Below are 286,764 nucleotides of genomic sequence, written 5' to 3'. Positions count from 1 at the left end.
TAACCAGAGCCTCCTTCAGCGCCCGGAAAGCCTCCTGACACTACTCAGTCCAGATCACCTGGTCTGGCTTCCTCTTTTTGCACAGTTCAGTGATGGGGCCGGCTATAGCACTTAAGTGGGGCACGAACTTTCGCTAGTACCCCACCATCCCAAAAAAGGCCTGGACCTGCTTTTTGATTTGGGGAGCAGGCCAGTCTCTGATCACCTCCACCTTGGCTGGTTCCGGCTTCAGGCAGCCGCTCCCCACCCGATGGCCCAGGTAAGATACTTCAGCCATCCCCACCTTGCACTTCTCAGCCTTTACTGTTAACCCAGCCTTTCGGAGTTGGTCCAGGACTTGTTTAACCTGGGACATGTGGTCCTCCCAGGTCTGGCTGAAGACGCAGATGTCGTCAATATATGCCATGGCAAAACTCTCCATCCCCCTCAGTAGCTGATCCACCAGGCGCTGGAAGGTGGCCAGCGCTCCCTTGAGGCCAAAGGGCAGGGTCAGAAACTCGTAGAGCCCCAGGGGGATGATAAAGGCCGAATTCAGCCTGGTATCTGCGTCTAGCGGCACTCGCCAGTAGCCCTTGGTAAGATCCATAGTGGTGAGGTACCGAGCATCTCCCAGCTTGTCTAGGAGCTCGTCATGCCTGAGTATGGGGTAGGTATCAGATACAGTAATGGCACTGAGCTTTCGATAGTCCACACAGAACCGGATTGACCCATCCTTCTTGGGGACCAGCACCACTGGCGAGGCCCAAGGGCTGGCAGATGGCTGGATCACCCCCAAAGCCAGCATGTCCCTGACCTCTCTTACAAGATCCTGGGCAGTTTTCCGAGTGACCCGAAAAGGGAAGCATCTTATAGGGGGATGTGACCCGGTCTCCACCCTGTGGACAGTCAAATTACTGCATCCAGGCTGAGTGGAAAACAGCTGTCGGTATAGAGGCAGCACCCTTCTGATCTCAGCGTGCTGGGCCAGGGTCAGCTGATCAGAGAGGGGAATCGCCTCCAGGGGGGAACCAGCTTTTGTCCTAGGGAATAGATCCACTAAAGGGTCATCTCCCTGCCCCTCCCAATGTCCACACACTGCCAACACCACATTCCCCCTGTCACAGTATGGTTACATCATGTTCACATGGTACACCCGACGGTGATGTGCCCGGTTTGACAGCTCCACCACATAGTTTAACTCATTCAGTTGCTTGATAACCTTGAAGGGCCCTTCGCAGGCAGCCTGGAGTTTGTTTCTCCTCACGGGGATTAGAACCATCACTTGATCCCCGGTGGCGAAGGCACAGGCCCATGCCGTGTAGTCATACCAGACCTTCTGCTTCCTCTGTGCTTGGGCCAGATTCTCCCTGGCCAGGCCCATGAGCTCGGCCAGTCTTTCCTGGAAGGTCAGTACATACTCCACCACCGACTCTCCCTCGGGAGCGGCCTTCCCCTCCCATTCGTCCCTTATCAGGTATAGGGGCCCCCTTACCCCCCTTCCATACAACAGTTCGAAAGATGAAAACCCAGTAGATTTCTGGAGTACCTCCCTGTATGCGAACAGCAAGTGAGGTAAGTACTTGTCCCAGTCCTGCGGGTGCTGGTTCATAAATGTTTTTAGCATCATCTCCAGCGTCCAGTTGAACCTTTCCACCAGCCCGTTGGACTGGGGGTGATACGCTGAGGCTCAGTTCTGCTGGACCCTACATTTCTGCCATAAGGACCAGAGCAGGGCCGACATGAAGTTGGACCCCTGATCCGTTAAGACCTCCTTGGGGAACCCCATCCGGCTGAAAATTGTCAGTAGCGCATCTGCCACTGTGCCTGCTTCGATAGAGAACAAGGCCACTGCATTGGGGTAGCGAGTGGCAAAATCCACCACCACCAGGATGTATTTCTTCCCTGACCAGATCGTCTTGGTGAGGGGTCCCACTATGTCCATGGCCACCTTCTGAAAAGGTTCTGCTATGATGGGTAAAGGCCTCAAAGCCGCTTTCCCCTTGTCCCGGGCCTTTCCCACCCTCTGGCAGGGGTCACAGGACTGGCAGTACTGTCGGACGTGGGTAAAGACCCCAGGCCAGTAAAAGTTCTGTAGCAGCCTCTGCCTGGTGCGCCAAATTGCTGGTGCCCTGCGAGAGGAATGTCATGGGCCAGGTACAGCAGCTTGTGGCGAAACTTCTGGGGAACCAACAGCTGCCTCCTGATCCCCCATGACTCTACTTCCCCTGGGGGAGCCCATTCTCGGTACAGGAACCCCTTCTCCCACAGGAACCTCTCCTTGCAACCTCTCCTCATGGTCTGTACCGCACTAAGGTCAGCCCTGTCCGTGGGCTTCCGCAAGGAGGGATCTTTCTGCAACTCGGCCTGTAACTCAGCAGCTGGGACAGGGATGGGGACCGGCTCCCTCTTGCTGCCTGGGTCTGAGGCCACAGCCTCTCTGAGCCGTGCCCCTGGGCGTTCCCCGCCCCCTAGGTTAGGGTCCTGCATCTCGGGTCGAGTACCTTCCCCGTTGTCGGGGTGCAGTGCCCTTTGCCGACTCTGACTGCGAGTCACGACCAGGGCACTCTGGGTGTTACTTGGCCAATCCTCGAGGTCCCCTCCCATTAACACGTCCGTGGGCAAATGTGGGTGTACCCCCACGTCCTTGGGGCCCTCCTTGGCCTCCCACTTCAGATGTACCCTCGACATGGGCACCTTGAATGGGGACCCTCCCACTCCCATCAGGGTCAGGTAGGTGTCGGGCACCATCCGATCTGAGGCCACCACCTCGGGCCAGGCCAGCGTCACCTCTGCGCCCGTGTCCCAGAACCCAGTGACCTTCCTCCCATCTACCTCCAGGGAAACAACGCACTCTTTCCGGAGGGGAAGCCCCGCAGCTACCCGGTGAACCAAAAACCCAGAGCCTGGAGCATCCAGCCCCCCAGAGGAGCTGACCTGGGGACCTCCTCCCTCCTTCACAGGTGATATGTTGCAAGCCCCCCTTTCCTGGGAATGTAGCCCCTCCTCCGATTGGGTTTTTACCCAGTCTACCCTCTGCAGGTTGGGTCTGCTTGGTCTGTCCCTGAGCTTGGGGCACTGGGCCCATATGCTGCCTCGTTGGCCACAGCGATAGTAGCCCATGTCTCGTGGGTCCCCTTGAGTGGGTCGGAGGGACCTGACGCTGGATGTTCCCATTTTGGAGGGGTTCACCATAGGCCCCCTTTGGGAGGTCCCATGATGACTCTCTCTCTGCGTTGAGGCAGGCCTGCTCCTTCGAGACTCCTCCCTGTTATCCCCTGCCCGACTATCCACAAATTTTTCGGCCAGCTGGCCTGCATGCTGCAGGTTCTCCGGCTTCTGGTCCATCAATCACAGCCTCAGGTCGGACAGGCACTGCTCGTACAGGTACTCTAGTATGAATAGGTCAAGCAGGTCCTCTTTAGTTGGGCCCCAGCTGTCCACTTGCGGGCATACCCCTGCGCCCGGTTGACCAGTTGTAGGTATGTGACCTCACGGGTTTTACGCTGACTCTGGAACTTTTTCCGATACATCTCAGGAGTCAGTCCAAACTCGCAGCGCAGGGCCTGTTTGAACAACTCGTAGTCCCCTGTCTCCACCCCTTTCATTCGACTGTACACCTCCACTGCTGTGGAGTCCAGTAAGTGGATGAGAAATGAGATCCTGTCTGCAGGGTCAACCCTGTGCAGCTCGCAGGCATTCTCAAAGGCTGTCAGGAAGGTGTCTATGTCCTCTCCCTCCTTACACCGGGCAGGAAGCACTTATCAAAGCTCTTTGTAGGCTTGGGTCCCCCCTCACTCACCGCAGCCGGGGCCCCACTGCTCCTCAGCCAGGACAGCTCCAGCTCATGTTTACGCTGGATCTCCTTCTCCTCCCGCTCATGCTGGCGCTGGTTCTTCTCATTTTTACGCTGGTTCTCCCACTCCTTCAGTTCTTGCCTCCTTAACTCGAGCTCTTCTCATCTCAGCTCCCTGTCATGTTCCATCCACATCCGTTCCAGGGACGGGGAGCTCCGCCGGGACGATCCCCTGCTGGCCGCCGGGGTCAGGCTGCCCTCAGTATTCACTGGGCTTCCCCCAACCTCTTTCCTTGGTATAGGTGGGCAGGGTCTCGGGGTGTCCTCTGCAGCAGTCTGGTCCCTCCCAGCCATGTCAGGCCCCGAGGCCCAAGCTGCGTCCGCTAGGCAGCTTCACTCATGGACCGAGCTCCGTTCACCCAAGCGATCCTTCTTCTCCAGCTGGGCATTTAGCTGTTCTTTGGTGGACCTCCCAATGCACAGCCCCCTCTGCCTGCACAGCTCCACCAGGTCTTTCTTAAGGCGCTTAGCATACGTCTTCCTGCTGGCCACTCGCCGGCCTGTGCTCTCAGCTTCCACCGGTTCCAGGGAGACCCCTCATGCACCAGCCCTTTTTCCGGTCACCCCCTCTCTGCCAGGGTCGAGCTGCAAACTCCTCTGCCCTTGGGACCACTCCTGCAATCCCCCCAGGAGACCCTGTTACTGCAAAGTCCTTCTCTCTGGTCACACACTCCCAGTGGTTAATCATCCCCTGACCCCGTCTCTCTCTGACTCTTCAGCCTACCTGGTCCTTGTCAATCTCCCTTTGTTTTACTGCTCCCCAGTCATTTATTGCAGGAAGCACCGTCCACGGGGTGCAGTAAATGCCGCTTCTGCCACCAGTTGTCACGGAGTGTGGTGGAGTTGGGGCCCTACACCCCTTTTCCTGCGATTCACCAGCCAGCCCAGGATTCACCAGGATTCTCAGTCAGCCAGTAAAGCAGAAGATTTATTTAGACGCCAGGAACACAGTCCAAGACAGGTTTTGCAGGCCCAGATAACAGGATCGCCCGAGTTAGGTCCATCTTGGGGCCCCAGGAGCACCAGAGCCCCATTTGAGGTGGGGAGTCAGAGCCCTTTCTGTCCTTCCCTTCCTCCCGCAGCCAGCTCCAGACTGCCAAATCCCCTCCAGCTCCTCCTCCTCTCTCAGTTGCTTTCCCCGGGCCAGGAGGTCACCTGATCCCTTTGTCTCCAACACCTTCAGCTGGCACCTTTGCAGAGGAGGGGCCCAGGCCATCAGTTGCTAGGAGACAGAGTATCAGGCATTTCGGTGAACTGGCCCTTTGCTTTGCTAGATACTTAAGAACTGCCATGGGGACACTGCGGCACAAACACAGTGTTCACAGATCAGCATAAGAACAGTCCAAGTTTGTCACACCACCTGGCTGCAGGGAGACTGGGATGTGCTGGGCTGAGGGAGGCCAGGCCTGAGTCCCTGAGACTTTCCTATGCTGAGTTCAACTCTCAATAAACCCTCCTGTTTTAAGTTGGCTGAGAGTCACTCCGGGCTAGAGAACAGGAGGCATCAAACCCTTCAGGGGTGAGGAGGCCCAGGGGGGTCCAGAGCGTGTGGACTCCCTGAAGGGGCCCACAGCAGAGACAGACATGCTAAGGCTCAGAGAGGTGCGGCTCCAAAGGTGGAGGGGCCTGACCCAGAGTGAGAGTGGACCCCCGGGAAGGGCTGTCGTACTGAAAGGGGCACCCCCCACGGACCACATGGGGCCACGGGTGGGCATGATCTGTGAGTCCGTGACAGAGGGTACGTGAAGGGAGTGTGGATCAGGATGGAGGGACGGGGGATGATCAGATGTGAAGGGGGGCGGGACACAGGGGCTGGTCAGATCTGGGGTTGTGGCATGCGAGGTGGTTGGACCTGAAGGGGCGGGATGTGGGTCGGGGGCGGTTGGACCCTGGGGTGGGGCAAGTCACGGGGCAAGGGGGCAGGTCGGACCCAGGCAGGGGACAGATCACAGGGCCAGGGGGGGCAGGATGTGTGGTGGGGCGCACTTGGACGCAGACGGGGTGGGGGGCGAAGTGGACCAGGGAGGGGCGGAACACTCGAGGGAGGGTGTGGGACACAAGATTTTGCAGGAAGGTGCCGGGGGGGCGGGGGGTCTGAGAGGCGCTCTCTGTGAGGTCTGTGTGGGGGGAGGGGATGAGCGGGGGGGGTCGGAGAGGCGCTGGCTGGGGGGTCCCTGCAGGGGGTGCTGAGTGTGGGGGTCTGAGAGGGGCTGGCTGGAGGGTCTCTGCAGGGGAAGGAATGAGCGGGGGGATCTGAGAGATGCTGGCTGGGGGGGTCTCTGCAAGGGCGGTGATCAGCAGGGGGGGTCTTAGGTTGGGTGTGCCTTAATGGTACTGACAGGCCGCATGTGGGAAGGATTATGCAGCCCGAACTCTTTTGCCACCCCAAATTACCCCTGGGGTTCAAACTGAGATTGGGCATATTCCCAGCGCTCTGGGCTGCGATTGGGGCTTTCTTGGTTAAGAGTCCCCCATCTTGGCTTTTGGCCAGCTTTGGAATTAGGGCAGCCACTCCCCACCTATTGGCCCAGATTCAACAACCTCTGCCGTCCCCACCTTACATTTTTCAGCTTTTACCATCAGTCCTGCGTCCTTGAGGCAGCCCAGCCCCTCTTCACTTGGGACACCTGTTCCTCCCAGGTCTGGCTAAAGACCACATGTCATTGTATGCCAGGGCCATGTTCTCCATCCCATCAGCTTGTCTAGAATCTCCCCAGGCCTAGCGATGGGGTAGGCATTGGACACTGTGATGGCTTTAAGCTTTTGATAGTCCCCACTAAACCAGATCATCCTGTCTTCCCTGGGGATCAAGCCCCACGGGTGAGGCCAATGGGCTGTTGAATGGTTGGATGCCATATAAAGCCAGCAGGTCCTTGACCTCTCTCTCCAGGTTCTGGGCTGCTTTCCCCAGTGACTCTGAACAGGGAACACCTGAAGGGAGATTGGGTCCCACCTAGGGAAAGATCCAGTAGGGAGTCTTCCGCCTTCTCCTCCCAATCCTCCCCTTCCAGGTTCAGGGTCCCCTCCCTCTCCTCCCGTCCAGCAGCTTGAAAGGGAAGAACCCTGTGGATTCCTGGGGCATCTCCAGCTGCCTCCCGATTCCCCCTAGTACTACTTCCTGTTGGGGAGCCCATTCCCGGTACAGGATCCCTTCTCTCCACAGTACTCTGTCCCTGCAGGCCTTCCCTAAGAGGGTTTGCAGATCTGTGGCCAGCAAGTTCCCTCAGCTTCATCCAAGGAGGGATCCCTCTGCAGATCACCCAAGGTTGAGAGGGGCCTGGGGAGTGGCGGTTCCAGCGGGGGGGAGGGGCGCTGCGTACTTTCTCCAGCTCTGGCCGGGACTGGGGAGTGGCCGCTCCAGCGGGGGCGAGGGGCTGGGTTCCCTCCCCAGCTCTAGTAGGTTCCTGGGGGGTGGTGGTTTGAGCAGGGCAGGGACGTTGGCCTCCCTCCCCAGCTGGGAGGGGAGAGGAGAGTGGCGGTTCCAACGGGGGCGGGGCGCTGGCTTCCCTCTCCAGCTCTGGTAGGGGAGTGGGGAGTGACAGTTCAAGGGGGGGCGGTGTGACGGTGCTGCCTGTGGGAGCCAGCTGAGGTCACTCAATCAGGGTGAACTGCAAACAAAACAGGGAAGACAAATCCCAAACGCTGGTGGTTATTTCAATACTTAGATTTACCAACCAGCACAAAAGAGCTTCTATAGTACCTCACTGGTCACTTAGAAGTCCATACAACGCAGTTCCCTTAACGTGCCCAGCCTCAGGCCTCCGTCCAGACACACCTGTCAAACATATGATGATGATTCCTGAAAATCTTATTTCATCATATAAAAGAAAAGGTTCTTCTGATCCCAAAGGATCAGCCACATACCCAGGTCCACTTACAACTTAGATCTTACCCAAAGTACACGCTTACAGCCAATTCTTATTAACTAAGCTAAAATTTATTAGAAAAGAAAAGAGAGAGTGTGTTGGTTAGAAGATCCATATACATACAGACTTGAATTCAATTCTTGAGATTTAGATACATAGTAAAGGTGAGCTTGTAGTTGCCAAAAGTCCTTTTAGAAATAGTTCCTAGAGGGGAGTGAGGAGTGGTGGTTCAAGTGGCGGCAGGGCTCTTGGTTCCCTCCCCAGAGGGGGCGGGGAACCGGCTTCCCTTTTCAGTTCTGGGAGGGCCTGGGGAGTGACGGTTTGAGCAGGGGAGGGGCGCAGGCTTCACTCCCCACCTCTGGGAGGGCCTGGGGTGTGGTGGCTCGAGCAGGTGTAGGGCGTTGGCTTCCCTCCCCAGCTCTGGGTGGGGAGAGGCGGTTCCAGTGGGGGCGGGGTACCCGGCACCCTCCCGCAGCTCTGGAAGGGGCCTGGGCAGTCGCGGTTCGAGCGGTGGCGGGATGCTGGCTTCTCTCACCAGCTTTTGGAGGGGCCTGTGGATTGGCAGTTCGAGCGGGAAAGGGGCACTGGCTTCTCTCCTGGACTGTGCGAGGGGAATGGGCGGTGGCCACTGAGGCGGGGACGGGCGCTGCCTCCCCTCTCCGGCTCTGGGAGGGAACATGGCGGCAGCCGTTGGGGCGGGGGCGGGGCGCTGCCTCTGATCCACAGCTATGTGAGGGGAGAAGGGGGCAGCCGTTTGAGCAGGGGCGGGGTGCTGCCTTCCATCCTCGGCTCTGTGAGGGGAGTGGGCGGCGGACGTTGGCACGGGGGCGGGGTGCTGCCATCCTTCCCTGGATCTGAGAGGGGAGTAGGTGGTGGCGGCGGGGGTGGGGTGCTGCCTTCCCTCTCCAGCTCTGCGAGGGGACTGAGGAGCGGATGTACCACCGGGGGCGGGGCGCTGGGTGCCCTTCCTAGCTCTACAAAGTCACTGGGGAGCGGCCGTTCCTGCGGGAGGGGGGCTGTCTTCGCTCCTCAGCTCTGCAAGGGGACTGGAAAGCAGGCATCCAGCGGGTGCGGGGTGCTGGGTTCCCTCCCTGGCTCTGCAAGGAGACTGAAGAGTGGCCGTTCCAGCGGGGGCGGGGCTCTGGGTCCCCTCCTCAGCTCTGGTAGGGGACTGGGGAGCTGACGTTCCTGAGGGGATGGGGCGCTGGGATCCCTTCCCTGCTCTGCGAGGGGACTGGGGAGTGGCCATTCCAGCGGGGACGGGCGCTGCCTTAATTCCCCGGCTCTGCTAGGGGAATGGGGAATGACCGCTCCTGCGGGGTGGGCGCTCCCCTCTCCCTGGCTTTGCTAGGGGACTGGGGAGCTGCCGCTCCTGCGGGGGCGGGGAGCTGGTTTCCCTCCCCAGCTCTGTGAGGGGACTGGGGAATGGCCGTTCCTGGGCTGGCGGGGTGCTGGGTTCCCTCTTACCTCTGTGAGGGTGTGGGAGCAGCTGTTCCAGCGGGGGCGGGACACTGGGTTCTCTCCCCTGCTCTGCTAGAGGACTGGGGAATCGGCCGTTTCTGCAGGGGCAGGGCGCTAGCTTCCCTCCTCAGCTCTGCGAGGGAACTGGGAAGCTGCCGTTCCAGTGGGGTCGGGGTGCTGGGTTCCCTTCCCAGCTCTGCCAGGAGACTGGGGAGCGGCCGTTCCTTCGGGGTTAGGAGCTGCCTCCCCTCCCCAGCTCTGTGAGTGGACTAGGGAGCACGCGTTCCTGCGGGGGCGGTGTGCTTGGGTCCCCTCCAAGCTCTGTGAGGCGACTGGGACTCAGTCTTTCCTGCGGGGGTGGGGGCGCTGCCTTCCCTCCCCAGCTCTGCCACAGGTGGGCAGTGGCAGTTCAAGCGGGGGCGGGCACTGAGTTCCCTTCCCAGTTCTGCAGGGGACTGGAGAGCAGCCGTTCAAGCGGGTGCCGGGCACTGCCTTCCTTCCCCAGCTCTGCGATGGGACTTGGGAGCGGCCGTTCCTGCGTGGGCTGGGCACTGCCTTCCTTCCCCAGCTCTGTGAGCGTACTAGGGAGCGGCCGTTCCTGCGAGGAAAGGGCGCTGGGTTCCTTCCCCAGCTCTGCCAGAGGACTGGGGTTAGCCGTTCCTATGGGGGCGGGGCGCTGGGTTCCCTCCCCAGCTCTGCGAGGGGACTGGGGAACGGCCGTTCATGCAGGGGGCGGAGAGGTTCCTTCCTTCCCCAGCTCTGTAAGAGGACTGGGGAGCAGCTGTTCCTGTGGAGGCAGGGCGCTGCCTTCCTTCCCCAGCTCTGCAAGGGGACTGGGGAGCAGCCGTTCCTGCAGGGCCAGGCCCTGGGTTCCCTTCAGTCACAGCGTACTGGGGGGTCCAATCCTGCACCCCTCTTCCTGGGTCCCACAGTGACTCTCAGCCAGCCCGTAAAACAGAAGGCTTATTGGACAACAGGAATGCAGGGTACAGCAGAGCTTGCAGGCACAGTCAGGACACCTCAATCGAGTCCTTCTGGAGTTTCAGGGTGCTTGGGTCCAGCATAGGATCCCCTAAATTCCCCTGATCCAGCCCACAACCAAAAGTGAACTGCCCCTCCTCCAGCTGGCCGATTCCTTTGTCCAGCTTCCCCGGCCAAGGTGCTAACCTCCTTCCCCCTACCTGGCTCAGGTTACAGACTTAAAGATCCTGTCCCTCACCTATAGACATCCCCGGCTCTCCCATCCCCCATGCAAACAGCCCCTACTCCATCACATCTCTCCCCCATTCGAGACTGAACTGAGCGGGGTCACTCTGTCAGGTTGACACTTCCCTTCACATGGACCATGTCCATGTCATAGTCCTGCAGGAGCAGGCTCCACCTCAGGAGCTTGGCGTTGGCTCCTTTCATCTGGTGCAGCCAGGTCAGGGGAGAGTGGTCGGTGTACACGGTGAAGTGTCGCCCAAACAGATATGGCTCCAGTTTCTTAAGGGTCCACACCATGGCCAGGCATTCCTTCTCAATGGCCACGTAGTTCTGCTCCTGGGGTAGCAACTTCTTGCTCAGGTACACGATGGGGTGTCACTCCCCCTTTTCATCCTCCTGCATTAACACTGCCCTCAGTCCTGTGTCTGAGGCGCCAGTGAACACCATAAAGGGCTTGTCAAAATCTGGGTTTGCCAGAACTGGGCCACTAAACAGAGCCTCTTTCAGCGCCTGGAGAGCCTGCTGGCACTGCTCGGTCCAGACCACCTTCTCTGGCTTCCCCTTCTTGCACAGCTCAGTGATGCGGGCGGCTATGGTGCTAAAGTGGGGCATGAACCTTTGATAGTACCCTGCCATCCCAATAAAGGCCTGGACCTGCTTTTTGTTTTGGGGAGTGGGCCAGTCTCTGATCACCTCCACCTTGGCCGGTTCCGGCTTTAGGCAGCCGCTCCCCACCCGATGGCCTAGGTAAGATACTTCAGCCATCCCCACCTTGCACTTCTCAGCCTTTACGGTTAACCCAGCCTCCCGGAGTCGGTTCAGCACTTGTTTAACGTGAGACACGTGGTCCTCCCAGGTCTGGCTGAAAACGCAGATGTCGTCAATATACGCCACTGCAAAACTCTCCATCCCCCTCAGTAGCTGATCCACCATGCGCTGGAAGGTGGCCGGCACTCCCTTGAGGCCAAAGGGCAGGGTCAGAAACTCGTAGAGCCCCAAAGGGGTGATAAAGGCTGATTTCAGCCTGGCATCTACATCCAGCGGCACTTGCCAGTAGCCCTTTGTTAGATCCATGGTGGTGAGGTACCGAGCGCCTCCCAGCTTGTCTAGGAGCTCATCAGGCCTGGGCCTGGGGTAAGCATCAGATATGGTGATGGCATTGAGCTTTCGATAATCCACACAGAACCAGATTGACCTGTCCTTTTTGGGGACTAGCACCACTGGTGAGACCCAAGGGCTGGAAGATGGCTGGATCACCCCCAAAGCCAGCATGTTCCTGACCTCTTTTTCTAGGTCTTGGGCAGTTCTCCCGGTGACTCGAAAAGGGGAGCATCTTATAGGAGGATGTGACCCGGTCTCCACCCGGTGGACAGTCAAATTAGTGCGTCCAGGCTGATTGGAAAACAGCTGTCGGTATAGATGCAGCATCCCTCTGATCTCAGCGTGCTGGGCCAGGGTCAGCTGATCAGAGAGGGGAGTCACCTCCAGGGAGGAACCAGCTTTTGTCCCAGGGAATAGATCCACTAAGGGGTCATCTCCCTGCTCCTCCCAATGTCCACACACGGCCAACACCACATTCCCCCTGTCATAGTATGGCTTCATCATTTTCACATAGTACATCCGACGGTGATGTGCCCGATTCGACAGCTCCACCACATAGATTACCTCATTTAGTTGCTTGATAACCTTGAAGGGCCCTTCCAGGCAGCCTGGAGTTTGTTTTTCCTCACAGGGATGAGAACCATCACTTGGTCCCCAGTGGCGAAGGCGCGGGCCCACAACGTGCGGTCATACCAGACCTTCTGCTTCCTCTGGGCTTGGGCCAGATTCTCCCTGGCCAGGCCCATGAGCTCGGCCAGTCTTTCCCGGAAGGTCAGGACATACTCCACCACCGACTCTCCCTCAGGACTGGCCTTCCCCTCCCATTCGTCTCTCATCAGATCCAGGGGCCCCCTTACCCGCCTTCCATACAACAGTTCGAAAGGCGAAAACCCGGTAGATTCCTGGGGTACCTCCCTGTATGCGAACAGCAGGTGAGGTAAGTATTTGTCCCAGTCCTGCGGGTGGTTGTTCATAAATGCTTTTAGCATCATCTCCAGCTTCCTGTTGAACCTTTCCACCAGCCCGTTGGACTGGGTGTGATACGCTGAAGCCCAGTTATGCCGGACCCCACATTTTTCCCACAAGCGCCGAAGCAGGGCCGACATGAAGTTGGACCCCTGGTCCATTAAGACTCCCTTGGGGAACCCCACCTGGCTGAAAATTTTCAGCAGCGCATCTGCCACGGTGTCTGCTTCAACAGAGGACAAGGCCACCGCCTCAGGGTAGCGAGTGGCGAAATCCACCACCACCAGGATGCATTTCTTCCCCGACTGGGTCATCTTGCTGAGAGGTCCCAATATGTCCATGGCCACATTATGGAAAGGTTCTTCTATGATGGGTAAAGGCCTCAAAGCTGCTTTCCCCTTCTCCCGGGCCTTCCCAACCCTCTGGCAGTGGTCACAGGATTGGTAGTACTGTCGGACATGGGTAATGACCCCAGGCCAGTAAAAGTTCTGTAGCAGCCTCTGCCTGGTGCACCGGATTCCCTGGTGCCCTGCGAGAGGGATGTTATGGGCCAAGTACAGTAGCTTGTGGCAAAACTTCTGGGGAACCACCAGCTGCCTCCTGATTCCCCATGACTCTACTTCCCCTGGGGGAGCCCATTCTCGGTACATGAACCCCTTCTCCCACAGGAACCTCTCCTTGCAACATCTCCTCATGGTCTGTACCGCACTGAGGTTAGCCCTTTCCCTGGGCTTCTGCAAGGAGGGATCTTTCTGCAACTCGGCCTGGAACTCAGCAGCTGGGACAGGGATGGGGACTTGCTCTCTCTCGCTGGCTGGGTCTGAGGTCCCAGCCTCTCTAAGCCGTGCCCCTGGGCGTTCCCCTCCCACCAGGTTAGGGTCCTGCACCTCGGGCAGAGTCCCTTCCCCGTTGTCGGGGCGCAGTGCCCTTCTCTGACTGACTGCGAGTCACAACCAGGGCACACTTGGTGTTACTTGGTCAGTCCTTGAGGTCCCCTCTGATTAACACGTCCCTGGGCAAATGTGGGTGTACCCCCATGTCCTTGGGGCCCCCCTTGGCTCCCCACTTCAGGTGTACCCTCACCACGGGCACCTTGAATGGGATCCTGCCCAGGCCCATCAGGGTCAGGAAGGTGTCAGGCACCATCCGATCTGAGGTCACCATCTCGGGCCGGGCGAGCGTCACCTCTGCGCCTGTCTCCCAGTAACCAGTGACCTTCCTCCCATGTACCTCCAGGGAAACAAGTCACTCTGTCCGGAAGGGCAGCCCTGCGCCCACCCTGTAAACCAAAAACCCAGAGCCTGGAGCATCCAGCCCCCCAAAGGAGCTGACCTGGGGACCTCCTCCCTCCTTCACAGGTTGTACACTGCCAGCCCCCCTTTCCTGGGAACGTTGCCCCTCCTCTGACTGGGTCTTTACCCAGTCAACCCTCTGCGGGTTGGGTCTGCTCAGTCTGTCCCTGAGCTTGGGGCACTGGCCCGTATGTGGCCTCGTTGGCCACAGTGATAGCAGCCCATGTCTCTTGGATCCCCTCCAGTGGGACGGATGGACCTGATGCTGGATGTTCCCCTTTGGTGAACATAAATTGTCCACAAATTGGTTGGCCAGCTGGCCTGCGTGCTGCGGGTTCTCCGGCTTCTGGTCCATCAACCACAGCCTCAGGTCGGACGGGCACTGCTCGTACAGGTGCTCTAGTATGAATAGGTCAAGAAGGTCCTCTTTAGTTTGGGCCCCAGCTGTCCACTTGCGGGCATACCCCTGCACCCAGTTGACCAGTTGTAGGTATGTGACCTCACGGGTTTTACGCTGACTCCGGAACTTTTTCTGGTACATCTCCGGAGTCAGCCCAAACTCATGGAGCAGGGCCTGTTTGAACAGTTCATAGTCCCCTGCCTCCGCCCCTTTCAGTCGGCTGTACATCTCCACAGCTGTGGAGTCCAGTAAGGGGGTGAGAATGAGATCATGTCTGCAGGGTCAACCCTGTGCAGCTCGCGGGCATTCTCAAAGACCGTCAGGAAGGTATCTATGTCCTCCCCCTCCTTATGCCGGGCCATCAAGCCTTTATCAAAGCTCTTTGTAGGCTTGGGTCTCCCCTCACTCACCACAGCCGGGGCCCCACTGCTGGCCAGCCGGGCCATCTCCAGCTCATGTTTACACTGTTTCTCCTTCTCCTCCACCTCACGCTGGCGCTGGTTCACCTCATGTTTACGCTGTATCTCCTGTTCCTTCAGTTCTTGCCTCCATAACTCGAGCTCTTCCCGTCTCAGCTTTCTTTCATATTCCAGCTGCAGCCACTCCAAGGATGCCGAGCGTTGCCGGGACGATCCCCTGCTGGGGGGTGAGCTTCACCGGGAGGATCCCCTGCTGGCCAAGGGGTGTAACGGTGCCCTTGTTATTCGCTGGGCTCCTCCCTGCCCTTCTCCTAGGCCCAGGAAGGGGAGGTCTCGGGAAGCCCTCAGCCGCTGGCTGACCACTCCCAGCTAGGACAGACACTGGTGCCTACGCTGCATCTGCCAGGTTGCTTCCCTCAGATACAGGGCTGTGTTCATTCAAGCTCTCTCCCTCCTCCAGCTGGGCAATCAGCTGGTCTTTCGTGAGTCTTCCACTGCGCAGCCCCCTCTGCTTGCACAGCTCCACCAGGTCGCACTTGCGCCACTTGGCATATCTCTTCCTGCTGGCCACTCACAGAACAGGGTGCTTGCCGCTCCCCACGGTTTCCAGGGAGACCCCCAGTGCACCAGCCCTTCTTGAGGTCACGACCTCTCTGCCAGGGTCGAGCTGCAGACTCCTCCGCCCCTGGGACCGCTCACTGCAATCCCCCGGGGTACCCTGTTACTGCAAAGTCCTTCTCACTGGGCACACACTCTCAGGGGTTAATCACCTCTAAAATCATCCCTTCATTTTACTGCTCCCCAGTCACTTACTGCAGGAAGCATCATCCATGGGGTGCAGTATAGCCCACCATCGCCACCAGTTGCCATGGAGTGTGCGGGGGTCCAGTCCTGCACCCCTCTTCCTGGGACCCACAGTGACTCTCAGCCAGCCAGTAAAACAGAAGGTTTGCTGGACAACAGGAATGCAGGTTACAGCAGAGCTTGCAGGCACAGTCAGGACACCTCAATCGAGTCCTTCTGGAGTTTCAGGGTGCTTAGGTCCAGCATAGGATCCCTTGAATTCCCCTCACCTAGCCCAAAGCTGAAACTGAACTGCCCCTCCTCCAGCCAGCCAATTCCTTTGTCCAGCTTCCCCGGCCAATGTGCTATCCCCTTCCCCCTACCTTGCTCAGGTTACAGGCTTAAAGATCCTGTCCCTCACCTAAAGACATTCCCGTCTTCCCATCCCCCATGCAGACAGCCCCAACTCCATTACACCTTCCCAGCTCTGAGAGGGACTGGGGAATGGTCGTTCCTGCAGGGGCAGGGCGCTGGTTCCCTCTGCGGCTCTGCGAGGGGACTGGGGAGCGGCCGTTCCTGCGGGGGCCAGGGCGCTGACCTTTGCTCCTCAGCTCTGCGAGGGGACCGGGGGAGCAGTCGTTCCTGCAGGGCGGGGCACTGGGTTCCCTTCCAGCTCTGCGAGGGGAGTGTGGAGCAGCCATTCCAGTGGGGGCAGGGTGCTTCTTTCCCGCCCCAGCTCTGCGAGGGGAATGAGGAGTGGCAGTTCCAATGGGGGCAGGCCGCTGCTTTACCTCCCCAGCTCTGTGAGGGGACTGGGGAGCAGCCGTTCCTGTGGGAGGCGAGGGTACTGGGTTCCCTTCCCAGCTCTTCGACTAGGACTGGGGAGCAGCCAGTCCTGCGGGGGCGGGGCGCTGCCTTCCCTCCCCAGCTCTGCGAGGGAACGGGGAGCGGCCGTTCCTGCAGGGGCAGGGTGCTGGGTTCCCTCCCAGGTCCTGCGAGAGGAGTGGGGAGAGGCCGTTGCTGCTGTGGCGGGGCGCTGCCTTCCTTCCTCACCTCTGCGATAGGACTGTGGGGCTGCCATTCCAGTGGGGGCGGGGCTCTGCTTTCCCTCCCCAGCTCTGCGGGGGGGAATGAGGAGCGGCCGTTAATGCAGAGGCAGGGCGCAGTGTTCCCTTCCCAGATCTGAGAGGGGATTGGGAAGCAGCCATTCCTGCGGCGTCGGGGCACTGCCTTCCCTCCCCACCTCTGCAGGGGGACTGTGGGGCCGCCATTCCAGCGGGGGCGGGGTGCTGCTTTCCCTCACCAGGTCTGCGAAGGGAGTAGGGAGCAGCCGTTCCTGCGGGGGTGTGGCATTGTGTTCCCTCCTCAGCTCTGCCAGGAGACTTGGGAGCAGCCGTTCCTGTGGGGGTGGGGTGCTAAGTTCCTTGCCCAGCTCTGAGAGGGGAATGGAGAGCGGACGTTCCCGCGGTGGCTTGGCGCTGCCTTCGCTCCCCACCTCTGCGAGTGGACTGTATGGCCGCCATTCCAGCGGGGTTGGGGCGCTACTTTCCCTCCTCAGCTCTGCCAGGGGATTGGAGAGCGGACATTCTGGCAGGGGTGTGGAGCTGTGTTCCCTCCCCAGCTCTATGAGGGGACTGGGCAGCTGTCGTTCCTGCGGGGGTGGAGTGCTGGGTTCCCCTCCCAGCTCTATGAGGGGACTGGGGAGCAGCCGTTCCTCCGGGGGCGAGGCGCTGCCTTTGCTCTGCAAGGGGAATTGGGAGAGGCCATTCGAGCGAGGTCAGGGTGCTGCCTTCCCTCCCCAGCTCTGGTAGGTGACTGGAGAGTGGCCGTTCGAGTGGGGGCTGGGCGCTGGGTTCAGCACCAGCTCTGGGAGGGGACTGGGAAATGTCCGTTCGAGCGGGAGTGGGGCACTAGGTTCCCTCCCCAGCTCTGGGAGGGGAGAGGGGAGTGGCCATACGAGCAGGGGCGGGGCACTATGTTCCCGATCCAAGTCTGGAAAGGGACAGGAGAGGGGCAGTTCCAGTGGGGGAAGGGCGCTGGCTTCCCTTCCAAGCTCTGGGAGGGGCCTCAAGAGTGGCGGTTCCACCAGGGGTGGGACTCTGACTTCCCTCCCCAGCTCTGGGAGTCACCTGGGGCATGGCAGTTTCAGCGGGGGCTGGGCACTGGGTTCCCTCCTGTCATAAACAGATGGTAAAGGGTTTATGTCTCTTTTACCTGTAAAGGGTTAGGAAGCTCAGTGAAACTGGCTGACACCTGACCAGAGGACCAATGGGAGGACAACATACTTTCAAATCTTGGTGGAGGGAAGTCGTTGTTTTGCTTTTTGTTTTGTTCATTGTTCGCTCTTGGGCCTAAGAGGGACCACACATACACCCGGGTTTTCTCCAATCTTTCTGAATCAGTCTCTCATGTTTCAAAATAGTAAGTCTAGCCAGGAAAGGCAGATTAGTCTTATGTTTGTTTTCTTAACTTGTAAATGTGTCTTTTGCTGGAAGGATTTTTACCTCTGTTTGCTGTAACTTTGAATCTCAGGCTAAGCCGGGGGGAGGTCCCTCTAGGCTACATAAATCTGAATATCCTGTAAACATTTTCCATCCTGATTTTACAGAGATAATTTTTACCTTTTCTTTCTTTAATTAAAAACTTTATTTTTTAAGAACCTGATTGATTTTTTTCCTGTTTTAAGACCCAAGGGGATTGGGTCGGAATGCATCAGAGATTGGTGGGGGGAAAAAGAAGGGGGGAAGGTTAATTCCTCTTTGTTTTAAGATCCAAGGAGTTTGGATCAGTTTAGCCTCTCAGGGTAACCCAGGGAGGGGAAAGTCTGGGGGGAAAAAGAACAGCGGGAAGGCTAATTTCCCCTTGTGTTCAGATCCATGGGGTTTGGGTCTTGGGTTTCCCACGGAAGGCTTTGGGGGAACAGGAAGTGTGCCAAACCCTATATTTTTAGCTGGTGACAGCGTACCAAATTTAAGCTGGTAATTAAGATTAAAAGTGATCATGCAGGTCCCCACTTTTTGGATGCTAAAGTTCAAAGGGGGGAAAAAAACCTTGATACCCCCAGAATGGACCTTGCCTGGGCGGACTCGCTGGGGGAAGAGCACGGAGGGTCAGAGGATGCTGAATGCTCCAAGGAGAGACCCAGGAGGTGAAGACGTGTGAGCTTCTTGCCCTGAACAAGTCTACTCCAAGGGAGAGGAGGCTCCTCAATGTCCTGACTGGCTTTGTGGGGCACAGTTCCAGAGCATCGCCCGGGGACTCCGTGACAACTGGTGGCAGCAGCGGGATGTACTGCACCCCGTGAATGGCGCTGCTTGCAGTAAGTGACTGGGGAGCAGTAAAACAGGGGGGATAATGAGGACCAGGTGTGCTGAAGGCTCAGAGAGGGACGGTTTCAGGGAGCGGTTAACCTCTGGGAGTATGTGACCAGAGAGAAGGACTGTTGGAGTAATAGGGTCCCCCTGAGGACTGCAGTGAGCAGTCTCAGGGGCGGAGGAGCTTGCCGCTCTCTCCTGGGAGAGAGGATTTTAGCAGTAGCAGGGTTCCCCTGGGGATGGCAGGAGCAGTCCCAGGGGCAGAGGAGTCTGCAGCTCGACCCTGGCAAAGAGGTGGAGACCACGAGAAGGGCTGGCACACCAGGGGTTCTTCCTGGAAACCATGGGGGAGCCAAGAGCACACAGACCTGTGAGTCCAGAGCCACTTGGGAACGGTGAAGTGATGGCCTATCACCATCTCCTTGAGAAGGACATTGTGATCCTGTGCACAACGAAAGGGTTGCACATGGGGAAGTTCACCAAGGCACAGTTAATCATGCAGTTGGAGGAGAAGGACCCCTCTGAGGAGCAGATTCCTGACCCAGCTGGGGTTACAAGAGGATCTGGGAGCAGCTGGAGCAGCAACCAGGCATCCCCGAGAGTTTGGTCCCCAACCAGACGAGGGTTTTCACAATCGGGTTTCCCATCAGGGGATCAGAGACAGATGGGATGGGTGCAGAATCAGAGAGAGCGAGAGAACCATGACAGAGAGCAAGATCCTGAGGAAAAGGGGCAGGAAGAAGCAGCAGCAGCAGCATGGACTGGGGATGGTGGAGCTGAGAGAAATAGGGGGCTTCCCAGGGGTCAGTGGGGAAACACGCCTGGGGTGGCGAGAGCCTGGGACAGAGAGAACTGTGGTGGTGCAGCAGCAGATGCTGAGGGGCTGTGGGACCTGGGGTGAAGCCCCTCGCCCTGCTTATGGCCTGGATTCCTGTGCAGACCCAGGACGGGTCGGGCTTGGCTGGTCGTTGGGGTTCTCCAGGATATTGGCTGGGAGGCCCTGTTGGGGGGTGACTGTGTCTCTTTGGGACAGGATCAAGGCCCTGCTCTTGTAACGGCCGAGGGTTTGAATTCAATCCAGGGAACCAATTGGCTAGGATGGAAATGGTCAGTGAAAATGCAAATAACCTTTCTGGCAGGGGCTGCTGGGCTCAGGATACCTGCCTACCTGTAACCAGCCCCCTGGGGCTGAGTGGGAGAGAGAGATGCTCCCTGCCCCCCTGCACACTGGAGAGGGGGCTCATGCTGACTCTGATGCTGTGACCAGAGCAAGGAGCTCGCTGCCTGCCCCCACTGGGCGAGAGATACTGGGGCATCCCTGGGAACGCTGGTGGGTTTGAATTTGTCCAAGTCACTGGCTAAACTGACCTCGCTCAGTTCGGCCCCTCCAGCTTTACCGGTGCCCCTCACTCCTGATCCACAGGCCTCTGGGCTCCCCACTGAGCTCCCCAGTAACTGCGCTGCTAGTGCCCCTCACTCCTGACTCCCAGCCCCTGCTATCCCAGTCCTGACCTCCAGACTCACAGCTCTGCTGGTGCCCCTCATTCCTGACCTGCAGCGCCCTGGGTTCCCCTCAGTTCTAGCAGTTCCCCTCACTCCCAATCTGCAGCCCCCTCAGTCCCCGCTGAGCTCTCCAGTCACTGCGCTGCTGGTGCCCCTCACTCCCGACCCACAGCCCCTGGGCTACCCGCTAATCTCCCCAGTCACTGCGCTGCCAGTACCAGTCACTCCCGACCTACAGCACCTGCTATCCCAGTCCTGACATCCAGAATCACAGCTCTGCTGTTGCCACTCACTCCCAACCCGCAGACCCCTGGGATTCTCCTAGCTCTATTGGTGCCCCTCACTCCTGACAAAGAGACCCCTGGGATCCCCGCTAATCTCCCCAGGTCACTGCTCTGTCAGTGCCCTTCACTCCCGAACTGCATCCCCTGCTATCCAGTACTGATCTCCAGACTCACAGCTCTGCTGGTGCCCCTCGCTACCGACCCGCAGCCCCCTGGGTTCCTTCTAGCTCTACCAGTGACTATCACTTTCAACGCGCAGCCACTTGGGCTCTCCGCTGAGTCCCCAGTCACTGTGCTGCCGGTGCCACTCACTCCCGATGCGCAGACCCGTGGGCTCCCTGCTGAGCTCCCTGGTCACTGCGCTGATGGTGCCCCTCACTCCCAACCCGCAGGCCTCCTAGGTTCCCCCTGCTTTACCGCTGCCCCTCATTCCCGACTAGCAGCCGTTGGGCTTTCCCCAGCTCTACCGGTGCCACTCACTCCCGACCCGCAGCTCACTGGGGTCCCTGCCAGCTCTGACAGTGCCACTCACTCCCTACCCACAGCCCCTGTTATTCCAGGCCTAACTTCTAGCTTCTCTGCTCTGCTGGTGCCCCTGCTCCTGACCCGCAGACCCCTGGGTTCCATGCTGAGCTCTCCAGTCACTGCGCTGCCGGTGCCCCTCACTCCTGACCTGCAGCCCTTGCTATCCCAATCTGAACACCAGACTCACAGCTCTGCTGGTGCCCCTTGCTCCCAAACCACAGTCCCTGGGATTACCCCAGCTCTACCGATGCCCCTCACTCCCGACCCGCAGCTCCCTGGGCTCCATCCAGCTCTCACGGTGCCTCTCACTCCTGACCCGCAGTTCCCTGGGCTCCCCGTTGAGATCCACAGACATTGCGCTCTGGTACCCCTCACTCCCAACCAGCAGCCCCTCCTATCCCAGCCGTCCTTCAGACTCACAGCTCTGCTGGTGCCACTTATTCCTGACCCACAGCCCCCCTGGGATTCCCCCGGCTCTGCCGATGCCTCTCACTCCTGACCCTCAGCCTCCTGAGCACATCCAGCTCTGACAGTGCCCCTCACTTCTGACCCGCAGGTCCCATGGGCTCCCCGCTGAGCTCCCAAGTCACTGAGCTGCCGGTGCCCCTCACTCCCGACCCCAAGCCCCTGCTTTCGCAGTCCTAACCTCCAGACCCACAGATCTGATGGTGCCCTCACTACTGATCCGCAGCCCCCTGGCTTCCTTCCAGCTCTAGCGGTGCCCCCTCACTCTCGACCCGCAGCCCTCTGGGCTATCCACTGAGGTGCTCAGTAACTGTGCTGCCGTTGCCACTCACTCTCGACCCGGAGCTCCCTAGTTTCCCCCTCTGCTCTACCACTGCTCCTCACTCCCAACCCCAGAGCCCCTTGGGCTCCCCGCTAGGCTTTCCAGTCACTGCGCTACTGGTGCCCCTCAGTGAGGAGGGAAATGAGATCCCCTCCCCCGGTTAAAACTGCCACTCCCCAGGCCCCTCCCAGAGCTGGGGAGGGAAGCCAGTGCCCCTCCCACCCTGGAATGGCCAATCTCCGCTCCCCTTCCAGAGTTGGGGAGGGAAACCAGTGCCCCGCGCCGGCTCAAACCGCCACCCCCCAGACCCCTCCCAGAACTGCAGAGAGAAGCCAGTGCCCTGCCCCCGCTGGAGCCGCCACTCTATGCTCCCCTCCAAGAGCTGGGGAGGGAAGCCAGCGACCCCTCCCACACTCAAATTGCTGCTCCTCTCCCAGAACTAGCGAGGGAAGCCAGCCCCCCACCCCAGGTCGAGGCATCACTCCCCAGTCCCCTCCCAGAGCTGGGGAGGGAAATCAGCCCCTGCCCCACTTCAGCTGCCACTCCGCAGAACCCTCCCAGAGCCGGGGAGGGAAGCAGTGCCCCGCCCCTGCTGGAACCACCACTCCCCGCTCACCTCCCAGAGCTGGAGAGGGAAGCTAGGACCCCACCCCCACTGGAACTGTCCACTCCCTAGGCCCCTCCCAGAATTCGGGAAGGAAGCCAGCGCCGCCCCCAATGGAACTGCCACTCCCCAGGCCCCTCCCAGAGCTGGGGAGGGAAGCCAATGCCCCATCCTGCTCTAACCTCCACTCCTCAGCCCCCTGCCACAGCTAGAGAGGGAAGGCAGCGCCCCACCCCCGCTCGAACTGCCACTCCCCAGGCCCCTCCCAGAGCTGGGAACGAAAGCACCTCTCCCACAGGAACCTCTCCTTGCAACCTCTCCTCATGGACGGTACCACACTGAGGTTATCCAGGTCCCTTGACCTCCGCAAGGAGGGATCTTTCTGCAACTCGCCCTGGAACTCAGCCGCTGGAACAGGGATGGAGACCTGCTCTCTCTCGTCGGCTGGGTCTGAGGTCGCAGCCTCTCTGAGCCAGTCCCTGGGCGTTCCCTCCCCACCCAGGATAGGGTCCTGCGCCTCGGGCACAGTACCTTCCGCGTTGCCAGGGCGCAGTGCCCTGCACCGACTCTGACTACGGGTCCACAACCAGGGCACCCTGGGCGTTGCTTGGCCAGACCTCCAGGTCCTCCCCATTAACACCTCCATGGGTGAATGCGAGTGCACCCCCACTTCCTTGGGGCCCTCCTTAGCCCCCACTTCAGGTGTACCCTCGCCATGGGCACCTTGAATGGGGTCCCGCCCACCCTCGGCAGGGTCAGGTAGGTGTTGGGCATCATCTGATCTGAGGCCACCACCTTGGGCCGGGCCAGCATCACCTCTGCGCCCATGTCCCAGTTCCCAGTGACCTTCCTCCCATCTACCTCCAGGGGAACAAGGCACTCTCTCTGGAGGGGCAGACCCATGCCCACCCTGTAAAACCAAAACTCGGAGCCTGGAACATCCAGCCCCCCAAAGGAGCTGACCGGGCACCCTTCTCCCTCCTTTGCAGGCGGTATGCGGCCAGCCCCCTTTCCTGCAAATGCTGCCCCACATGCGGATGGCTAGTTGCAGATATGAGACCTCAGGGGTTTTATACTGACTCCGGAACCCTCACCCGGTACATCTCAGGAGTCAGCCCAAACTCGCGCAGCAGGGGCTGCTTGAATAGTTTGTAGTCACCTCTCTCCGCCCCTTCCAGTTGGCAGTACAATGCCACGGCCTTGGGGTCCAGTAAAGGGAGTGAGAACTCTGAGCCTGTCCACAGGATCTACCAGGTGGAGCTCGCAGTCCATCTAAAAGGCATCCAGGAAGTCATCCATGTCCTCCCACTCCTTACGTTGGGCCAGGATGCACTTATCAAAGCTCCCTGCAGTCCTGGGCCCCGCCTCACTCCTTGCAGCTGGGGGCCCGCTGCCCCTCAGCCTTCGCAGTTCCAGCTCATGATTATGCTGTCTCTCTTTCTCCTCCAGTTCCCGCTGGCCTTGTACTCTCCTCATGTTCTCTCTGTCTCTCAAGATCATCCAGCTCTCTCAGTTTTAGCTCTCTCTCCCCATTCCAGCGCTTCTGCACTGTGGATGCTGAGCGTCGCCGGGACGATCCCCTGCTGGGGGGTGAGCTTCGCCGGGAGGATCCCTTGCTGGCCGGGGGGGTCACAGTGCCCTCGGTATTCGCTGGGCTCCTCCCCGCCCTTCCTCTAGGCATAGGAAGGGGGGTCTCAGGAAAGCCCTCGCCACCGGCTGACCACTACCAGCAGGGACAGACATTGGTGCCTGCACTGCATCTGCCAGGCTGCTTCCCTCAGATACAGGGATCAGTTTCATTTCAAGCCATCTCCCACCTCCAGCTGGGCATCAGTTGGTTTTTGGTGAGGCTCCCACTGTGCAGCCCCCTCTGCTTGCACAGCTCCACCAGGTCGCACTTGCCGCCACTTGGCATACATCTTCCTGCTGGCCACTCACAGGCCAGGGTGCTCGCTGCTCCCCACGGTTTCCCATGGAGACCCCTAGTGTGCCAGTCCTTCTTGAGGTCACCACACTCTCTGCCAGGGTCGAGCTGCAGACTCCTCTGCCCCTGGACCACTCACTGCAATCCCCCAGGGGACCCTGTTACTGCAAAAGTCCTTCTCTCTGGTCACACACTCCTAGGACTTAATCACCCCTAAAACTGTCCCTTCGTTTTACTGCTCCCCAGTCACTTACTGCAGGAAGCGCCATCCACAGAGTGCAGTAGATCCCACCCTCTGCCACCAGTTGTCACGGAGCGTGGGGAGTCCCGTCCTGCACCCCTCTCCTGGGGACTCACAGTGACTCTCAGCCAGCCAGTAACACAGATGGTTTATTGGAACAACAGGAACGAAGGATACAGCAGAGCTTGTAGGCACAACCAGGACCCCTCAATCTGGTCCCCTCTGGGGTTCAGGCAGCTTAGTCCCCAATTTGGGATTCCCTGAATTCCACCACCCAGCCCAAAACCGAAACTGAACTAACCCAACTCCCTCCAGCTGGCCCCTTCCTTCGTCCAGCTTCCCAGGCAAAGGTGCTAACACCCTCGGCCCCCCTGCCTAGCTCAGATTGCAGGCTTAGGTCCTGTTTCTCACCTAAAGTCATCCCTGGCTCTCCCACCCCCCACACAGACAGTCCCTACTGCATCACAATCTGCAGCCCCCTGGGTTCCCTCCAGCTCTAATGGTGCCGCTCATTCTCGATCCGCAGCCCCCTGGTCTTGCCCCAGCTCTAACGGTGCCCTTCACTCTCAAACCGCAGATCCCTGGGCTCCCTCCAGCTCTACCACTGCCCCTCATTCCCAAACCGCAGCTCCCTGGGCTACCTGCTGAACTCCCCAGTCACTGCGCTGCCATTGTTCCTCTCTTGCAACACGCAGACCCTGCTGTCCCAGTCCTTACCTCCAGACTCACCACTCTGCTGGTGCCCTCACTCTTGAATAGCAGCCCCCTGGGTTCCCTCCAGCTCTAGCTGTGCCCCTCACTCCTGACCCGCACCCCCCTGTGCTTTCTCCAGCTCTACCAGTGATCCTCACTCCAGACCCGCAGCACTCTGGGCGCTCTCCAGCTCTGACAGTGCCCCTGCCTCCAAACTCACAGCTGTCCTGGTGCTCCTCACTCCTGACCCAAAGCCCTCTGAGCTCGCCGTTGAGCTCTCCAGTCATCCTCTCTCTCGAACCGCAGCTCCTGCTGTCCCAGTCCTGACCTCCAGACTCACAGCTCTGCCGGTGCCCCTCGCTCCCGACCTGCAGCCCCATGGGCTTCCCACAGCTCTACCGGTGCCACTCACTTCCGACCCGCAGCCCCTAGGGCTCCCTCCAGCTCTACCTGTGCCCCTCACTCCTGACCTGCAGCCCCTGGGCTCCCCAGTCACTGCGCTACCGTTGCCTCTCTCTCCCGACTCACCGCTCCTGCTGTCCCAGTCCTTACCTCCAATCTCACCGATCTGCTGATGCCCCTCACTCCCAAACCTCAGGCCCCCTGGTGCAGCCCCTGTTCTGTCCAGCCACTGCGCTTCTGGTGCCCCTCGCTCCGGACCCACAGCCCCTGCTATCCCAGTCCTGACCTCCAGACTCACAGCTCTGTTGGTGCTCCTCACTCTCGACCTGCTGCCCCTGGGCTTTCCACAGCTCTACTGTGCACCTCACTCCTGACTAACAGCCCCCTAGGCTCCCTCCAGCTCTACCGTGCCCCTCACTCCCGACCAGCAAGCCCACTGAACTCCCCACCTGAGCTCCCCAGTCACTGCGCTGCTGGTGCCCCTCACTCCCAACCTGCAGACCTCTGGGTGACCCAGAAATCTACTGGTCCCTTACTCTCGAACCGCAGCCCCCTGAGCTCACCGCTGAGCTCCTCAGGTCATTGCGCTGCCGGTGCCCCTCACTCCCGACCTGCAGCCCCTGCTGTCCAGTCCTGACCTCCAGACTCAGAGCTCTGCTGGAGCCCGTCACTCCCGATCTGCAGCCCCCTGGGCTTGCCCAGCTCGAGCGGTGCCCCTCACTCCCGACCCGCAGCCACCAGGGCTTTATCCAGCTCTACCGATGCCCCTCACTTCCCACCCACAGCCCCTGCTGTCCCAGTCCTGACCTCCTATCTCACAGCTCTGCTGCTGCCCCTCACTCCTGACCCACAGCCCCCTGGGCTCCCTCCAACTCTGCCAGTGCCTCTCACTCCTGACCCGTAGCCCCCCAGTCTCCCCACTGAGCTGCACAGTCACTGCGCTGCCAGTGCCCCTCACTCCCAACCCACAGCCCCTGCTGTCCCAGTCCTGACCTCCAGACTCACAGCTCTGCTGATGCCCCTCACTCCCAACCCACAGCCCCTGCCTATCCCAGTCCTGATCTCCAGACTCACAGCTCTGCTGCTGCCCCTCACTCCCGATGCATAACCCCCTGGGCTTCCCCCAGCTGTACCTGTGCCCCTCACTCCCGACCTGCAGCCCCCTGGGCTCCCTCCAGCTCTACCGGTGCCTCTCACTCTTGACCCGCAGCCCCTGCTGTCTCAGTCTCGACCTCCAGATTCACAGTTCAGCTGGTGCCCCTCACTCCCAAACTGCAGCCCATGGGCTTACCACAGCTCTACCGTTGCCACTCACTTCTGATGTGCAGCCCCCTGGGCTCCCTCCAGCTCTACCCGTGCCCCCTCACTCCCGACCCGCAGCCCCTGGGCTCCTTGCTGAGCTCCCAGTCATTGCATTACCTTTTCACCCTCTCTCCCGACTCGCTGCCCCTGCTGTCCCAGTCCTTACCTCCAGACTCACAACTCTGCTGGTCCCACTCACTCCTGACCCCGCAGCCCCCTGGTCTCTCCTCTGTTCTCCCCAGTGACTGCACTGCTGGTGCCCCTCACTCCAGACCCACAGACCGTGCTATCCCAGTCCTGACCTCTAGACTCCCAGCTCTGCTGATGTTGCTCACTCCTGACCCGCAGCCCCCTGGGCTTTTCCCCGCTCTAGTGGTGCCCCTCACTCATGACCCGCAGACCCCTGGGCTCCCTCCAGCTTTACTGGTGCCCCTCATTCCCAACTCGCAGACCACTGAGCTCGCTGCTGAGCTCCCCAGTCGCTGTGCTGCTGGTGCCCCTGACTCCCGAACCGCAGCCCCTGCTGTCCCAATCTTCACAGACTCCAGACTCACAGCTCTGTTCGTGCTCCTCAGCCTGACACTGCAGCCCCCTGGGCTCCCTGCAGCTCTACCGGTGTCCCCTCACTCCTGACCAGTAGCGTAGCCAGGTTCTGATACCAGCGGGAGCAGACACATAAAAAAAGGCGCCACCTGCCGCCATATCAAATTACTACTTACATACTTTTAAATTTGTTATACATATTTATTTTGTACTTAAAATAAAAACATAAGAATGATATTGTTTTGTAATATGTGTGTTATTTTTCAATTACTATAAAAGAAGATTTGCAGTTCTTGTATATAAAATCAAAACATAATAAAAACTAATAGCTGCGCTGGCTCTGTGCATCATGAGGCATTCAGGAAAAGGATGGCAGCAAGAGAGCCGCCCGAGGTGGAGGTGCCCTTCCCCTCCCAGCTGGGTCTGTGAGTCCTTGATCTCACCGAGTCTCAAGCACTGCAGGCAACCAGCCCCAGGTACTCGGCTGCAGTGAAAACTAGAGAGGCTGATACAGAGGAATCAGGACCAGCCAGAGCAATTCCCATGTCATCATGAAAACTCACTCCTGGAAAGCTGAGTGAGGTAATGTGGGTGGGGAGGGGTAGGGGGGGTAATATATATCAGGTAGTAAGGTAAAAATATTTTTTATTGAACCAGCTTCTATTGGGGAGAGAGACAAAACCTCTTCTTCAGGAAGAAGAAAGGACTCCATGAAAGCTCCAAAGCTCGTCTGTCTCTCTCTCTCACCAACAAAAGTTGCTCCAATAAAAGCTATTTCCTCACCCACCCCGTGGCTCTAATTTCCTGGAACAACAGGGCTACACCAACTCAGCAGACAAAAAATGCAAGATTCACATGAACAGCACAGAGTGACCATAACACCAGGACATTATTTTCACAATTCATCTTAGCATAACGTCATCATCACACCATGGCAGTAGCACTATCAGCACAATGAGATAAATACAGCCACATCTGCATGCCAAAAATTCACAATACAAGCACACTGGGATCCACACAGCAGGATAGTAGGGTCAGTTTAGCTCTCAGGCTCTGAGTCCATCCCCACTAAACCAAGTCCAAAGTTTCAGCTAAAACACAAGGGCACCGCAAACAGCTGTACTACCAGCAGGATCTACACTGGCACAATACGAGGAGTTGCATGTCAGGGCACTGATTCCCAATCCCAGTGCAAGGCAATATGGGATCCAGGCACCAGGTCCCTTAGAACCAGAATTTGTACTCACAGGAGAGTGGCATGAAATTAGAGAAGTTACAGAAGGCAACTCCCAAGAAACAAGGCATTGACCAAATGGCTGTGGGGATGTTAAACAACCATCTCCAGCCATTGTGTGCAGCAAGTGAATAACAATTAGGAACTTATGACCAGCATCACCAGAGAATTATTCAGCCTTTGGACTCAGCAATGCCTCCCCCTCCTCCCAACCTGATCACAAGCCCTTCCCTTAGAGGAGACAATTCAGGTTTCTTCCCTGCCCCACAACATGGTTGCCTGGATTGTGTTTGCCAGAGCACATGGACTAAACACACACTACAACAGCAGAGAGTTCATTCCAGCTTTCCTTGGGAGACAATTCCATCCACACCCCCAAGGCACAGATTGTGCTGCTATGAAGATTTCCCTGATAGTCTCAGTTTTCCTCCTATCCCTCCACCCCATCCCTTCCCCACTGCCTCTTCCCTTCCACCCCTCACCCCCTAAGAGGCAGTCCACCCAGATTCCAGGGAAGGGGAACCAAGCACACTACATAGCCACTGTCTCTGAGAGACAGTGGGCAGGGAGGGTAAGCTGGGACACCACACCCCACAGGAGACCAGGAGATGCATCTGCCTCCCCACCAATGCCTGTCATGGTCCAGCTGCCCAGGTGCAGGGGATATTTTTGAGATTGCCTCTGGCTGAGCCCCTGGCGCCAACCATGCAGATGGCCATCCCACCAGCAGCCATGTGCTGGCTCTCACAGGGTCACCTGGACAGTTTTCCAGTCCCCGTCCCCAAGCCACTCTCACCACAAGAAAGACCCCAATTGAAATACACTTACCAGCTGCTGCTACTGGCTGCCTTTAGTTGGGTGAAAGGTAGGAGCTGCTCCTGCAGGGCCAGAAAAAGCACCCTGCCACAGTGCCACGAGAAGCAGGTAGGAGAAGAGGGGGGTCTCTCAGCTGCTTGCCTCCAGGAGCAGTTCCCCTCGCTGATCAGCTGGTGGCCAAAAACCAGCTAGAAAACGAGCACTCACACTCCCCTAGCTAGCTACCCCTGCTTCCCCCACCCCTGCTGAACAGCTGATGTCTCATGGGCCCCATAAACAGTTAAATGGTGGGTGGATGCCCCTGCCCTCTATAGGGGCATGTCCCGACTGACCCCCTTCTTCCCCAAGGCCCCAGCCTCTCCTCCTCCCCAGAAGCCCAGCTTGCTGTAGCTCAGTTCTTTCCCCCTCCCCTCCCTGATTAGCTGTCTGTCTCCCTCCTGCTGAGAGACAGCTAAACACCGTGGCAGGGTTTCTGCAGAGCACTAGGGAAGCTGGCAAAGCCTGCCTGCCTGCAAGAGCCCAGCTTGCTGGAGCTCAGTTCTTCCTCTCCCACCCCTGCTGCGGGATCAGCTGCTCCCTCTGCTGGGAGACACAGCTGATTGGCGGGGGCGGGGTATGCAGCACACTGGGGGAAGCCAGGCAGGTCAAGCTTCAGAGTAAAGCTTGGGCCCCGCCCCTGGTGCCATGGTCCCTCCTAAGGGACGGCTTTTTTGAAAATGTGCTGAGGGGAAGCAGCTGCTTCCCCTGCACCCCACTAGCTATGCTACAGGGTGGGGCTTGGGGTGCTGGCTCCAGAAAGGGGCTCAGGCATGGGGTGCAGCCTCCCACCAGGCAGCACTTACTTCCTATGGCTCCTGTCAGCAGTGGGCACAGTGGGACTGCGGCAGGCTCCCTGCCTTCCCCCCCCACACCGCTCCCGAAAGGAGCCAATGGGCCCCTGTGGCGAGGAGGGCAGGGAGCACCTGGCTCCGCACACTGCCATTCTCTGCAAGCACCGTCCCCTTGGCCGGGAGAGCTGCAGAGGTGGTGCTTGCAGGCAGGAGCAGCACACGGAGGGAGACCCCAGCCCCTAGGGCTGCAGTGGCTGCTCCCAGGAGCCGTGTGTAGCCTTAGGCAGCCACAGTGCGCTGCTGTCGGAGATCAGGATAGACCAGGTGGTGACCACTGGCCTACAGTTTTCAGGCGCCTAAGTAGCCCCTGCAATCATGGTTAAAGTTGCCCATCCCAACCCAAATCTGAAATGGTGCCACTGGGGTCTTAACAGGGTCCAACTTCTGGCCTGGCCAAGGGGCAGGGCCATGTGGCAAGGGGTACTTAGCCCCACCCCAGTGCCACACAGGGAAGAGGCAGCCACTGCTCTCCGTGCTTTCCCCAGGCTACTACACCCTTATAAAATGTGGGCAGCCGTGGGCCTCCCCATTCTTCCCAGTCCTGGTGCACCTGGGCCCCCAGAGTGTGGGGGCCCAAAAGTTCTTTTTGCCCAGGGCTCCATTAAATCTTAATGTGCCTCTGAACATACCACCATGTATGCCAAGACTTCCCAGTTCCTCCAGCCCTTAAATGGTTGAGAACCTTTCCGCAGGAGAGTCCATTGCCAAGATGTCTGCTACGGTGGGTAGCACAGTAACCTTCTTCTTTTATACAGAATCATTAGCTTTACTGTACGTCCTCACACTCACCATCAGTCAACTTACTCTTTACCTCATCTTCACATTCTTCTTTCCACTGGTTGGAACCCCACAGGCTCCGATCAAATCAATTACCATTGCGCCAAAGCACCATTTCACCATCCTATTAGACGAACATGCTTTATCCCTGTTATACATTTCCTGAGGACCCAGGGTCTCCCAAATTCAAGGCAAGAAACCCCTCCCATTCCCATCCTGGTGTCTCTATTTGTACTCTTGCCTTCCTCAAACTTTTCTGCCAAGTGTCTGGGTATAAAAGGGAGTGTTTCAGCATAAAATGAATTGTCTTTTCCCCGATGCTGTTCAGATATCAGCTCCTTGCCCTGAGAAAAGCTCCCTCGCTCAGAATGCTCCAATGTATGGACCTTTATATCATCTTTTATAGCGTACGCTAACAAGAACACAACCTATGGCGACTCCGAGTGGGTCAGCATCCATCACCTCTACTAAGATTATTCCTGGTTATGTGATGTTTGGTTTTCAGATGGCAGCAGCTGAACAAACAAAATAGCTGACTACAGTTAGGTAAAGTCCTGGGGTACGTGCAGGAATGTCAAATTCTAGGGCAACAGGAGCTTGGAAAGCCAAGTGGGGAGGGAGAAAGAGAGAGAGAGCACCAACGATAGAGGAGGAGAGAACACGCAAAGAGGGGAAGCAGCTGGAGAGAAGCTATGAGTGCAGAGGGCAGCCTGAGAGCTGAGCATCATAGGTACCCAGGTAGCATAATGACAGGTAGCCATGTTAGTCTGTATCAGCAAAAAGAATGAGTATTTATGGCACCTTAGAGACTAATACATTTATTTGAGCATGAACTTTCATGGGCTGAAACCCACTTCATTGGATGCATGCAGTGGAAAATACAGTAGGAAGATATATATACACAGGGGACATGAAAAATGGATGTTTCCATACTAACTATAACAAGAGTAATCAATTAAGGTGGGCTATTATCAGTAGAGAAAAACACACTTTTGTAGGGATAATCAGTATCAGGTGACATGTTCACATGTCCTGTGAGACTCCAGCCTCCATTCTTCCTGGGCTGGCCCCTATGCACCCAGGAAAGTTTGCAAGTAAACAGAGCCATCTACAACCAATTGTCCTCGTCAATGGGAGCCATCAAGTTTCTAAAGGACCATTAATGGCCCACACTTTGCATCATTACCAATAGGCCTCAGAGTTATACTTCATATTTCTAGCTTCAGATACAAGAATGATACATACATGCAATAAGATGAACACACTCAGGAGATAATAAGCTTTGTAATGATACCTTACAAGAGACCTTTGCATAAAGCATATTCCAGTTATATCATATTCACATTTACAAGCATATTTCAAAAAACACCTGGAGTTTGAGAACCTCTGAGTTAGAGCAATTGGTGGTTCGATAGCAGAAGTCACAGCTACAGCGGGGGAGGTTTATCTTTGGTTCTGGCCAACAGAGGGATGAGGTTTATTGTCTCCAAATTTCAGTAGAAAAATTTAGACCCAAACTGGGTGTGGTGGGGGTTTCTCTGGTTTTCATTTAGTTTTTGTTTTTCTCATTTGAAATGTCCTTGATCATTTGTCTGGGAAAACTGTTTGGACAAGGCCAAGGAAGAGTCAGGACAATTACAAATCTCCATGGGAGTGAGGGGGTCTCTAAGTGCCAGGAGAGGGGTGGAGATTTTCATGGAGGGGAGTTGAGGAGATAAATGAGAGGTGTTTGCTCCACCAGAGTGAGTGGCTTGGCAGTTTCATTTTTAACCAGTGAATCACCCCCACCTCTCACACACACACGCGCGTTGCTCCCCTGCTGCTGCCCCAGCTCAAACCCCATTATCACCCCCATCATGTGACCTACAGTTTCTCACTGGCAAAGCCCTTAAATATCAGAGACAAAATCCCCTAGTCTGCCCCTTCTCCCAGCTGAGCTCTCCCTCCACACAGCCTAGAACAACCCAGACCTAGCTGGATCTCGTGGCACATGACCGAGAATGTACTTTGCCAACAGAAGGAGCCAAGTGTGCAGCCATCCAAGAGATGTAATAACTGTGTAAGTTCGGTTGACAGAATCCTGTAGTACAGACATTGTCTTAGTATTTTACTCCATGCACTGAGATCTGAATGTAAAATATCCACCCACAATGCAGCCATTGAAATCCCCCAAAATTTAATATCTCTGCCTTTCCCAGAAAGTCATAAACTTCAGTTCATTCTGGCTAGCAGAGGGGAAATCAAGTGACACTAATGTTTACAATTGATTGACTAATGTTTACAGTTTAATTAACAGAAAAATAAACAGTTATTCCTTGACACAGCATCACAAGGTGAAATAAGAACAGAGACAAACCTTGACAGTAAAGTCTCTTTTCCCCCAAAGAACCTCAAAATACTCTTAATTACGACCCCTGCATCCATCCTCCCATTAGAATTGCCCTTGTTGGACATTCCCAAACCTGGACGTTGGTGAAATACAGAATTTAAACCCAGCTCCCTGCACCATGAATGATGTGGGGGTTTCTACCTGTCACTTACTCCTTTATAATGCCACAGAGAACTTTTCTGGTATGGAAAACAGAGGAGAACTGCTGCCTAGGATCACCAATTTTAGGGAAGAACCAATTGACTTTGCTTTGGGGAAGTTGCCTGGAATCAGATATAAAATCATTATTCAATCTGAGATACGGTTACAACATCCACAACCCCAGTCTCACAACTATTGAAATCACAAGGTCCTTATATTGTACCAGCCACAGAAATAAAGGGATTTGAAATTTCAGAGTCAATGAGGACTGGGTGCAAGCCATGGCTAGATGAGGCACCGCCCGCTCCTAGGGGGCTGGTGGCAACTCTGGATGTGAGCGGTGCCCTTCCTGTGGATCGCCCCAGCTGAAGAGGGCATCGCTTGGCCTCTTCCCCCTCCTTGGGGAAGAGGGGGCCAGCGTTCCGTCGTCATGCGGTGCCTAGCAGCTGACCTTAGAACTGGTGCAGACCAGGGAATCCGGCTTTTTAATAAAACAAAGCACCGTGAAGGCCACAGTGAGTGTTGACGCGTGTGATTTCTGCCCAGTGCTCTGAATGTCAAAGTGAAGAAATTCAATGGAAGCACGGGTAACGGCAGGAGTAACTATGACTCGCCTCGTGGTGAGAGTCGATAACTGGCTTGGATAGCTGGGCGGATTGCAGAGGACGAGCCCACATCCCTTGGGGTGTGAGATGGTGTTGGACAGCCTCACATAGTTGCTCCTCTGGTAAGGGTAGCCTCCCCCAGATACGGGTTGACTCCCCCTGGTAAGGGTTAGATTCCCCCAGGTACAGGTTAGATTCCCCCTGAGAAGGGTATATATTTTAATCATGGAAAAAGTAATTATATTTTTTATACCAGAGTGTGACGGACTGGGTTAACAACGCCCCCGCTGTCAGCGTTGATGCCCTGACTGACAGTGTCAAATATATTAGGGATGTGACTAGGGTTGCTGGGCCTATGTATAGACTGTGTGGACTGAGATGAAGTCTCAGGAGAATGAGAATCCTCCTAGTGGAAAAGGGAGTGGAGGAAGAGGAGATGATAGGTAAGGATCAAGGTGAGGAGATTTATCTATTTTACCTATGGTTTTTACAAGGAACTTCTATGGACAATTTTAATCTGGATTTTGAGTATTTGAATACATTTGATGATCCGTATTTTAAAGAACCTGGACATTTTAACATTAATTCATCAATGGTCTTAATTCATGAATTTATTTTAGTTTGATTAGGGATTAGAATTGGGATTTTAGAGACAGTGCTGGTAATAATTTAAATACATCAAAAGCAGCTCATGGAAAGATGGGTTTTTTATATAAAATATCGTGTTGATCATTTTAATTGTCCAATTTGCCTGCAGATTTTACCTGCTTGGTAAATGGGCTAAATGTGGTTCATAAAAGTAAGGCCATACGAATATTATGTAAAAAAGTAGAAAATCTCTCAGTATCACAATATAGCTTGCCACTACCCCAAGTGCGCACCCAGGGAGGTGGATACCCCGGTGAAGAGCCAGACCTGTTCTGTCTGTGGGCTTGCATTCCACACTAAATCCGGATTGAGCCAATACTGTAGACATAGACACCCCGCCTTAGGAATGAACAAAGAAAAGATGATATGGCTGCTAAGAGTAAGAGTAGAGAGGGATCGTCTCAATCTCGAATATGGACTGATAATGAGGTTGAGCAGCTCATACAATTAGAGAGACATATATAGGGAAAAGGAATATAAATAAATGCATACAGAGTGAGTTGAGAATTAAAACTAACAAATAGACAAAATACGAGAATTAGAAAAGAAAAAATGGTGATAGTGGAAGATAAGGATGAAGCTATAGAGGTAGAAGAAATTAAAGAAAATATATTAGAAGTCCCTCCCCCGAGAGAAAAGATTTACCTTTAATAGGACATCCAGATGTGGACGAAGTGGTCAAAATTTGTAAGCGGGGGAAAACAAAGTAGGGAAGGAAGGGAAATAGTAAATAGCCTAGGGGAAATTGAAGAGTTATAAAAGGAGAATCTAACTAAAGCTCTAGGACGGGTTATGTTATGTTATTCATTAGTATAGGAAAAGGATATTAGAAATGAGAAGCAAGTAGAGCCGAGGAATAAGGGGAGAGGGAAGATAAGAAAGGTGAGAGAAGGAAACAGTCCATGCAATTAGGAAATATGCTACTAAGAAAGCAAAATATAAGTTTTACCAACCATTTTTTGATAAAGATAGAAGATTAGCTCGTATTATAATGGGAGAGCCAGATAAAGCTAAGTATGATATCCCATGAATGAATTAGAGGAGTATCATGTAGATATATTGGGGAGAACTGGACATGGAAATACAGTAGGGTGGCCTTCATCCACAGAGAATGCGGATAATGATGTATTAATGAGTCCGATCTCTATGGATGAAATTAGGGAAGCGTTAAGGGAAATTCGAAAAGAGAGTGCCCCTGGCCCAGATAGAATAAAAGTGAGCAATCTATGGGATATTTTTAATCTAGACTCCTTAATTCTCACAAACATTTTTAATATATGGTTTTTAAATGGACAGGTCCCTGATGATTTTAAGGAAAACCGAATGATTTTAATTCCAAAGATGCAAGATGAGGAGGAATTGAGGAAGTTAAACTCCTGGAGACCATTAACGATTGTGTCAATATGGATAGGAATCTCTACTAAGATTTTATCAAAAAAATTAATGGCAGCAGTTAAAATATGTAGTAGGCAAAAAGGGTTTATATCTGCCCCAGTTGTGAGAATATTGCCATTTAGATCATTTGATAAAAGGAGCCAAATGTGATGGGGATGAAATAGCAATAGTATTTGTAGATTTGGCTAAGGCATTTGACTCTGTGGGGAATGGACATAGAATAGCTGGCCTTAGAAGATTTGGTATAGATGAACATTTTATTGGAATTATAAGGGACTTATATGACAATTGTACCACAAGGGTGTGGGCAGGTGACAAATATACTAAGTCTATTTTAATTAGGAGTGGGGTCAAACAGGGTGACCCCTTGTCTCCTATTTTATTTCCTATAGCTATAGATCCCCTTTTAACTAGATTAGAACTAGAAGGGAGTGGTTTTTATGTTCAGGGTAATAGTGTCACTGTCACGGAGTGTAGGGGTGGTCAGGCCCTGCACCCCTTTCCTGGGACTCACAGTGATTCTCAGCCAGCCAGTAACACAGAAGGTTTATTGGACAACAGGAACACAGGTGACAGCAGAGCCTGTAGGCACAACCAGGACCCCTCCATCTGGTCTATCTGGGGTTTCAGGAAGCTTAGTCTCCAGCTTGGGATTGCGTGAATTCCACCACCCAGCCCAAAACCGAAACTGAACTAACTCCCCACAGCAGGCCCCTTCCCTTGTCCAGCTTCCTGGGCAAAGGGGCTGACCCCCCCCCACCTGGCTCAGGTTACAGGCTCAGCTCCTGTCCCTCACCTAAAGTCATTCCTTGCTCTTCCATCCCCCACACACAGAGTCCCTACTGCATCACATCTCTCCCTCCTTTGAGACTGAACTGAGCAGGGTCACTCTGCCCAGTGACCTAGGGAAGTTTAGTCCCCCCTCTCTGGGACAACACATCCGCTATCAGGTTGGCACTTCCCTTCACATGTACCATGTCCATGTCATAGCCCTGCAGGAGCAGGCTCCATCTCAGGAGCTTGGCATTGGCTCCTTTCATTTGGTGCAGCCAGGTCAGGGGAGAGTGGTCTGTGTACACGGTGAAGTGTCGCCCAAACAGATATGGCTCCAGTTTCTTAAGGGCCCACACCATGGCCAGACATTCCTCTCAATGGCCGCGTAGTTCTGCTCCTGGGGTAGCAACTTCTTGCTCAGGTACACGATAGGGTGGTCTCTCCCCCTTTTCATCCTCCTGCATTAACACCGCCCCCAGCCTGTGTCTGAGGTGTCAGTGAACACCATAAAGGGCTTGTCAAAGTCTGGGTTTGCCAGAACTGGGCCACTAACCAGAGCCTCCTTCAGCACCCGGTGATCTTGCTGGCATTGCTCGGTCCAAATTACCTTGTCTGGCTTCCCCTTGTTGCACAGCTCAGTGATGGGGGCGGCTATGGAACTAAAGTGGGGCACGAACCTTCAATAGTAACCCGCCATCCCAATAAAGGCCTGGACCTGCTTTTTGTTTTGGGGAGCGGGCCAGTCTCTGATCTCCTCCACCTTGCCTGCTTCCGGCTTTAGGCAGCCACTCCCCACCCGATGGCCCAGGTAAGATACTTCAGCCATCCCCACCTTGCACTTCTCAGCCATTACGGTTAACCCAGCCTCCTGGAGTCGGTGCAGCACTTGTTTAACCTGGGACATGTGGTCCTCCCAGGTCCGGCTAAAGACGCAGATGTCGTCAATATAAGCAACGGCAAAACTCTCCATCCCCCTCAATAGCTGATCCACCAGGCACTGGAAGGTGGCCAGCGCTACCTTGAGGCCGAAGGGCAGTGTCAGAAACTCGTAGAGCCCCAGGGGGGTGATAAAGGCCGATTTCAGCCTGGCATCTGCGTCCAGCGGCACTTGACAGTAGCCCATAGTAAGATCCATGGTGGTGAGGTACCGAGCACCTCCCAGCTTGTCTAGGAGCTCGTCAGGCCTAGGCATGGGGTAGGCATTGGATACGGTGATGACATTGAGCTTTCAATAATCCACACAGAACCGGATTGTGACAAACTGGGAATGTTCTTAATGTTTGCTCTGAATACTGTGTTGGTGTTTCAGTGTCCCCTATGCAGTTCTTAATATCTAGGTGGTGGAATAAGTGTGTTTGATTGCTACAGAGCAAAGGGCCAGTGAACATAAATGCCTGGGACTCTGTCTCCTAGCAACTGATGGCCTGGGCCCCTCCCCTGCAAAGGTGCCAACTAAAGGTGTTGGAGACAGAGAGATTAAGGGACCTCCTGGCCTGGGAAAGGAATTGAGCAAGGAGGAGGGGCTGGAAGGGTTTGTTAGTCTGCAGTGAGCTGAGGATGAGAAGTGAGTGCAGACGTGGGGGTCTGGCTCACTGCCCCCCAGAATGGACCCGGCCGAGGGGTCTGGTTCTCTGTATCTACAAGCTCTGTTTTAGACCCTGCTCCTGTCATTGAATAAACCTCTGTTTTACTGGCTGGCTGAGAGTCACGTTCGACTGAAAATTAGGGGTGCAGGACTCTGTGGCTTTCCCAGGACCCTGCCTGGGCGGACTCGCTGTGGGAAGCGCACGGAGGGGCAGAGGATGCTGAATGCTCCAAGGAGAGACCCAGGAGGTGAAGACATGTGAGCTTCTTGCCCTAAAAACGTCTGCTCCAAGGTAGAGGAGGCTCCCCAAAGTCCTGCCTGGCTTTGTGGGGAGCAGTTCCAGAGCATCGCCCAGGGACTCTGTGACAACTGGTGGCAGAGGTGGGATGTACTGCACCCCGTGAATGGCACTTCTTGCAGAAAGTGACTGGGGTGCAGTAAAACAAAGGAGGGATAATGAGGACCAGGCGTGCTGAAGGCTCAGGGAGGGATGCTTTCAGGGGGTGGTTAACCTCGGGGATTGTGTGACCAGTGAGAAGGACTGTTGGAGTATCGGGGTCCCCCTGGGCATTGCAGGAGTAGTCCCAGGGGCGGAGGAGTCTGCAGCTAGACCCTGGCAAAGAGGTGGTGACCATGAGAAGGGCTGGCACACCGGGGGTTCTTCCTGGAAACCATGGGGGAGCCAAGAGTACACAGGCCTGTGAGTCCAGAGCCACTTGGGAATGCTGAGGTGATGGCCTATCACCATCTCCTTGAGAAGGACATTGTGAGCCTGTGCACAAAGAGAGGGTTACGCATGGGGAAGTTCACCAAGGCACAGTTAATCGTGCAGTTGGAGGAGAAGGACCCCTCTGAGGAGCAGATTCCTGACCCAGATGGGGCTACAAAAGGATCTGGAGCAGCTGGAGCAGCAGTCAGGCATCCCCAAGAGTTTGGTCCCCAACCAGATGATGGTTTTCAAGATCGGGTTCCCCATCAGGGGATCAGAGATGGACGGGATGGGAGCAGAGCCCGAGAGAGCGAAAGGACTGAGGGAGAGAGCAAGCACCCGAGGAAAAGCTGCAGCATGAACTGGCTATGGTGGAGAAGAGAGACATAGGGGGCTGCCCAGTGGTCAGTGGGGAAACACGCCTGAGGTGGCAGAGAGAACTGTGGTGGTGCAGCCGCAGATGCTGAGGGGCTGTGGGACCTGGGTGAAGGTCCCCAGGGTGAAGCCCTGGCCCTGCATATGGCCCGGATCCCTGTGCAGACCCAGGAGGGGTCTGGCTGGCTGGTTGTTGGGGTTCTCCAGGATATCGGCTGGGAGGCCCTGTTGGGAGGTGACTGTGTCTCTTTGGGACAGGATCCAGGCCCTGCTCCTGCAATGGCCGAGGATTTGAATTCAAATCCAGGGAACCAATTGGCTAGGATGGAAATGGTCAGTGAAAATGCAAATAACCTTTCTGGCAGGGGGCAGGGGCTGCTGGGCTCAGGATTCCTGCCTACCTGTAACCAGCCCCCTGGGGCTGAGTGGGAGAGAGAGATGCTCCCTGCCCCCCTGCACACCGGAGAGGGGGCTCATGCTGGCTCTGATGCTGTGACCAGAGCAAGGAGCTCGCTTCCTGCCCCCACTGGGCGAGAGATACTGGGTCATCCCTGGGAACGTTGGTGGGTTCGAACTTCCCCAGGTCACTGGCTAAAGTGACCTCGCTCAGTTAAGTCCTTCCAGCTCTACCGGTGCCCCTCATTCCTGATCCGCAGCCCCCTGGGCTCCATGCAGAGCTCCCCAGTAACTGCGCTGCTGGTGCCCCTCACTCCCAACCTGCAGCCCCTGCTATCCCAGTCCTGACCTCCAGACTCACAGCTCTGCTGGTGCACCTCACTACCAACCCGAAGCCCCCTGAGTTATGCCAGCTATAGCGATGCCCCTTACTCTGAACCCACAGCTCCTGGTATTCCAGCCCAACCCTCCAGCATCTCAGCTCTGCTCGTGTCCCTTGCTCCTTACCCTCAGCATCTTGGACTCCTCACTGAGCTCCCCAGTCACTGCGAGATGCTGCCCTTCACTCCTGACCTGCAGCCCCCTGGTATCCCAGTCCTGACCTCCAGGACTCACAGCTCTATTAGTGCCCCTCACTCCCGACCCGCAGTCCCCTGGGCTTCCTCCAGCTCTACCGGTGCCCTCACTCATGACCCGCAGCCCCCTGACCTCCATCAACTCTGACTGTGCCCCTCACTCCCGACCCACAGCCCCTGGGCTACCCGCTAATCTCCCCAGTCACTGCGCTGCCAGTACCAGTCACTCCCGACCCACAGCACCTGCTATCCCAGTCCTGACATCCAGAATCACAGCTCTGCTGGTGCCCCTCACTCCTGAACCACAGCCCCTTGGATTACCCCAGCTCTACCAGTGCCCCTCACTCCCGACCTGCAGCTCCCTGGGCTCCATCCAGCTCTCACGGTGCCTCTCACTCCTGACCCACAGTCCCCTGGGCTCCCCGTTGAGATCCCCAGACACTGCGCTCCGGTGCCCCTCACTCCCAACTCGCAGCCCCTCCTATCCCAGTCCTGTCCTCCAGACTCACAGCTCTGCTGGTGCGACTTATTCCCGACCCACAGCACCCTGGGCTTCCCCCAGCTCTACCGATGCCCTTCACTCCCGACCCTCAGCCTCCTGGGATTCCTCCAACTCTACCAGTGCCCATCACTCCCAGGCCACTGCACCCTGGGCTCCCGGCTGAGATCCCCAGTCACTGCAATGCCAGTTCCACTCATTCCTGACCCGCAACTCCTCCTATCCCAGTCCTGACCTCCAGAATCACAGCTCTCCTGTTGCCCCTCATTCTCTATCCACAGCCCCCTGGGTTCTCCCCAGCTCTACGGCTGCCCATCACTCTGGGCTCGCAGCCCCCCTAGTCTCCCCGCTAGGCTCCCCAATCACTGCGCTGCCGGTGCCCCTCACTCCCGACCCGCAGCACCTGTTATCCCAATCCTGACCTCCAGATTCACAGTTCGGCTGTTGACCCTCACTCCCAACCCACAGCCCCCTTGGCTCCCTCTAGCTCTGATGGTGCCCATCACTCCCAATCCATAGCCTCTGGTATCCTAGTCCTAACCTCCAGACTCACAGCTCTTCTTGTGCTCTTAACTCCTGACCCACAGTTCCCTGGGTTCCCTCCAGCTCTACCGGTGCCCCTCACTCCCAAGCCGCAGCCCCCTAGGCTTTAAGATGAGCTCCTCAGTCACTGCGCTGCCGATGCCCCTCACTCCTGACTCACAGACCCCTGGGCCTCCCACTCAGCTCACCAGTCACTTTGCTTCCGGTGCCCCTCACTCCTGACCCGCAGCCCCCTGGGTTCCCCGCTAAGCTCCCCAGTCACTGCGCTGCTGTTTTCCGTTACTCCCACCCCACATTCTCTGCTATCCCAGTCCTCAACTCCAGACTAACATCTCTGCTGGTGCCCTTCACTCCTTACCTGCAGCCCCCTAGGTTCCCCCAGCTCTGCCGGTGCCACTCGCTCCCTTGATTTGAAACTGCAGTTTACTCCTTCACTGCTACAAGCCTGAACTAAGAACTTTGCCGTCACTGTATGTAATTGATTCCATTTAACCATTCTAGCTCTCATCTCTACCTTTTCCTTTATGAATAAACCCTTAGATTTTAGATTCTAAAGGATTGGCAACAGCGTGATTTGTGGGTAAGATCTGATGTGTATATTGACCTGGGTCTGGGGCTTGGTCCTTTGGGATCGAGAGAACATTTTTTTTCTTTCATTGGGGTGTTGGTTTTCATAAAACATTCTTCCCCAGGACATGTGGGACTGGTGGTGATACTGGGAGACTGGAGTGTCTAAGGAAATTGCTTGTGTGACTTGCGGTTAGCCAGTGGGGTGAAACTGAAGTCATTTTTGTCTGGCTGGTTTGGTTTGCCTTAGAGGTGGAAAAACCCCAAATTATGGCTGTAACTGCCCTGCTTAAGCAACTGGTCCTGAATTGGCACTCTCAGTTGGGTCCCGCCAGAACCGCATCATCACAGGAGAGGCGGTGCCTTCCGTCCACAGCTCTGCGAGGGGACTCGGGAGCGGCCGTTCCTGCAGGGGCGGGGAGTTGCCTTCTCTACTCAGATCTGCCAGGGAACTGGGGAGCGGCCATTCCAGCGGGGGCGGGGTGCTGCCTTCCCTCCCCGGCACTGCAAGGGGACTGGGGAGCGGCCCTTCCAACTGGGGCAGGGCGCTGCCTTCCCTCCTCGGCTCTGCGAGGGGACTGGGGGGCGGCCGTTCCAGCGGGGGCGGGGTGCTGCCTTCTCTCCCCGGCTCTGCAAGGGGACTGGGGGGAGGCCGTAACAGCAGGGACGGAGCGCAGACTCCCCTCCCCCGCTATGCAAGGGGACTGGGTGTCGGCCGTTGCAGCGGCATGGGGCACTGCCATCCCTCCCCGGCTCTGGGAGGGGACTGAGGAGTGGCCGTTCCTGCGGAAGTGGGACGCTGTGTTCCCTCCCTAGCTCTGCTAATGGACTGGGGAGGGCCCGTTCCAATGGGGGAGGGGCGCTGTGTTCCCCTCCCATCTCTACCAGCGGACTCGGGAGAGGTCCTTTCAGCGGAGGCGAGGCGCAACTTTCCCTCCCCGGCTCTGCGACAGGACTGAGGAGCGGCCGTTGCAGTGGGGTGGGGAGGTGCTGGGTTCCCTCCCCAGCTCTGCAAATGGACTGGGGAGCACCCGTTCCAGTGGGGGAGGGACATTGGGTTCCCCTCCCATCTCTGCCGGCGGACTGGAGAGTGGTGGTTCCAGCAGGGGCGGGGCACTGCCTTCCCTCTCCAGTTCTACGAAGGGACTGGGCAGCGGCTATTCCTGCGGGGGCGGGGAGCTGCCTTTCCTCACCAGGTCTAGGATGGGACTGGGGAGCGGCCTTTCCTGCGGAAGTGGGGCACTGGGTTCCCTTCCAGCTCTACCAGGGGGCTCAGGAGCGGCTGTTCCTGCAGGGGCGGGGCACTGGGTTCCCTCCATGGCTCTGCGAGGGGACTAGGGAGTGGCTTTTCCTGCGGGGGTGGGGCGCTGTCTTTCCTCCCCAGGTCTGCTAGGGAACTGGGGAGCGGCCATTTGCAGCGGGGGCGGGGTGCTACCTTCCATCCCCAGTTCTGCCAGGGGATTGAGGAGCGGCAGTTCCTGTGGGAGCGGGGCGCTGGATTCCCCTCCCAGCTCTGTGAGGGGACTGGGCAGCGGTCATTCCTGCGGGGGCTGGGCACTGGGTTCCTTTCCCAGCTCTGCGAGGGGACTGGAGAGGAGCCGTTCCTGCACAGGCTGGGCTCTGGGTTCCCTCCCCAGCTCTGGGAGGGGTCTAGGGAGTCACGGTTCCAGCAGGGGAGGGGCGCTGGGTTACCTCCCCGTCTCTGGGAGGAGCCTTGGGAGTGGCGGTTCCAGTGGGTTTGAGGCGCTGGCTTCCCCCACAGCCCTGGAAGGGGCCTGGGGAGTGTAGGTTTGAGTGGGGGAGGGGCACTGGTTTCCCGCCCCAGCCCTGGGAGGGGATAGGGGAGTGGCCGTTCGAGCTGGGGTGGGGCGCTGTGTTCCCTACCCAAGTCTGAGAGGGGACAGGGGAGGGGCAATTCTAGAGGGGGTAGGGCACTGGCTTCCCTTTCCAGCTCTCGGAGGGGCCTGGGGAGTGGCGGTTCCAGTGGGGGCGGGGCGCTGGCTTCCCTCCTGTCATAAACAGGTGGTTAAGGGTTAATGTCTCTTTTACCTGTAAAGGGTTAAGAAGCTCAGTGATCCTGGCTGACACCTGACCAGAGGACCAATCGGGGGACAAGATACTTTCAAACCTTGGTGGAGGGAAGTCTTTGTTGTGCTGTTTGTTTTGTTCTTTGTTTGCTCTTGGGGCTAAGAGGGACCAGACATGCAACCAGGTTTTCTCCAATCTTTCTGAATCAGTCTCTCATGTTTCAAATTTTAAGTCTAGCCAGGAAAGGCAGATTAGTTTTATGTTTGTTTTCTTAACTTGCAAATGTGTCTTTTGCTGGAAGAATTTTTACTTCTGTTTGCTGTAACTTTGAATCTCAAGCTAAGGGGAGCGGGAGGTCCCTCTGGGCTTTATAAATCTGAATACCCTGTAAAACATTTTCCATCCTGATTTTACAGAGATAATTTTTACCTTTTCTTTCTTTAAATAAAAGCTTTCTTTTTAAGAACCTGATTGATTTTTTTCCTTAAGACTCAAGGGGATTGGGTCTGAACGCACCAGAGACTGGTGGGGGGAAAAAGGGGGGGGAGTTTAATTCCTCTTTGTTTTAAGATCCAAGGAGTTTGGATCAGTGTAGCCTCTTAGGGTAACCCAGGGAGGGGAAAGTCTGGGGGGAGAAAGACTGGAGGGGCAAAGCTAATTTCTCCGTGTTCAGATTCAAGGGGTTTGGGTCTTGGGTTCCCCAGGGAAGGTTTTGGAGGAACAGGAAGTGTGCCAAACACGATATTTTTGGCTGGTGGCAGCGTACCAAATTTGAGCTGGTAATAAAGATTAAAAGTGATCATGCAGATCCCCACTTTTTGGACGCTTAAGTTCAAAGTGGGGAAAAAACCTTGATACTCCCCCAGAATGGACCTTGCCTGGGCAGACTCACTGGGGGAAGCGCACGGAGGGTCAGAGGATGCTGAATGCTCCAAGAAGAGACCCAGGAGGTGAAGATGCGTGAGCTTCTTCCCCTAAACAAGTCTGCTCCAAGGGAGAGGAGGCTCCTCAAAGTCCTGACTGGCTTTGTGGGGAGCAGTTCCAGAGCATCGCCCGAGGACTCTGTGACAACTGGTGGCAGCGGCGGGATGTACTGCACCCCGTGAATGGCGCTGCTTGCAGTAAGTGACTGGGGAGCAGTAAAACAAAGGGGGGATAATGAGGACCAGGTGTGCTGAAGGCTCAGAGAGGGACGGTTTGAGGAAGCGTTTAACCTTTGGGAGCATGTGACCAGCGAGAAGGACTGTTGGAGTAACAGGGTACCCCTGAAGACTGCAGCGAGCAGTCTCAGGGGCGGAGGAGCTTGCCGCTCTCTCCTGGGAGAGAGGATTTTAGCAGCAGCAGGGTTCCCCTGTGGATGGCAGGAGCAGTCCCGGGCGGAGGAGTCTGCAGTCTACCCTGGCAAAGAGGTGGTGACCACGAGAAGGGCTGGCATACTAGGAGTTCTTCCTGGAAACCATGAGAGAGCCAAGAGCACACAGGCCTGTGAGTCCAGAGCCACTTGGGAACGGTGAAGTGATGGCCTATCATCATTTCCTTGAGAAGGTACATTGTGATCCTGTGCACAATGAGAGGGTTACACACGGGGAAGTTCACCAAGGCACAGTTAATCGTGAGTGGGAGGAGAAGGACACGTCTGAGGAGCAGATTCGTGATCCAGATGGGGCTACAAAAGGATCTGGGAGCAGCTGGAGCAGCAGCCAGGCATCCCCAAGAGTCTGGTCCCTAACCAGATGATGGTTTTCACGATCGGGTTCCCCATCATGGGATCGGAGACATATGGGATGGGAGTTAGAGCCTGAGAGTGCGAAGAATCGTGAGAGAGACCAAGAGCAAGAGGAAAAGCTGCAGGAGAAGCAGCAGCAGCATTAACTGGGGAGTGGTGGAGCAGATAGACATAGGGAGCTGCCCAAGAGTCAGTGGGGAAACAGGCCAGGTTGGAGAGAACCTGGGACAGAGAGAACTGTGGTGGTGCAGCAGCAGATGCTGAGAGGCTGTGGGACCTGGGTGACGGTCCCTGGGGTGAAGCCCCCCCGTCCTGCATATGGCCTGGATCCCTGTGCAGACCCAAGAGTGGTCTGTCTGGCTGGTCATTGGGGTTCTCCAGGATATCGGCTGGGAGGCCCTGTTGTGTGTGTGTGGGGGTGGGCGGGGCGTGTCTCTTTGGGACAGGATCAAGGCCCTGCTCCTGTAACGGCCGAGGGTTTGACTTCAAATCCAGGGAAACCAATTGGGTAAGACAGAATATCAGTGAAATGTAAATGAAGTGGCTGTCAGGGGGAGGGGCTGCTGGGCTCCGGATACCTGCCTACCTGTAACCAGCCCCCTGGGGCTGAGTGGGAGGGAGAGATGCTCCCACCCCCCTGCACACACGAGAGGGGGCTCATGCTGGCATCTGAGGCTGTGACCAAAGCAAGGAGCCGCTGCCTGCCCCCGCTCTGGGCAGCCCACACCCCACGCCCTTCCCAGAGATGGGGAGGGGAAGATAGCCCCCCGCCCCTGCTGGAACTTCCACTCCCCAGGGCCCTTCCAGAGCTGGGGAAGGAAGCCAGCCCCCCGCTCCCGCTCGAACCGCCACTCTCCACGCCCCTCCCAGAGCTGGGGAGGAAAGGCAACTCCCCTCCCCGCTCGAACCACCACTCCCGAGGCCCCTGCCAGCGCTGGGGAGGGAAGGCAACCACCCCTCCCCCTCTCAAATGCCACTCCCCAGGCCCCCTTCCAGAGCTGCGGGGGGAAGCCAGTGCCCCGCCCCTGCTTGAACCGCCACTCCCTAGGCCACCCCCAGAGCTGGACAGGGAAACCAGTGTCCCACCCCGACTCGGAATCACCACTTTCCGCCTACCATTCCCAGAGCTCTGGTGGTAAGCCAGTCCCCACCCCACTCGAGCGGCCACACCCACGCCCCTCCTAAAGCTGGGGAGGGGAAGCCAGCACCCGCCAATGCTCGAAAAGCACTCCCCGCTCCCCCGCCAGAGTTAGGGAGGGACTCCAGCGTCCCTCCACGCTGGAATCGCCACTTTCTGCTCCCGTCCCAGAGCTCGGGAGGGATGCCAGCGCCCCTCCCAGAGCTGGGGACGGAAGCCACCTTTCCCAAAGGAACCTCTCCTTGCAACCTCTCCTCATGGACGGTACCGCACTGAGGTCGGCCAGCTCCCTTGGTTTCCGCAAGGAAGGATCTTTCTGCAACTTGCCCTGGAACTCAGCAGGTGGGACAGGATGGGGACTTGCTCTTTCTCATTGGCTGGGTCTGAGGCCGCAGCCTCTCTGAGCCGTGTCCCTGGAGTGATTCCTCCCCATCAGGTTCGGGTCCTGCACGTCGGGCCAGAGTACCTTCTCATTGTCAGGGCGCTGTGCCTGCGCTGACGTGACTATGGGTCCCGACAGGGCACCCGGGGCGTTGCTTGGCCAGACCTCCAGGGTCCCCCCATTACCACCTCCGTGGGCAAATGTGGTGTACCCCCCAAGTTCTTGGGGCCCTCCTTGGCCCCCCGCTCAGGTGTGTACCCTCGCCACGGGTATCTCGATGGGGTCCCCTACCACACCCATCAGGATCAGGTAGGTGTCGGGCACCATCCGACTCTGAGGCCACCACCCTTGGGCCGGGCCAACGTCACCTCTGCGCCCATGTCCCAGTGACCTTCCTCCATTTACCTCCAGGGAAACAAGGCACTCTCTCCAGAGGGGCAGCCCGCTCCCACCCTGTAAACCAAAAGCTCGGAGCCTGGAGATCCAGCCCCCCAGAGGAACTGATATGGGGACCTCCTCCTCTTTCACCGGTGGTATGCTGCCAGCTCCCTTTCCTGGAATGTTGCCCTTCATCCAACTGGGTCTTTACCCAGTCAACCCTCTGCGAGTTGGGTCTCCTCGGTCTGTCCCTGAGCTTGGGGCACTGGGCCCATATGTGGCCTTGTTGGCCTCAGTGATAGCAGCCCATGTCTCATGGGTCCCCCCCAGGTGGACAGATGGACCTGATGCTGGATGTTCCCTTTGGTGGGGGTTCTCCATAGGCCCCCGCTGGGAGGTCCCCAGGGTGACTCTCCCTCTTCGTTGAGGCAGGCCTGCTCCTTCAAGACTCCTCCTGTTATCCCCTGCCTGACTGTCCACCAATTGGTTGACCCGCTGGCCCTGCGTGCCTGCGGGTTCTCTGGCTTCTGGTCCATCAACCACAGCCTCAGGTCGGACGGGTACTGCTTGTACAGGTGCTTCCAGTATGAATAGGTCAAGCAGGTCCTCTTTAGTTTGGGCCCCAGCTGTCCACTTGCGGGCATACCCCTGTGCCCGTTGACCCAGTTGTAGGTATGTGCCTCACGGGTTTTTATGCTGATTCTGGAACTTTTTCCGGTACCTCTCAGGAGTCAGCCCACAACTCGTGGAGCAGGGCCTGTTTGAACAGTTCGTAGTCCCCTGCCTCCGCCCCTTTCAGTAGGCTGTACACCTCCACGCTGTGGAGTCCAGTAAGGGGGTGAGAAATGAGAATCCTGTCTGCAGGGTCAACCCTGTGCCGCTCGCAGGCATTCTCAAACGCTGTCGGAAAGGTGTCTATGTCCTCCCCCTCCTTACGCCAGACCAGGAAGCACTTATCAAAGCTCTTGTAGGCTTGGGTCCCCCCTCACTCGCCGGAGCCAGGGCCCCACTGCTCTCAGCCAGGCCCGCTCCAGCTCATGCTTCTGCTGGATCTCCTACTACTTCCTGCCTCCTGCTGGCACATGGTTCTCCTCGTGTTTACACTGGTTCTTCCCAATCCTCCCGTTCTTGCCTCCTACTCGAGCTCATCTCGTCTCAGTTCCCTTGTCATGTTCCCTCCACATCCTTTCCAGGGATGGAGTGCTCCGCTGGGATGATCCCCTGCTGGCCGCTGGGATCAGGGTGCCCTCGGTATTCACTAAGCTTCCCCCAACCTTTTTCCTAGGTATAGTGGGCAGGTGTCTCGGGGTGTCCTCGGCAGCAGTCTGGCCCCTCCCAGGCCATGTCAGGCCCGGGGCCCACTCTGCGTCCCTGGGCAGCTTCCCTCATGGACCGAGCTCTGTTCCCCCGAGTGATCCTTCTCAGCTGGGCAATTAGCTGTTCTTTGGTGGAACTCCCAATAAACAGCCGCCTCTGCTTGCACAGCTCCACCAGGTCTTTCTTAAGGCGCTTAGCATACATCTTCATGCTGGCCACTCGCTGGCCTGTGCTCTCAGCTTCCACCGGTTCCAGGGAGACCCCTTGTGCACCAGCCCTTTTTCTGGTCACCCCCTCTCTGACACGGTCGAGCTGCAAACTCCTCTGCCCTTGGGATCTGGCTCCTGCAATCCTCCTGGGGGGCCCTGTTACTGCAAACTCCTTCTCTTGGTCACACACTCTCAGGGTTAATCACCCCCTGACCCCGGTCTCTTCTGACTCTTCAGCCTACCTGGTCCTGTCAGTCCCCCTTTGTTCTACTGCTCCCCAGTCACTTACTGCAAGAAGCACCGGTCCACGGGTGCAGTAAATCCCGCGCGTTGCCCACCAGTTTGTAACAGAATTGGGGCCCTGCACCCCTTCTCCTGCGATTCACCAGGACTCTCAGCCAGCCCAGTAAGCAGAAGGTTTATTTAAACACCAGGAACACAGTCCAAGACAGGTCTTGCAGTCCCAGATAACAGGATCCTTCCAGTTAGGTCCATCTTGGGGCCCCAGCAGAGCCCAGTCGGTCCTTCCCTTCCTCCCCCAGCCATCTCCAGACTGCCAAATCCCCTCCAGCCCCTCCTCCTCTCTCAGTTGCTTTCCCCGGGCAGGAGGTCACCTGATCCCTTGTCTCCAACGCTTTCAGCTGGCACCTTGGCAGAGAGGGGCCCAGGCCATCAGTGGCTAGGAGACAGAGTGCCAGGCTTTTCGGTGAACTGGCCATTGCTTTGCTAGATACTTAAGAACAGCCATGGGGAAACTGAGACACCAACACAGTATTCACAGACCACAGTAAGAATAGTCCCACTTCGTCACATCACCTGGCTGCAGGGAGACTGGGATGTGCTGGGCTAAGGGAAGCCTGGCCTGAGGCCCTGAGAATTTCCTGTGCTGGGTTCAACTCTCAATAAACCCTCCTGTTTTATGCTGGCTGAGAGTCACTCTGGCTAAGAACAGGAGGCATCAGCCCCTTCAGGAGTGAGGAGGCCCGGGGGTGTCCAGAGCGTGTTGACTCCCTGATGGGGCCCACAGCAGAGACAGACGTGCTAAGGCTCAGAGAGGTGCGGCTCTAGGAAGTGGAGGGGCCTGACCCAGAGTGAGAGTGGACCCCCGAGAAGGGCTGTCGCACTGAAATGGGCACCCCCCACGGACCACACGGAGCCACAGGTGGGCACGATCTGTGAGTCCGTGACAGAGGTTACGTGAAAGGAATGTGGAGCAGGACAGGGAGGATGGGGGACGATCAGATGTGAGGGGGGGCAGGACGCAGGGGCCAATCGGATCTGGGGTTGTGGATGCGGGGTGGTTGGACCTGAAGGGGCGGGATGTGGTCGGGGGCAGTTGGACCCTGGGGCGGGACAAGTCACGAGGCAAGGGGGCAGGTCAGACCCGGGCAGGGGGCAGGTCACAGGGCCGGGGGGCGGGAAGTGGAGTGGGGGGCACTTGGACGCAGACAGCATGGGGGGGCGAGGTGGACCAGGGAGGAGTGGGACACGTGGGGGAGTGTGCGGGACACAAGCCTTTGCGGGAAGGTGCCGGGGTCAGGGGTCTGAGAGGCGCTGTCTGTGAGGTCTCTGCGGGGTGAGGGGTTGAGCTGGGGGGTCTGAGAGGTGCTGTCTGGGGGGTCCCTGCAGGGGGGGCTGAGCGGGGGGCTCTGAGAGGGGCTGGCTGGGGGGTCTCTGCAGGGGGAAGGAATGAGCGGGGAGGTCTGAGAGGTGCTGGCTGGGGGGTCTCTGCAAGGGGCAGTGATCAGCAGTGGGGGTCTTAGGTTGGGTGTGCTTGATAGCACTCACAGGCAGCATGTGGGAAGGATTATGCAGCCCGAACCCTTTTGCCACCCCAATACCCCCGGGGGTTCAACTTGGGATTGGGTCTTTTCCCGGCACTCTGGGCTGCGATTGGAGCTTTCTTGGTTAAGAGTCCCCCATCTTGGCTTTTGGCCAGCTTTGGGTTTGGGCAGCCGCTCCCCACCTATTGGCCCAGATTCAACACCTCTGCCGTCCCCACCTTACACTTTTCAGCTTTTACCGTCAGTCCTTCCTCCTTGAGGCAGCCCAGCCCCCTCTTCACCTGTGACACCTGTTCCTCCCAGATCTGGCTAAAGACAAACGTCATCGTATGCCAGGGCCATGTTCTTCATCCCCATCAGCTTGTCTAGAATCTCCCCAAGCTTAGGGATGGGGTAGGCAATGGACATTGTGATGGCTTTAAGCTTTCGATAGTCCCCACTAAACCAGATCATCCTGTCTCCCTTGGGGATCAGCCCCACGGGTGAGGCCAATGGGCTGTTGAATGGCTGGATCACATCTAAAGCCAGCAGGTCCTTGACCTCTCTCTCCAGGTTCTGGGCTGCTTTCCCAGTGACTCTGAACAGGGAACACCTGATGGGGAGATTGGGTCCCACCTCAGGGAAGAGATCCCCGAGGGGGTCTTCCGCTTTCTCCTCCCAATCCTCCCCTTCCAGGTTCAGGGGTCCCCTCACTCTCCTCCAACCAGCAACTCGAAAAGGAAGAATTTTGTGGATTCCTGGGGCATCACCAGCTGCCTCCTAATTCCCCCCAGTTCTACTTCCCGTTGGGGAGCCCATTCCTGGTACAGGAATCCCTTCTCCTGCAGGACTCTGTCCCTGCAGCCTTCCCTAAGAGGGTTTGCAGATCTGTGGCCAGCAAGTTCCCTCAGCTTCTCCAAGGAGGGATCCCTCTGCAGATCACCCCAATGTTTGGGATGGGCCTGGGAAGTTGCGGTAAGAGTGGGGGAGGGGCACTGGCTTACCTCTCCAGGTCTGGGAGGGGCCTGGAGAGTGGCGGTTCTAGTGGGGGTGTGGCGCTGCGTACTCTCTCTAGCTGTGGCAGGGGACTGGGGAGTGGCCGCTCCAGCGGTGGCGGGGGGCTGGGTTCCCACCCCAGCTCTAGTAGGGGCCTGGGGGGTGGCGGTTCGAGCCGGGCAGGGGTGTTGGCTTCCCTCCCCAGCTCTGGTAGGGGAGAGGAGAGTGGAAGTTCAAGGGGGGATGGGGCACTGGCTTCCCTCTCCAGCTCTGATAGGGGAGTGTGGAGTGGCAGTTCGAGCAGGGGCAGTGTGACAGTGCTGCCCGTGGGAGCCTGCTGAGGTCACTCAATCAGGGTGAACTGCAAACAAAACAGGACAGACAAACCCCAAACGCTGGTGGTTAGTTCAATACTTAGATTTACCAACCAGCACAAAAGAGCTTCTATAGTACCTCACTGGTCACTTAGAAGTCCATACAACGCAGTTCCCTTAAAGTGCCCAGCCTCAGGCCTCCGTCCAGACACACCTGTCAAACATATGATGATGATTCCTGCAAATCTTACTTCATCATATAAAAGAAAAGGTTCTTCCAATCCCAAAGGATCAGCCACATACCCAGGTCCAATTACAACTTAGATCTTACCCAAAATACACGCTTACAGACAATTCTTATTAACTAAGCTAAAATTTATTAGAAAAGAAAAGAGAGAGAGTGTTGGTTAAAAGATCCATATACATACAGACTTGAATTCAATTCTTGAGATTTAGATACATAGTAGAGGTGAGCTTGTAGTTGCCAAAAGTCCTTTTAGAAATAGTCCCTATGTTATAGTCCAATATATTTGGACTCCAGTTAATGACTGGGGATCTCAATCCTTGTGGCTTAAAGTTTCCCTCTCTTGAAACCCAAAGCAGATCTGAGATGAAGAAGGATCGTGTCCCAGGCTTCTTATACATTTCCAGCAGCCTTTTGGCCTGAGAAAACAATAGGCTTAACTCCTTCTCCCAAACATCCTGGCTACTAGCACAGAGTAATTTATCCATTAAACAGTTCAGATACAGGTTACCACAACCTTCAAAGAGACATATAGACAATAATACTATTTCACTCAAGTATCATCTCAAATGCTAATATTCCCTTTTTTGATCTTTGAATTAAAACTAGAGCAATAGACAGGACCTGTTTGCTGACATCCCAAGACCTGAGCAAACATCTATCCTTCTACCTCTAACAATGCAGACTTGCATTTCAAAGCTCTATTCATTTACATATCTTGCTAACCAGTTTTTAAGGTTCACCCATGGGTCAGGTCAGTCCGTGAGGTGAGTTAATTAACTCTTTCTCGCCCTGTCACCTCTCAGTGAGATATTATATTATACTCATAACATCACACCCCCAACGCAAAATTGATGCAGGAAGGGATGACACCAACATCACTGACTGCATCCCAAAAGCTCCTCATCCTGAGTTTTGTCTTATTACAGCTTGTACTGGGTTAGAAGCCATATTAGTGTACAACAGAAATGTTTTACCAAACTTATGTTCAATAACATGATTGACTCTCTTTACAAACTTGAGGCCAAACTTCGTTAAAACAATAGTGGATTGGATCTGCTCTCGCAGCAGGATTCCTGTATGTTTCATATGATCTTGCCATGAGCTAAAGAAACTAGCTATCTTATCTATACAAGGTCTAGCAAATGTTTGGAACCCAATTAACATTAAATCAACACAGATATTAATGTTGTTCACAGTGTAGGAATCTTGGCATTTAGCCATGAAAGCAATATGATAGTGTGCCTCAGTTTCCCTTTTCATACAACACATCAGGTCTGGAATGTCTTTTCTTCTGTGAAAAGTTCCAAAACTGTTTACAGGCACTAGCAGTGAAACATCAGTATAACAAGGCCTTTTAACATAAAGTATGTTCTCATATATTTATCTTAACATGTTCAAGGGATTTTCCAAAAGATTAGGCACATTGTACATTTTTACAGTTGTTGGTAATAGCAATACACTAGTTACAAAAATTACCATTAGCAATAACAACAAATTTATTGCAAGTGTCCATCTATAATTATGTTTCTCATGCCACACCTTTGGCTCAATACCATTGGGGTTTTGACATTTTAGGGTTAACCTGCGGCTTCCCTTTGCAAAATTCCGTTTTCTCTTTCCTCCTCCTTCTGTAGGATCACACCCTGATTTCTCTTGCTTAACAGCATTCACTGGCTTATGAGGTGGGCTCTCTGTGCTAACAGCTATTAGCAAGTATTTCTTCTCCCTGCCAGTCATGTAATTTTCGTCAACACAGACACTAGCTTTTAGATTTTCAGCTGCTACCCATTCCAAGGCTGGACTCTGTTTTACAGAGATACCACACAAATTCAGATAGTCGGAGGGTGAGAGTCTGCTTGCTCTCCCCTGCATCCTCAAGCATTTGGCCATAAAATTGTTCTGCTCTGAAACACCAGTAACCAAATCTCTCCTCAGACCCTGAAGCACAGACTGCTCACTTACAAAATTAGCATGGAGAGAGTCCTGTCCCAACACCATTGTCTTCTCAAGAAGCTGGCCAAACCCAGGCACTTGGTCATAGGGCTATTTAAATTCCTTAACAACTTTTACTCCATCTGAAACCATCTCAAAGCTGTTCACACTGGATTTTTCAAAAGGAAAGTCAGTGGATCCATTTACAATAGAAAATTTCTGGCTGTTAGGAACTGAAACTTCCATGATGAAATCACTTTCACACCCTTTAGTTGGTAATCTGTGCAAGCAGTTTGGTACATGAGGATTTCTTTCCTTAGCAGCTTCTCTAAGCAGCAATTCACCTCTCACAGAAACTCTGCCCTTCCCTGCTTCACCTAGGGCTTGCCCTAAAGGAACACTTTCTTGACCCCCCACAGAATCTCACTTACATCCAGAATCACCTCTGGCCCATCAGGCAGATTCCTACACAATTCCTTTTCAGGCAAACCTATAGATTTTCTAGATAACAGGTTAGAAGCATTCTCCTTCCCTTGGCCATGAACAAACTCAGGAATCTTTTCCTTCTTGCTACAAGTTGTCAAACTGTCAGTAGGTAACACAATTAAATCACCTTTTTGCTCTCCTTGTGCCCTGGCTAGGGTATCACCCTGATTAGACAGAGTTGCGACACCATTTTCCAACCACACATTAGCAACTGGCAAACTACAATCACCAGAATTGTCTGATCTCTGGGATTTTGCTAAGACACTAACTGGATGCAACCTAGTTACAGGGCCTTCTCCCCAGCAGACACAAACTTAGGACCATTCCCTTCCTGGCCTTTAGCTGTATTTACAACCAACTCCGAGACAATTGAATTACCCTCAACCATCATAGGCTGAAAGGCACCTTCTGTCTGCTCCACAGGCACAGAAGAGCCAGAGACACATTCTCCTTCACCAGACACACAGCTTGGGATTGCCTTTCCCTTGTCCCAGCACACAAGGCTGTTCACAGACAACTGCTTGGAGACTGAGGTAGCTTCCTCCACAGGCAAGTCAATACCCCTGACAGATACAGGCACGTTTTCTTCACTTTCACATTTTTCCACACAGGAAAAAGGTTAGGGATAGGGACACTCATTTTCTACTATTTCTGCCTTCCCAAACTGCTGACCAGATAAAGCCATCAGCTCACAAGGCTGCCTAGGCTCCTCCAAACCTTCTCTACCAGGCACATTGCCACTTCCAACAGATAAGCTACTGCTTTTTTCACTACACTGAGCTACTTCCAGCAAATCACAGTTACCCATTTCAGGTTCACTTTTACAAGCTGCACTAGCCACCAATCCATTACCCATTACACATCTACCCTTTCCTTCCTCAGTTAGGGCTTTCATCTGACCATTTACTTGAATCTGCTCCTGAGAAATATTTTCCTCCCCAATGAGATCTTTTTGCTCTTGATCTAACTCCAGATTCATTTCTGAGACATTAGACAGACATTCAGAAACTTCATTCCCAGACACACTGCTTTCTTGAACAGACAAACTGCTATTACCCACCAGGTTAGACTCCCCCTCTCCCTGACTATAGCAAAACTGGTGAAACACAGAAAACTGCTCCGAGTAATACCACATATCAACGTAGTTATAAACTGGATTTTCAAGAGGATACAGTTTCTGCTGTTCATTTCTTGCTTCTTTGACTTGGAGCTGAAGTCTGGTAGTTTCTTGTTGCACCTTGTGAGTCTCCTGTTCCAGCTCCTGTTGCCTCTGTCGAGCTTTCTCCTCAGCAGCCAGTAATTCCAGATGCCCCTTACGAGCTTTCTCTTCTCTCTCATCAGCCTCCTCCTTTCTTTCAGAAGCTTCTTCCTCCAGCTGGGCGAAGGCTTGCTTCTCTCTCATTCGAATTTCTGCCAGTTTTTGCTCATGTTCAAACTACAGGCTGTCCATCAGGGCTTACAGTTTCATTGCTTTTGCTGATGCCTTCTGTCTCTTGGTCACTGATCTTTAACCAACCAAATTCTCAATCCCAAATTTCAAATTTGGATAGCGTTGGGTTCTGATCCAAAGCCTAATTGACCTGGTTCTGTGGATCCTTGCACGACTATGCCACTGTGATGGTGCTGCCCGTGGGAGACAGCTGAGGTCACTCAATCAGGGTGAACTGCAAACAAAACAGGACAGACAAACCCCAAACGCTGGTGGTTAGTTCAATACTTAGATTTACCAACCAGCACAAAAGAGCTTCTATAGTACCTCACTGGTCACTTAGAAGTCCAAACCATGCAGTTCCCTTAAAGTGCCAAGCCTCAGGCCTCCGTCCAGACACACCTGTCAAACATATGATGATGATTCCTGCAAATCTTACTTCATCATGTAAAAGAAAAGGTTCTTCCAATCCCAAAGGATCAGCCACATACCCAGGTCCAATTACAACTTAGATCTTACCCAAAATACACGCTTATAGCCAATACTTATTAACTAAGCTAAAATTTATTGGAAAAGAAAAGAGAGAGAGTGTTGGTTAAAAGATCCATATGTTGGGTCTAAACTTTTGGTGAACTTTGGGGAGCCACAACACACCCAGACTGGCTGTCTCTGGATAATCCTTCCTGAACCCTTTTGAACAAAACACTGACCTGCAAACTACTCATGACACCCCCTTTCTCAAGTAGCCATTAGCCTTTATCTCTATGCATTTACTTGTTAACTTGCTTTTCCTGTAAAATCTTGATTGATTATGCATGACCATTATCTTTTGTTAATCACTTTGTTTACTTCTGTGTATAAATACTGATGCTCACCCCTAATAAAGGCGCCACACTTAATCTAAAGCTTTTAGAGCTAAGGATAGTGTGAGCCCGTTAATCAACGCATTGGTGTCTGGTCTCTGACAGAATTGTGTGCCCCATACCAACTCCGCACGAACTCGGGTGCTGGAGAGGTGAGTGAGGACTTGCTTTATTTACCTAACACATATACATACAGACTTGAATTCAATTCTTGAGATTTAGATACATAGTAGAGGTGAGCTTGTAGTTGCCAAAAGTCCTTTTAGAAATAGTCCCTAGGTTATAGTCCAATTTCCAGATTCAGGGTGGTTCCAGTCAATGATTGGGGATCTCAATCCTTGTGGCTTAAAGTTTCCCCCTCTTGAAACCCAAAGCAGATCTGAGATGAAGAAGGATCGTGTCCCAGGCTTCTTATACATTTCCCGCAGCCTTTTGGCCTGAGAAAACAATAGGCTTAACTCCTTCTCCCAAACATCCTGGCCATCAGCACAGAGTAATTTATCCATTAAACAGTTCAGATACAGGTTACCATAACGTTCAAAGAGACATATAGACAATAAAACTATTTCACTCTAGTATGATCTTAAATGCTAATATTCCCTTTTTTGATCTTTGAATTAAAGCTAGAGCAATAGACAAGACCTGTTTGCTGACATCCCAAGACCTGAGCAAACATCTACCCTTCTACCTACAACAATGCAGACTTGCATTTCAAAGCTTTATTCATTTACATATCTTGCTAACCAGTTCTTAAGGTTCACCCATGGGTCAGGTCAGTCGGTGAGGTGAGTTAATTAACTCTTTCTGGCCCTATCTCCTTTCAATGAGATATTATATTATACTCATAACATCACAGGCGGGGCACTGGCTTCTTTCTGCAGCTCTGGGAGGGGGGTGGGGAGTGGCAGTTCAAGCGGGGGCTGGGCTCTAGGTTCCCTTCCTAGCTCCATGAGGAGCCTGGGTAGTGGAGGTACCAGAGGGGGCGGGGCGCCGGCTTCCCTCCCCAGCTCTGGAAGGGGCCTGGGCAGTGGCGGTTCGAGCAGTGGCAGGATACTGGATTCTCTTGCTGCCTCTGGGAGGGGCCTGTGGATTGGCGGTTTGAGTGGGGGAGAGGCGCTGGCTTTTCTCCCCAGCTCTGCAACGGGACAGGGCAGCAGCCGTTCCAGCGGGGGCGGGGCGCTGCCTTCCATCCCCGGCTCTGGGAGGGGACAGGGCGGCGTCCATTCCAGTCGGGGCAGGGCGCTGCATTCCACACCCGGCTCTGCTAGGGGAGTGGGTGGCGGACGTTGGCACGGTGGCGGGGTGCTGCCATCCCTCCCCGGTTCTGCAAGGGGAGTGGACTGCAGCCGATGGGGTGGGGGCGGGGCGCTGCCTCCCTTCCCTAGCTCTGCGAGGGGACTGGGGAGCGGCCATTGCCACGGAGGCGGGTCTCTGGGTTCCCTCGCCGGCTCTGCGAGGGGACTGGGGTGCAGCCGTTCCTGTGGGGGCGGGGTGCTGCCTTCCCTGCGTGGCTATGCGAGGGGACTTTGGAGCAGCCGTTCTAGCGGGGGCGGGGCACTGGGTTCCCTCCCCAGCTCTGCGAGGGAACAGGGGAGCGTCCGCTCCAGGGGGGGCAGGCTGCTGCGTTCCCTCCCAAGGTCTGCGAGGGGACTGGGGAGCGGCCTTTCATTTAGAGGAGGGACACTGCCTTCCCTCCCCGGCTCTGCAAGGGAACTGGGGAGCGCCCGTTCCAGTGGGGATGGGGCGCTGTCTTCCCTCCTGTTGCTGGTACAGACAGTGCCCAAGGCCAAGCAACAGCGGTTCGTGGCCCGGTGTGCTCAGCTTGAATAAAAACACCAGGGTGGAAAAGCAAATCACAAGTTTATTTGAGCTCAAATAAGGTGCAAGGGAGAATACAATCTCAAATCCTGCACACACACACAAGCAGCTTTTCCCTTTTTAAATTCTTTTTCTCCCCCCCCCTTTCCCTGTAGGAATTAGGTAAGCGCAGGTGCATTAAGTAACCTTGGCTGCGACAGCTCGTTAGTAAGTTTTCCTTCTGCCAGTTATCTTGTCCTTCAACATGGAGGCCTTATTACTACTGCTTTAGACCGGTTTGACCTGTGCTGCAAATGACAGCTTTCTAGGTCGAGTAGAGTTCAACATGGAGGGGCTTAGGTTCGCTTTGGCCTAGAACAGGAGGGCTTCATCGACATTCGTGGCCTTCCACCCTCTCGAGTTACCTAGGGTTATGCCTAGTGTTACCAACACTCCCTAGTTCTGAGAGGGAACTGGGGAGCGGAGTTTCCCGCGGGGGCAGGGTGCTGGGTTCCCTCCCCAGCTCTGCAAGGGGACTGGGGAGCAGCCATGCCACTGGGGGCAGGGCGCTTCCTTCCCTTCCCAGCTCTGCCAGGGGACTGGGCAGCCGCCATTCATGCGGGGGCGGGGCACTGGAATCCCTCCCCAGTCCTGCGAGGGGATTTTGGAATGGTTGTTCCTGCGGGGGCGGGGAGCTGCCTTTACTCCTCAGCTCTGCCAGGGGACTAGGGAGCGACTGTTCCAGTGGGGGCGGGGCGCTGGGTTACCTCCCTGCTCTGCGATGGGACTGGACAGCGACCATTCTAGCAGGGGCGGGGCATTGGGTTCCCTCCCCACTTCTGCCAATGGACTGGTGAGCAGCCTTTCCAGCGAGGGAGGGGCGCTGGGTTCGCTCGCCATCCTTGCTAGGGTGCTGGGGAGCGGCTGCTCCAGCGGGGGTGGGGCGCTATCTTCTCTCCCCTGCTCTGCAAGGGGAATGGGGAGAGGCCATTCCAGCGGGGGCGGAGGCTACCTTCCCTCTCAGGCTCTGGGAGGGGACTGGGGAGCCTCCGTTCCAGTGGGGGAGATGTGCTGGGTTCCCCTCCCATCTATTCCAGTGGACTGGGAAGTGGCCGTTCCAGAGGGTGCGGGGCACTGCCTTCCCGCCCCTGCTCTGCCAGGGGACTGGGGAGCTGCTGTTCCTGCTGGGGTAGGGTGCTGAATTTCCTCCCCGCCTCTGCGCAGACTAGGAAGCGGCAGCTCCAGCAGGGGCGAGGCGCTAGATTCCCTCCCCAGCTCTGTGAGGGGAATGGGAAGCGGCCGTTCCAGCAGGAGCAGGGCCTTGGGTTCCCTACCCACCTCTGCCAGGGTGTTGGTGTCACTCTGGCATAACCCTGGGTAACTCGGAAAGGTGATAGACCACAAGTGTCAATGAAGCCCTCCTGTTGTAGGCCTCAATGAACCAGTGTTCCTCCATGTTAAACACTTTGTGTAACCTAATGTACTAACAGCTGCAAAAATGTAGTGTTAGCAGTTAGTTTTGGTTGTAACAGCCAGTTCTCTGCTGTAATACACTGAAGCTCGGCTAAAGCCCGCTCAAGGTTATTTTAAGATACTGTGTACATGTCTCAGCAGCGGAGAGGGGGGAGGAAGGGGGAAGTCAAAAGATTGAATGAGGGAAGATACTGCAGCTGGATGGGAAAGGAGGGGGGAGTAAGAAATCAGCTAGTCAGCAAGAAAGTTTTGTAGTAAACAACTGGGATATAAAAGGTAGAAACTGCTTGTTTTAGGGGTGCAGGATCTGAGGTTGTTATTTCTCCCTGGCACCTTATTTGAGCTCAAATAAATTTGGTTGTTTGCTTCTCCACCCTAGTGTGTTTATTGGCGCTTAAGCACTCTAGGCAACGAACCACTGTTGCTTGCCTCTGGCACTGCTGTGTCTGCAACAAGGGGACTGGTGAGAGGCCATTCGAGGGGGGCGGGGCGCTGGGTTCCCTCCCCGGCTCTGCAAAAAGACAAGAGAGCGGCCGTTCAAGTGGGGGCGGGGTGTTGTGTTCCCTCCCCAGCTCTGGGAGGGGACAGGGGAGCGGCCGTTCCTGCGGGGGCAGGGCGCTGTCTTCTTTCCCCAGCTCTGCGAGGGGACTGGGGAGCGGCCGGTCCTCCGAGGGTGGACACTGGGTTCCCTCCCCAGCTCTGCCAGGAGACTGGGGAGCCGCCATTCCTGGGGGGGGGGCCAGGCGCTGGGTTCCCTATACACTTCTGTGAGGGGACCGGGGAGCGGCTGTTCCTGTGGGGGCGGGGCACTGCCTTCCCTCCCCAGGTCTGTGAGGGGAATGGGAAGCGGCCATTCCTGCGGGGGTGGGGCGCTGCCTTCCCTCCCCAGCTGGGCCAGGGGACTGAGGAGCGGCTGTTCCTGCGGGGGCGGGGCGCTGGGTTCCCTTCCCAGCTCTGCGAGGGTACTGGGGAGTGGCTGTTCTAGTAAGGAGGGGGGGCTCTACCTTCCCTCCCCAGCTCAGCAAGGGCGATGGGATCGTCCATAACTGCGGGGGCGGGGCACTCTGTTCTATCTCCAGCCCTGCCAGGTGACTAGGGAGTGGTCGTTCCTGCCGGGGCGGGGCGCTGGGTTCCCTTCCGAGCTCTGCGAGGGGAGTGGAGAGCGGTCATTCTTGTGGGGGCGAGGCGCTGGGTTCTCTACCCAGATCTGCGAGGGTAATGGGAAGCGGCCGTTCCTGCGGGGGCAGGGCGCTGGGTTGCCTCTCCACCTCTGCGACGGGACTGGGGAGCGGCCATTCCTGCGGGGGTTGGGCACTGCCTCCCTTCCTCAGCTCTGCGAGGGGACTGAGGAGCCGCCTTTCCTGCGGAGGCGGGGCGCTGCCTTCCCTCTCCAGCTCTGCAAGGGGACTGAGGTGCGGTGGATCCAGCGGGGGCAGGGTGCTGGGTTCCTTCCCGAGCTCTGCCAGGGGACTGGGGAGCGACTGTTCCTGCCGGGTCAAGGCGCAAGGTTCCCTCCCCAGTGCTATGAAGGGACGGTGTAGTGGCTGATCCAGCTGGGACGAGGCGCTGCCTTCCCTCCCCAGCTCTGCGAGGGGACTGGAGAGCAGCCATTCCAGTGGGGCAGGGTCGCTGCCTTCCTTCCCCTACTCTGTGAGGGGGATGGGGAGCGGCCGTTCCTGCTGCGGCGGGGCACTGGGTTCCCTCCCAAGCTCTGCGAGGTTTCACGGAGTCACAGGGCGATGCTCTGGAACTGCTCCCCACAAAGCCAGGCAGGACTTTGGGAAGCCTCCTCTCCCTTGGAGCAGACTTGTTCAGGGCAAGAAGCTCACATGTCTTTACCTCCTTTGTCTCTCCTTGGAGCGTTCAGCATCCTCTGCCCCTCCGTGCGCTTCCCACAGCGAGTCTCCTCCAGCAGGGTCCTGAGGAAGCCACAGGGTCCTGCACCCCCACTTTGCAGTCAGACGTGACTCTCAGCCAGCCAGTAAAACAGGGGTTTATTTGATGACGGGAACAGGGTCTAAAATAAAGCTTGTAGGTACAGCGAACCGAACCTCTCGGCCGGGTCCATTCTGGGGGTCAGTGAACCAGACCCCCACGTCCGCCCTCAGCTAGCTCCAGCCTAACAGAAAGAGAAAGAGTGATCCGAGTAACTATAGGCCTGTTAGTTTGACATCTGTAGTATGTAAAGTCTTGGAAAAAATTTTGAAGGAGAAAGTAGTTAAGGACATTGAGGTCAATGGTAATTGGGACAAAGTACAACATGGTTTTACTAAAGGTAGATCGTGCCAAACCAACGTAATCTCCTTCTTTGAGAAGGTGACAGACTATTTAGACAAAGGAAATGCGGTAGACCTAATTTACCTAGCTTTCAGTAAGGCATTTGATATGGTTCCACATGCGGAATTATTAGTCAAATTGGAAAAGATGGGGATCAATATGAGAATTGAAAGGTGGATAAGGAACTGGTTAAAGGGGAGACTACAACAGGTTATACTGAAGGGTGAACTGTCAGGCTGGAAGGAGGTTATTAGTGGAGTTCCTCAAGGATCGGTTCTGGGACCAATCTTATTTAACCTTTTTATTACTGACCTTGGCACAAAAAGCGGGAATGTGCTAATAAAGTTCGCGGATGACACGAAGCTGGGGGGTATTGCTAACACGGAGAAGGACTGGGATATCATACAGGAAGATCTGGATGACCTTGTAAACTGGAGTAATAGTAATAGGATGAAATTTAATAGTGAAAAGTGCAAGGTCATGCACTTAGGGATTAATAATAAGAACTTTAGATATAGATTGGGGACACATCAGCTGGAAGCAACAGAGGAGGAGAAGGACCTTGGGGTATTGGTAGATCGCAAGATGACTATGAGCCGCCAATGTGATATGGCCGTTAAAAAAGCTAATGCGGTTTTAGGATGCATCAGGCGAGGTATTTCCAGCAAAGATAAGGAGGTGTTAGTACCATTATATAAGGTGCTGGTGAGACCCCACCTGGAATACTGTGTGCAGTTCTGGTCTCCCATGTTTAAGAAGGATGAATTCAAACTGGAACAGATTCAGAAATGGGCTACTAGGATGATCCGAGGAATGGAAAACTTGTCATATGAAAGGAGACTCAAAGAGCTTGGCTTGTTTAGTCTAGCCAAAAGAAGGCTGAGGGGGGATATGCTTGCTCTTTATAAATATATCACAGAGATTAATATTAGGGAGGGAGAGGAATTATTTAAGCTTAGTACCAATGTAGACACAAGAACGAATGGGTATAAACTGGACACTAGGAAGTTTAGACTTGAAATTAGATGAAGGTTTCTAACCATTAGAGGAGTGAAGTTCTGGAACAGCCTTCCAAGGGGAGTAGTGGGGGCAAAATACATATCTGGCTTTAAGATTAAGCTTGATAAGTTTATGGAAGGGATGGTATGATGGGAGAGCCTAATTTTGGCAACTGATCTTTGATTATCGCCCGATAAGTATGCCCAGTGGTTGGTGATGGGATGGGATCTGAGTTACTGCAGAGAATTCTTTCCTGAGTGCTGGCTGGTGAGTCTTGCCCACATGCTCAGGGTTTAGCTGATAGCCATATTTGGGGTCGGGAAGGAATTTTCCTCCAGGGCAGATTGGCAGAGGCCCTGGAGGTTTTTCGCCTTCCCCTGCAGTGTGGGGCATGGGTCACTTGCTGGTGGATTCTCTGCAGCTTGAGGTCTTCAGACCACAATTTGAAGACTTCAATAACTCAGGCATAGGTTAGGAGTTTGTTATAGAAGTGGATGGGCAGGGTTCTGTGGCCTGCTTTGTGCAGGAGGTCGGACTAGATGATCACATTGGTCCCTTCCTACCCTAGAATCTATGAATCTATAACAACCCCCTCCAGCCCCTCTTCTCTGCTCAGTTCCTTTTTCGGGCCAGGAGGTCACCTGATCTCTTTGTCTCCAACTCCTTCAGTTGACACGTTTGCAGGGGAGGGACCCAGGCCATAAGTTGCTAGGAGACAGAGTGTCAGGCATTTAGGTGCACTGGCCCTTTGCTCTGCCAGATACGTAAGAACTGCCTAGGGGACACTGAGGCACCAGAGAAAACATTAAGAACATTCCCAGTTCTTCATATCTCTCCCCCCTTTGAGACCAAACTGAGCCAGGTCACTCCAGCCAGTGACCTGGGGAAGTTCGAACTCACCAACGTTCCCATGGTATGCCCCAGCATCTCTCCCATTCCTCGGTGTGAGTTACACCAGGACAGTTCAGTCTCACGCCCTCCCTTAGGTCAGGTGTGCTTGATGGCACTCGCAGGCTGCATGTGGGAAGGTTTATGCGGCTTGAACCCTTTTGCTACCCCAATACCCCTGGGGTTCAATCTGGGAGAGGGTTGTCTCCCAGCACTCTGTGCTGCGATTCGGGCTCTCTTGGTTAAGAGCTTCCATCTTGGCCTTGGCCAGCTCTGGGCTTGGGCAGCCGCTTTCCACCTTGTGGCCCAGATACAACACCTCTGCCGTTCCCACTTTACACTTTCCAGCTTTTACCGTCAGTCCCACCTCCTTGAGGCAGCCCAGCCCCCTCTTCACCTGGGACACCTGTTCCTTCCAGGTTTGGCTAAAGATGCATATGTTATCAGTGTCTGCCAGGGCCAAGTTCTTCATCACCCTCTGCTTGTCTAAAATCTCCCGAGGCCTAGGCATGGGGTCAGCATCGGACACTGTGATGGCTTTAAGCTTCTGATAGCCCCCATAAAACTAGATTATTTTGTCTCCCTTGGGGATCAGCCCCATGGGTGAGGCCCATGGGCTGTAAAACAGCTGGATCCCATCTAAAGCCTGCATGTTTTTGACCTTTTTTTCCAGGATCTGGGTTGCTTTTTCAGTGACTTTGAACAGGGAACACCTGATGGGGAGATTGGCTCCCACCTCAGGGAAGAGATCCACTAGGGGGTCTTCCTCCTTTTCCTCCCAATCCTCCCCTTCTAGGTCCAGGTGTCCCCTCACTATTCTCCGATTCAGCAGCTTGAGAGGGAAGAACCCAGTGGATTTCTGGGGCTGCCTCCTGATTTCCTCCAGTTCTATTTCCCCTTGGGGAGCCAATTCCCAGTACAGGAATCACTTCACTCACAGGACTCCGTCCCTGCAGCCTTCCCCAAGGGGACTTGCAGCGCTGTGGCCAGCAAGTTCCCTCAGCTTCTCCAAGGAGGGATCCCTCTGCAGCTCAGTCTGGGATTCAGCTGCTGGGGCAGGGAGTGGGACCTGCTCCCTCTCGCTGGCTGGGCCTGGGGTTACAGCCCCCCGAGCCTTGTCTCTGATAGCTCCCTCTCTGCTGTGTAATCACTTCCCAGCAGCACGTCTGGACCAGGCAAACCTGGTTGGCAGCTGACCTGCCCTGCCCGGGAGTCCCCCCACTCAGCTGGGGTCTCAGCTCCCCTTGTGCTCAGCGCTGCACTTGCTGTCCCAGTGGGGACAGGCAGCGAGCTCTCTGTTCTGGTCCCAGCATCAGAGCCAGCGTGAGTTCCCTCTCCGGTGTGCAGGGGGCGTGGGGAGCATCTCTCCCTCCCACTCAGCCCCAGGGGGCTGGTTACAGGTAGGCAGGTATCCTGAGCCCAGCAGCCCCTCCCCCCTGCCAGCCACGTCATTTGCATTTTCACTGACCATTTCCATCCTAGCCAATTCATTCCCTGGATTTGAATTCAAACCCTCGGCCCTTACAGGAGCGGGGCCTGGATCCTGTCCCAAGGGGAGACAGTAACCCCCCAACAGGGCCTTCCAGCCGATATCCTGGAGAACCCCAATGACCTGCCAGCCCGACCCCTCCTGGGTCTGCACAGGGATCCTGGACAAAGGCAGGGCGAGGGGCTTAACCCCAGGGACCTTTACCCAGGTCCCACAGACCCTCAGCATTTGCGGTTGCACCACCACAGTTCTCTCTGTCCCAGTGTCTCGTCCCCGCAGGCATGTTTCCCTACTGACCCTTGGGCACCCCCTATGTCTCTCCACTCCACCATCACCAGTCCAAGCTGCTGATGCTTCTCCTGCAGCTTTTACTTAGCCTTTGCGCCCTCTCAAGGTCCTTTTGCTCTCTCACACTCTGCTTCAATCCCATCTGTCTCCAATCCCCTGATGGGGAACCCGATCTTGAAGACTCTCGTCTGGGTGGGGACCAGACTCTCGGGAATGCCTGGCTCCTGCTCCAGCTGCTCCCAGATCCTCTTGTAGCCCCATCTGGGTGAGGAATTTGCTCCTCAGAGTGGTCCTTCTCCTCCAACTGCACCATTAACTGTGCCTTGGTGAACTTCCCCATGCATAACCCTCTCTTTGTGCACAGGATCACAATGTCCTTCTTCAGGAGATGGTGATAGGCCATCACTTCACTGTTCCCAAGTTGCTCTGGACTCACAGGCCTGTGTGCTCTTGGCTCCTCCATGGTTTCCAGGAAGAACCCCTGGTGTGCCAGCCCTTCTTGTGATCACCACCTCTTTGCCAGGGTTGAGCTGCAGACTCCTCCGCCCGTGGGACTGGTCATGCAATCCTCCAGGGGACCCTGCTACTGCGAAAATCCTTCTCTCTCCCAGGGTCAAGCGGCAAGCTCCTCCGCCCCTGAGACTGCTCGCTGCAGTCCTCAGGGGGACTCAGTTACTCCAACAGTCCTTCTCCCTGGTCACACACTTCCAGAGGTTAACCGCCCCCTGAAACCGTCCCTCTCTGAGCCTTCAGCATACCTGGTCCTCATTATCCCCCCTTTGTTTTACTGCTCCCCAGTCACTTACTGCAAGCAGTGCCATTCACGGGGTGCAGTACATCCCGCCGCTCCCACCAGTTGTCACGGAGTCCCCGGGCGATGCTCTGGAACTGCTCCCCACAAAGCCAGTCAGGAGCCTCCTCTCCCTTGGAGCAGACTTGTTCAGGGCAAGAAGCTCATACGTCTTCACCTCCTGGGTGTCTCCTTGGAGCATTCAGCATTCTCTACCCCTCCATGCACTTCCCACAGTGAGCCTGCCCCAACAGGGTCCTGGAGAAGCCACAGGGTCCTGCACCCCACTTTGCAGTCAGACATGACTCTCAGCCAGCCAGTAAAACAGGGATTTATTAGATGACAGGAACAGGGTCTAAAATAAAGCTTGTAGATACAGCGAACCGTACCCCTCAGCCGGGTCCATTCTGGGGGGCAGTGACCAGACCCCCACATCCGCCCTCATCCAGTTCCAGCCTAACAACTCCCTCCAGCCCCTCTTCTCTGCTCAGTTCCTTTTCAGGGACAGGTCACCTAATCTCTTTGTCTCCAACACCTTCAGTTGGCACTCTGCAGGGAAGGGGCCCAGGCCATATATTGCTAGGAGACAGAGTGTCAGCCACTTAGGTACACTGGCCCTTTGCTCTGCCAGATACTTAAGAACTGCCTAGGGGACACTGAGGCACCAACACCATATTCAGAGAAAACATTAAGAACATTCCCAGTTCGGCACACGAGGGTACTGGGGAGAGGCCGTTCCTGCAGGGGCGGGGTGCTGGGTTCCCTCCCCAGCTCTGCGAGGGGACTGCGGAGCGGCCGTTCCTGAGGGGCTCCGCGCTAGGTTCCCAGCTCTGCGAGGGGACTAGGGAGCGGCCGTTCAAGCGGGGGCGGGGCGCTGGGTTCCCTCCCCAGCTCTGCCAGGGGACTAGGTAGCGGCCATTCCCACGGGGGTGGGGCGCTGGGTTCCCTCCACGGCTCTGTGAGGGGACTGGGGAGCGGCCGTTTCTGCGGGGGCAGGGCGCTGGGTTCTCTCCATGGCTCTGCGAGCAGACTGGGGACTGGCCGTTCCTCCGGGGGCGGAGCACTGCGTACCCGCTCCAGCTTTGTGATGGGACTGGGGAGTAACTGTTCCAGCATGGGAGGGGTGTTGCCTTCCCTCTCCAGCTCTGTGAGAGTAGCGGGCAGTGGTCGTTCCTGCGGAGGAGAGGCGCTGGGTTCCCTCCCCGGCTCTGCCGGGAGACTGGGGAGCAGCCATTCCTGAAGGGGCAGGGCTCTGTCTCCACCCCCAGCTCTGCGAGGGGACTGGCGAGTGGCCATTCTAGCGGGGGAGTGGCGCTGTGTTCCCGACCCAACTCTGGAAGGGGACAGTGGAGGGGCAATTCCAGTGGGTGCAGGGCGCTGGATTCCCTTCCCAGCTCTGGGAGGGGCCTGGGGAGTGGTGGTTCCAGCGGGGGCAGGGTGCTGGCTTCCCTCCTGTCATAAACAGATGGTTAAGGGTTAATGTCACTTTTACGTGTAAAGGGTTAAGATGCTCAGTGAACCTGACTGACACCTGACCAAAGGACCGATCGGGGGACAGCATACTTTCAAATCTTGGTGGAGGGACGTTTTTGTTGTTGTTTGTTTTGTTCTTTGTTCGCTCTTGTGGCTAAGAGTGACTAGATGTGCAACCAGGTTTTCTCCAATCTTTCTGAATCAGTCTCTCATGTTTCAAAATAGTAAGTATAGCCAGGAATCGTGGATTACTCTTATGTTGTTTTTTAACTTGTAAATGTGTCTTTTGCTGGAAGGATGTTTACCTCTGTTTGCTGTAACTTTGAATCACAGGCTGGGGGTGGGGGAGGTCCCTCTAGGCTATATAAATCTGAATACCCTGTAAAACATTTTCCATCCTAATTTTACAGAGATAATTTTTACCTTTTCTTTCTTTAATTAAAAGCTTTCTTTTTTAAGAACCTGATTGATTTTTTCCCCTTGTTTTAAGACCCAAGGAGATTGGGTCTGAACGCACCAGAGATTGGTGGGGGGAAAAGGAGGGGGGGAAGGTTAATTCCTCTTTGTTTTAAGATCCAAGGAGTTTGGACCAGTGTAGCCTCTCAGAGTAACCCAGGGAACGGAAAGTCTGAGGGAAAAAAGAGAAGGGGGAAGGCTAATTTCTCCTTGTGTTCAGATCCAAGGGGCTTGGGTCTCGGGTTCCCCAGGGAAGGTTTTGGGGGAACAGGAAGTGTGCCAAATACGATATTTTTGGCTGGTGGCAGTATACCAAATTTAAGCTGGTAATTAAGATTAAAAGTGATCATGCAGATCCCCACTTTTTGGATGCTTAAGTTCAAAGTGGGGAAAAAACCTTGATACCCCTCCAGAATGGACCTTGCCTGGGCGGACTCACTGGGGGAAGAGCACGGAGTGTCGGAGGATGCTAAATGCTCCAAGGAAAGACCCAGGAGGTGAAAACGTGTGAGCTTCTTGCCCTAAAAATGTCTGTTCCAAGGGAGAGGAGGCTCGTCAAAGTTCTGACTGGCTTTGTGGGGCATAGTTCCAGAGCATCGCCTGGGGACTCCATGACAACTGGTGGCAGAGGTGGGATGTACTGCACCCTGTGAGTGGCGCTGCTTGCAGTAAGTGACTAGGGAACAGTAAAACAAAGGGGAGATAATGAGCACCAGGTGTGCTGAAGGCTCAGAGATGGACGGTTTCAGGGAGCGGTTAACCTCTGGGAGTGTGTGACTAGTGAGAAGGACTGTTGGAGTAACGGGGTCCCCTTGAGGAGTGCAGTGAGCAGTCTCAGGGGTGGAGGAGCTTGCCGCTCTGCCCGGGGAGAGAGGATTTTTGCAGTAGCAGGGTCCCTCTGGGGATTTCAGGAGCAGTCCCAGGGGCGGAGGAGTCTGCAGCTTGACCCTGGCAAAGAGGTGGTGACCATGAGAAGGGCTGGCACACCAGGGGTTCTTCCTGGAAACCATGGGGGAGCCAAGAGCACACAGGCCTGTGAATCCAGAGCCACTTGGGAACGGTGAGGTGATGGCCTATCACCATCTCCTTGAGAAGGACATTGTGATCCTGTGCACAAAGAGAGGGTTACACATAGGGAAGGTCACCAAGGCACAGTTAATTGTGAGTTGGAGGAGAAGGACCCCTCTGAGGAGCAGATTCCTGACCCGGATGGGGCTACAAGAGGATTTGGGAGCAGCTGGAGAAGCAGCCAGGCATCCCCGAGTGTCTGATCCCCAACCAGATGATGGTTTTCACGATCGGGTTCCCCATCAGGGGATTGGAGACAGATGGGATGGGAGCAGAGCCTGAGAGTGCAAGAGGATAGTGAGAGAGAGGAAGAGCCTGATGAAAAGCTGCAGGAGAAGCAGCAGCACCATGGACTGGGGATGGCGGAGCAGAGAGACATATGGGGCTGCCCAAGGGTCAGTGGAGAAACACGCCTGGGGTGGCGAGACTCTGGGACAGAGAAAACTGTGGTGGTGCAGCCGCAGATGCTGAGGGGCTGTGGGACCTGGGTGAAGATCCCCAGGGTGAAGCCCCTCGTCCTGCCTATGGCCTGAATCCCTGTGCAGACCCAGGAGGGGTCGGGCTGGCTGGTTGTTGGGGTTCTCCAGGATATCGGCTGGGAGGCCCTGTTGGGGGGTGACTGTGTCTCTTTGGGACAGGATCCAGGCCCTGCTCCGGTAATGGCCGAGGGTTTGAATTCAGATCCAGGGAACCAATTGGCTAGGATAGAAATGGTCAGTGAAAATGCAAATGATGTGGTTGGCAGGGGGGAGGGGCTGCTGGGCTCAGGATACCTGCCTACCTGTAACCAGCCCCCTGGGGCTGAGTGGGAGGGAGAGATGCTCCCCGCCCCCCTGCACACCAGAGAGGGGGCTCACACTGGCTCTGATTATGTGACCAAAGCAAGGAGTTCGCTGCCTGCCCCCACTCGAATGGCCACTCCCTAAGTTCCAACCACAGCTGGGGAGGGAAGCCAGCACCCTGCCCCCGCTCGAGCGCCCACACCCTACAGCCCTCCCAGAGCTGGGGAGGGAAGCCAGCTCTCCGCCCCCGCTCGAACCGCCACTCTCCAGTCCCCATCCAGAGCTGGGGAGGGAAGCTAGCACCCCGCCCTTCCTGGAACCTCCACTCCCCAAGCCCATTCCAGAGCTGGGGAGGGAAGGCAATGTCCCTCCCCTGCTCGAACCGCCACTCCCCAGGCCTCTCCCATAGCTGGAGAGGGAAGACAGTGCCCCTCCCCCGCTCGAACCACCACTACCCACTCCCATCCCAGAGCTGGAGAGGGAAGCCAGCCCCCGCCCCTGCTTGAACCACCACTCTCCAGGCCCCACCCTGAGCTGAGGAGGGAAGCCAGCGTCTCTCCCCCCCTGGAACCACCACTTCCAGGCCCCTACCGGAGCAGGGGAGGGAAGCCAGCGCCCTGCCCCCGCTCGAATCGCCACTCCCCAGGTCCCTACCAGAGCTGGGGAGGGAAGCCAGCACTCTACCTCCGTGTGAACCGCCACTCCTGGCTCCCCCTCCAGAGTTAAGGATGGAATCCAGCGCTCCTCCCCCGCTGAAACTGCCAGTTTCCGCTTCCCTCCCAGAGCTGGGGAGGGAAGCCAGCACCCCGCCGCCGTTGGAACCGCCACTCCCCATGCCCCTCCCAGAGCTGGGGATGGGAGCCATCTCTCCCACAGGAACCTCTCCTTGTAACCTCTCTTCATGGACTGTACCGCACTCAGGTTATCCATGTCCCTTGGCCTCCGCAAGGAGGGATCTTTCTGCAACTCTGCCTGGAACTTAGCAGGTGGGACAGGTATGGGGACCTCCTCTCTCTCATCGGTTGGGTCTGAGGTCACAGCCTCTCTGAGCCGTGTCCCTGGGCATTCCCTCCCCACCAGGTTAGGGTCCTGCGCCTCGGGCACAGTACCTTCCGTGTTGTCAGGGTGCTGGGCCCTGCGCTGACTCTGACTACAGGTCACCACCAGGGCACCCCTGGCGTTGCTTGGCCAGACCTCTCATGTTTACGCTGGTTGTCCCACTCCTTCAGTTCTTGCCTCCTCTACTTGAGCTCTTCTTGTCTCAGCTCCCTGTCATGTTCCATCCACATCCATTCCAGGGACGAGGAGCTCCGTTGGGATGACCCTCTGCTCGCCACCGGGGTCAGGGTGCCCTCGGTATTCACTGGGCTTCCCCTAACCTCTTTCCTAGGTATAGGTGGGCAGGATGTCGGGGTGTCCTTGGCAGCAGTCTGGCCCCTCCCAGCCATGTCAGGCCCCGGGGCCCACGCTGCGTCCGCTGGGCAGCTTCCCTCATCGACCGAGCTCCGTTCACCTGACGGATCCTTTTCCAGCTGGGCAATTAGCTGTTCTTTGGTGGAACTCCCAATGCAAAGCCCCCTCTGCTTGCATAGCTCCACCAGGTCTTAAGGCGCTTAGCATAAATCTTCCTGCTGGCCACTCGTCGGCCTGTGCTCATCGGTTCCAGGGAGACCCCTCATGCACCAGTCCTCTTTCTGGTCACCCCCTCTCTGCCAGGGTCGAGCTGCAAACTCCTCTACCCCTGGGACCGCTCCTGCAATCCCCTCGGGGGGCCGTGTTACTGCAAAGTCCTTCTCTCTGGTCACACAGTCCCAGTGGTTAATCACCCCCTTACCCCTTCTCTCTTTGACTCTTCAGCCACCTAGTCCTTGTCAGTCCCCCCTTGTTTTACTGCTCCCCAGTCACTTACTGCAGGAAGCGCCGTCCATGAGGTGCAGTAAATCCCACCGCTAACACCAGTTGTCACAGAGTGTGGTGGAGTCGGGGCCCTGCACCCCTTTTCCTGCGATTCACCAGGACTCTCGGCCAGCCAGTAAAGCAGAAGGTTTATTTAGACGCCAGGAACACAGTCCAAGACAGGTCTTGCAGGCCCAGACAACAGGATCACCCCAGTTAGGTCCATCTTGGGGCCCCAGGAGCACCACAGCCTCATTTGGGTGGGAGGTCAGAGCCCTTTCTGTCCTTCCCTTCCTCCCCCAGCCAGCTCCAGACTGCCAAACCCCCTCCAGCCCTTCCTTCTCTCTCAGTTACTTTCCCCGGGCCAGGAGGTCACCTGATCCCTTTGTCTCCAATACTTTCACCTTTTACTGGCACCTTTGCAGAGGAGGGGCCCAGGCCATCGGTGGCTAGGAGACAGAGTGCCAGGCATTTCGGTGAACTGGCCCTTTGCTTTGCTAGATACTTAAGAACTGTCAAGGGGACACTGAGGCACCAACACAGTGTTCACAGATCAGCATAAGAACAGTCCAAGTTCGTCACACCACCTGGCTGCAGGAAGACTGGGATGTGCTGGGCTAAGGGAGGCAAAGGCTGAGGCCCTGAGAGTTTCCTGTGCTGAGTTCAACTCTCAATAAACCCTCTTGTTTTATGCTGGCTGAGAATCACTCCGGGCTAGAGAACAGGAGGCATCAACCTCTTCGGGGGTGAGGAGGCCCGGGGGGTCCAGAGCATGTGGACTCCCTGAGGGGGCCCACAGCAGAGACAGACGTGCTAAAGCTCAGAGAGGTGCGGCTCCAGGAGGTGGAGGGGCCTGACCCAGAATGAGAGCGGATCCCGAGAAGGGCTGTCACGCTGAAAGGGTCACCCCGCATGGACCACACGGGGCCACGGGTGGGCACGATCTATGAGTCCGTGACAGAGGGTACGTTAAGAGAGTGTGGAGCAGGACGGGGGGGCGGGGAACGATCAGATGCGGGGGGGGGGTGGGACGCAGGGGCTAGTCGGATCTGGGTTTGTGGGATGCGGGGTGGTTGAACCTGAAGGGGCAGGATGTGGGTCGGGGGGCAGTTGGAACCTGAGGCAGGGCAAGTCAAGGGGCAAGGGGGCAGGTCGGACCCAGGCAGGGGGCATTTCACAGGGCCGGGGGGGCTGGAGGTGTGGTCGGGGGCATTTAGACGCAGACGGGGTGGGGGGCGAGGTGGACCAGGGAGGGGCGGGACACGCTGGGGAGGGTGTGGGACACAAGAGTTTGCGGGAAGGTGCCGGGGGGCAGGGGTCTGAGAGGCGCTGTCTGTGGGGATCCCAGCAGCGGGGGCTGAACGGGGGAGTCTGAGAGAGACTGGCTGGGGGGATCTCTGCAGGGGGAAGGAATGAGTGGGGGGTCTGAGAGGTGCTGGCTGGGGGGTCTCTGCAAGGGGCGGTGATCAGCGAGGTGGGGTCTTAGGTCGGGTGTGCTTGATGGCACTCGCAGGCAGCATGTGGGAAGGATTATGCAGCCCGAACCCATTTGCCACCCCAATACCCTTGGGGTTCAAACTGAGATTGGCTTTTTTCCCAGCACTCCGGGCTGCGATTGGGGCTTTCTTGGTTAAGAGTCCCCCATCTTGGCTTTTGGCCAGTTTTAGGTTTGGGCAGCCGTTCCCCACCTATTGGCCCAGATTCAACACCTCTGCCATCCCCACCTTACACTTTTCAGCTTTTACCGTCAGTCCTGCCTCCTTGAGGCAGCCCAGCCCCCTCTTCACTTGGGACACCTGTTCTTCCCAGGTCTGGCTAAAGACACACATGTCATTGTATGCCAAGGCCATGTTCTCCATTCCCCTCAGCTTGTCTAGAATCTCCCCAGGCCTCAGCATGGGGTAGGCATTGGACACTGTGATGGCTTTAAGGTTTTGATAGTCCCCACTAAACCAGATCATCCTATCTCCCTTGGGGATCAGCCCCACGGGTGAGGCCCATGGGCTGTTGAACGGCGGGATCACATCTAAAGCCAGCATGTCCTTGACCTCTCTCTCCAGGTTCTGGGCTGCTTTCCCAGTGACTCTGAACAGGGAACACCTGACAGGGAGATTGGGTCCCACCTCAGGGAAGAGATCCACTAGGGGGTCTGCCCCCTTCTCCTCCCAATCCTCCCCTTCCAGGTTCAGGGGTCCCCTCACACTCTCCCGTCCAGCAGCTCGAAAGGGAAGAACCCTGTGGATTCCTGGGGAATCACCAGCTGCCTCCCAATTCCCCCCAGTTTTACTTACTGTTGGGGAGCTCATTCCTGGTACAGGAATCCCTTCTCCCACAGGACTCTGTCCCTGCAGCCTTCCCCAAGGGGGTTTGCAGCGCTGTGGCCAGCAAGTTCCCTCAGCTTCTCCAAGGAGGGATCCCTCTGCAGATCACCCCAATGGTTGGGAGGGGTCTGGGGAGTATTAGTAAGAGCGGGGGCGGGGCGCTGGCTTTCCTCCCCAGCTCTGGGAGGGGCCTGGAGAGAGGCGGTTGCAGTAGGGGTGGGGCGCTGCCTTCCCTCCTCAGCTCTGCGAGGGGACTGGTGAGCGTCCGTTCCTGCAGGGGTGGGGTGCTGAGTTCCCTCCCCAGCTCTGACAGGGGACTGGGGAGCGGCCGTTCCCGTGGGGGTGGGGCGCTGCCGTCGCTCCTGAGGTCTGCCAAGGGATTGGGGTGCGGCCCTTTCTGCGGGGCTGGGGAGCTGGGTTCCCTCCCCAGGTCTGTGATGGGACTGGGGAGATACCGTTCAAGCAGGAATGGGGCGCTGCCTTCCCTCCCCAGCTCTGCAAGAGGACTAGGGAGCGGCTGTTCCTGTGGGGGCGGGACTCTGCCTTTTCTCCCTGCTCTGCCAGGGGACTGGGGAGGGGCCGTTCCTGCAGGGGTGGGGCGATGCATTCCCTCTCCAGCTCTGCCAGGGGACTTGGCAGCGGCAGTTCAAGCAGGGGCAGGGCACTGGGTTCGTTCCCCGGCTCTGCGAGGGGACTGGGCAGTGGCCATTCCTGCGTGAGCGGGGCGCTGCCTTCCGTCCCCACCTCTGCGAGGGTACTGGGGAGTGGTCATTCCTGCGGGGGTGTTGTCATGGAGTGTTGGGGAGTCCGGCCTTGCACCTCTCTTCCTGGGACACACAGTGACTCTCAGCCAGCCAGTAAAACAGAAGGTTTATTGGACAACAGGAATGCAGGTTACAGCAGAGCTTGCAGGCAAAGTCAGGACACCTCAATCGAGTCCTTTTGGAGTTTCAGGGTGCTTGGGTCCAGCATAGGATCCCCTGAATTCCCCTCACCCAGCCCACAACCGAAAATGAACTGCCCGTCCTCCAGCCGGATGATTCCTTTGTCCAGCTTCCCCGGGCCAAGGTGCTAACCCCCCACCTCCTACCTGGCTCAGGTTATAAGCTTAAAGATCCTGTCCCTCACCTAAAGACATTCCTGGCTCTCCCATCCCCCACACAGACAGACCCTACTCCATCACATCTCTCCTCCCTTCGAAACTGAACTGAGCGGGGTCACTCTGCCCAGTGACCTGGGGAAGTTCAGGGCTCCCTCTCCGGGACAACGCGTCCGCTATCAAGTCTGCACTTCCCTTCACATGAGCCACTTCCATGTCATAGTCCTGCAGGAGCAGGCTCCATCTCAGGAGCTTGGCGTTGCCTCCTTTCATCTGATGCAGCGAGGTCAGGGGAGAGTGGTCGGTGTACACGGCAAAGTGTCACCCAAAGAGATATGGCGCCAGTTTCTTAAGAGCCCACACCATGGCCAAGCACTCCTTCTCAATGGCCACGTAGTTCTGCTCCCAGGGTAGCAACTTCTTGCTCAGGTACACGATGGGGTGTCTCTCCCCCTTTTCATCCTCCTGAATTAACACCGCCCCCAGTCCCGTGTCTGAGGCATCGGTGAACACCAAAAAAGGCTTGTCAAATTCTGGGTTTGCCAGAACTGGGCCACTAACCATAGCCTCCTTCAGCGCCCGGAGAGCCTCCAGGCACTGCTCGGTCCAGACCACCTTGTCTGGCTTCCCCTTCTTGCACAGCTCGGTGATGGGGGCGGCTATGGCGCTAAAGTAGAGCGCGAATCTTTGATAGTACCCCACCATCCCAATAAAGGCCTGGACCTGCTTTTTGGTTTGGGGAGTGGGCCAGTCTCTGATCACCTCCAGCTTGGCTGGTTGCGGCTTTAGGAAGCCTCTCTCCACCCGATGGCCCAGGTAAGATACTTCAGCCATCCCCACCTTCCGCTTCTCAGCCTTTACGGTTAACCCAGCTTCCCGGAGTCGGTTCAGCACTTGTTTAACCTGGGACACGTGGTCCTCCCAGGTCTGGCTGAAGAAGCAGATGTCATCAATATACGCCACAGAAAAACTCTCCATACCACTCAGTAGCTGATCCACCATGTGCTGGAAAGTGGCTGGCGCTCCCTTGAGGCCGAAGGGCAGGGTCAGAAACTCACAGAGGCCCAGAGGGGTGATAATGGCCGATTTCAGCCTGGCATCTGCATCCAGCGGCACTTGCCAGTAGCCCTTTGTAAGATCCATGGTGGTGAGGTACCGAGCACCTCCCAGCTTGTCTAGGAGCTTACCAGGCTTGGGCATGGGGTAGGCATCAGATACAGTGATGGCATTGAGATTTCAATAGTCCACACAGAACTGGATTGACCCGTCGTTTTTGGGGACCAGCACCACTGGCGAGGCCCAAGGGCTGGAAGATGGCTGGATCACCCCCAAAGCGAGCATGTCCCTGACCTCTCTTTCTAGGTCCTGGGCAGTTTTCCCGGTGACCCGAAAAGGGGAGCATCTTATAGGAAAATGTGACCCGGTCTCCACCCGGTGGACAGTCAAATTAGTGTGTCCAGGCTGGTTGGAAAACATCTGTCGGTATAGATGCAGCACCCTTTTGATCTCAGCATGCTGGGCCAGGGTCAGCTGATCAGAGAGGGGAATCACCTCCAGGGGGGAACCAGCTTTTGTCTCAGGGAATAGATCCACTAAGGGGTCATCTCCCTGCTCCTCCCAACATCCACACGTGGCCAACACCACATTCCCCCTGTCATAGTATGGCTTCATCATGTTCACATGGTACACACGAGGGTGATGTGTCCGATTCGACAGCTCCACCACTTAGTTTCCCTCATTTAGTTGCTTGATAACCTTGAAAGGCCCTTCCCAGACAGCCTGGAGTTTGTTTTTCCTCACGGGGATGAGAACCATCACTTGATCCCGGGTGGCGAAGGCGCAGGCCTGCGCTGTGCGGTCATACCAGACCTTCTGCTTCCTCTGGTCTCGGGCCAGATTCTCCCTGTCCAGGCCCATGAGCTCGGCCAGTCTTTCCCGGAAGGTCAGGACATACTCCACCGCCGACTCTCCCTCTGGTCTTCCTCTCCCATTCATCTCTCATCAGCTCCAGGGGCCCCCTTACCCGCCTTCCATACAGCAGTTCGAAAGGCGAAAACCCGGTAGATTCCTGGGGTACTTCCCTGTATGCGAACAGCAGGTTAGGTAAGTACTTGTCCCAGTCCTGTGAGTACTGGTTCATAAGTTTTTAGTATCATCTTCAGCAACCTGTTGAACCTTTCCACCAGCCCGTTGGACTGGGGGTGATACGCTGAGGCCCAGTTATGCCGGACCCCACATTTTTCCCACAAGCACCGGAGTAGGGCCGACATGAAGTTGGACCCCTGGTCCATAAAGACTTCCTTGGGGAACCTCACCCGGCTGAAAATGGTCAGCAGCACATCTGCCACGGTGTCTGCTTCGATAGAGGACAAGGACACCGCCTAGGGGTAGCGAGTGGTGAAATCCACCACCGCCAGGATGTATTTCTTCCCTGACCAGGTCGTCTTGGTGAGGGGTCCCACTATGTCCATGGCCACCTTCTGGAAAGGTTCTGCTATGATGGGTAAAGGCCTCAAAGCCGCTTTCCCCTTGTCCCAGGCTTCCCCATCCTCTGGCAGAGGTCACAGGATTGGCAGTACGGTCGGACATGGGTAAAGACCCCAGGCCAGTAAGAGTTCTGTAGCAGCTTCTGCCTGGTGCATCGGATTCCCTGGTGCCCTGCGAGAGGGATGTCATGGGCCAGGTACAGTAGCTTGTCGTGAAACTTCTGGGGAACCACCAGCTGCCTCCTAATCCCCCATGACTCTACTTCCTCCTGGGGAGCCGATTCTCGGTACAGGAACCCCTTCTCCCACAGGAACCTCTCCTTGCAACCTCTCCTCATAGTCTGTACCGCACTGAGGTTAGCCCGATCCCTGGGCTTCCGCAAGGAGGGATCTTTCTGCAACTCGGCCTGGAACTCAGCAGCTGGGACAGGGATAGGGACCTGCTCTCTCTCGCTGGCTGGGTCTGAAGCCGCCGCCTCTCTGAGCCGTGTCCCTGGGCATTCCCCCCCTCCCCCCCAGGTTAGGGTGCTGCACCTCGGGCAGAGACCCTTCCCTGTTGTCGGGGCGCAGTGCCCTTCGCTGACACTGACTGCGAGTCACGACCAGGGCACTCTGGGTGTTACTTGGCCAGTCCTCGAGGTCCCCTCCCATTAACACGTCTGTGGGCAAATGTGGGTGTACCCCCACATCCTTGGGGCCCTCCTTGGCCCCCCACTTCAGGTGTACCCTCTCCACGGGCACCTTGAATGGGGTCCCACCCATGCCCATCAGGGTCAGATAGGTGTCAGGCACCATCCAATCTGAGGCCACCACCTCAGGCCGGGCGAGTGTCACCTCTGCGCCCATGTCCCAGTACCCAGAGACCTCACTCCTATCTACGTCTAGGGAAACAAGGCACTCTTTCCGGAGTGGCAGCCCTGCGCCTACCCTGTAAACCAAAAACCCAAAGCCTGTAGCATCCAGCCCACCAGAGGAGCTGACCTGGGGACCTCCTCCCTCCTTCACAGGTTGTACGCTGCCAGCCCCCCTTTCCTGGGAACGTTGCCCCTTCTCCGACTGGGTCTTTACCCAGTCAACCCTCTGTGGGTTGGGTCTGCTCGATCTGACCCTGAGCTTGGGGCACTGGGCCCGTATATGGCCTTGTTGACCACAGCGATAGCAGCCCATGTCTCGTGGGTCCCCTTGAGTGGATCAGAGGGACCTGACGCTGGATGTTCCCCTTTTGGGGGGGTTCTCCATAGGCCCCCGTTGGGAGGTCCCATGGTGACTCTCTCTCTGCATTGAGGCAGGCTCCTTCGAGACTCCTCCCTGTTGTCCCCTGCTCGACTGTCCACAAATTGTTCGGCCTGCTGGCCTGCGTGCTGCGGGTTCTCTGGCTTCTGGTCCATCAACCGCAGCCTCAGGTCAGACGGGCACTGCTCGTACAGGTGCTCCAGTATGAATAGGGCAAACAGGTCCTCTTTAGTTTGGGCCCCAGCTGTCCACTTGCGGGCATACCCCTGTGCCCAGTTGACCAGTTGTAGGTATGTGACTTCACGGGTTTTACGCTGACTCCGGAACCTATTCCGGTACATCTCAGGAGTCAGCCCAAACTTGCGGAGCAGGGCCTGTTTGAACAGTTCGTAGTCCCCTGCCTCCGCCCCTTTCAGTCAGCTGTACACCTCCACTGCTGTGGAGTTCAGTAAGGGGGTGAGAAATGAGATCCTGTCTGCAGGGCCAACCCTGTGCAGCTCTCAGGCATTCTCAAAGGCTGTCAGAAAGGTATTTATGTCCTCCTCCTCCTTACACTGGGCCAGCAAGCCTTTATCAAAGCTCTTTGTAGGCTTGGGTCCCCCCTCACTTGCCGCAGCCGTGGCCCCACTACTCGCCAGCCAGGCCAGATCCAGCTCATGTTTACGCTGGATCTTCCGCTCCTTCTGTTCTTGCCTCCGTAACTAGAGCTCTTCCCATCTCAGCTCCCTGTCATATTCCAGCCGCATTGGCTCCACGGATGCTGAGCGCCGCCGGGAGGATCCTCTGCGGGGGCTGAGCTTCGCCGGGAGGATCCCCTGCTGGGCAGGGGGACACGGTGCCCTCGGTAGCTGCTGTGTTCCTCCCCGCCCTTCCCCTAGGCATAGGAAGGTGGGGGTCTCGGGAAGCCCTCAGCCGCCAGCTGGCCACTCCCAGCAGGGACAGACACTGGTGCCTGCGCTGCATCTGCCAGGCTGCTTCCCTCAGAGACAGGGATCAGTTCATTCAAGCGGTCTCCCTCCTTCAGCTGGGCAATCAGCTGGTCTTTGGTGAGCCTCCATCTGCGCAGCCCTCTCTGCTTGCACAGCTCCACCAGGTCGCACTTACGCTGCTGAGCATACATCTTCCTGCTCGCCACTCACAGGCCGGGGAGCTCGTCGCTCCTCACGGTTTCCAGGGAGACCCCCTAGTGCACCAGCCCTTCTTGAGGTCACCACCTCTCTGCCAGGGTCAAGGTGCAGACTCCTCCGCCCCGGGACCGCTTGCTGCAATCCCCCGGGGGACCCTGTTACTGCAAAGTCCTTCTCACTGGGCACACACTCCCAGGGGTTAATCACCCCTTCGTTTTACTGCTCCCCAGTCACTTACTGCAGGAAGCGTCGTCCAAGGGTGCAGTATATCCATCTCTGCCACCAGTTGTCACGCAGTGTGGGGGAGTCTGGTCCTGCACCCCTCTTCCTGCAACCCACAGTGACTCTCAGCCAGCCAGTAAAACAGAAGGTTTATTGGACAACAGGAATGCAGGTTACAGCAGAGCTTGCAGGCACAGTCAGGACCCCTCAATCGAGTCCTTCTGGAGTTTCAGGGTGCTTGGGTCCAGCATAGGATCCCCTCCATTCCCCTCACCCAGCCCACAACCGAAACTAACTGCCCCTCCTCCAGCCGGCCGATTCCTTTGTCCAGCTTCCTGGGCCAGGGTGCTAACCCCCTCCCTCCTACCTGGCTCAGGTTACAAGCTTAATGATCCTGTCCCTCACCTAAAGACATCCTTGGCTATCCCATCCACCACACAGACAGCCCCTACTCCATCACATCAGGGAGCAGCCGTTCCAGAGGGGACGAGGCTGTGAGTTAGCTCCCCAGCTCTGCGAGGGGACTGGGGAGCGGCCGTTCAAGTGGGGGTGGGGCGCTGCCTTCCCTCTCCAGCTCTGCAAGGGGACTGGGGAGCTACTGTTTCAGCATGGGAGGAGTGCTGCCTTCTCTCTCCAGCTCTGCCAGGGGACTGGGGAGCAGCCGTTCCTGTGGGGGTGGGGCGCTGGGTTCCTTTTTCAGCTCTGCTACGGGACTCGGGAGCGGCCATTGCCACGGGGGCTGGGCGCTGCCTTCCCTCCCCAGCTCTGCGAGGGGACTGGGGAGCGGCCATTCCTGTGGGAGCTGGGCACTGCCTTCCCTCCCCAGCTCTGTGAGGGGACTGGGGTGCAGCTGTTCTTGTGGGGGCTGGGCGCTGCCTACCCTCCCTAGCTGTGCCAGGGGACTGGTGAGCGGCTGTTCCAGCGGGGGCGGGGTGCTGGGTTCCCATCCCAGCTCTGCCAGGGGACTGGGAAGCGGCCATTCAAGTGGGGGCGGGGGGCTGCCTTTCCTCCCAAGCTCTGCAAGTGGACTGGGGAGTGGCCTTTCCGGAGGGGGTGGGGCGCTGCCTACCCTCCCTAGCTGTGCCAGGGGACTGGTGAGCGGCTGTTCCAGCGGGGGCGGGGTGCTGGATTCCCTCCCAAGCTCTGCAAGGGAAATGAGGAGCGGCCTTTCCTGCTGGTTTGGGGAACTGCTATCCCACCCTAGCTCTGCGAGGAGACTGGGGAGCGGCCGTTCCTGTGGGGGCGGGGTGCTTCCTTCCCTCCCCGGCTCTGGGACGGGACTGGACAGCGTCCATTCGAGCGGGGCCTGGGCCCTGGGTTCCCTCCCCAGCTCTGCAAGAGAATTTAGGAGCGCCCGTTCCTGCGGGGGTGGGACACTGCCCTCCCTTCCCACTCTGAGAGGGGACAGGAGAGCGGCCGTTCCTGGGGAGACGGGGCGCTGCCTATCCTCCCCAGCTTTGCCAGGGGACTGGGGAGTGGCCATTCCAGCAGGAGCGTGGCGCTTCCTTCCCTCCACAGCTCTGCGAGGGGACTGGGGAGCTGCCGTTCCTGCAGGGGAAGGGCGCTGCCTTTCATCGCTGGCTCTGCGAGAAGACTAGGGGGCGGCCGTTCCTGTGGGGGCAGGGCGCTGCCTGCCCTCCCCAGCTTTGCCACGGGACTGGGCAGCGGCCGTTTCTGCAGGGGCTGGGCGCTGGGTTCCATCCCCAACTCTGCGAAGGGACTTTGGAATAGTCGTTCCTGTGGGGGTCTGGCGCTGACTTCCCTCCCCTGCTCTGCCAGGGGACTGGGCAGCAGCCGTTCCAGCCAGGGCTGGGCGCTGCCTTCTCTCCCCGGCTCTGCGAGGGGTCCGGGGAGCAGCCGTTGCCGCAGGAGTGGGGCGCTGCCTTCCCTGCGAGGGGCCTAGGTGTGACGCGGTTCTGACGGGTCTCAAGTGAAAGTGCCAATTCAGGACCAATTGCTCAAACAGGGAAGTCACAGTCCAAGGCTGGGGTTTTTCCATCTCTAAGGCAAATCAAACCAGCCAGACAAAAATGACTTCGGTTTCACCCCACTGGCTAATAGCAAGTCACACAAGCAATTTCCTTAGACACTCCAGTCTCCCAGTATCACCACCAGTGCCACCCATCCTGGGGATGAATGGTTATGAAAACCAACACCCCAATAAGAGAAAACGGTTCTCTCAATCCCAAAGAATCAAGCCTCAGATCCAGGTCAATATATACATCATATCTTACCCAGAAATCATGCTGTTGCCAGTCATTTAGAATCTAAAATCTAAAGGTTTATTCATAAAGGGAAAAAGGTAGAGATGAGAGCTAGGATTAGTTAAATGGAATCAATTACAGTGATGGCAAAGTTCTTAGTTCAGGCTTGCAGCAGTGATGGAGTAAACTGCACGTTCAAATCGAGTCTCTGGAGAACATCCCCCTCTGGGATGGGTCATCAGTCCCTTGTGTAGAGCTTCAGTTTGTAGCAAAGTCCCTCCAGAGCTAGGAGGCAGGATTGAAGACAAGATGGAGATGAGGCATCAGCCTTTTATAGGCTCTTCTAGGTATAAGAACACTTCTTTGTTCTTACTGTGGAAAATTACAGCAACATGGAGTCTGCAGTCACATGGGCCAGTCCCTGCAACCTTGCTGAGTTACAAGGCTTATCTGCCTCCTCTCAATGGGTCAATTGTGTAGCTGATGGTCCTTAAATGGGCCATCAAGCAGGCTAGGCAGAGCTAACACCAACTTGTCTGGGGCGTCACCCAGAACTACAGCACCAATTTGAAATACAGACAGTATACAGCCAATACCTATAACTTCAACTACATAATGATACAGACATACAGACAGCATAATCATAACCAGCAACCCAGAACCTTGTCTTAGACACCTTATATGACCACCTTTACATAAGATTTGGTGCCACTACAGGACCTTGGTTGCAAACCATGTTCTATATGGTCCCAGTTTATATCAATAACCTCACACACCCAAAGCAAAATTGATGCAGGAAGGGAGGACACAAACATCACTGACTGCATCCCAAGAGCCCCATCCTTGGGTCTGTCTTACTACAGCTACTTTATCCACACAAGCTCTGGCAAATATTGGGAACCCAATTGACATCAAATCAATGTAGCTATTAATGTTGTTCATAGTACAAGAATCTTGGCATTTAGCCATGCAAGCAATATAGTAATGTGCCTCAGTTTCCCTTTTCACATAGCACATTAGGTCTGGAATGTCTTTTCCCTATTGAAAAATTGCAATACTATTTACAAGCATTAACTGTGAAACATTAGTATAGCAAGGCCTTTTAACATAAAGTGTGTTCTCATGTATTGCTTTCAACACGGTCAAGGGACTTTCCAAAGGATTGGGCACATTGTACATGCTTACAGTTCTTAGTAATAGCAACACATTAGTTACAAAAATCACCATTAGCAATAACAACAAATTCATTGCAAGTGTCCATTTACAATCATGTTTGTCATGCCACACCCTTGGATTAATACCATTGGAGTTTGAGCATTTCAGGGTTAGCCTGTGGCTTCCCTTTGCAAAATTCAGTTCTCTTTTCTCCTTGTCCTGCAGGATCAAACCCTGATTTCTCTTGCTTAACCAAATTCACTGGCTTATGGGGTGGGCTCTCTGTGCCAACAGCTATTAGCAAGTCTTTCTTCTCCCTGCCAGCCAGGTAATTTGCATCAACACAGACACTAGCTTTTAACTTCTTAGCCCCTGCTTGAGGCGCCACTCCCCAGTACCCTCCCGGAGCTGGGGAGGGAACCAGCACCCCGCCCCCGCTCGAACCGCCACTCTCAAGGCCCATTCCAGAGCTGGGGAGGGAAGCCACCACCCCACCCTCGCTCAATCTGCTGCTCTCCAGGCCCCTCCCAGAGCTGGGAAGGGAAGCCAGCGCCCCGCCCCCGCTGGAACCGACACTCCCCAGTTCCCTCACAGAGCTGGGCAGGGAAGCCAGTGCCCCGCCACTGCTCGAACCGCCACTCCCTGCTCCCCTCCCAGAGCTTGGGAGGGAACCTGGTGCCCCACCCCAGGTCAAACCACCACTCCCCACCCCCCTCCCAACCATTGGAGTGATCTCTGGTTAGCAGACACAGGTGTGACACAGATGGCAATTTCCTGCAATAGCCTCACTAAATTAAGTCAAACCTTACTGAATAAATTTCAGTATCTTAAAAGTTCATCACATGCATATTTTTAATGCATACTTATTACTGTGGGATGGTCTGTAACATCTCCGGGAAGAACACCTGGCTAACACAAACCCTAGGAAGTGTTATGAGCTTCAAAGGACCCTTTGAAATAATGTCCTAGAAAAGTTAAGTGTGATACCTAGGAAATCCTTGAGGGGAGGGGAAGGCAACTTCTCACCTCCACACCAAACCTATAAAATCTGCACCCTCAGGAAAAAACATTGTCTGCTGATCACCTGCTACATGAAGACAAGTTCAGAGGCCCAACTGGAGAAAATGGTGACACTCAGATGCATTGGCATGCTCGTTCTGAGCGAACAACTGGTCAGTTGTGATCAGAGAAAACTCTTGGTGAGATTTGAAGGTCTGTTCACCTGCCTGAGACATTGGTGTGGATGGGGTGATCTCTGGTTAGCATGCAGATAGGTTCTTTTATTGTTTAATATGTTCTCTTTGTAATGCCTTTACCTTGAGAATCACTGTTTGCTGGCAAAGGGCTACGTGGTAACTTAACTAGGGACAGTTATGCTGTTCCTAGCCCCTGAGGAAGAAAGGCCAAGCAGGCCTGCTGAGGAAGAGGATCTGCCTTAGTGGGGAATTCACACTGTAGGCAGGGAGCAGTGCAGCCTGGAGATACAACAGCTAGGAGGCAGAGAGATGTGGGTTCCTACCCAAGAGAGATGCCAGCTGGACAGTCTGAGAACAGGTGCCCTTGCTGGACCACAGAGGGGGAATACAGGTGCAATGGCCCTGAATAACGACAGAGAGAGCACAAGGAAACAAGAAGACAACATCAGTCTTCCTGATAGTGATCTCAGCACACAACCTGCCTAACCATTGTCATGTGTTTATAGGCTTCATAGAACAAGGGAGTTGTATGGAGGGATGGGAAGGAGGATAACCAGGTAGGCCAGGGGATGCTTATGAGGAGTTCTTCCAAAGAGCAAGGAGCAGCATGAGAGAAAGCCCAGAACCACAGAAATGTAAGGATGGAAGGGAGCTCAAGAAGCCATCAACTCCAGACCCCAGTCTGTGACAGTCTGTTGCATCTTACGCTGGGGTTACGTTCCATGGTCAGCCCGTAAAGCGAAAACAGCGTATAGTCAAAATAACCCTTGAAAATCCCTTAAATCACCCATAGAGTACTATGTATTGTATACAGCAATGTACAGTACATAATAAAGACTACATATGCAAAATATAATTTTACAGTATTTTTAACATGACAGAAGAATGAAAGAATAAAAAATGAAAACAGTACAGAATAGTGCAGTACTGTAAACCTGAACAGTCACCAGTCTTGTACTGTACACACTCCAATGATTAGTCCTCCTCTTCCCCTTCCAACCCTATTATTGAGTCGTCAGGGCTTGATGTCGATCCAGGAGATGATGGGCCAGGCTTGGGTGAAGGAGAGCGAGTCGTAGACCAAGTGGTCGGCTCTGGTTCAGCTTGAGAAGTTGATTATGTAGGCTCTGCTGCTACTGGTTGTTTTTTCTTTAAAAACATGGTGATTGGCAAATGTCACTGTTGTCTCTTGAGCTCCTCAAACATTTTTTGGTACGGTCTCAAATCATCTGTAATACTATGTATGATTTTGAGGCTTCGTTCCATAAGAGGGATCATATTCAGAAATTAAATCATTCAAGTGTTTCGCTGCTTGGAACACTTCAGAAAATTTATAAAGGTTCCAAGTTGCTGGCTCTTCCTGTTCTTCATCATCTTCATCTTCTATAGACAATTTTATCAGTTCCGCTAACTCTTCGTTAATCAATGTTTCTCTATGGCCCTCAATTAATTCCACAATTTCTTCCTCAAGGACGTCGACGAAGCCATCACCACCCACTTGCCTGGCCACCTGAACAAGGAGTTGCACTTCTTTAACAATGGTCGGGAAACCCTTAAAATCACTCACACAGTCTTCCCATAGGTTTCGCCAACATGCATTGACTGTTTCAGGCTTGATTGAATCCATTGCCTGTTTAATATATGTGAGGCAATCAGCAATGTTGAAGGACTTCCAACACTCCATCACATTAACATTGGGATCAGCATCCATAGCGGTAAGGATCCATGACAATGTAAAGCCTCGTGTACGTGGCCTTGAAACAGCTAATGACGCCTTGGTTGAGAGGTTGGGGGTGGTATTGGGGAGAAAGACGACTTCAATGTCGTTATGCACAAACCAGAGTGCCGCAGGGTGGCCAGGAGCATTGTCTACGATCAGCAACACTTTATAAAGTCAAGTCCTTTTTCTTCAAGGTACTGCTTGACCTCCAGAATGAAACACTTGTGGAACCAATCCAGAAATAATGCTGCCGTCAACCTAGGCTTTTTATTTGATTGCCACAACACAGGCAGGAGATTTTTGTTCTTGCCTTTTAGGGCACGGGGATTTGCAGCCCTGTAGAGCAAGCCCGGCTTTATTAAATGCCCAGCAGCATTGCCACAAAGCAACACAGTCACACGGTCTTTAGCTGCTTTGAAGCCAGGGGCTTGTCTTTCTGATTTCAAAATGTAAGTGCGGGTGGGCATTGTTTTTTCCAGAAGAGCCCAGTCTCATCAGCATTAAAAACTTGTTCTGGAAGATATCCCCTTTCCTCTATGATTTTCTTTAAGTGTTCGGGGTAGTTTTTTGCTGTGTCCTCATTGGCAGATGCAGCTTCACCAGTAGTCTGCACATTTTTGAGATTCAAGCAATTCCTAAAACTGTTAAGCCAATCTTGACTGGCTTTGAATTCCTTCTTATCAGAAGGCTGTCCCTCTTTGGTGGGAGGTTGGAACAGCGCATAGATGCTAAGAGCCTTTTCTCGCAACATGTTTCCATTGATAGGCACACATTTACGGTTCATGTCTTCCAGCCATAAGTTTAATGCCTTTTCCATCTTCACTAAAGTCTTATCACGCACTTGGCTCGTCACCTTAGCAGATGCTGGAGCACTTGATGCCACGGCATGACGAATTTCTGTCTACCGAATCTTGATGGCACAGATGCTAGATTCGTTGTGGCCGTATTTATGCGCCATGTTGGCGATGGACATACCGTCTCTCAGTAAGTCCAACACAGCCAGTTTTTCCTCCAGTGTTGGAACACATCGCTGTTTCTTCGGTTGAGCAGAAGATGAAGTAGGTGCCTTGTGTTTAGGGGCCATGTTATACAGTACGAAAAATACGTTCTGTTTTTTTAAACAGTACAGGCACAGGAGAATCTCACTCAGTGTGGCGAGATGCGCACAGTATGAGAGGCACGGGGGGACTGAGTACTGTAGTGGGAACAGCAGATTCGCTTCTCCCATCTCACACTCACTCCAGGGCAGATACACTATTTAAACTTTTTTTTTTTTTGCCAACCCTCCAGGGTTATTATAGAGGAGACCCATATCACAGGCCTAAAGTTGCTGTCAAGTCCTCCTCAAAAAATATTTTAGTGGTAACAGTAGATTCGCATCTCACGCTGTTGAAATTGCCTGTTTTTTTTTCCTTTCTCCTGACCATGCAAAGCTGAAATTGCGCATGTTAAATACGCGTAAGGTGCGACAGAAGTAATGAAATAGAACACCACATAGTTAAGGGTTATTTCTGAGACAGGAGCAAGGTCATACCTAGCTACCTCATACCTCAGTTTCAGCTAATCAGAATGAGAGGAGGGGACAGACAAAGTAAACAACTGAGATTGAAAATCTTGGTGGCTGGAAAACCGTGAATCTAGTTACCTCTGGTGTTAGAAGTTGATTGAAAGTTAGGAAAAGTGATGAACCAGTAGGGGAAATTATGACCTATGTCAGGGTGGCCAACCTGAGCCTGAGAAGAAGCCAGAATTTACCAATGTACATTGCCAAAGAGCCACAGTAATATGTAATGATTATATATGTAGGTGTGCACATACATCATTATATACATTGACAATGTATATTTAGTATACATTTATAATGTATAGTTAACGATAACAACAACTTAACCTTTTACTTAGTAGGACTTCTGGCAATCTTTGCTTTCAACAATTCCCGTGAAGTTTGGTTTGTGTTCAGTTGTGTGCACATGAAGCAGTTCTCTTAAGTGGCTGTCTGTCAAAATGGATCGGTGCTTGGATTTCACATGTTTGAGTGTCGAGAAAACAGACTCACAAAGATAGGTCGAGGCAAACATTAAGATTAATTTTAGGGCTGCACCTCTGATGCTGTGGTATTTATCCTTTGTTACAGATTTCAGGAAAGTAAGGCTCCCCTCTGCCTTCTGAACAGATTTCAATCTGTCGTCTTCCAAAAGTTCTATTATTTACATTGGGGACGTTGTTTCATTAGTGACTAAAGGAGGATTCAGACAATCAGCTTCAGCACTAAAAGGGTCGATCAGAAATCTTGTCTGAGGTCTTTTCTGCTGTAAATCTTGGAATCTTTCCTCAAAACTGTCCTTAAGATCTTTAATCACGCTCGTATATCTAGTTGTGCTCCATTTTAGGGGTTCTGCTGCATCATCTTTTGATCTGTCTTGAAGTTGTGACATTCAGGGAAAGTGTGTCAGCTCTCCCTCAAACATTTGTCTATGAAACAACTGCAGTTTGTTCATGAACACAAATATGCCTTGCACTAGATTAGACAGCAACCCGGATTTTCCTTGTAAGTCCATGTTTAGTTTATCCAAATGCAGCAGCATGTCTGCAAGAAATACAGAGTTTAGAACCCATCCAGGATCTGTAAGCTTGGGGTGTATTCTGTGCTTCTCTTCCATAAACAATTATACTGGTTCCAGCTCAAAAAAAATACAAGAAATAATTTTATCTCTCAAGAGCCATTGATCTGCATAGCAGAAAGGCAAACCAGCAAGGGAGTCGCCCCATCCACCTCCCTTCTCCCTGTCCCCTAACTGCCCCCAGAACCCAAGCCCCTGGCAACCCCCCGCCGTGCCATCAAACCCCTCCTCTCATTCCTGACTGCCCCCCTAGGACTCCTACCCCATCAAACCACCCCTCTCCCTGTCTGACTACGGAACCCCTCCCTCCCCCCTGCCACCCCATCCAACACCCCTCTCCTTCCTGATTGCCCCCCCGGGACCCCGACCCCATTCAACCCCCATTCCTTGCCCTCTGACTGCCCTGACCCCTATCCACACCTCCGCCCCCGAACTCCCCTGCCCTCTATCCAAGGACTTTGCACTTGTCCTTGTTGAACCTCAGAGTTCCTTTGGCCCAATCTTCCAAATTCTCTAGGCCCCTCTGTATCCTATCCCTATCCTCCAGCATATCTACCACTCCTCCCAGTTTAGTGTCATCTGCAAACATGCTGAGGGTGCAATCCACGCCATCCTGCAGACCATGAATGAAGATATTGAACAAAATGAGCCTCAGGACCGAACCTTGGGGCATTCCACTTGAAACCGGATGCCAACTAGACAGGGAGCCATTAATCACTACCCGTTGAGCCTGACAATCTAGCTGGCTTTCTATCCACCTTATAGTCCATTCATCCAGCTCATACTTCTTTAACTTGCCAGCAAGAATACTGTGGGAGACCCTATCAAAAGCTTTGCTAATGTCAAGGAATAACATGTCCACTGCTGTCCCCTCAAAAAAATCGCAATTAATCACAGTTTTAATCGCACTGTTAAAGAAAAGAATATCAAATGAAATTTGTTAAATGTTTTTGGATGTTTTTCTACATTTTCAAAGAGATTGATTTCAATTACAACACAGAATGCAAAGTGTACAGTGCTCACTTTATATTATTTTTGACTACAAATATTTGCACTGTAAAAATGAAAAAAAAAATTCAATTCACTTCATACAAGTACTGTAGTGCAATTTGTTATCGTGAAAGTACAACTTACAAATATAGATTTTTTATTGCATAACTGCACTCAAAAACAAAACAATTGAAAATTTTAGAGCCTACAAGTCCACTGAGTCCTACTTCTTGTTCAGCCAATCGCTAAGACAAACAAGTTTGTTACATGGCTTCCTATGATGGAGTTCTTCGTATTCTCCCCCGCAGCAAGGATGTTAAATTTAATTACATTATCATCTCTAGAACCAAGTGGTTCAGCTGTGTTCACCTTTTGGATATCTTGTGTCCCATTTAGGACTAAATCAAGTCTTGCCTCTCCCTTGTGGGTTCCAGGACTAGCTGCTCCAATCATTAATGGTATCTAAAAGCTATATCACTGGATCCCATCCTGAGGTGACATGTACCCAGTAAACATGGGGATTGTGGATATCCCCAATTATTACTGAGTTTTCTATTTTTATAGCCTCTCTAATCTCCCTAAGCATTTCATAATCACCATCACCAACCTGGTCATGTAGCATATTCCTACTGCTATATGCTTATTATTCAAGCATGACATTTCTATCTGATTTTATGGCACAGTTTCATTCATTTAAACTTGCTTTTACTATATTTGACTGTTGTTTTCTTTCACATACAGTGCCATTGCCCCACCAGCAAAATCTACTCTCTCATTCCTATCTAGTTTGAATCTTGGTTTTACCTGGTCCCACTGATCATCATCATTCCACAAAGTTTCTGTAATACCTATTATATCAATGAGGAGTCGAAGAGACTGAAATTCACATGTGCAGCAAGATGAAGATCTTTTAACAGCTAGAGTGTTTCCAGCAATCTAATGTCACAGTAACTGGCTGGATCAAGAGGACATGCTATGGCCACTGAACCTGAGCTACATCAGACATTTGAGACCCAGCCTTATCATCAACAAGTTTCAGACAATGTTTTGTGGATTTTGCTTACATACTGAAGGAGTTTCTCTTGGAAGTTTTGTCCTCATATCAATATTTGTGTGTTAAGAACAATATTTTGAGGTGCTGTCAAATCTACATGCAGATATGGAACTAATTAAGCATTTTGCAGCATTGCTTTGTCAGTTAGTAGTGTGAAAAAATCATATCCCAACCTGACAGAGCTTGCCAGAAAAGCTCTAATGTAGACTCAGTTATAGAGGCAAAAAAAAGTCCAATTAAACAAAATGAAGGAAATTAAATGTCCATAAGTAAATATTTTAGTAAATCATTTGATACTCTCTTGCATGACCTTCTCAAACAAATTAGGGAAATGCAACCTAAATGGAGCTACTATAAGGTGGGTGAAGAACTCATTGGAAAACCATTCCCAGAGAGTAGTTATCAGTGGTTCACAGTCATGCTGGAAGGGCTTAAAGAATGGGGTCCCGCAAGGATCCGTTCTGGGTCCGGTTCTATTCAATACTTTCATCAATGATTTAGATAATGGCATAGAGTACACTTATAAAAAGTGTACAGACGATACCAAGATGGGAGGGGTTGCAAGTGCTTTGGAGGATAGGATTATAATTCAAAATATCCGGACAAACTGGAGAAATGGTCTGAAGTAAATAAGATGAATGAAATTCAATAAGAACAGATGCAAAGTACTCCACTAAGGAAGGAACAATCAGTTGCACACACACAAAATGGAAAACGATTGCCTAGGAAGGAATACTGCTGAAAGGGATCTGAGGGTCATAGGGGACCAGAAGCTAAATATGAGTCAACAAAGTGAACAACATTCTGGGAAGTACTAGCAGGAGTGTTGTAAGCAAGACATGATAAGTAATTCTTCCACTCTACTCCGCACTGATTATGCCTCAACTGGAGTATTGTGTCCCGTTCTGGGGGCCACAGTTCAGGAGATGTGGACATATTGGAGAAAGTCCAGAAAAGAGCAACAAAAATGATTAAAGGCCTAGAAAGCATGACCTATGAGGAAAGAATGAAAAAACTGAGTTTGTTTAGTCTGGAAAAGAGAAGACTGAGAGGAACATGATAAGTTTTCAAGCACATAAAAATTGTTACAAGGAGGAGGGAGAAAAATTGTTCTTCTTAACCTCTGAGGATAGGACAAGAAGCAATGGGCTTAAATTGCAGCAAGGCAGGTTTAGTTTGGACATTAGGAAAAAGCTTACTAACTATCAGGGTGGTTAAGCACTGGAATGAAGTGCTTAGAGTGGTTGTGGAATCTCCACCATTGGAGATGTTTAATATCAGGTTAGAAAAACACCTGTCAGGAATGGTCCAGATAAGAGGTGGCCAGCCTGAGAAGGAGCCAGAATTTACCAATGTACATAGCCAAAGAGGCACAGCAATAGATCAGCAGCATACCCATAAGCTTCCCCCTCCCCTCCCCGCTCCCAGCACCTTCCACTCGTGGATCAGTGCCTCTCCATACCTCCCAATCAGCTGTTTTGTGGCGTGCAGGAGGCTCTGGGGAGGGAGGGGAAGGATAAAGGCATGGCAGGCTCAGGGGAGGGGGCAGGAAGGAGTGGAGTGGATGCAGGGCCTATCGCAGAGCCAGGGGTTGAGCAGTGAGGATCCCCTAGCACATTGGAAAGTTGGCACCTGTAGCTCCAGCCCCAGAGTTGGTGCCTATACAAGGAGCCACATATTAACTTCTGAAGAGCCACATGTAGCTCCGGAGGCCCAGTTTGGCCACCCCTGGTCTAGATAATACTTAGTCCTGCCATGAGTGTAGGGGACTGGACTAGGTGACCTCTCTAGGTCCCTTCCAGTCCTATGATTCCATAAACTACATTAAAGCACAGCTAAGGTTTCCTAGTGCTGCCTCATGCCCTTCTAGTATGTAGACAGTGGTGAAAGTTAAACATCTGAAAACCAGGAAGTGAAGAACTACACACCACACCTGCAAAAGAAAGCTTAGCTCTGCCCCTACTCCCTAACCTTGGGGCTAGCAAATGTCACTGGGAATAGGTCAGTAAGGGTGGAGCAACGGTTTACCAACCAATCAGGGAAAATTTGGCACTTTCATCTCTTGAAGTCTGCAACGCAACACTGGATGCCTTTCTGGAAGATATTTTCATCAAAACACAAGCTATTCCGCTCACTTCAATGGTAACTGGATGAAAGTGTATGGCTCGTACTATATGGAAGGTCAGACTAGATGACCTCATACTATCTCCTGGCCTTAAAATGTACTGATCAATGATCAATAGAAGGAAGACTAAAAACATGCCATTATTTGTGTTGTGTCAGCTGTAGCTTTACTTGAACAGCGAAGGGAACAGTTGAAGCAGCTTGGCAGAGCTGAGACTGTGATAAGAAGAGAAGTGTGTGTGAATCTCGAAGGAACAGGTATTCCTCATGTCAGTGCTAAGTGTTGTCGGTTGTGTCAATGAAGGTGCCCAAGGGTGTGTTCTTGCCACAAAGATTGTCAGTAGTCTGGTGGCATATGTGCTAATGGTCTCCAATGCTCAATGAGGGTAAGTGAAGGAATCCTGAGTGCAAGGGTAAAGGGGTGGTGACATTAGGAAAGAGTAAGATGGATAGTGAGCAGCAGATTCAGTGTTTGAGAGCAGGCCAAGCGTAGGTAGCTTCTGTTCCTGTAATGGACCTAACCAAGTTTTGCCTTAGCAAAGAGAAGGTGTTGGGCTTTGTGTTATCCTGCTCCTGAGCTCTGCCCCAAAGTGTTCTGTAGCAGGGTGGGGCAAAGTGCTAGTATATGTGTCATTGGCCTGTTGGAGTGCTGCTGAAAAGGGCAGAGTAGAGGTCGCATTGTGGGGTGTTGTGAACCTCAACTCTTCTTTCCCCTTCTAATAATCGAGGGGACAGGAATCCTTACTCAGCGAGGTCACGTTCTCATAGTTCTCCTGCATGATATATCTGTAGAGGGCTCTCTGAGCGGGGTCCAGCAGAGCCAACTCTTCTTCGGTGAAATGCACAGTCACCTCCTCAAAGGCCATGGGCCCTTGAAAGAGCAAGAGCCCCTCACTCAGTACTTGCTGCCTACTGACAACCCCACTGTTCACAGGGGAAGGGCCAATCGCTTGGAAGCTGTGGGAGGCAGGCAGGCAGCATAGTTCCACCCACACCCCATCACAGGACAGCAGCCAGGAAGCATCAAGGGGAGGGGAGACAAAGAGCACCCCCACTCCTCCCAGCAGAGGGGGGGGAGGAGTCTTTGCATTCCTCACTCACCTACTAGCCAGAGGCTGAGACAGGAGATGGAGCCCCCAGCAGCGTCCAGGGACAGGTCCCTGGTGTGAATCACAACACCCTCCTCACTGCCAGCAGCTGGATGGGAGGGGATGGGGTGTCTTCCCTTGGCCTCCCTGGGGGGGTGCCCCTTTATATCTCGCAACTGCCTCTGGCCAGTAGGTTCAGGCTCCAGTACTGAAGGGTGGTAAGTTTCCCTAGCCCCGTCCAGGGGACTTCTTTCCTGCTTGACTAATTAGGGAATTCCCACCCTCAAACCCTAGGGGGCTGGTGCTGGGATCCAGGCACCACAGTAAACAAATCTCGGCAGATTTATCACATTCTGTCCCCCTCTCTTCCTCCACCTTGTGGCTTTTCTGACCCCTCCCACTTCCAGACCAGCCCCCTCAGAAGTGCCCATTGTGACATTATTGACATGAACTGTGACCGTATAGATCACCGCGGAAACCAGGGTGTGACGTTATTGATTTAAACTGGGACCATATAGAACATGGGTTGCAACCAAGGTCCTGTAGTGGCAGCAGATCTTATGTAAAGGGGATTATATAAGGTGTCTAAGACCAGGTTACGGGTTACTGGTTATGATTATGCTGTCTGTATGTATCATTTTGTAGTTGAAGTTATGAATATTGGCTGTATACTGTCTGCATTTCAAACTTGTGCTGTGTTACTGGGAAAGATCCCATACAAGTGGGTGTTAGCTCTGCTTAGCCTGCTTGATGGCCCATTAAGGACCATCAGCTACACAACTGACCCATTGAGAGGAGGCAGATACGCCTTGTAACTCTGCAGGGTGTGCAGAAACTAGCCCATGTGACTGCAAACTCCATTTTGCTGTAACTTTCCACAATAAGAACAAAGTGTTCTTACACCTGGAAAAGCCTATATAAGGCTGATGCCTCATCTCCATCTGGTCTTCAATCCTGCTTCCTACCTCTGGAGGGACTTTGCTACAAACGGAGGCTCTGCACAAAGGACTGATGACCCATCCAGCGGGAGATGTTCTCCAGAGACTTGATTTGAACCTGCAGTTTACTCCATCACTGCTACAAGCCTGAACTAAGAACTTTGCCATTACTGTATGTAATTGATTCCTTTTAACCAATTCTAGCTCTCATCTCTATCTTTTTCCTTTTATGAATAAACCTTTAGATTCTAAAGGATTGGCAACAGCGTGATTTGTGGGTAAAATCTGATGTGTATATTGACCTGGGTCTGGGGCTTGGTTCTTTGGGATCGAGAGAACCTTTTTCTTTTACTGGGGTGTTGGTTTTCATAGCCATTCATCCCCAGGACGAGTGGGACTGGTGGTGATACTGGGAGACTGGAGCATCTAAGGAAATTGCTTGTGTGACTTGTGGTTAAGCAGTGGGGTGAAACCGAAGTCCTTTTTGTCTGGCTGGTTTGGTTTGCCTTAGAGGTGGAAAAACCCCAGCCTAGGGCTGTAACTGCCCTGTTTAAGCAATTGGTCCTGAATTGGCACTCTCAGTTGGGTCCCGCCAGAACCGCTTCGTCACACAGGGGCCTATGGCTGCACCAGGTCTTATACAGAGGAGGTTCAGTGGGGTCTCTATGGAAAGGTTGTAGTTTGCTGGTTATGATTATGCTGCCTGTATGTGTGTATCAATTATATATTTGAAGTTGTGAATATTGGCTATGGACTCGTATCTCAATGTGTTTGATTCTAAATAGCTTCAGTGAAGCATTTGGTCCGTTTCTTGAGAACAGTCCTATCAAGAAACACTTAACTGACTCTGGACTTTGGGAGACGCCAATCCACATCTCAGCTTTCCTGAGAACGTTCAAACTAACATAAATAATGTCGGCGTCCTGCAAGCTGAATCATTCATGGACATGTGACTTGCCCAGGTGGCTACAAACTCCACTTTGTTGCTGTCTCTTTGCACAGAAGAACAAAGAGTGAATATAAAAGGCCCTGGAAGCCTCTCCATTTTCTCTTCAGCTGGCTCAAGAGATGGCCTCTCCACCCCAAAGAGATGCCTGAAAGAAACTGCAATAAAAGACTGTAACTACAGGGGTGTGAGTGATTGCTGGACTCAGACTAGGAAGGAGTTTATTGGAACATCTCTGGGGGTGAGATTTCATCTGTAATCAGTTTCTTAATGTATTAGGCTTAGACTTACATCTTTTGTTTTATTTTACTTGGTAACTTATTTTGTTCTGTCTGTCATTACTTGAAATCACTTAAATCATACCTTTTATACGTAATAAAAGTCATTCTGCTTATTAATTGACCCAGAGTAAGTATTTTATAGCTGGGGGAGCAAACAGCTGTGCATCTCTCTCTGTCGGTGTCATAGAGGGCGGACAATTTATGAGTTTACCCTGTTTATGCTTTATACAGAGTAAAATGGATTTATTTGAGGTTTGGATCCCATTGGGAGCTGGGTGTCTGGGTGCTGGAGACAGGAGAACTTCTTAAACTGTTTTCAGTTAAGTCTGCAACTTTGGGGTGTGTGGTTCAGACCCTGAGTCGGTGTTGCAGCAGACTGGCATGTCTGGCTCGACAATGCAGGGTTCTAAAGGCCCAAACTGGCAGAGAAAACAGGCTCAGAGGTAGTCTCAGCACATCAGGTGACAGTCCCATAGGGGTTTCTGTGATCAAACCCCTCACACTCACCTCCTCTGTATTTACTGCCTTCTCCCTCCAAAGAGAACCCACCAGCAACTCCGTGATAATCCCATCTCATAGGGCTCCACCGCAGCCGTTCTCCTTCCTGGCCCCTGGAAGGATGGAACAACTTGGAGCAAAACATGGATGTTGCACTGCAGCCTGTTAGGGCAAAAAGGGCAATTGGGGAGGTCAGAACAGCAAATAATTTCACAGCACAATTCCGTCTGGGCTCTTTCCTTGCACATAGATATTCTAGACTCTCCTGCAAATAGAACAATTCAAAACACGGTATTGGGCGGGGGAGGGTGGGGGTTGGCTTAATCTACTCAGACATCTGTTAGAAAAGGAATTCAACCAGACACACCGTGTCCAGTAAGTTCTTGGAATGTACAGGGACACGTGTTTCTTTCAGAGGATGGAAGCATTAACTGGAAGATGAAGGAATGAGTTAGGAAACTGAAGGCGGAAAGCAATACGGGCAAAAGTGATGAGAAAATGATCAATGTCATGGTCCTATGAGAAGGAAGGCATGAGAGCAGTAGAATACGGACAATGGAGGTCCAAAAGGCAGACTTCAAACAATGTGAAGAACTGGCTGGTGAGGTCCCGTGGGACTAAAACCTCGGAGGGAGAAAAGAGTTCAGGAGAGTTGGCTGGCCCTTCCCCAGAGGATGAGCAGCAAGGGATCACAATGTGAAGGAAAGACTGAAAGAGGAATAAGTGGCCAATGTGGCTCTCCCACAAGCTCTTTCATGACCAGAAAATAAAAAAGGAATCCTATAGAAAGTGGAATCGTGGACAAATTTCTCTGGAAGAGTACAAAAGAACTGCACAAGCATGTGGGGACAAAATCGGAAAGATTAACTCACAAACTCAGTTACACCTTGGAAGTGACATGAAAAAGGCAATAAGATAAGGGTTCTATAAATATATGAGGAGCAAGAGATCGGGGAAGGAAAGTGTAGGTCCTGTACTTCTCAGAGAAGAAGAAGCGCTAATAACATATGACATCAACAAGACAAAGGTGTTTAATGCCTTTTTACATTCACTAAAAAAATGTAATTGTGAGCAGATTATTCCTAACCAAGGGGGGGAAGGAACAGAAACCACAATGGGGAAATAAGAGGTTGAAAAAATATTGACATACTTTAAATGTATTGAAGTCAGCAGGGCCTAATGCAATTCATCCTGGAGTATCTGAGGAATTAGCTGAAGGAATCTTGGAACAGTTAACAATGATCTTTGGCAACTCCGGGAGGATAGTGAGGTGCCACAGCCTGGAGAAGGGCAAACAAAACCTGGCTTCAAAAAGGGGAGCAACGCAGACCTGGGGAATAAAGACCAGTCAAGCCTAATTTAGATACCCAGAAAGAAATGTGTATTAAACAATCAATGTATAAGCACCTAGAGCAGGGGTAGGAAACCTATGGCGCCCAAGCTCATTTTCAGTGGCACTCACGCTACCCGGGTCCTGGCCATCGGTCCAGGGGGCTCTGCATTTTAATTAGTTTTAAATGAAACTTCTTAACCTTTTTCAAAATCTTATTTATTTTACGTTCAGGAATAGTTTAGTTACATATTATAGACTTATAGAAAGAGACTTTCTAAAAACAATAAAACATGTTACTTGCAAGCAAAACCTTAAACGAGAGTGAATAAATGAAGACTTGGCACACCACTTCTGAAAGGTTGCAGACCTCTGACCTAGAGGATAGTAAAATGATAAGTTATAGCCAGCATAGATTATCAAATACAAATCATGCCAAACCAATCTAATTTCCTGCTTTACCGGAGGTACTGGCTTTATGGACCCAGGGGACACTGTAGACATCACATATCTTGATTTTAGTAAGGCTTTTGACATAAAACCCAATGACAGTCTCATCAGGAAGCTAGGGAAATGTGGTGTACTTGAAAGTCTGTGCTCAAAGAGTAATTAATGGCTTGCTGACAAACTGGGAGGATGGAATTAATTCGCTCCCACAGGGGCCAATCCTCGATCTGGTACTACTCAATATTTGCATTAATGACTTGGATAATGGAGTGGAGAGTGTGCTTATTAAATTTGCAGATGACACTAAGCTGAGAAGAGTTGCAAACATGTTCGAGAACAGGATTAGAATTCAAAATGACCTTTATAAATTAGAGAATTGATCCGAATGAACAAGATGAAATTCAAAAGACAAGTGCAAAGTACTACATTTAAGGAAGGAAAAATGTTCATTTACAAGCTGGGGGCTAACTTACTAGGGGGAAGTACTGGTCAAAAGGATCTGGAGGTTATAGTGGATCACAAATTGAATCTGAGTCAGTCGTGTGACTCCGTTGTGATGAAGGCTAGTTCAGGACTGGAATAGGTGACCAAGGGAGGTTGTGGAATCGCCATCATTGGAGGTTTTTAAGGACAGGTTGGACAAACACCTCAGCGTTGGGGGCTGGATTAGGTGGTTCATTCCAGCCCCACAGTTCTCTGATTCTATTCTGCGGAAACGGTGGGTCATTTTATCACAGCACTGACCCGGCCCATCCTACCAGCACTAAACAACCATGACATTTTGAAATCCTCCCAGTAACAAAGTCTGGGAACCAAATACGAGATAAGAGCAGAGCAAAAAAAGCAAATGTGATTCTGGGATGCATTGACATGTGTGTTGTGAGCAAGACACGAGAAGTTGTTCTTCCGCTCTACTCTGCGCTGGTTAGGCCTCAGCTGGAGTATTGTGTCCAGTTCTGGGCACCGCATATCAAGAAAGATGTGGAGAAATTGGAGAGGGTCCAGAGAAGAGCAATAAGAATGATTAAAGGTCTTGAGAACATGACCTATGAAGGAAGGCTGAAAGAATTGGGTTTGTTTAGTTTGGAAAAGAGAAGACTCAGAGGGGACATGATAGCAGTTTTCAGGTCTCTAAAAGGGTGTCATCAGGAGGAGGGAGAAAACTTGTTCATCTTAGCCTCTAATGATAGAATAAGAAGCAATGGTCTTAAACTGCAGCAAGGGAGGTTTAGGTTGGACATTAGGAAAAAGTTCCTAATTGTCAGGGTGGCTAAACACTGGAATAAATTGCATAGGGAGGTTGTGGAATCTCCATCTCTGGAGCTATTAAAGAGTAGGTTAGATAAAGTTTATCAGGGATGGTCTAGACAGTATTTGCTCCTGCCATGAGGGCAGGGGACTGGACTCGAGGTCCCTTCCAGTGCTAGAATTTATGAAAAAGGAGTGACTCTGGGGGAATTCCCCGGACACTGTCCCCAGGGCAGCACACTCCCACAGCCGGGGCACAGAGGGAGTCAGGAATTGGCTTTTCCTCTCCCTGTACATCTCCTTCTCTGGAAAGTGAATCTGCCCAGGGCTGCTGCAGTAAGTGTGTGTGGGCAGGTTAGAGATCTGGGAATCTCTCTTCCCAATTCTTTCTCTTTTCTCCTTGTGTTTTCTATCTCCTGTCCCGCCCCCTGTGGCGGACAGACATATTCCTGGGTATTCATTCTCCTGTGGCTGGATCAGCTCCTCCAATTGCTAAGGGGAGGAAAGCTGTGGGGTGAGGAGGGGCTATCTGTGCACAGTCACTTTCATGCCCATCCCCAGCACGTTCCCTCAGGTCTCTATCAATCACCTGGAGTATCTGCCCACACCAACATCTGAGCCAGAGCCTAGGGCTGGCCCATGAAGTTAATCACAGCTGGAGAAAGTCCTCACCTTGCCTGGACACAGGGGAAGCTTCGCTCCAAGTCACTCCCAAGACCATACCCCACCAGGGGAGCAGCAGCTGCTCAGTCTTGGCTCCAAACAAGATCACAACACAGGTAACAGCATCTGATCCAGGAAGCTCAACCCCAATATCCTGAGAAGAGGGAGAGACACAGTCAGACAGAGACTGAGGGCTCCCCCCACCCTTTAGCAACAACTCAAACCCCCTCCCCACAGGGACATGTCCTGATTTGATTTGCCCCCATGTTAATCCGACATCGCTCCATGTTCTTCCTTGAAGTGTCTCTTGATGGACATTGGGTTCAGGGAGACCAGAAACATGACTCAGGAGGGATGAGGCCAGAATCCTTTCCTCCTCCCTCATTCCCTCCACTTCTTCTGAGAACGATTCTCAGCAATATTTTCCCTCCAAAACCTGAAGTTCCTCCACTTTTGAAAATGGGGAGAGAAGCAAAGTCTGTCGTGATTTCATATCAGTAATTGATAAATGGATAAAAAGTTCTCAGCAGCCCCTGCCAGCCATTCTCACAGGGGGAGCCCTAGGTGATGCTTCTTTAACAGCAGAATGGATGGCACGGAGGAGCCAAATTTTGTAAAAAATGTTCATGTCCGGTGACTGGCAGATAATGGCCAATAGGGACTCACTCCAGAGACGACTCCATCTCAGCACTGGGCAAAGCAACCCCTTATGGAGAACATTCATCATGAGGGTTTGGGATACTGCTGATGAACATGGTGAGGGGAAGTGAGGAGCTAATAGGACTGCCCTGGGCAGCAAGGAGCCAGGCACAGACCGAGCCCTCATCTTGTGCCCCCTGAGGAAAAGAAAAGGGTCCAGCCAATTGTCCTGTGGGCAGCTGGGAGACACCGTTCCTCCAAGCAGGGGGAGGCCTCTGACTTTGGCATGTATTAAATATGGGGCAAGTCACTTTCATCATCAAACATTTTACTGAAGATAAAAGGAGAAAGAAATGAGTCTCACAGGAGAGGAGAAAATTCACCATTTAACTCCCTGCAACCGCCAGGATGGAGAACGACTGAGGCAACAAATTCCCTCCAAAATAGGAGAACTTGCTGCAACTAAACATAAGAATGTCTCCAGAAACTAGATGCTTTTTAACAGACATTTAATAATGGAAAAAGAAAAATCTGATACCTGATGTCTATGTTAAGTCACTAAAGAGAAAAGGGTGGGAATCTGGAGAATTTTGGATCAATTTTCATAAAGTAGAGCAGAAAGTGAAAAAATGTGAACAATTTTGTATTGATCATCAATAGTAGGTAAAGAGGTCAAATGAGAATGAATTTCATAGTGTTATTTGACAAATTGACAGAAAATGGGAAACATCTGCAAAACTTTTCTCAATATATTCAAAAACTGGAGAAAAAGTCAAAATCTGAGGATATTTTATGTTAATATTTTATTATTAGTGAACCATGGAAAAAATCTCAGGCAATATTAAATTAGAAATAGGTAACCAGAGAGAAAGGAGGGAAAATTTTTAGGATAGTCTCTTGGAGAAGAGATCTGTGTGTAGCTCAGAAATGTCTCTCTCTCACCAACTGAAGTGGGTCTAATAAAAAATATTCCCTCACCGACCTTCTCTTTCTAAATGCAAAGCAATGCACATTGGAGAGAAAAACTAGGGCTACTTACAAACTCTCCTTGGTAGTAAATTAACTATCACCTGGAGCCCATATTGCTAGCTTGAGCTTTTCTTTTATGCAGCAGTAACACAAGGAACCCACAGTCCTGTCTCCTGTAGGACGCTGGCATCGGCAGTTACCATAAGGCTCAAGATCTATGAACTGTGGCACAGATCACTATCCTAAGGGTCACCCCTGAGGTTTGGGGAACTGGAAATAGAGTGTCTAAGGGGGAATTTTGTCCGTAAAGACACCAGCTGACCAGAGGAACAGGAGCTAACACCGGCCTTCGGAGAGAACATCCACAGATGTCTGACCACAGGGGTGCCATGCAACGAACTGACACATATGACCCCAAGATGAGATCACTAATACGCTAACCGACAGGAGAAGGACCCCCCAACACTAGTAGGGAGAGGAAATAGAAATAGGGAAGTGGGGAGAAACCTCTACTGAACATGCATTAAACCCAGCGATGGCAGCAGAACAGATTATCGGCTACACAACTCACAAAAGGGATCTGCATGGTGCTGTGGACAGAGCAATGAAAAGCTTCACTCAATGCACAGCTGCCGGAGGAGGAGGAGTGGGAGGTATCTGGGGTAGGGGGCGGGGGTATTTGGGGAAGGGGTAGGCGAGGGGAGTTGAAGGCGTTTGGGGAGGGGGCAGGGGGTATTTGGGGGCACAGGGAGTAGAAGGGGGCTGGAGGTATTTGGGGATGAGGAGGGGGCGGGGACTATTTGGGGAGGGGGTAGAAGAGGGAGGATGGGAGGCATTTGGGGAGGGAGTAGAAGGGGGGGCGGGGCCTATTTGGGGATGGGGTGCAGAGGGAGCGGCATTGGGGGCCAGGGGTATTTGGGGGCGGGAGTAGAAGAGGAGGGGATGGGTGGCATTGGGGGAGGAGTGTAGAAGGAGGGCAGGGGCTATTTGGGGACGGGGTGCAGAGGGGGTGGCATTGGGGGCCGGGGGTATTTAGGGGAGGGAATAGAAGAGGGGAGATGGGAGGTATTGGGGGAGGGGATGGCAGTATTTGGGGAGGTGGTAGAAGAGGGGGACAGGGGCTATTTGGGGGCAGGGTGCAGAAGGGGGTGGCATTGGGGGCCGAAGGTATTTGGGGGCAGGGGTAGAAGAGGGGGGATGGGAAGCGCTTGGGGAAGAGGTAGAAAGGGGGGCCAGGGCTATTTGGGGAGGGGGTAGAAGAGGAGGCTGTAGTTACCAGACCCCCCGCTAGCAGAACGCAGTGAGGTGGCTGCAATAACCAGGCTCCGCTCCTCTCGACACAGCCAATAGGAAGAGGAGACAAAGCCCTGACGAATCGGAGCGCAAGAAGAAACCTGTCCCCCCATGTTTGAGTGCGAGGTTGGGGGCTGCCTGCAGGGACCAGACTACCCCAGGGTGGAGGGGGGACAGCAGTGAGCAGACCCCCAGCCAGCAGGACGCAGGAAGGCGGCTGCAGTGGCCAGACCCCCCCCCCCCAGCAGGACGCAGCGAGGCGGCTGCAGTGACCAGACCCCGCCCCCCCCAGCAGGATGCAGCGTGGCGGCTGCAGTGACCAGATCTCCCCCCAGCAGGATGCAGTGAGGCGGCTGCAGTGATCAGACCCCCCCAGCAGAATGCAATGAGGCGGCTGCAGTGACCAGACCCCCCCAGCAGGATGCAGCGAGGCGGCTGCAGTGACCAGACCCCCCCAGCAGGATGCAGCAGGAAGCCTGCAGTGAACAGACCCCCCCCAGGGATGCAGCGTTGGGCTGCAGTGACCAGACCCCCTCCCCCAGCAGGATGCAGTTAGGCTGCTGCAGTGACCAGACCCTTCCCCCAGCAGGATGAAGCAAGGCAGCTGCAGTGACCAGACCCCCCTCCAGGGATGCAGCTGGGCGCTGCAGTGACTAGAACCTCCCCAGGGATTCAGTGGGGGGGCTGCAGTGACCAGACCTCCCCCCAGGGATGCAGCGGGGGGGCTGCAGTGACCAGACCCACCCAGCAGGATGCAGCGAAGCAGATGCAGTGACCAGACCCCCCAGCAGGGGGCTCTACCGGCCATGGGGTTTCCTGCAGCCTGGTGGCCTGACACCCCAACCCCTGTACAAGCTCCCGTCCTGCCCCCCCCATGCTACTGCCTCTGAGCAGCCCCCCCCTACGGTCTCCCCAGTCCTCCCCCCGGCTGTGTCCCCTCCCCCCCCAGCTCCCGCCCTGCCCTGCCCATGCTACTGCCTCTGAGCAGCCCCCCTACGGTCTGCCCAGTCCTCCCCCCAGCTGTATCCCCTAACCCCCAGCTCCCGCCCCGTGACATCCCCCCCACACTTTCTCCCTGCAGCTTGCCCCATTCCCTCCCTGAGTCCCAGCTTCACCCCCGACATCTCTCCAACCCCACTTCCCCCCATCACAGCCCTTGCCTCCCTAGTGCCCCGGCCCCTGCTCCCTGTTTTGGGCTTGAGAGGCCTCCACTCCCCAGCCGCTCCACTCCCCAGAATTGGAAGCTGGTGGCATTGAGGAAGGTGAGGCCTAGGCTGGGTCAGTTGCTTGGGCAGATCCTGGTGAAAGAGAGAAGAGCAGGCAAGACTGAGGCTCCTCCCTTGTCCCAGGGGGCAGGGGTCCCACAATTTGGTCCAGTGTCACCCTCCCACATACAGAGGAGACATCAGGTCCAAGCAGGCCGTGCTCCATCTCCAGCCCCGCTGGGATGAGACCACAATCCCCCAGTGCCCCCCGCCCCACCACCGCCATCAGCAGTCAAGCCGGGGAATCACCTCCCTTCTCCCCTGTGAGGGCTGCAGGACTCCTTGCCCCCTGCAACACCAGTCTCCCTGTCATATACCCCGAGGTGGGGTCAGATAAGGCTGGGTTTCTTCTTTCCATTGCCCAGATCTAGCCCTCAGTCCCGGTCTGCCCAGACGTGATCCATGGTTTGGTGCAGTTGGCTGCTTACCCAGGGCTACCAAGGAGCCACCAGGAGAAGGGACTAGATTCTCCACAGCTTTGCCTCCATTCACGCTGGTACCTGTCTCACACATGGGGAAACTGAGGCACGAGGGAGGGCGATATGGTCTGCGCCAGCTCAGATTGGGAGTCTGTGGGAGAGCCAGGAACAGAAATCAGGAGTCCTGGCTCCACAGGCAGCTTGGGACTCCTCCATTTGGGGAGGCTAGGTGGTCCCGAACTGCGGCCCTGTCCCAAGGCCCGCTCCCACTCAGCCTTCTCCTGCTAAAGCCCCACCCACACTCCCCCTTCAGCCCCGCCCACACTCCACCATCAGGACCCCTTTGTTTCACTCCCCTGACCCCCCCCCCGCCCGCCCGCCCTCCTCTTACACCTCTTCCCCCAAGGCCCTGCCACTTGTGCCTCTTTGCCCCCTACCCGAAGACCCCTCCGCCTGCCTGACGTTTGCACCCCCGGCCCCTCCCCCCGCAGCTCTATGTGGGCAGATGAGAATTAAGACAGGGCAGAGTGAGGATGGGGCCTCGGGGGAGGAGAGGACGAGCGGGAGCAGGGCCTCTGGGTGGAGCATGGGCCAGGTGCCTCCCCGAGGCCCTTCTACTCACGGCCCATGCCTGGCTCCCAGCCTCCCCTGCTCTAACCACTAGACCCAGTGGCACAGGAACAATTTTTATAGTGGGAGGTGTTGAGAGCCAGTGAACAAAACTGTAAACCATGTAGAGGATGGAAACCACTTCAAGCCGGGGGTGCACAAGTCTGGCCCTCACTCCCTTCAGAGAGCTAGCGGTGGGACCTGGATACCCTGTCTCCCAACCCCCCCCCCCCAACCACTAGACTGCACTGCCCTCCCAGAGCTGGGGATAAGAATCAGGAGTCCTGCCTCCCAGCTGGGCTGTGGGTGGAGCAGGACGTACTGGCCATGGGCTCAGCTGGGTATCACTTACCATCAGGTTGGGTGGTATCCCAGTCCTGACCTCCAGACTCACAACTCTGCTGCTGCCCCTCACTCCTGACCCACACCCCCTGGGTTCCTGCCAGTTCAAGCGGTGCCCCTCACTCCTGACCCGCAGCCTCTGGTATCCCAGTCCTGACCTCCAGAGTCTCAGCTTTGCTGGTGTCCCTCTGTCATAATCAGATAGCTAAGGGTTAATGTCTCTTTCACCTGAAACACCTGACCAGAGGACCAATCAGGAAACCGGATTTTTTCAACTCTGGGTGGAGGGAAGTTTGTGTCTGAGTCTTTGTTTTCTGTCTGCCTGCTTTCTCTGAGCTTTGGAGAAGTAGTTTCTGCTTTCTAATCTTCTGTTTCTAAGGGTAAGGACAAAGAGATCAGATAGTAAGTTACATGGTTTCTTTTCTTTGGTATTTGCATGAATATAAGTGCTGGAGTGCTTTGATTTGTATTCTTTTTGAATAAGGCTGCTTATTCATATTTCTTTTAAGTAATTAACCCTGTATTTTGTCACCTTAATACAGAGAGACCATTTGTATGTATTTTTCTTTCTTTTTTTTATAAAGCTTTCTTTTAAGACCTGTTGGAGTTTTTCTTTACTTCAGGGAAATTGAGTCTGTACTCACCAGGGAATTGGTGGAAGGAAGAAATCAGGGGGAGATCTGTGTGTGTTGGATTTGCTAGCCTGATCTTGCATTCCCTCTGGGTGAAGAGGAAAGTGCTTTTGTTTCCAGGACTGGGAACGGAGAGGGGGAGTCACTCTGTTTGGATTCACAGAGCTTGTGTCTGTGTATCTCTCCAGGAGCACCTGGAGGGGGGAAGGGAAAAAGGATTATTTCCCTTTGTTGTGAGACTCAAGGGATTTGGGTCTTGGGGTCCCCAGGGAAGGTTTTTCAGGGGGGACCAGAGTGCCCCAAAACACTCTAATTTTTTGGGTGGTGGCAGCAAGTACCAGGTCCAAGCTGGTAACTAAGCTTGGAGGTTTTCATGCTAACCCCCATATTTTGGACGCTAAGGTCCAAATCTGGGACTAAAGTTATGACACCCTCACTCTTGACCCACAGACCCCTGAGCTCCCTCCAGCTCTACCGGTGCCACTCACTCCTGACCCGCAGCCCCCTGGGCTCCCCGCTAGGCTTTCCAGTGACTGCCCTGCCGGTGCCCCTCACTCCCGACCCACAGCCCCGTTGGTTACCTCCAGCTCTACCAGTACCCCTCACTCCCAACTCGCAGCCCCTTTGGGTCCCCGCTGAGCTCCCCAGTCACTGCACTGCTGGTGTCCCTCATTCCCGACTTGAAGCCCCTGCTATCCTATTCCTGACCTCCAGACTCATAGCTCTGTTGGTGCCCCTCACTCCCAACCCGCAGCCTCCTGGGTTCCCCCCAGCTCTAGCGGTGCCCCTCACTCCCGAACTGCAGCCCCCTCAGTTCCCAACTGAGGTCCCCAGTCACTGTGCTGCTAGTGCACCTCACTCCCGACCCGCAGACCCTGCTATCCCAGTCCTGACCTCCAGAATCACAGCTCTGCTTGTGTCCCTCACTCCCGACCCGTAGCCCCAACAGTCCTTCCAGCTCTTCTGGTGCCCCTCATTCTGGACTCACAGCCTCCTGGTTTACCTCAGCTCTAGTGGTGCCCCTCACTCCTGACCCACAGTCCCCTGGGCTCCGCACTGAGCTCCACAGTCACCGCTCTGTCGGTGATCCTCAGTCCCGACTTGAAGCCTCTGCTATCCCAGTCCTGACCTCCAGACGCACAGCTCTGCTAGTGCCCCTCACTCCCGACCCGCAGCCCTCTGGGCTCCCTGATGAGCTCCCCAGTCACAACTCTGCTGTTGTCCCTCACTCCCAACCTGTAGCCCCTGCTATCCCAGTCCTGACCTCCAGACTCACAGCTCTATCAGTGCCCCCAACTCCCGGCCCGCTGCCCCGTGGGCTCCCCACTGAGCACCCCGGTCACTCCGCTGCCGGTGCCCCTCACTCCTGACCCGCAGCCCCTGCTATCCAAGTACTGACTTCCAGACTCACAGCTCTGCTGGTGCCCCACACTCTCGACCTGCAGCCCCCTGGGCTCCCTGCTAAGCTCCCCAGTCACTGCGCTGCCGGTGCACCTCGTTCCCAATCCGCCTCTAACCACTAGTCCCCACTATCCTCCCAGAGCTGGAGAGAGAACCCAGCCCTCCCCCCCACCGCTCTAACCACTACTCTCCACTCCCCTCCCAGAGCTGGGGAGAGAACCCAGCCCCCCCGCCACTGCTCGAACCACCAGACCCCACTTCCCTCCCAGAGCTGGGAAGAGAACACAGTCCCCCAGAAGCTCTCTAACCACTAGACAGCACTCGCCTCCCAGAGCTAGGGAGAGAACCCAGCCCCCCCCCACCGCTCTAACCACTACACCCCACCTCCCTCCCAGAGCTGGGAAGAGAACCCAGCCCCTGACCCCCGCTCTAACCACTACACACCAATCCCTTCCCAGACATGGGGAGAGAACCTGGACCCCCACCCCCAGTCTAATCACCAGACACCACTCCCCTCCCAGAGCTGGGGAAAGAAACCAGCCCCCTGCCCCTGCTCCAACCGCCCCTCCCCGCTCCCCTGCCAGAGCTGGCGGGGGACCCCAGCCCCTGCCCCTGCTCCAACCGCCCCTCCCCACGACTCTACCAGAGCTAGGGAGGGAACCATGCCCCCCACCCCCGCAGGAACGGCCACTCCCCAGTCCCCTCACAGAGCTGGGGAGGGAACCCAGAGCCCTGCCCCTGCAGGAACGGCCACTCCCCAGTCCCCTTGCAGAGCTGGGGAGGGAAGGCAGAGCTGCACCCCCGCCCGAACGGCTACTCGCCAATCCCCTCGCAGAGCCGGGGAGGGAAGGCAGTGCCCCGGCCCTGCTGGAACGGCCACTCCCCAGTCCCCTTGCATAACTGGTGTGATAATGCGGTTCTGGCGGGACCCAACTGAGAGTGCCAGTTCAGGACCAATTGCTCAAACAGGGCAGTCACAGCCCAAGGCTGGGGTTTTTCCAACTCTAAGGCAAACCAAACCAGCCACAAAAAGAGGACCCTGGTTTCACCCCACTGGCTAACCACAAGTCACACAAGCAATTTCCTTAGACACTCCATTTTCCCAGTATCACCACCAGTGCCACTCATCCTGAGGATGAATGGTTAGGAAAACCAACACCCCAATGAAAGAAAATGGTTCTCTCAATCCCAAAGAATCAAGCCCCAGACACATGTCAATATACACATCAGATATTACTCAGATCACACTGTTGCCAATCCTTTACAATCTAAAATCTAAAGGTTTATTCATAAAGGGAAACAGGTAGAGATGAAAGCTAGGATTGGTCAAATTGAATCAATTACATACAGTAATGGCAAAGTTCTTAGTTCAAGCTTGTAGCAGTGATGGAGTAAACTGCAGGTTCAAATCAAGTCTCTGGAGCACATCTCCAGCTGGGATGGGTCATCAGTCCCTTGCGTAGAGCTTCAGCTTGTAGCAAAGCCCCTCCAGAGGTAGGAAGGAGGATTGAAGACAAGATGGAGATGAGGCATCAGCCTTATATAGGCTCTTCCAGGTGTAAGAACACTTCTTGGTTCTTAATGTGGAAAATTACAGCAAAATGGAGTCTGCAGTCACATTGGGCCAGTTCCTGCACACCTTGCTGAGTTACAAGGCGTATCTGCCTCAGCTCAATGGGTCAGTTGCATAGCTGATGGTCCTTAATGGGCCATCAGGCAGGCTAGGCAAAGCCAACATCCACCCGTCTGGGATTTTTCCCAGAAATACAGCACCAATTTGAAATACAGACTGTATACAGCCAATCCCATCACTTCAACTACAAAATGACACATGCACACAGACAGCATAATCATAACCAGCAACCCATAACCTGGTCTTAGACACCTTATATGACCCCCTTACATAAGATTTGGTGCCACTACAGGACCTTGGTTGCAACCCATTTTCTATATGGTCCCAGTTTATATCAATAACGTCACACCCTCTCCACAAAATTGATGCAGGAAGGGATAACACAAACATCACTGACTGCATCCCAGGAGCTCCCCATTCTTGGGTCTGTCTCACTACAGCTAGTATTGGGCTAGAGGCCGTACCAGTGTATAACAGAAATGGTTTATCAAAGTCATGTTTAATAACATGATTGGATCTCTTTACAAACTTAAGGTATAACTTGGTTAGCTTTTGCAGCATGGTTTCTGTATGTTTCATGTGATTTTGCCAAGAGCTAAAGAACAGAGCAACTTTATCCATACACGCTCTGGCAAATGTTTGGAACCCAATTAACATTAAACCAATGTAGATATTAATGTTGTTCATAGTCCAGGAATTCTGGCATTTACCATGAAAGCCATATGGTAGTGTGCATCAGTTTCCCCTTTCCCACTGCACACTAGGTCTGGAATGTCTTTTCCCCTGTGAAAAGTTGCAATACTGTTTACAGGCATTAACTGTGAAACATTAGTATAGCAAGGCCTTTTAACATAAAGTGTGTTCTCATGTATTGCTTTCAACATGTTCAAGGGACTTTACAAAGGATTAGGCACATTGTACATTCTTACAGTTCTTGGTAATAGCAACACATTAGTCACAAAAATCACCATTAGCAATAACAACAAATTTATTGCAAGTGTCCATTTACAATCATGTTTGTCATGCCACACCTTTGGATTAACACCATTGGAGTTTGGGCATTTTAGGGTTAACGTTTGGCTTCCCTTTCCAGATAGCATAATAATTTCCAAAATTCAGTTCTCTTTTCTCCTTGTCCTGCAGGATCAAACCCTGATTTCTCTTGCTTAACCAAATTCACTGGTTGATGGGGTGGGCTCTCTGTGCTAACAGCTATTAGCAAGTCTTTCTTCTCCCTGCCAGCCAGGTAATTTGCTTAACCCAAACACCAGCTTTTAACTTCTTAGCTGCTATCGTTTCCAATGTTGGACTCTGTCTTACAGAGATACCACACAAATCCAAAGGGTTTGAGGGTGAGAGTTTGTGTGCTCTTCCCTGCATCCTCAATTGTTCAGACATAAAACCGTTTAGCTCTGAAACACCAGCAACCAAATCTGTCCTTAGATCCTGAAGCAAAGACTGTTCACTCACAGAATTAGCATGGAGACATTTCTGTTCCAACACTATCGTCTTCCCAATAGCTGGCCACACACAGCCATTTGATTATAGGACTGCTTAACTTTCTTAACAGCTTCTACTCTATCTGAGACCTTTTCAAAGCTACCCCCACTGGATCTTTCAAAAGGAAAGTCAGTGGATCCATTCACAACAGAAAATTTCTGGCTGTTAGGAACTGAAACTTCCTTGATTAAATCACTTTCACACCCTTCAGTTGCAGTAAACTGCTTGCACAAATTACCATGAGGATTTCTTTCCCCAGAAGCTTTTCTAAGCAGCAATTCACCCCTCTCAGAACTTCTGCCCTTACCCTCTTCACCTAGGGCTTGCTCTAAAGGAACACTTTCCTGAGCAACCACAGAGTTTTTTGGGGTCTCATTTACATTCAGAATCACCTGTGGCCCATCAGGCAGATTTTTACACAATTCCCTTTCAGGCACTCTAACAGACTTTCTAGATAACAGGTTAGAAGCATTCTCCTTCCCTTGGCCATGAACAAGTTTAGGAATCTTTTCCTTCTTACTAAAACTGTCAGTAGGTAACACACTTAACTCACGTTTCTGCTATCCTTGTGTCCTGGCTAGGGTATTACCCAGCTCAGACAGAGTTGCTACACCCTTTTCTAACCACACATTAGCAACTGGCAAACTACAAGCACCAGAATTGTCTGGTCTCTGGGATTTTGCTATGACACTAATTGGATGCAAACTAGTTACAGGGCCTTCTCCACAGCAGACACAAACTTAGGACCATTCCCTTCCTGGGCTTTAGCTGTATTTACAACCAACTCTGAGACAACTGCACTATTCTTAACCATCACAGGCTGAAAGGCACCTTCTGTCTGCTCCACAGACACAAAAAAGCCATGATCACCTTCTTCTTCACCAGACACACAGCTCGGGATCTCATTTTCCTTGTCCCAGCACACAGGGCTGTTCACAGACAACTGCTTGGAGACTGAGGTAGTTTCCTCCATAGGCAAGTCAATACCCCTGACAGACACAGGCACATTTCCTTCAATGTCACATTTCTCCACACAGGAAACAGGTAAGGGATAAGGACACTTATCTTCCACTATCCTTGTCTTCCCACACTGCTGACTACACAAAGCCATCTGCTTACAAGGCTGCCTAGGCTCCTCCAGACTTTCCCTACCAGGCACATTGCCACTCCCCACAGATAAGCTGCTGCTTTTTTCACTACACTGAGCTACTTTCAGCAAATCACAGTTACCCATTTCAGGTTCACTTTTACAAGCTGTACTAGCCACCAATCCATTACCCATCACAAATTTACCCTTTTCTTCCTCAGTTAGGGCTTCCATCTGACCATTTACTTGAATCTGCTCCTGAGAAACATTTTCCTCCCCAATGGGATCTTTTTGCTCTTGATCTAAGTCCAGATTCACTTCTGAGACATCAGACAGACTTTCAGGGACTCCATTCACAGACACACTGCTTTCTTGATCAGACAAACAGCTATTATCCACCAGGTTAGACTCCCCCTCTCCCCAGCCATAGCAAAACTGGTTACATACAGAAAACTGCCTAGAGTAATACCACATATCAACATAGTTATAAACTGGATTGTCAAGAGGATACAGTTTCTGCTGTTCTTCCCTTGCTTTATTGACTTGGAGCCAGAGTCTAGCCGCCTCCTTCTCAGCAGCCAGAAGCTCCAGACACCCCTTACAAGCTTTTTCTTCTCTCTCAGCAGCTTCTTTCTCTCTCTCAGCAGCCTCTTCCTCCAGCTGGGCCAAGGCTTGCTTCTCTGTCATTCGAATTTCTGCCAGTTTTGGTCATATTCAAACTCCAGGCTGTCCATCAGGGTTTGCAGTTTCATTGCTTTTGCTGATGCTTTCTGGCTCATGGTCACTGATCATTAACCAATCAAACTGTGAATCCATAATTTCAAATTTGGATAGCGTGGAGTTCTAACCCAAAGCTTAATTGACCTGATTCTATGGATCCAAGCATGACTACGCCACTGTGACGATGTGGTTCTGGCGGGACCCAACTGAGAGTGCCAATTCAGGACCAATTGCTCAAACAGAGGTGAAAAAACCCCAGCCTAGGGCTGTAACTGCCCTAAGGCAAACCAAACCAGCCAGACAAAAATGACTTCGGTTTCACCCCACTGGCTAATAGCAAGTCACACAAGCAATTTCCTTAGACACTCCAGTCTCCCAGTATCACCACCAGTGCCACTCGTCCTGAGGATGAATGGTTATGAAAAGCAACACCCCAATAAAAGAAAAAGGTTCTCTCGATCCCAAAGGACCAAGCCCCAGACCCAGGCCAATATACACATCAGATCTTACCCACAAATCACGCTGTTGCCAATCCTTTAGAATCTAAAATCTAAGGGTTTATTCATAAAAGGAAAAAGGTAGAGATGAGAGCTAGAATTGGTTAAAAGGAATCAATTACATACAGTAATGGCAAAGTTCTTAGTTCAGGCTTGTAGCAGTGATGGAGTAAACTGCAGGTTCAAATCAAGTCTCTGGAGAACATCCCCAGCTGGGATGGGTCATCAGTCCCTTGTGTGGAGTTTCAGTTTGTATCAAAGTCCCTCCAGAGGTAAGAAGCAGGATTGAAGACAAGATGGAGATGAGGCATCAGACTTATATAGGTTCTTCCACGTGTAAGAACACTACTTTGTTCTTACTGTGGAAAATTACAGCAACATGGACTCTGCAGTCACATAGGCAAGTCCCTGCACACCCTGCTGAGTTACAAGGAGTATCTGCCTCCTCTCAGTGTGTCAGTTGTGTAGCTCATGGTCCTTAATGGGCAATCAAGCAGGCTAGACAGAGCTAACACCAACTGGTCAGGGGTGTCGCCCAGAATTACAGCATCAATTTGAAATATAGACAGTATACAGCCAATACCTATAACTTCAACTACAAAATGATGTAGACATACAGATAGCATAATAATTACCAGAAACCCATAACCTGGTTTTAGACACCCTTTACATAAGATTTGGTGCCACTACAGGACCTTGGTTGCGAACCATGTTCTATATGGTCCCAGATTATATCAATAACCTCACAGGCCGTTCCCGCGGGGGCGAGGCTCTGCCTTCCTTACCTAGCTCTGCAAGGGGATTGGGGAGCGGCCATTCAAGCGCTGGGTTCCCTTCCCACATCTACAAGGGGACTGGGGAGCGGAAGTTCCAGTGGGGGCTGAGCATTTGTTTCCTTTCCCAGCTCTGCGAGGGGACTGGAGAGCGGCTGTTCAAGCGGGGGTGGGGCGCTGGGTTCCCTCTCCGGTTCTGCCAGGGGATTGGGGTGTGGCCGATCGTGCGGGGGCGGTGCGCTGTCTTCCCTCCCCGCTTCTGCAAGGGGACTGGGGTAAGGCCGATCTTGCGGAGATGGGGCACTGCTTTCCCTCCCCAGGTCAGCGAGGAGACTGAGGAAGGGCCGTTCCTACGGGGGCAGAGCGCTGGGTTCCCTCCCTAGCTCTTACAGGGGACTAGGGAGTGTCCGTTCCTGTGGGGGCGGGGCACTGCCTTCCCTCCCTGGCTCCTCAAGGGGACTGGGGAGCGGCCATTCCTGCGGGGATCAGGTGTTGGGTTCCCCTCCCAGTTCTGCGAGGGGACTGAGGAGCGGCCCTTTCAGCGGGGGAGGGGCGCTGGATTTCCTCCCCAGCTCTGCGAGGGGACTGGGGAGCGTCCGTTCCAGTGGCGGAGGGTCGATGCATTCCCTCCCCAACTCTGCGAGGGGACTGGGGAGCGGCCGTTTCTGTGGGGGTGAGGCGTTGGGTTCCCTCCTCATCTCTGTGAGGGGACTGGGTAGTGGCCGTTCAAGCCGGGCTGGGGAGCTGTGTTCCCTTGCCATCTCTACTAGAGGACTGGGAAGTGGCCGTTCCTGGGGAAGCGGGGCGCTGCCTTCCCTCCACGAGGGAACTGGGGAACAGCCATTCCCTCCCCAGCTCTGCCAGGGAACTGAGCAGTGGCAGTTCAAGCGGGGGAGGGGAATTCGATTCCCTCCTCAGCTCTGCGAGGGGAATGGCTAGCTGACGTTCCTGCAGGGGCGGGGCGCTGGGTTCCCTTCCCAGCTCTGTGAAGAGACTGGGGAGGGGCCGTCCAGCGGGGCAGGGGCGCTGCCTTCCCTCCCCAGCTCTGCGAGGTGAATGGGGAGCGGCTGTTCCTGCGGGGGCTTGACACTGGGTTCCCTCCCCAGCTCTGCAAGTTGACTAGGGAAAGGCCGTTCCAGCGGGGGCAGGGCGCTGGGTTTCCTCCCAGCTCTGAGGGGATTGGGGAGCGGCCGTTCCTTCAGGACTGGGGCGCTGTCTCCCCTCCCAGCTCTGTGAGAAGATTGTTACGCGGTCTTTCCTGCGGGGGCATGGTTCTGGGATCCCTTCCCAGCTCTGCCAGGGGACTGGGGAGCGGCCATCCAGCGGAGGAAGGGCGCTAGCTTCCCTCCCCAGCTCTGCGTGGCCACTGGGGAACAGCCGTTCCTGTGGGGGCAGGGTGTCGGTTTCCCTCCCAAGCTCTGCCAGGGGACTGAGGAGCTGCCGTTACTGCGGGAGCGGGGCACTGGGTTCCCTCCCCAGCTCTGCGAGGGAACTGGGGAGCGGCCGTTCCAGTGGGGGCGGGTCACTAGGTTCCCTTCCCAGGTCTGCTAGGGGACTAGGGAGCGTCATGCCTGCGGGGGTGGTGCGCAGGGTTCCCTCCCCAGCTCTGTGAAGGGACTGGGGAGCGGCCATTCCTGCGGGGACGCGGTGCTGTGTTCCCTCCCCAGATGTGCCAGAAGACTGGGGAGCGGCCGCTCCCACGGGGCGGGGCGCTGGCTTCCCTCCCCAGATCTGTGAGGAGACTGAGGAGCCGATGCTCCTGCAGGGGACCGGCGCTGCCTTCCGTGCCCAGCTCTGTGATGGGAATGGTGAGAGGCCATTCCTGCGGGGGCGGGGCACTGGGTTCCCTCCCCAGCTCTGCCAGGGCCCTTGGGAGTGGCCGTTCCTCCGGGGGCTGGATTCCCTCCCCCGCTCTGCGAGTGGACTGGGGAGGGGCCGTTCATGTGGGGGCGGGGCGCTGCCTTCCCTCCCCAGCTCTGCCAGAGGACAGGGGACCACCCATTCCTATGGGGGCGGGGCATTGTGTTCATTCCCCAGCTCTGCCAGGGGACTGGGTAGTGGCAGTTCAATCGGGGGCTGAGAGCTCTGTTCCCTCCCCAGCTCTGCCAGGAGACTGGGGAGCGGCCGATCCAGTGGGGGCTGGGTGCTACCTTTCTTCCCCAACTCTGCGAGGGGACTAGGGAGCGGCCGTTCCTGCAGGGGCGGGTCGCTGGATTCCCCTCCCAGCTCTGTGAAGGGACTTTCATTCCTCCGGAAGTGGGGCACTCGGTTCCCTTCTCAGCTCTGTGATGGGACTGGGGAGCGACTATTCCAGCAGGGGAAGGGTGCTGCCTTCCCTCCTCAGCTCTGCCAGGAGACTGGGCAGCGGCGTTTCAAACTAGGGTGAGGTGCAGGTTTCCCTCCCCGGCTCTGCGAGGGGAATGGGGAGCGGCCGTTCTAGCAGGGGCGGGGTACTGGGTTTCTTTCCAGCTCTGCGAGGGGAGTGGGGAGTCACCGTTCCTGCGGGAGCGGAGCGCCGGGTTCCCTCCCCAGCTCTGCCAGGAAACTGGGGAGCGGCCGTTCCTGCGGGGGTGGAGCGCTGCCTTCCCTCCCCACCTCTAACTGGGTCTGTGGGGCCGCCCTTCCAGCGGGAGCGGGGTGCTGCTTTTCCTCCTCATTCTGCCTGGGGACTGGGAAGCGGCTGTTCCTATGGGGGCGGTGTGCTGTGTTCCCTCCCCATCTCTGCCAGGAGACTGGGGAGTGACGGTGTCATAAATAGATATTTAGGGTTAATATCTCTTTCACCTATAAAGGGTTAACAAACAGGAAACCTGCAATACCTGACCAGAGGACCAATCAGGAGACAAGATACATTCAAATCTTGGTGGAAGGAAGCCTTTGTTCCTGTTTTTTGGGTTTTGCTTTGTTCTCTCTGGGTCTTGAAAGCGACTAAATGTGCAACCAGGTTTCTTGCCAATCTCCCTGCTACAATCTCTTATGTATTCAAAATAGTAAGTATTAAGTAGAAAAGGCGGTTATAGTCTTTTAATTGTTTTCTGTATTTGCAAATGTGTATTTTCTGGATGTATTTTAAATTGTATTTTTGCTGGGGAGAGGCTTCTCTCTAGTGTCTATAAAATGAAAGACCCTGTAACTTTTACCATCTAAATTACAGAGACAATTTTTACTTTTTTTTCTTTCTTTTTATTAAAAGTTTTGCATTTTAAGACCTGTTTGATTTTTTCCCCCTTGTTGAGGCTCAAGGGAATTGAGTCTGTACTTACCAGAGAATTGGTGGGAGACAGGGAGAGAGAAGGGAGTGGGGAAAGGTGGAATCCCTTTGTTTTAGATTCACGGAACTTGAATCTATCTCTCCAGGATAACCCAGAGAGGGAAAGCCTGGGAGGGGGAAAGTAGGGGAAAAAAACCCTGATTTCTCTGTGTTGTGATTCAAGGAGTTTGAATCACGGTGATCTCCTAGCGTATCCAAGGCGGGAAAGATCTGGGAGGAAGGAAGGAGGGGAAATGGTTTATTCCCCTTTGTTGTGAGACTCAAGGAATTTGGGTCTTGGGGTCCCCAGGGAAGGTTATTGTGGGGACCAGAGTGCCCCAAAACACTATATTTTTCAGTGGTGGCAGCTTATCAGATCTAAGCTGGTAATTAAGCTTAGAGGAATTCCTGTTGGTAACCCAACTTTTGAACTCTAAGGTTCAAATTGGGGAATTATATCATGACAGGGCGTTCCTGCAGGGGCGGGGCGCTGCCTTCCTTCCCCAGCTCTGTGAGGGGTCTGGGAAGCAGCTGTTCCAGTGGGGGAGGGGCGCTGCCTTCCCTCTCCAGCTCTGTGAGGGGACTGGGGAGCGGCCGTTCCTGCGGGGGCAGGATGCTGCCTTCACTCCCCAGCTCTGCCAGGAAACTGGGGAGCGGCTGTTCCTGCAGGGGCGGGGCAGGGTGCTGCCTTCCTTCTCCAGCTCCACGAGGGGAAAGGGGAGCGGCCATTCCATCAGGGGCGGGGCGCTGCCTTCCCTCCCCAGCTCTGCCAGGGGACTGGGGAGTGGCCATTCCTGTGGAGGCGGGGCGCCGGGTTCCCTTTCCAGCACTACCAGGGGACTGGAGAGCGGCCGTTCCTGCGGGGGAGAGGCGCTGTGTTCCCTCCCCAGCTCTGCGATGGGACTGAGGAGCGGCCGTTCCAGCAGCAGTGGGGCACTGGGTTCCCTCCCCAGCTCTGTGAGGGGACTGGGCAGCTGTCGTTCCTTCGGGGGTGGGGCGCTGGGTTCCGTTCCCAGCTCTGCGATGGAACTGGGCAGTGGCAGTTCAAGCAGGTGTGGGGCGCTGCCTTCCCTCCCCAGGTCTGCGAGGGGACTGTGGGGCTGCCATTCCAGCAGGGGCGGGGCCCTGGGTTCCCTCCCCAACTCTGCAAGGGGACTGGAGAGTGGCCGTTCCTGTGGGGGTGGGGTGCTGTGTTCCCTCCCCAGCTCTGCCAGGAGACTGGGGAGCGGCCGTTCCTGCGAGGGCTGGGCGCTAGGTTACCTTCCCAGCTCTGCAAGGGGACTGGGGAGTGGCCATTCCTGCGAGTGCGGGGTGCTGCCTTCCCTCCCAACTCTGTCAGGAGACTGGGAGCGGCCATTCCAGCAGGGGCGGGGAGCTGCCTTCCCTCCCCAGGTGTGACGTTGCTGCCCGTGGGAGCCAGCTGAGGTCACTCAATCAGGGTGAATGGCAAACAAAACAGGGCAGACAAACCCCAAATGCTGGTGGTTATTCCAATACTTAGATTTAGCAAGCCAGCACAAAGAACTTCTATAGCACCTCACTGGTTACTTAGAAGTCCAAACCAAGCAGTTCCTTTAAAGTGCCCGCCTCAGGCCTCCGTCCAGACACACTTGTCAGATATGATGATGATTCCTGAAAATCTTACTTCATCATATAAAAGAAAAGGTTCTTCCAATCCCAAAGGATCAGCCACATACCCAGGTTCAATTATAACTTAGATCTTACCCACAATACATGTTATAGCCAATTCTTGTTTACTAAGCTAAAATTTATTAGAAAAGAAAAAAGAGAGAGAGTGTTGGTTAAAAGATTAATACACATACAGACTTGAATTCAATTTTTGAGGTTCAGATACATAGTAGAGGTGAGCTGGTAGTAGCCAAAAGTCCTTTTAGAAATAGCCCCTACGTTATAGTCCAATATCCATATTCAGGGTGGCTCCAGTCAATGACTGGGGATCTCAATCCTTGTGACTTAAGGTTTCCCCCTCTTGAAACCCAAAGCAGATTTGAGATGAAGAAGGAGCGTGTCCCAGGCATCTTATACATTTCTAGCAGCCTTTTGGCCTGAGAAAACAATAGGCTTAACTCCTTCTCCCAAACATCCTGGCAATTAGCACAGAGTAATTTATCCATTAAACAGTTCAGATACAGGTTACCACAACCTTCAAAGAGACAAATAGATAATAATACTATTTCACTCAAGTATCATTTTGAATGCTAATATTCCTTTTTTGTATCTTTAAATTAAAACTATAGCAATAGACAAGTCTTGTTTGCTTACATCACAAGACCTGAGTAAACACCTCCCCTTCTACCTATAACAATGCAGACTTGCATTTCAAAGCTCTGTTCATTTACATATCTTGCAAACCATTTCTTAAGGTTCACCCATGGGTCAGGTCAGTCGGTGAGGTGAGTTAATTAACTCTTTCTGGCCCTGTCACCTTTCAAAGAGATATTATATTATACTCATAACATCACACCAAGTCTGCGAGGGGACTGGGGAGCGGCCATTCTAGTTAGGGCGGGATGCTGCTCTCCCTCACCAGCTCTGCGAGGGGACTGGGGAGCGGCCGTTCTGGTGGGGGTGGGGCGCTGTGATCTCTCCCCAGCTCTGCCAGGAGACCGAGGAGAGGCCGTTCCTGTGGGGGAGGGGCGATGACTTCCTTCCCCAGCTCGGCGAGGGGACTGGGGAGCGGCCATGCCAGCGGGGGCAGGGCCCTGCCTTCCCTCCCCAGCTGTACTAGGGGAATGGGGAGCAGCTGTTCCTGCGGAGCTGGAGCATTGGGTTCCCTTCCCAGCTCTACAGTCGGACCGGGGAGCGGTCGTTCCAGCAGGGGCAGGGCTCTGCATTTCCTCCCCAGCTCTGCGAAGGCACTGGGGAGTAGCCGTTCCAGCAGGGGCGGGGAACTCGGTTCCCTCCAAAGCTCTGCCAGGCGACTAGAGAGTGGCCGTTCCAGTGGGGGCAGGGCGCTGCCTTCCCTCCACAGCTCTGCGAGGGCACTGGAGAGTAGCCGTTTCAGCAGGGGTGGGGAACTGGGTTCCCTCCCCAGCTCTGCGAGGCGACTGGGGATAGCCTCTTCTACGGGGGCGAGGCGCTGTGTTCACTCCCTGCTCTGCGAGGGGACTGGGGAGCGGACGTTCCAGCGGGGGCAGGATGCTGGGTTCCTCTCCCAGCTCTGTCAGGGGACTGGACAGCTCTCGTTCCTCCAGGGGTGGGGCACTGGGTTCTCTTCCCAGCTCTGTGATGGGACTGGGAAGCGGCCGTACCAGTGGGGGAGGGGCGCTACCATCCCTTCCCAGCTCTGCGAGGGTACTGGGGAACGGCCTTTAAAGTGGGGGAGGGGCACTGTGTTCCCATCCCAGCTCTCTGAGGAGACTGGGCAGATGTCGTTCCTCCGGGGGTGAGGCGCTCGGTTCCCTTCCCAGCTCTGCAAGGCCACTGGGGAGTGGCCGTTCCTGTGGGGGTGGGGAGCTTCCTTCTCTCCCCAGCTTTGCCAGGGTTCTGTGGAGCCGCTGTTCCTGCGAGGGTGGAGGACTGGGTTCCCCTTCCAGCTCTGCTAGGCGACTGGGCAGCGGCCGTTCCTGCAGGGGTGGGGTGCTTCCTTCACTCCCCAGCTCTGCGATGGGTCTGGAGAGCAGCCGTTCCCGTGGGGGCAGGGCACAGGGTTACCTCCCCAGCTCTGCGAGCAGACTGGGGAGCAGCAATTCCTGCAGGGGCGGAGTGCTGTGTTCCCTCCCCAGCTCTGCGAGGGGAATGGGAAGCGGCTGTTCCTGCGGATGCGGGGCATTGTGTTCCCTCCCCAGCTCTGCCAGGAGACTGGTGTGCAGCCTTCCTTCCCCAGCTCTGCGTGGAGAGTTGGGAGGTGCCGTTCTAGCGGGGATGGTGCGCTGGGTTCCCTTCCCAGCTCTGCAAGGGGACAGGGGAACGCCTGTTCCAGCGGGGGCAGAATGCTGCCGTCCCTCCCAAGCTCTATGAGGGGAACTGGGAGTGGCCATTCCTGCAGATGCAGGGCTCTGGGTTCCCTCCCCAGCTCTGCCAGGGGCTGGGGAGTGGCCGTTCCTGAGGGGGAAGGCACCACCTTCCCTACCCAGCTCTGCCAGGGGACTGGAGAGTGGCCGTTCCTGCAGGGGCAAGGCGCTGGGTTCCCTCCCCAGCTCTGCAAGGGGAGTGGGGAGCGGCTGTTCCTGCGGGGGCGGGGCGTTGGGTATCCCTTCCAGCTCTGTGAGGGGACTGGGCCGCTGTCATTCCTGCTGGGTGGGGGCGCTGGGTTCCCTTCCCAGCTTTGCGAGGGACTGGGGAGTGGCCGTTCCTGCAGGGGTGGGGCGCTGCCTTCCCACCCCAGTTCTGCGAGGGGATTGGAGAGTGGTTGTTCCAGCGGGGGAGGGGCGCTGACTTCCCTCCCCAGCTCTGTGAGGGGACTAGGGAGCGGCTGTTACTGTGGGGGTGGGGAACTGCCTTCCCTCCCCAGTTCTACCAGGGGCCTGGGGAGCGGCCGTTCCTTCGTGGTTGGGGCACTGCCTTCCCTCCCCAGTGCTGAAGGGAAATGGGCATCGGCCGTTCCTGAGGGAGCGGGGTGCTGCCTTCCTTCCCCAGCTCTGCCAGGGGACTGGGCAGTGGCAGTTCAAGCAGGGGCAGGGCGCTGGGTTCCCTCCCAGCTCTGCGAGGGGATTGGGGAGCGGCCATTCCTGCAGAGGCGGGGCGCTACCTTCGCTCCCCAGCTCTGCCAGAGGACAGGGCAGCGGCCTTTCCTGCGGGGGCGGGGCACTGCCTTCTCTCCCCACCTCTGCGAGGGTACTCTGGGGCCGCCATTATAGCAGGGGCGGGGCACTGGGTTCCTTCCCCAGTTCTGGGAGGGGACTGGTGAGTGCCCATTCCTGCGGGGGCAGAGCACTGGGTTCCCTTCCCAGCTCTGCGATGGAATTGGGGAGTGGCCGTTTGTCATGGAGTCTGGGGTAGTCCGTTCCGGCACCCCTCTTCCTGAGACCCACAGTGAGTCTCAGCCAGCCAGTAAAACAGATTTTTTATTGGACAACAGAAATGCAGGTTACAGCAGAGCTTCCAGGCACGGTCAGGCCACCTCAATCAAGTCCTTCTGGAGTTTCAGGGTGCTTGGATCCAGCATAGGATCCCCTGAACTCCCCTCACCCAACCGAAATCCGAAACTGAACTGCCCCTCCTCCAGCCGATCGATTCCTTTGTCCAGCTTCCCAGACCAAGTTGCTAACTCCCTCTCTCCTACCTTGCTCAGGTTACAGGCTTAAAGATCCTGTCCCTCACCTAAAGACATCCCCAGCTCTCCCATCCCCCACACAGACAGCCCCTACTCCATCACATCTCTCCCCCCTTCGAGACTGAACTGAGCGAGGTCACTCTGCCCAGTGACCTGGGGAAGTTCAGGGCCCCTTCTCCGGGACAACGTGTCCGCTATCAGGTTGGCACTTCCCTTCACACTTCCCTTCACATGGACCACGTCCATGTCATAGTCCTGCAGGAGCACGCTCCACCTCAGGAGCTTGGCGTTGGCTCCTTTCATCTGGTGCAGCCAGGTCAGGGGAGAGTGGTCGGTGTACGCGGTGAAGTGTCGCCCAAACAGATATGGATCTAGTTTCTTAAGGGCCCACACCATAGCCAGACATTCCTACTCAATGGCCACGTAGTTCTGCTCCAGGGTAGCAACTTCTTACTCAGGTACACGATGGGGTGTCTCTCCTCCTTTTCATCCTCCTGCATTAACACTGCCCACTTTTTCATCCTCCTGCATTAACACTGCCCCCAGTCCCGTGTCTGAGGCATCACTGAACAGCATAAAGAGCTTGTCAAAATCTGGGTTTGCCAAAACTGGGCCACTAACCAGAGCCTCCTTCAGCGCCCGGAGAGCCTCCGGGCACTGCTCGGTCCAGACCACCTTGTCTGGCTTCCCCTTGCACAGCTCAGTGATGGGGGCGACAATTGTGCTAAAGTGGGGCACGAACCTTCAATAGTACCCCACCATCCCAATAAAGGCCTGGACCTGCTTTTTGGTTTGGGGAGTGGGCCAGTCTCTGATCACCTCCACCTTGGCTGGTTCCGGTTTTAGGCAGCCACTCCCCACCCGATGGCCCAGGTAAGATACTTCGGCCATCCCCACCTTGCACTTCTTAGCCTTTACGATTAACCCAGCCTCCCGGAGTCGGTTTAGCACTTGTTTAACCTGGGATATGTGGTTCTCCCAGGTCTAGCTGAAGACGCAGATGTCGTCGATATACACCACGGCAAAACTCTCCATCCCCCTCAGTAGCTGATCTACCAGGCGCTGGAAGGTGGCTGGCGCTCCCTTGAGGCTGAATGGTAGGATCAGAAACTTGTAGAGTCCCAGAGGGGTGATAAAGGCCGATTTCAGCCTGGCATCTGCATCCAGCGGCACTTGCCAGTAGCCCTTTGTAAAATCCATGGTGGTGAGGTACCGAGCACCTCCCAGCTTGTCTAGGAGCTCGTCAGGCCTGGGCATGGGGTAGGCATCAGATACGGTGATGACACTGAGCTTTCAATAGTCCACACAGAACCGGATTGACCCGTCCTTTTTGGCGACCAGCACCACTGGCGAGGCCCAAGGGCTGGAAGATGGTTGGATCACCCCTAAAGCCAGCATGTCCCTGACCTCTCTTTCTAGGTCCTGAGCAGTTTTCCCAGTGACCCGAAAAGGGGAGCATCTTATAGGAGAATGTGACCTGATCTCCACCCGGTGGACAGTCAAATTAGTGTGTCCAGGCTGGTTGGGAAACAGCTGTCGGTATAGATGCAGCACCCCTCTGATCTCAGCGTGCTGGGCCAGGGTCAGCTGATCAGAGAGGGGAATCGCCTCCAGGGGGGAATCAGCTTTTTTCCCAGGGAATAGATCCAGTAAGGGGTCATCTCCCTGCTCCTCCCAATGTCCACACACGGCCAACACAACATTCCCCCTGTCATAGTATGGCTTCATCATGTTCACATGGTACACCCGACGGTGATGTGCCTGGTTTGACAGCTCCACCACATAGTTTACCTCATTTAGTTGCCTGACAACCTTGAAGGGCCCTTCCCAGGCAGCCTGGAGTTTGTTTTTCCTCACGGGGATGAAAACCATCACTTGATCCCTGGTGGCGAAGGCACGGGCCCGCGTCTTGCGGTCATGCCAGACCTTCTGCTTTCTCTGGGCTCGGGCCAGATTCTCCCTGGCCAGACCCATGAGCTCGACCAGTCTTTCCCGGAAGGTCAGGACATACTCGACCACCAACTCTCCCTTAGGAGTGGCCTTCCTTTCCCATTCGTCTCTCATCAGGTCCAGGGGCCCCCTTACTCACCTTCCATACACAGTTCGAAAGGCAAAAACCCGGTAGATTTCTGGGGTACCTTCCTGTACACGAACAGCAGGTGAGGTAAGTACTTGTCCCAGTCCTGTGGGTGCTGCTTCATAAATGTTTTTAGCATCATCTTCAGTGTCCTGTTGAACCTTTCCACCAGACCGTTGGACTGGGGGTGATGCGCTGAGGCCCAGTTACTCCGGACCCCACATTTTTCCCACAACCACTGGATCAGGGCTGACATGAAGTTGGACCACTGGTCCGTTAAGACTTCCTTGGGGAACCCCACCCAGCTGAAAATGGTCAGCAGCGCATCTGCCACGGTGTCTGCTTCGATAGAGGACAAGGCCACCGCCTCGGGGTAGTGAATGGCAAAATCCACCAACACCAGAATGTATTTCTTCCCCGACTGGGTAGTCTTGCTGAGAAGTCCCACAATGTCCATGGCCACCTTCTGGAAAGGTTCTTCTATGAGGGGTAAAGGTATCAAAGCCACTTTCCCCTTGTCCCGGGCCTTCCCCATCCTCTGGCAAGGGTCCCAGGATTGGCAATACTGTCAGACATGGGTAAAGACCCCAGGACAGTAAAAGTTCTGTAGCAGCCTCTGCCTGTTGCGCCGGATTCCCTGGTGCCCTGCGAGAGGGATGTCATGGGCCAGGTACAGTAGCTTGTGGCGAAACTTCTGGGGAACCACCAGCTGCCTCCTGATCCCCCATGACTCTACTTCCGCTGGGGGAGCCCATTCTCGGTACAGAAACCCCTTCTCCCACAGGAAACTCTCCTCGCAACCTCTCCTCATGGTCTGTACAGCACTGAGGTTAGCCCGGTCCCTTGGCCTCCGCAAGGAGGGATCTTTCTGCAACTCGGCCTGTAACTCAGCAGCTGGGACAGGGATGGGGACCGGCTCCCTCTTGCTGCCTGGGTCTGAGGCCACAGCTTCTCTGAGCCGTGCCCCTGGGCATTCCCCGCCCCCTAGGTTAGGGTCCTGCATCTCAGGTCGAGTCCCTTCCCCGTTGTCGGGGTGCAGTGCCCTTCGCTGACTTTGACCAGGGCACTCTGGGTGTTACTTGGCCAGTCCTTGAGGTCCCCTCCCATTAACATGTCCGTGGGCAAATGTGGGTGTACCCCCATGTCCTTGGGTCCCTCCTTGGCCCCCCACTTCAGGTGTACCCTCGCCACGGGCACCTTGAATGGGTCCCGCCCATGCCCATCAGGGTCAGGTAGGTATTGGGCACCATCCGATCTGAGGCCATCACCTCGGGCCGGGCCAGCGTCACCTCTGCGCCCATGTCCCAGTACCCAGTGACCTTCCTCCCATCTACCTCCAGGGAAACAAGGCACTCTTTCCGGATGGGCAGCCCTGCACCCACCCTGTAAACCAAAAACCCAGAGCCTGGAGCATCCAGCCCCCCAGAGGAGCTGACTTGGGGACCTCCACCCTGCTTCACAGGTTGCACGCTGCCAACCTCCATTTCCTGGGAACGTTGCACCTCCTCCGACTGGGTCTTTACCCAGTCAACCCTCTGTGGGTTGGGTCTGCTCGGTCTGTCCCTGACCTTGGGGCACTGGGCCCGTATGTGGCCTCATTGGCCACAGTGATAGCAAACCTTGTCTTGTGGGTCCTCTCGAGTGGGTCGGATGGACCTGACGCTGGATGTTCCCTTTTGGTGGGGGTTCTCTATAGGCCCCCACTGAGAGGTCCCATGGTGACTCTCTCTCTGCGTTGAGACAGGCCTGCTCCTTCGAGACTCCTCCCTGTTATCCCCTGCCCGACTGTTCACAAATTGGTCGGCCAGCTGGCCTGCGTGCTGCGGGTTCTCCGGCTTCTGGTCCATCAACCACAGCCTCAGGTCGGACGGGCACTGCTCGTACAGGTGCTCTAGTTTAAATAGGTCAAGCAGGTCCTCTTTAGTTTGGGCCCCAGCTGTCCACTTGCGGGCATACCCCTGCGCTCGGTTTACCAGGTGTAGGTATGTGACTTCACGGGTTTTACGCTGACTCCGGAACCTTTTCTGGTACATCTCAGGAGTCAGCCCAAACTCGCGGAGCAAGGCCTGTTTGAACAGCTCGTAGTCCCCTGCCTCCACCCCTTTCAGTCAGCTGTACACCTCCACGGCTGTGGAGTCCAGTAAGGGGGTGAGAAATGAGATCCTGTCTGCAGGGTCAACCCTGTGCAGCTCGCAGGCATTCTCAAAGGCCGTCAGGAAGATATCTATGTCCTCCCCCTCCTTATGCCAGGCCAGCAAGCCTTTATCAAAGCTCTTTGTAGGCTTGGGTCCTCCCTCACTCACCACAGCCGGGGCCACACTGCTCGCCAGCTGGGCCAGCTCCAGCTCATGTTTACGCTGTTTCTCCTTCTCCTCCAGCTCACGCTGGCGCTGGTTCTCCTCACGCTGGCGCTGGTTCGCCTCATGTTTACGCTGGATCTCCCGTTCCTTCAGTTTTTGCCTCTATAATTCGAGCTCTTCCCGTCTCAGCTCCCTGTCATATTCCAGCCGCATCTGCTCCGCGTATTCCGAGCGCCGCTGGGACAATTCACTGCTGGGGGGTGAGCTTCGCCAGGAGGATCCCCTGCTGACCGGAGGGGTCACGGTGCCCTCGGTATTCATTGGGCTCCTCCCCTCCCTTTCCCTAGGTATAGGAAGAGGGGGTCTCGGGAAGCCCTCAACCGCCGGTTGGCAACTCCCAGCTGGGACAGACACTGGTGCCTGCGCTGCGTCTGCCCCGCTACATCCCTCCGAGACAGGGCTCCGTTCATTCATCAGTCTCCCTCCTCCAGCCGGGCAATCAGCTGGTTTTTCCTGAGTCTCCCACTGCGCAGCCCCCTCTGCTTGCACAGCTCCACCCGGTCGCACTTGTGCTGCTGGGCATACATCTTCCTGCTGTCCACTCACAGGCCGGGGTGCTCGCCGCTCCTCACAGTTTCCAGGGAGACCCCCAGTGCACCAGCCCTTCTTAAGGTCACCACGTCTCTGCCAGGGTCGAGCTGGAGACTCCTCTGTCCCTGGGACCACTCACTGCAATCCCCCGGGGGACCCTGTTACTGCAAAGTCCTTCTCACTGGGCACACACTCCCAGGGGTTAATCACCCCTAAAATCGTCCCTTCGATTTACTGCTCCCCAGTCATTTACTGCAGGAAGCGCTGTGCACGGGGGGCACTATTTTCCGCCGCTGCCACCAGTTGTGACGGAGTGTGGAGGAGTCCATTCCGGCACCTCTCTTCCTGGGACACACAGTGACTCTCAGTCAGCCAGTAAAACAGAAGGTTTATTGGACAACAGGAATGCAGGTTACAGCAGAGCTTGCAGGCAAAGTCAGGACACCTCAATCGAGTCCTTTTGGAGTTTCAGGGTGCTTGGGTCCAGCATAGGATCCCCTGAATTCCCCTCACCCAGCCCAAAACCGAAACTGAACTGCCCCTCCTCCAGCCGGCCGATTCCTTTGTCCATGTTCCCAGGCCAAGGTGCTAACCCCCTCCCTACTACCTGGCTCAGGTTACAGGCTTAAAGATCCTGTCCCTCACCTAAAGACATCCCCAGCTCTCCCATGCCCCACACAGACAGCCCCTACGCCATCACACTGTTCCAGCAGAGGTAGGGAAGTGCCTTCCGTCCCCACCTCTGCCAGGGGACAGGGCAGCGGCCGTTCCTGTGGAAGCGGGGCGCTGCCTTCCCTCCCCACCTCTGCGAGGGGACTGTGGGGCTGTCATTCCAGTGGGGGCGGGGTGCTGCTTTCCCTCCCCACCTCTGCAAGGGGACTGGGCAGAGGCCGTTCCTGCGGGGGCAGGGTGGTGCTTTCACTCCCCACCTCTGCGAGGGGACTGGGGAGTGGCCGTTCCTGCGGGAGGCGGGGGGCGCTGGGTTCCTTTCCCGGCTATGCGTGGGTACTTGGGAGCAGCCATTCCAGTGGAGGAGGGGCGCTGCCTTCCCTCCCCAGCTCTGCCAGGAGTCTGGGGAGCGGCCGTTCCTACGAGGGCGGGGTGCTGGTTTCCCTCCCCAGCTATGCGAAGGAACTGGGGAGCGGCTTTTCCAGCTGGATCGGGGCGTTGGGTTCCCTCCCCATTTCTGCGATGGTACTGGGGAGTGGCCATTCCAGCAGGGGTAGGGCACTGCCTTCCCTCCCCAGCCCTTCCAGGGGACTAGGCAGCGACAGTTTAAGCAGAGGCGGGGCACTGGCATTCCTCCTCAGCTCTGGTAGGGCACTGGGGAGCGGCCATTCCTGCGGGGGCGAGGCGCTACATTCCCTCCCCAGCTCTGCGAGGGGAGTGAGGAGTGGCCGTTCCTGCGGAGACGGGGCGCTGGGTTCCCTCCCCAGCTCTGCCAGGGGACTGGGGAGTGGCGGTTCTTGTGGGGCGGGGCGCTTCCTTCACTCCCCACCTCTGGAGGGGAATGTGGGGCCGCTATTCCTGCAGGGGCATGGCGCTGGGTTCCCTCCCCAGCTCTGCCAAGGGACTGGGGAGCGGCCGTTCCTGCGGGGTCAGAGCACTAGGTTCCCTCCCCAGCTATGCGAGGGGACTGGGGAGCGTCCATTCCTGCATGGGCGAGGCGCTGTGTTCCCTCCCCACCGCTGCGAGGGGACTGGGGAGAGGCCGTTGCTGCAGGGGCGGGGCGCTGGGTTCCCTTCCCAGCTCTGTGAGGGGACGGGGGAGTGGCCGTTACTGCGGGGGCGAGGCGCTGCCTTTCCCCACCCAGCTGTGCCAGGGGACTGGGGAGCGGCTGTTCCTTAGGGGTTGGGGCACTGCCTCCCATGCCCAGCTGTGCGAGGGGACAGGGGAGCGGTCGATTCAGTGGGGGCGGGGTACTGGGTTCCCTGCCCAGTTTTGCAAATGTACTGGGGAGCGGCCATTCCTATGGGGGTGGAGCGCTGCCTTCCCTCCTCAGCTCTGCGAGGGGACTAGGGAGCAGCCATTCCTGAGGGGGCAAGGCGCTGCCTTCCTTCCCCAGCTCTGCGAGGGACATAGGGAGAAGCCGTTCCTACGGAGGCAGGGTGCTGCCTTTCCTCCCAGGCTCTGTGAGGGGACTGGGGAGTGGCCGTTCAAGTGGGGGCGGGGCGCTGGGTTCCCTCCCAGATCTGCGAGGGGAGTGGCGAGCGGCCCTTCCAGCATGAGTGAGGTGCTGGGTTGCTTCTCCAGCTCTGCGAGGCGACTGGGGAACGGCCGTTCTTGCGGGGGTGGGGCGCTTCTTTCCCTCCCCAGATCTGCCAGGGGACTGGTGAGCGGCCGTTTTAGCTGGAGCGGGACACTGGGTTCCCTCCCCAGCTCTGCGAGAGTGCTGGGGAGTGGTCGATTGAGCGGTGGCGGGGCGCTGCCTTCCCTCCCCAGCTGTGCGAGGGGACTGGGGATCGGCCGTTCCAGCAGGGATGGGGCGCAGGGTTCCCTCTCCAGCTCTGGGAGGGGAATGGGCAGCGCCCATTCCTGGGGGGGTAGGGGGCTGGGTTGCTTCCTCAGCTCTGCGAGAGGACTGGGGAGTGACTGTTCTTGCGGAGGTGAGGCGCTGCCTTCCCTCCCCACCTCTGCAATGGGACTGGGGAGCGGCCATTCCAGCGGAGGTGGGTCGCTGCATTCCCGCCCCAGCTCTACCAGGGGACTGGGGAGCCGCCGTTCCTGCGGGGTGTGTGTGCTGGGTTCCCTCTCCAGCTCTGCAGTGCACTGGGGAGTGGCTGTTCGTGCAGGGATGGGGCGCTGGGTTCCCTCCCCAGCTCTGCGAGGGGACTGGGGAGCAGCCGTTCCCTTGGGGGCGGGGCGTAGCCTTCCCTCTCCCGCTCTGACAGGGGACTGGGGAGCTGCCGTTTCAGGAGGGGGAAGGGCGCTGCTTTCCCTCCCCAGTTCTGCGAGGGGACTGCGCAGCGGCCGTTCCTGCGGGGGCAGGGCGCTGCTTTCCCTCCCCAGCTCTGCTAAGGGACTGGGGAGCGGCCGTTCCTGCTGGGGAAATGCGCTGCCTTCCCTCCCCAGCTCTGTGAGGGGACTGGGGAGCCACCGCTCCTGTGCGGGGGCAGGTGCTGTGTTCCCTTTCCAGCTCTGCAGTGGACTGGGGAGCGGCCGTTCATGTGGGGATGGGGCGCTGGGTTCCCTCCCCATTTGTGCCAGGGGACTGGGGAACGGCCAGTCCTGTGGGGGCGGGTTGCTGGGTTCCCTCCCCAGCTCTGCCAGGGGACTGGGGAGCCGCTGTTCCAGCTGGAACAGGGCGCTGCCTCTCCTCCTCAGCTTTGCGAGGGGAATGAAGAGCTGGAGTTCCTGCGGGGACGGGGTGCTGGGTTCCCTCCCCAGCTCTGCAATGGGACTGAGGAGCGGCCATTCCATCGAGGGCGGGGTGCTGGGTTCCCTCCCAAGCTCTGCGAGGGGACTTGGGAGCCGTCGTTCTAGCAGGGAGCGGGACGCTACCTTCCCTCCCCATCTCTGCGACAGGACTGGGGAGCGGCCTTTCCTGCAAGGGCAAGGCGCTAGCTTCCCTTCCCAACTCTGGGAGGGGCCTGGGGAGAGGCGGTTCCAGCGGGAGCGGGGCGCTGTCTTCCCTCCAGTCATAAACAGATGGTTAAGGGTTAATGTCTCTTTTACCTGTAAAGGGTTAAGAAGCTCAGTGAACCTGGCTGACTCCTGACCAGAAGACCAATCGAGGGAGAAGATACTTTCAAATCTTGATGGAGAGAAGTCTTTGTTGTGCTGTTTGTTTTATTCTTTGTTTGCTCTTGGGGCTAAGAGGGACCAGACATGCAACCAGGTTTTCTCCAATCTTTCTGAATCCGCTGACTCTGACTATGGGTCACGAGCAGGGCAGCCCGCGCATTGCTTGGACAGACCTCCAGGTCCCTCCCATTAACACCTCCGTGGGCAAATGTGGGCGTACCCCCACGTCCTGTGGCCCTTCTTGGCCCCCCACTTCAGGTGTACCCTCGCCAGGGGTACCTCGAATGGGGTCCCACCCAAACCCATCAGGGTCAGGTAGGTGTCAGACACCATCTGATCTGAGGCCACCACCTCGGGCCGGGCCAGCATCACCTCTGCGTCCGTGTCCCAGTGACCTTCCTCCCATCTACCCCCAGAGAAACAAGGCACTATCTCCAGAGGGGCAGCCCTGCGCCCACCCTGTAAACCAAAATCTCGGAGCCTGGAGCATCCAACCCCCCAAGAGGAGCTTACCTGGGACCTCCTCCCTCTTTCACTGGTGGTACGCTGCCAGCCCCCCTTTCCTGGGAATGTTACCTCTCATCCGACTGGGTCTTTACCCAGTCAACCCTCTGCAGGTTGGGTCTGCTTGGTCTGTCCCTGAGCTTGGGGCACTGGGCCCATATGTGGCCTCGTTGGCCACAGTGATAGCAGCCCATGTCTCGTGGGTCCCCTCGAGTGGGTCAGATGGACCTGACGCTGGATGTTCCCTTTTGGTGGGGGTTCTCCATAGGCCCCCACTGGGAGGTCCCATGGTGACTCTCTCTCTGCATTGAGGCAGGCCTGCTCCTACGAGACTCCTCCCTGTTATCCCCTGCCCGACTGTTCACAAATTGGTCGGCCAGCTGGCCTGCGTGCTGCGGGATCTCCGGCTTCTGGTGCATCAACCACAGCCTCAGGTCGGATGGGCACTGCTCGTACAGGTGCTCCAGTATGAATAGGTCAAGCAAGTCCTCTTTAGTTTGGGCCCCAGCTGTCCACTTGTGGGCATACCCCTGCGCCCGGCTGACCAGTTGTAGGTATGTGACCTCATGAGTTTTACGCTGACTCCGGAACTTTTTCTGGTACATCTCAGGAGTCAGCCCAAACTTGCGGAGCAGGGCCTGTTTGAACAGCTTGTAGGCCCCTGCCTCCGCCCCTTTCATTTGGCTGTACACCTCCATGGCTGTGGAGTCCAGTAAGGGGGTGAGAAATGAGATCCTGTCTGCAGGGTCAACCCTGTGCAGCTCGCAGGCATTCTTAAAGGCCGTCAGGAAGGTGTCTATGTCCTCCCCCTCCTTACGCCAGGCCAGGAAGCATTTAGCATAGCTCTTTGTAGGCTTGGGTCCCCCCTCACTTGCTGCAGCTGGGGCCCCACTTGCTCTTCAGCCAGGCCAGCTCCAGCTCATGCTTACGCTGGATCTCCTTCTCCTCCCACTCATGCTGGCACTGGTTCTCCTCATGTTTACACTGGTTCTCCCACTCCTTCAGTTCTTGCTTCCTTAACTCGAGCTCTTCTCGTCTCAGCTCCATGTCATGTTTCATCCACATCCATTCCAGGAACGGGGAGCTCTGCCGGGACGATCCCCTGCTGGCCGCCAGGGTCAGGGTGCCCTCTGTATTCACTAGGCTTCCCCCAACCTCTTTCCTAGGTAGAGGTGGACAGGGTCTCGGGATGTCCTCCACAGCAGTCTGGCCCCTCCCAGCCATGTCAGGCCCTGGGACCTACGCTGCGTCCGCTTGGCAGCTTCCCTCATGGACCGAGCTCCATTCACCTGAGCAATCCTTCTCCTCCAGCTGGGCAATTAGCTATTCTTTGGTGGACCTCCCAATGCACAGCCCCCTCTACCTGCACAGGTCCACCAGGTCTTTCTTAAGGTGCTTAGCATACATCTCCCTGCTGGCCACTCGGTGGCCTGTGCTCTCAGCTTCCACCGGTTCCAGGGAGACCCCTCATGCACCAGCCCTTTTTCCGGTCACCCCCTCTCTGCCAGGGTCGAGCTGCAAAGTCCTCTGCCCCTGGGACCGCTCCTGCAATCCCCCCGAGGGACCCTGTTACTGCAAAGTCCTTCTCTCTGGTCACACATTCCCAGGGGTTAACCACCACCTGACCCCGTCTCTCACTGACTCTTCAGCCCACCTGGTCCTTGTCAGTCCCCCTTTGTTTTACTGCTCCCCAGTCACTTACTGCAGGAAGTGCCGTCGACGGGGTGCAGTAAATCCCGCCACTGCCACCAATTGTCATGGAGTGTGGGGGAGTTGGGGCCCTGCACCCCTTTTCCTGCGATTCACCAGGACTCTCAGCCAGCCAGTAAAGCAGAAGGTTTATTTAGACACCAGGAACACAGTCCAAGATAGGTCTTGCAGGCCCAGACAACAAGATCCCCCCAGTTAGGTCCATCTTGGGGCCCCAGGAGCACCACAGCCCCATTTGGGGTGGGGAGTCAGAGCCCTGTCTGTCCTTCCCTTCCTCCCCCAGCCAGCTCCAGACTACCAAACCCCCTCCAACCCCTCCTCCTCTCTCAGTTGCTTTCCCCGGGCCAGGAGGTCACCTGATCCCTTTGTCTCCAACACTTTCAGCTGGCACCTTTGCAGAGGAGGGGCCCAGGCCATCAGTGGCTAGGAGACAAAGTGCCAGGCATTTCAGTGAACTAGTCCTTTGCTTTGCTGGATACTTAAGAACTGCCATGGGGACACTGAGGCACCGACAGAGTAATCACAGACCAAGGTAAGAACAGTTCCAGTTCGTCACACCACCTGGCTGCAGGGAGACTGGGATGTGCTGGGCTAAGGGAGGCTTGGCCTGAGGCCCTGAGAGTTTCCTGTGCTGGGTTCAACTCTCAATAAACCCTCCTGTTTTATGCTGGCTGAGAGTCACTCTGGGCTAGAGAACAGGAGGCATCAACCCCTTTGGGGGTGAGGAGGCCCAGGGGGTCCAGAGCGTGTGGACTCCCTGAAGGGGCCCACAGCAGAGAGACGTGCTAAGGCTCAGAGAGGTGCGGCTCCAGGAGGTGGAGAGGCCTGACCCAGAGTAAGAGTGGACCCCCAAGAAAGGCTGTTGCACTGAAAGCGGCACCCCCATGGACCACACAGGGCCACGGGTGGGCACGATCTGTGAGTCCGTGACAGAGGGTACATGAATGGAGTATGGATCAGGACAGAGGGCACGGGCGAAGATCAGATGCGAGGGGGGGGCGGGATGCAGGGGCTGGTTGGATCTGGGGTTGTGGGATGAGGGGTGGTTGGACCTGAAGAGGTGGGATGTGGGTCGGGGGGCAGTTGGACCCTGGGGCGGGGCAAGTCATGGGGCAAGGGGGCAGGTCGGACTCGGGCAGGGGGTAGGTCACAGGGCCGGGGGGGAGGACGTAGGGGGGGCACTTGGACGCAGGTGGGGTGGGGGGTGAGGTGGACCAGGGAGGGGCGGGACACACGAGGGAGGGTGTGGGACACAAGAGTTTGCACGAGGGTGCTGTGGGGTAGGGGTCTGAGAGTCGCTGTCTGTTAGGTCTCTGCGGGGAGAGGGGATGGGGGGGGTCTGAGGTTCTGGCTGAGGGGGGTCCCTGCAGGGGGGCCGAGTGGGGGAGTCTGAGAGGAGCTGGCTGGGGGGGGGTCTCTGCAGGGGGAAGGAATGAGCGGGGGGGGGGGTCTGAGAGGTTCTGGCTGTGGGGTCTCTGCAAGGAGCGGTGATTAGCAGTGGGGGTCTTAGGTCGGGTGTGCTTGATGGCACTCGCAGGCCGCATGTAGGAAGGATTATGCAGCCCAAACCCTTTTACCACCCCAATACCCCTGGGGTTCAAACTGGGATTGGGTCTTTTCCCAGCACTCTAGGCTGCGATTCGGGCTTTCTTGGTTAAGAGCCCCTCATCTTGGCTTTTGGCCAGCTTTGGGTTTGGGCAGGCGCTCCCCACCTATTGGCCCAGATTCAACACCTCTGCCGTCCCCATCTTACACTTTCCAGCTTTTACCGTCAGTCCTGCCTCCTTGAGGCAGCCCAGCCCCCTCTTCACCTGTGACACCTGTTCCTTCCAGGTCTGGATAAAGACACACATGACATTGTATGCCAGGGCCATGTTCTCCATTCCCCTCAGCTTGTCTAGAATCTCCCCAGGCCTAGGGATGGGGTAGGCATTGGACGCTGTGATGGCTTTAAGCTTTCGATAGTCCCCACTAAACCATATCATCCTGTCTCCCTTGGGGATCAGCCCCACGGGTGAGGCCAATTGTCTGTTGAATGGCCGGATGCCATCTAAAGCCAGCATGTCCTTGACCTCTCTCTCCAGGTTCTGGGCTGCTTTCCCAGTGACTCTGAACAGGGAACACCTCGTGGGGAAATTGGATCCCACCTCAGGGAAGAGATCCACCAGAGGGTCTTCCCCCTTCTCCTCCCAAACCTCCCTTTCCAGGTTCAGGGGTCCTCTCACTCTCCTCTCATCCAGCAGCTCAAAAGGGGAAATCCCTGTGGATTCCTGGGGCATCACCAGCTGCCTCCCGATTCCCCTCAGTTCTACTTCCCGTTGGGGAACCCATTCCCGGTAGAGGAATCCCTTCTCCCACAGGACTCTGTCCCTGCAGCCTTCCCCAAGGGGGTTTGCAGCGCTGTGGCCAGCAAGTTCCCTCTGCTCTCCAAGGAGGGATCCCCCTGCAGATCACCCCAATGGTTGGAAGGGGTCTGGGGAGTTACGGTAAGAGCGAGAGCGGGGTGCTGGCTTCCCACTCCAGCTCTGGGAGGGTCCTGGGGAGTGGCGGTTCCAGTGGGGGCGGGGCGCTGCGTACTCTCTCCAGCTCTGGCAAGGGACTGTGCAGTGGCCACTCCAGTGGGGGTAGGGGGCTTGGTTCCCTCCCCAGCTCTAGTAGGGACCTGGAGGGTGGCGGTTCGAGCAGGGCAGGGGCATTGGCTTCCCTCCCCATCTCTGGGAGGGGAGAGGGGAGGGGCGGTTCCAGCGGGGGCGGGGCACTGGCTTCCCTCTCCAGCTCTGGTAGGGGAGTGGCAGTTCGAGCAGGGGCAGTGTGACGGTGCTGCCTGTGGGAGCCAGCTGAGGTCACTCAATCAGGGTGAACTGCAAACAAAACAGGGCAGACAAACCCCAAACGCTGGTGGTTATTTCAATACTTAGATTTACCAACCAGCACAAAAGAGCTTCTACAGTACCTCACTGGTCACTTAGAAGTCCAAACAACGCAGTTCCCTTAAAGTGCTCAGCCTCAGGCCTCCATCCAGACACACCTGTCAAACATATGATGAGGATTCCTGAAAATCTTACTTCATCATATAAAAGAAAAGATTCTTCCAATCCCAAAGGATCAGCCACTTACCCAGGTCCAATTACAACTTAGATCTTACCCAAAATATACGCTTATAGCCAATTCTTATTAACTAAGCTAAAATTTATTAGAAAAGAAAAGAGAGAGTGTGTTGGTTAAAAGATCCATATACAAACAGACTTGAATTCAATTCTTCAGATTTAGATACATAGTAGAGGTGAGCTTGTAGTTGCCAAAAGTCCTTTTAGAAAAAGTCCATAGGTTATAGTCCAATTTTCAAATTCAGGGTGGCTCCAGTCAATGACTGGGGATCTCAATCCTTGTGGCTTAAAGTTTCCCCCTCTTGAAACCCAAAGCAGATCTGAGATGAAGAAGGATCCTATCCCAGGCTTCTGATACATTTCCAGCAGCCTTTTGGCCTGAGTAAACAATAGGCTTAACTCCTTCTACCAAACATCCTGGCAATTAGCACAGAGTAATTTATCCATTAAACAGTTCAGGTACAGGTTACCACAACCTTCAAAGAGACATATAGACAATAATACTATTTCACTCAAGTATGATCTTAAATGCTAATATTCCCTTTTTTGATCTTTGAATTAAAACTATAGCAATAGACAAGACCTGTTTGCTGACATCCCAAGACCTGAGCAAACATCTACCCTTCTACCTCCAGCAATGCAGACTTGCATTTCAAAGCTTTATTCATTTACATATCTTGCTAACCAGTTCTTAAGGTTCACCCATAGGTCAGGTCAGTCGGTGAGGTGAGTTAATTAACTCTTTCTGGCCCTGTCCCCTTTCAGTGAGATATTATACTATACTCATAACATCACAGGTGGGGCGCTGGCTTCCCTCCCCAGCTCCGGGAGGGGAGCGGCGGTTCGAGCGTGGGCTGGGCTCTGGGTTCCCTCCCCACCTCTGGGAGGGGCCTGGGGAATGGCAGTTCCAGAGGGAGCAGGGCACCGGCTTTCCTTTTCAGTTCTGGGAGGGGCCTGGGGAGTGATGGTTCGAGCGGGGGAGGTGCTGGCTTCTCTCCCCACCTCTGGGAGGAGCCTGGGTTGTGGTGGCTCCAGAGGGAGTGGGGCACTGTGTTCCCTCCCCAGCTCTGCGAGGGGACTGGGGACTGTCCGTTCCAGCAGGGGCGGGGCGCTGGGTTCTTTTCCCGGCTCTGCGAGGGTACTAGGAGTGGATGTTCTAGCAGGGGTGGGCTGCTGGGTTCCCTCCCCAGCTCTACCAATGAACTAAGGAGCGGCCGTTACAGTGGGGGAGGGGCGCTGGGTTCCCCTCCCATCCATGCCAGCTGACTGGGGAGAGGTCTTTCCAGCGAGGGGCAGGGCGTTGGAGTCCCTCCCCAGCTCTGCGGGGGGACTAGAGAGCAGCCGTTTCAGCAAGGGAGGGGCGCTGGGTTCCCTCACCATCTTTGCCAGGGGACTGAAGAGCAGCTGTTCCTCCGGGTGTGGGGCACTAAATTCCCTCCCCAGCTCTGGGGGGGAACTGGGGAGCGGCCGTTGATGCAGGGGGTTAGGGCACTGGATTCCCTCCCCAGATCTGCCAATGGACTGGGGAGCACCCGTGTTATAAACAGATAAGTAAGAGTTAATAGAACAAAAGCGCTTCATATCTCTTTTGCCTGGAAAGGGTTAACAAGATCAGTGAGCCTGGCTGTCACCTGACCAGAGGACCAATCAGAGGACAGAATACTTTCAAATCTTGAGGGAGGGATGTTTGTGTGTGTGCTGTTAGGGTTTGGTTCTTGTTCACTCTGGGGGCCCAGAGGGATCAGACGTGCAACCAGGTTTCTCTCCAATCTCTCCGATACAGGCTTTTATAAGATTAGAATAGTGAGTACTAGGCAGATAAAGCGAGTTAGGCTTATGGTTGTTTTCTTTATTTGCAATTGTGTATTTGGCTGGAAGGAGTTCAAATTTGTATTTTGCTGAAAGGATTTTAATTTGTACTTGTATACTTAGGCTGGGAGGGTATTCCCAGTGTCTATAGCTGAAAGACCCTGTAACATATTCCATCTTAAATTTACAAAGATAATTTTTACTGTTTTTCTTTCTTTAATTAAAAGTTTCTTGTTTAAGAACCTGATTGTTTTTTTTTTTATTCTGGTGTGAGACCTTAGAGGACGGGGTCTGGATCCACCGGGGAATTGGTGGGGAGAAAGGAGGGAAGGCGGAGAGAGAGATTAATTTCTCTCTGTGTTAGGATTACATTCTCTCTCAGGGAGAGTCTGGGAGGTGGAAAGAGAAGGAGGGGGAAGGTGGCTTTTCCTCTCTATTTTAAGATTCAAGGAGTTTGAATCACAGTGATCTTCCAGGGTAACCCAGAGAGGGGAAGCCTGGGAGAGGCAACGGTGAGGGAAAGGGTTTACTTTCCTTGTGTTAAGATTCAGAGGGTCTGGGTCTTGGGGGTCCTTGGGCAAGGTTTTGGGGGGACCAGAGTGTACCAGGCACTGGAATTCCTGGTTGGTGGCAGCCCTACAAGTACTAAGCTGGTAATTAAGCTTAGAGGAATTCATGCTGGTACCCCATCTGTTGGACGCTAAGGTTCAGAGTGGGGAATTACACCATGACAGCCCGTTCCAGTGGGGGAGGGGCGCTGGGTTCCCCTCCCATCTCTTCCAGTGGGGGCAAGACACAACTTTCCCTCCCCAGCTCTGCGAGGAGTCTAGGAAGCTTCCGCTCCAGTGGGGACGGGCCGCTGGATTCCCTCCCCAGCTCTGACAGGGGATTGCGGAGCGGCAGTCCCTGCGGGGGCGGAGCGCTGCCTTCCCTCCCCAGCTCTGTGACGGGACTGGAGACCGTTCGTTCCAGCAGGGGCGGGGCGCTGAGTTCCCTCCCCAGCGCTGACAGGGGACTGGGGAGCAGCTGGTCCAGCGGGGGCGGGGCACTGGGTTCCCTCCCCAGATCTACGATGGGACAGAGGAACGGCCATTCCTGGGGAGGTGGGGCGCTGCTGGGAAATAGAGAGCAGCTGTTCCTGAGGGGACGGGGTGCTGCCTTCTCTCCCCAGCTCTGCGAGGAGACTGGGGAGTGGCTGTTCCGGCGAGGGCGAGGTGCTGGGTTCCCTCCCCGGCTCTGCCAGAGGTCTTGGGAGCAGCCTTTCCTGCGGGGGCGGGGCGCTGGACTCTTTCTGGCTCTGCGTGGGGACTGGGCAGCGGCCGTTGCAGTGGGGGCGGGGCACTGGTTTCCCTCCCCAGCCCTGCAAGGGGATGGGGGATCGGCCGTTCCTCTGGTGGCGGGGCTCTGCCTTCACTGCCCGGCTCCGCGATGTGACTGGGGAGCGGTCGTTCCTGCTGGGGCAGGGTGCTGGGTTTTCTCCCCGGCTCTGCGAGGGGATTGGGGAGCGGCCGTTCCAGCGCGGGGCAGGGCTCTGCCTTCTGTTGCCAACACAGAGGGTGCCCGAGGCAAGCAACAGTGGTTCGTTGCCCAGAGTGTGAAGCGCCAATGAACACCCACCCGGGTGGAGAAGCAAGCAAAGTTTATTTGAGATCTCAAAGCGGTGCAAGGAGACGAACGCCTCAAATCATGCACCACTACACAAGCGGCTTTTCTGTTTTTATAAGCTTTTTTCTCTTTCTTCTTTCTCCCCCCCACTCCTCCTTCCTCCCCCTGTAGCAGTTACGTAAGTGCAGGTGCATTAAATAATCTTGGCCGCAGCAGCTCGTTAGTAAGTTTTCCTTCTGCAAGTTATCTTGTCCTTCTGCTAAAGGTGTACAGGCCTTATCACCACTGCTTTAGACTGGTTTTAGCTGTGCTGCAACTGATAACTTACTCTTACACATTTCATTTCATCACTGCTAGCTTTCTAGATCAAGTAGAGTTCAACATGGAGGAGCCTTTGTTCACTGAGGCCTAGATTTATGCCTAGTGACACCAACACCCCCATGGTACTGCCTCTGAGCAGCCCCCGCTACGGTCTGCCCAGTCCTCCCCCACTGCTGTGTCCCCTCCCCCAGCTAACACCCTGCCTCCCCTCCATGCTACTGCCTCTGAGCAGCCCCCCTACAGTCTGCCCAGTCTCCCCCTGGCTGTGTACCCTCCCCCCAACTCCCACCCTGCCCCCATGCTATTGCCTCTGATCAGCCCCCCCTATGGTCTGCCCAGTCCTCCCCCCTGCTGTTTCCCCTCCCCCCTAGCTCCTGCCCTGGCCCCCCATTCTACTGCCTCTGAGCAGCCCCCCCTACGGTCTGCCCAGTCCTCCCCCACTGCTGTGTCCCCTCCTTCAGCTCCCATCCAACCTCCCCCCCATGCTACTGCCTCTGAGCAGCCCCCCCAACAGTCTGCCCAGTCCTCCCCCTGGCTGTGTCCCCTCCCCCCCAACTCCGACCCCTGTCACATCTCCCTCTCTACACTTTCTCCCTGCAGCTTGCCCCATTCCCTGCTGAGTCCCAGCTTCACCCCCTGACAGCTCTCCAACCCCACCTCCCCCCATCACAGCCCTTGCCCCCCTAGTGCCCCGGCCCCTGCTCCCCATGGTGGGCTTGAGAGGCCCCCACTCCCCGGCCACTCCACTCTCCAGAATTGGAAGCTGCTGGCGTTGAGGTAGGTGGGGCCTGGGCTGGCCCAGCTGCTTGGGCAGATCCTGGTAAAAGAGAGAAGAGCGGGCAAGGCTGAGGACCCTCCTGTTGGTGTCACTAAGCATAACCCTACGTAACTCGGGAGGGTGGAAGGCCACAAGAGTATGGAGCCTTCCTGGTTTTAGGCCTCAGCAGACAAGAGTCCCTCTATGTTTGAACTTTAATCGACCTAAAAGGCCAGGTGTAACAGCCGTTATCAGTTGCAACAGTTCTAACTGGTCTAAAGCAGAAATAATGAGGCCTGTGCACCTTTAGCAGAAGGACAAGATAACTTGCAGAAGGAAAACTTACTAACGAGCTGCCGCGGCCAAGATTACTTAATGCATCTGCGCTTATGTAATTGCTACAGGGGGAGGAAGGAGGAGGAGGGAGGGGAAACGGGGGATTGCTAGTCAGTGAGAAAAGTTCTCATGGATATAAAGGAACAGACTGCTTGTTTTAGGTGTGCTTGATCTGAGTCAATCTCCCTGCACCGCTTTGAGATCTCAAATAAACTTAGTCTGCTTCTCCACCTTGGTGTGTTCTTTGGCGTGAAGCACACCGGGCAACGAACACCCCAATTGTTGCTGTCCTCGGGCACCCTGTGTGCTGGCAACACTCCCTTGTCCCGGGGAGAGCAGAGGTCCCACAATTTAGCTCAGTGTCACCCTCCCATCTCCAGCCCTGCTGGGATGAGACCACAATCCCCCAGTGCCCCCCACCCCACCACTGCCATCAGCAGTCAAGCCGGGGAATCACCCCCCTTCTCCCCTGCGAGGGCTGCAGGACTCCCTGCCCCCTCCAACACCAGCTTCCCTGCCATGTATCCTGGGGTGGGGTCGGATAAGGGTGGTTTTCTTCTTTCCATTGCCCAGATCTAGACCTCAGCCCTGGTCTGCCCATATGGGATCCAGGGTCTGGAGCAGCTGGCTGCTTACTCAGGGCTACAAGGAGCTGCCAGGAGAAGGGAGTAGATTCTCCACAGCTTTGCATCCACTCACACTGGTACCTGTCTCACACATGGGGAAAATGAGGCACCAAGGAGGGTGATATGGCCTGCGTCAGCTCCAATTGGGAGTCTGTGGTTAGAACCAGGAATAGAACCCAGGAGTCCTGGCTCCATGGGCAACTTGGGACTCCTCCATTTGGGGGGCTGGGTGGTCCCGAACTGCGGCCCTGCCCCAAGGCCCGCTCCCACTCAGCCGTCTCCTACCGAAGCCCCGCCCACACTCCTCCTTCAGCCCCACCCACACTCCACCCTCAGGCCCCCTTTGTTCCACTCCCCTGACCCCCTCCGCCTTCCTCTCACATCTCTTCCCCCAAGGCCCTGCCACTTGTGCCCCTTCGCCCCCTACCCCAAGGCTCCAGCCTAACTGCCTGACGTTTGCACCCCTGCCCCTTCCCCCATGGCTCCATGTGGGTGGATGGGAACTTGGGACAGGGCAGAGTGAGGATGGGGCCTTGCGGGGGGAGAGGACGAGTGGGATCAGGGCCTCTGAGTGGAGCATGGGCCAGGTGCCTCCCCTGGCCCCTTCTAGTCACAGCCCATGCCTGGCTTCCAGCCTCCCCTGCTCTAACCACTAGACTGCACTGCCCTCCCAGAGCTGGGGATAAGAACCAGGAGTCCTGGCTCCCACCCGGGCTGTGGGTGGAGCAGCACATACTGGCCATGGGCTCAGCTGGGTATCACTTACCATCAGTTTGATGATATCCCAGTCCTGACCTCCAGACTCACAGCTCTGCTGGTGACCCTCACGCCCGACCCGCAGCCCTCTGAGCTCCCCACTGATCTCCCCGGTCACTGTACTGCCCATGCCCCGCACTCCCGACCCGCAGCACCTGGTATCCCAATCGTGACCTCCAGACACACAGCTCTGCTGGTGCCCCTCACTCCTGACCTTCAGCCCACTGTGTTCACCACAGCTGTAGCGGTGCCTCTCACTCCTGACTCGCAGCTCCCTGGGCACCTTCCAGCTCTGCCGGTGCCCCTCACTCCCGACTCGCAGCCCCTGTTATCCCAGTCCTGACCTTCAGACTCACAGCTCTGAAGCTGGCCCTCACTCCTGACCCGCAGCCTCCTGATCTACCTGCATAGCTCCCCAGTCACTGCGCTGCTGGAGCCTCTCACTCTCGACCCGCAGCCCCTTACTTCTGAACAGCAGCCCCTGCTATCCAGTCCTGACCTGCTGACTCTCAGTTCTGCTGGTGCCCCTCACTCCCGACCCACAGCTCCTGCTCTCCCAGTCCTGACATCAGGACTCAAAGATCTGCTGATGCGCCTCACTCCCGATCTGCAGCCCACTAGACTCCCTGCTGAGCTCCTAAGTCACAGCACTGCCAGAGCCCCTCACTCTCGACCTGCAGCCCCTCCTATCCTAGTCCTGACCTCCAGACTCACAGCTCTGCTGGTGACCCTCACTCCCAACCCGCAGCCCCCTGGGTTCACCACAGCTGTAGTGGTGCCCCTCACTCCCAACCCGCAGGCCCCTGTGCTTCCTCCACGAAAGACGATGCATGTCACTCTCGACACACAGCCCCTGTGATCCCAGTCCTAACCTCCAAACTGACAGGCCTGATGGTGGCCCTCACTCCCAACCCACAGCCCCTGCTAACCTAGTCTTGACCTCCAGACTCACAACTCTGCTGGTACCCCTCACTTCCAACCCGCAGCCCTCTGGGTTCCCCCCAGCTCTAGTGCTTACCCTCACTCCCGACCCGCAGCCCCCTAGTCTTCCCCCAGCTCTACCAGTGCCCCTCACTCCCGACCCGCAGCTTCTGCTATCCCCTTCCTGAGCTCGAGACTCACAGCTCTGCTGGTGCCTCTCACTCCCGACCCGCAGCCCCCTGAGATCCCAGCTGTGCTCCCAAGTCACTGCACTGACAGTGCCGCTCACTTCCGGCCCTCAGCCCCTGCTATCCTAGTCCTGAACTCCACACTCATAGCTCTGTTGGTGCCCCTCACTCCCAACCCACAACCCCCAGGGGGTCCCACAGCTCTACCGATGCCCCTCACTCCCGACCTGCAATCCTTGGGCTCCCCCCAGCTCTACAGGTTCCCCTCACGCCCAACCCACAGACTGCTGTGCTCCCCGCTGAGCTCCCCAGTAACTGTGCTGCCGTTGCCCCTCGTTCCCGACCCACTGCCCTCTGGGCTTCCCCCAGCTCTACCGGTGCTCCTCACTCCAGACCCGCAGCCCCATGGGCTCCCCGCTAGGCTCTCCAGTCGCTGCGCGGCCATTGCCCCTCACTCAAGACCCGCAGCCCCTGCTATCCCTGTCCTGAACTCCAGACTCACAGCTCTGCTGGTGCCCCTCATTCCCAGCCCGCATCCCCCTGGACTCACTCCAGCTCTGACGGTGCCTCTCACTGCAGCCCCGCAGCCCCCTGAGCTCCCCGCTGAGCTTTCCAGTCACTGCACTGCTGGTGCCCCTAACTCCTTACGCGCAGCCCCTGCAATGTCAGTCCTGACCTCCAGACTCACAGCTCTGATGGTGCCCCTCACTTCTGACCTGCAGCCCTCTGGACTTCCCCCAGCTCTAGCGGTGCCCCTCACTCCCGAACTGCAGCCCCCTGAGCTCCCTCCAGCTCTAAGGGAGCCCCTCACTCCCGAACCGCAGCCCCTTGGGCTCCCTCCAGCTCTGACAGTGCCCCTTACTCCCAACACGCAGCCCCTGGTATCCCAGTCCTAAGGTCCAGACTCACACCTCTGTTCGTGCCCCTCACTCCCGTTCCGCATACCCCTGGGTTTCCCACTGCTTTACTGATGCCCCTCACTCCCGACCCGCAGCCCCCTGGGCTTCCTCCACCTCTACTGGTGGCCCTCACTCCCCACCCACAGCCCCCTAGGCTCTCTTCAGCTCTGACGGTGACTCTAGCTGCAGACCCACAGCGCCTGGTATCCCAGTCTGAACCTCCAGACTCACAGCTCTGCTGCTGCCCCTCACTCCCGATCCGCAGCCCCCTAGGCTCCCTCCAGCTCTACCAGTGCCCCTCACTCCCAATCTGCAGCCCCCGTTCTCTACTCTGAGCTCCACAGTCAGTGCACTGCCTGTGCCCCTCACTCCTGACCCACAGCCCCTGCTGTCCCAGTCCTGCCCTCCAGACTCACAGCTCTGCTGGTGCCCCTCACTCCCAACCCACAGCCCCCTGGGCTTGCCCCATCTCTAGCTGTGCCCCTCACTTCCAACCTGCAGCCCCCTGGTCCTCCTCCATCTCTACAAACTCACCAAAGACCAGCTGATTGCCCAGCTAGAGGAGGAAGATTGCTTGAATGAACTGATCCCTGTCTCTGAGGGAAGCAGCCTGGCAGATGCAGCACAGGCACCAGTGTCTGTCCCCGCTGGGAGTGGTCAGCCGGCGGCTGAGGGCTTCCCGAGACCCCCGCCTCCTATGCCTAGAGGAAGGGCGGGGAGGAGCCAAGCAGCTACCTAGGGCACCGTGACCCCCCCGGCCAGCAGGGGATCGTCCCGGTGGCGCTCGGCATCCGTGGAGCACAAGCAGCTGGAATGGGAGAGAGAGCTAAAACTGAGAGAGCTAGAGGATAGTGAGAGACAGAGAAAATATGACTGGGAGGAGAAAGAGAGACAGAGAGAACATGAGGAGAGACAGAGGGAACATGAAGACAGACAAAGAGAGCGGGAACTGGAGGAGAAAGAGCAACAGCGTCATCATGAGCTAGAACTGGCGAGGCAGAGGGGCAGCGGGCCCCCGGCTGCAGTGAGTGAGGGGGGGCCCAGGACTGCGCGGAGCTTTGAGAAGTGCATCCTGGCCCAGCGTAAGGAGGGGGAGGACATAGATGACTTCCTGGATGCCTTGGAGACGGCCTGCGAGCTGCACCAGGTAGCTCCGGCAGACAGGCTCCGGGTTCTCACCCCCTTACTGGACCCCAAGGCCGTGGCATTGTATCGCCAGCTGGGAGAGGAGGAGAAAGGAAACTACGAACTATTCAAGCAGGCCCTGCTGTGCGAGTTTGGGCTGACTCCTGAGATGTACAGGGAAAGGTTCAGGAGTCAGGATAAAACCCCTGAGGTCTTATATCTGCAACTAGCCATCCGCATGGAGGGATAGGCCAGCAAGTGGGCAGATGGGGCCCAGACGAAGGGGACCTGGTTAAACTGCTGGTACTGGAGCAACTGTATGAGCGGTGCCCATCCGATCTGAGGCTGTGGTTGAGGGACCAAAAGCCAGAGAACCCGCGACATGCAGGGCAGCTGGCTGATGAGTTTGTGAAGAGCTGGTTGGGGGGTGGCAGGGAGGAGTCTCAAAGGAACAGGCCCGCCGTGATGCAGAGAGAGAGTCATCCTGGGACCTCCCAAAGGGGGAATAGGGAGAACCCCCTCCCAAGGGCAACACCCAGCCTCAGGGACAACAGATCGGTTCGAGGGGACCAACGGGACATGAGCTGCTATCAGTGTGGCCAGAGGGGCCACATACGGTCCCAGTGCCCCAGACTCAAGGACAGACTGAGCAGACTGACCCCACACTGGGTGAACTTTGTAGAGACCCAGCCAGATGAGGGGCAGTGTTTGCAGGAAAGGGGGGCTGGCCACGTACCACCTGTGAAGGAGGGAGGGGGGCCCCAGGTCAGCTCCTCTGGGGGGCTGGATGCTCCAGGCTCCGAGTTTTTGGTTTACAGGATGGGAGCGGGGCTGCCCCTCTGGAGAGAGTGCCTGGTTTCCCTGGAGGTTGATGGGAGGAAGATCACTGGGTACTGGGACACGGGCGCAGAGGTGACGCTGGCCCGGCCCGAGGTGGTGGTCTCAGATCGGATGGTGCCTGACATCTACCTGACCCTGATGGGTGTGGGCAGGACCCCATTCAAAATGCCGTTGGCGAAGGTACACCTGAAGTGAGGGAACAAGGAGGGCCCCAAGGTCGTGGGGGTACACCCATATTTGCCCACGGAAGTGTTAATGGGCGAGGACCTGAAGGTCTGGCCAAGTAACACCCGAGGTGCCCTGGTCGTGACCCGTAGTCAGAGTCAGCGCAGGGCATTGCACACTGACAATGGAGAAGGTACTCTGCCCGAGGCGCAGGACCCTAACCTGGTGGGGAGGGAATGCCCAGGGACATGGCTCAGAGAGGCTGCGGCCTCAGACCCAGCCAGCGAGAGAGAGTAGGTCCCCATCTCTGTCCCAGATGCTGAGTTCCAGGCTGAGTTGCAGAAAGATCCCTCCTTGCAGATGCCAAGGGATCTGGCTAACCTCAGTGCGGTACAGACCATGAGGAGAGGTTGCAAGGAGAGGTTCCTGTGGGAGAAGGGGTTCCTGTACCAAGAATGGGCTCCCCCCGGGGAAGTGGAGTCATGGGAGATCAAGAGGCAGCTGGTGGTTCCCCAGAAGTTTCACCACAAGCTACTGTATCTGGCCCATGACATTCCTCTTGCAGGGCACCAGGGAATCCGGCGCACCAGGCAGAGGCTGCTACAGAACTTTTACTGGCCTGGGGTCTTTACCCACGTCCGACAGTACTGCCAATCCTGTGACCCCTGCCAGAGGATGGGGAAGGCCTGGGACAAGCGGAAAGCGGCTTTGAGCCCTTTACCCATCACAGAAGAACCTTTCCAGAAGGTGGCCACGGACATAGTGGGACCTCTCAGCAGGGCGACCTGGTCGGGAAAGAAATACATCCTGGTGGTGGTAGTTTTTGGCACTCGCTACCCCGAGGCAGTGGCCTTGTCCTCTATCGAAGCAGACACTGTGGCAGATGCGCTGCTGACCATTTTCAGCCAGGTGGGGTTCCCCAAGGAAGTCTTAACGGACCAGGGGTCCAACTTCATGTCGACCCTGCTCCGGTCCTTATGGCAGAAACTGGGCCTCAGCGTATCACCCCCAGTCCAACAGGCTAGTGGAAAGATTCAACTGGACGCTAAAGATGATGCTAAAAACATTTATGAACCAGCACCTGCAGGACAAGGACAAGTACTTTCCTCACCTGCTGTTCACGTACAGGGAGGTAGCCCATGAGTCTACTGGGTTTTTGCCTTTCGAATTGTTATATGGAAGGCGAGTAAGGGGGCCCCTGGACCTGATGAGAGACGAATGGGAGGGGAAGGCCACTCCCGATGGAGAGTCGGTGGTGGAGTATGTCCAGACCTTCCAGGAAAGACTTGCCGAGCTCATGGCCCTGGCCAGGGAGAATCTGGCCCGAGCCCAGAGGAAGCAGAAGGTCTGGTATGACCGCACGGCGCGGGCCCATGCCTTCGCCACTGGGAATCAAGTGATGGTTCTCATCTCCATGAGGAAAAACAAACTCCAGGCTGCCTGGAAGGCCCTTTCAAGGTTGTCAAGCAACTAAATGAGGTAAACTATGTGGTGGCACTGTCAAACCAGGCTCATCACCGCCGGGTGTACCTTGTGAATATGATGAAGCCATACTATGACGGGGAAATGTGGTGTTGGCCGTGTGTGGACATTGGGAGAAGCAGGGAGATGACCCTTTAGTGGATCTATTCCCTGGGACGAAAGCTGATTCCCCCCTGGAGGCAATTCCCCTCTCTTATCAGCTGACCCTGGCCCAGCACGCTGAGATCAGAGGGGTGCTGCATCTATACCGACAGCTGTTTTCCAACCAGCCTGGAGGCACTAATTTGACTGTCCACCAGGTGGAGACTGGATCACATCCCCCTATAAGATGCTCCCCTTTTCGGGTCACTGGGAAAACTGCCCAGGACCTAGAAAGAGAGGTCAGGGACATGCTGGCTCTGGGGGTGATCCAGCCGTCTTCCAGTCCTTGGGCCTCGCCTGTGGTACTGGCCCCCAAGAAGGAAGGGTTGATCCGGTTCTGTGTGGACTATCGAAAGCTCAGTGCCATCACCGTATCTGATGCCTAGCCCATGCCTAGGCCTGACTAGCTCCTAGACAAGCTGGGAGGCGCTTGGTACCTCATCACCATGGATCTTACAAAGGGTTACTGGCAAGTGCCGCTGGATACAGATGCCAGGCTGAAATCGGCCTTTATCACCCCTTTGGGGCTCTACGAGTTTCTGACCCTGCCCTTCGGCCTCAAGGGAGCGCCGGCCACCTTTCAGTGCCTGGTGGATCAGCTACTGCGGGGGATGGAGAGTTTTGCCTTGACGTATATTGACGACATCTGCGTCTTTAGCCAGACCCGGGAGGACCATGTGTCCCAGGTTAAACAAGTGCTGGACCGACTCCGAGAGGCTGGGTTAACCGTAAAGGCTGAGAAGTGCAAGATGTGGATGGCTGAAGTATCTTACCTGGGCCATCGGGTGGGGAGCAGCTGCCTAAAGCCGGAACCAGCCAAGGTGGAGGTGATCAGAGACTGGCCCTCTCTCCAGACCAATTAGCAGATCCATGCCTTTATTGGGATGGTGGGGCACTATCAAAGGTTCGTGCCCCACTTTAGCGCCATAGCTGCCCCCCTCACTGAGCTGTGCAAGAAGGGGAAGCCAGACAAGGTGGTCTGGACCGAGCAATGCCAGCAGGCTCTCTGGGCGCTGAAGGAGGCTCTGGTTAGTGGCCCAGTTCTGGCAAACCCAGATTTTGACAGGCCCTTTATGGTGTTCACTGACGCCTCAGACACGGGACTGGGGGCGGTGTTAATGCAGGAGGATAAAAAGGGGGAGAGACACCCCATCGTGTACCTGAGTAAGAAGTTGCTACCCCGGGAGCAGAACTACCCGGCCATCGAAAAGGAATGCCTGGCCACGGTGTGGGCCATTAAGAAACTGGAGCCATATCTCTTTGGGCGACACATCACCGTGTACACCGACCACTCTCCCCTGACCTGGCTGCACCAGATGAAAGCAGCCAACACCAAGCTCCTGAGGTGGAGCCTGCTCCTGTAGGACCATGACATGGACGTGGTCCATGAGAAGGGAAGTGCCAACCTGATAGCGGACGCGTTGTCCCAGAGAGGGGGCCCTGAACTTCCCCAGGTCACTGGGCAGAATGACCCCGGTCAGTTCAGTCTCAAAGAGGGGAGAGATGTGATGGAGTAGGGACTGTCTGTGTGGGGATGGGAGAGCTGAGGAGGACTTTAGGTGAGGGACAGGATCTTTAAGCATATAACCTGAGCCAGGTAGTGGGGAGGGGGTTAGCACGTGGGCCCGGGAAGCTGGACAAAGGAATCGGCCAGCTGAAGAAGGGGCAGTTCAGTTTCAGTTTTGGGCTGGGTGATGGGAATTCAGGGGAACCTATGCTGAGATCCAATCGCCCTGAACCCCGAGAAGGACTCGATGGAAGGGTCCTGGTTGTGCCTCCAAGCTCTGCTGTAACCTGCATTCCTGTTGTCCAATAAACCTTCTGTTTTACTGGCTGGCTGAGAGTCACTGTGGGTCCCATGAAGAGGGGTGCAGGGCTGGACTGCCCCACACTCCGTGACATAGGGGTCCCAGGTATAGGACCCCTGGAGCTAGGGTTAGGGGCCCCAGGGGTAGAGCCCCTGCAGCTAGGGATTGGGGCCCCAGGGATGGGGCCCTGGAGCTAGGGTTAGGGGACCCAGAGGTGGGGCCACAGTAATTAGGGTTATGGGTCCCACGGAAAGGGCCTCTGGAGCTAGAGTTAGGAGCCCCACAGGTATGGCCCCTGGAGGTAGAGTTATGGGCCCCATGGGTAGGGCCCCTGGAGCTAGGGTTAAAGGCCCCAAGGATAGGGCCTCTGGAGCTAGGGTTAGGGCCCCCAGGGGACGGGCCCGTGGAGATAGGGTTCGGGGTACACCGGAAAGGCCCATGGAGCTAGGATTAGGGGTCCCACTTGTAAGACCTCTGGAGCTATCGTTAGGGGAGCAAGGGGTAGGGACCCTGGAGCTAGGGTCAGGGGTCCCAGGGGTAGAGCCCCTGGAGATATGGTTAGGGGTCCAATGTGTAGTGACCCTGTAGTTAGGGTTAGGTGCCACACGTGTAGGGTCCCTGTAGCTAGGGTTAGAGGTCCCAGCTGTTCGGCCTCTGGAGCAAGAGTAATAGGCCCCACGTGTAGGGCCCCTGGAGCTAGGATTAGGTCCCCACATGTAGGGACCCTGGAGCCAGGGTTAGGGGCTCAAAGGATGGGGCCCCTGAAGCTAGGGTTAGAGGTCCCATGGGTAGAGCCTCTGGAGTTAGGGTTAAGGACCCCATGGGTAGGGCCACTGGAGCTAGGATAAGGGGCCCCAGGGATGTGGTCCCTGGATCTAGGGTTACGGGACCCACATGTAGGACCCATGGAGCCAGGGTTAGGGACCCCACGGGTAGGGCCCCTGGACCTGGGGTAAGGGGCTCCACTGGATGGGTCCCTGGAGCTAGGGTTAGAGACCCCAGGGATGGGGCCCCTGGAGCTAGGGTTAGTTGTCCCAGAGGTGGGGCCCCTGGAGCCAGGGTTAGTGGCCCCATGGGTAGGGCCCCTGAAACTAAGGTTAGGGGTCCCATGGGTAGAGCCCCTTGAGCTAGGGTTAGGGGACTTACGGGTAGGGCCCTTGGAGCTTTGTTAGGGGTCTCAGGGGTAGGGTCTCTAGAGCTATGGTTAGGGTTCCCAGGGTTAGAGCCCCTGGAGATATGCTTAGGGGTCCAACGCGTAGTGCCCCTGGAGCTAGGGTTAGGGGACCCAGGGGTAGGGCCCCTGGAGCTAGTATTAGAGGCCCCATGGGTAGGGACCCTGGTTCTACGATTAGGGGTCCAAGGGGTAGGGCCCCTGGAGCTATGGTTAGGGACCCCAAGTGTAGGACCCCTGGAGCCAGGGTTACGGGCCCCATGGTAAGGCCCCTGTAGCTAGGGTAAGGGGCCTCATGGGTAGGGCCCCTAGAGCTACGGTTAGCGACCCCAGGGATGGGGACTCTGGAGGTAGGGTTAGTTGTCAAAGGGGTGGGGCCCCTATAGCTAGGGTTAGGGTGCCCTATAGCTAGGGTTAGGGGCCCCATGAGTAGGGGTCCTGGAACTAGGGTTTGGGGTCACACAGGTAGGGCCCCTGGAGCTAGGGTTAGGGGACCTACAGGAAGGGCCCCAGGAGCTAGGGTTCGGGAACCGACGTGTAGGGTCACTGGAGCCAGGGTTAGGTGCCCCACGCATTGGGCCCCTGGAGTTAGGGTTAGGGGCAGCTGGGATGGGGCCCATGGAGCTAGATTTATGGGCCCTAGGGGATGAGCCCCTGGAGCAAGGGTTAGGTGACCTACGGGTAGGGCCCCAGGAGCTAGGGTTAGGGGCATAATGGGTAGGAACCCTGGAACTAGGGTTAGAGGTCCCAGGGATGGGGCCCATGGAGCTAGGGTTAGGGATCCCAGGGGTTGAGCCCTTGTAGCTAGGGTTAGGGACCCAAAGGGCATTGCTCCATGAGCTAACGTTAGCAGTCCCAGAGATGGGGCCCCCTTGAGCTAGAGTTTGGAATCCCAAGGGTGGGGCCCCTGAAGCTAGGGTTAGGGGCCCCACGATTACTACCCCTGGAACTAGGATTAGAGGCCCAAGAGATTGTTCCCCTAGAGCTAGGTATAAGGGCCTTACGGATAGAGCCCCTGGAACTAGGGTTAGGGGTCCCACGGGTAGAGGCCTTGGAGCTAGGGTTAGGGGCCCCATAGGCAGGGCCCCTGGAACTAGGGTTGGGAGATCAACGCGTAGGGCCCATGGAGCTAGGGTAAGGGGTCCCAGAGGTAGGACCTCTGAAGCTAGGGTTAGGAGCCCGATTGGTAGGGGTTACAGGGTAGGGGCCTGGATCTAGGGGTAGAGGACCAAGGGTTAGGGCCGCTGGAGCTAGGGTTAGAGATCCCAGGTGTGGGGTCCCTGGAGCTAGTGTTAGGGTTACCAGGGATGGGGGCCCTGGAGCTAGGGTTAAGTGCCCCACGGGTCTGGCCCCTGGAGATAAGGTTAGGGGCCCCAGGGTTAGGGCCCCTGGTGCTAGGGTGAGAGGCCCCAGGGATGGGAATCCTGGAGCTAGGGTAAGGTGTCCCAGGAGTGAGTCCCCTGGAGCTGGGGTTAGGGACCCCACAAGTACGGCCCAAGAAGGTAGGGTTATTGGCCCCACGGTTAGGCCCCTGGAGCTAGGGTTAAGGGCCCTACGGGTAGGGTCTCTGCAGCTAAGGTTAGGGGCCCAAGGGGCAGGGCCATTGGAGCTATGGTTGGGGGTCCCAGGGGTGGGGCCCCTTGAGCTAGAGTTAGGGTTTCCAGGGCTGGGGACCCTGAAGCTAGGGTTAAGGGCCCCACGGGTAGTGCCCCTGGAATTTGGGTTAGGATCCCCCTGGGTAGGGCCCCTGGGGTTAGGCTTCAGGGCCCCATGGGTAGGGCTGCTTGAGCTAGGGTAAAGGGTCCCACAGGTAATGTACCTGAAGCTAGGTTTAGGAGACTAAGGTGTAGGGCCCCTGGATCTAGAGTCAGTGGACTCACAGGTAGGGCCTGTGGAGCTAGGGTTAAGGGCCCCACGGGTATGGCCCCTGGGGCTAGAGTTAGGGGTACCACAGGCAGAGCCCCTGGATTTAGGGTTAGCGGCCCAGGGGTGTGGCCCCTGGAGCTAGGTTTAGGGGTCCCAGTGAAGGGGCCGCTGGAGCTTGGATTAGGGGACCTAGGTATGGGGCCCCTGGAGCTAGGTTTAGGGTTTCCGGGGGTGAGGGGTCCTGGAGCTAGGGTTAAGGGCCCCATGGATAGAGCCCCTGCAGCTAAAGTTAGGGGCCCCACGTGGAGGGCTCCTCTCACTTCTGTTATGGGACCCAGGTATGGGGCCCCTGGAGCTAGGGTTAGGAGCCCTAGGGGTACGGCCCCTGGAGCTAGGGTTCGGGGCCCCAGGGGTATTGCCCCTGGAGCGAAGGGTTAGGGGTCAGAAGAGTAGAGCCTCTGGAGCTAGGGTTAGGGGCCCAACGGGTAGGGCCCCTGGATCTATGGTTAGTGGCCCCATGGCTTGGGCCCCTGGTGCTAATGTTTGGGTATCCATGGTTGGGGCCCCTAGAACTAGGGTTAAGAACCCCACAGGCAGGGCCTCTTGAGCTAAAGTAAGGGCCCCAAAAGCAGGGCCCCTGGAGCTAGGGTTAGGGGCCCCACGGGTAGAGCCCCTGGAGCTAGGGATAGTGGCCTAAGGGGTAGGGCCCCAGGATCTTTGGTAATTGGCCGAAGGGGTAGGGCCCCTGAAGCTAGGGTTAGGGGTCCCAGAGGTAGGACCCCGGAAGCTAGGGTTAGAGTTCCCAGGGGTAGGGCCTCTGGAGCTATGGTTTGGGGAACCACAGGTAGGATCCCTGGAGCTAGAGTTAGGGCCCCACAAGTCGGGCCTGTGTGTCACGAAGTCCCCGGGCGATGCTCTGGAACAACTCCCCACAAAGCCAGTCAGGACTTTGGGGAGCCTCCTCTCTCTTGGAGCAGACTTGTTCTGGGCAAGAAGATCACATGGCTTCACCTCCTGGGTCTGACCTTGGAGCATTCAGCACCTTCTGCCGCTCTGGGCGCTACCCACAGCGAGCCCACCACAGCGGAGTCCTGGGGAAGCCACAGGGTCCTGCACCCCCACTTTGCAGTCAGACGTGACTCTCAGCCAGCCAGTAAAACAGAGGTTTATTTGGTGACAGGAACAGGTGTGACGATGCGCTTCTAGCGGGACCCAACTGGGAGTGCCAATTCAGGAGCAATGGCTTAAAGAGGGCAGTCACAGCCCCAGGCTGGGATTTTTCCACCTCTAAGGGAAATCAAACCAGCCAGAGAGAAAGGACTTCGGGTTTCACCCCACTGGTGAACCACATGTCACACAAGCAATTTCCTTAGACACTCCAGTCTCCCAGTATCACCACCAGTCCAACTTGTCCTGGGGATGAATGGTTATGAAAACCAACACCCCAGTAAAAGAAAAAGGTTCTCTCGATCCCAAAGGACTAAGCCCCAGACCCAGGTCAATATACACATCAGATCTTACCCACAAATCACGCTGTTGCCAATCCTTTAGAATCTAAAATCTAAAGGTTTATTCATAAAGAGAAAAAGATAAAGATGAGAGCTAGAATTGGTTAAATGGAATCAATTACATACAGTAATGGCAAAGTTCTTAGTTCAGGCTTGTAGCAGTGATGGAGTAAACTGCAGGTTCAAATCAAGTCTCTGGAGAACATCCCCCTCTGGCATGGGTCATCAGTCCCTTGTGTAGAGCTTCAGTTTGTAGCAAAGTCCCTCCAGAGGTAGGAAGCAGGATTGAAGACAAGATGGAGATGAGGCATCAGCCTTATATAGGCACTTCCAAATGTAAGAACACTTCTTTGTTCTTACTGTGGAAAATTACAGCAAAATGGAGTTTGCAGTCACATGGGCCAATTCCTGCACACCCTTCTGAGTTACAAGGTGTATCTGGCTCCTCTCAATGGGTCAGTTGTGTAGCTGATGGTCCTTAATGGGCCATCAAGGAGGCTAAGCAGAGCTAACACCAACTTTTCTGGGTTGTTTCCCAGAACTGTAGCACCAATTTGAAATACAGACAGTATACAGTCGATACTTATAACTTCAACTACATAATGATATAGACATACAGACAGCATAATCATAACCAGTAACCCATAACCTGGTGTTAGACACCTTATATGACCCCCTTTACATAGGATTTGGTGCCACTACAGGACCTTGGTTGCAAACCGTGTTCTATATGGTCCCAGTTTATATCAATAAAGTCACAACAGGGTCTAAAACAGAGCTTGTAGACACAGCACACTGGACCCCTCGGCCAGGTCCATTCTGGGGGCAGGTAGCCAGACCCCCACCTATAACCTCAGCCAGCTCCAAAATAACCACCCTCTCCAGCCCCTCCTCTCTGCTCGGCTCCTTTCCAAGAGGTCACCTGATCCCTTTGTCTCCAACACCTTCAGCTGGTACCTTTGCAGAGGAGGGGCCCAGGCCATCAGTTGCTAGGAGACAGAGTGCCAGGCATTTAGGTGCACTGGCCCTTTGCTCTGCAGCAATCACACACCCTTATCCCACCATCTAGATATTAAGAACTGCATAGGGGACACTGAGGCACCAACACAGTATTCAGAGCAACATTAAGAACATTCCCAGTTCATCACATCTCTCCCCGCTTCGAGACCGAACTGAGCCAGGTCCTCCAGGTCTGGCTAAAGATGCACGTTATCAGTGTCTGCCAGGGCCAAGTTCTCCATCCCCCTCTGCTTGTCTAGAATCTCCCCAGGCCTAGGCATGGGGTGGGCATCGGACACCGTGATGGCTTTAAGCTTCTGATAGCCCCCACAAAACGAGGTCATCCTGTCTCCCTTGGGGATCAGCCCCACGGGTGAGGCTCATGGGCTGTAAAACAGCTGGATCACATCTAAAGCCAGCATGTCCTTGACCTCTCTCTCCAGGTTCTGTGCTGCTTTCCCAGTGACTCTGAACGGGGAACCCCTGATGGGGAGAGTGGCTCCCACCTCAGAGAAGAGGTGCCCCAGGAGGTCTTCCCCCTTCTCCTCCCAAGCCTCCCCTTTCAGGTCCAGGGGTCCCCTCACTCTCCTCCCATCCAGCAGCTCAAACAGGAAGAACCCTGTGGATCCTGGGGCACCACCAGCTGCCTCCCCATTCCCCCCAGTTCTACTTCCCCTTGGGGAGCCCATTCCCGGGACAGGAATCCCTTCTCCCACAGGACTCTATCCCTGCAGCCTTCCCCAAGGGGATTTGCAGCTCTGTGGCCAGCAAGTTCCCTCAGCTTCTCCAAGGAGGGATCCCTCTGCAGCTCGGTCTGGAACTCAGCTGCTGGGGCAGGGAGTGGGACCTGCTCCTCTGGCTGGCTGGGCCTGGGGTCACAGCCTCCCTGAGCCCTGTCCCTGGTAGCTCCCTCTCTGCTGTGTAATCACTTCCCAGCAGCACGTCTGGACCAGGCAAACCTGGTTGGCAGGTGACCTGCCCTGCCTGGGTGTCCCCCCACTCAGCTGGAGTCTCAGCTCCCCCTGTGCTCAGCGCTGCCCTTGCTGTCCCAGTGGGGGCAGACAGCGAGCTCTCTGCTCTAGTCACAGCATCAGAACCAGCGTGAGCCCCCTCTTTGGTGTGCAGGGGGGAAGGGAGCATCTCTCCCTCCCACTCAGCCCCAGGGGGCTGGTTACAGGTAGGCAGGTATCCTGAGCCCAGCAGCCCCTTCCCCCTGCCAGCCATGTCATTTGCATTTTCACTGACCATTTCCATCCTAGCCAATTGGTTCCCTGGATTTGAATTCAAACCCTCGGCCGTTACAGGAGCAGGGCCTGGATCCTGTCCCAAAGAGACACAGTCACCCCCCAACAGGGCCTCCCAGCCGATATCCTGGAGGACTACCAGCCAGCCCGACCCCTCCTGGGTCTGCACAGGGATCCGGGCCATAGGCAGGGCGAGGTGCTTCACCCCAGGGACCTTCACCCAGGTCCCACAGCCCCTCAGCATTTGCGGTTGCACCACTACAGTTCTCTCCGTCCCAGGGTCTCGCCACCCCTGGCGTGTTTTCCCACTGACCCCTGGGCAGCCCCCTATGTCTTTCTGCTCCACCATCGCCAGTCCATGCTGCTACTGCTTTTCCTGCAGCTTTTCCTCAGGTTCTTGCTTCCATGCCATCCGTCTCCGATCCCCTGATGGGGAACCCGGTTGTGAAGACCCTCGTCTGGTTGGGGACCAGACTCTTGGGGATGCCTGGCTGCTTCTCCAGCTGCTCCCAGATCCTCTTGTAGCCCCATCTGGGTCAGGAATCTGCTCCTCAGAGTGGTGGTCCTCCTCCAACTGCACGATTAACTGTGCCTTGGTGAACTTCCCCATGCGTAACCCTCTCTTTGTGCACAGGATAACAATGTCTTTCTTAAGGAGATGATGATAGGCCATCACTTCACCGTTCCCAAGTGGCTCTGGACTCACAGGCCTGCGTGCTCTTGGCTCCCCCATAGTTTCCAGGAAGAACCCCTGGTGTGCCAGCCCTTCTCGCGATCACAACCTCTTTGCCAGGGTCGAGCTACGGACTCCTCTGCCCCTGGGACTGCTCCTGCAATCCCCAGGGGAACACTGCTACTGCAAAAATCCTTCTCTCTCCCAGGGTCAAGAGGCAAGACTGCTCGCTGCAGTCCTCAGGGGGACCCCGTAACTCCAATAGTCCATCTCGCTCGTCACACACTCCCAGAGATTAACTGCCCGCTGAAACCATACCTCTCTGATCCTTCAGCATGCCTGGTCCTCATTATCCCCCCTTTGTTTTACTGCTCCCCAGTCACTTACTGCAAGCAGTGCCATTCACGGAGTGCAGTACATCCCACACCTGCCACCAGTTGTCACGAAGTCCGGGCTATGCTCTGGTACAGCTCCCCACAAAGCCAGTCAGGACTTTGGGGAGCCTTCTCTCCCTTGGAGCAGACTTGTTCAGGGCAAGAAGCTTACACGGCTTCACCTCCTGGGTCTCTCCTTGGAGCATTCAGCATCCTCTGCCCTTCTGTGCACTTCCCACAGCGAGCCCACCCAGGCGGGGTCCTGGGGAAGCCACAGGGTCCTGCACCCCCACTTTGTAGTCAGACGTGACTCTCAGCCAGCCAGGAAAACAGAGGGTTATTAGATGACAGGAACAGGGTCTAAAACAGAGCTTGTAGATACAGCGAACCGGACCCCTCGGCCGGGTCCATTCTGGGATTCAGTGAGCCAGACCCCCACGTCTGCCCTCAGCCAGCTCCAGATTGAGCTGAGGGTGACCTCCAGCCCCTCCTCTCTGCTCAGCTCCTTTCCCGGGCCAGGAGGTCAGCTGATCTCTGTCTCCAACACCTTCAGCTGGCACCTTTGCAGGGGAGGGTTCCAGGCCATCAGTTGCTAGGAGACAGAGTGACAGGCATTTAGGAGCACTGGCCTTTGCTCTGCAGCAATCACACACCCTTATGCCACCACCTAGATATTAAGAACTGCATAGGGGACACTGAGGCACCAACACAGTATTCAGAGCAAACATTAAGAACATTCCCAGCTCGTCACACCCTGGAGCAAGGGTTAGGGGCCCCACGTGTACAGCCCCAGGAGCTAGGGTTAGGGGCCCCAGAAATAGGGCTCCTGGAGCTAGGGTTAGGGGTCCCAGGGGTGGGGCTCCTGGAACTAGCGTTAGAGACCCCACGGGTATGGGCCCTGAAGCTAGAATTAAGGGCCCCACGTGTTTGGTTTGTGGCGCAGGGTAACGCTTCCCACAGGTAGGGTCCATGGAGCTAGGGTTAGGGTCCTGACGGGTAGAGCCCCTGGAGCTAGGGTTAGGGGCCACAGTAGTAGGGCCACTGGAGCTAGGGAGAGGGGCGCCACCTGTGTATGGCCTCTGGAGCTAACGTTAAGGGCCCCGGGATTAGGACACCTGGAGCTAAACTCAGGGGTCCCACGGGTAGGGCCTTTGGAGCTTGAGTTACACGCCCCAGGGTTCGGGCCCCTGGAGCTAGGGTTAGGGGCCAAAGGGATGGGGCCTTTGGAGCTAGGCTTAGGGGTTCCAGGGGTGGGGACACTGGAGATAGGGTTAGGAGCCCCACGGGAATTGCCCCAGGAGCTAGGGTTAGGGTCTCCAGGGGTAGGGCCCGTGGAGCTAGGGTTAGGGGTCTAACTGGTAGGGCCTCTGGAGCTAGGGTTAGGGGCCCTATGGGTATGGTACCTGGAGCTAGGGATACGGTACCCATGGGTAGGACCCCTCGAGCTAGTGTTAGGGGCAACACAGGTAGGGACACTGGAACTAGGGTTAGGGGCCCCAGGGGTAGGGCACCTGCACCTAGGTATAGGGGCTCCACAAGTAAAGGCCCTGGAGCTAGGATTAGGAGCCCCACGGTTAGGACCCCTGGAATTAGGGTTAGGTTTCCCATGGGTAGAGCCCTTGGAGATATGTATAGGGGCCCCACGCGTAGAGCCCCTGTAGATAGGGTTAGTCGACCTATGGATAAGTTCCCTAGAGTTAGGGTTTGGGTCCCAGGCATAGGGCCCCTGGAGTAAGAGTTGGAGGTGCCATGCGTAAGGCACCTGGAGCTAGGGTTAGGGGCCCCATTTTTGGGCCTGTGGAGTTAGGGTTAGGGGCCACAAGTATGGGTCTCCTAGAGCTAGAGTTAGGGGTCCCAGGGGTGGTTCTCCTGGACCTAGGGTTAGGGGCCCCACGACTATCGCCCCTGTAGCCAGGATTAGGGGCCCCACTGGTAGGGACCTTGGAGCTAGGGTTAGGGGCCCCAGGGATGGGGCCATTGGAACTAGGGTAAGGAGTCACAGAGGTGGGGACCCTGGAGCTAGGGTTAGGGACCCCACATGTAGGGCCCCTGGAGCTAGGGTTAGAGGTCCAACAAGTAGGGCCTCTGGAGCCAGGGATAGGTGCCGCAAGGGTAGAGCCCATGGAGCTATGGTTAGGGGCCCCAGGTATGGGGCCCTTGGAGCTAGGGTAAGGGGTCCCGGGGTGGGGCCCCTGTAGATAGGGTTACGGGCCCCACATGTTGGGCCCCTGGAGCTAGGGTTAGGGGCCCAACTTGTAGGGCCCCTGGAGCTAGGGTTAGGGGCGCCAGGGATGGGGCCTCTGGACCTAAGGTAAGAGGTCCCAGGGGTGGGGCCCCTGGAGCTAGGGTAAGAGTCCCAGGAGTAGGATTCATGGAGCTAGGGTTAGGGGCCACACGGGTAGGGCCCCTGGAGCTAGGGACTGGGGCCCAAAGGATGGGGCCCTGGAGCTAGGGTTAGGGATCCCAGAGGTGGGGCCCCTGGAGCTAGGGTTAGGGGATGCAGGGTTGGGGCTCCTGGAGCTTGGGTTAGGGGCCCCACAGATAGGGCCCCTGGAGATAGGGTTAGTGGTGCAAGGGTTAGGGCCCCTGGATATTTGGTAATGGACCCAAGAGGTAGGGCCCTTGGAGCTAGGATTATGGTTCCCACGTGTAGGGCCCCTGGAGCTAGGGTTAAGAGGCCCAGGGATGTGGCCCCTGAAGCTAGGGTTAGAGTTCCCAGGGGTGGGGCCTCTGGACCTAGTGTTAGGGGCACCATGGGGATGGCCCCTGGAGCTAGGGTACGGTGCACCAGGGATGGGGCCCCTGGAGCTAGGGTTAGAGGTCCCAGGGGTGAGGCCCCTTGAGCAAGGGTTAGGGGCCCCACTGGTATGGCCCCTGGAGCAAGGGTTAGGAGCCCAGTGGCTAGGGTCCCTGGAGCGAGGATTAAGGGCGTCACAGGCCAGTGGAGCTAGGGTTAGGGGTCTCAGGGGTGGGGCTCCTAGAGCTAGGGTTAGTGTTCCCATGGGTGGGGCCCCTGGATCTAGGGTTAAGGGCCCCATGAGTAGGGCCCCTGGAGCTTAGGTAAGGGCCACACGGGCAGGGCCCCTGGAGTTAGGGTAAGGGGTCCCACGGGTAGGGCCCCTGGAGCTAGGGTTATTGGCCCACGGGGAAGGACCCCTGGATGTTTGGTAAGGAGGCCAAGGGGTAGGGCCTCTGGAGCTAGGAGTAGGGGAACCACAGGTAGGGCCCCTGGAGCTAGGGGAAGGATCCCCACGGGTAGGGCCCCTAGAGCTGGGTTAGGGAAACCAGGAATGGTGCCCCTGGAGCTAGGGTTAGGGCCCCAAGGGTTAGAGTCCCTGGAGCTTCCATTAGGGGTCCCATGGGTAGGATCTCTGGAGCTAGGGTTAGGAGCCCTAGGAGTAGCTCTTCTGGAGCTGGGGATATGGGCCTCAGTGGTAGGGCCCCTGGAGCTAGGGTTAGGGGTCTCACGGGTAAGGCCTCTGGAGCTAGAGTAAGGGGCCCCACAGGTAGAGGCCCTGCAGCTAGGGTTAGGGATCCCACTGGTAGGGATCCAGGAGTGTGGGTTAGGGGCCCCATGGGTTGGGCCCCTGGAGCTAGCGTTAGGAACCCCAGGGAAGGAGTCCCTGGAGCTAGGGTTAGGGGCCCCAGTGGTAGGGCCCCCAGAGCAAGTGTTAGGGATCTTACGGTTAGGGCCCCTGGAGCGAGGGTTAGAGGCCCCACGGGTATTGTCTAAGGAGTTAGGGTTAGCAGCCCAATGGGTAGGGCCCCGGGAGCTAAGGTTAAGGTCCCAACGGGTAGGGACCCTGGAGCTATAGTTTGGGGCTGGGGTGAGAGGTTCAAAGGGTAGGGCCTCTGGAGATAGGGTTAGGGTCCTAACGGTTAGGGATCCTGGAGCTATAGTTTGGGGCCCTACGGGCAGGGTCCCTAAAGCTAGGTTTCGGGGTCCCATCGGGTATGGCCCCTGAAGCTAGGGATATGGGCCCCATGGGTAGAGCCCCTGGAGATAGGGTTAGGTGCCCCATGGGTAGAACCCCTGGAGCTAGGTTTAGGGGCCCCATGGGTAGGACCCCTAGAGCTAGGGCCAGGGGCCCCAGGGATGAGACCCCTGGAACTAGGGTAAGGGGTCCCAAGGGTGGGGCACCTGAAGATAGGTTTAGGGGCCCCATGAGTATGATCCGTGCAGCTAGGGTTAGGGGCCCCAATGGTAGGGCCCATGGAACTAGGTTTCAGTGTCCCACGAGTAAGGACTCAGTAGCTAGGGTTAGGGGCCCCATGGGTTGGGCCCATGGAGCTACTGTTAGAGGCCACAGGGATGGGGCCCCTGGAGCTAGGGTGAGGGGTATCAGGGGTCAGGTCCCTGGAGCTAGGGTTAGGGGTCCTTGCGTATGGAATCTGGAGCTAGGGTTAGTGGTCGCATGGGTAGGGTCTCTGGAGCTAGGGTTAGGGGCTCCACAGGTAGGGACCCTGGACTCTGGGTGAGGGGCCCCAGGGATGGGGCTCATGGTGCTAGGGTTAGGGGTCCTAGGGTTGGGCCCCTGGAGCTAGGGTTAGTGATCCCTTTGGTGGGGCCCCTGGACCTAGGGTTAGGTAGGTTCCACGGGTAGAGCCCCTGGAGCTAGCGTTAGGGGCCCCCCGGCTAAGGCCCTTGGAGATAGGATTTGGGGCCCCAGGAGTGGGGCCTCTGGAGCTAGGGTTAGGGGACCAACGGGTAGAGATCCTGGAGCTAGGTTTAGGGGCCCCGGGGGTAGGACCCCAGGACCTAGGGTTCGGGGTCCCAGGGGTGTGGCCCCAGGATATAGCTTTAGGGGCCCCGCAGGTATGGCTTCTGGAGCAAGGGTAAAGGTCCCTAGGGGTAGGGCCCCTGGAGCTAGCGTTAGGGGTCAAACAGGTAGGGCCCCTGGAGCTAGAGTTAGTGGCCCAACAAGTAGGATCCCTGAAGCCAGAGTGCGGGGCCCCATGGGTTGGGCCCCTGGAGTAAGGGTTAGGGGACCCAGGAGTAGGGCCCCTGGTGCTAGGGCTTGGGCACCACTGGTAGGGCCCCTGGCCTTAGGGTTAGGGGCCCCACAGGTAGAGCCCCTGGAGCAAGGGTTTGGGGCCTCAGCAATAGGGCTGCTGGAGCTAGATTAAGATTTCCCATGGGTAGGGCCTCTGGCGCTAAGTTTAGGGGACCTATGGGTAGGGACCCTGGAACTAGGGTTATGGACCCCACGGGTAGAGACCCTGGAGCTAGGGTTAGGGGTCCCTTGGGTGGGGCCCTCGGAGCTAGTGTTAGGGGTCCCATGGGTAAGGCCTCTGAAGTTAGGTTTAGGGGCCCCACAGGTAGGGATCCTGGACTGTGGGTGAAGGGCCCCAGGGATGGGGCTCATGGTGCTAGGGTTAGGGGTCCTAGGGTTGGGCCCCTGGAGCTAGGGTTAGCAATCCTATTGGTGGTGCACCTGGAGCTAGGGTTAGAGGCCCCAGAGGTAGGGCCCCTGGACCTAGGATTAGGGGTACCACGGGTAGGGCCCCTGGAACTTGAGTTAGTGGTTCCACGGGTAGAGTCCCTGGAGCTAGCATTAGGGGCCCCACGGGTAAGGCCCTTGGAGATAGGATTTGGGGCCCCAGGACTAGGCCCTTGAGTTAGGGTTTGGTGTCCCAGGAGTGGGACCCCTGTAGCTAGGATTCAGGGTCCCAGGGGTGTGGCCCCTGGATATTGGTTTAGGGGCCCCGCAGGTATTGCCTCTGGAGCAAGGGTAAGGGTCACCAGGGGTAGGGCCCCTGGAACTAGCATTAGGGGTCAAACAGGTAGGGCCCCTGGAGCTAGAATTAATGGCCCCACGAGTAGGGTCCCTGGAGCCAGAGTGAGGGGCCCAATGGGTTGGGCCCCTGGAGCTAGGGTTAGGGGACTCAGGGGTAGGGCCCCTGGTGCTAGGGCTAGAGACACCATTGGTAGGGCCCCTGGCCCTAGGGTTAGGGGCCCCACAGGTAGAGCCCCTGGAGCAAGGGTTTGGGGCTTCAAGAATAGGGCCCCTGGAGCTAGGTTAAGGTTTCCCATGGGTAGGGCCTCTGGCATTAAGGTTAGAGGCCCCATGGGTAGGACCTCTGGAACTAGGGTTATGGACCCCACGGGTAGAGCCCCTGGAGCTAGGGTTAGGGGTCCCATGGCTGGGGCCCTCGGAGCTAGCGTTAGAGACCCGAGGGATGGGACCCCTGGATCTAGGGTTAGGTGTCCCAGAGGTGGAACCCTTAGATCTTGGGTTACGGTCCCCACGGGTATAGCCACTGGAGCTAGGGTTAGGGGCCTAACTGGCAGGGCCCCTGGAACTAGGGTTTGATTCCCTAATGATAGGACCTCTGGAGCTAGAGTTAGGAGTCCCAGGGCTGGTGCCCCTGGAACTAGGGTTAAGAGCAGCAGGGGTAGGTCCCTTGGAGCTACTGTTGGGGGCCCCACTCGTAGGGCCCCTGGAGCTAGCATTAGAGGATCTAAGGATGGGGCCCCTAGAGCTAGGGTTAGGGGTCCTAGGGGTAGGACCCTTGGAGTTAAAGTTAGGGTTCCCATGGGTAGGGCCTCTGGAGCTAGGGTTAGGGGCCCCACATGTAGGGCCCCTGAAGCCAGGGTTAGGGGTTCCACAGGTAGGTCCCCAGGAGCTAAGGTTAAGGGCCCCAGGTCTGGGGCCCCTGGAGCTAGGGATAAGGGACCTAGGGGTTGTCATAACCTAGTTCCAGATTTGGACCTTAGCGTCCAAAATATGGGGGTTAGCATGAAAACCTCCAAGCTTAGTTACCAGCTTGGACCTGGTAAAGCTGCCATCACCCAAGAAATTAGAGTGTTTTGGGGGCACTCTGGTCCCCCAAAAAACCTTCCCTGGGGACCCCAAGACCCAAATCCCTTGAGTCTCACGACAAAGGGAAATAAACCTTTTCCCTTCCCCCCTCCAGGTGTTTCCTCCCTGGGTTCCTGGAGAGATACACAGAAGCAAGCTCCGTGAATCTAAACAGAGGGATTCCACCCTCTCTATTTCCAGTCCTGGAAACAGAAGTACTTCCCTCTTCACCCAGAGGGTATGCAAAGTCAGGCTAGTAAAGCTAACACACGCAGATTTCCCCCTGACTTCTTCCTCCCACCAATTCCCTGGTGAGCACAGACTCAATTCCCTAGAGTTCCCCACCAAAGAAAAACTCCAACAGGTCTTAAAAAGAAAGCTTTATGTAAAAAGAAAAAAAAATACATAAAAATGGTCTCTGTGTATTAAGGTGACAAATACAGGGTCAATTGCTTAAAAGAAATATGAATAAACAGCCTTATTAAAAAAGAATACAATTCAAAGCACTCCAGCAACTACACACGTGTAAATACAAAAGAAAACCATATAAACCTTACTGCCTTATTATATTTGTACTTACAACTTGGAAACAGAAGATTAGAAAGCAAGAGACAGAAATCCTCTCATAGCCGAGAGAGAGACAGATTCAAGACAAAGAACAAAGGACTCAGACACAAACTTCCCTCCACCCAGATTTGAAAAAGTCTTGTTTCCTGATTGGTCCTCTGGTCAGGTGTTTCAGGTTACTTCTTTCCAGGTGAAAGAGACATTAACCCTTAGCTATCTGTTTATGACAGGGGTGGGGCCCCTGGAGCTAGAGTTAGAGTCCCCACGGGTAGGGGCTCTGTAACTAGGGTTAGGGGCCCCATGTGTAGGGACCTTGTAGCTAGGGTTAGGTGTCCCAGAGGTAGGTTCCCTGGAGCAAGAGTTATAGGCCCACGTGGTGGGCCCCTGGAGATAGGGTTAGGGGCCCCACGTGTAGGGACCTTGTAGCTAGGGTTAGGAGTCCCAGAGGTAGGTTCCCTGGAGCAAGAGTTATAGGCCCACGTGGTGGGCCCCTGGAGATAGGGTTAGGGGCCCAAGTGTAGGGCCTTTGAGGCCAGGGTTAGGAGCCCAACGGATAGGGCCCCATGAGCTAGGGTTTGGGGCCCCAGGGGTGGTGCACCTGGAGCTAGAGTTAGTTGTCCCACAGATAGGGCCTGTAGAGCTAGGGTTATGGGCCCCATGAATAGGGCACTTGGAGCTAGGGTTACAGGCCCCACGGGTACAGCCCCTGGATCTAGGTTTAATGGCCCCACAGTTAGGGCCTCTGGAGCTAGGGTTAGGGGTCCCAGGTTAGGGCCCATTGAGCTAGGGTTAGGGACCACATGTGTAGGGCCCCTGGAGCCTAGGTTAGGGGCCAGACAGGTTGGGCCCATGAAGCTAGTGTTAGGGTCCCAGTGATGGGGTCCTTGGAGCTAGGGTTAGGGTTCCAAGGGGTCAGGCTCCTAGAGTTAGGGTTAGGGGCCCCACGGGTAGGGCCCTGGAACTAGAGTTAGGGGCTCGATGGGTATGGACCCTGGTTCTAGGATTAGGGGTTCCAGTGGTAGGGCCACTGGAGCTAGGGTTAGGGGTCCCAGGGATAGCTAGGATAAGATTTCCCAGGGGTGTGGCCCCTGGAGATAGGGTTAGGGGCCCCACGGGTTGGGCCCCAGTACCTAGGGTTAGAGGCCTGAGAAGTAGAGCCCCTGGAGCTAGGGTTAGGGGCATCAGGGTGGGGGCCCCTGGAGCTCGAGTTAGGGGTCCCAGGGGTGGCACCACTGTAGCTAGGGTTAGGGGCCACATTGGTATGGCCCGTGGAGCTAGGGTTACAGGACCCAGAGTTAGGGCCCCTGCAGCTTGGGTTAGGGGTCCCACGGGTAGGGCCTCTGCAGGTAAGATAAGGGGCCCCATGGCTTGGGCCCCTGCATCTAGGGTTAGGGGTCCCTCAGGTAGGGCCCCTGGAGCTAGGGTTTGGGGCCCCACGGGCAGAGTCCCTGGAGCTAGTGTTATTTGCCCCAGGGAAGGGGCCTCTGGAGCTAGGATTAGGGATTCCAGTGGTAGGGCCCCTGAAACTAGTGTTAGGGACCCCATGGTTAGGGCCCCTGTAGTTAGGGTTAGGGTCCCCACAGATAAGGCCCTTGGAGCAAGGGATAGAGTCCCCACGGGTAGGGATGCCTGGAGCTAGGTTTAGGGACCCACGGGTAGGGCCCGTGGAACTAGAGTTAGGGACCTAGGGGTAGGGCCCTGGAGCTAGGGTTAGAGGACCCACGGTTAGGGCCCCTGGAGCTAGGGTTAGGGGCCCGATGTGACGAACTGGGAATGTTCTTAATGTTGCTCTGTATACTGTGTTGGTGCCTCAGTGTCCTCTATGCAGTTCTCAATATCTAGGTGGTGGGATAAGGGTATGTGATTGCTGTAGAGGAAAGGGCCAGTGCACCTAAATGCCCGGCACTCTGTCTCCTAGTAACTGATGGCCTGGACCCCTCCCCTGCAAAGGTGCCATCTGACGATGTTGGAGACAAAGGGATCAGGTGACCTCCTGGCTCGGTAAAGGAGCTGAGCAGAGAGGAGGGGCTGCAGGGGGTTGTTAGTCTGGAGCTGGCTGGGGGTGAGGTGTGAATTGCAGATGTGGGGGTCTGGCTCACTGCTCTCCAGCCCCCAGGATGGACCCGGCCGAGGGGTCCGGTTCACTGTAACTACAAGCCCTGTTTTAGACCCTGTTCCTGTCATCTAATAACCCTCTGTTTTACTGGCTGGCTGAGAGTCACGTCTGACTGCAAAGTGAGGGAGCAGGACCCTGTGGCTTTCCCAGGACCCTGCCTGGGTGGGCTCGCTGTGGGAAGAGCCCGGAGGGGCAGAGGATGCTGAATGCTCCAAGGAGAGACCCAGGAGGTGAAGCCATGTGTTCTTCTTGCCCAGAACAAGTCTGCTCCAAGGGAGAGGAGGTTCCCTAACTCCTGACTGGCTTTGTGGGGAGCAGTTCCAGAGCATCGCCCGGGGACTCTGTGACACCCTACGCATAGGGCCCCTGGAGATATGGTTTCGGCCCCCATGGGTAGGGCCCCGGGATCTAGGGTTAGGGGACACAGGAATGGGGCTCCTGGAGCTAGGGTTAGGGGCCCCACGAGTAGGGCCCCTGATGCCAGGGTTAGGAGTCCCACAGGTAGTGCCCCTGGGGCTAGGGTTAGGGGCCCCACGGGCTGGGCCTCTGGAGCTCGGGATAGGGTCCTTACGGGTAGGGCCCCTGGTGCCAGGGTTAGGGGCCCCACACGTAGGGCCTCTGGAGCAAGGGTTAGGGACCTAATGGGTAGGGCCCCTGCCCCAGGGATAGAGGTCCCATGGGTAAGGCCCCTGGATCCAGGGTTAGAGGTCCCACGGTTAGGGCCTCTTGAATTAGGGTTTGGGGTCCCACGTGTAGAGCACCTGGAAATAAGGTTAGGGGCCCCAAGCTTAGGGTCCCTGGAGATAGGGATAGGGGACCCATGGGTTGGGCCCCTGAAGCTAGGGCTTGGATCCCAGTGGTAGGGCCCCTGGAGCTAGGGTTAGGGGCCCCATGGCAAGGGCCCCTGGAGCTAGGATTAGGGGCCCCAGGGTTGGGCCCCTGTAGTTAGGGTTAGGGGCCCCAGGGGTAGGGACCTTGGACCTAGGTTTAGGGGTCCCATGGGTTTAGCCTCTGGAACTAGGGTTATGGGCACCACGGACAGGTCCCGTGGAACTAGAGTTAGAGGCCCCATGGGTATTGCCCCTGGAGTTAGGGTTAGAGGTCCCATGGGTGGGGCCCCTGGAGCTAGGATTATTGGCCTCACGGGTTAGGGGCCCCACGGGTAGGGCCCCTGTCCCAGGGATAGAGGTCCCACGGGTAAGGCCCCTGCACCTATGGATAGGGGCCTCACTGGTAAGGCCCTGGAGCTAGGGTTAGGGGCTCCATGGTTAGGGCCTCTGGAATAGGGGTTAGGTTTCCCACGAGGAGAGCCCCTGGAGATATGGTTAAGGGCCCCACACGTAGGGCACCTGGACATAGGGTTAGGGCCCCATGGGTAGGGCTCTTGGAGCTAGGGTTTGCATCCCATGGGTACAAGTATCAGAGGGGTAGCGGTGTTAGTCTGGATCTGTAAAAGCAGCAAAGAATCCTGTTGCACCTTATAGACTAACAGACGTTTTGGAGCATGAGCTTTCATGGGTGAATACCCACTTCTTCAGATCCATGTGGTGGAAATATCCAGGGGCAGGTATATATATGCTAGCAAGCAAGCTAGAGATAACGAGGTCAGTTCAATCAGAGAGGATGAGGCCCTGTTCTAGCAGTTGAGGTGTGAAAACCAAGAGAGGAGAAACTGGTTCTGTAGTTGGCAAGCCATTCACAGTCTTTGTTCAATCCTGAGCTGATGGTGTCAAATTTGCAGATGAACTGAAGCTCAGCAGTTTCTCTTTGAAGTCTGGTCCTGAAGTTTTTTTGCTGCAGGATGGCCACCTTAAGGTCTGCTATAGTGTGGCCAGGGAGGTTGAAGTGCTCTCCTACAGGTTTTTGTATATTGCCATTCCTAATGTCTGATTTGTGTCCATTTATCCTTTTCCGTAGAGACTGTCCAGTTTGGCCGATGTACATAGCAGAGGGGCATTGCTGGCATATGATGGCGTATATTACATTGGTGGATGTGCAGGTGAATGAACCAGTGATGGTGTGGCTGATCTGGTTAGGTCCTGTGATGGTGTCGCTGGTGTAGATATGTGGGCAGAGTTGGCATCGAGGTTTGTTGCATGGATTGGTTCCTGAGCTAGAGTTATTATGGTGCCGTGTGCAGTTACTGGTGAGAATATGTTTCAGGTTGGCAGGTTGTCTGTGGGCAAGGACTGGCCTGCCACTCAAGGCCTGTGAAAGTGTGGGATCATTGTCCAGGATGGGTTGTAGATCCTTGATGATGCGTTGGAGGGGTTTTAGCTGGGGGCTGTATGTGATGGCCAGTGGAGTCCTGTTGGTTTCTTTCTTGGGTTTGTCTTGCAGTAGGAGGCTTCTGGGTACACGTCTGGCTCTGTTGATCTGTTTCCTTATTTCCTCGTGCGGGTATTGTAGTTTTGAGAATGCTTGGTGGAGATTTTGTAGGTGTTGGTCTCTGTCTGAGGGGTTAGAGCAGATGCGGTTGTACCTCAGTGCTTGGCTGTAGACAATGGATCGTGTGATGTGTCCGGGATGGAAGCTGGAGGCATGAAGGTAGGCATAGCGGTCGGTGGGTTTTCGATATAGGGTGGTGTTAATGTGACCATCACTTATTTGCTCCGTGGTGTCAAGAAAGTGGACCTCCCGTGTAGATTGGTCCAGGCTGAGGTTGATGGTGGGGTGGAAGCTGTTGAAATCATAGTGGAATTTTTCCAGAGTCTCCTTCCCATGGGTCCAGATGATGAAGATGTCATCAATGTAGCATAGGTAGAGAAGAGGCGTGAGTGGACGAGAGCTGAGGAAGCGTTGTTCCAGGTCGGCCATAAAGATATTGGCATATTGTGGGGCCATGCGGGTGCCCATAGCAGTGCCACTGATCTGGAGATATATATTGTCATCAAATTTGAAATAGTTGTGTGTAAGTATAAAGGCACAGAGCTCAGCAGCCAGTTGTGCTGTGGCATCATCAGGGATAGTGTTCCTGACAGCTTGTATTCCATCTGTGTGTGGGATGTTTGTGTAGAGAGCTTCTACATCCATGGTGGCTAGGATGGTGTTTTCTGGGAGGTGACCAATGCATTGTAGTTTCCTCAGGAAATCAGTGGTGTCACCAAGATAGCTGGGAGTGCTGGTGGCAATGACTAGCACCTTATAGAAGATGTCTTCGCCGTTAAACGTACAGTAGTGAGTAGGTTTGCCCACCATGCTAGTCCCCTTGGCTTCAAATTCTTAAGGGGTTTGGGATAAATGCCATGCTTGCCAGCAACTTTTCCACTTTTCCTGGCCATGAAGATCTAGTTTATTTCTTCTCTAGTAAGTGAGGATGACAGCAATGAAATGGCAGGACGTTTATAAAGAGCTCTTTCAGAACCTACTGTCTAGTCAGCTTGTCCGCTTTGGTCTTCAAATTACATAGATGGTGCAGCACTAGCCAACCTTTTTGGTTGAAGATGTTTTAATGCGGCAGCAACTCCAACTGGAATTAGTGAAGTCAAGACCTTCCACTGTCTTGTTTCATTTCTTCAGGTGGGCAGAATTCAATGATTATTAGTGCTTTTGTTGTGTCCGGATCACTGCTTGAAAAGTGCTTCTATCTGTGGCTAGACCTTGTGATAGCTCTGGGGAATGTGTTTTGTGGCAGCTTTGATAAGAAAATGAACGAAGATGTCATAGTTTTCAGGGATCGACTGGATACGATGTATCCAGTCTTCAACTTCTTGTAGTATATGCAGTCAAGTTCACTTTGCAGAAATTCCAGTGTGATTTTGGTGTTGATTCGTAGTCTGCAGCATGAGTTTATTGTAAACCATCTATTTTCTCCCTCTTGAGAGCTCTTCAGTGACACACCTTCCACTTTAAGTTGGTACACACCTAGAGCTGGTCCTATGGCTCTTTGATGCTGTCCTGAGTCTCCCAACAAGGACTCTCAACACATTTAATGTGGCTAATCTTATCGAGGGATCAACAGATTAATGTCTGGTGGTAGCCTTTAGATGATCCTTGTGCTAATCAAGAACACAACAGGAGCAGCATATGAAGGATGTAGTCTTGTCCCACAGATAGACAGAATGATTGATCAGAATCAGATCCACAGTAAAAATGCACCATCAGATGGTCAGTCCTGAGCCTTATTCTCCCATCTGGCCTGCTGTTTGCTCAGTCCATAGTGCATCCCCTTGTACCCTGCAGACTAGCGCAACTGGCAACTCTGCTTCCCTTTCTCCCCAGATCATGGCCAGGATAGACCAAGTGACTCCCAGTCCAGCTAGGTGTTCCCATGGACAGCAGGAGATCAGTGATGTGTATATATATTGTGTTCCAGCTCTCCAGACCTTGCAGCTAAGTAAAATAACTTGTGACACTTCAGAGGAAGTCAAGGAAGGTTTTTAGACTGGGATTGATGTGTTGGGAACTTGCAGTGAGCCCAATTCTAGTACTAAGATGACTGAGAAATTCAGGAAATAATTGCAGCAAGCCAGCTTTGGAAAACAGCAATTTATAAATCCCCCTCATATTCAACTCCCTCAGCCTGGAGACTGTCCCTCCTAGGTGATAAAATGATGCTTCAGGAATAGATCAAGGATTCATCTTTATATTCGTCATTGACAGCATCTACTGCTGCTAGTGGAGGGACTGGATAATGATTTGCCAAATGAAAGGTTCCCCAAACAATAGCTCAGAGTCAATCAAATCTCTCCCTCTGCCAATGGCTCTAGTTCAGTGGTTCTCAAACTTCTGTATTGGTGACTCCTTTTGCACAGCAAGTCTGTAAATGTGACTCCCCCTTTTAAATTAAAAACACTTTAAAAATATTTAACACTATTATACATGCTGGAGGGGAAGCGAGATGTGGGACGGAAGCTGACAGCTTGCGACCCCCACATACTAATCTTGTGGACCCCCACCCGAGGGGTCACAACCCCAGGTTTGAGAACCCCTGTTCTATTTTATGACATCAAGTGACAGCTGGTGCACAAGGTTTTGGAAGTCAACTGTCAAAACTGGAACGGTAGTGTGTAACTGGATCGAAGGGACCAGACCCCACTTTGACTGAGCTCATGGTTGTGTGGGATCAGACTGCTCATCTCTGACCAAGGGCCTGTTGTTTGCAGAGTTGTTGTAGCCATGTTGGTCCCAGGATGTTAGAGACTCAAGTGTGCAGCAGCATTTTTTGTACCTGTGCAGCATGGTCTCATGATTAGAGCATTGGCTGGAAACCCAGGCGAACTGAGTTCTAGCCCTGACTTTTTTGTCACTGCATCACAATCTGACCTTGGGCAAGTCTTTGTACCTCAGTTTCTCTATTTGTAAGCAACAGGACATTAATACAGAGCCCTTTGTAAAGTGCTCTCTCTGTGATGAGAACATGCCCCATGGTACCTGCAGGCTCCTTCGCTGTGTGTTTGGACCTGCAGCCATGGGTCTATAGATACCTCCATATTCAGAACTCCACAGAAATACATGGGTGTGTCAGTCTCTGACTAGATGTGTAGAACAAACTTCGATTGAATGGTTGATGCAAAGCCAGAAAATCAAGAAATAAAATTAAGTGCTTCAAAGAATGCCAGACTTTGAAGCACAGAAGCAAGTGCTAAGATCAGTGCAGCACCTGGTCCCCCTTTCGAACAGAATGGGCCAACGAGGCAAGCAGGGGTGATAGAGGAAAGAGGGACATTTTGATACACTTTGACACATTCCAGGCAGATAATGTACTACACACTTTGGCCTGGGCCATGAATAGAATTTAGATCGATCTAGTGATGTCAGAGCTCTGAAGAATTTCTCACCCTGTCCAACACTGTTAGGTGGACTTAGCCCCCAGTGTAGATGTGCCGATTTCCTCTTGGAGAGGTGGATTACCTACATTGATGGAAAAACTCCTTCTGTTCATGTAGCAAGTGCCTACACTGTGGTGTCATAGAGAGACGCTATTCAAAACGACGGGGTCCTCTTGGCATGGGGAGGATTGCAGGGTGCCCGTTCCAGGGAGGGGCAGTTCCTGAGAGAAGGGAGGGGGCAGAGTCTAATGACTGACAAGGGAAAGCCTGAGAAGAAGAGCTAGCCTGCCCAATAGGGAGTGAGATGCCTGCCCTGGGAGCTCTGGAGAGGAGAGAAGTCAGTCTGGAGGAGCTGGAGCCAGCCAGGGAAAGGGCAGGGCTGGCTGCAGGGGCTGGTGAGGCCCAGGTTCGCCTGCAGGGTTCTCCTGAGAACCGATTTCTGGAGCCAGGCAGCAACATCCCTCAGCCTGTACCCTCTCTCTCCAAGGCGAGTCCCAGTTTGTAGAGCTTTATTGGGAAAATTTCTCCTGCGCAGCCTGGCTGGATTAGTCCTGCAGCTCCCTAGGTGAGATCAGTCACCACATGGCGAGCTCTGCTCTGGCTATGTGTGTGTCTGAGCGCTGGGGTAGGAGACTAACACTAGGATTTTAGTAGAGTTTTTGTAACCTGCACCCTGAGGAGCAAGGGGTGTGGAGATACTGCCTAATAAAGTCATATGTGAAGAAAATGAGGAAGTTACACCCTGATGAGGTGGAGGCAGGATGCAGAAGAACCTAGCCCTGTCCATCAAAACCCATAAGGAGATTGGCGCTAAAAGAGGTAACCGAGTGAATTCGGACACTTATACAAGGGAATTGGAAAGAATGAACTATGCATACACATTGCTAGTATAGAAATTAACTGTAACCTCTCATGAGAGAGACTAGGGACCACAGTTTACAGCTCAATGAAAATCTCTGCTCAGTGCAAAATTATTGCTGTTATTTTCTTCAGTGCCTTGAAATAATGCTTGAGCCTATAGTTTTCCCTACTGTTAGCAACCCTGGGACTGTCCTATCGGCCCGCACCAGTGAGTAGGCGGGAAGTGGCTGTGGTGTTTGTGAAAACTGTCAAATTGGCAGACCTGGAAAATGAGGCTTCTGTCTGACATATCCACACAACAGGCACAGTCAGGGGCCTGAACTGACCTGGAAACAATGGGTCCCGTTTATCTTCAGAGCAGTGTAACCTAACCTAGGGTGGCTCTTTGGGCCCAATTTTCAAAGGTATTTAGGCCGCAAAGATGCAAACACATATGTAGTGGGATTTTCAAAAGTACCTAAGCAGCTCCCCTATGGACTTCAAGGGGAACTGGGCATCTAACCTGCGTTTGGCACTTTTGAAAATCCCATTCAGCACCTGTGTGAATGTTTTGGTGCTGCCATCTGTTTGAGAATTGGGCCCCTTATCCTCAGTGGCTATTTCACATAAGAGGCTAAGAGTAGAACTAGGCAAATCATGGATTTTTTTGATTTGCTGGCAATTTTGAAAAACTGAAAGAAAAACTTGTTTCAGGTCAAACTGAAAATGACATTTGTGAAAGTTTTCTGTGAATTGAAAATCTGAAAAAATGGAATCAAAACGTTTGGGTAACATTGAAATGAAATGTTTTGACTTTCAGGCAATTTTATTGACAAATGGCCACAGGAGGAACCCCCTCCTTTGTGTGCTTTAGCCCTCACAGTTAGGAGAAATCCAGGTTCCGTTACCCTCTCTGCTCTTTATTCCTAACCCAATAAGATTTTACGATCAGGACCGCTCATAAAACTGTAGAAATTTACTACTACAATTTCCTTCCTCAGCAGCTTCATCTTCCTCCCTAAATTCAGCTGGCACTCAATTAACTAGTTTTGAGTTCCAAACATTGTAAGCTTTCATCATATACACCGGATTAAGTTAGGAATTGAAAAGGAATTCTGTTAATGGTAATTTGCACATTTAATTTCACATTTATGTCTTTTGAGAGTTTCATGTTCATATTTTATCTTTCAGCACTTCCCAGGAAGCCAGGAAGGTTAAAGACACGTGCTTGCCCCTCACATAAAACACGTATTATTTTGAAAATCCCAAAATAACTATTAAATTCATAATAGTTGCTAAGGAGTTTTTAATGATTTGTATTTCTAGAATTTCCCATCTTCCCATGTACTAGTTCCCCAGAGTGTAGCTAGGACTCACCAGGGTGGGAGCTGTAGATTGCAGGAGCTTGCCTTTGTCTTTCCCCAATAGTTCCAAAGTATCTCCAGGTGTGGGTATTTAAAAGAGCAATGTGCTGAAGGGGACTTCTTCAAGCCTTCATCTCCCTTAGCAACCTTCAGTGTGGGTTGCAAAGATCTTCCTGAGAATTGACTGTTCAAGGTCATTAGCACAAGCCATACTCTACCCAAATGCTGAAGGGCTGCAAGCCATCAGACAGGATCTAATGTCCTTTGCGTCTCCTCTCAAGGACCAGCTCTCACAGCATGACCGCAATGTTAGCTGCAGCTCAGGGGGATGAGCCACCACCTCCGGCTGGAACTTTCCGACCATTATTGAAAAGTGCCTGGAAGCCCAATGTTTTGCAGAAATCCCGTGACCAAAATATTAACATATGCTGATTGTTAATTAACATATGCTAACATGTACAGAGGAATGCCAAAGATATAACAAAGGCTGCAAGTAAGCAGAACCAGCAGAATGGTGTCCCTAGCAGTTCCTGGGTCAGAGCAGGTGCGGCATGGCAGTGAGAACAGTGAACAAGAGGGAACTCATCGTCCGTGAACTTACTCTGCTCTTTGATGATGTGAATGGGGAACTCTACCCGCCCTGGTGAGGCAGAGGCTATGGACATAGAAGGTGTCTTGGGTGAATGCTATGGATGGCCATGGAAAGAAGATGGAGACTATTAAGAATATTATTATTATTTATTACTTGATTATAATGAGAGCCCTCATCATGGACCAGGACCCTATTGTGCTAGGCACTGTACAAACATGGATAGAAAATAGCATGAGCTCCCCAACCAATCCTGGGTTGTAGATGGTGACAGTACAGCTTCCTCTCACATTTATAAAGGTGCAGCTGCTGAACATATTGCCTTCTGCTAACAAGAGTCAGCCATTGATGGGTCCTCCAGACAGGGGACACCTGAGACTAGAGGACACCAGAGCTCTGACTTGGAGGCACTCCCTTCCTAGGCTTGGGATTGGGATGGATGAGTTGAGTCAGGGAATTTAAGACACCTTTGCACTCCCTGTATCCTGATCCCAGGCATGGACTTGCCCAGTGCCCATGTAAATTAGAGTCCATTCTGTCCAACTAACACTCCGCTTCCTATGTCCCTGCGAAGCAAAGAGCAGTCATAGTGCAGTGCATCCCAACATCACCCCACAGTCCATGCCCTACTCTGAGGGCTGGCAGCAGGGCTGGACTGAGCTAGTATTTCCAGAAGAAATTTCATATGGGGCATTGAGTATCCCCCAGGAGATAAGGCAACCCTCGTATCCATGGTATCTGCACAGAGCTGCAGGCAGAGATTAATCCATGGCAGCCTTTGAGGAGCACTCATTTTCAGTTGCTGTTCATGTAACTACAATGCATCCAAGGCACCCAACTCCCAACCCCTCAGTTTGGGTGCTATTATGCAGCCGGATGCATTAACTGCTCTGATAGGAAGGGCAGGCAGGTACAGTCCATGCAAACATCTCTCACCCATCCTATTGGTAGCTTCAGATATACCTGGTTCCCAGCTTGACTTGGAGCCAGACAGTGCATCTGCAGGAGATCTTCAATAACTGAGCCTCCTATTCTCCCCCAAAAAATCCTAGTGAAATCCTACAGTCCCAGAGAGACCTGATCTGCTTCCCTTCCATTCATATGATGCCTAGCAGGCTATTATAACCACTATACCTGAAATGGGACCCTACCTCACAATATGGGATAATGTGCAACAGTCCGTGAAACCCTCCCCCCCATACAGGTTTAACAAATAGAAATCCCTTTTATTATAGCTATAGCTTACAGTTTTTACAGAAAGAAGTGTAAGAGGGACACTCCCTAACAATAAAGAGATGCACATCAAGTCCAGAGGGGTTTGCGAAGCTGAAGACTATGTCTTTACTACATGGCAGTGTAATCATAGGTTTTTTTTTTAAATCATAGAATATTAGGTTTGGACAGGACCTCAAGAGGTCATCTAATCTAATCCAATCCAATCCCACCCCCTGCAGGATTAATCTCCAGGCAGACTTTCATTCCAGTTCCCTAAATGGCTCCCTCAAGGATTGAGCTCACAATCCTAGGTTTAGCAGGCCAAAGTTCAAAGATCAAACCACTAAGCTATCCCTCCCCCTTATAAAAGTAGCAGAGAGTCCTGTGGCACCTTAGAGACTAACAAGACGTTTTGGAGCATGAGCTTTCGTGAGTGAATACCCACTTGGTTGGATGCATGTAGTGGAAATTTCCAGGGGTGTGTGTGTGTGTGTGTGTGTATATATTTGCAGATGAACTGAAGCTCAGCAGTTTCTCTTTGGTCCTGAAGTTTTTTTGCTGCAGGATGGCCAACTTAAGATCTGCTATTGTGTGGCCAGGGAGGTTGAAGTGTTCTCCTACAGATTTTTGTACATTGCCATTCCTAGTATCTGATTTGTGTCCATAGAGACTCCAGTTTGGCCGATGTATGTAGCAGACGGGCATTGCTGGAATATGATGGCATATATTATGTTGGTGGATGTGCAGGTGAATGAACCAGTAATGGCGTGGCTGATCTGGTTAGGTCCTGTGATGGTGTCGCTGGTGTAGATATGTGGACAGAGTTGGCATCGAGGTTTGTTGCAGAGTTACTATGGTGCAGTGTGCAGCTACTGGTGAGAATATGCTTCAGGTTGGCAGGCTGTCTGTGGGCAAGGGCTGGCCTGCCACCCAAGGCCTGTGAAAGTGTGGGATCATTGTCCAAGATGGGCTGTAGGTCCCTAATGATACGTTGGAGGTGTTTTAGCTGGGGACTGTATGTGATGGCCAGTGGAGTTCTGTTGGTTTCTTTCTTGGGTTTGTCTTGCAGTAGGAGGCTCTGTTGATCTGTTTCCTTATTTCCTCGTGTGGGTATTGTAGTTTTGAGAATGCTTGGTGAAAATTTTGTAGGTGTTGTTCTCTTATTTAGCATGTCATCGACAAGTTAATTCCATGGCAATCAAGCCCACATCCTTCCCAAGCACTGGACTCCTCCACCCCCAATCAATTTGCCCTTTTCCACCCACAAGCACATTCTTACAGGTACTAGTCCCCCTCTTCCATTGGGCCATGCAAATCCATAAGGTGAGAACACGGAGCATCCCTGACTTCTGTTGCCCAGATGCAGCCAGCTCCAGCTGTGGCAGGTGCACTTTCTATCTGAGTGTACTGATTCAACTGCCCCTCGCTGTCATAGGTCCCTTAAGTGGGGAATGGTGGCTCATCTCTGGCTTCATGAAGGTTGGGAAGAGCACAGTGAGCCACCGTAATGCAGACAGCATTGATGACAATGGAGTACAAACTGGTATGTAGACATCTCCAGTGAGATTTTAATCTGTCAAACATACATTCAGCAACCACTCTACACCTGCTGAGAATGTAATTAAACCTTCTTTTGTGAAACCACACTCTGAAATCAGGGTGTGGTTTCATAAGCCAAGGCAAAGGGGGCTGTGACAGGGGTGATCACAGAAACCCCTTTGGGACTGCTACCTGATGTGCCTAGACTACCTCTGAGCCTGTTTTCCCTGCCAGTTTGGGACTTCAGTGCCCTGCCTGATTTGAGCCAGACACACTTCCCTGCTACAAACACAGACCCAGGTCTGAACCACGTCCCCCCAAAGCTGCAGGCTTAACTGAAAACAGCTTAAAAAGTTAAAGTAGCAAAGAGTCCTGTGGCACCTTATAGAAGTATTGGAGCATGAGCTTTCGTGGGTGAATACCCACTTCGTTGGATGCATGATGCATCTGACGAATTAGGTATTCACCCATGAAAGCTCATGCTCCAATACTTCTGTTAGTCTATAAGGTGCCACAGGACTTTTTGCTACTTTTACAGATCCAGACTAACACGGCTACCCCTCTCATAGCTTAAGAAGTGTTCCTGTGTCCAGCACTCAGATACCCAGCTCCCAATAGGGTCCAAACCCCAAATAAATCCGTTCTATAAATCTTATACAGGGTAAACTCATAATTGTTTGCCCTCTGTAACACTGATAGAGAGATAAGCACAGCTGTGTCCCCTCCCCCTCAGGTATTAATACATACTTTCGGTTAATTTAATAAGTAAAATGTGATTTTATTAAACACAAAAAGTAAGATTTACGTGGTTCCAAGTAATAACAGACAGAACAAAGTAAATTACCAAGCAAATAAAATAAAACACATACGTCTAAGGTTAATACAGTAATAAAACTGAATACAGATAAAATCTCACCCTCAGAGATATTTCAATACGTTTATTTCACAGACTGGACACCTTCCTAGTCTGGGCACAATCCGCTCGCCTGGTACAGCCCTTGTTTTCTAGCTCAGGTGGCAGCTAGGGGATTTCTCATGATGGCTGTATTCTTTGTTCTGTTCCACCCCCTTATATACAAAAATGATAAATACATGCAAACAGATTGACCAGACTCAGTAGATTATACACTTTGTGATGATACCTTACAAGAGACCTTTTGCATGAAGCATATTCCAGATACATTATATTCACACACACTAGCATACTTTCATAAAATCATATAGAGTGCAATGTCACAGGGGCTACGTGAAGTCCCCCAGAATAACTGTGGGGAAAATCAGAGCCATTCCTTGGGTATGGCCAATTGGGGTGACCGCTCTAGGCCCCATGTTTTGGGCGTATGTTGTGTGGGGGCCAGTAGGCCAGCCCAGAGGAGGTGGGATTAGGCATTTGGGGGGCCAAGCCAGGCCGACGCAGAAGACTAGCAGAGGGTCTGGCGTGGGCAGTGGAGTTGGGCCTACACTCACTGGCAGAAAACGCGCAGTGTATTTCTTTTTCTTGGTCACCCACCGCCACATTAGCCATCAGCGTTCTAGTGCCACCGGAACACGGCAGCACCAGGCTGACCCCATCCATTGCCCTTCTGTCCTGAACCACTCACTTTTCCTGGACCACCCCAACACAGGGGGCCCCCTAGCATGGTGCCACAATGTGACTCTCCAGTGTCCCTTGCCCTGACCTTAAAAACCTCTAAGAAAGGAGATTCCACCACCTCCCTAGGTAACCCATTCCAGTTTCACCCTCCTGGTGAAATAGTTTTTTCTAATATCCCACCTAGACCTCCTGCTCTGCAGCTTGAGACCATTGCTCCTTGTTCTGTTATCTGCCACCACTGAGAACAGTCTAGCTCCATCCTCTTTGGAACTCACCGTCAGGTAGTTGAAAGCTACCTGAAACCCCGCTCTCTCTTTAATGCCTAGCATGTTGGGGTAACCTACAAGGCTGATTGCCTCAGAAACCTCTTCCACCACTTTACCCACAGTTGACCTTCCAGCACCAAACTAGTTGGCAACAGACCTGTAGCAGTCTAGTGTAGCCAGTTTCCAGATGCTTATAGCAATCTGCTTCTTGTCCAGCAAGGGTAATCTCATGTGTGTCTCTTTACATTGAAGGATTGGGGCAAGCTGCTCACAAAGCCAGGAACTCTGGGAGATGGTTGGTCTGACTCGGTTCTGCACACTGTAGTATGGCTGTCAGAGCTCGAGGTTTTGAGCCCGGTTAGAAAACAAAGGGTTAAAAATCAGTGTAGACACCCACACCCACATTTCAAGACAAAGGTCAGCTGACTCAAGTCCCATTAACTCTGGGCTTACATTGCAGTATAGACATATCCTCTGTGTCAGCCCATCACATTACATTACCAAATCCTCAACAGCAGTAGATTTTATTAACTACACTCAGGCAACCTCTCTGTGGTATTTTAATCCATTTTCAGCATATAAATACCACACCAGGAAGCACTTTACCGGTGCTGATAGACAGATTAGAGTAGATTAGATTACATCTTGATATTAGTTCTTGCAATATGCAGTTTTCCAGAGCAAAAATAATAAAATTTTTAAGAAATTCCTGTCATGTGAAAATGAGCTACAACTGTCCACCACTGAAGCTGACAGAGGCAAGCAAGAGGTGATGGATGCTATATTCTGTGACAGCCGCTCTCGCCTGACAATTCTTTCAGAGACCAGAGCAAAGATACTATGTTTGTCTGGGGCCAGTAAAGAGTGATTTTGCTGTGATGGAAACCCAGATACTGGGCAAAAGGTGCAATTTCTGGCTGGGAAATGGCGCCCCATTGTTGAATTGGATTTCTGGTAGTACATCATAGGAAGAGAAGGTTTTGTCAAGTAAGGGGAAGACCTTGTGTGAAGCTGTAGATGAAATAAGTGTGAGTATTCAATGATGATAGACAGGTGATAGTCACCAGAGGGAAGATTGTCCAGAGAAATCACTGCTGATTTCCTCCTAGAATTCTTTTGACAGGTCAGACATTGGAAGTGGTTGTGTTTTACTTGCAGGAACTTGGCATGGGATGTATGTGAGAAGCATGGATTGGGCCTACTTGTCAGTGCCTGGGAACCTGACCTGCTCATGAAGGAACTATTTAGTCTTGGTAACACAATGATGTTCTTCATGAGCAAGGACGTGTGCTTCAGGCGGCAACGAGGCTGGAATTGTGAGCCAGGTGCCTGGTAGTAGTATCCCTTTTAGGTATGTATAGGACATTCATATACACGCTGTAAGAACCATGCTGGTAGACTGAAGGGAGGTATGACAGAAATTTGTGGAACATATGTCCTGGGCTGCTTGTGCTCACTTATTCAGTCTTGGAATGAGATTTGGGTGGGAGAAGGTGAGAGAAATTCATAGATTTTGGGCATGAGGAGTACAGTAGGAAGAAGGGGCTAGTTGGGTCTAGAAAAGATGCATGTAGAAACTATTGACACATTGGCAGTTTTCATATGTCATCTTGAAATATGCAAGACCATCTCTCAAAGTAGCTACTAGCTAACTGAGTGTGGAAGGAGAGAGACCTCCAGAGAAGGGGTGAGACCCAGGGCAATATGTACCTGTAGGGGGTCAGCTTCTACAGACAGGGTGCAGAAGAGGGCCAGTCACCCATCGGCTGTGTAACTGGGGGTGATGGAGCCCCTGGGTAGATGAAGCATGAGCATGGTTCTGGGAGTATTTACATACAATGTCTGATGTGTCTGTCAGTCGCCAGGATTACTTCCTTCTCTCAGTGGCTTTAACAAAGGAAAGGAAACATTTCCCTGTTTTTCAGTTTCACAAATGTCACTCGCTCTGGCCTGCATTTGGTTTCTTTAGATGCTAAAAGACTCTAGCCATGCTTAACACCTGCTGCAGAGCTGAACGATTGGGAGACATCCCCGATACAAGAGCACCGCCAAATGGACACAAAGGATACCACTCAGTACTGCAGTCAGGTTGTTCTCCCCATGGCTGCATTTAGTGCTGGGGAGATTTATTCTCTCTGGCTCACACACACGATTCCTTAGCACTGATATGTTTCACGGGTGTGTATTGAATGGGGGAGATTAGATGTTCACAAATTCTTCTCTCTAGACTGGTCATTTCCCCCTGTTAGTGATTGTGCTAACGGGACATGAAAAGACTTAAAAATACAGGCTGCAGAGAGCTTGCAAAGCATCTCCCCATTCCTGCACCATCTACCTGACAGCCAGTCACAGTTGCTGTTTCTGGATTCAGGAGAGCACAAGGGCTGCATCCTCATGACCCGTCAGGGACTCACATTGTCCCAAATGGGATGGAATTCTTAATCTACTTCTTGCACTGATACAAGAATGTTTGAAGGCGCAAGCCTTGATGCAAGGGCAATTAGGAGGCCCTGAGGAAGGGTATGTCCACACGGAAGCAGCCTGGAGAGGATACTGTGAATGGATGGTGAAGGAAGTCGACATCTGCTCTTATTTAGGGGTCCAAGCTGGGACTTCCAGTGAGGGTGGGAGGATGTCCCCCTCTTTTTACCCTCTGCCAACAAGGCAAATGGATGCTGAGCCTAGGCAGGAGGGGTAGAAGAAGAACACTACCACAGTGAAGCTGAGAGCATGGTGTGGCCCTGGGAGGAAGTGGAGGAAGACAGTCTTGGACTCTCTTTTTACCCCCAGAAGGTGGGAATGGATGTTATGATTTGGCTGGAGGGCTGCCATTTCTAGGGCCACTGGCACTACCAGAAAATGTGCATCATCCCTGCTTAACATAGCCCTTCCCATCCCCACACATGCTGCGCCAAGTGCAACCCTGGGATAACATCACTGAAGTCCATGCAGTTTCTCCAAGGATGACTCCGGCCCTTCAGATGTTTGGCAGGAAATGTTGGGCTGCTGGCACTGGGGCCACATGAAAATTCCAGTTAATGGCAGGATCTGGTCCAGCAGCAGCTGCTGCTCCAATTTTCCAACTCATGAGCAACCAGAGCCATTTGGGAAGGGCTGTGACATCCCCACTCGTGCCACTGAGAGACACCGGATAGCCACCAGGTTGACACTGTGATGCTTGGTGCTACTGACCTGCCCTGAGCTGTACTCAATCTGACTGAAAGATGCTGTCACAGTAACAGGGCCAGCCACATCTCTCTGCCTCCTTTCTAGTCTCTCTGAATGCACCTCTCTCAGATGTGTAGTCTTGTCTCACCCTTAACTGTCTCATGGCAGGATCTCATGAGTCCCCGACTCTCAGAGCAGGACCCGGTACACTGTCCTGTGCATATCCAATGCTTATCACCCTGCAGGCCTGTCTCAGCTACGACCCTGCTTGACCCACCCTTTAGGGAACTGTGACTGTGATCATTACCAACTGCCTTTATGAAAGTCTGTTTACTTACCAGGTGGAACAAAGCTTTAGAGAACAAGAATTTTAAAACAGCAAACAGTTAACGTGCAAACTTAGCCTCATCTAGTCTTATGCTTCCCTCTGAGCTAAGGGAGACAGGATTCTTCTCCAGAGACAGGAACAGAACTAACCCAACTTGCATTCTCTTAGAAAGCGAAGATGGCAGCCCTGTGATGCACGCTGGTCCCAGCTGACAATAGCCCTGCTGCTCTTTGTCTGCAACCTTGTCTTCAATGAGAAAAGTAATTGTACCTCAGGGTAACCAGCACCTGGGAGCTACAGCAAAACACCGGGTGACAGATCCACCCCCCCGCTGTTGCTTGGCCTTGGGCACTTAGGTGCCGGCAACACTCTTATTGGTCCTTTGGGTCAGGTGTCAGTCAGGTTACCTGAGCTTCTTAACCCTTTACAGGTAAAAATTTTTTGGTGCCTCTGGCCGGGAGGAATTTTATAAAATTGTATACAGGAGGGTTGTTACCCTTCCCTTTATAGTTATGACAACTTCACACGGTGTTTTTACATCCATGGAGTTCACCCATGTTAGTTACCCTGAGGTAAAAACCACACTATTTTTTAGCAGCGAAAACAAGGCCTTCCTCTCTCTGAAGTAGAAGAGAGGCCCTGCTGCTCCCTGAGCAAATCCATTACCCTAGAGCAGGGGTAGTCAATAGGCAGACCGTAGGCCAAATCTGGACTGCCAGACACTTTTGAATGGACCCCAATATCTTTTTATTTACTCATTGTCATTATTATTGTTTTTGTATTATTTTCTCTGGAGTCTGGACCTTGAAAATACCTTGACCAAGAGATTTGGATCTTGACAAAAAATAATTGATTACACCTGCCCTAAGGGCTCAAACCATTTTTGGTATTTTGGTGTTTTTGTTTACGGGACCAGGCGTGAAGTCTCCTGGTGATTTTCCCCTTGGGCCAGCGCATCCAGAAGGCCTGTCCAAGAGGATGCCTCCATAAAAGCTGCTCTGTTGTTTGGGTGGCTGGACCAGCTTGGCCATACTGAGCTGTCATCATTGGCCTGATGACTGTGTCTCGCTAGTGGGGAGCTCTTTGAACTATCTGAGTGGGCGCCTTCCCTCTCCTCCCCCCCTCCCCCCGCTTTGCAAGGCTAACACCCATACATCTCTGTCACGCTGTATGGGGGAATCAGGACCCTGCACCCCTCTTCCTGAGATTCACTGTGACTCTCAGCCAGCCAGTAAAACAGAAGGTTTATTGGACAACAGGAACACAATCCCAAGAAGAGTGTGTAGGTACAGCCAGAACCCCTCAATCAAGTCCTTCTGGGGGGTTCAGGGAGCTTAGACCCCAGCTTGGAGTTCCCTGCATTGCACCATCCAGCCCAAACTGAAACAAAAAATTCCTCCAGCAGCTTTATCCCCCCTCCCCTCTGCTTCTCCTCTCCTTTTTTCAGTCTCCCCAGGCAGAAGGTGTCACTTCTCCCCACCCCCATCCTGGCTCAGGTTACAGCTCAGATAGCTTCCTTCTCATCCCCAATGTAACTCCCCGGCAACACTCCCAGGTCAAATCCTCCCTGCTCCGTCACAATCTCTTTTTGGATACAGATCAAAATATGCCATTAATACTGACATACACATGACCTCCTAGTGTCAGATGTTCTAGGCTATTTCCATGGGCCACACGTTCCTCCTGAGCTGTTGCTTTTGACTACAGCTCCACCATGGCGCTACTACCAGCCCTCTAGAGCAGTGGCCCCCACATGGCGCCCGCGGGGCATCTTAATGCGCCCGCGTCTTGGCCCCTGGGAGAACACCCGCCAAAATGCCGCCGAATTTCAGCGGCATTTCAGTGGGGACGCCTCTCAATGACGTCTCTTGTTGACGGAAAGCGGCATCATCGAGAGGCGTCGCCACCGAGATGCCGCCGAAATTTGGCAGCATTTCGGCAGGTGCTCCATTGCCACAGTGGTCCTTCGGCTGGCGCCCACCAGCCAAAAAGGTTGGGGACCACTGCTCTAAAGCCTTTCATTTTTCATATTGGCAACTTTAAAGTAAAAGCACCTGATTCCTACATGACAAGAACCCCCCCCCCGTGTGTTAGGCACCCCCAAGATGCTAGTGAGCATGCCCGCTACCGCTAAGCTCCCCTTCTCTGAACATGTGATTCCACACTTTAATCCAGCCCTTCATCTTTATTGTAACACTTTGTCCTCTGAATAAAGTTCAGCCAACCCTTCACAAAATTTAGGGGTGTTGCCAGAGCTGCAGTTTCAGGTGGTACCCAGCAGATGACTGTCAAAGTCCATCCTGTTAAATAGCCATCTTGTCAGCTTGCACTTTCATGGAGATACTTCCTTTGAAGGGACAGGAGCAGGAGGAGTTATTAAAGTGTGGCTGAAATGGGAACCATCAGTCGCCACGCGATAACTGTCAGTGTGTGATGAGGCCATGCAGAGGCAATGACTTCCCCAGTTCCTGGGGGCTGCTCGACCCCCACTCCAGCCCACACCCTGCCCTCACTCCATCCCTTCTCCCAAACCTCCACCCCACCTATTCCCGCCCACCCCTTCCTACCCTGTTCCGCCTCCTCTCCCTATCTCTTCCTGACCCTGCTCCTCCCCCTTCCCACCCAGTGCCGGCTCCAGGCACTAGCATTCCAAGCTGGTGCTTGGGGCGGCATTCTGCAAGGGGCAGCAGTCCCTGTTGTTTTGCCCCCAAGCGGTGCACCGAATTGCTGCCACGGGTGGCGGGGGCAGTCTGTGTGCTCGCAGGGTGGCAGGCGTGTTTCCGCGGCGGCGGCCATTTGGCAGCAGCAGCTTCTACATTTAGCTGTCCAGGGCGGTTTCAGCTAAACATAGAAGCTGCCGCCGAATTGCCGCCGCCACAGAAACATGCCTGCTGCCCTAAGGGCACACGGACTGCCCCCGTCGCCCGCAGTGGCAATTCGATGCGCTGCTTGGGGCAGTGAAACTGTAGAGCCAGCCCTGATCCCACCTAATGCCTCTTGCACACTGCTGAACAACTGGTGGTGGATGGGAGGGCTGGAGGGAGGAGGGGAAGGAGCTGATCTGCAGGGCTGCCAGTGGGTGGGCAGGATCCAGGGCGGAAGTGATGAATCCGTCACTTCCAGGACCGCCTGCGCTGGCTAATTGTACTGGCCCACAGGGCCCCCCAAAGCATGGGACCTGGTCCCAGAATGGTCTCACATGCTTAGGAGTCCTGCAGCCCGCCCAGACAATTTAAAAGGGTCTGGGGCTCCCAGCCGCCACTACTGCGGCAGCAGCCAGGGGCCCCCAAGCCGTTTTAAATTGCCTGGGCCCCTGGGCAATTACCTCCTTTGCCCCACCCCCACCCTCACCCCATTGGCAGACCTGGATATAGTAAAGAAGGAAAAACATTTAAAGCATTTGAAATGTAAAGTATTGAGTAAGACTTTCCTTTAAGACCATCCCTTGTCCCTGTTCCCTTTTGCTGGAGGGAGTTTGAGAAGGAATAAAACATATTCATAGATTATCTGGAAAAGGGGCTAAACAGTGAGGTGGCAAAATTTGCAGATGATACAAAAGTACTCTAGACAGTTAAGTCCAAATCAGACTGTGAAGAGTTACAAAGGGATCTCACTAACCTGGGCGACTGGGGAACAAAATGGCAAGTGAAATTCAATGCTGATAAATGCAAAGAAATGCACATTGGAAAACATGATCCCAACTATACATCTAAAATGATGGGGTCTAAATTAGCTGTTACGACTCAAGAAAGAGATCTTGGAGTTGTGGATCAGTGTGACAGAATATGCAGTCTTGGCCAGCTAAGCCAGACTCTCCTTAGACAATAGGGGACTGGAGAGAGATAGGAAAGAGAAGAAATAAGAGAGGGCAGGAAAAGGACACACCAGGGTGTGGGGGAGACAGAGGCTCACATACCAGGTGGTATTTGGGATTTAGCCAGTAGAGATGGCCTAGTCTGGTCAAGACGTTTCTCAGGGTCACGACGACAAAGGCACAATATTGTCACTCTGGATCCCATGTTCCCAAGAGATGGGGGAGGGGCGGCAGCCATGATAGTGAGCTCGCTCCTCCCCTTCTTTCAGTCAGCCAGCATCTTGGCAGCCAGCTGTTTGCTTCAGTCTTTATTTACGGACCCAAAAAATGTGTGATGGGTGGAATAAGCTATCCCCTCATTATTTTATTTACCAATAAGGCCTAATTGCCAACCCAGCAATTTTGGTCCACTAATTTCCAGTTCCACATTTCTCTTGTTTACCAGGCATGATCTCAATAGCCTTTTTGTGTGGACTAATTCAGTCTCTTTTACACCATTTCCCATCACCATTTATTGTTAGTGGTTACTGGGAGGACACTTTATGAACAGACTGAGCTCACAATTAGGGTACATTGTAGGCCCAGTTATCCCATCACCTCCCCATGTCAGGAAGGGGCTGATGATGGACCCATGGCACCAGTTGGCACTCTGCATGTGACAGACAGTCATGCCACCAGCCTTCTCCCATGGACCAGCGGGCATGACTGAGAGCAGCGAGAGCAGGAATGAGTTAAGTGACCTTGCCTCTCCAGACAGGTAGCATGGTACAGCCCTGTACAATCCCTGCACACACTGGAGAAGAGGAATCAGTATGATCGTCACCAGGGCACCACTAAATACACCCATTCCATAGAACTTTCACCTCTCTCATGAATCACACAACCAGCACCAATAGGCTGCGGGGTGAGCTTCGCTACTAAACAGTGCAGGGGGGAATGGAACATGCTGGGTGTGTCCTTTGGAGTAGGAGCCAGCCCAGCCAAAGGCTGTTTGAGGGGACACAAATGTGTATGGTCACTAAAGGGCCTGCTCCCCCATGGTGCTGGGCCCCTGCTGGGATGGTGCTGGAGACCCCCACTTTCTGGGGGCATTGAGGGGAATGGAGGAGGTACCATGCGGTGTCAAGCCTTCCATGTGTAGGTATAGCTTGTACACACCAATTTTCATCAAGTAGGGTGGGGCCTGGGTTTATCTGAACATTTTTGTGTCACCGGCATGGGGTGCTGGACACACAAAACTCACTCTTGTCGCCACCACCCAGCATATCTTACTGGCAAGAGGAGTGATCCTGCAAATACTCTGAGTACTGAACATAGTGCTGGGTCCTGTGAAGCTCCCACTGGCCTTGTCTGCACCAGCTTATTTCTCAAGAAATTGCCCCTGTTGTTACCACTAAATCAGCTGCCCTGGTGGTAGCAACAGTGGCAACTAGACAAGGATCCAGACAGCCATGTCATATAGACCTGCTCTGAGCAGAGTTAGACTGCATGGAGGTTAAAACACCTGCAGCTGCATGGAACTCTGTTAACCCTAGCTCTCACCATTGCTATCCTGAGGGGACCTGAACTGGTGGTCACAGCGATGGGAAATTGGAGGGAAAAACAAGCCCAGTGCGCACTAAGGCAATGGGGATCTTTCCTGTACTGGACACTAAGGTCTGGTCTACACTACGCTGTTAAACCGATTTTAACAGTGTTAAATCGATTTAACGCTGCACCCGTCCATACTAGACTGATCCATACTACACTGACCAGTAAGCAATGTAGAACCAATGAGAAGTATAATGAAAGAGAGTCTATTTTATACCATCTAGCTAGCCAAGGATTCCATATTTGTTGTTGTTTTTTCTCATAGACCATAACCCAGCTCTTCATTGTTGGCTGACCACGTGACTTCTATAGATGCATTCGCCTGCAAACAGGACCTTTGCAGATTCCCAATGCCATGTGATACAGACAACTGCACAAGAAAAGAGAATATGCAGAGACATCTGTGAAAAGGGATGGAGACATCTTTAGAAGGGATCCCTGGGGACCTGTCTCTAGAGGAGGGGGAGACGAGTCAGCTTGTTCCAACAATCAGTCACTGTCTGGTTATAGAATTTCCCAGAGTTTTTGCATTTATGCACATTTCCAGGCTCAGTGTTTGATGAATCATCTCTCTGGCATTGGCTTATCTCTGATATACTCCTGTTTCTAAAGTCCCGAAGAGGCCACGGATAAACACCGACCTGCAAAAAGAAAGACACTGGGTTTGTCCCATCTTTTGCTTGTTTTTTAGGGATAGGCCAAAGAGGGCTTGTTTTGATCTTATTTAAAGGGTTTTTTCTGTTTTGTTTTGTAACAAAAATTCAGGACATATTAACTCTTTTTATTCTCAAAAACTCTATGGAGGCCTGGAGAACTGGAGAATTAGACTGTCAAAGATTCCATGCAAGTGAAAGCTGAAGTGAGCGGCAAAGTGACCTTTAGTCACACTGTTTAAAACTCTGGGTTTTAGTTGGTTTTGTTAACACCTATTCAGCTGAGATTACTGGGAGAAATAGAGCCCCCATAATGCCATGTTTCTAGGAACTGGTAAAATTTGTGTTAGAAAGAGAAATTGGATCTTGAGTTTCCGGAAGGTTTAAAACAATGTGAGTCAAACAGATCACCTCGGAAATGAAACCTCCCCTTACCCACCCCTTGGATTCTGAATGACACAACAAATTATTGTACAGGGTTATCTCAGCAGGGGACTTGGGAGGAGTGCACTCTGGCATGTCCACGGTGAGGCTAATGTGACCCAAATTGTATGCATGGGTCCTTTTGAAACCATATTCTGCCTATCTTTGCCTTTCATAGAATTGTAGAAATATAGTGCTGGAAAGGACCTGGAGAAGTTATCAAGTCCAGACCCCAGTGCTGAGACAGAACCGAGTAAACCTAAACCATACCGACAGGGGTTTATCCAACTTGGTCTTAAAAACTTCCAACGATGGGGATTCTACAACCTCCCTCGGAAGCCTGTTCCTGAGCTTAGTTAGAAAGTTTTCCCTAATATCTAACCTAAATCTCCCTTGCTGCAGATTAAGGCCTTTTGTCCTACCTTTAATGGACATAGAGAAGAATTGATCCCTGTCCTCTTTGTACCAGCCCTTAACAAATTTGAAGGCTGTGATCAGGTCCCCCCTCAGACTAAAAATGACCAGTTTTTTTACCTTTTCTCATAGGTCAGGTTTTCTAAACCTGTCATCATCTTTGTTGCTCTCCTCTGGACTCTCACTAATTTATCCATATCTTTCTTAAGATGGCACCCAGAATTAGACACAGCCCTCCCACTGAGGCCTCACTAGTGTCAAGGAGAATGAAACAACTATCTCCTAGGTCTTACATACAACACCCCAGAATGATATTAGCCTTTTCCGCAACTGATATCACATTGTTGACTCATTTTCAATTTGTGGTCCATTATTGCCCCCAAATCCTTCACAGCAGTATGACCGCCTAGCCAATTATTCCCCATTTGTAGTCAGGCATTTGATTTTTCCTTCCTAAGCGTAATACTTTGCACTTGTCTTTACTGAATTTCATTGTGTTGATTTCAAAGCAATTCTCCAATTTGTTAAGGTTGTTTTGAATTCTAATTCTGTCCTCCAATGTGCTGTCAACCTCTTCCAGCCTGGTGTCAACTGCAAATTTTATAAGCATACTCACCTCTCCATTATCCAAGTCATTAATGAAAATATTGAATAGTACCAAACCCAGGACTGACCCATGTGGGACCGCACTAGATACACCCTCCCAGTTTGACAGTGAACCATTGATAACTTCTGTATTCTTTAAATACGGTCTTTCAAGCCGTTGTGCATGCAACTTACAGTAATTTCCTCTAGACCACATTTCCCTAGTTTGTTTATGAGAATGCCATGTGGGACTGTATCAAAAGCCTTATTAAAAATCAAGATATATCATGTCTACTGGCCTGACCCATCTACTAGGCCAGTAACCCTGTCCAGGAAGGAAATTGGGTTGATTTGGCATGATTTGTGCTTGACAAATCCAGGCTGCCTATTCCTTAGCATCCCACTATCCTGTAGGTGCTCACAAACTGATTATTTAATAATTTGTTTCAGCATTTTTCCAGGCCTTGATGTTACACAGGCTCATCTATAATTCCTCGAGTCCTCTTTGTTCCCTGTTTTAAAGATAGGTATATGTTTGCCCTTCTCTAGTCCTCTGGGATCTCATCCACCATCCATGAGGTCTCAACAGTAACTAACTCAATCCTTCCAGAGCTTTTAGCCAGCTGGGTTGATTTTACAGGATCTGAACAGAGCTGAGTGTGAAATGTTTTTTCTATTTCATGAAACTTTTCAAGATTTTGAAAATGTTCCCATTCAGCATTGGGGTGAAACTGGGACCTTTTGAAGATTTTTTACAAAACTCTGGGAGAGACCCTTCTTCCTCACTCCTGAATAGCTAATAGGTTGATGTTTAGGGCACGCATCTAGGATGTGGGAGACCCAGGTTTAAGTCCCTAACCTGCCTGATTCAGATCAGGGACTGTAACCTGTCTCTCCTACACTCCAAATGAATGCCCTGCCCACCCCACTGAAATTCTGTCCAGGACTTGAGAAACCTTTCCTGGAAAGAGTTTAGCCCAAACTGTACATTCCCATGAAATGCTTTCGCATTTTCCAAGGACAATCTGTTTTGTTAGAAATGTCCTGACCTGCTCTATTTCTGAGCTAGGCCAAGGGGACATGGCACCTGCTGGCCCAACAGCAGGTAGGAAGGTCTGATGTCCCCACCCCGCTGCTTCCTATGAAGAGTAATTTGCTCCATGCTCATTGTCCTTAGTGGTTTCTGATGTCAGAGCCAATGGATACATCCTGCCTTCCTACACCAATTACCCTCTTCTCTTTAGTCCCACCCCCCACTTCTCTGCAGTGCCTTTCCACTGTGAGGATGAGCACACACTCCTGCCTGTGGCCTGTGGAGGGTGCTAGTGCAACCTGCTGGTGAGTGCGTTAAGCCTGACATCCTCTCTGAATCCAGGCCAGCGCAGCTCCCTCAAGTGCAGACAACATTTTAGCAGAGAGATTGTCATGTGGACACTGGCCTTGGCAATCCTAGACCATCCCCCCAGAACTACAGCAGGCACTGATATGGCACAGGGGTGGGGTGCAGGTTGCCATCTCCAGTGCATTAAGTGTGGTGTCCTTTGTGAACTGAGCTCTGCTCGCTGTCTCCTTTTCCCCTTCAGCCCTCCCCCACCCCCATCTGTCCTGCTTCCTCAACTGGAAATGAGGAGAAGCCAGAAGCATGTGACCAGTCAGCTGCGTGCAGAGACCTCAGCTAGTGCTTCCTAGAGCACCATGTGGCAGCCACCACTGGAGCTGCTGCTGCAGGGATCATGGTGCTTGTCTAGCATCCAGCAGCAGGAGCCTGCAGATTGGATGCAGATGAGGCAGTCAGGGAGGAGGGGGAAGGGCAATGCACTGAATGCCACCTACCAACCGCCCCTCTTGGAATCCTGACATTCCCTCCCATCAGATCTCCTCCAAGCCCTAGCATCCTCCTCCCTGCCAGACTTCTGCAGAGCCTTGTCACCCCCCTAGCCAGAGGGGTCACTGCTGCCCTTGAGAGTTCATCATATCTCCTCCTACACCTCCTGGGCACTGCTCCCCAGAGGCAGGCCCTGAGGAGGGACAGAGCAGGAAAACCCCCACGGCACCATCTGGTTGCAATCAGTGTTTATAGCTCTCGCTAAGCTCCTTTCCAGTCAGGAGCCAAGTGAGATGTCTCTCCCAGGCTCCTAAAACATGGCTCTGTGTGCTGGGCTTTTGCGACCAGCTGCATCCAGTGAAAGGGCCTGAGCCCTGGTCCCCTCTTGTTCATCCAGGTCGGGCCAGGGGAGGTCTCCTCCCACAGAGACCCCAGCGCCAGGAGCACAGTGGGGAGTTCCCTTTATCCATACAGGGAGGAGGTTCACTCCCTACTGCAGTCAGCACTGCTGGATGCTGACTGAAGGGAGCTGGCTGCTGGCAGGACTGCATGGGTCCTGTGTTCAGATCACTCACAAAGGATAACCACCCTCGCCAGGTTGGTTTTGCCATGAGCCAGGCCCAACTTTCACACACAATCCCCCCAGTGCCCTCAGGTGTGTATTGTGCTTCCATTGTCATGCCAGGGGCATTATGCTGTGGGGCAGTCCCAGGCCTGCAAAATGTTGAACTGAGCCATCCAAACTGGGATGGCTCTCACAGGCCCCTTTACGATTGGGCCCCATTGTGCTGGATGCTGTATGGCACCCCCATTCCTGGGTGGGGTGTCGTGTGCACAGTACCCTTTTATGCATTGCTTATACACAAAGCATTTTCCCTGGTAGGTCTTTTCCAAAATTATTTAGGGAATGTGAATGTTGGCTTCCACCATTATGAGCCTGGCTGGCTCTACTGACACTTTTAATCCGGTGATCATCCTGCCTTGCTAGTTATCTAACATTTTACAAATGGAACCATCTTTTACCTGCACTAAGCAGAAAATGCAAAATGCGGGGGAAGGGGGGAAAGCATTCCAAAAACTTCATTTTAAAGCCAATCCTCGCAATTTGATCAAGAGACTTGTGATATTTGATGCTTTTAGGAACATTCCAACTCCTGGAGTCAGGTAATTACTTGAGAATTCCAGCTTGCATTGCAAAAAATACGTTCCTACCCCTTCCAGTTGCAGAGAAAAGCTTGAAAACATGACCTGTGTGTAACCTAAAGCCTCAGAAACCAGAATACAAAGAACCTAAAATGTATTATTTTTTAAAATCTCATGCTTTTTAAGCCAATCTCAGGATTTTGGGGAGTCTGATTCATGATCTTTGACTGCTTGGGATTGTCCATACTGCAAAATGTGGCTACCTATGAATTCATTTACCAGCCCAGCCACTTAAAAGCAAGGAAATAACTAGTTAAGAGCATCATAAATCTCACCTTGCCAGCATAATAAACATAAGTGCATCCTATCCTAGAACAAAGAAATACACATATCACCAGAGCGTAACCTTAACTCTGACCCAGACTCTTATGCACAGAGGCCTTGGTGATTTGGGCTGGGCCTGCTGAAGAATTCCCTGTGCCCACAGCCCTTACACACCATCACCATCCCATGAACAGGGCTGACCTGAGCACTCTGAAGGGTAGTGGGATGGCTCTGACGGACACATCTCACACCTGACTGACTCATTTTACACTGTTTGTGTGTGTGTGTGTGTGCGCGCGCACGTATGTGTGAATGTGCATGTGTGTGTCTGTGAGTGTGTGAACGGATGTGTACACGTGTGTGTATGAATATAAATAAGTTTCTCCCCACAGCCACGTTCTGCTGCTTCTTCCATTCAGCCTGGTAATCAGTTCTCACTGGCTTCTATCTGATATATTGTCAATGTTTTCTTTTTTTCTCTGTTTTCACCACCCAAAGTATGCCGGGGGTGGATTTTTAAAACTGACGATCGTTTAAAACAGCCTAGGTATTAATCCAAATTTTACAAATGCTATGCTCCCTTCAAGTTACTGGGAGACATGGGTGTAAGTGGGCCAATACCGTCGATACCAATACCGTCGATCTGCGGCCACACTAACCCTAATCCGATATGGTAATACCGATTTTAGCCCTACTCCTCTCGTTGGGGAGGAGTACAGAAACCAATTTAAAGAGCCCTTTATATCGATATAAAGGGCCTCTTTGTGTGGACGGGTACAGAGTTAAATCGGTTTAACGCTGCTAAAAATCAGTTTAAATGCGTAATGTAGACCAAGCCAAAGTCCCCAACCTTCTCCCTCTGGAGCGGGGATGCCTTGGCTCCACCCACTAGAAGCAGTGGCAGCGAAGTGGGCATGGATTTCCCAGACCTCAGGACACCAGCCATGGCATGCGGGTCTTGCACATGCTCACAGCCTGTTCCAGCCCCAATCCACATGACTACTACAGGGCTGTGTTCACAGGGGCTCCGTGATAGCCCCTGGCCCTAGGACTCTCCTATAGGAGGAGGAGAGAGGCATGTACCATAGTACCAAACTGTCGGCATTAACTAAGTCTCAGTAGCTCTAAGGGTTTGGGGAGTGGGGCAGTGTTGGTTCTGTGACCATCACCTCCACCCCCCTGGGGGCAACCATCACCTTCTGAGAACACCATTCCCTCCCACTCTCTGACAGCACCTCCTGCTGGCAGTGACTAGTACCAAATTAGCTGTGAAGACACACCAAGTGAACTCACCTGCATTGTTCCCTGATGAAAGGGGCAGAACAACTGTGTCTGGGCCTCTCCCTCACTGCTAGCACTCCTGCCCAATTCCTTACAATGCCTCCTGCTGGGAGCAGCCAGGTGCTTCCGCCACAGCCAGTGCTCCCTACAGCACCCACTTCTGGGAGAAGGCAGGACAGGTATAGTCTGGAGCTCCCCTCATAGCCAGCACTTCTGCCTTGCTCCTTACAGCACCACCTGCTGTGAGATGGCAGGCCTGGCATTTTTCCATCACTTATCCATCCCCATCATCTGACATTGGCTCACCTCATCTAATCGCATCTCTCCTCATTCCCCTGCCCGTCGCTTGCCTCCTCACCCCACCAGCCCACCGTTTGTCTCCTCACCCCCCCCTGTTGACCAAAACAGGAGGCCAGGAGTCTCCGTCTCAGGTTCACCTTCCTTCCCGTATCTAGCACCAGGGCGTTCTGCTCCCAGATATGACTCAGACAGGATAAAGGTACAACAAGATTTATTAATGGGGTGGCAAGGACTCCCCAGGTAATAAGGGGAGATGGATAATAAAACAAGGCAGGCTGTATCAATAGGGATCTATATACTAGGATCAAAATAACAATGACATTACCATCTCTTACAGCTTGATTTGATGGTGTCTTCTCCTCTTCAGGATGGATGCAGCACAACAGGATGGCTGGATCCCTCAGATGGAGACAGGACCTCAAGGCAGAACCAGATGAGTGTCTTCTCAGGTAAGGTGAGAGTATTCAGGTAACTAAATCCCTCTCCTTCCCTTTATCTGTGTCATCGTGCATGGAACAAGCAATCACTATAAGAGATGGATTAGATGCATTTAGGTAAGTATATTCCCTGCTTAAGATGACCCTGGTGGGGTGGATGGCCTATCTTATTAACCTTCAGCCACTTCTCTGCCCCAAACAGACAACAACAAGCCTCTGACACTCAGGCAGGCAAGCTTGATATAATCTGAGCACTGCCCTTATATAGACATAGGCTTGCTAGGCAGATTACCTGATGACAGTAGCCATCTTTTCCTGCCTAAAATAAAAAGGCACCGAATTCAGAGTGAGGAGGGGACAAGAAGGGCTTACAAACTCTAGTTGTCCCTTAGAGGATCCAAAATGGCCTTAGGATTTTTACCTTTGCACCCCCACACTCTGCGCTCGCCTCTTTACCCTGCCGCTCACCTCCTTAACCCCCTGCCAGACCCCCTCCCATCTGCCGCGGGACCCCCCTGCCTGCTAGATTACTAGTGGAGCTCCTCAAGGACCTGTCTGGGGACCAATCTTAGTCAATGTGTGTATTAATAACTGCCACAAAAAGTAGAAGTTTGCTAATGAAATTTGCTGATAATACAAAGCTGGGAGGCATCATCAGTACAGAGAAGGATCAGAACAGTATACAGGAAGGCTTAGAGGACTTTGGAGACTGGAATGACAGAAATGGGATGAAATTAAACTGTGAAAATACAAGGTCACGCACTTTGGGTCGAATAATAAGAATTTCTGCTATAAGTTAGGGAAGTGACAGAGGAGGAGAGAGACCAGTGTGTGTCTAGATCACAGGATGACTATGAGCCACCCATGGGATGCAGCTGCAAAAAAAGACAAATGTGATCCTAGGATGTACAGGCAAAGGACTTCCAGTCAAGATAAAGTAGTATTAATGGCATCGTGCAAGGCACTGGTAAGACCCAATTTGAAATGTGTATAATTCTGCTCACCAATGTTCACGAAAGATTAATTCAAACTGGAAGAGATGTGGAAAAGAGCTAGAAGGATGATCAGGGGAATAGAGGGCCTGTCTTATGAGAGGAATTGAAAGAGCTTAGGTAGTTTAGTCCAGTGGTTTTCAAAATGCAGGTCGCGACGCAGTACTGGGCCATAGAATGTAAGGCACTGGGCTGTGGCAGCTCTGGTCAGCACCACCAACCGGGTCATTAAAAGTCCCATTAGCAGTGCTGCCTGGCTAAGGCGGGGGGGCATGGGGCTCTGTGCACTACCCTCACCCTGAGCAGCCTGGTTCCCAGCCAATGGCAGTTGGGGGAGGGGGTGCTTGTGGGCGAGAGCAGCTCAGAGCTGCTTGTGCACCTCCGCCTAGGAGCCTGACCTGCTGCTGACTGCTTCTGGAGTGCAGCAAAGTCTGCAGTGCCATGACAGGCAGGAAGCCTGCCTCAACACTCCTGCTGCGCTGCTGACTGGGAGCCACTACAGGTAAGCCCCCAATCCCTTACCCCAGACCTAAGCCTCCCCCACCAAACCCAGAGCCCCCTCCTTCACACCAAGCCCCTTCTCCTCGGCCCACCCCAACCTGTAGCCCTGACCCCCTCCCATATCCAACCTCCTGCCCCAGCCCAGAGCCCCCTCCCACATCCTGAACTCCTCATTCCTGGCCCCAGTCCTGATTCCATCCCACACTCCAAACCCCAAATCCCCAGCTCCGTTGAGTCACAAACATCAATAATTTTCTTCAACTGGGTCACCAGAAATTATTTTTGAAAACAGTTGGTTTAGTATAGCAGTAAGAAGACTGAGGGAGAATCTGATTGCTGTCTATAAACACATCAGGGAGTAAATACCAGGGAGGGAGAAGAGCTATTTAAGCTGAAGGATGATATCATCAGAAGAACAAGGATGATGTTGGCAAATGGAAATAAACTGTGCATGAACAAATTCATCCTGGAAATTGAAAGAACGTTTCTAACCATCAGAAGGGTGAATTTCTGAAATAGCCTCCCAGTAGGAGTTTGGGGGACAAACAACTTAATTAGTTTTAATAATAATGGGGGATTTCAACAACCCTCATATTGTCTGGGTACATGTCATCTCAGGACTGGATGCAGAAATAAAATTCCTAGACATCAGAAATAACTGCTTTTTGGAGCAGCTAGTCCTGGAACCCACCAGGGGAGAGGCAATTCTTGATTTAGTCCTAAGTGGAGCACAGGATATGGTCCAAGAGGTGAATATAGCTGACATGCTCGGTAATAGCAACCATGATGTAATTATATCTAACATCCTTATAGTGGGGGAAATAAAAAACCTACCACAGTAATTTTTAAATTCAAAAAGGGGAACTACACAAAAATAAGGAAGCTAATTAAACTTAAATTAAAAGGAAGAGTCACAACAGTGAAATGCTTGCCAGCTGCATGGAAACGGTTTTAAAACACCATAATAGAGGCTCAAATTAAATGTATAACCCAAATTAAAAAAACAAACCAGTAAGAGAACAAAAAAAATGTCTCCATGGCTAAACAACAGAGGTCAGAGGAAAAAGGCATCCCTTAAACACTGGAAGTCAAATCCTACTGACTCAAATCCTACTGAGGAAAACCAAAAGGAACATAAACACTGGCAAGTCAAGTGTAAAAGTATAATTAGGCTGGCCAAGAAATAATCTGAAGAGCAAATAAGAAAAGACACCAAAATTAATACGAATCATATTTTTATATATATCAGCAGCAGGAAGCCTGCCAAACAAACAGTGGGGTCATGAGACAATCAAGGTGCTAAAGGAGCACTCAAGGAAGAAAAGGCTCTTGCAGAGAAGCTAAATAAGTTCTTTGCCTTGGTCCTCACTGAAAACAAAAGGAGGGAAACTCCCACACCGGAGCCATTCTTTTTAGATGCCAAATCTGAGGAACTGTTCCAAATTGAGGTATCAGTAGAGGAGGTTTTGGAACTAACTAAAAAATTAAACAGTAATAACTCTACAGGACCAGATGGTATTCACCCAAGAGTTCTGAAGGAACAAATAAGAAATTGCAGAGCTACTAACTGTGGATGCAACCTAGTACGTAAATCAGCCTCTCTTCAAGATGAATGGAGGCTAGCTATTGTAACGTCAATTTCTTTTAAAGGCTCTAATGGTGATCCTAGCAATTACAGATTGGTAAACCTAACTTCACTACAAGACAAATTGGTTGAAACTATAGTAAAGAACAGAATTATCAGACACGTAGATGGACATGATGTGTTGGGGAAGAGTCAACACAGCTTTTGTGAAGGGAAATCATGCCTCACCAGTCTAGCAGAATTAACTGAGGATGTCAAAAAACATATGGACAAGGCTAATCCAGTGGACATTGTGTACTTGGACTTTCAGCAAGCCTTTGGCAAGGTCCATCACCAAAGGCTCTTAAGGGAAGTAAGCAATCATGAGATAAGAGAGAAGGTCCTCTCATGGATCAGTAACTGGTTAAAAGATAAGACACAAAGGATAGATATAGATTGTCGGTTTTCATAATGGAGAGGTGCAAATAGTGGGGTCCCCCAAGGATCTGTACTGGGACCAGTGCTGTTCAATGTATGAATAAATGATCTGGAAAAGTTGGGTGGCAAAATCTGCAGATGATAGAAAATTACTGAAGATAGTTAAGTCAATGAGTCATCTTTGGAGATGTGTAATTGTAGTGATGTTAGTCCTAGGACATTAGAAAGACAACTTCTGAAGTTGGTCCAATAAAAGATATTATTTCCCTCACCTTGTCTCTCATCTTTGGAGACTCCTTTTCCCTTAGGAGGTGCTGCTTTACTCTCTGACCACCTGTGCTCCGTGTAGAGCAACTGCATAGAATTACAAGCTACTGCCTGAGCATGTTCTCCATTCCCTAACGTCTACCTCCTCACTTATCAGTGTCTCCAACAAGGTCTCCCCTGCAACCTGATTATCTTGTCAATAAGGTTGCATCACATTCCATATATTGTCATTCTGCAATCCCATCAGAACTGAATGGAGGAACATGCTTTGTACAAAGGTAGGGTCATATCTTAGGTCAGAATCAGTTTCTTGTGAGGCAAACAATGATTTCTATCTCAAATCAAGTGCTCGGACTAGGAAATCCTAAGGTGTCTTTTCTGGCTTTTGTGTAACTCTTGAGGCATCAGTAGGGTGACCAGATTTCCCAATTTTATAGAGACAGTCCCAATGTTTGGACCTTTTTCTTATATAGGAGCCTATTACCCCCCACCTCCTGTCCCAATTTTTCACACTTGCTATCTGGTCACTCTAGGCATCAGGTAAAATTCAGTGGCATCTTTTTCCTAGTAATAGGACCTTAAAACACTTCTTCGTTTTGACAGGCTCAGAATAGCTTTTCCCTCCAAGTAGTCCCTGAGGCTCAGTCCTGGGCAGACTCCCCCAATTACAGTTTCCAAGATCTCTGCCTCAGTATACCTATTTGATGTGCTCGCTACACAGAAGAAGGCAAGCACATGTGGTATGGGTTTCAACCAGGCCGCAACATTATGAGTTAAATTAGATCCAAGGTTCCTGTTGGTTGCCGGTGAGTGTCCCCCCATTGATCCTTTGCCAATTCTTGGCGCTCTGACCACAGGAGGATCTCTGGGTACCTCCACTCACCCACTAGCAGCCCTCTCCCTTTCCCTTTCAGGGGTTGACGTGAGAGAGGACCTCACCCCCTTAACCCAACAACACCATCCAGCACACTGGCAGGGCAATCTCCCTTGGGTAGTGCCTCAACTCTTGGTTCACATTTGCCCCCAAGGAGTTAGACATGATGCCCCATCTCATAAGGAGATGCCCTTGGGATGCCCACTATGTTACCTTTTTGATCTGGAGCCTAAATCAGCAAGTTCCTGCACTGGGTACCTGATAAAATATGCAACGACTCTCATGTAGGTCCAAACTGTGACCCAGCCCTCCACTTTCCCAAAACACAACCCTTGGGTTTCACTACAAGGAAGGTGGAAAAACTCAACCAGCCTTGGCCAATACTTCCCAGCCCCAAGTGGCAACTAGCCCATGGAAACCTAGGCCAGGGAGAGAGGGTGTCTGACTACTGGACGCCTGCAAACAGGAAGTGGCTCTTATCATGGCTCCAGATCTCAAGCCAAATCCTGCAAGATCTTATGGCTCAAATCATGTGCTAAATCCCTCAAGACCTCAAGCCTACCCCAAAAGCCTTGTGGGGGCTGCAAATCTCACTAGCCCCAGCCCATCCTGTTCTTGTTGCCTTCTCCCATCATGATTCACCAAAACACAGCCCTCTGCTCAGTGTAATCTAATTGGTTGTTGAGTTGTAGGTGCAAGCCTAACTGGAGAAGCAAATTCTTTTGCTAATTAGGCTACGTCTACCCTACAGGATAAATTCAAATTAGCTTAAACCGATTTTATAAAACAAATATTATAAAGTCGATTGTGCGCATCCACACTAGGCACATTACTTCGGTGGTGTGTGTCCATGGTCCGAGGCTAGCGTCGATTTCTGGAGCGGTGCACTGTGGGTAGCTACTGTAAAATAATGAGGCCAATAACGTTGATTTGCGTCCACACTAACCCTAATCCGATATAGTAATATCAATTTTAGTGTTACTCCTCTCGTTTTGTAGGAGTACAGAAATTGATTTAAAGAGCCCTTTAAATCGATATAAAGAGCAGTGTAGTGTGGACGGGTGCAGCGTTAAATCGATTTAACGCTGTTAAAATTGGTTTAACAGCATAGTGTAGACCAGGCCTTACATTCAGAATTTTAATCCTCCAAAGGGCTAGTACATACCATACACACTCTGGGGGTAATTCTCGGGTGAGTGAGACCCTTATGTCAGGATAAGAGCCCTGGTTTGATCCTCAGGCTCAGGCAACAAACAATGCCACAATACAGCAACTTTAAGAAAAGCTGGGATTTGGGGGGACCTGACTCTCAGTAACCCTTTGACCAAGTGGTCCCAAATTTGTTTCATTGACCAAACCCTCCGCCCTCAGGAAGCACACCAAATTTCAAGGCAATCCAAGTAACTGTGCAGATTTTAGAGCACTTAGAAGTATCAAGCTTTAAACAGAGAGCTGGTCCTGCACTATAATAAGGAAGAAATGTAAAAAGACCCTTCTCTCTATGGCTAGATATGGGTTGGAGGTGAACAGATCAGCACTCTTCAGAGTATGAATGTTGGTGAGGGCTGAACCAATCCCTCAAAGCAGTGCAGTGTACCCGTGGGTTTGGGGCTGTCTGTACTGGCCCCTCTGCCCCTTCCAAACCACATGACTGGAGCAGCTGAGAAGACAGAACTGCATTATCAGGTGAGTTTGATTTTATTTGTTCATTTAAATTCCTTAAAGTGCAATGACTTGCCACCAGGGTCATCAGCAGTTTGAACCCAGAACCTTCACTTACAAAGTGCTAGCCCTAAAATAAGCCGGTGGTTGGCAGCACATGTAAGCTGTTATCCTCCAGTAGAGCAGTCTCTGGAGCAGAGCATGGCAAACACTACCAACATGGATTACAAAACTCTTCCTAGCTTCAGGTGTTTTACAGTAAATAAAGTATCCACTGGAAATATAGTCCATGCCATGCACCCTCACCGACAGACATAGCAGGGTGAGGAGCATGTGAGCAGAGAGAGAGCACTGCAAAACAGGCAGCTCCCTGAGTGCCTTGACTGCTCCTTGGCTCCTAAGTCTCACTGGGGCAGGGTCCACGCAGCCAGTGTATGCAGGAAAACTCAGCATTTCCCCATAGGCCCTAAAGCTCCCCTCAGTAACGTAATTATGAACCAGCCCAGGCCAAGAAAGCAACTGCACTCAGTACAGGCCCCACTAGGACCTGGTTTGGGGAAGTATCTGAATCCAGCCCAGTGTTCCAAAGTCAGACTATGCAGCATGGCATTTGTTCCAGCAGCACATGTCCCCAGCACTCCAGCCTCCCCACTGCTACAACCCCAGTGCATGATGAGTGGGTTTCCCTGAACAGCTGCCTGGAAAAGAGCTTTGTAACAGGTGAACCAGCTGTCCCGCTACCAGCATATGTGCTTTCTAGAACCAACCACAATTTGGAGTGATGCTCTTTTGGTTGGTGGGGGCACACCCTGCCCAGCCACCAGCATAATTTAGAACAGACTCAGGGCTGCCAAGTCCTGACACTTTCTTCTGCTTTGCATTCATTAGCTGTGATATGTTCACATTTTCTTCTGCTGCAAACTGTACAAATTCGCAATAAGCAAACTGAGATCCAGGATCTGTAAGAAAAGTCTCTGGAAATTTATATTAGACACACTAGGATTTGCTGCATTCAGTGATGGAGGCTGCTGTTGTTATGGACAAGGAATCTGTTGGCCAATAATCAGAATAGGCTCAACAGTCACGGGGTATGTTTGATCTCCCATTCTATGTAAAGCCATGCCCAGCATGCTCCATGGTTGGTCAGGTATCTTGTGCATCTCTTTGTTGAGATACTGCACGGATGCATGTTTGGTCACTACAGGACATCTTGGGCCTTGCATAGACAAGCTTCAGCATCAGCATGGCTCGAGTATACAAGGGTTATACCATTTCAGGATGCAGATCTCTCACTGTCATGCATAGACAACTGGTGTCTGCTGATGGGGGGCAAAACCCCAGAACAACTCAAGTGACCCCCTCTCCTCTTGCAGTCCTCCCCTCCTGGAAAGCAGCAGCTCCTCTGTGCAGCTCCCAGCTGTTCCCTTGCTCCTGCCTCTCCCTGTCTGGTGCAGCTCACTGGCTCAGCTGCCCCACAGGGAGGGGGCCTGGCCATACCATGTTACTCAGCAATCTGGGGGGGCATGTGATCCCTGCCTGCCCCCACATACGCATCACCTCTGCTGTCATGCAAAGTTTTCTGGACCTTGAATCATTTTTGTAGCCACTTTTCTGAATCCTCTCTAACTTTTCAGCATCTTTTTGGTGTGGACACCAGAACAAGGCATAGCATTCCAGGCAGTCTTGTCAGTGCTGTATACAGAGTAGGGTGACCAGACAGCAAGCATGAAAAATCAGGATGTGACTAGAGGGTAAGAGGAGTCTATACAAGAAAAAGACCCAAATATCAGAACTGTCCCTATAAAAGCATCAGAGGGGTAGCCGTGTTAGTCTGGATCTGTAAAAGCAGCAAAGAATCCTGTGGCACCTTATAGACTAACAGACATTTTGGAGCATGAGCTTTTGTGGGTGAATACCCACTTCTTCAGATGCATGTGGTGGAAATTTCCAGGGGCAGGTATATATATGCTAGCAAGCAAGCTAGAGATAACGAGGTCAGTTCAATCAGGGAGGATGAGGCCCTGTTCTAGCAGTTGAGGTGTGAAAACCAAGAGAGGAGAAACTGGTTCTGTAGTTGGCAAGCCATTCACAGTCTTTGTTCAATCCTGAGCTGATGGTGTCAAATTTGCAGATGAACTGAAGCTCAGCAGTTTCTCTTTGAAGTCTGGTCCTGAAGTTTTTTTGCTGCAGGATGGCCACCTTAAGGTCTGCTATAGTGTAGCCAGGGAGGTTAAAGTGCTCTCCTACAGGTTTTTGTATATTGCCATTCCTAATGTCTGATTTGTGTCCATTTATCCTTTTACGTAGAGACTGTCCAGTTTGGCCGATGTACATAGCAGAGGGGCATTGCTGGCATATGATGGCGTATATTACATTGGTGGATGTGCAGGTGAATGAACCAGTGATGGTGTGGCTGATCTGGTTAGGTCCTGTGATGGTGTCGCTGGTGTAGATACGTGGGCAGAGTTGGCATCGAGGTTTGTTGCATGGATTGGTTCCTGAGCTAGAGTTATTATGGTGCCATGTGCAGTTACTTGTGAGAATATGTTTCAGGTTGGCAGGTTGTCTGTGGGCAAGGACTGGCCTGCCACCCAAGGCCTGTGAAAGTGTGGGATCATTGTCCAGGATGGGTTGTAGATCCTTGATGATGCGTTGAAGGGGTTTTAGCTGGGGGCTGTATGTGATGGCCAGTGGAGTCCTGTTGGTTTCTTTCTTGGGTTTGTCTTGCAGTAAGAGGCTTCTGGATACACGTCTGGCTCTGTTGATCTGTTTCCTTATTTCCTCATGCGGGTATTAAAAGCAGGACATCTGGTCACCTAATACAGAGGTAAGTATTACCTTTCTACCCCTCCCTACTTCTGCTCATATTCCTCTGCTCATACTGTTGCCCCTTGGCCTGAGCAGTAAGCCAGCATTTGAGGTCTTTATTGGGGCTTGCTTCCATGAGGAGGAGAAATTGATTGTGTCAGTTATGTTCTCTGGAGCAATTCTGTTTATTTTCAAAGAATGCCCCCATCAGGAGTCTCATACTCAATTTACCTCAGGGCCAGTGACAGACCTCAAATCCTCGCAGCGGGCCAATAATGTCACTGAAGGTGATTTTTCAGAAAAGAAGATGTTCGTATTGTATTTTTTATTTCGAATTTCTTAGAAATAATAAAACTGTCATACAGCTTAATACAATTCTTCGCCTGCCAGAGAGCTTTTAGTGTTTGTCACACTTCAGTTCTGTCAGTTTGTTGATGTTTGACCTCTGTGACTGAGCAATTGAAACCTTCAGGATTGCAGCAAGGTGTGCATCAGATAGTTGTGTTCAGTATTTTGACTTGTTTATATTCATTGTGGAAAAAAGTGACGCTGCCTCCATAACTGACTCTGCCTGGTAACTAATGATGCTGCCTCCATGGCTGACTCTGCCCTAGTGATGGTATCTCTGTCCCTGTCCCCCAACCAATGGGAGCAAAAGCAGCCTATCTGTGTGGTCTTTCCTCCATGGGCCGTAGTGGGGAGGTTCTCGGGCTGCAGATGGCCCTCGGGTTGGGACTTTGAGACCTCTGGCCCACATAGTCCTGTTCTCCTGAACCCAGCTGGAACAAAGCGCAGCAGGCTTGTTGCTCACAATTCGCAAGCCTTTCCAACCAGTCCTGTCCCATAAGACCTCTGCATCTGCCCCCTCTTGGGGCTATGCTACTGACTGCTTCTCTGGCTCTTTCTCCTCTCTTCCTGGTTGTTTTCTGCCTCTTGACACATAGAACTCCAACCATTCACTGCCTCAGCCTCTGTATTTGTAGTCCCAAGGAAACTCTTCTTATTCTCCCTGAGTTAGTTCGTGCCCAGGAACTTCCCATGAGGTCCATGCTTTATGCAGTGACTTCTATTGTTTCAGCTATTTCACACCATAGAAGAACTTAATTCAGTGTTTCTCTATCTTTTGTATTGGTGACCCTTTTCACACAGCAAGACTGAGTGCGACCTCCACCCTTATAAATTAAAAACACATTTTTTTATATTTAATACTATTACACATTCTGGAGGTGAAGCAGGGTTTGGGGGGGGAGGATGACAGCTCACAACCCCCAAGTAATAACCTCCTGATCCCCTGAGGGGTCACAACCCCTGGTTGGAGAAGCCCTGGCTTAATTGCTTCTTCCGTTCAGAATGAACACAAGGTGGCTAGCATACTCATCAGTTTTAATGAGGCCTGGGATAACCCACAGCTCAAAGACACAGTGGCTGGCAGCCACCACCAGGGGCGGCTCCAGGCCACAGAACGCCAAGCGTGTGCTTGGGGCAGGATGCCGCAGGGGGTACTTTGCTGGTCGCCGGGAGGATGGCAGGCAGGGTGCCTTTGGCGGCATGCCTGGGGAGGGTCCTCTGGTCCCGCGGCTCCGGAGCCGCGGGACCGGCGAGCGGCAGAGAGCCCCTGCAGCATGACGCCATGCTTGGGGCGGTGAAATGTCTAGAGCCGCCCCTGGCCACCACCACCCTCCACCACAGTAACACATACCCAGGAACATAGGAATTGCCAGAGTGGATCAGACACAGGGTCTCTGGTGCTGGCCAGCACCAGCTGCTTTAGAGAAAGATACAAGAAAGTCCATGCTACCAGTGGTGGGATAATCTGCCCACACACATACACATAAGTCTCATCCTGATCTCTTTTACTTTAAAACCAGCTTAAGCCCAGAAGCATGAAGTTCGATTTCCTTTCCAAAGTGTTTGGCATTGTGTGGATATCATTGTTAACCATATAAATATCTAATCCTTTTTTTGACTCGTGCTAAAATCTTGGCCTCAACAAAGTCCTGTGGCTATGAAGCCCAGTCTGAATTCACATGGGGAAGAGGGGGTATTTCCTTTTCTCAGGCTTGAATTTGTCACCTTTTAATTTCAGTTAAGGGAATTCTTGTACAAATACAAACACCTATTGCACCTCTATAGCTTGTTCTTTCATCTTGTAGATTGAGTTTTCCTATGGGTTTTGACATGAAATGATTATTTTGTGCTCGTTTGTTTAGATATTTTCACATAATTGCCAGCACATCAAATAATGACTTGAATCTCCCTGAAGATTAAACAGCTGCATTCTGCAAAATACAGGCTTGGAAATTCAGCAGAGGTTTGCAGTGTTTTTAATTAATATTTTATATTGCAAGGGAATGTTTGAGAAATAGATTATGTCTGAAAGCATATCAGTGCTGTGTGAGATGGTATCATCTGTCCTTCCATTAAGACAGCTAAGGGAACATCCTTCACGTCGTTAGTGAAGCCCTGATGACCTTCCTGCCTGTCCATTCTCTGCTGGGCACTAGACAACAGGATTGAGTGTAAAACCTGAGTCTGGTCCATTCTGGAGCATTAGTGCAGGACCTGCAATTCTTTATTCTCCTCTTCTTTGTCCCCAGCCAGTGCCTCAAGGTTATGTATATTTATTAAGGATGTCGAAAAGGGTGAACAGAGAAGTGGCAATATTTGCAGGTGACCCTGCCACTGTAGCAGCTGTATTATAGCCACGCCCTCAGTAAGACTAGGAGATACCGATGGCACAGCCTATGATTCTGTGACCTATTTTAAGAAAGAGGAAAAAAAACACAGGAGGAGGGACAGCTCAGTGGTTTGTGCATTGGCTTGCTAAACCCAGGGTTGTGAGTTCAATTCTTGAGGGGGCCATTTAGGGATTGGCCAAAAATCTGCCTGGGGACTGGTTCTGCTTTGAGCAGGGGGTTGGACTAGCTGAGGTCCCTTCCCACCCTGATAGGCAATGAACAGAGAATTTGGTTGGTTGCTGTTTGGCATTCCCAAGTTCCCTGCATTTGCTCCTTTGGGGAAAAATTGGTGGAGTTGCTCTCTAGGGCTCAGTGCAGCTGCTTGTTGATGCTTCCATATGCAAAACTTGAAACATATTTTTGTTTAATTGCATCTAAACTCGGGTGTAATTTTCTGCTGTTTGATTTGATTATATTTAATTTTGCTTTGTGTGTAATTTGATCTCAGTCTTTGATTGTGTTGTTATGAAGTGCCATGTGAGAGAAACAAATATTGCCATATACTCATGGTGAAAAAAAATCGAATTGCAAGAACCCAGAAGTCCCTGCAGGCACTGGATATTTTGGTCCTAAGCAGATCTCTGCCAAGTTTAGCCCGTTCAAAGAACAAATATAATTAATCCATGCAAGAATTCATGGTGCAGTATGTTAGCAGAACCTTTTACTGCAAGTATGAAAAGTGTGTGTGTTGGGAGAGAGGGGCAGTGAAATTAGCTCAAATGTTTCACAGGTCTTCTGTCCACCTCTGCCTTCTGCATGGTTCCTCCTAAATTACAGGACTCCTTCCTCTTTCTTCCTCCGTCGGCACCATCCTCCCAACAGAATCTGGGCTTCCTGATCCCCTCTCCCTCAACAGGCCCTAAAACTTCCTCGATATTCAACAGCTCCCACCTTTTTTCTGCGAAAGGTTGGCATGGACGGAATAATTTGTAACAAAGAATTTATTTGCTGTATTTCACCTCTTGCCTGTACACCACCTGTCCATGAGCAGAGTGAGAAAGCATTTGTTCTAAATTGACTCCATAATTTCTTTGAACAATTCTTGGTCTGTGGCATGTTTGTGATGTGGCATTCAGAATGCAAGCTATTTTGATTGCACCTGCAGGTCACATCATCTGTTGCTGTTTCCCGATTGGATTAAGGTGACTCTTCAGGTATATCTGGAAGTGTGATTTCCAGGTTGGGTAGACATACATTTGCTGGCTTTGATGGAGCTAGCACACTAACAATAGTAGGGTAACTGCAGCAATGCAGGCAGCAGGGTGGACTAGTCACCTGCATGCAGTCCTGCCCAAGAACCTAGGTTTGTACGCAGGCCACTAGCCCCTCCCGCCCCCTGTGCAACTACACTTCTATTTTAAGTATGCTAGCTTGATCAATCACACTCCAAGCTAAGGGAGATGAACTTCTTCTCCAGCGACAGGAACAGAACTGTCCCAACTTGCATTCTCTTAGAAAGCAAAGATGGTAGCCCTGTGACGCATCCTGCCTCTTTGCTCCCGCCACAACCCCCACCTGCTGGTCACTCACCACTCCCGTATGCCTCTTCGCCCACTCCCCCACCCTGCCCACCCACCGCTCGTGCCTCCCACAACTGCCTGCCTGCCCACTCACCATTTGTGCATGCCTCTTCACAGCCTCCCCCAAGGCCTCCATGCAGATGGAGCAGGGATGTGAAGAGGTGGAGGGAGGGCAGAGCCTCAGGGGGAAGAGGTTTAGCTGCACACTCCAAAGGCAGTGGACTGGCTGTTAGCGGAGGCTTAGCCTCCCTTGGCCTCTTATACCCACTGCCCATGATTCCCCTCAATTCAGTACTGTGGGTAAGTTGGTTCCTACTCCAAAGTTCCTACTGTTACTATAGTCCAGTGAAACCTAGTGGCTAGTGCAGGGGATCTCCTCTCACACCCTGCACAGTGAGACTTTGAGACAGAAGCCTCTGGGCTGAGTATGGCAAGTTATTGGTGACAGGGAGATTTGGTCCCCAAACCTTCTGCAAGGTTTTGCCCGTGGACTGAGTTTTCAGTCCATCTTGACTGACCAATACGCACTCCTTTCCCCTCCTTCTTTTTCATTCAGTTATGAGAAGGCACAAAGAAGGATGATGAGTCTGTGATGAGTAGTTCCCTGAAGAATAGGTATAACATGAATGCCTTTCATGATATTAAGCCAAGTAGGGCTTCACAGATGAAGGTGAAAGCATGGATCCAAATGCCACGTAGACTGCAGTTGTTTACACATAAATTCCAAGATGGGAAAAGACCACAATGATAAACTTCCCCCAAATAATTCCCAGAGCAGCTCTTTTAGAAAAACATTGTCTTGATTTAAAAATGGTAGATTCTCCATCACAGACAATGACTCTAGGTAAGTTATTCCAATGGTTAATTACCCTCATTGTAAAAAATGTATGCCTTATTTCCTGTCTGAATTTATCTAGCTTCACTTTCTACCCATTGGATCATGTTATATCGTTCTTTGCTAGATTGTTGAGCCCATTATGAAACATTTATTCCCCAGGTGGATACATAAAGACTGTAATCAAGTCATCTCTTTACCTTCTCCTTGTTAGGCTAAATAGATTAAGCTTTATTATTATTATTATTATTATTATTATTATTATTATTATTAATTATTTGGCGTATGCAAATCTGGTCAAGCCAAAACACAGCGTTCTTATCAATGATGTTCAAGGCACAAAGACCTCCAGGAATCTGAGTCATTTTGCAGTCTTCAACGTGTGTCATGGTTTGTGGCTGCCCATGTTGACATAGTGCACTGTCTCTAAAACACCATCAAAATTCCACTGCAGCACAAATTCCATGTCCAATACAAAACCAGTTCAGAGCGTAGCAAAGCTCATGATGAAACTGTGTGATATGCCACATCTATCGTTAATTACAGACTTTTTTAATCCATCACATAGTCATCTACCCTCTTGGCCCCCATTGTGGATTGAGCTCTGAGTCTATGACTGTTAGGCAGGTTTTCTAATCCTTTAATTATTCTTGTGACTCCTTTCTGACTCCTCTCCAATTTATCAGCATCCTTTCTGAATTGTGGGCCCCAGAACTGGACACAGTATTTCAGCAGTGGTTGCACCAGTGCCAAATACAGAAGTAGAGTAAACTTCTGTACTACTCCTTCAGATTCCCTGTTCATGTATCCCAGGCTGGTATTAGCTCTTTCGGTCGGAGCATCAAACTGGGAGCTCATTTTTCACCTAATTATCCACCAAGGCCCCCAAACTTTTTACAGAGTCCCTAGAGGTGGCTCCAGACCCCAGCACGCCAAGAGCATGCTTGGGGTGGCATGCCGCAGGGGGTGCTCTGCCAGTTGCCAGGAGGGTGGCAGGCAGCTCCGGTGGACCTCCCACAGGCGTGCCTGTGGAGGGTCCGCTGGTCCCGCACAGCTTTGGTGGAACTACGGGACCAGCGGACCCTCCGCAGGCATGCCTGCGGGACGTCCACCGAAGCCGCGGGACCGGCGACCAGCAGAGCGCCTACCGTGGCATGCTGCCCTGCTTGGGGCTGTGAAATGTCTAGAGCCGCCACTGATTCCAGGGAAGGGTCCTCCACCCTGTATCAGTGACCCATCCTCTTCATTATTTACCACACCCCCAATGTTTGTGCCATCTGCAAACTTTATCTCTGAGCTGCTTGCACCACCCAGTAGGCAAACAGCTGCCTTCTGCACTGGCTGGAGTTTCTGGATGGTCTTCGTCTGTAGTCCAAGTGGAACATAGTCTAGCAATGCAGGCTGGAAGTCACAAAGGTAACTGGCAAGTTCCTTGCATCTACTTGACAACCAGTGATGAGAAAGACACTTCTGGCTACAGCAGCCATCTGCAATTCCACTTGCCAAATGATATTTAAAGAATCTAAAAATACATTCAATACTTTCCTAACTTTCCTTTGCATGTCAGCAATGGCCGCAGCTGCCACAGGGTTGTTATACAATGGGAGGGAATGTGCATGACTCTGAATGAAAGAAGTGTTCACAGCATAGTCTCTGCATTAAAATGTGGCCCACAAGATGAAAACATTCAAGGATCCCTGCTCTAGATGCTTATCTCTGCCAGCCAGCATCAGCTTGTCCAGACTGAGCCTCTGCCAACTTGTTTTCATTCATGCACCAGTACTGCCCAGACACTAAGAAAGCCAAGCAACCCAAATATGGATACAAGACAAGAGGCAGCATGGTCCAGTGGGTATGGCATGAGGTTGGTACTCAGGAGAGCTGGGTTGTCTGCCTTGGGTCATCTGTATGACGCTGGGCAAGTTGCTTCTCTTTTCTGTGCCTCTACTGGTACCATGGTATTGGTCAATCCAGTCTGGCTACAAGTGTTCTTGTCCAAAAGGACAGATGAGGCACTTCTCCCCAGGAAAACTTACCAGCTCTCTTGCTAAGCTGGGCAGCCTGGACTCAGCAGTTTGTCTGTTATATGGAGTAATTCAACTGGTCAAGTCTTCATGGGGCACACCAAAGAGATAGATGCTCCAGGGAGGCGTTAATAGTCAGCTGGTGAGAGAGACATCCCAGGTGAGACACTGTACTCTCTAAGGATGATTGACAGGTCTGCCCCTCTGTTAACCATCCATGATCAGGGAAGAATACATGTTCCTTTACCTCTGTGTCATTAGGAGTAATCAGTTCTCTGGGATGGCATCCAATAATGCAGTTGCTTTGGCAAAGCATGTCCCTTATATGTGTGAGATACTGAAATCTCCACCAGATCATGCATGAGGGAACACTATAGAAAGCGTATGAAAGGCTTCCAGATATTATGGTACATGGTACTGCTTTGCACTTCTACAGAGTCCTTCACTTCAGGACTGAGATCAATCATTATTATTAGCACTGGCTATATCTCCAGAGCGGGCCTCTCCTGAGCATCCCCTCAGATTTTCATCCTTTGTGTGAGGCCCCATTATCTCCCTGTTACAAGAAGGGGCACTGAAGCACAGAGTGGTGGAATGACTGGCTCAAGGTCACACAGCAAGAAGGTGGCAGAGCCAGGAATAGGACCCAGGATGCTTGACTCCTGCTGTGATTGGTTTGTAACATCCTCTCCAGGGTGTTGTGCAGGACAGAAGAGCATTGCTAGGCCTGCAGCCTCATGGCTGGCGGCACTAGTCTGGTAGTACCATGTACTGGGTACCAGGCCCTCCATGCTGCCGGGGTTTGAAGTACATGGGCTACAGGGAGCCATTAGCTCTAAGTGGGGGGAGGGGAGGAGTCTCAAAGGCACAACGGGCAGTTAGGTGTCATGTCCCACTGAAGACAAGGGAGATAGGGCTTGTGTGAATGGTCTCTGCTATTGCCACCCCAAGGAGGGGCTGGACTATAGCATGAAGGCAGGGTCAGAAGGAGCCCATATGGGATGTGCCGAGCGCCCCAGTGTCCGAGACCAATGCAGGTTCGAGTAAGTGTTTGATTGAGAGAGAAAAATCAAAACGTGACAGATTGAAATTTCAAACCACGTGGTTGTTTATTAACAGGGATAAGTTACAACTTGGACCGGGGAGAGGCAATTTATCAACTAGAAATACTATTAGAATAAAACCACACACAACCCGAAACAGTCTATTTACATCCAACAACAAGAAACCAAATGATTTATAATCAATTGCTCACTAAAATCCAGAGCAGATACACAAAACTAAGTAAACTGTACACGCATTAACCGAATGCTGTAAAATACACCAACTAATCACAATAGCAATCAATACAACAATTTGATTCATATGCTGTATACACAACTTTTTACCAAGTAAAAGAGAGAGAAAGAAAGATGAAAGAAGGAAGAAAGAGGCTGAGCGAACAGAATATTTACAGAAAACAAAATGCACATACCACACTCCAGGCGCAGCTGACCAGCAGTACAGACACCAAGGGCATGATGAATTGGTGAGAATACACCAACTAATCACAATAGCAATCAATACAACAATTTGATTCATATGCTGTATACACAACTTTTTACCAAGTAAGAGAGAGAGAAAGAAAGACGAAAGAAGGAAGAAAGAGGCTGAGCAAACAGAATATTTACAGAAAACAAAATGCACATACCACACTCCAGGCACAGCTGACCAGCAGTACAGACACCAAGGGCATGATGAATTGGTGAGAAGTAATCCAAAAGAAAAAATCGACACAACACAAGCCCACAAAATCTGGAGGAAACCCTGACTGAAAGGGTGATCAGGCCTTTCAGCTAACACGCGAATACTCATGCCTTTTTTAGCACAAGACATAGTTTTATTTGAAGACTCTTATTCGTGTCAGTGTCTGATTGGTCGCTAGCTCCTTCACCAACCAGGTTCTGAGCTGGTGCCCTTTATGTAAACAGGATCTGCACCTGGCACATTACCCTTTGCTCACAGCCCTGTACTTTTGCACACGGCCCCAACTTGACCTTTTGACCAGACAGAAGGTTCAAGAATAGGCGCACGGCACTATAAAGTAGCACACTGCACCATAGGGTAGCACATGGCACTATGGTGTTGCACATGGTACCAATGTGACCTTTTGACCAACAATTGGCCATACAGATGCCATGTTTGAACGTAGGTTTAGGGTTGCGACACCCAGTTGCCTCCTAGTTGCCTTTATCCAGCTCTGCCTGACAGAGAAGTTACCACATCACAGTTAGAAGAAATTAGTAGCCTTTGGAGAGATGTTGAGGATTGAGGAACCAGGAGGCCAAGCTTCCTTCTCCCCTGTGAAGGCACCATGAGTTGAGGCACACTGAGCAGGGACCAGAAGGAAATGTTTCTTTTATGGTTAAGTTGGTTGCTTCTCTCTCTCTTCAGCAAGAGAGAGAGAAGCAACCAACTTAACCATAAAAGTTATTTATTGAATAATAGTGATAACTACACAAGGATAGCTAACCCAACATAACATACATTATTAAAGGTTAATACCTAAGGTACAAAGGAAAACAGAGAGAGAGAGAGAGACTGAGAAGGGGATCTCACTGCTCCCTAAAGCTTGAACTGGTCAAGATTCCCAGGTGATGGTGGTAGCTCAGGGTCCTGAGGGCAGGACACAGGCAGAGTCCCCAGCACGAGAATATGGAGTCCCAGTGGAGCTGATGCACAGTTTGGATCTAAGCATCAGAACACTGATTGGAGGGTGATTTTTGTAAGAGAAAATACAATAGTTCAAGGGAAAACACTAGATTTGTTTATGGGTAAACTGATGACTCAAGGGTTTTCTTTAGGCTAGACAATAGGAACTGATCACTCTTGGCTATGGGTGATGCTTTCTTCCAGGGAGCTCACAATGCAACTAGACTGCTTCAGTATTTTGGATATAAATCAAGGATTCATTACTAGAATTGGTCTGATAATTGCTGAGCTGGGTGTGGGCAGGTGTAGGTTCATTAGCATCTGGAGCAGAGATTCCCATGATGCAGTACTTCCCTGCTTTTTCTGGTCCCAGAGTTCAGTGCGGTTCTCTGTTCTCCATTCTGTGTGCAAATTGAGATATCTCCCTGTCCCATCTTTCATGCAGATGAGGCTAGGGGAATTGTCTCTGTTCTTCATTCTGTATGCTAATAGAGATGTCTTAATCTTGTCATCTTTGTCAGGAGGTGTCTAGGTGTGTCTCCCACTGCCCTTCACTTCTCTCCGCAAATTTTTTCCTCTGATGGGTTTTGGTTTAAGCAGAGGCTGGTGGGGGCTGTCTTTCATGAGTCAGGCTGGATACTGCACCCTGGTTCTCCAAGAACACAGAGCTGACTGGTATCACCCTGGAAGGGGAAGACTATAGTGACCTGGCTGGAGGGCCAAGCCACAGAAGCAGAGTACCCTGAATCACAGGGAGCGAGAGAGAAAGAGATGGCAGGGTGTGCAATGAGCAGCAGAAGGGGGCATGTAACTGTCCGGTGTTGGGGCTCAGCCTTCTCAGGCACAGCTGGGAGCCAGGGCGCCTCACTACAGGCGGCAAAGAGTTCCGGGTTCCGGCTCTTCAGCAGGGGTTAAACAAACAGATAGTCGATAAGCCCAGGCCCTGGGTCAGGGCGGGGCAATAAGCAGTTCAAAGCTCAGGCCCTTCAGCAGGGGCTGAGCAAACAAATAGTCTCTTAGGCTACGAGAACGGACTCCTCAGGCCAGTGAGAAGGGAGTCTGCCACCCTTGGAAGGGTGGCAGAGGAAACGCAGGCCCTCCCACTCCACTGCATTCCAGCCCGGGGCCCTAGCAGCGGCCAAGAGTCGCTGCTGTCAGTGGGGATCCTGGCTGCAACACACTGACATTGGTTCAGGCTCTTCGGGAGCCAAACAAGGGTTGGCTACCCCCGGGCCACTTCCGACCTCCCCCTCTCTGGGTACCTTTGTTTCACCGGCGTCTTCCGGTGGGTCCCAGACCATGGGTTCCTAAGGATACCAGGCCCGGGGCAGGGTCGGCCAGTCCTCCTCAGGATACCAGGCACGGGGAAGCTCAGGCCAGGCGGGAGCTCGGCCATCCACCTCCAAGTGAGCGCCGGGGCTGTGCTTTTATACTTCCTGTCCTGCCCCTTGACTTCCGGGGGGCGGGAATGGGCGGCAGTGGCTCCGCCCACATTGAAGGCTGTAGGGGCTCGGCCCTCTTAGGTGCAGCTGGGAGCCAGGGTGCCTCACTACAGGGCATCAGAACTGAGTGAAGCTAATCACCAGATGTGGCCACAAGGAAGTGCCCCTAGTAGGGAGTAGAGTGCCCCATGATAGGAGGGAAGAGGTGACAGTGCATTTCACCAGTGGAAAATAAAGCCCCTAAGCATGTTTAAATAGCCTAGTCTCCAGACAGGCCATAGTATTTCAGAACAAGAGCAGACACTAATTTATGGGGTTACGAGGCAGTTTGACATTATTGTACAGGCACAGTGCAATCAAAGGAGTTCTCCAGGTTAAAGTTCTCACACTAAATACTTGGAGGATTTATCATGATTGACCACTTAGTGAGAGACTCTACTATCTTAAAGGAATGTGCTCAGCCTGACATGGCTTATAAAATATTCTGTAAGCAAACAGCAATCTGATTAGTGGGGCAGACGCCCCATTCTTCGTCCTCAGCTGCCAGACCCCTGGCTGGCTCTCCCGAGACCCTTCCCTCTTGGAAGATGTACTCCGGGTGTTTGATGGTCGTTTGTTTACATGTGAAAAATGAATTTATTCTCACTGATATGTGAGCATCCTCTCTCCCTATGCCACCCTTCCCCTGGTCCCTAAGGGTGTGGCTGTGCTGGAGCTAAAGGTGGAATCCCCAGCTCAGGTAGACTTATCCACAATAACTCTGATTGAGCTAGTGCACTAAGCAGCAGTGTAGCTGCAGCTGCGATGGCAGTGGGAGGGGCTATTGACACTGAGTGCATATTGTGGAAGTAGAGAAAGAACTGGCAGGGATTTATAGGGGATCTTAATGCATGAGTCTTTGTTAGCAAGAGTTAGGCTAACTGTAACCCTAATAACGTGAGAGTTGTAGAAGCGAGGATTGTGTGAAGCAAGTGGAAAAGAACTGTGTGAGAAGTTGTTTTTTGACCGTGTATAGATAATATGAAATGTAGACTGGAGTATCTTAAGTGAGAAAAACAAGATATCAGGATGACCTATGTATAAACAAAATGCAGCTGTTGCTTATTATTGTCTGTAACAAAAGTATAAGTGCTTGCTGTAATTGTTTACCTGTTGAGAGACCTGACTAGGAAGGGGAGACCCTAGGTCCTAGTGCACTCTGTCCCTGCTGTAGCTGCTAAACAGAATAAAGCATCTGACTCTGCTGCACCCAACCAAAAAGTGAGAACTATGTTTTTCTCCGACAACATCTAGGATCTTGCACAGGATTGTACTCATGGTGAGTATTCCATTCCCCAGATGCCACCATGGCTACATTGCTATTTTTAGCACATTAGCTCAATCTGACCTTTCTCTGATCCCCTGCAGCTGGGGTCAGACATTATAATTAAGTCTCAGTGGCCATCGTCTGGGGGAGTAGCTGTCTGGTGACAGGCGAGGCTGAGCCTGGTGTGCCTTAAAAGGCCAGCCAGCCTCTGATAATCCACAAGAGATATTAGGTTATTTTCATATTCTCCATTAGGCCATGATTTGGGGGTAGTATGGGTCAACTGCAGGGGTAGGCAACATTTGGCACGTGTGCCAAAGGTGGCATGCGAGCTGATTTTCAGTGGAACGCACACTGCCTGGGTCCTGGCCACTGGTCCGAGGAGCTCTGCATTTTAATTTAATTTTAATGAAGCTTCTTAAACATTTTAAAAACCTTACTTACTTTACATAAAACAGTAGTTTAGTTATTGTGATGGAGTAGGGGCTATCTGTGTGGGGGATGGGAGAGTTGGGGATTACTTTAGGTGAGGGACAGGTGCTCAGCCTGTAACCTGAGCCAGGGAGCACGGAGGAGTGTCAACACCTTTGCCAGGGAAGGTGGACAAAGGAAGGGGCCGGTTGGAGGGAGTGGAGTTTAGTTTTGGTTTTGGGCTGGGTGGTTGGAATTCAGGGGACTAAGGTTCCTGGACCCCAGAGGGGCTTGACTGAGGGGTCCTGGCTGTGCCTACAAGCTCTGCTGTAACCTGCATTCCTGTTGTCCAATAAATCTTCTGTTTTACTGGCTGGCTGAGAATCACTGTGAGTCCCAGGAAGAGGGGTGCAGGATCGGACTCCCCAATGCTCCATGACAATTGATGGCAGCGGCAGGATATATTGCACCCCGTGGATGATGCTTCCTGCAGTAAGTGACTGGGGAGCAGTAAAACGAAGGGACGATTTTAAGGGTGATTAACCCCTGGGACTGTATGCCCACTGAGAAGGACTTTGCAGTAACAGGGTCCCCCGGGGGGTTGCAGTGAGTGGTCACAGGGGTGGAGGAGTCTGCAGGTTGACCCTGGCAGAGAGATGGTGACCTCAAGAAGGGCTGGTGCACTAGGGGTCTCCCTGGAAACCGTGGGGAGTGGCGAGCACCCCGACCTGTGAGTGGCCAGCAGGAAGATGTATGCCAAGCGGCATAAGTGCTACCTGGTGGAGCTGTGCAAGCAGAGGGGGCTGCGCAGGGGGAGGGTCACCAAAGACCAGCTGATTGTCCAGCTGGAGGAGGAAGATTGCTTGAATGAACTAATCCCTGTCTCTGAGGGAAGCAGCCTGGCAGATGCAACGCAGGCACCAGTGTCTGTCCCCGCTGGGAGTGGTCAGCCGGCGGCTGTGGGCTTCCCGAGACCCCCCTTCCTATGCCTAGGGGAAGGGCGGGGAGGAGCCCAGTGAATATCAAGGGCACTGTGACCCCCCCGGCCAGCAGGGGATCCTTCCGGCGAAGCTCACCCCCCAGCAGGGGATTGTCCTGGCGATGCTCGGCATCCGTGGAGCGGAAGCGGCTGGAATGGGAGAGAGAGCTAAAACTGAGAGAGCTGGAGGATCAGGAGAAACAGAGAGAACATGAGGAGAGACATGACCGGGAGGAGAAAGAGAGACAGCGTCATCATGAGCTGGAACTGGCGAAGCTGAGGGGCAGCAGGCCCCCGGCTGCAGTGAGTGAAGTGGGGGCCCAGGACTGCGCGGAGCTTTGATAAGTGCATCCTGGCCCTGCGTAAGAAGGGGGAGGACATGGATGACTTCCTGGATGCCTTTGAGATGGCCTGCGAGCTGCACCAGGTAGCTCTGGCAGACAAGCTCTGGGTTCTCACCCCCTTACTGGACCCCAAGGCCGTGGCATTGTACCTCCAGATGGGAGAGGAGGAGAAATGGAACTACGAACTATTCAAGCAGGCCCTGCTGCGCAAGTTTGGGCTGACTCCTGAGATGTACCGGGAGTGGTTCCGGAGTCAGTATAAAACCCCTGAGGTCTCCTATCTGCAACTAGCCGTCCGCATGGAGGAATATGCCAGCAAGTGGGCAGATGGGGCTCAGACAAAGGAGGCATGATTAAACTGCTGGTACTGGAGCAACTTTATGAGCGGTGCCCATCTGACCTGAGGCTGTGGTTGAGGGACCAAAAGCCAGAGAAACCATGACATGCAGGGCAGCTGGCCGATGACTTTGTGAAGAGCCAGTCAAGGGGTGCCAGGGAAGAGTCCCAAAGAAACAGACCCGCCGCGACGCAGAGGGAGAGTTATCCTGGGAGCTCCCAAAGGGGGAATAGGGAGAATCCCATCCCAAGGGATGTCCCAAGGTCAGGGACAACCGACCAGTTCTAGGGGACCAATGGGACATGAGCTGCTATCAATGTGACCAGAAGGGCAACATACGGTCCCAGTGCCCCAAGCTCAAGGACAGACTGAGCAGGCCGACCCCACACCTTGTTAACTTGGTAGAGACCCAGCTAGACGAGGGGCAGCATTCGCAGGAAAGGGGGTCTGGCTGCGTACCACCTGTGAAGGAGGGAGGAGGGCCCCAGGTCAGCTCTTCTGAGGGGCTGGATGCTCCAGGCTCCGAGTTTTTGGTTTACAGGGTGGGCGCAGGGCTACTCCTCTGGAGAGAGTGCCTTGTTTCCCTGGAGGTAGATGGGAGGGAGGTCACTGGGTACTGGGACACTGGCGCAGAGGTGACGCTGGCCCGGCCCGAGGTGGTGGCCACAGATCGGATGGTGCCTGATACCTACCTGACCCTAATGGGCGTGGGCGGGACCCCATTCAAGGTGCCCGTGGTGAGGGTACACCTGAAGTGGGGGGCCAAGGAGGGCCCCAAGGACTTGGGTGTACACCCATATTTGCCCATGGATGTGTTAATGGGGGGGGACCTAGAGCTCTGGCCAAGCAATGCCCGGGGTGTCCTGGTTGTGACTCGTAGTCAGAGTCAGTGCAGGGCACGGCGCCCTGACAACGGGGAAGGTACTCTGCCCGAGGCGCAGGACCCTAATCTGATGGGGAGGGAATGCCCAGGGACACAGCTCAGAGAGGCTGTGGCCTCAAACCCAGCCAGCGAGAGAGAGCATGTCCCCATCCCTGTTCCAGCTGCTGAGTTTCAGGCTGAGTTGCAGAAAGATCCCTCCTTGTGGAAGCCCAGGGACCGGGCTAACCTCAATGCGGTACAGACCATGAGGAGAGGTTGCAAGGAGAGGTTCCTGTGGGAGAAGGGGTTCCTGTACCAAGAATGGGCTCCCTCCAGGGAATTAGAGTCAGGGGGGAATCAGGAGGCAGCTGGTGGTTCCCCAGAAGTTTCTCCACAAGCTACTGTACCTGGCCTATGACATCCTTCTCACAGGACATCAGGGAATCCGGCGCACCAAGCAGAGGCTGCTACAGAACTTTTATTGGCCTGGGGTCTTTACCCATGTTCGACAGTACTGCCTATCCTGTGACCCCTGCCAAAGGGTGGGGAAGGCCCAAGACAAGAGGAAAGCAGCTTTGAGGCCTTTACCCATCATAGAAGAGCCTTTCCAGAAGGTGGCCGTGGACATAGTGGGACCTCTCAGCAAGGCGACCCGGTCGAGAAAGAAATATATTCTGGTGGTGGTAGATTTCGCCACTTGCTATCCCGAGGCGGTGGCCTTGCCCTTTATCGAAGCAGACACCGTGGCAGATGCGCTGCTGACAATTTTCAGCCGGTTGGATTCCCCAAGGAAGTCTTAACGGACCAGGGGTCCAACTTCATGTCGGCCCTGCTCCGGTGCTTGTGAGAGAAATGTGGGGTCCGGCACAACTGGGCCTCAGCGTATCACCCCCAATCCAACGGGGTGGTGGAAAGGTTCAACGGGACTCTAAAGATGATGCTAAAAACATTTATGAATCAGCACCCGCAGGATTGGGACAAGTACTTGCCTCACCTGCTGTTCGCATACAGGGAGGTACCCCAGGAATTTACCGGGTTTTCGCCTTTCAAACCGTTATATGGAAGGCGGGTAAGGGGGGCCCTGGATCTGATGAGAGATGAATGGGAGGGGAAGGCCGCTCCAAATGGAGAGTCAGTAGTGGAGTATGCCGTGACCTTCTGGGAAAGACTGGCTGAGCTCATGGGCCTGGCCAGGGAGAATCTGGCCAGAGCCCAGAGGAAGCAGAAGGTCTGGTATGACCGCATGGTGCGGGTCCGTGCCTTCGCCACCGGGGATCAGGTGATGGTTCTCATCCCCGTGAGGAAAAACAAACTCCAGGCCGCCTGGGTAAGGGCCCTTCAAGGTTGTCAAGCAACTAAATGAGGTAAACTATGTGGTGGAGCTGTCGAATCGGGCACATCACCGTCGAGTGTTCCATGTGAATATGATGAAGCCATACTATGAGAGGGGGAATGTGGTGTTGGCCGTGTGTGGACATAGGAGGAGCAGGGAGATGACCCTTTAGTTGATCTATTCCCTGGGACAAAAGCTGGTTCCCCCCGGAGGCAATTCCCCTCTCTGATCAGCTGACCCTGGCCCAGCACGCTGAGATCAGAGGGGTGCTGCATCTATACCGACAGCTGTTTTTCAACCAGCCTAGATGCACTAATTTGACTGTCCACCAGGAGGAGAGCGGGTCAAATCCCCCGATAAGATGCTCCCCTTTTCGGGTCACCGGGAAAACTGCCCAGGACCTAGAAAGAGAGGTCAGGGACATGCTGGCTTTTGGGGTGCTCCAGCCGTCCTCCAGCTCTTGGGCCTCGCCAGTGGTGCTGGTCCCCAAAAGGGATGGGGCGATCTCGTTCTGTGTGGACTATCGAAAGCTCAATGCCATCACCATATTTGATGCCTACCCCATGCCCAGGCCTGATGAGCTCCTAGACAAGCTGGGAGGTGCTCGGTACCTCACCACTATGAATCTTACCAAAGGCTACTGGCAAGTGCCGCTGGATGCAGATGCCAGGCTGAAATCGGCCTTTATCACCCCTTTGGGGCTCTACGAATTTCTGACCCTGCCCTTTGGCGTCAAGGGAGCGCCGGCCACCTTCCAGCGCCTGGTGGATCAGCTACTGAGGGGGATGGAGAGTTTTGCCATGGCGTATATTGACGACATCTGTGTCTTTAGCCAGACTTGGGAGGACCACGTGTCCCAGGTTAAACAAGTGCTGGACCGACTCCGGGAGGCTGGGTTAACCGTAAAGGCTGAGAAGTGCAAGGTGGGGATGGCTGAAGTATCTTACCTGGGCCATAGGGTGGGGAACGGCTGCCTAAAGCCAGAGCCAGCCAAGGTGGAGGTGATCAGAGACTGGCCTGCTCCCCAAACCAAAAAGCAGGTCCAGGCCTTTATTGGGATGGCAGGGTACTATCAAAGGTTAGTGCCCCACTTTAGTGCCATAGCTGGCCCCCTCACTGAGCTGTGCAAGAAGGGGAAGCCAGACAAGGTGGTCTGGACCGAGCAGTGCCAGCAGGCTCTCTGGGCGCTGAAGGAAGTTCTGGTTAGTGGCCCAGTTCTGGCAAACCCAGATTTTGACAAACTATTTATGGTGTTCACTGACGTCTCAGACACGGGACTGGGGGAGGTGTTAAAGAGGAGGATGAAAAGGGGCAGAGACACTCTATCGTGTACCTGAGCAAGAAGTTGCTACCCCAGGAGCAGAACTCTGCGGCCATCGAGAAGGAGTGCCTGGCCATGGTGTGGGCCCTTAAGAAACTGGAGCCATATCTCTTTGGGCGACACCTCACTGTGTATACCGACCACTCTCCCCTGACCTGGCTGCACCAGATGAAAGGAGCCAATATCAAGCTCCTGAGGTGGAGCCTGCTCCTGCAGGACTATGACATGGATGTAGTCCGTGTGAAGGGAAGTGCCAACCTGATAGCGGACACGTTGTCCCAGAGAGGGGGCTCTGAACTTCCCCAGGTCATTGGGTAGAGTGATTCCACTCAGTTCAGTCTCGAAGAGGGGAGAGATGTGATGGAGTAGGGGCTATCTGTGTGGGGGATGGGAGAGCCGAGGATTACTTTAGGTGAAGGACAAGTGCTCAGCCTGTAACCTGAGCCAGGGAGCAGGGAGAAGTGTCAACAGCTTTGCCAGGGAAGGTGGACAAAGGAAGGGGCCGGCTGAAGGGAATGGAGTTTAGTTTCGGTTTTGGGCTAGGTGGTTGGAATTCAGGGGACTATGGTTCCTGGACCCCAGAGGGGCTTTATTGAGGGGTCCTGGCTGTTCCTACAAGCTCTGCTGTAACCTGCATTCCTGTTGTCCAATAAATCTTCTGTTTTTCTGGCTGGCTGAGAGCCACTGTGAGTCCCAGGAAGAGGGGTGCAGGATCGGACTCCCCCACACTCCGTGACAGTTATATATTATAGACTTCTAGAAAGAGACCTTCTAAAAACGTTAAAATATATTACTGGCACGTGAAACCTTAAATTAGAGTGAATAAATGAAGTCTCAGCACACCACTTCTGAAAGGTTGTCGACCTCTGATCAACGGGTAATGTTCTGTACTAAGAACTATACTCAGAATGACCACTAGGGGGCATTTTATACCCATTGTGTGCATAGTACTAACAGCCATGCTCCCGTGATTACAGAAACCAGCCACTGACAGAGGTGTGTTAGATTACTGCTAGCCTCTAGGGATCAACTCTTTGATCTCATATGGCAGGAGGAGACACTTACGAACCAATGGTCTGATCCATGTAACAACACCTCTGTTCCTAATGATTCCCATGCGTGCAGCCTTTGCCTGTAGATGTTCACTAAGCTAGTTTCAGAGTAGCAGCCATGTTAGTCTGTATCCACAACAAGAACAGCAGTACTTGTGACACCTTAGAGCAGGCCTGCACAACATGCAGCCTGCGTGGGCTCACTGTGCGGCCCGCAGGCAAGTGGCAGGCTGGGGCTGCTGGGTTTGCCCCTGTCCGGGGTGAGGGGCCCACCTCACGTGCACGCACTGCGCTCCAACTGCCCTAATGGACAGAACCGCACGTGTCTCCGTCTCCCGCTCCCCCCGCCTGGCGTACAGTGGGTGCATCACTTCTGGGGCCTGTTGGGCACGAGGCAGAGCTGATAAGTGCTGAGTGAGGGGAGGGGTGCCTGGCCTGGGCTCGAGCTGCAGCTGGGGATGGGGTGGGGACAACTGGCTCGAGACCCCCCGTAAACCTCCCCTTTGGTTTGGGGCGGGGCAGCTACTGCGCTGGTTGGTCCCCGGATGGTCTCCATAGTGATTGGTGGGGGCCGGGGGGGGGCTGTTGAACTGTCCGTGGGCAGCCAGGAAATCCCCGGGAGAGACGTGTGTGTGTGTCTCTCTCTCTCTCTGTGTTTTGTACATGCCCTGCCCCGACTGCTGCCCCCTTTCCTGGTCTAGGGACCTTCCTCCTCCCCAGCCCCTAATTACACTGTCACCCCCTATGGCCCCTGTGTTTGTGTGTTGGACACACCCTTCACACTGCCCCCCCTTTCCCCTCCCTAGCTTAGTTCATAGCCCCAGAAAATCCCTACAAACTGTCCCCCTTTCTGCCTCCCCTTATTTCTTGGGGGGATGATGAGCCGAATGGGCAGGCAGGTGGTGGTGGCGAGGCTTTATACTTTGGGGGTGGGGGCGTGAGGAGGCGAGTGGGAAGTCAGTAGCTGGAGGGGGGTTGTTTCTGTGGGGCCAGGTGGTGCTGGGGAAGGGGATGTGTTTTGTGGGGGCTGGGTGGCGCTGGGGTGTGTGTGTTTCGGTGGGGCTGGGGGGGGTTTGGCCCTCAGCTGTTTTCTTTCGAGTAATATGGCCCTCTCTGCTTTACGAGCTGTGCAGGCCTGGTCTAGGCTGAGGTTGATGGTCGGATGGAAATTGTTGAAATCATGGTAGAATTCCTCAAGGGCTTCTTTTCCCTGGGTCCAGATGATGAAGATGTCATCGGTGTAGCGCAAGTAGAGTAGGGGCATTAGGGGACAAAAGCTAAGGGAGCGTTGTTCTAAGTCAGCCATAAAAATGTTGGCATACTGTGGGGCCGTGCAGGTACCCATAGCAGTGCCACTGACTTGAATGTATATATTGTCCCTAAATGTGAAATAGTTGTGAGGGAGGACAAAGTCACAAAGTTCAGCCAACAGGTGAGCTGTGACATTATTGGGGATACTGTTCCTGATAGCTTGTAGTCCATCTTTGTGTGGAATGTTGGTGTAGAGGGTTTCTAAATCCATAGTGACCAGAATGGTGTTTTCTGGAAGATCACCGATGGATTGTAGCTTCCTCAGGAAGTCAGTGGTGTCTCGAAGATAGCTGGGAGTGCTGGTAGCGCAGGGCCTGAAGAGAGAGTCCACACAGCCAGACAATCCTGCTGTTAGGGTGCCAATGCCTGAGATGATGGGGCATCCAGGATTTCCAGGTTTATGGATGTTGGGTAGCAAATCTGGTTGGGGTTCTAGGCATGTGTCTGTACAGATCTGTTCTTGTGTTTTTTCAGGGAGTTTTTTGAGCAGATGGTATAGTTTCTGTTGGTAATCCTCAGTGGAATCAGAGGATAGAAGGTGGTGTTAGAGAGCTGTCTAGCAGCCTCTTGTTCATATTCCAAGCCGGTGATTGCCATATGAGTCTCAGCCTTGAAAAGTCATGCTTTGTAGGGATTGTGCATTACCAATATTAGACATTGTTTCCTCCAATGATGAAACCTGCAATTTAAAGAGAAAGCAGTCACTCTCTGACTGGTGTAATCTAGATGCATGTTTAGTTAAATACAGTCCTGCCCCAGTGTGATGATAGACTATGTGACAAGTATCAGAGGGGTAGCCGTGTTAGTCTGGATCTGTAAAAGCAGCAAAAAGTCTTGTGGCACCTTATAGACTAACAGACGTTTTGGAGACTATGTGACGTTCACACTATACAGTCTGAGCCATTCACAACAGGGATGGAGGAAAACACAGCATCTCAGGCAAACTGATGAAAGAACAATGTCAGGAAATGGATGGAGCCGTGATTCTTTGTGTCAGAAAATCAATAAGTCAGTGGGTCTTGCACTCCATTCAGCATTCTTATCCTACTTATAAATCCAAGTGGGAGCCAGGCAGCTAATGGAGTGGGTGGTGCTGCAGAATGATACAAATGCTGCTAGACTCTGTAAACATCAAAATACAGAGAGCACTTAAAATACTAGTTTGATAACACATCCTGACCTGATGGTCGTCTTTCTCCTTAAGAGTAAAGAAGAGATCAGTCTAGCAGTGGTTCCCAAACTTTAACAACCTGTGAACCCCTTTCACTAAAATGTCGTCTCGCAAACCCCCTTCTAAAAATGAATATTTACAGGGATTTTCTCCTTTACCTGAGTATAAATTATAAAAGAAGTGATCTTGGAAATATAAAATTTGTTTTTGTCATGCTTATTATACACTTTATTATTAATTATTATTTATCATTACAGTATTTTTATTACATTATGAAAACGACAACACTTCCAAGATCTCACTTTCATAGATTGTATCACTTTGAATAAACCTGTTAGAAGACAAGGCTCCTATGTTTCATCAAGGAGTATCAGATGTAAAACAGCATGAAGGTATTTAAGAAGTCAATTCAAAGAGTTCCTCCTACACAAGCATTCAAGTCTTGAGCAGTCCAGACAAACAAGGCACATTACAACAAAGCTTACCTGCCTATTTAATTTTAAAAAACATCAAAATATATTCACCTCCCTTTCCATTTCTAAGAAGTCTTGAAGATTAAATCTCCTCAGTGTGATAGATTATGCTTGCTTTGATCTGTTTAGCTCTTGGAAGTCCAGGGGCTCCGAGCTGCTGGCCCTGTGCTGCCCAGGGTCCCTACGGACAGCTCTGTCCGCCATTAGTGAATTTTTTCCCGAGAACCCCCTGTAACATTTCGCGAACCCCCAGGGGTTCACGAACCCCAGTTTGGGAACCGCTGGTATAGCACTGTGAGTCTAACTACACTGAGTAAGCAGAAGCTGCTAATACACGTGTGTGTACAAGGACCTCATGCACATAACAAAGAAAAATAAATGAGAGCTGTGGGTGCTCAGCATTATTGGAAATCAGGCACTTAGACACCTAAATATTGCCTTAGATCCAGGGCTTAAATTCAGCTGGAGGCTAGGGCAGCATGCTGTATCTCTCAGGAGTGTGGATTTCATACGCCCAAGAGACATAGATATGCTGATGTAAGTTTTCAGTGTAGACCAGCCCTTAATGACTGCAGGGCAGATACCCACAATAGCTGAAGACATTAAGGTCTTGGCAAGATCTTCAGCATGTTTTTTTCTTCCTACCAACATCACCTCAGTCTTGCCTGGGGTAAGTTTTAGCCAGCTGTTTTTCATCTATGATTTCATGATTGCCAATATTTATGCTAGTCTTCCAGTGTAATATTCAGACACCCAGCCTTGGTTATTGGTAACCCAATTAAGGAGTCTCTTCACTCCTCATTTTTATTATATAAAGTGTTCCTTTAATCTTTTTTTGGGCAGATTTTTCCAAGATGAAAGGTGATAGTTCTGTATGATTTCCTACTAAGCTCTCAGTAGAAATGTATCTTTGATGACTTCAGTGAGGCTAGATGTCTGTTGTCTCTATCTGAAGTTATGGTGAAGACAACTTAGGAAATGCAGTTGACTCCAGTGATGATTTAACTAAGAATTCTTCTCTTTTTTTCCCACCTAACATTACTATAGTCTGCGTTTTGATTTGTGGATCAGGCCTTCTTACTGATAGAAGAGTGTTTAATGGTTATTTCTGGAACAAGCATCTGTCAGCCTTCATTAAGGCTTGTTACTCACAAGATGACTTATTATGCAAGCACTGTGCTTACAAAATAGAGATATTGCTATTTTTTTCTTTTCATGGCTATGAATTGCTATCTTGTTATAGCATTCCCTTCCTTATTTGGACCTACTGATTGGTGCTTATCTTTTCCCATTTCTCTGTACTTGTTTTTGATGGAATGAACACAGCATTAATTAAGAATACAAACCTAAATACTAGGTACAAAGCAAGAGTACAAAATATGCTTGTAGTGCCTAGACCAGGGGTCGGCAACCTTTCAGAAGTGGTGTGCTGAGTCTTCATTTATTCACTTTAATTAGAGGTTTTGCATGCAGGTAATACATTTTAATGTTTTTTAGAAGGTCTCTCTCTATAAGTCTATAATATATAACTAAACTAGTGTTGTATTGTAAAATAAACAAGGTTTTCAAAATATTTAAGAACCTTCATTTAAAATTAAATTAAAATGTTGAACATATGCTGTCAGCCTGCTCAGCCCGCTGCTAGTCTGCAATTCTGTTCACATAGGCCGGCAGCGGGCTGAGCGGGGCCTGCGGCCAGGACCCCAGCTGGCAAGGGTCTAGCAACCAGAACCCCAGACTGGCAGCGGGCTGTGCGGGGCCGGCGGCTGGGACCCCAAACCAGCAGTGGGCTTAGTGGCTCAGCCGACTGCCCCTCGTGGATTCCATCCGCTGGCTCCTGCCAGCCAGGATCCTGGTTGCCAGACCCACTCAGCCCGCTGCCTGTCTGGGGTCCTGGTCCTGCCCACATACAGTGGGTACCTACCTTCTCCCTGGTTCTGGCCCATTCTCTTCCTCTCTCTGCACTGAACTGAGGGTGGGAGTTCCCTGAGCACAGGGCTGGGGGTGAAGGGTCTGGCCAAGAGCTAGAATGAGGGAGGTGCCGCAGGGTTGGGGAAGGAGGTTGGATGTGGGGCACTTACCTGGGCAGCTCCCATTTGGTGCGAGGGGTGCAGGTGGGAAGTGGGGGTGCAAGAGTCAGGATGTGGGGGGTTCATGGGATGTGGGGGTCGCTGGGTATGTGGGGTGTGCAAGAGTCAGGGAAGAGGGCTGGAGGCATGTGAGGGGGTGCAGGTGTCAGGGGGGAGGGGCTGGGTATGTGTGGGGGTGCCAGAGTCAGGGCTGGGGTCATGGGGGGTGTGAAGGAGTCAAGTAGAGGGCTGGGTGTGTATAAGGGGGGTACAGGGCTCAGGGCAGGGGTTTTGGGGGTGTGCGGGGCACACGGCTCAAGGCATAGGACTGGGGGCAGAGGGCTGAGTGTGTGTGTGCGGGGGTCAGGGGTCAGGGCAGGGTGTGTGTGAGGGGGACTCAGGGCAGAGGCCTGGAGATACATGAGGCGGGGTCAGGGCAGGGGGCTGGAGTGAATATGCCCCTATTCCACCCCATCTTCCCCAAGGCCCTGCCCCCGCTTCTTCTCTGCCTCCACCCAGGACGCTGACTCTGCTCCTTCCCAACCCTCATAAGGGCCATCAGCTGATCAGGTGGCAGGAAGGGAGGGACGGAGAGGCGGAGGAGGGGCAGGAACCCAGCACACTATAGGAAGAGGCAGGGGAGCCAGCAGGACCAAGCTTCTGCCTCCTGCCCCCCGGGGTGGGGGGCAGATGGCGGAGAAGAATGGGCCGGGTCGGCTGGGCAGGATTTTTAATGGCACAGCTGCTGCCTGCTGGAGTCCCGGCAGGCAGCAGCGGTGCCATTAAATATCAGCTTGCGTGCCGTCTTTGGCACGCGTGCCATAGGTTGCTGACCCCTGGCCTAGACAAATGCCAGCTATATTCCGTATCTCTTCAGCTCATTCAGTGTATAAGTATAATGATGTCTCTTTAATTGATTCCCCCTCTGCATTGTCTCCTAATTAACCAACTACAAACACTTGACCAGAACAAATCACACAAAACATAGAAGAACTGATTCTTTCCCCAAATACTCAGTCCCTGCTGGAGAGACTTGTCCCTACTGGGTGTGAAGGTTGCAGATCTCTGGAGACATCGAGACAGGCTTATGTGTAGTACTAGGGAGGAGCCAGTGGCTGTGGTATATATAGGTACCAGTGACATAGGGAAAAGTGGGAGAAAGATCCTGGAGGCCAAATTTAGGCTGCGAGGATTGAAGTCCAGGACCTCCATAGTAGCATTCTCTGAAATGCTTTTAGTTCCACACTCAAGGCCAGTTAGACAGGCAGAACTGTAGTGTGTCAATGAGTGGATGAGACGATGGTGTAGGGAAGGGGCTTAGATTTATTAGGAACTGGAGACCCTTTTGGGAAAAGAGGAGCCTATACAGGAAGAATGGGCTCCACCTAACCGAAGACAGAACCAGATTGCTGGCAAATAAAATTAAAAAGGTTGTAGAGAAGTTTTTAAACTAAGGGCTGGGGGAAAGCCAACAGCGGAAGAGGTGCACATGTTTGGACAGAGACATCCCTTAGGGGAAAATCTGTTAATGGGGAGTCTCTATGTCTCATTAAGGAGCAGAGGATGGAAGATGATAAAGTACAGGTAGTATCTGATGAGAAACAGTCAAATGAAAGAGAGTCCTATTCAATTATATCACATTATGGCAGATAGCTAGAAAGTGGCAAAATCTATAAGTGCTCATATGCAAATGCTAGAAATCTAAATAATAAGATGGGTGAACTTTAGTGTCTGATACTAAATGAGGATATTGAAATAATAGGCATTACATAAACTTCATGAAATGATGATAATCAATGGCAGACGGTAATACCAGGGTATAAGATATAAAAGGATGAGAAAGTAGGTCATGCTAGCGGGGGAGAGTGGCACGATATGTGAAAGAAAGCAGAGTGTCAAATACAGGGGTGACAGTAACTTTAAAAGACTTATGGGTACATCGGGTCCTGAGCAGGGGCATGGCCTCAACTGGAAGAGGCAGGGCCTTTCCAGGTTTAAAGGCCCTGGGACTCCGGCTGTGGCTGGGAATCCCAGGGCATTTAAATCACCCCGGAGCTACCAACTAAAGAGGTGGCTGGGAGCTCTGGGGCTCAGAGAGGAATTAAAGGGCCCAGGGCTCCGGCCACCGCAGCAGGTGCTGGGTTGAGAGGGGGATGAGTTTGGCTGCCAGTGTGTGCTAAGCACCCACTAATTTTTTTCTGTGTGTGTCTCTCTCTCACACAGACACACACACACATAGAATCCGGTTTAACTTAGTGAACAGCAACCACCCCCAAGCACCCCTCCCCTCAAACCCCCCAACAGCATTAGCATAAAGTCAAAGAACAAAGAAAAGGCCCTTTGTTGTTTTCTGGGTCCGTGCAAGTGTGGAATAAGTAATTACCAATCCCCTCAGGCACCTCCCTCTCTCTCCCCATCTAGCTCAACACCAGAGCTGTGGAGTTAATTGAGGTGCAGAATGGATTTCTTCTTGCTATTCAGTTCCTTTAAAAAGTGCCTTTTGATTTATTTTTCCAGTGGCTTGAATACAGGCAATTTCTCCCTTATTGAAGGGAAATTAGCTCATCAGAGGTGGCCTTCATTCTATCCTTTGTGCAGTTCCAGACTACAGACACAAAGGCAGCCTCGTCACTTTGTAAAAACAGACTGTCCATGTTATTTTTGGGAAGGGGGGACGGCGGGGTTAGAAAGCAAGGCCTGGATGGAAAAGTTGTTGGGGAGGTGGTTACCCATGCTGCCAGGACTCCAGGAGCAGGGACGCATCCATAGTAAGCTGATACCTGTTCGCAGGTTCTGCTTTGGAAGCAAACTCCAGTCTTTGCTGTGGCAGTAACTCGGTGGCAGCAAAACTGCATTTCAGCAAAAGAGCAAGCAAGATCAAGAGATTAAAATCAGTTCATCCCTCCTCCCTCAGGGATCACACACCCATGTTTCTAAATGGCCACAAGACAAGAGTTAATTTCCTTGACCACAGGCAAAGTGATAGAGATACTGTTACAGCAGCAGCTAGATTCAATAAATTATTATTTCATCCTCCTTGTGCCAGTGCATGCACAGGGTGGGTACTAGCCGCTTCCATCTGCACAGTGGTGTTTGGATCAGCTGTCTGGCCTGCCATGCTAAGAGTTCTTCTTAGGCTTACTCCTGGGTGCCCTCGTTGCCTTACACCAGTTTGTTTCCACCTGACAGCTTCATATGGGAGTCTGTGTCAACATCCTGAGGACATGCCCCAGATACGTCCAGAACTTCTTAGTGTTGCCAACTCTCATGATTTTGCCATGAATCTCATGATAATTATGGTTTTCCTTAAAGCTCCAGCTACTGGAGCCAAGTGCACATGTGATGATTTCAGCCTTTATTTGTAAGAAAAAATAAGTTAGTTCTAGCCCTCGTGGCGGTGGAGAAAGTTTCCAAATGTGACCCTAGGGCTCAAAAGGCAGAACGCAAATGAAAAGAATCCCCCATCTATTATTTTTACATAATCTTATGATTTTTAAAGCCAATATCATGATTTCTGATGAGCCTGACTCATGATTTTTAACATTTGGGGTTGGCCGTATTGCTTCCTTCTGACTCTGGTGGAAACAAGCTGCTGGTTGGTGATTTCATGGATCTCTTTGTTGTCTCGAATCTTCCATACTCACTTGTTTTCGAAGGCATCTAGTTTTCTGTCCAGTGTTTTGGTAGATCTCCAGTTCTTGCAGCTTTATGTTAGCACTGAGATTACATTTGATTGAAAATTCTCAGTTGTACTGATGCTGTGTATCTTCTATTTCTATTAAATTTAGTAAATGCTATGGATACCTTTCCTATCTTTGATGCCACTTCTTTCTTGAGGTCTCTATCGGCCATTATAGTGCTGCCCAGGCAGATGAATTGTTCTATTGACTTGATATTTTTGCCTTCTAATATGATGTTACTGCTTGACTCCTAGGTTTCAAGGATATTGTTTCAGCATAACTAATTCTGAGCCCTGTTTGGCCTGTTGTTTTGCCAGATTGTCTGTCTGTCTTTGTTGGTAACTTTTCAGGGGAGTTGCTCAGTAGAGCAATATCATCAGCAAAGTCTTGGTTTTCTTGGCATTTGCCATCTACCCATTCTATGCCAGTGTTTGTGTTGCTCATATCCAATCTATGATAATGCCAAACAGAGGAGATAAAAAGTAAATGCTGTGTCATGCCACTGTTCACACTGAACTATTCTGTTGTCTGGTTGTTCACCCTTGCAGAACACTTTGCATACCTGTACAAAGCCTTAGAATAGAATAATAGAATATCAGGGTTGGAAGGGACCTCAGGAGGTCATCTAGTCCAATCCCCTGCTCAAAGCAGGACCAACCCCCAACTATCCCAGCCAGGGTTTTGTCAAGCCTGACCTTAAAAACCTCGAAGGAAGGAGATTCCACCACCTCCCTACGTAACCCATTCCAGTGCTTCACTACCCTCCCAGTGAAAATTTTCCCTAATATCCAACCTAACCCTCCCCCACTGCAACTTGAGACTGTTACTCCTTGTTTTGTCATTTGCTACCACTGAGAACAACCTCTTTGGATCCCCCTTTCAGGTAGTTGAAAGCTGCTATCAAATCCCCTGAGATTTTTCTCTTCTGCAGACTAAACAAACCCAGTTCCCTCAGCCTCTCCTCATAAGTCATGTGCTCCAGCCCCCTAATCATTTTTGTTGCCCTCTGCTGAACTCTTTCCAATTATTCCACCTCCATCTTGCAGTGTGGGGCCCAAAACTGGACGCAGTACTACAGATGAGGCCTCACCAATGTTGAATAGAGGGTTTGTCACCTGCAAACTTGCTGAGGGCGCAGTCCACACCATCTTCCAGATCATTAATGAAGATATTGAACAAAACCAGCCCCAGGACCAACTCTTGGGGCGCTCTGCTTGATACTGACTGCCAACTAGACATGGAGCCATTGATCACTACCTTTGGACCCGATGATCTAGCCACCTTATAGTCCATTCATCCAGACCATACTTCTTTAACTTGCTGGCGAGAATACTGTGGGAGACCGTATCAAAAGCTTTGTTAAAGTCAAGGAATAACATGTCCACTACTTTCCCCTCATCCAAAGAGCCAGTTATCTCCTCACAGAAGGCAATTAGGTTAGTCAGGCATGACTTGCCCTTGGTGAATCCATGCTGACTGTTCCTGATCACTTTCCTCTCCTCTAAGTGCTTCAGAATTGATTCCTTGAGGCCCTACGCCATGATTTTTCCAGGGACTGAGGTGAGGCTGACTGGCCTGTAGTTCCCTAGATCCTGCATCTTCCCTTTTTTAAAGATGGGCACAACATTAGCCTTTTTCCAGTCATCGGGGACCTCCCCCAATCGCCATGAGTTTTCAAAGATAATGGAATCACTGCAATCACATCCACTAACTCTTTTAGCACACTCAGGTGCAGTGCATCTGGCCCCATGGACTTGTGCCCGTCCAGCTTTTCTAAATAGTCCTGAACCACTTCTTTCTCCACAGAGGGCTGGTCAACTCCTCCCCATACTGTGCTGCCCAGTGCAGCAGTCTGGGAGCTAACCTTGTTTGTGAAGACAGAGGCAAAAAAATCATTGAGTATATTAGCTTTTTTCACGTCCTCTGTCACTAGGTTGCCTCCCTCATTTGGTAAGGGGCCCACACTTTCCTTGACTTTCTTCTTGTTGCTAACATACCTGAAGAAACTCTTCTTGTTACTCTTAGCATCTCTTGCTAACTGCAACTCCAAGTGTGATTTGGCCTTCCTGATTTCACTCCTGCATGCCTGCGCAATATTTTTATACTCTTCCCTAGTCATTTGTCCAATCTTCCACTTCTTGTAAGCTTCTTTTTTTGTGTTTAAGATTAGCAAGGATTTCACTGTTAAGCCAAGCTGGATGCCTGCCATATTTACTATTCTTTCTACACATTGGGATGGTGTGTTCCTGCAACCTCAATAAGGATTCTTTAAAATACAGCCAGCTCTCCTGGACTCCTTTCCCCCTCATGTTATTGTCCCAGGGGATCCTGCCTGTCAGTTCCCTGAGGGAGTCAAAGTCTGCTTTTCTGAAGTCCAGGGTCTGTATTTTGCTGCTTTCCTTTCTTCCTTGTGTCAGGATCCCAGGGTACGTCTTCACTAGCCGCCATATCGGCGGGTAGCAATCGATTGCTCGGGGATCGATATATTGCGTCTCATCTAGACGCGATATATCGATCCCCGAACGCACTTATATCAATTCCGTAACTCCACCAACCCAAACGGAGTTGCGGAATTGACCGGGGGAGCCGCGGACATCGATCCCGCGCCGTGAGGATAGTGAGTTATTCACGTAGCTGAAGTTGCGTATCTAAGATCGATTTTCCCCCGTAGTGTAGACCAGCCCCTGAACTCGACCATCTCATGGTCACTGCTTCCCAGATTTCCATCCACTCTTGCTTCCCCTACTAATTCTTCCCTGTTTATGAGCAGCAGGCCAAGAAGAATTCTGCCCCTAGTTGGTTCCTCCTGCACTTGCACAAGTAAATTGTCCCCTACACTTTCCAAAAACTTTCTGGATTGTCTGTGCACCCCTGTATTGCTCTCCCAGCAGATATTGGTGTGATTGAAGTCCCTCATGAGAACCAGGGCCTGTGATTTAGTAACTTTTGTTAGTTGCTGGAAGAAAGCCTCATCCCCCTCATCCCCTGGTCTGGTGGACTATAGCAGACTCCCACCACGACATCAATCTTGTTGCTCACACTTCTAAACTTAATCCAGATACTCTCAAGTTGTTCTGCAGTTTCATACTGGAGCTCTGAGCCACACACTTCTCTCTTACATACAATGCAACTCCTCCACCTTTTCTCCCCTGCCTGTCCTTCCTCAATAGTTTATATGTATCCATGACAGTACTCCAGTCATGTGATTTATCCCACCAGGTCTCTGTTATTCCAATCACATCATAATTCCTTGACTGTGGCAGGACTTCCAGTTCTCCCTGCTTGTTTCCCAGGCTTCTTGCATCTGTGTAAAGGCACTTGTAAGTGTGTGGGACTCACCCTTGTGGCACCACCTTCTTTTTCCAGCTCCAGAGCGCCCTCTGAAGGCCAGTGTCCTGCTGCCGCTGGCACTCGTGTGTCCCTCCCTGGACCCAGTGCCCCTTGTCTCTGGGGTGCTGCCCCCTGGCAATAATCCCGCCCCAGGGAACCCCCAACCCTCTATCCCCACCTTGCCTCAGTCATGGGCTACTGCCAGTCACCACCTAGCCCCCGCTCACTGGGGCAGACTGCAGTGTAAAAGCCACTCATCATAGGCAAGGTGGGTTTGGACCAGCTGCCTCTGCATAAGTCTGGGCTGCCCCTCTGCAGCCCTAGTACCCTTTCGTGGGCCCTCACCTTGGCCTGCAGCCTGGGGCTCTGCTCAGCTCTGCTAGGCTGGAACTCCCCAGTTCCCTCTGCCCTTCCCCAGCATTCTGAATCCCTTAACTTCTCCAACTGCCTTTGTTAAGGAGTTTAGAGTGGGACGCTGACTGCTCAGCCAGTGCAGAAAACAATAGTCTTGCCCACCCATACGCCTGCCAGCCCTGGCTAAGCACAGCCTGTTCATGTGTAGCATGTGGTAATGATTGCACATCAACCCCGCCCCATATCCTGCAGTTTTGTCTATAAGCTGGCTTGGCAGAATTAATGGGCTTTCAGTTTAGCCTTGCGCTCTTAAAAATCTGTTCCTACCTACTGGTAATAACTAATTTGGAAGATGTTATTGAATTAATAATATTGATGTCCTCTCCTGAAGGTCGGGCTGGGAATAAAGTCACATGATGATATTAATGGTAATACTAAAATTAATTACCCATTCATTTTATGCGTGTTAGTGATTTGATTATAATGCTCTTTATAACCATAATGGAAGGCCAGTGACTGATATATTCCCATTCTTTATGAATGTATGTAAAAGAAGGCATTTTCAGGTATTTGTTCACAAATAACACACACCAAAGTCCAATCCGCCTCTGCTGTGCACAGTCTGCACTCCTTTAGCAAGCCTCGTGTTTGAAATTATGGTCTCCTGCCTGATGTAAATCAGGCCACAAGAATGCGTTGTGATCTAGCAACAAGTGCTTGTTGCAGTTACAGTGTACCACAGCTAGGCAGAGTGTGTAGCACAGATAGGGTGCCAGATAGCAATCATTTGTGTTATAGCTTTCCCCCTGCTTCCTCCTGTCCTCTCCAAACATGAAAAGCACATAAAGACTTTGCCTGTGAACGCTTTGATGAAGCCCTGCACACTTCTGTGTTGGACATCACCCAGCAACACAACTGTCTGTTTTGTGTGATTCTGAGGGCAGGTGATGGCATCCCCACTGTGGGAAATGTGTGTGTTTGTGAGAGAGGATCAGCAGAAGCAGTGAGGGGTGTGTGTGTGCAAGCTGGAGAGTGATGGGGCTGGTTCTTGCAGCGAACTCCACATCTGTCGGTTGCCATTGTGTGTATTATTGTGTACTGTGTACACTGTCACCAATCCTAAATGTTCAAAAATCAAGAGTCAGCTTCCCCCCCTCCCCAGTCATAAATTTAAAAAGCAAGGAGTGTGATGCTCTCTTTCTTTACCTCAGGGTTGCACACAGGTCACTTGGCAATTCTGGCAGCCCTTGTGAGGAGGGGGAGGGCAGGCTCCTTCCCCCAGGGCTGGCCTTAGGGAAAATGGCACTGTGGGCAAATGCGTATTTTGGTGCCCCTGCTCCTGCACATATTAAGCACTGGCTGGGTGGCCGGAGAGTGGTGGCTGCTGGCAAGGTGCCTGCTCTGAAGGTTGCACTGTCTTCAAAGAGTGGCATGGTATATTACTGACACTCTCACTTCCGCACTGCTGCTGGTGGTGGCTCTGCCTTCAGAGCTGGGTGGCTGGAGAGTGACAGCTGCTGGCTGGAAGTCCAGAGGTGCTGCGGCGATGAACTGCCAAGGCTTGGCACAAATTAATCACTGCCACCTCTTCTTCCCGCTACTGCCCTGAGCTCCCTTCTGCAGCCTTGCACACCAGGCCCTCCCCAGTCCTTGCCTCTTGCTCACGGTGCCCCCCTGACTGGCATCCTGGGCAGTTGCCCACCCCTAAGGCCAGCGCTGCACCCCCAACCCCTAGCTGCAGGGTCGCACTGCAGCCTTAAGCGCCCGATTCTGCCCTCTGACTGCTGGCAGGTGGTATACTGCTCCACCAGGACTCAATGGGGAGAGGCAACTTTAACTGTGATTCCAGGGGCTATGTAGGCACCTGCAAACTCTAGATTTTTTTGCAGATAATAGTTTAGAGATTAGCTGAGAGGAGCACTGTGTTTAATTCCTATATAAAGAAAGAAAAAAAATATGAAAAGCAATTAAAGCCACATTTTAAGTTTATATGTAAATTTAGAGCAATCAGGAAATAATACAGCAAGATATTCTCAATCCCAAGCCTTGAGGTATCAGTTTTGGAGCCTTAACACAGATATCAGAAATGCAAGTTTGATATCTTGTACATTATCTTTAGTGGAGATAAATAAAATCTGCTTAAAACCTGTGTACTTTCTCTGACACACTCTGTGTTACTGCCATTATTTACTCTATTTTAGTCAATTGTTTTTCACTCCACTAAAAACATATTCCAGTGATTGGAAGACTATGCTAAAGTCAATGTCTGTTCATGGAGGAGCAAATAACGTGTGCTGTCACATATGGAAGCTCTGTTGTTCACAATGGGTCATAGTATCAATGCATTTTTGATAAACAAGCATCTGAAAATATTAGGTAGTGGCAAGAAGTATTATAAATATTGCTTGACACAGTTAAAACTTTAGCTAGTTTAGGTTTCCCCTTCCACAGACACCATGAAGTGCTGGAGAGCAACCATTGTGGTATTTACTTTAGCATCATTAAGCTACTTACCAGACATAATACAACTTTTGCTAAACATATCAGTGACACCAAGAGAATCAAATACTTCAGCAAGACGCAAAAAGAACAGGAGTACTTGTGGCACCTTAGAGACTAACAAATTTATTTTAGCATAAGCTTTTGTGGGCTACAGCTCACTTCTTTGAATGCATAGAATGGAACAAACAGACAGAAGATATTCATACATACAGAGAACATGAAAAAGTGGAAGTAGGCATACCAACTGTAAGAGTCCACTCAATTGAGATGAGCTATTATCAGCAGGAGAAAAAAAATCCTTTGAAGTGATAATCGAGATGACCCATAGATGTCAGATTTGTGTCCATTTATTGTTTTGCATAGAAACTGTCCGGTTTGGCCAATGTAATGGCAGAGGGGCATTGCTGGCACATGATGGCATATATCACATTGGTAGATGTGCAGGTGAACGAGCCCCTGATTGCGTGGCTGATGTGATTAGGTCCTATAATGGTGTCACTTGAATAGATATGTGGAATCATAACATTCAAAAACCAGTGGGAGAACACTTCAGTCTCTCTAATCATTCAGTGACAGACTTGAAGGTGGCAATTTTGCAAGAAAAAAACTTCAAAAACAGACTTCAAAGAGAGACTGCTGAACTCGAATTAATATGCAAATTAGATACAATTAATTTAGTTTTAAACAGAGACTGGGAATGATTGGGTCATTACGCTAATTGAATCTATTTCCCCATGTTAACTTCTCCTCACACCTTCTATGGGTCATCTCGATTAGCACTTCAAAGGTTTTTTTTCTCTTGCTGATGATAGCTCATCTCAATTGATTGGACTCTTACAGTTGGTATGCCTACTTTCACCTTTTCATGTTCTCTGTATGTATAAATATCTTCTGTCTGTGTGTTCCATTCTATGCATCCGAAGAAGTGAGCTGTAGTCCACGAAAGCTTATGCTGAAATAAATTTGTTAGTCTCTAAGGCCAGGTCCACACTACGCTGTTAAACCGATTTTAACAGCGTTAAATCGATTTAACGCTGCACCCGTCCACACTACACTGCTCTTTATATCGATTTAAAGGGCTCTTTAAATCAATTTCTGTACTCCTACAAAACGAGAGGAGTAACGCTAAAATCGATATTACTATATCGATTTAGGGTTAGTGTGGACGCAAATCAACGTTATTGGCCTCATTAGTTTACAGTAGCTACCCACAGAGCACTGCTCCAGAAATCGACGCTAGCCTCGGACCATGGACGCACACCACCGAATTAATGTGCCTAGTGTGGACGCGCACAATCGACTTTATAATATCTGTTTTATAAAATCGGTTTAAGCTAATTCAAATTTATCCTGTAGTGTAGACGTACCCCATGGTGCCACAAGCACTCCTGTTCTTTTTGCGGCTACAGATGAACACGGCTGCTACCCTGAAATTTAGCAAGATGATTACTGATGAATTTATGTGTCTTTTAGCTGCAAAGAAGCTAAGTTTTTGATTGTTTTTGCAGATGCAACCACAGATATTAGCCATGTTGAAAAAATGGCCATTTTGCTTTGCTTTAATATTGGTCATATCCAAGGAAAAGTAGATATAAGAGCGTTTTGTAAGCTTTGTGGCAATGAGGCAGAGGCTGCATCCTTTTGTGACCAGTTAACTAATGTTTTATTCTGCAAGTATATGTTAGACCCAAATACATGTCTGGACAGGGATATGAAAAGACCAGTGTTATGGCCAGAGCTTGTAGAGATTTGCAACCAAAAATGAGATAATATCTTAGGCACGGGAGACAAAATGTATGTAACATGCATCCATTGCCCAGCACATCAAAATAACCTAGTTTTAGTGCATGCTGCTTAAGATAAGACCAGTCCAGACCTGCAGCTTTGCAGGAAATGTATAAATATTTTTCAGACTGTAACCATTGATAGGAAAAACTAATGAGCAAGTGTCATAAACAGATAGTTAAGGGTTAATGTCTCTTTTACGTGTAAAGCGTTACAAGCAGTGAACCTGGACCACCTGACCAGAGCACAAATCAGAAGACAAGATACTTTCAAATCTCGGTGGAGGGAAGTCTTTGTTTTGTGTTCTTTGTTTGTCTGTTGTTTTGTGTTGTTTGTCTGTTGTATTTGTGCTGGGGGGAAGGCTTCTCTCTAGTGTCTATAAGCTGAAAGACCCTCTAACCTTTACCATCTTAATTACAGAGACAACTTTTACTTTTTTTCTTTCTTTTATTAAAAACTTTTCTTTTTTAAGACTTGATTGATTTTTCCCCTTGTTGAGGCTCAAGGGAATTGAGTCTGTACTCACCAGGGAATTGGTGGGAGACAGGGAGAGAAAGAGGAGGGGGGAAGGTGCATTTCCTTTTGTTTTAAGATTCAAGGAGTTTGAATCACAGTGATCTTCCAGGGTAACCCAGGGAGGGAAAGCCTGGGAGAGGCAACAGTGGAGGAAAGGGTTTACTTTCCTGGTGTAAGATCCAGGGGGTCTGGGTTTTGGAGTCCTCTGGGAAGGTTTTGGGGGGACCAGAGTGTACCAGGCACTGCAAGTCCTGGTTGGTGGCAGCACTACAAGATCTAAGCTGGTAATTAAGCTTAGGGGGATTCATGTTGGTACCCCATCTTTTGGATGCTAAGGTTCAGAGGGGGGGTTATACCATGACAGCAAGTCTAAATAATCCTTATGTTCAGATTCTTGCTTGAGAGAGTACTGTTTTGCAATGGGAAGAGGAGCTTGATGATGCACTTCAGACCCCTGAAGAAATTGACAGGATTGATGCAGCAGATGAAATTGAACAGGCATCTGAAGAAAGAAGGAGACCTATATATCATTCTAAAGGCACTCTGCAGGACTAGATGGGCAGCTCAAATGAAAGCCACTGAGGCAATGATAGTAAATTTTCAGAGTATAATTGAATGTTTAGAAGATGAAACTGTTGCTGAATGTAGAACTAGTGAGGACATACATCGGGCAAAAAACAACTTGTCTTTGATGGCTTGGATGTTTTACCCCAATCTGTTATGGTGGCATAAGACCTTAGTTATCATGGCTGCAGCCTCTGGAATCCTTCAGTCAAAGAAAATTGACCTGTTTCAAGTTCTCCAGACATCTAAGAGCACTGTAAAAGAGCTCAGCAAACTCATTTAGAAATGGGTTTTGAAAATACAAACTATCCAAACCACAGGAAGAGATGTACATGCCACAAGGATGATGAATTTGCACACAGTTCTGTGTTATAAAGAAAGAATAACCATCAAAGGAAATATTTTGAGGTCTTAGACAATATGATTGGGAAACTGAAATCTTCATGTGAGGGATTTTAAGAGGTAATCCCCTCTATTTGGTTTCCTCCATACCAGGCAATTTCAAAATATAATTTTAGAAGAATCAAAAGTGGAAGTTCTTAAACTCATGAGATTATAGTAATATTTTCTTTAGATTTAGTTCATAAGATTGTGTCTTTCAAGATGTATTATTTTATAAAAGACAGAGGGGGGTTCATTTTGTCACTTGGAGTCTGGAGTTACTTGCATTTTATAGTGTCAAGTTCTCTTGATGTTTTACCAGAAATAGAAATGTTGTGTTGACTCTTTCTCACCAACTGGAGTGGCTAGAGCTGAACCTGAATAAACACATTAAGATGTATCAAAAACTACATGTGTTCAACCCTGTCACAGACACGGCTGAATGACCTTGCTCTCCTTGCAGTTGAGAAAGACAGGACAAGTTTGGAACTGGACAGCATCACAGAACAATTTGCCAAGGAAACATGTAGCTGCAGGGCAAGGTTCCAATAATTGGGAATACACAAGCCAACACAATTTGGGTGAGATTCAACTTTTGTTTAGGCCTGGGATTTTTTAAAATTTATTTTTAACTTTTTATGTTGAAAAAAGCCTAAGGTGATGTGACCATTGAGAACCATGCTGCATGTGTCCTGACCATGCTCTGACCCTTAAATCTGCTCTTGCCCCTCACCATAGCAACCCAAAACCAATCTCATAGGAAGGGAAGGGGAGAGAGCAAAGAGCTCAGCAGCTCAGGGCAGCTCCACTCCCTCCTCCCCTCTCCCTCTTCCTGAGCAATGGGGATGAGATGGCTCATCTGCTCCCTCACCCTTCCTCCCTGCAGCACCCTCCCTGGAAGAGAGAGAGGAGACCCTACTGCAGTGCCCCATCCTCAGGTCTCAGGAGGAGCAGAGGTGAGGCGGTGGGAGAGAGGGCTCTGACCTAATGGGGGCTGGTGGTTGGGCAGATGGGGATCTGGAGGGACAGGATTGATTTGGAAGGTCGGGGGCAGAATGAATTGCTGACAGGGGATGAGCAGATGTGGGGTGAGAGCTCCTGCAGCATGGGCCAGACTCCCCTTACCCATTACATGTGGGAGAATGCGCAGCACTGTCACCTAGATGCTGTGGTGGGGGCAGGGGGGAGGCAGAGGGAATTCAACAATCAAATAACAGAGTGAAAAAATGCACTATCATCTTTTAAAAAAATCTCATGATTTTGGGGTCCTGACTCAGGAGTTTGATCCCTTGAAGTTTGTAATACTGTGGGTAAGGGAGGGTGGGAAGTTAAGGCACTAAAGTTAGTTTGATGTATTCCAGTATCAGAGCATTGGCAGGGAGTTAGCATAACTATAGCAGTGTAAATGGAAAAATCTCCCCTGTTAACAAGCCTGAAGTGTAAATGAAAATGATACCGATTGACTCCTACCTGACAGATGGGGCTTAACCACCTCTCCCCGGCCTGAGTTTAGCAGTTGAATTGTGACTCAAGTGGATTACAACTTTAGTTGTCGTCTCCCAAATGAACATTGTCAGGCCATTCACATTTCTGCTATTGCAAGGTGAGCTGTGCAGAGTGATGGCTCTGTCATTGAGCCCTTGGTCTTGTCTACACACAGGCTTGTCTTAAAACCAATACAGTTAAATTGGCACAAGTTTGTGCATGACCATTTACTGCTGCTTAAGAGAGGCTTATTTTACGTTAGTTTAAATCGATTGGAAACAGGATTAATCTAAATTGAAAGAAGCCACCTTAATTCCAAATCAGTGTGTCCATGGAGGTTTGCTCTGGTTTAACTAAATTGGTTTAAAAAATGATTTAACTTACGCTGGTGCAACTTTCCCACATAGGAACGGCCAAGGTCTCAGAAGTGACAAGACTTATGTTCACTCAAAATCCTAAAGAGTTGGGGTGCTGGTTTTCGGAGTCTGGTTCAGATTCATGGCTAATGTGTTTGTCTTCCCCATCATGCCTTTGCAATAAAAATAAATATTGCAGTACAGAAACCACGAACCACAGCAAAACCTGAAATTTCAAGAACAGAATTTGGTCCTTCTCTTGCCTTCAATTTATATGGAATCCCAGCTTTTCAGTGTTAATGGCAGTTCCTTGCACATACACCCCGCAGCAGAGAAAAGTCCCTGCTGCCTGGAACAGTTGCCTGCTGTATCAACAAGTTCTCTCCAACTCCTGGCCATTGTTTTATAATTACCACAGAATAATTCCTAGCCACTTCACTCCTGCCATTTATTTATTCTTCACTAGCTGTCACCCCTTGCAAATTTCATTCCTCACCCAACCTTAACTTTCCTTCTTATAATTTACATATATACATAGGAAGAACGTGATTACTGCACTGGGAGATTGTAAAATCCCATTTCCTTATCAGAGGGCCTATTCCCAATGTGTTATAACTTTAGCATATTCTGTTATTATTTTAAAAGGACTAGTGTAAATGTTTGCTGGTAAACATTACAGGGAAGTGTGCCTATTAGCATATCCACATATCCTTACAGAAATGTAAAACATCCTATATTCAGCACTCCAACATGGCTAAGATTATAATGTTTTTTCCTTTTACACATAAAAAACATCTTACTAATTAATCACCATGTCACAGTAGCCAAAAATTATGCAGCTCTGGCGTATGCTAATGCACCCTGGGATTATATTAGCTGTGAAATCTTTAATTCTAATTGAACACAGAGCATGTTGGTTCTTCTGTAACTATCCAGAAATATATGATTATTTCAGTATATAAGGTTGCAGGTCGGGGGGTCATTCTCTTCCTGACGACTCTTTGGCCTGTCCGTCTATTTAGACTGTAAACTCTTTGGGGCAGGGTCTGTCTCACTATGAATGAGTGCAGCATCTAGTACAGTGGGGACCTGATCTTGGTTGGAGCCTCTAGGTGCTACATAAATTAATAACAATGACAACAACAATAGTAATACTAATTAATAATTCAGGTGGGATGATAAGTGAAGAAGGATCTGTGTCATGGCGATGGCTGAGACCATTAACTGCTTATTTCCAGCCTTTCATACATGTAATGGTTTTTGGAGGTAAAAGAAGTATTTTAAGGAAGTTATCATACACCGTAATTATTATAACTGTTCAGTGTTGGAATACAGCAAACCTTGAGGGTGCCAACCACATACCAGATGCACTATGATTCGTGGGTCCCAGTAACCACTCAGACACATGGCAAAGGGAAAGGGTGTTTTACTAGGGCTGTAGGAAAGGGGAAGGCTGCAGACTGCCTTGATACAGTGCAAAGTGAGTAAGAGCGGTAAATGTTTGGGTCCCTGGGGCCATCCAATCAAGGGTTCCTCAGGCCACTCTCTGTTCCAGCAAACAGGCACTTACAGGTTTCCAGGCCAGGCTCAGTTAGTGTCTTTCACTGGAGCCTCTCAGATCCCTCCCCAGATGCTGCTGCTCCCCCCAGAAGCCCCACACAGATCTGGTCCCTGCGATAAAATCTGATACACACAGCCTGTTTCACACGTGGCTCCACGTACAGTTGCTGGGGATTCCTCTCTGCATTCAGCTTCTCTGCAGCTCTTGGCTCACCAGCCATGTGCCTGTTGCCCCATCCTTTCTCCATACCCGGCTAGGAGGAAGGGGATGTGCAATGGGGAGATGGCCGATGTGCGTTGTAGACAACACCTACTGGATGTTAGGGAGACTCCATTGATACATACATTCAGCTGTAACTAATTCCTAATGAAGAGACAGATTCTGCTACCTTTCCTCATGATGAGTAGTGCCTTACTTTGCAGAGAGTCCTATTGTAATTGATGAGAGTAGTAGAGTAAGGCACTATTCAAAGTGAAAAGGGGGTGGAGGGGCTGGTGTGGAATCTGGTTCATTGGATCTAGGTGCTACTAAACCAGAAGAAGGGTATCAGAACCTGCCCCTAGTATCCTCACTCAACTTATGGGTGAAAATCTGCACAGCAACAGCATGCCACTCTCCCAGAGAGAAGCAAAGGAGAATACAGTGCCCAACTGGAAGAATTTAAGGGAGCAGAATTGAATTACTGATGCTGGAATTTGGACAAGACTCTATGGTGTAATTTAGGGTCTATACTGACTGCCTATTTCCATACAGAATACACCAAAGCACGCACTTGCAGTCTACAATGCCTTTTATTTCAGATTAAAGTAAATGACAGTAAGAAAGAACCAAAGTAAAGTCTCCATGAGAGGGAACACAGTGTGGGTCTCCTCAGGAACATGCTACAGCAACTCTGAGAGCAATATAGCTGCTGCAACCTGCACACAGCAGGGGTTTTTCACCTTCCTCTGCAGCCTGGGCCACGGGCCACTTGCAGGTTTAAACTAGTGTCAGTGGTGGTGTCTCTGTAATTTGAAGTCTTTAAACCATGATTTGAGGACATCAGTACTGGGCCAGAGGTTCTGGGTCTATTTCAGGAGTGGGTGGGTGAGGTCCTGTGGCCTGCAATGTGCAGGAGGTCAGATTAGATTATCACAATGGTCCCTTCTAAGGTCCATGGGTCTGTGAGTTCTTTCCAATTTAAAGGTGCAGTGCACAGCTGATGAAAGGCACCATTAAACTTTCATTGTCATACATGCCATATTGACCACTGATTGCTTAATAGGGTTAAACTCTAGCACAGTTTAGTGATCGATGTCTAAAACTGGCCAAGCCTGTGCCCCAGTGCCAGGGTGTGACTGGACTAAGAGGGAGAAGGGATGTTGTTAGCATGGGAGAGCACCTTGTGTAATGTGGGGAGAACCCTGATCTAAGTAAGTGAGCAATTTGCCCCTGTCTCTGCTCTTCTTACCAGGAGACTGGTAGCCTTGGGGGAACCCCATTAAATCTGAAAAACCCACTCAGTCTCCTTCTTGCCTTGTCCAAAGCAGTCAGTATTAACTTGAGAGAAGCACAAGGAGGCAGATGCCATGCTTTCCTTCAGAGTGCCAGGCCTTGTAATACAGGCTTCATTCCTCCCAGGAATGGTTTCCATTGTGAGCAATGCACTGATCAGAGCCCACAGGCCCAGGCTTGCTGACCAGAAACAGCATGGAAGCTGGGTCTGCCCTTAGTGTCCCCCCAGGCAGAGGCAGAGGCATTAGGTCCTGGGGAATCTGTGGTTTTCCAATGGAGCTTTATGGGTCTGGCTCTTAGGGCAGTGTGCAGAGTACTCTGACACAGCTGCCAGTGTGGGGTGACCAGAGTCTGTGTGTATGTGTGAAAGCTGAGGTAGGGGGAAGGCTAAGGAGAGAATTGGGAAGAGTAAGCTATGTGTAGTTGGGGAAGGCAGTGGGCTGGGGGAAAGGCATGGCATGTAGCCAGCAGGGTGGCTGGCGAAGAGACATGGCCATCAGGGTGACTGGCAGAGAGACATGGAGAGTGGCCAGCAGAGAGGCTGGTGGAGAGGCACAGTGAGCAGCCAGCAGGGTGGCAGGCAGAGAGGCCCACAACAGAACCTTGCAGAGAGGTGTGGCAATCAGCCAGCAGGGCAATGAATGAGTGCCCGAGCAGTGGAGTGTGTTACCCTGCCTTTCACCCAGGGTGGGAGGTGAACTCTGCAGATGAACCTCTGAACTCTGGGACTGCATTGGCCAAGGACAGCAACTCTGAGTCGGGTGCAGAGAAGGGACAGGTATGTTAAAGGGACTTTTGGGTTGCTGAACTTCAGAACCTGAGGGGAAAAGGACACTGCCTAACTTACACGGGGGTGGGTCTTTTGCTCATGGTTTATGTTTATGAACCCTGTTTGTGGTGTTTTCCCAAATTAATGCTGAGTTACTTCCTTCCTTTTATTAAAAGTTTTTTGCTACACTCAGATCCTGTGCTTGTGAGAGGGGAAGTATTGCCTCTTAGAGGTGCCCAGGGGATGCTGTGTAATTTTCTCAGGTCACTGGGTGGGGCCTCAAGCCAGTTTGGTGTTGTATTGGTGAAAAGGAACCCCTAGCTATTGAACCCGACCTTTATTGCTGCTCGCTCCACCTGGCAGAAGGGTTACACACATAAGGAGTTGAGTTTGGATAAGCAGCCCAAAGCACCTGTCCTCAGATTTCCATCTAGCCTGGGTTTGATCAGGTCAGATCTCCCTAGCTGAAGGCCAATGGTTCACCACTGAGTTTTGGAAGAAGTTTCAGCCTGGGTCAGATTTTCTCAGAACTGGCTCACCAGAATCTAGCAATAACAGAGATGAAAATACAAATAATAGAGCCAACTGGAAACTGGAATTTCTGTGCAGCAGAATTTCAGTTTTTCAGCATTTGTCTGCATCCCAAATCAGACCAAAAGTCAAAAATATTGGATTTTTTCACAGAAGGAAAAACTCCAGAAGTTTGGATCTGGAAATGTCGGAATGTTTTGTTTCTGGTCAGTTTGACACTAAACTGTGTCTGCCTGAACTGCTGTGGTGACTCATGGGAATTGTAGCTGGGTGCTTTATGCCCCTATTCTCCCTTGTGGGCTGGGCTCCTCAGCTGGACTACATCTCCCATGAAGCACTATGGTGATTCAGCCAGAGTGTCACCTCATGGGAGATGTAGTTTGGCCAGGGAGTCCATCCCACAGAGGGGACTACAACTCCTTTGAGGCACTGTGGTAGTTAAAGCAGATACAGACAAACCATAATGTTTTCATTTGGGACATTCTGATACAAAATTTAATATTTTTTCCCTATTTTTCCAATAGAAAATCAACTGGATTTTTTGGTAAATTTGGTAAAATTGACCTTTTTCTGCAGAATAGTATGATTTTGTGGAAGCTGCATTTTCTGTCAAAACACAATTTTAATAGAAAATTCCGGACTGGCTCTACTAAGCAAACCTGTAAGTACAACAGCAGTCACGTCACATGAATGGCAACCATCTGGCAATTGTTGGGACTCTCCACATAAAGAAAGTCCCATAAAGTAAGAGGATCCAAAATGGGATGTTTGTTGCTTAAGCAACAATGCAATGCAAAGTGAGGTAGTCCCCAGCTGAGCTTCAGAAAGTCTTGAATTTAAATTCACTTCAGCAGACTGTATGCTTACGAATATGCCACTCCATTCCATCAGCACAGATCTGTCCAGCCCTTTAAAGTGTACTGCACAATGCCATTGCTGAAATTCCCCTTTGTGCAGCTCTCTTCTCACCCTACCATGTCCTCAAACTCCCCATGAATCTAGCATGTCCTTGGGTGCAGGCATTTCTCTTTGTACACTTCTCTCTTGCTGCGTAAATGCTGATAAGTCGGGTCACATGGAGTTAAACTGAACAGTAATGGTTCACCCTATAAAAACCACAGGTGCAGCCTCACTGGGTGACCTAGAAACTGTTTTACAAATGTGATTGAAATCAAATTGCTGTCTTGTGAGCCAACTATTATTGGGAGAAAGTTGCTTTACAAGAGCGGGTGTTCCTAGGAGACAGAGAGAAAAAAGTTGCACAAGTAGAAACATCATGTACCTTCATTCTGATCTGCAAACTCCTTGCTATTTCAGTCCCACCTACCACATCACACCAATTTTTAGCTAGAGCACCCCCTGCTCTTGCAGCCCTGGGCTTCCCCCTCCAACAGCTCTGCTCACGTCCCTCAATATTGATCTGCAGCCCCATGCTACTGACGTGGCACAAAGAGACCAGAAAACTGCTGGATCTGGCCACCTGAGAATTCCCTCATTTTATCTGTGCCACCATCCCTCTCAGCCCTCATGCAGAGAATATGTTGGGGCCTGGGTGGGGTGAGACGTAGGTATGGCTGAAGTGTGCTGTACTCAGCTGACATATGGACTCTTAGGAACCAAAGTCAGCTGGTAATAATTAGGGCAGCTCCCAATCTAACCTATGCCAGGGCTCAGGATGGCATAACCTAACGTCCCCTCCAGCCCAGCTACAGCCCTGCTGAGCACAAGCTTGGCACAGTAGAGAATCTGGGCCAGTCATTCTATAAGGAGATGTTTGTGAGATAGCTAGTTGAGTCCACCTGGGAGTAGGCTGAGGCACCTTGTCCCCAACCCACAAGAGCCTGTTTCACTAGTGACATCGCAGAACTCAGTTTTCCAGACATAAAAAACTAGCACTAAAATCTGCAGTGTCACACCAATCCCCGGAGAGGTGCTCAGGAGAGATTCTGGGTTAGTGCCTAGCCAGACTGCCCTGCTGGATGCCTGGTGGCATGCAGGCGCAGCAGTGGGCTCCCAGGACTTCTTGAAAAGAGCCTACACCCTGGCCTTGCTCAATGTCCTTCTGGTGGAACAGATTTGGAAGCACTTCAGGAGGCGGAAAGTGCATCTGGCTCAGCCAGCACTGGCTGGGCTGCAAGTGCCATGTGAAACGGTACCAAGTGCTCCTGCAGACCTGAAAATGAGTTGCAGGTGGAGCAATTAGTTATGTCATTTGGTTTCTTCCAAGCAGCCTAATTGGCTCAGTATGATCAATGAAATCAGATTAAGGAGGGCAAGCTGCTTTAGCAGTGAGAGCTCGATCAGAACAAAAGACAATAGGTCTCCAAGGGTCTCTGAGATAATCACAAGCAAGAGGATTTCCATGCCATGTTGGCTTCAGATGGGTTATTTCTTCCAGATTAAGTAGAGTAAGTATTTTGGCAGCAAATTTCCACCAACTCTGAGTGGGCGAAGCATCTGCTAAATGAGAAACATTCAAAACCTTCCATGTGTTTGCTGTTTGATTCAAAATTTAACACAAACATATGAATTTGAGCATATTTAGATAGCATATGTGCATGTGTGTAAATGCAATTCCTCTTCATCGTGCGGACTAAGCCCCTCACTAATGATAGCAGCTATGTCTGGAGGTGTGTGGAGAGAAATTCTTTCCCTCATGTGCCCCCCAGCCACCTGACTTGTTTCTGGCAAAGCCTTCTCCTGGAGAAACCCGAGCCTGCTCAGTGTAACAGATAAAGTCATTACGTGGTAAAAACTATTTGGAGTCAGAAAACACAGAGAGAAGTAGGATGGACTTTCTGTATGTCCTACATATGTCCCATCTGGGATCTGAGACAGGAATCTTGAAAATTCAGCTGCCATCATTGCTGTGGTTTATTTCCAGGTGGGGTGCTAGGAAGGTTCTTTCCAGTGTTCCCACAGGTTGTAGGGATTCCTATCAAAAGAAGGTAGGGGAACTGTCTAGGATTGTCCCTCGGCACTGAGGAGAGTGGGATGGATGCTTTATTGGTGCCATCACCGACAGTACGGGCGCCACAAGTCCCACCGAGTCCTGCTCTTAAGTGAACTCAATGCAGATGACGGGCTTGAGGGAGTAATAGATCAACCCTCCACGCCTGACACCTTTGAGGCGGCGAAGGACCTCATTGGGCTGTCAGCGGCGAGCCCCCTCCTGACCAGGGAGAAGCCTCTGGCACCCAAGCCCTGGATGCCATCGAGGGGAAAGTCGACAATAGTATGCCGTTCGAGGACACTGTCCTGGCACCACTCCCGGTGTTGGCCCCGGTTGAGCTCCGAGTCTGTGGACTCCCAGTTACCCCTGACTCAGAGGGAAGTCTTGGTACCGGAGACGAGTCAGCACATGGGATTAGCGGAAGGGACATGACACTTTCCAGCACCTCCCAGAGGCCGGCACCAGGAGGAGAGGAGCTAGTCATTGCCAAAGGCTCCCAGAAGACACCAGTCCTGGTCTCGAGAGCATGGTTACCAATCCTGGTCCTGGTCCTGGTCCTGAGAGCCGTGGTCCCGGTCCCGGTCCCAGTCCCGTTCCCGCTCCCGATCAGCAAGAAGCTGCTCATCGACCTTCCAACAGCACAGATCGATGGCGCTACTGTGGCCCTCACATTCGGCATCGCCGGAGTCCGGCGCCAACTCGGGACGATACAGTTACCTGCACCGGGCACCGGGCAGCAGGGAACACCAGGCTGGCTGGCACCCCCAATGGGGACTGCCAAGACACTGGCCCTTCTGGATCCCTTGAGCCTACTACCAGCGGCAAGGGGCCGCCTCCAGGGCCAGTTACTTGGTGCAGCGGTCCCAGTCCCCGCACCAATGCTCTTTTGTGTGGGAAGCTACAGTGTCCAGACCACCTGCATCTTCACCAGGCGAGAGATCGGAGAGACCGGCACCAAGTCCGGTGCCGCCCCAAGGTCATCTGCCCCAGCCCAAGCCAGCAGCCCCTCCCTTGGGGGACAGGGACCAGGGAGACCAGCAGGAGGAAGCTGAGCAGCTGCTGACCTTCTCCTCATCCCCAGATGAAGTGATGGTGAGCACAGTGGTATCAGGGCCTCCACCAATAGACCACAGAGCCCACCATGAGCTGTTGCATAAAGTTGCCCGTAATTTGGGGTTGCAGGCCGAGGAGATGGTTGAGCAGGGGGACCCCATGGTGGACATTCTGAGCCCGGAGGGTCCATCCAGAACAGTGCTTCCACTCATTAAGACCATTCAGTCGAACTATAAGACTATATGGCAGACCCCGGCCTCCAGCGCACCAACAGCCAAAAGTGTAGAGCACAAGTACTGCTCCATCAAAGGGTTATGACTTCTTGTTCTGCCACCCAAGCCCATGTTCCCTGGTAGTCTCAGCAGTCAATGAGAAAGAGCGCCACGGGCAACAAGCCATGGCCACTAAGGCCAAGGAAGAAAACGCCTGGACCTGTTGGCAGGAAGGTGTATTCGTCAGGGGGCCTCCAGTTGAGGATCGCTAACCAACAAACTATCCTCAAGAGGCATAACTCAACTCCGGGTGGCAGTAGGGAAATTTAAGGACAACCTCCCGCAGGGTTCCAACAGGAGTTCATGGGCCCTGGTGGATGAAGGCAAGGCCGTAGTGTCAGCGAACCCTCTCTCCAGGCGTCCTTGGATTCGGCAGACGCGGTGGCCAGGACCAATCGGTGGGTGTAGTCTTGCGGTGCTCAGCATGGCTTCAGGAGTCAGATCTACTGAACTGAGGTCCAGAATTCACTCCAGGACCTTCCTTTGAAGGGTCCGGACATCTTTTTGGACCAAACAGACGCAAAACTACATAGCCTCAAGTACTCGAGGGCTACACTCAAGTCGCTGGGTATGCACACCCTGGCAACTCAGAGGAAGTCCTTCAGCCACAGCCTCCTCCTCAGCATCAATACCAGCCTTATCTAGGCATGGGACCCTTACCGCAGGCGATGGCAGAGATAAACGGAGGTGGTGCATAATAACTCCAATAGGCCAGGCAAGAGCCAAGGCCAGCACAAGTCCCGTCAGGCCTCAAGTCCGGCTTTGAAGGTGCACTCGAGGACAGCATACCAGATCATTCACTGGATCCATCCCCTTGTTTCCTGAACTGCCTGTCCATTTCCCCGTGCATGGTCCCGCATTAGGTCGGACCATTGGGTGTTATGCATGGTGCGCAGAGGGTACATGCTACAGTTTTCCTCCCTACTTACCCCACCCCACTTCCCCATCCCTCTTCAGGGACCCTTCTCACGAGCATGTCCTGGAAAAGGAGGTTCTCTTGCTCTAGAGGTGGGGGCAGTACAGATAGTACCTAAAGAGGAAAGTGGTTCTACTCTGTTACTTCCTCATTCCCAAGGCCAAAGGGGGCCTTCACCCCATTCTAGACATGTGTGGGCTCAACAAGTTCCTGGTCAAGGCAAGGTTCTGCATGGTCTCTCTGGGCACCATCATCCCTTCCCTGGATCCGGGGGACTGGTATGCTGCCCTCGACATGAAGGATGCGTACTTTTGTATCGCCATCCACCTGGCACATCGCCGATTCCTGTGTTTCATCGTGAACCAGGAACACTACCGGTTCACGGTTCTCCCGTTTGGCTTACCTGCAGCCCCACTGGTGTTCACAAAATGCATGACGGTAGTGGCGGCCTTCTTATGGAGGCAGAGGATTTGGGTTTACCCGTACCTCAAAAACTGGCTCCTGGTGGGCTGGTCTGAAGAGGAAGTTCGGTCCCACGTGCAAGTGGCCCTGAAACTATTCCACAAGCTGGGGCTCCAGGTCAACATCCCCAAGTCCACTCTCATTTCAACGCAGGAAGTGGAATTCATAAGGGCGGTCCTAGGCGCGGTGCAGGCAAGGGCGAGCCTTCCAGAATCACAATTCCGGACTATCCAGCAAGCACTATTCCAGACTATTCACTACAATGCCAGATGCTGCCTGCAACTGCTGGGTCACATGGCAGCATGCACACAAGTGGTCAGGCATGCCAGACTGAGACTCAGGACTCTGCAGGCTTGGCTAGCCCATGTATACCACCCAGGCAGAGACCCCTTGACTTGGTAGTGACAGCCCCGGGAGAAGTGCTGGAATCCTTGCTGTGGTGATGGTTCCAGATCGTGGTTTGTGAGGGCATCCCCTTTGCCGCACAACAGCTGGACCTGATGCTTGTGACAGATGTGTCAGACCTCAGATGGGGTGCTCACCTGGGGGGCCTCAGGACTCAGGCCTTGTGGTCAGAAGCAAAACGGTTGCTCCATATCAACGTGAAGGAGCTCAGGATGGTTCGATTAGCCTGCCAAATCTTTCACGCCACTCTGAGTGGTCACAGTGTGACCGTTCTCAGACAACACGACTGCCATGTTTATATTAAACAAGCAGGGTGGAGACAGTTCCTCGCCCCCCTACCATGAGGCTCTCTCCTCTGGAACTTTTGCATAGCCCACGCCATTCACCTCGAGGCGTCGTTTCTCCTGGGAGAGCGGAATGAGCTGGCGGACTACCTCAGCAGGTTGTACCACATGCATGAGTGGATGCTCAGAGTGGACGTTGTGTTTTTGCACTTCCGCAAGTGTGGATTTCCACAGGTAGACCTGTACACCATGAGGGGCAATGCCCAGTGCCTGCAGTTTTGCTCATTCCAGGGTCGCAACCTGGACTCAATAGCCGATGTGTTCGCAATTCCGTGGGGAGGGGGATTGAAATATGCCTTTCCCCCGCTCCCTTTAGTGCATAAGGTCCTGCTCAAGGTGCGCAGGGACAGGGTGATGGTCATCCTCATCTCCCTGGCCTGGCCCACTGATTCACTACGCTCCTGGAGCTGTTGGTGGACGCCCCAGTAACTCTTCCCGTACACGGGGATCTCATTATGCAGGACAGAGGGCTGCTTCTCCACCCCAACCTGCAATCGCTGCATCTCACAGCATGGAAGCTCTGTGGCTAAATGCTTTGGACAGCTAGTGCTCCCTTCCTGTGCAGCAGGTTCTACTTGGTAGTAGGAAGCCCTCTACCAGGGTGACTTACATGGCCAAGTGGAAGAGGTTCTTATGCTGGTGTGGGCCCCAACAGGTGCAGCCACACCAGGCCCAGTGCTGGCCATTCTAGAGTATTTACTGCATCTCAAGCAGCAAGGGCTGGCCCTGTCCTTGATCAGAGTGCACTTGGCGGCCATTTTCCGCCTTTCCACCTGGGGTTTTCAGGGGGCTCAGTGTTCTCCCACCCAGTGGTGGGGCAGTTCCTTAAAGGACTGGAAAGGGTGTTCCCTTACACATGCCCCCCAGTCCCTCCATGGAATCTCAACCTAGTCCTCTCTAAGCTCATGGGGCCCCTGTTCGAGCCCCTCGCTACCTGCTCCCTCCTCCACCTTTCCTGGAAGGTGGCATTCCTGGTGGCCATAACCTCAGCCAGAAGGGTATCTGAGCTGAGGGCTCTCACCTCAGAGCCACAATATACAGTGTTTCATAAAGACAAGGTGCAGCTCCGCCCACACTCCAATTCCTCCCTAAGGTGGTCTCACAATTCCATCTCGGCCAGGACATTTGTCTGCCGGTGTTTTTCCCAAACGCCATGCGGATCCGAGTCACCGCAGCCTGCACACCCTGGATGTCTGCCGGGCATTAGTGTTCTACTTGGGGCGCACCAAGCCCTTTTGTAAATCTACGCAACTTTTCGTGTGCATAGCTGAGAGGATGAGAGGGCTCCCTGTGACGGCACAGCGGATCTCGTAGTGGATTACGGACTGTATTTGGGCGTTGTATGACTTGCAGGTGTTCTGGCCCCAGTGGTCATGCCCACTTGACCAGGGCGCAAGCAGCTTCCACAGCTGTCCTGGCACAGGTCCCTATCCGGAGATCTGCAGGGCAGCCAGGGCGGCTTAAGGCTGATTGTCCGATTCCCCGGAATTGGGCTCGCGCCTTTAGGAGCCCTTTTTAATTTTTTTTTACTCACCCTGGTGGTGGTCACTCCTGGGTTCTCAGTGGCCCCACTTCCCTGGCCCAGAGCTCCAGCCAGAGCATGGCAGCTCCACGGCCCCGCTCTCCCAACCAGAGTGTGACAAGCCCCACAGCCCCACGACCCCGGCCAGAGCGTGGCAAGCCCGCTCTCCTGGCTGGAGCGCGGCAGCTCCTTGCCCCCCTCCCCCAGCCGGAGCTCCAGCCAGAGCACCGGCAATGCCCAGCAGGCCCTGGCAGTCCCTCAGTGCCCCTCCCCCGACTGGCAATCCGAAGTGCTGCTGAAGACTGGGAGCGCCGCCCGGTGAGTACAAGTCCTGCCTCCAGGAATTGGGCCCCCGCAGTTGCTAAAGCCGGCCCTGAGGGCAGCCACCTGGTCATCAGTGCATACCTTCACGACCCACTATGCGGTCAACCAGCAGGCTTGGAAGGACACGGCAGTTGGCAGGGTGGTCCTCCGATCAATCGTTCCATGACTCCTACCCTCCTCCAATAGTAAGCTTGTGATTCATCTAATGAGGAATGGACGTGAAACAAGCGCTGAAGAAGAAAAAGCGGTTACCTACCTTCTCGTAACTTTTGTTCTTCAAGATGTGTTCTTCATGTCCATTCTCCCACCTGCCCTCCTACCCTCTGTCGGAGTCGCTGGCAGGAGGACTGGAGGGGGTCGGGCCAGCGGGGTTTATATGCACGGTGCAGTGATGCCACTCAGGGAGGGCCCCCGCCGGCCTGACAGGAGCTGCTAAGGGAAAAGTTTCCAAAGCTTGTGCACACCAGCATGCGCACACCTAATGTGGAACGGACGTGACAACACATCTTTAAGAACAACAGTGTATGAGAAGGTAGGTAACCATTTTTCCTACAGATAACTGGCAGAAAGAACGTAAAAGCTCGGTTGTTCATGCTGGTGCCCAGAGGCCTAGCAGCTCTGTGACACTCATCTTGCATAGGAAATAGACCCTTGACAACTATGCATAAGGAGCTGGGCCCAGCTGCTCCTGCAGCAGAGGTGATAGGTGGCGGTGCCACGTGCTGGAGGGGGCACAGACCATCATATCACCAATCTGTCCCTACATTCTAAGATTGGCCTTGTGCATGTGTGTGTGGAGGCAGGGGTGTTTCAGATGACCAATAGTTTCACGGGTGTCCCTCACAATGCTGAGGCTAACTCTGATCCCCAAGAAATACACAGCCAGCCATTGTATATAGGTGCTCTGTCATAAACAGATAGCTAAGGGTTAACGTCTTTTACCTGTAAAGGGTAACACAGGGAACCTGAAACACCTGACCAGAGGACCAATCAGGAAACAAGACTTTTTCAAATCTGGGTGGAGGGAAGTTTTTGGGTGTGAGTCCTTTGTTCTTGGTTGTTTCTTTTCTCGGCTCTGAGAGTGACCACAGGAATCTCCAGGCTTTCTAATCTTCTGTTTCCAAGTTGTAAGTACAAGGATAGTAAGACAATAGGTTTATATTGTTTTTTTGTATTTACATGTGTGTAATTGCTGGAGTGTATTCTTTTTGGATAAGGCTGTTTATTCATTTTCTTTAAGCAATTGACCCTGTATATTGTCACCTTGATACAGAGACTATATTTTATGTCCCTTTTTATTCTTTTTATATAAAGCTTTCTTTTTAAGACCTGTTGGAGTTTTTCTTTAGTGGGAACTCCAGGGAATTGAGTCTGCAGCTCACCAGGGAATTGGTGGGAGGAAGAAGTCAGGGGGAAAATCTCTTTGTGTTAGATTTACTAAGCCTGACTTTGCATACCCTCTGGGTGAGGGGGAAGAGAGGTTAGCTCTTTCGGTACTTGTGTTTCCAGGACTTAAAACAGGGAGGGTAGAATCCCCTTGTTTAGATTCACGGAGCTTGCTTCTGTATATCTCTCCAGGAACCCAGGGAGGGAACACCTGGAGGGGAGGAGGGGGAAGGAAAATGGTTTATTCCCCTTTGTTGTGAGACTTAATGAATCTGAGTCTTGGGGTCCCCCAGGGAAGGTTTTGGGGAGACCACAGTGAGCTAGGCACTGTATAATTCTTAGCTGGTGGCAGCAATTACCAGGTCCAAGCTGGTAACTAAGCTTGGAGGTTTTCATGCTAACACCCATATTTTGGACGCTAAGGTCCAGATCTGGGAAGAAATGTTATGACAGCTCTCCACCAAGGGAGCTTACTGTACCAATACCCAGAAATCTGATCATGGTTGTCATGCCATGTTATCCTCCAAAAAAGTGCTGTAACCACCCCATTTACTATTTGCTGAAAAGATTTTGCCCAGCAATAAGCCCCTAGTAACATACTGAATATCTCCCCTGAGTTTAACTATAATCTCCCTGCAATATAGTGATTTGTAATGTCTAGTGGTAAATAATTTACTATCCTAGTGTTTATCGCCCTAGTGAATTACCCAGATTAATCATAACTGCTGCTATCATCTTGTGTAATAACCCCCCCACCTGAAATAAAGACTCCAGAAGGGGTTCATTGACAGTGAATTACTCCCTTTTCCCAATGAAAGATCTTTCTGTAATCCTGATGGCATTGTTTCCTTTTGGCACTTGGAGTTTAGAGTGTAAAACTGTCATTGCTCAGGGATGTCTTGTGGCTTTCAGGGGCGGGAGGGCCTGTGAAAGGGAAAATTGGTGGTTTTATTAAAGCCAGTGAACTCTCCAGAGCTCTGGCAGAGTTTAGGGAATCTGCTTGCATGAAGTACCAAGAGTCACAGAAGTTGTTTCGTTACTCAGTGGAACACTGGAAAAAGAGTGGAAATTTCCCCTCATTCATAACAGCTGCAACTCATTTGGTGAGTAAATGGAGGACAGGACAGTCATGAGCATAGGTAGTGGAACTAGGGACACTAGGTTGAACCCCCGGGTTTGAAGTGGTTTCCATCACATACAGGGTTTACAGTTGGGTTCAACGGTTCTCAGCACCCCCACTATACACATTGTTCCAGCACCCCTGGTCATGAGCCTCTCAAGAAGATAAATCCAACAGGTAAAGGGCCACTGGAGAATGGCCCATGGTCTAGGCCTACATAGATTAAAGGGGTGAAGAGGATTTTCCTCATGGGTCAGGAGGAGCCAAAATGTAAACCTGGCTTTCTGGTTCCCTCTCTGCCCATGTTCAGGGCGTTCAGGGAAGCAGCTTGGTTCAACCCATTTTAAGGTGAGGGCTATTTGGGAAATTCAGATCCAGATCGGGGAATAAGGTTGCAAACAGCCCCACTTGTTTTAGTGTTGGTGATCTGAGCATTATTTTCAGGCCCATCTCTGTTCACCCCAGCCCCAGCTTGATGAGCCAACTCTGCCTGATCTACCTGTGCTGGTATTTACACTGTGCACTTCACTGTACCTCCGCTATGATGGGAAAGGAGGTTATTAACATGGGACAAGTGAACCACACTGGGGAAAATAAAACCCATATGAGCTATGGCCTGAGCAGGCAGAAAGTGCCTTCTGATTCTTTTTTAAATCTTTGTCAGAGCCTAGGAACAAAAACAAGTTCCTGTGCCTTTAAGCTATTCCATGCACTCAGTAGATTCTATGGGGGGCTGGGACGGAGCCATTGGAGCACTGGCCCAGCTATTCTAGCCCATTGAAATCTCTCTTCTGATTGACTGCTAGAAGAACTCTGCTCTGATTTGGTTCCTGAATTCACGACCTGTTTAACCCACAACAAACACAGCACCTCAGTGTTTCTCATTCTGAAAATGAGAAATGCACAATTATACTCAGGTGAAGGGAAAAATACCAAAACCCAAAGAAAATGGGGCTGGGACACTGCTAAAAGAGAAATACTTAGAAAAAACATTAAATCCCTTTTGGCTCATTTTACTCCTTCCCTCCCTTGCCCTATATTTGGATAAAAGCCCTACCAAACAGAAATAGCATTTATTACGCACCCACCCTTTCTTTTCTCACACTTCCACAGCACCTCTTTATAGCTGAGTATCACAGGGTGAGCTGGTCCTTTAAAGGCAGGCTGGGGCTCTGCCTCACCAGTGCCAGGTTTAGTCTGCCTCCTCAGGTGGAGGAAAGGAGGATACAAGAGTCATGTGACAGCAGGAGCATGTGAATAAGAACCAGGTCTACTGGGAAACATAAGGGCAGCCTGTGGCTAGTCAGGGGAAACTTCAGGGAGAGCCGCTTTGTGAGGGAGTACTTTGGTCAGTAATAGAAGACCAGCCAGGAAAAGAGCTAGTGAGGAGCTTAACACTGGTGCAAAGGAGGAGGCCCCTGGAAGGAAAGACAGGGTAGCTGAGTTATGGTGCAGACAATCCAATTGTTTAGGGTTCCAGGGCTAGGGATACACAGTAGAGGGAGGGAGCAGGTGCCATCATGGGAGGGGACGCAGCCACCATGTTAACAAGGGGAAGAAGGGACTGACTGGAGTCCAGAAGGGCTGGAAGCTGAGTGCAAGAGACTGCAGACTGTTGAGGAATAGTACCAACCTAGAGAGGTAGGGGTGGAAGAGTGGGTTTGTGTTTCCTTTTGCACTTTGATTTAACTTCAGAAGTGGTGGATTCCTGTGACTTAGCCAGAGGTCTGCAACAACTCAACAATCTCATAGTGACACTAGAAGTGGGTGGTTGACCATATGCAAAGGAAAACTGAAGCAGATGAGCTTGAAGTGAGACTGGGTAAGTCCCTGTTACATTAGTGTTGAAGCTGGCTTGGCATTATAACCCCAATATTCACAGATAATTGTGTTCCCAGCCTCTTGAAAAAAATACCCATATGCTTTGAAAATCAAAGTGTCTTGTCTTAGGCTAAGGTAGGCTTTTTATGGAAGGTCTGAGCAAAAGTGTACTGAGATAAAGCTAGCTAATAATGGATCTTTTTTGGAAAGACTTTCCTATTGCTTTTTTTTCTTGCTGTGCCATATAATGTTAAGAGTAAATGGGTTCCCTTTCTGCTTTAAAAAAGGGTCTAATTTGATAGGTAGCAAAGGTCACTTGGCTTCTACTCAGTGCAAGAAGTTCCTGTGGTAATGGCCATTGTCACAGAGTCACTGGGCCAATGGTCTGGAACTACTCCATATGAAGCCAGCCAGGACTCTGGGGAAGTGTCTTCTCTCTGAGCAGACTGTCTCTAGGGCAAGAAGCTTACACAGCTTCGACCTTCTTGGGTCTGACCTCGGAGCATTCAGCATCCCCTTCCACACTGAGCGCTTCCCCTTCCACACTGAGCGCTTCCTGCAGCAAGTCTGCCTGGGTGGGGCTTCCAGGGAAGCCAGAGGGCCCTGCACCCAACTCTGCAGCCAGCAGTGACTCTCTGCCAGCCGGTAAAACAGAAGGTTTATTAGTCGACAGGAACACAGTGTAGGACAGAACTTGCTATTACAGAAATCAGTGACTTTCAGCCAAGTCTATCTTGGGAGTCCTGGCCCAGATGCCCTGGACTCCCCCTCTTCCAGTCCCCCTACGCAGACTATCAGCTTCCAGCCACCTGAACTCTGACACCCCGTGTTGCTCCTCCTCTGTCTCTTTGTCTCGCTTCCTGGGAAAAAGGTGTCACCTGGTCACATTCCCCCTCCTGTGTCTCAGGTTACATAGGTGCAAACAGCTTGGCAGCCTCAGAAAAAAATCTCACACCAGTTCCCACCACTGAAGTATTAGTGCAGTACACAGGGAAACTGAGGTACACACAGTATTAGTATAAGACATTAAGACTCACATGTAACATAACAAGACGAATAAAACCCCACTTTGTCACAACTCTCCCCCTCCGAGACCAAACTTAGCAGGGCCACTTTAGCCAGTGGCCTGGAGAAGTTCTGGTCCCCCTCTCCGGGACAAAGCATCGGCTATAATGTTGGCACTCCCCTTAACATGGACCACCTCCATGTTATAATCCTGAAGCTGGAGACTCCGCCTCAGGAGCTTGGCATTGACCCCTTTCATCTGATGTAGCCACATCAGGGTCCAATGGTCGGTGGACACAGTGAGGCGCCACCCAAATAGATATGGCTGTAGCTTTTTAAGGGCCCATACCATGGCCAGGCATTCCTTTTCTATGGTTGCATAGTTCTGCTCTTGGGGCAGCAGCTTCCTGCTCAGGTACACAATAGGCTGTCTCTCCCCATTTCTTTCAACCTGCATTAGCACCGCACCCAGCCCTGTATCTGAGGCACTGGTGAACACCATAAACGGCTTGTCAAAGTCCGGGTTTACCAGCACCGGGCCCTGGACCAGAGCCTCCTTCAGAGCACAGAGATCCCTTCAAGGAAGGCCCTGGGTGACCCCCCTTCTGCACTGATGTGGGCCTGTCCTCCTGGATTCCATTCCATATCCTGACCTGCTGTCTACAAACTCATCAGCCCGCAGTCCTGCATGGCGCAGGTCCTTCAGCCTCTTGTCCACCAGCCACATCCTCAGGTTAGGAGGACAGAGTTCATATAGTCACTCCAGCCCTATCAGTTCAATCATGTCCTCCTTGGTCTGGGCCCCAGCCCCATTCACCCACTTGCAGGTGTATTCCCCCATGAGCATGATCAATTCCAGATAGTCATCCCCTGGGTCTTCCGCATATTCCGGAACCTTTTCCTGTATACCTCAGGGGTCAGCTCAAACTTGTGCAGCAGGGCTTGTTTGAACAGTTCATAGTCGTCTGTTTCCACTTCATCCATCTGGCTGAACATCTCTATGGTCTTGGAACCCAGTAAGGGAGTGAGATGCTGAAGCCTGTCTGCAGGGTCAACCTGGTGAATATTGCAGGCCTTCTCAAAGGCAATGAGGAAGGCATCTTTATCATCCCCTTCCTTAAATTGAGACAGCACTTTGATATCTGAGTTCCCACCCTGGGTCCATCCCCACTCACCATGGTAGGAGTCTCTCTCATTCTCAGCTCTGTCATTGCCAGTTCATGCTGCCTCTGTCTCTCACAGTCCTCCAGCTCTTTCAGTTTCAGTTCCATTTTCAACTCCAACCATCTCAGCTACACCAACGGGGAACTCGGCTGTGAAGATCCCCTTTTGGTCGGGTAGGTGGATCCTGGGGCTGCCTGGCTGCTTTCAGCCCTTTCCACGTCCCCAGTTGGGTCGGTGGCTGGGTGACCCCTGGGGCTGCCTGGCTTATCCCAGCCTCTCTCGTGGCCCCAGTTGGGTCAGGAACCAGCTCCTAAAGTGCTCTTTCAGCTCTCCATGGTCCCTGGGAGAAACCTTCAGTGTGACAGCCCTTTACAGGGGTCCACTCTCTCTTAGGATAAAGCCGTAGGCTCCTCCGCCTCCTAGAACTGCACTTCTCTGAGCCTTCAGCATGCCTGCTAATCCCCCTTCATTCTACTGCTCTCTAGTCACTTACTGCAGGTTGCTCTGTCCACGGGGTGCAGTTTATCCCACAGCTGATACCAGTTGTCATGGAGTCATCAGGTCAATGCTCTGGAACTACTCCCTATGAAGCCAGTCAGGACTCTGGGGGAGCCTTCCCTCTCTGAGCAGACTGTCCCTATGGCAAGAAGCTTACACAGCTTCAGCCTTCTTGGATCTGACCTCAGAGCATTCAGCAACCCCTTCCACACTGCGCGCTTCCTGCAGTGAGTCCACCCAGGTGGGGCCCCTGGGGAAGCCAGAGGGCCTTGTACCCCAACTCTGCAGCCAGCAGTGACTCTCAGGCAGCTGGTAAAACAGAAGGTTTATTAGTCGACAGGAACACAGTGTAGGATAGAACTCGCTATTACAAAAATCAATGACTTTCAGCCAAGTCCATTTTGGGAGTCTTGAGCCAGATGCCCTGGACACCCCTTCTTCCAGTTCCCCCATGCAGACGCCAGCTTCCAGCCACCCAACTCTCACACCCCCTGTTGCTCCTCCTCCATCACTTTGTCTCACTTCCCGGGCAAAAAGTGTCACCTGGTCGCATTCCCCCTCCTGGGTCTCAAGTTACATAGGTCCAAACAGCTTGGCAGCCTCACCTGCCCTGAGGGCCTCAGCAAAAATCACACACCCATTCCCACCACAAAAGTATTGGTACAGTACACAGGAAAACTAAGGGCTTGTCTGCGCTGGCAATTTACAGCACTGCAAACACAAAAACCACACCCCTGAGCACAGCAAGTTTCAGCGCTGTAAAGTGCCAGTGTAAACAGCGCTGGGAGCTGCACCTCTTGTGGAGATGGTTTTTTTTGGAGCAGTGCATCAGCGCTCTGTCGCAACCACATAAGCCATGTTAAAGTGCTGCCGTGGCAGTATAGACTAGCCCTAAGGTACACACAGTATTAGTATAGGACAGTAAGACTCACATGTAACATAACAAGATGAATAAAACCCCACTTTGTCACAGCCATAAACAAGGTTACATAAGAAAGAAATGGGTCACTCACATTCTTGGCAGCCCAGTACAACAGGACATGGGTGTAACCTGGGTTCATGGGTCTGATGAAAAAGGCAGCCAACCTTGTTGGGGAGCAGGTGAAAGACAGGTAAAACTGCAGTGTGCTCACCTTGCCAAGGATGCTGAGCCTTGTGATTGGGCAAACTCTTCAAGGCTGACTAAGCCAATCAAAGAGGGGATGAGGGGTCCCCCTGCCTGAGGGGAGCATGGGCTCCCCCTTTGACTGCCTTAGTGTCATTCGTTGCTCTGCTCACCGCTGGGTGGCGCCCCCTTCTGGCAATTTCCACTGTCTGGTTCAGCTCCCCCTTTCTTCTCTCCCACCACTGCAGTAGTTCTCCTGCTCACGGAGTCTCAGTACGGCTACTTTGTGACTTGGCCCTCTGGCCAGGTCACACTGTGACTCCCCTTCTGGGCGAGTCTTTCCAAGTCTCCTTTCACAAGCAGCATCAAGCAGTCCTCACACCTGCTGCCCTGACTATATCACTGTTGCAATGACTCAGGCAGTCTTCCCATTCACTGCTCCAAGCAATGCCAATTTGCTGAGGATGGTAGGGGAATCCAGGCCCACCCTTTACTCTGGGTTCCAGTACCAGACTCTATAGCGAGCAGTTAAGATCTAGGTCTTTGCCTACTAATCTCATCCCTAGACTACTTCCAACCATGCTTATTTAAGCTTCTCCTTCACCAGCTGTCCTAGTCAGACCCTCTCTCTTTGGTGTACTAGGTAACCCCTTCCTTTTCCCTTACCTCATGGAGAAACTCCTGCCTGCCTCTCTACACTATTGCCAGCCCCCTGGCTTTACAGAAGCCCTGCCTGTTCCCTCACAGAGTGAGCTTCCTTCTAATTAGCACCCTCTGCATGCCCTAAATTTCCTGTTTGCAGTGGTATACCTCCACCACATCCCCCCCTGCCTGAGGGGAGCGTGGTTGACCCCCTGACTGTTCCTATACCTGAAGTGTTGCCTATTTTGCCCTGAAAGAGATTTGCTGAACTATTCTGGGAGAGAGCAACTGCTCTTAGAAACACCAAGGAGGCCCCCCTATGCCATGAGGACTTTTCGATTGTGAGTAACGCCTATTGCTGCCGCAGAGATGTTGGTCCCCTGGGCAATTCGGTGCCATCACCTTACCGCATTCAGTCAGCTCCAGGCCTGAACAATTCATCAAGATATGTAGGTTCCTCCACATTACAGGGCCCAGTAGTGTGGAATAAACTGAATTTGTGCATCTAGGGAAATCCAACTTTCAGCATTGTGTTACTGACAGGTTGTATGGTGTTACTGATGTACCCACTCCAAATCCATCTTCCCCTTCCCTTTATATGCTTCCTCTATATTTCCCCTTTTGAGTAAAGTGCACATTGATTGTTGGTTCATCCATGACGGAGGTGTCAGAGTATATGTACGAGGAATTAGGCTAGTCATAGGGGTAAGTACCAGGTCGGGGATAGTTCAGAAGATAAGATGGGTTCCTGACTTAATTAAGCAGTCGGGTGGAGGCACTGCCAGTTAGTAGCTAAGAACCCAGGCTGTTGAAACCTACTGCAGCTAAAGAAGAGGGACATTGGGTACGGGTCCCTGTTGATGATTAGCTGCCTTTAGAGGCACAACCAACCATAAAACCTCCTTACATTCAAACATAAGAATGGCCATACTGGGTCAGACCAATGGTCCATCTAGCCCAGTACCCTGTCTTCTGACAGTTACTGGTGCCAGATGTTTCAGAGGGAATGAACAGAATAGGGCAATTTGTCAAGTGATCCATCCCCTGTCTTCCAGTCCCTGGCAATCAGAGGTTTAGTGACGCCCAGAACATGGGTTTGCGTCCCTGACCATCTTAGCTAATAGCCATTAATGGACTTATCCTCCAGGAACTTACTAATTCTGTTTTGAATCCAGCTATACCTTTTTGGCCTTCACAACATCCCCTGGCAATGAGTTCCACAGGTTAACTGTGCATTGTGTGAAGGAGTACTTCTTTATGTTTGTTTTTAAACCTACTGCCTATTAATTCCATTGGGCAGCCCCTTGTTCTAGTATTATGTGAACCAGGAAAAAAAGTCCATATTCATTTTCTCCACACCATTCATGATTTTATTGACCTCTATCATATCCCCTCTTACTCCTTTCTTTTCTAAGATGAACAGTCCGTCTTAAAATCTCTCCTCATATGGAAACTGTTCCATACCCCTAATCATTTTTTTCCCCTTCTCTGTATTTTTTTCAACTCTGATATATATTTTTTTGAGATAGGGCAACCACATCTGCATGTAGTATTCAAGGGGTGGGTGTACCATGCATTTATATAGAGACATTATGATATTTTCTGTTTTATTATCTATCCCCTTCTTAATGATTCCCAACATTCTGTTAGCTTTTTGGACTACCCCTGCACATTGAGCAGATTTTTTTTTCCAGAGAACTATCCACAATGACTCCAAGTTCTTTCCTGAGTGGTAACAGCTAATTTAGACCACATCATTTTGTATATATAATTGGGATTGTGTTTTCCGATGTGCATTACTTTGCACTTATCAATGTTGAATTTCATCTGCCATTTTGTTGCCTAGTCAGCCATGTCAAGCTGTCTTGCATTGTCTTGAGATGTGGGTACCAAGCTCAGGGCAGACTGCTAAAGAGCAGGACACAAACCCCAAATTGGCTGTTAGTTCTATACTTAGATTTAACTAACCAGTTATCCAATATAAACTCTTCGAGCACTATATCAGCCTTAACATGGAGACGTAGACAGCCCCTTTGGGTACTCTGATCTGTCTTGCCACCCAGCTAAGTTTGCCTTTGTGACAGATAGTCCCTAACAACACCAAAAATCACAAAAATTCTGATAACTCCCAGCCCCAAAGGACCATTAACTTATCCAGGGGTGAAAGTAACTTACAGGACTTACTGCTGGAGTCCTGAAGAGGCGTGGCCTCAACCGGAAAGAGACGGTGCCTCTCAAGATTTAAAGGCCCTGGGGCACAGCTGTGGCTGGGAGCCCCAGGGCCTTTAAATCAACCCAGGGCTCCCAGCTGAAGAGGTGGCTGGTAGCCCCCGGGGCTCAGGGGCAAATTAAAGGGCCTGGGGCTCCGGCCACCGCAAAGCTCCGGGCCCTTTTAATCCCCCCCCCCGCAGCTCCGGCTGCCGGAGCCGTGGGCGGGATTCAAAGGGCTCTGGGCTCCCCGCAGTCGTGGAAGCTCTGAGCCTTTTAAATCCGGCCCCAGCCCGGCCACCGGAGCCACAAGCGGGATTCAAAGGGCTCTGGCCTGCCCGCTGTGGTGGGAAGCCCAGAGCCCTTTAAATCCCTGCCACGGAAGCTGGTGCGGTCCGGCACCATGTACTGGCTCTTGCTGGTACACCGGACTGGATCAGCTTACTTTCACCTCTGCACTTACCCCAGGCCAGTTGCACCTTAGATCTCATACCAAAGACTATGCCTGTAACCTATCTTATATCAAAGGGCACCTTCACCATGATATTTAAACACCTGTACAGTAAATAAAACATGCGTAGCAATGTCCATAGGGGAATCTTTGTTTCCCCCCTCATCTATTATTTGTAACTTTCTTGCTTTTATTTTCAGCATTTTCTCATGTGTCTTTGATTACAGCATGATTGTCTTGGCAAGCATGCAAGTGCTGCAATGTGCTGTGAAAATGGTTGACTTGAGCCTTTGGTCAGTCTTATCTCCTTCAGGAGCTTGTTCCAAAGCTGTGGGCCATCAGATGAGAGAGTTTAATCTTCAGCTCTTGTGAACTTAATCTTGGGGCCATGTGTATGTGACATTATATGATTAAAATATGACCATGTAGATCATTGTTGCTACCACTGTTATATAATTGCAACAAATCGTATATAAAATATGTCATGTAAGGTGTCAATGGAAAAGTTATGGTTTGCTGAGTATGATTATCCTATTTATATGCATGCATCATTTGTGTATCTGAAATTATGAATATTGGCTGTATACCTGTATTTCAAACATGTTTGCTCCTGGGTAACACCAATAAGGCGTTTACAGCCAGTCTAGCCAGCACATTATGAAGGGAATATTTAAGTTGATGGCCCATTGACAAAAACAATTGGACATGGAAGAAGCCTATCCCCACTTAATAGACTTTCCTGTGGACATTTTAGCTAGAATATGGGTAATGGCCCCTGCTATGACTCTTCGAAGCATGCAAGGGCATATGACTAGACCATGTGGTACTGAACTCCATTTTGTGCCTGTACTTTTCCACAAACTGTGCTGAGGGCTTTGCTTGGAACAATGAGTTTCCCTCCACATGGCAGAAGTTTTATAAAAGGCCCTTGAAAGAGCTCCATTTTGCCTCTTTCCTGCTCTGATCTCTGGACTATAGATTTATACTAATGGGAGCATTCTAACTAAGGGACTGAGGACCTTCCAATCATTTGGAAGCAACCAGAGACTTAGCAAGCCAGCTGTTTGTCATCACTGCTTCAAATCTGATCCAAGAACTTTGCAATTATTGTATGTATTTGATTTTTTAAACCAATTTTAACATTCACCTGTTTCTTTCTTTTTATAAATAAACCTTTATATATTAGTTACTAAAAGATTGGCAACAGCGTGATTCCTGGGTAAGATCTGACTTGTATATTGACCTGGGTATGTGGCTGGTCCTTTGGGATCAGAAGAACCCTTTGGTTGATGAAACTGGTTTTAAATAACCACTCATCATTAAGTATAGTGTATGGGTGTTGGAACAAGGTCTGGGATACCCAAGGAGGCTGCATTTCTGACTTCTTGTTAGTCAGTGTGGTGAGGCAGAAGTTTACTTTGGTGGCTGGTTTGGTATATCTTGTGGAGAACAATCACTAGTTTTGGGGTGTGTCTGCCCTCTTTCTTAGCAGTTTGTCCTGAATCTGGTATTCTCAGTGTCACCCACTGATGCACAGTGACAGTGTAGTCAAGTGCTCTCTGAAGTGTATGGATTCTAATCCATGGAGTTCCTTCAAGATCAATACTATTGGCCCCAGAAGCAGGATCCAAAGGAGCATTAGTGTGTGGTGTACAGTTGCTGGCTTGTTCTGCTCAGGGTGTGAGCTCCACCAGCTGGAACAGCTGTGCTCCTTCCTCTTCTAATTCCAGGTGCTGGGAATTGCAATAATCCAGTCAAGAGGTGGCAAAATGTATGCACCACTGTGGCTAGATCTTCATCCAAGAAGGGCACAGCTTCTTAACAAGCCACAGTGGAAGCAGTGGCTCTCATTTCTAATGCCTGGGTGCCTAGGGTTAGTGATCGGTCCAATAGGTCTCTAAAGGTTTGTACTACTTTGCTGAAGGGTAGGAAGATCAGTGTCTTGTTTAGCTCCTCATGGAGTTTTCCCTTCCATCAGCAGCACTCTGCTTTTACCCAAGCTCATTAGGAGGCATCTGCTGAGGTACCCTTGCGACAGTAAAAGCAGCAAAGAATCCTGTGGAACCTTATAGACTAACAGACATTTTGGAGCATGAGCTTTCGTGGGTGAACACCCACTTCGTCAGATGCATGTAGTGGAAATTTCCAGGGGCAGGTATATATGCAGGCAAGCTAGAGATAATGAGGTAGTTCAATCAGGGAGAATGAGGCCCTGTTCTAGCAGTTGAGGTGTGAAAACCAAGAGAGGAGAAACTGGATTTGTAATTGGCAAGCCATTCACAGTCTTTGTTTAATCCTGAGCTGATGGTGTCAAATTTGCAGATGAACTGAAGCTCAGCAGTTTCTCTTTGAAGTCTGGTCCTGAAGTTTTTTTGCTGCAGGATGGCCACCTTAAGGTCTGCTATAGTGTTGCCAGGGAGGTTGAAGTGTTCTCCTACAGGTTTTTGTATATTGCCATTCCTAATATCTGATTTGTGTCCATTTATCCTTTTCCATAGCGACTGTCCAGTTTGGCCAATGTACATAGCAGAGGGGCATTGCTGGCATATGATGGCGTATATTACATTGGTGGACGTGCAGGTGAATGAACCAGTGATGGTGTGGCTGATCTGGTTAGGGCCTGTGATGGTGTCACTGGTTTACATATGTGGACAGAGTTGGCATCGAGGTTGTTGCATGGATTGGTTCCTGAGCTAGAGTTACTATGGGGCAGTGTGCAGTTACTGGTGAGAATGTTTCAGGTTGGCATGTTGCCTGTGGGCGAGGACTGGCCTGCCACCCAAGGCCTGTGAAAGTGTGGGATCATTGTCCAGGATGGGTTGTAGATCCCTGATGATGCGTTGGAGAGGTTTTAGCTGGGGACTGTATGTGATGGCCAGTGGAGTCCTGTTGGTTTCTTTCTTGGGTTTGTCTTGCAGTAGGAGGCTTCTGGGTATACGTCTGGCTCTGTTGATTTGTTTCCTTATTTCCTCGTGTGGGTATTGTAGTTTTGAGAATGCTTGGTGGAGATTTTGTAGGTGTTGGTCTCTGTCTGAGGGGTTAGGGCAGATGCGGTTGTACCTCAGTGCTTGGCTGTAGACAATGGATAGTGTGATGTGCCCGGGATGGAAGCTGGAGGCGTGAAGGTAGGCATAGCGGTTGGTAGATTTTCGGTATAGGGTGGTGTTAATGTGACCATCACTTATTTGCACCTTGGTGTCTAGGAAGTGGACCTCCCGTGTAGATTGGTCCAGGCTGAGGTTGATGGTCGGGCGGAAGCTGTTGAAATTGTGGTGGAATTTTTCCAGAGTCTCCTTCCCATGGGTCCAGATGATGAAGATGTCATCAATGTAGCATAGGTAGAGAAGGGGCGTGAGTGGACGAGAGCTGAGGAAGCGTTGTTCCAGGTCGGCCATAAAAATATTGGCATATTGTGGGGCTATGCGGGTGCCCATAGCGGTGCCACTGATCTGGAGATATATATTGTCATCAAATTTGAAATTGCGACAGTGTTAATCACACTGTAAAGCCATGTGTCACTGATATTTTGCTGGCATCTGTCTCAAGAGAATGCCGCATGATCTCATATCAATACCAAGGACTGCTCTGAGCCCTGTGGCACTCTCCACCTGAGGTTGATGGGCATGAGGAGAAGCTGCCCATTGTTGTTCTCTGCATCTCATCTGAGAGGAATTGCTGGGTTAGGGTCCTGCTCTGCTAGTCACTTCAACCTGATCTTGTAAGCAGGTTTGCAGTTCCCTGTGGCAGACTGTGATATCAAATTTAAAAGTGGGAGAGTACTTATTATAACCCTGCAGATTTTGTCTCTGAAGGTGTTAAAAGATTCTCTTGTCAGAATCTTCTAGGCCCCAGCAAAGTGTCACAAATATATGTCAAGTACTGGGGCTTTGTGACAGTATGAAAATGCAAATCACCAATCCTAGTTAGTCATCTTTGTCTTGCAGGACAAATCCTACTATTTGAGATCCTCTGGGTGATGTTCCCAGGATAATACCCGTCTTGAGGAAGCAGTGTCTGGTATATAGTAGGGGCAATTTGCTCACTTGTTTTAACAAGAGTCTGAAATATCCTGCAGAGCTGCATGGTGCTTGGTGGTCACCGGTCTCTGTTCTGACCATGACCATTGTCCACCTTGATTGTCTTCTTCAGTCCAGTTACCTTCTCGTGTGGGATGTTCTGTACTCTGTGTAGCTGAGACAGATGTTAAATGGACATCTCTGCCCTATTATTTCATGTATAAACATCTCTCTAAAGGGGAAATGCCCCTGCACTTTCCGGGGTCAAAGTGCACTGCATGGTCTCCTTGTGGAGTGGGTGCATATTCTTTTAAAGAGGAGTGAGATAAAGATCTATGAAACAGTGATTACTAGGAAAGAAACATACAATTAGTCAGATTCTGATAACAAATTAGAGTTGGTTGAAGACTTGACAATATCCCTCTTCAACGGAAGGAAAAACAAAGAGGATCCAGTACTTAATAGGAACAGGAAGGCAAACAAGTGGAATGAAGCAGTAAATTAAACCAGGACATAGTGGGAGTTCTGGAGTTAAGCCACCACTAAGACTAAGGCTTTCTGTTTCCCACTTGAAGCTGAACATCTCCTTACATCTGCATTCTAGTCAATGTTGTTCACGTCATATTCGTTGATAATGGTCTTGTTCCAAAATTTGGAGTCTTGCATGACTGGCAATCTCCCTCCGAGGAAGTCCCCAGGCTAGAGTAGCAGGGGGCTGCAGGTCAGCACTAAGGAACATGGCATAGCTTTGTGTGGGCCCTGCGCTGAAGCAGCAGGGCATCCTAAAAGTTGGGAGCAAAGTGCACTGGCAGAGCTGTGGAGGAGTCCAAGGCTAGACTAGCAAGGGGACGGAGGGAAATGTTTCTGTTCAGGATAGCGGTTCTTTGCTAGGCCATTGGGGACCTCAGGCTAGAACAGCAAGAGGAGCTGCAGTTGAGGACTGAATTGAATTGTTGAACTGTTTGGGAGCCTAGGACTAGAACAGGCAGCAAGACAGAAGTGTATTAGCATAGCTGTCTGGGAAAATCTTGCACAGCACTTGTTTTCACTGTGTGTAATTGTCATGGTATAATTCCCCACTCTGAACCTTAGCGTCCAAAAGATGGGGTACCAGCATGAATTCCTCTAAGCTCCAGCTTAGTACTTGTAGTGCTTTCACCAACAAGGAATTCCAGTGCCTGGTACACTCCGGTCCCCCCCAAAACCTTGCCCAGGGACCCCCAAGACCCAGTCCCTCTGGATCTTAACACAAGGAAAGTAAACCCTTTCCCTCACTGTTGCCTCTCCTAGGCTTCCCCTCCCTGGGTTACGCTGGAAGATTATTGTGATTCAAACTCCTTGAATCTTAACACAGAGAGGAAAATTCACCTTCACCCCTCCTACTTCTCTCTCTCTCTCTCCCTGAGAGAGAAAGTAATCCTAACACAGAGAGAAAATTAACCTTTCTCTCCCCCTTCCCTCCTTTCTCCCCACCAATTCCCTGGTGAATCCAGACCCAGTCCCCTGGGGTCTCACCAGAATAAAAAAAAATTAGGTTCTTAAACAAGAAAAGCTTTTAATTAGAGAGAGAAAAAACAGTAAAAATTATCTTTGTAAATTTAAGATGGAATATGTTACAGGGTCTTTCAGCTATAGACACTAGGAATACCCTCCCAGCCTAAGTATACAAGTATAGATTAAAATCCTTCCAGCCAAATACACATTTGAACTCTTCCCAGCCAAATACACATTTGCAAATAAAGAAAACAAACATAAGCCTAACTCGCCTTATCACTTAGTGCTTACTATTTTGAATCCATAAGAACCTGTATCAGGGAAATTGGAGAGAAACCTGGTTGCACGTCTGGTCACTCTCAGAACCCAGAGAGAACAACAACCAAAATCTAACAGCACACACAAAAACTTCCCTCCTTCAAGATTTGAAAGTATCCTGTCCCCTGATTGGTCCTCTGGTCAGCTGACAGCCAGGCTCACTGATCTTGTTAACCCTTTACAGGCAAAAGAGATATGAAGTACTTCTGTTCAATTAACTCTTACTTATCTGTTTATGATTGTAATTTATTCTTATTATTGTATGTTCAACATAAACCTTACTAAGATCACCTAACAGGCCTCTTAAATTAGGAAGAAGGTGAGGAACAAAATCCCAAATCACTACTGTTATTTAAAAATCCAGTGCAAAGGATAGTTTAAGGAATAAATACAAACATCTGCCATTTAACTTGTCTTTAACTTGAACCAGCAGAAAGAACAGCCTGAGGGAGTGATAGAAAGAACTCCATGGAAAAATTCTGCTTGACTAGTGTAATATTCCAGCAGCTGGGCAATGGAGACCAAATACATCTCCTGTATTGTAAGTGGGACTTACCCTTTGGCCTAAACATCTGTAAAGATGTTCAGAAGTTCCTCAGACTCGCTTGGCCTTCAGTGAGATCTGAAAACTCTGCTGATATCCCATGCTGTCCTAGAGAAACCATATGGGCAGTTTGGCAAGATTTGGGACCTGGAGACTTGAGCAGAGCCATATGTTAAATACACATGTGTAACCTGTTATAGCAGTTGGCTCCCAAAGGTGGACATAGGTCAGTCATTCCTATGGCAGTGGATTGACACTTTCTGTGGCCTAGTCTAAACACACAAATTGTACGCTGGGTATTGAAAGCAGCACAACTCCCCTGCCCCAGAGTAGAGGTAGTTGTAGGGAAGGAAGATGTGCTATACCAGCATGAGCACTATTATAAAAGTAGAACTACAGCCACATGAAGCGAGTTTGTCCTAGCTATTCTGGTTTAAAAAAAAATACCAAAACCTGACTCAGGCAGTGATTGACTGGCAGAGATATTCCAGAATCCGAGTGACCACAGGGGATTTATTCCGGAATAGCTACAGTGCTTTAAACTCACACTCTACCTTATTCTGGGATAACTTCCCTGTGTAGAGAAGCACCTAGTTATAATACTACTACAACCTACCTCTTATACACAATTGTCATCGGTAGATCTCAAAGTACGTTACAAAGGACAGCAGTATCAGTGCCCCCATTTTAAATATGGGGAAGCTGAGGCACAGAGAAGGGGAAAAGCTTTGCCTGAGATTGCCCAGGAATAGAAGCCAGGTCTCTTCAGTTGCAAGCCAGTGTGCTAACCACTAGGCCACACTGTTGCTACCCATATAAAAACTGCATGGATACAACAAGGGCATAGCAATTCCTGCAATTCCCGGATTAATACCTGAGCCAGAGGAAAAATTTACTTAGGGAAAAATCGTGCCCAGTGATTTGTGGGTGCCTTTGAGAGAGATTGAAGAAGGGAGGAGGCACAGGCTGCATCTTCCTCACCATGTATATACTCATTCAGCAGCAGGCAACGTTCACTCTGAGCATGCAATTTTCAGCAGGGCTCAGCACTCAGACCTGGGGCCAGATATGCAGATGAGCCCAGCACATTGGATGCTGAGCTCTTTTGAAAATCTTGCCTCTAGTGCTCTCTTGAGCACTGGGAGACGGAGTCCAACTGACATGCTGTGATGCTGAGCTCTTTTGAAAATCTTGCCTCTAGTGCTCTCTTGAGCACTAGGAGATGGAGTCCAACTGACATGCTGTGATCAGTTGGAGGATATTGCACACAGCTGCTTTTATAGGTAGTGAAGAGTGTTGCGGTGTTTACTGTCCCTGGGCCTTTCTGTAAGGAGAGCCTCACTCCCTAACCATCTGCTTGCACTACTGCTTTGCTTGCTCTGTGTCGAGTCAGAGCAGGAATTTGCCATTGCTTTGGAAGTGCTTGTACGTTCACATAGCAGGATAAATATTGTTACTCATAATTATTTGCTGTACCCTAACTGCTGCATTTTGAGCCCAGCATCGTGGCTGACCTTTAACAAAACCCCAAGGAATGCAGTGATGAGAACAAGTTAAATAATATCAATTTGGTGTATTCAGACCCAGATGGTGTGTGCGATCCCTGCATTTGGGAATGTTAAATCATGAACTGAGGTCCTAAAAGACACACCATGAGTCTTGCGGGTGGAAAACCCCTTGTGTCACTGTAATCCAGAGCAAGAGGCTTCTTCCAACCTGTGTCTGCCAATACACACAGCTGGCCCCAAACAGCACCAAGATTACACCAAGTGGTCACCAACCTTCTGAGCAGTGGAGGAGCTAATGCTTAAAAATCATTCAACTGCTGGGAGTCCAGAGCCAACCTTGCTCATGCTCAACCTGTAGTTCACCTGTGCAGGAATTGCTGGGGCAGTGATGTGATTTTTTTTTCTTTTTGCCTCTGTGTTGATGTTTCATGAAATAACCTTTTGAAAGCTCTTCACAAATGAACTGAGGCCTGAGTCCCCTGAGAGCAGCAGTGCAATATGCCGCCTTGCTGGGATGCACCAACAGCTCAGTATATTGATTTCACCCACTACAAAAAGTCATGTCGTTTATGTAAAAGAAGCAGGATTCGTCTGTAAAATGTCACTTTGCCTTTGCGAGCACGTGATCGAGCAGGCATTTAGCTCCCTCCCTTGCCTCACCAGCGGGACACACCAACATCTGCAGTCAGGGGGGCATGGTACATTGCAGAGCTTGCCTGCTTTCCAGGGGAAACAGCTCATCAGCTCCAGGAGGAGCAGGCTGACAGTTACAGCTCTGGCCAAGATCTGACTGAGGGATTCTTGGGGGATGGGCAGAGACCAGTCTGGCTCCGGATTGCAGGAGTGGGAGCAGGGCCAGCAAAAGCAGGCCTTGATCACAGAGGGAACAGCTTGAGAGCCCAACAGCCCTTAAAAAGCCAGGATCCCTGTTTGGAGATTACTTCAATGGGGATACAGTACTGCGGCAGAATGCTAAGGGGATAATGACCCATGGGACCCCAGAATTGGGTCATGATTATTTGGCCTTGGGGATCTTCATGGGGCAGGCAATTCTCAACCAAGCCACCCTGGGATCAGGGGGCTTGTAATTTAACTGTCACCCATAGGGGAGCAGTCTGGGAGAAGGACACATTTAATGTGGCTAGCTGACAGGAGGACAACATGGAAAGCCCCAATGATCGTTGGCAAGAACAAGGACCAAAGACTTCCCCCCCTCCCCAAGAGAGGGACAGAGGAGCAGAGGCATCTCTGCTAATGGACTCACAGAGACACCAGCCTCAAAGCTGACTCTGCACCCTGCTACTGACCTGTTGAGCTGTATCTAAGGACTGTGTCTATTCATCTTCCTTTAAGTATCTGTGATCTCATGTGCCCGCATAGCACCTTTTCCACTGCCCAGCCCTTCTGCATGCTGTTTCACTACTGCATATGTGTGGGTTAATGGAGATCCTAGCAAGGCCTGGAGCTTAGGGGACCTAAGGGTTTGAAGCACCTACATGCTAAACTCTATGAATGTAGGACACAACCAGCTCCTCTGGGGGGCCTCCAACTGTCCAAGTTTTGTGTATGGTGAAATTCCATTTGCACAAAATGGAGATGTTGAGAACAAAATTAATCAAAGAACCAAAGTCCATGAAGAGAAGATATTGTTGAGCTGCCATGCTGCTGTGCTAGGAGCCTGGATGACAAACAAAAGGAATTGGAATTGCTCATTTGCAAGCATAAATTTGATCTAGGTGGAATCACTGAAACCTGATGAAGATTTGCACAACTGGAATGTTAAAATCAGTGGCTACCATCTATTAGGAAGGACTGAGTGGTCAAAAGAGGAACGGGAGGCAGATTATATGTCCAAAGTGGCATTACCTGTGTCCGAATCTCTAATAACTCAAAAGAAGATGATCTTGAATGTTTATGGAACAATGTTCTAACAAAGAGAGCACAAGATGGGGAACTAATTAGTGTCTGCTCCAGACCCCCACATCACACTTGGGAATGGGATGGCAGACTCCTTACACAATTATCTATAATGTGTAGAGAAAAAAGCTGTGTGATCCTGGAGGACTTAAGTTTGAGCGAATTATGCTGGAGGTCTCATGCTGCCAGTGCTAAAAGAGCCTTGAGATTTCTAAACATTATAGAAAACAATTTCCTAACTCAAAGTGTTTCAGCCAACATGGGGGCAATCAACAGATAAAGAGAAACTGATCACAGATCTAAAAATTAATGGTCTACACTATGAGTTTAGGTCAAATTTAGCAGCATTATATCACTTTAACCCTGTACCCATCCACACGACAAAGCCATTTTTGTTGACTTAAAGGGCTCTTAAAATTGATTTCTGTACTCCTCCCCGACGAGGTGATTAGCGCTGAAATCGACCCTGCTGGGTTGAATTTGGGGTAGTGTGGATGCAATTTGATGGTATTGGCCTCCGGGAGCTATCCTAGAGTGCTCCATTGTGACTGCTCTGGACAACATTCTCAACTCAGATGCACTGGCCAGTTAGACAGGAAAAGCCTTGTGAACTTTTGAATTTCGTTTCCTGTTTGGCCAGCGTAGCACACTGATCAGCACAGGTGACCATGGAGTCCCAGAATAGCAAAAAAAGCTCCAGCATGGACCGAACGGGAGGTACTCCATCTGATTGCTGGTGGGGAGACGAATCCGTGCTATCTGAACTCCATTCCAAAAGACGAAATGCCGGAATAGTTGAAAAAATCTCCAAGGGCATGAAGGACAGAGGTTATAACGGACCCATAGCAGTGCTGCATGAAGCCTACTGGAGACACAAATAGCTGCTCCGGGTCAGAGCCCCAGACATCCCGCTTCTATGATGAGCTGCATGCTATTCGAGGGGGTGCCCGTACAACAGTGATTCCCAAACTGGGGTTCATGAAATGTTACGGGGGTTCTCAGGGGGGAATCCCTAATGGCAGACAGAGCTGTCCCTAGGGACCCTGGGCAGTGCAGGGCCAGCAGCCGGGAGCCCCTGGACTTCCAAGAGCTAAGCAGATCAAAGCAAACATATCTATCACTCTGAGGAGATTTAAACTTCAAGACTTCTTATAAGAAATGGAAAGGGAGGTGAATATAATTGCTATTTTTTAAAATTAAATAGGCAGCTAAGCTTTGTTGTAACATGCCTTGAATGCTTGTGTAGGAGGAACTCTTTGAGTTGGCTTCCTAAATACCTTCATGCTGTTTTACATCTGATACTCCTTGATGAAACATAGGAGCCTTGTCTTCTAACAGGTTTATTCAAAGTGATACAAGCTATGAAAGTGAGATCTTGAAAGAGTGTTGCTGTTTTCATAATGTAATAAAATACTGTAATGATTAATAATTAATAAAAAGTGTATAATAAGTGTGTCAAACAAATTTCATATTTCCGAGATCACTGCTTTTATAATTTATACTCAGGTAAAGGAGAAAATCCCTGTAAATATTCATTTTTAGGAGGGGGTTCGCGAGACGACATTTTAGTGAAAGGGGTTCATAGGTTGTTAAAGTTTGGGAACCACTGCCCTACAACTACCCCACCCCAGTGCTTCCCTCCTCCTCCACCTCTCCCGGGTTACCTTGGCAGTTATCTCCTGATTTATGTGACTAATTAATAAAGAATGCATGTATTTGAAACAATGACTTTGATCTCCACTTGCAAAGGCAATAAAGGGGAGAGAGGAGGTCAGCTGGCTTACAGGGAAGTAGAGTGAACCAAGGAGGCAGTTTTCATCAAGGAGAAACCAACAGAACTTTCACACCATAGCCTGGTCAGTCATGAAACTGGTTTTCAAAGCTTCTGTGATGCACAGCGTGCTCTGCTGTGCTCTTCTAACCACCCTGGTGTCTGGCTGCGCGTAATCAGTGGCCAGGTGATTTGCCTCAACCTTCCACCCTGCCATAAATGTCTTCCCCCTTACTTTCACAGATATTGTGGAGCACACAGCAAGCAGTAATAACGATGGGAATATTGGATTTTGCTGAGGTCTAACCGAGTCAGGAAAGTGCACCAGCAAGCTTTTAAATGTCCAAAGGCACATTCTACCACCATTATTCACTTGTTCAGCCTGTAGTTGAACTGCTCCTTACTACTATCCAGGCTTCATGAGCCATGGGAGCAAGGGGTAGGCTGGGGTAGGTGCGACCGCGCGGTGTTGCCGACTGGGAGAGCAACCTTAGGCAGAAGCCTCCAGCTGGCATGATATTCCAGGTAGGACTGAATCTCCATTAGATGAAACTTAAAGAAGAGAATGAGCTGGAGTCATTCTCATTTTCGTCCAGGTGCCCCTGACCAACCTCACCGAGGCTGGCCAGGAGCACCCATGGGATGATGACGACAGCTAGCAGTCGGATTGTACTGTCCGCAAGGCAAGGGGATGCTGCTCTGTAGTATTGCAGTACCACGTCTGCTAGCAGCACCCAGGAGACATATGGTGACAGTGAGCTGAGCGGGCTCCATGCTTGCTGTGGTGTGTTGTCTGCACGGGTAATCCAGGAAAAAAGGCGAGAAACGATTTTTTGCCATTGCTTTAATGGAGGGAGAGAAGGAGGCCTGACAACATGTACCAAGAACCACCCACGACAATGTTTTTGACCCATCAGGCATTAGGAGCTCAACCCAGAATACCAATGGACAGCGGAGACTGCAGGAACTGTGGGATAGCTACCACAGTGCAACACTCCGAAAGTTGACTCTAGCCTTGGTACTGTGGATGCACACTGCCGACTTAATGCGCTTAGTGGGGACACACACAATCAACTGTATCAAATCGATTTCTAAAAAATTGACTTCTATTAAATTGACCTAATTTTGTAGTGTAGACATACCCTTAGATACAAGTGGTCATAACTTGATCACATTTATAATATGCAAGCAGCATAAAGTCCAGACCATTAATATACAGACACTAGGTGTTTTAATGGGGCTGATTTCTCAAAGCTGAATACAATTATGAGCCAAATCAGCTAGAAGAATTTAATCAGAAAAATGTGAACAATAATTGAACAAAAATAATTCTGACAATTGTGTTGGCACACATTAAATGGATTAAAAACTGGTTAACTGATAGCTCTCAGAATGTAATTGTAAACTGGGAATTGTCATCTAGCGGGTATGTTTCCCATTGGGTTCCACAGGGACTGGTTCTTGGTCCTATGCTATTTAACATTTTTATCAATGACATGGAAGAAAACATAAAATCATCACTGATAAAGTTTTCAGGTGACACAAAAATTGGGGGAGTGATAAGTAATTAAGAGGATGAGTCATTGATATAGAGCAGTCTGGATTGCTTGGTAAACTGGGTGCAAGCAACAGTCTGTATTTTAAAATAGCTAAATCTAAATGTGTAAACCTCAGAATAAGGAATATAGGCCATACCTACAGGATGGGGGACTCTACCCTAGGAACAGGGGTGGCAAGTTTGTATAATATTTTGGTGGTGCCCAGAACGGGTCCAAGTCATCCCCCTGCCCCCACCTAAGGTTCTGGGAGGGAGTTTGGGTGTGGGCTCTGGGCTGGGGCAGGGGCTTAGGGGGTGGGTTCTGGGAGGGAGTTTGAGTGGAAGGGAGGGGTCAGGCTCTGGGAGAAAGTTGGGTGTGGGGTGCAGGCTCTGGGCTGGGTCAGGGGATTGGAGTGTGGGAGGGGTCACAGGGGGCAGGCTCTGGGCTGGGGCAGGCAGTTAGAGTGTGGGAGGGGGCACGGGGGACCGGTTCTGGGAGGGAGTTTGGGTGCAGGGTGTGTGGTCTGGGCTGGGGCAGGCAGCTGGGGTGCAGGAGGGGGTGAGGTGTGCAACGCTTATCTCGGACAGCTCCTGGAAGCGACCCACACACCCCTCTGGCAGCAGTTACTAGGCAGGGGGCTGGAGGGATCTCCACACGCCGCTGCCCGCAGGCACCACCCCCGCAGCTCCCATTGGCTGCATCTCAGGGTGAGGGCAGCGTGTGGAGACATGCTCCCCCAGAGTTGCAGGGACATGCCGGCTGCTTCCAGAAGCAGAGTGGGCGGGTGGGCAGGAAGCTGGCTTAGCCCCATTGCGCTGCTGGTGGTGGCAGTGGGGGCCCCAGGCCCTTTTAAATCGCCTGGATGCGGCAAGCAGGGCCAGGGGAATGCTCCGGGGAGGCGAGTGGGGGGCGGCAGGTGGGGCCAAGGGAGAGACCCGGCTCCGAACGTTGGTGGAGCCAGGCCTCCATGCTCTCATATTGGTGGAGCACAGGCACCACAGGTTCATACAGCTTGACGCCTCTGCCTAGGAAGCAGTGATTCTGAAAAAGACTTGGGGATGATGGCTAATCAGCTGAACATGAATTCCGAGTGCAACACAGTAGCCAAAAGGGCCAACACAATCCTTGGATACATAAACACGAGACTCTCGAGTAGGAATAAAGAGGTTATTTTACCTCTGTATTTGGCACTGTTGTGACTGCTTCTGGTATGCTGTGCCCAGTTCTGGTGTCCACAATTCAAGAAGGATGCTAATAAATTGAAGTATGTTCAGAGAAGAGCCATGAGTATGATTAAAAAAATTAACACAGGGAAGGTTAAGGGATGACTTGATCACAGTTTATAAGTATCTATGTGGGGAACAAATATTTAATAATGGGCTATTACATCTAACAGAGAAAGGTCTAACATGATCCAATGACTGGAAGTTAAAGCTAGACAAATTTAGACAGGAAATAAAGACATATTTTTTTTAACTGTGTAATTAACCACTGGAATAATTTACTAGGGGTCAGCATGGATTCTCCATCACTGATAATTTTAAAATCCAGATTGGATGTTTTTCTGGAAGATCTGCTGTAGGGATTATTTTGGGGAAGTTCCCTGACTTGTGTTACACTGGAGGTCAGACTGGATGATCACAGTCTTCCGGCCTTGAAATCAATGTAAGCAGTGTCTGAATGAACTCTCACCTGACAGCTAGTCAGGGATGGGGAGAGACTTCAGGAGCAAACTGTATTTACATGAACCCACCTACTCTGCCAAGATATCCATCAGATAGAGCAGTGTGTTGCTCAAAGTGATCAACTTTAGCTGGTGTTGGGTTACAAATCACTTGAGTACTGAAAGCAGGGGAGCAAAATGTTGTTATTTATGCTGTTGTCTTTATTGTATTAATAAAGGGGAGTAGAACTATGCTTAACCTGTCCCAAATGAGGCAGTCACCCTCAACTGAAAGCATCTCGTTAAGCCAGAGGCTAGAACCAGACCCCTGTGAAAGTAAGAGGAGTGGGTGGGGATAGGTGTCCTAGCCTGGAGGTGTCTATTCTCATCAGGGATCCCTGGTCTGGTTTAACCTGTTCCTCCCTCTTATTCAAAGATAAAGCTAAATAGGCCTCATTAGGAGCCTTTTGTTATTTCAAGCACTCAATAAGAGCTGAAATCACTTGTGGTGGGGGAGCTAAAATCACTAAAAGACTAATCTACAGAGTTCGCAGAAGAGAGGCAGGTGGCAGCAGAATGTAACTGATGGGTGGGTGGTGAGGAACAGTG

The sequence above is a fragment of the Gopherus evgoodei genome, chromosome 9, assembly GCF_007399415.2.
Source record: "Gopherus evgoodei ecotype Sinaloan lineage chromosome 9, rGopEvg1_v1.p, whole genome shotgun sequence".
Lineage (NCBI taxonomy): Eukaryota > Metazoa > Chordata > Testudines > Testudinidae > Gopherus > Gopherus evgoodei.
The sequence above is the reverse complement of the archived record's forward strand: the minus strand, read 5'-3'. Positions refer to the sequence as shown.